Source organism: Chiroxiphia lanceolata, chromosome 13 (assembly GCF_009829145.1).
Source record: "Chiroxiphia lanceolata isolate bChiLan1 chromosome 13, bChiLan1.pri, whole genome shotgun sequence".
NCBI lineage: Eukaryota > Metazoa > Chordata > Aves > Passeriformes > Pipridae > Chiroxiphia > Chiroxiphia lanceolata.
Window position 1 is genome coordinate 19,568,665 of NC_045649.1, and position 284,130 is coordinate 19,852,794.

Consider the following 284,130-nt stretch of genomic DNA (forward strand, 5'->3'; position numbering starts at 1 on the left):
ACTAACAACAAATTTGTTTCCCCATCTCTATATGTGGAATAATTTCCCTTATGATTTAATTTGAGCTCCATTTATTAAAATTGCTATATAAGAACTAACCATCATGGTTAGAAAAGTAAGATTGGAATGCTGAATTGAAACTGGACATGTTAAACTTTGCAGGTTTGAGGAAACTGGATTTTTGAATCTTTAAGGCAAGTTGTCTCTATTATAATACAGGTCTGGAGTCATTGGGAAGTTTTTCCACAAGGAGATATCACTTGAGCATAATGCTTTTGTTATATACTAGTACATCACTGTGGAGGGGCAGAGCTGCATTTTAGGAGATGTAGAATGAAATGAGAGTTATTTGGTTCCAAGGTGAATGGCTCAATGGCACTGTAAGTGTATTTGCTTAAGTAATTTGGCAATTACATTTGCTCATCATTAATAATGGTGACATGCATTTGAACAAGGTGTCATGTGCCTTCTTTAATGCATATGAATGTGTCTGATATGTCAGTGCCTATTAACAAAAATAGGGCAGAATTACAATCAGTTTGGGTACAGGCTGCGCACTCTAGAGCCTCTGATGAACAGGAGGTAGGAGCAGATTAAATGTTAAAACATTCATCACTCCAGAGCTTGCCTACACCTCAGGTTCTTGAAAGAGTATCTTGTTTACCCAGGCAGCTCATCTCTCTTCTTACATTGCATTACGGATGCTGGCAGTTCCCAAACGGGAGATGCACTAAGCTGACATCTGTTCTTCATGTGTGTGTTAAAATACTTTATAATGAATCCAGGAACTGCACAAAAATGTTTGTCCTAGTTAGAACAGCTGGGACCGATTCATCACTGGATGGGTGTAGCCCAAACCTGTGTATTCTATAGCCCTCCATGCCATTGCCCAGAAACTGTTGTCAGTAGAGGCCTGTGAGGTGGGGGGATGTTCCTGTCCTCATGCCCTTTTGTGGAATTCCCCGCTCTGAGGGAGGGACTGAGCATCCTTTTATGGAATTCCCCACTCTGAGGGAGGGACTGAGCACCCTTTTATGGAATTCCCCACTCTGAGGGAGGGACTGAGCATTCCTGCCTGAGCTGGAGAATATATAAACCTGGAGTTTCAGAACCTTTCCACCACTCGTGGGATCCAGAGGAGGACTGCAGCTCACCACTCTCAGCCAGACTGCAGCTCACCGCTCAGCTGGGCTGAGACCACCCCCCTCGGCCGGGCTGCAATCACCACCTTTGGCCGGACTGCAGCAGCTCTCCCACCGGCAGGTTTCTTCCCCTCTCCCTTTACTTTGGACTCGGGGGGGGGGGCAGGGAGCACCGCTTTGTTTGTGCCCTGGGGTGCTGGGTTGTACATTTGGGCTTTGTGGGTTGAGACCAATTGTTTGTCTGTGTGGCTGTGCTTGTTGTATTATTTTATTAAATTGTTATTCTGATTTCTAATCTCTCTTTTGAGTTGAGTTCATTTCCCCTGCTGGTTAACTTTTAAACCAGCACAATGCTTCACATGGTGAATATAAGCAGAACAGTGTACTGCCAACCCTGAACACTAAAAGAAGAATGATTCCAGATTTTTTTTCTATTTGTTAGTATTTTATTTAAAAAGAGACTGCCTGTAGTTGTTGATTGACCAGAGAAATTTCAAATTTTATATTCTCAAGATTGGCTTTGCAAACACAAAAATGTGATGGCTGTATATTGATATTCTCATGCATCAGGAGCTGAAAGTGGTAATCCTTCTCCCACAGCTACAGAGTGAGAGTCGTGAGATTTCCTAGGGAAAAAAATGCAGCCTGGGAATCTCTTCCTGGCATAAGGGGGGAAAAAAGGGTATCTAAGTAAAGAAAGGGATTAAGAAGAAAAAGACAAAAAGGACATACGTAAGGTTAACAACCATGCAAGAGAAAAAGTTTGAGTCAAATATAGGCCAAGATGGCCAAGTGAATAGAAGGAATTTATTTGGAACATTCTTGGGAAGGTGGGGCAGAAAAAGAGGAAGGTGGTACCTGGTTCCCTAGAAGTTTCCCAGCCTTCACACCCCATTTTTTTAATTAGTTGTCTTTGACTTTTAAAACTATACACACTTGGCTGCCTTATGCCAGAAACAGGAACTACATTTTTAAACTCAGCCTGAAACATTAATTCTTGTAATTTATGGTTTGTCCAGGTGAAACAGTGTAGCAGAGAGCAAGAACAGAACTAGACTGCTTTTGACTTTAGTAAACAGGATGTCCCTGTAATACTGCAACAATGTCAGCAGAAGGAAGGATTTACTGTGGCACAGCAAACACAAAGCCTGAGAAAAACGAACTTCGGTGGAGATGCTGAAGAAAACAAAAGAGGAAGCACTGTATTGTAGTACATCACCTGCACGATATAAACCACTCAGTGACAACTGCCCTGCTGTATACATCTTTGCAGCAGATATAGAGCAAATAATTTAATGAAGAGAGGCAGATTAAAAGGATAACACCCTTGTACAGGCTAACAAATCAGCTGGAATGATGCACAGATTTTAGGACCTCTCTTTCGTTGTTGAAATTTAGTGCCAGAAATCTTTGTTGAAATTTTGAAAGATGTGAGAGTTTTCTCTTTTTTTGTACTCTGTCATTCTACAACTAATACTGATCCTATATGGAAAGATCTTCATAACAGAAGTACATAGACACAAGAGATTTCAGATGTTCTTTTCTCAATACTAAGAAGGAATAACTGCAATAATGTGCAATAGCTCTGGAAAATATACCTAACTGGATTTTCCTGAACACTGTCTACTTTTTGGGCTTCTCTCTCAGTTTGCTCGAAAACGCCTCCAGACTCCATTCCAGAAAGTGGGTTGAGAGATGCAGAGAAATGCCTGTTTGAAACATAAATTGTGGTCATGGTAGTGTTGGCCAGAAAAACTGGATTTGTTACCCAGTGTGCAACAAGCCAATAATTACACACTCAAGAGAGACATTATTTATTTCAGAGTTGCTCCAGACTGGATTCCACAAATCAAGCACAGTAACTCTCAAAACTTTCTACTATTTATACATTTTAGCAAACAAAGGCAATAATGTCCATTGGCTACAAGTTACACAGTTCTCTTATTAATTAGTATTCTATCTCCTATTGGTTAATGATTCTCTCGCTTCTCATGCTAATTAGTCCCATGCTCTCAGTCTTCCTCCTCTTTTGAGTCAGGGGGTTTCTTGGGTTGGTGGTCATGACCTGCCCCTGCTGGAATCCCCCTTTACCCAGTTGGAGCTGATCCAGCACAATCACTGAGTTGTCTTTATTAGTTTCTTCCTTATGTTGGGGATTCTGCCAAATGTCCTTGTGGCCTGTAAATTCTGCATTCTTTGTGTGCCCAAATCAGTGGTACATCCTTCTTCCCAAGCCTTGTTAACCTCCCCCAAGTCTGAGATCATTGAAACACGTCCAGCCCTAAACCTTAACAAGGCAATTCTACTGACAATTAATTTGTCTTTCTAACTAATACCTGGACATCACTTAGATTTTGTTGGCTGCTTTCTGTTCCACAGATTAATTCTCCCTCCTTGTTGATTAGGCTTGAAAGTATACAATGATCAAGCATCAAAGAACATCCTTTCCTAATAAAATTTTATATATTCCACATTTTAGACTCTCGATGATGAGGTCTTTTGAGTAGAATCCTGTAAGGAATGGGGTTCCTATGAGGGCTGGATTGCTGATGGTTAGACATGAAGTGGTTGTTGCAAGTATTTTTTGTGGGCCTTCTGTTGTTTGAACGTTATTCTCTCCGTTGAGGCTGTGGATAATGGACCCTGAGCAGAGTAATAATATTGCGCTAAAGAATTAATGGGTTGAGATGTGGAGGAAAGCTGGATGAGGCAGGTTTAGTCTGACTGTGTTATTAGGCCTAATTGACTTGATGTGGAGAAGGCAATGATTTTTTTCGATATGGTTTTGCGGAGGTGGGGGCAAACAGTGTGGAGATGGTGCCGAGGAACTGGCCCAGGGCAGGGCGGTGCTGGGGAACACGGGGAGTGCGAGTGAAGGGGAACGCTCCGGGTGCGACGGGCTCTGCAGGGCTCAGCTGCTCAGTACTGCAGGTACTGCTGTCAGCCCGGGCTGAGAGATGGAGAGCAGCGGCTCCTTCGGACGGAACTCCCGCGAACGGCCTCACATTCCGGATGCACCCCTGACGGAAAGGACGCATCCCTGAGAATGAGAACGCCTCCCTGAGGGTGAGAACGCCTCCCTGAAAGAAAGGGCCTCCCCGCTCCCGCCGCCCCGCCTCCCTCAGCCCGCGCGTGCGCGGCGGGAGCGGGGTCATGGCGCGGCCGGGCCGGGCCGCGGCCAAGGAGCAGCGATACGACCGCCAGCTCAGGTACGGGGGAAAAGGGCTGTGCCGGGCCCGCCAGGGGAGCGGGGCTGCGCCGGGCCTCCCCTGCCCCTGCCCCGTGGAGAGCGAGCCCGCGGCTCTGTGTGCTCAGCCCGCGGAGGGCAGAGGCCCCGGGAGGAGCCCGGGGAGGGAACTGGGCCGTGTCCGAACTGAGGGGGCCCTGTACCGGGCTCCCGGGCAGTGCCGTGAGCGCTTGTGCTGGCACAAGGGAAATTTATATGTGTATATATTTGGCACCTCCACTTTAGAGAGAGAGAGAGAGAGAGAGAGAGAGAGAGAGAGAGAGAGAGAGATGTATGCCTATTATAGAATCAACCAGGTTGGAAAAGACCTCCGAGATCATCAAGTGCAACCCTTGATCCAGCTCTGCCGTGGTTCCCAGCCCATGGCACTGATGCCACATCCAGTCTCATCTTAAACACCTCCAGGGAGGTGAATCCACCACCTCTCTGGGCAGCCCATTCCAGTGGCTGATCACTCTCTCTGTAAAAAATTTCTTCCTAATATCCAACCTAAACCTTCCCTGGCAGAGCTTAAGACTGTATATATGTATGTGTATATATTTATATATAGAATAGAATCATAGAACATGTCGAGTTGGATCCTGACCCATCAGGATCATTGAGTCCAACTCCTGGCCCTGCACAGAGACCCCAACAATCCCACCCTGTCCCTCAGAGCATTGTCCAAACCCTCCCGGAGCTCTGGCAGCCTTGGGGCTGTGCCCACTGCCCTGGGCAGCCTGGGCAGTGCCCAACCAGCCTCTGGGGGAGGAACCTTTTGCTGAGATCCAACCTGAGCCTGCCCTGACACAGCTCCAGCCATTCCCTGGCTGCTGTCCCTGGTCCCCCAGAGCAGAGCTCAGTCCCTGCCCCTCCTCTGCCCCTGCTCAGCAACTGGAACTGCAGTGAGGTCTCCCCTCAGTCTCCTCTGCTCCAGCTGAACACACCAAGTGCCCTCAGTGTCCTCACACGGCTTCAAATCAAGGCCCTTCCCCATCTCCATGTCCTTCCTTTGGACACTCTCTGATGGCTCAATCCCTTCCCTACATTGTGTCCCCCCAAACTGCCCCAATGTTGAGGTGAGGCCTCCCCAGGGCAGAGCAGAGCGGGACAATCCCCTCCCTGATGCCCCAGGACAGGGATGTCCCTCCTGGCTGCCAGGGCACTGCTGACTCAGGGACAACTGGCACCACCAGCACCCCCAGGGCCCTTTCCCAGCTCTGCTCTCCAGCCTCTCATTCCCACTCTGTCCGTCCATCCGGGGTTGCCCCATCCCAGGGGCAGAATCCAGCACTTCCCCCAGTTGAACTTCCCACGGTTGGTGATTCCCAGCCCTCGGATCTGTCCAGGTCTCTCTGCAGGCCCTCCCTGCCCTCGAGGGACTCAACAGCCCCTCCCAGTTCTGTGTCATCTCCAGACTTGCTCAGTGTCCCTTCCAGTCCTGAGTCCAAGTCATTGATGGAGATGTTGGAGAGCACAGTTTAATTCTTTTTTGTTTCTTTGTATTGCCTTTGCAATAAATACCTTCATTATGTATTGGTTTCCCTCCTAATACAGACTGTGGGGTGACCATGGCCAGGAAGCATTAGAATCTGCCCATGTTTGTGTGATAAATGCAACAGCAACAGGAACTGAAATACTCAAAAACTTAGTGCTGCCAGGTAAGTAGGTATTTCTCCTGTACATTCTTGGGAATGTATCTGATAACTCCATAATGCCAACTTATTAATGACAATGTTTTTCCCCAAGGTATTGGTTCCTTTACAATTGTCGATGGGAATCGAGTCTCTGGAGAAGATGTTGGAAATAAGTAGGTTTTTTACTGACTTTTGTTACAAATTGAGAAGTAAGAGGTTTTAAAAGGTAGTTCCATCTCTGCATTTGTTAAGAAATTCTGTAAAATTCTTTTAAAAGCCTCTGTATGTTTCTCCAAGTCTTTGTGGGTTTGGAAATTGGTGGCATACAGCATGCATGGGCATTTTGATATTGACTGCTAAATTCTTTTAGTTCCTAGTTTTTGGACCTTACAGGTCTATTTGCTTCACACATCAAGTTTATAAAGACAATACTCTACTCAACATAAAAATATTTAAAATTAACTCATTTGATGTAATCTTGAGCTATGACAGAGGAAGACTTGCTTGTGTTTCAGTGTGGCTAAATATGTTTTCACTGATTGTGAGGAAAATACAACAGTGGTGGTGAAAAGAAAGGCAGATTTAAGGGGGTATGTGGCATGAGAGTCAGCAACATGTTCTGCTATACAAAATGTAATTTACTGCTGTTTTTTCTTCAGTGTAAAAGTTCACATGTAATTCTCTCTTGTCTCCTTTTCAGTTTCTTTCTACAAAAAAGCCATATTGGTCAGGTAAGGAGATAATAAATGTCACTTTAGGTGTGTTGAAAGCACAGAAGGGTTGGATACTCAAATGCAGTATAATGAATAATTCTAAAAATATATATGTATAGGTTAAAGTCTGTTTATTCTGTGAGAGAGTTCCCCATGCTTACTTTTTAGTTGTTCATAAGTGAGAAGATCAACTCAGTTGGGGCAAGATTGAATAGCAAAAAAGGAAGAGGTTATGATTAAGAAAATCTTTGGAAGGTCATTGTGGTTGAAAGAATAAAGCTAAGATTAGTGAAGTGAATGGGGGAAAAATTGTCACAAAAACAGAGTACAGGAGTCCTAGATAACTCCTGGAAACTAATAAAATTGGAAATTAGGAAATAGCTGTCACAGAATTTGTGTTTTTAAAATGATACTACTGAAAGTGCTCTCAAACACTGCCTGCTGTTATGGGATTTATTTTTGCTTCAGATAAGAAAGACTTGGAATAAGGAGCTCTAGTTTATGATGAGTTTTGTTATGGGGTGGTTTTAGGGGTTGTTTTGTTGTTGTGTTTGGTATTTTTAGCATGTGGCATTATGTAGCATTGCTATGCTGTATAAATTACATTTCATTTGAATCGTTCCTAAACAGAGTCGTGCCCAGAGTACCATGGAGCTCCTGCAGGAGTTGAATAATGATGTTTCTGGAAATTTTGTTGAAGAGGTTTGTATTCCTAAGTTGTTCATGTGTGTTTGTTATTCAATGTGATAAAAGCATGGTACAATAGCTACGTGTTGCTTTGTAACGTTGCAGTTTAAGAAGCTTCATGATAAAACAGGATTTGAGGAAGATGATCTGAAATTATTTGCGAAAAGTCAATTTATGTATTTTAAACATTGTTTTGTAACTTCATCTTAATCTTATACCTTTCACTTAACACTTTATATTCAATATTGAACAGACTTGTTCTGTATACAGAAATTTCCACAGTGTTTCCTGACATATATTTTTTTCTCCTGTTTAGAGTCCAGAAAAGCTCCTGGACAACAACCCTTCCTTTTTTAATCGGTTTAACTTGGTGATTGCAACACAGCTACCAGAAAGGTAAAGAAGCATCTGAAGTTATTTGTTTGTTTTTGTACAGTTGTAAAAGCAGATTTAAATTACAGGCACTTTCTTGCAGAAAAACTTAAACCAGAAAGGAAAGTTACAGTAAATGATGGGCTTTCTAGAGACATTTTTATATGTTAATACATAGTTTAAAATCTCTTTCAGATCCATGCCTGGCTCCTAGTGCTGTCTCCAGTGTATTTTCTTGCCAGGCACTCTTTTGTAGTGAGAGTTGTTTCTGCTCCAAAACCACAGTAACAAGTGTCCTTATGTACAGCCTGACAGATCAGAGGGTCTGTGATGCCTTTACATTTCTGCATTTTAACTCTTCCCAATTTACCCACATATGTAATTCTATTTCCCATCTAAGCTTTGCCAAGACCAGTAGTTCTGACGTTTTTAATGTTTTTAACCTGTTCTTTGAGTGCTGCCTGCCAAGAAAAGGTGCAGATGGATAATTGCAACTGGGAGTACTGGGAAACCTGGGGGAGAGGAACTTGCTGCTTCTGCCCCCACAGAGGCAAGAGGTTGTTGGGTAGTTGAATAGTTAAATCTTGCTTTTGTAAGGAAGTGGCTGTTGGTCATTCCTTATCTATTTTGTCCCTCCCCCTTCTCACAGGGGAGCCGGAGGTGCTGTCTCAGGAATAAGATCCTCTCTGAAGTGGTGATTCCCTTGGGGAAATGGGGTATTTTCTACGTGCTAATCAAAAACCCCTGGGTGGAACTGCCCCTACTGGAAGTTATGTTTGTGCAACACATAGATCTGATTCCTTTTTTTGCTCTTTCACAACTCATTGAAGCTTTTTGTGTGATATTTGGAGCGTTTGGGAGGATGGGGTGAGACATAAGTAAGATCATGGATAAACCTATTTCTAATCTAGTGTAAACTCACCTATGAAATGAATCAGCTTATGTGCTTAGGATCATGTGGTGTTAGAGAAGTTGTCTGGGAGAACTCTTTCACAGGTAACTTGTGTAGGAGTTGACTCTTGTCTTCCGTATATCTGAAAAAAGCTGGTTTTCCTTCCAGTACCTTGCTGCGCTTGGCTGAACTTCTCTGGAATTCTGACATTCCTCTGCTGGTCTGCAGGACTTATGGACTGGTTGGTTATATGAGAGTCGCTATTAAAGAACATACAGGTTAGAGGGTTTCTGAGATAGAGACTTTTCAATGCCTAATGTCACTTTGATTTTTTTTTTTGGTTTATTTTCGTCTTGTGATGTATTTAGTATTTGTTAAGTCCTAAGTAGTTTGCAGTTCATCACCACATTTGAGGAATTATGGACTGCAACAAATAGTAAAATTGGAGATTATCCTGCCATTGACTTACACAGAACACTTTGAGAATTGAGCAGATGGTGCTGTATGTGATGTGGAGCTCTGTTTTGAAGGCCAGACATAAAGCTGCAAAATACATGGTGTGATTTTGTTCACAGTTGTTGAATCTCACCCTGACAATACATTGGAAGATCTGAGACTGGACAAACCATTTCCAGAACTGACAGAACACATTCAGTCCTACGACTTGGATCACATGGACAAGAAGGTTGGTGTGTGCCCTGCACCTTGTTCCCCCAGCTGGAGGCAAACCCAGAACAGGGATTCTGTGGAAATGGCCCTTGGCAGGTGACTCTGCTGCCAGGGCTCACCTGAGCAGAGGCAGCTGTAGAATCAGTCAGCAGGCACTATTTTCTTGCCTCTGCCCCAAATGCTACAGTCTGTATTTAAATCTTAAGCAGGTGGGGGGTCTTGGGAACCAAGGATATTCTTGGACAACTTGATCTTTCATTAGATTGAATACCCCTCACACCTTTATTTTTAATTTGTTTTTTGATTTTTATGATTCCCTACTGCTGCAGAGCTTTGCAGTGAGGGTGTTTGTGCATACTGTGAGTTTTCCACTCCAGGAAAATACTGGAGAACTCGGCTCAGACAAGTAAAGTAAAGAAATAATAATTTTTTAAGTAAACTAATAATAATTTATTAATTTGCTTTATGGTAGTTAGAGAACATTATGGCTGAATCAAAATCTGGAACACGTCCTGTGTCTTCAGAGCAGTGGAACAGATGTTAGGAGTTTACATTTAAAATAGGTTTTTAATTTGTCCTGTTTTTTATCTTTTCTCAACTTGACAAAGATCTCTCTGGTGTTCAATTACAGGACCACAGCCACACTCCATGGGTTGTGATTGTAGCCAAGTATCTGACAAAATGGTTCAATGAGGTATGTTGCAAAACTATTACTATTATTGATCTATCTTTTCTACTCTAATATATTATTTTGGCAGTGTGTAACATAAAACAAGGTGGAATCTTAAAAATTACTAATTGAAATACAAGTGAATGTATGTGAGCAGTGACAGACTCCTGGAGTTCAGTCTGAACACAGTGAGGTTGGTAGTACATATTTTAAAGACATCTTTTTGTGTTTTTGAATTCAGAAAAGTGAACAGCTGCCCAAAAGTTACAAGGAAAAAGAAGCCTTCAGACAACTAATTCGACAAGGTAATGAAGGCCCCAGGAGTCACTTATCCATACTGGCAGAAATAAGGTGGTGTCTGAAAAATAATCAGAAGTTCTCTCAGGGTTAATTTATGAAAAATTTGCTGGCATATTCAGTAGGATTCTTCTGCTAAAGGATTGTTTTGTACAGGTGGATCTTGAGATCCCAGACTTGCTTATTTTGGCAGTGTTTCATGATGTTTAAGATGCAGAGTATGTTTTGATTTGGGAGGGAGGAAAGGCCTCAAAAGAAGAACCTGTAGAAGATCTGATAAAGAGGAAAGCAAGTGGCTCTTGACACACTGGAATTGTCTTTAACTGCAAGTATTTGGTGGGTCTGTTGACCCCCAGACACTTGGTAATCTTTGCATCTCTAAATTACCAGTCGCGACACAAAGGTTACGTAGCTCCAGAATGCACTGTAACCAGTATGTGAACAACTCCAGTTTTGCAGGTGTTTCAGTTTAATACCTTTTGTGGGTGCTAAAATTAATGTGGAGGTTTTAAGATCTATAAATATATTGTCTTAAATGATTGCAGAATAAAAGCAGTAACCGAATTTTTGGTATTTCCTCACTTGAAGGTGGCCTGTGTGCAAATTCTGGGTGGTTCTGCCATCCTTAGCCCCGGGCTGTGTGAGGGAACTGAACTGATCTGATCTGTCCTTGAACCTTTGGTTAAATCAGGGGTTTAGTGGAGTCCATTTCTGGATCTGGTTTGCTGTGTGGGTACATAAGTGCCAAATTTGAGCAAAAACCCCCCAGGAAAACATGACTGGGGATGGGAAGGAGAGTTGAACTGTTAATTTAGTGCTTATGAAACTTCATTATCTCTTTCTCACACAAATAAACTGGTTTTTTTGTGATAAGTAAATGAGTCATATGCAGAATGTACAAGAAGTTAGTTTTATCAGTGCATCTTTGACTTTTTTTCTTGAGATTTATTTTTCTTTTTTTGCTGATTAGCTGTTATGCCATAAATACACCCAAAGCCAGTCTGCCCTGTTATTAAGATGTACTTACTGACAAGATGTAATTCAAGTGGTTGAGTATTTCAAATTTTTTCTTTGTATAAGGTATCTTAAAGAATGAAAATGGAACCCCAGAAGATGAGGAAAACTTTGAAGAAGCTATAAAAAATGTTAACACAGCGTTGAATACTACAGAGGTAAAATAAACATTTCTGTGATAAAACTGTAGAAATTTCAACTGCGTCATTTCCTCAGAAAATATTATGCACTTCTAGTACAGGAATTCCATTTGTAACATTTATAGTTAAGTAAAACAGGATTGATAGAATGGTTAGAATTGAAATTGTGTAGTTAAATAGACCTGGACTAGCTGTAGCTCATGGAAATTCTGTTGTTTCCTTCTTCTTGAAGACTTGAATTCAAGTCTAGAATGAGTCGGCTCATTAGCAGTGAGTTCTTGTCTCAGTCCTTTCATCCTGAAGAAACGTTATGAAATTCCCTTTATAAACTGATCAAGCTTAAAAACCTTAAAAGTGAAGTTTTCATTGTTTTTAGATAATTCTGAAGTAGCAACTTGTGGTTTAGAACTGAGGTTTGATTTCCTTAATCTCTCATCGATGGTAGATTGCAAAAGCTACATGGGGTAAAGGCAGAATTCTGTGACTGTTTCTAGATTATATTCTGGTTTTATTTGAACTGTGCTGATCCCTGCTTGGGCAGTCACATTAAGTCTCCCAAGAAAGCAGCAGGTAGCACGGAGTGCTGTCACACAGGGCAGTGCAAGCCATGGCACAGGATATTAATATCTGTGGGAGTTTATATGCCAGACTGACCTGCAGCAGTGAAGGAGTCAAAGCAGTCCCTTTTGCAGCCCCTCTCCCCTTCCCTGGCCTGTTTGCTGCTCTGCCCCAGCAGGTAGGATGGGCACTTGGGACAGTTGCTGCCACTGTTCTTTAAAATCCTCTATGTCAAAGATGGAAATAAGGTGAGGTTTTGTTTGTAACATTGATCCTGAGCAGAACATGTTATTAGGGCTAATATTTGAAATATGTCTGAGACAGCACTGACTGTGTAGGATTCAGAGGAGATTTTGGTATGAAACTGAGGTCACACAGAGTTGGTCACCTACGTAATGAGTATTGAGATAATTCAAGAAAACAAAAGACAAGTAATTGCAAACCCAATGTATTTATTTTCATAGGTTCCAAGAGGCATTCAGGAGCTTTTTGATGATGATTGCTGTGTGAAGCTCACAGAGCAGGTATGAATACTTCTGGGCAAGACTCGAGTGTAGAAGAACATCATAAATAACGTGGGTGTACATGAGTGTCTCTTGTGCATTTGCAGTCACCTTCCTTCTGGATTTTGGTTCGAGCTTTAAAGGAGTTTGTGGCAAATGAAGGGCAAGGAAGCTTGCCTGTGAGGGGCACTATTCCTGATATGATTGCAGACTCCACTAAATTTATCAAACTGCAAAATGTGTAAGTATACAGTTATTTACTGAATAGTTCCTAATGCTAGTAAATGGTGATGAGTTCAGAGCTCTCAAGTGCAGGAATGCCTGTGTTTCGAGCACAAGGGGGTGTGTGGGACTGGGCTGAGGGTGTGGGAAGCCCAGCAGCCTGGGCTGTTCCCTGGGTAGGTGCCCTCTGCGGATGGGAAGTGGAGCTGAAGCCTTCAATGCATCCCAGTTTCTCAAGGCTGGGTAGGGAGTGATCACCTAGTTTCAGATCTAGTAAAGACCTTCCTATAGATAGTAGATCTCATAGCCCAGATGCTGCTGTCCAAAGCAAATTTCTGCTTAAAGGCAACCTTTTTTTTTTCCCCTCAAAATATATGTTAACCTAAAATAATATGGTTACAGAAATTCTAGTTTTCTAAATACTTAGTTCTAATTAATGTCCTTGGAAGGGATTGCCTGGTAAATAAGGAAGGGCAGAGACTTTGTGAAGAAACAATGACTGCAAATTCCATACAGCATCAGTGTGGATGAAGATTTTAGGATGATGTATCTTCAACATGAACTTACTGTTCCTGTGCACCCTGGGCATGGTGCAATTGTTTGACCAAACAGACTTTTACAGCATTGCCCCATTTTCTTTGCAGTTGATTATTTCGTCCACCTTTTTTTATCTTTACAATGAAACAGTATCTTGTTGAAGGCTTTCTTAACTTATTGTCTGTACAGTTGTACTGTTGAATCAGAAAGTAAAATCTAATAGATTTTGGAGTAAAATGTAATAGATCCCCATAAATCTAAAACACAACCTCTACTAGAAGAAGGATTGTGTGCCTTTAATAGTGTTTACTACTCAAAATGGAATCTGTGCATTTAGAGATGCATTCCTCAGAACTGTGGCAAATAGCATTAAAACGTGACGTAAAAATACAAATTGTCACATGTCTAAAATAATTGATTGCTATCAGTTCAGGAAGGTTACTCTGTATAATTATAGTAAACCCAGTGTAGTGGTTTGGACTTTGTTTTCCCCCAGAGGATAAGAAAAGTGGTAGACCCCAAGGGGTGGAAACCCCTGGAAGTTTTCAATTTCTGTCCAATGAGCGCTCCTGCGAAAATGTAAACATATCACAACCAAACGGAAGAGAAGAGTTGTAGTTGGAGGGGTTAGAAGAAGGTGGCCATGTTGTGAGCCACGAGGAAGGGGCTCTGAGCCCCACAGGGGGGCTTTGGCCCCCAGCCCCAGCTGGGGCCTGTGGGGACCTGGAACAGCATAATGCTGGGCTAGGTGCCTGTAGTTATACTGGGAGATGTTTTCTCCATCGTGGGCAGTGGCCGTGGGCAGTGGCCGGAGAAAGCAGCAGCCGGCACTGACCAGAGAAACAGTGGCAGAGAGCCAAGACAGATAAGAACTGAATCGAAGAAGCAACAAAGACATGCAGCACCAGAGAAGGGACTCCTGGAAGGAGACCTGAAGGAAAGAGAGTCAGCAGCTGAGTTCTACAGAGTTCTTGGGGGTAAGAACTGATACCAAACCCCCCAAAACTCCTTTGAGACCTCCTGGAAGGAGGAAGTTGATAGACTCTTACTTGAAAGAGCCTTGAAGTGCAACATGCACTGCAGAGAGGAGCTGAGAAGCTCGGACGTCCTGAGAGCTCAGCCAGGACGGAGTGGGGGAGGTTGGCCTTGAGGGCCCTCCCTTGCTGCAAGCTACAAAGAAGCTCGCAGCCTGAGACAGGGCACAGAGGCCCTGCAAGGAGCTTGAATCTCCTGAAGATACCAGACCGTCACGAAGACCCCCTGTGCTTCGTGATATGACGTGGTGATACGACCTTGTCTGGGGTGACGAAGCCCACGGAAGACCCCTCGGTTGGAGAGACGAGTGGCCGAGGGGGATACCCCCCCTCGTGTGTGCTGGCAGAGATCCAGCTATCAGCTGCTACAAGAAACAGAAGAGACAGAGAGAGCCTGCTGCCTTAGAAGATGCTGCTGCTCAGTGACTGCTACTCTGAAGAAGCTGCTGCCCTAAGAGACTGGAAGGGATCTGTCCTTCTTTCCCTCCTGGACTTTTATTTGGAGGGGAGAAGAGATCTGATCCATTGTAAATACTTATGTCATGGTAGAGATAGTTGTAGTCGTGTGTATAATGTATTGTAGTATTTATTTGTATAGTCATTGTAATATATTCCCTTTCCCCATTCTGAGTCTGGTTGTGTTTTGTCTGGAAAAAAACCCATCTCACATTGGGTTGAGATGTGGGAGGGGAATGGAGCTAGGGAATTGGATTTTGGGCTATTTCAAACCATGACACCCAGAAACTTGTATCACTGTTCTGCTTAATGAAATCATAATTGCTTGAATTTGCACGGATACCCTAATTTGTAAATCTGAATTCTCTAAGTATCCTGATTTGGCAAACCATTATGTCCTTCTCAAATAGTTCTCAAATAGTAAGCATTGCAGGATTTTAATTCACAGATAAAACAACTACAGTTCCTTAAAATGAGCTCTTAAATTGAATTTTATTAAGTACTGTGGTGTTGAGATGTTTGCAGTGTCATAGTTCTTAACAGAACGAAAATATTAATGGCTACAAACATTAAAACATGGAAATTACTAACATATTAGAAACCAGATGAAGGATGTAGAGCTGCTTACTTAGTGTTTTTCCTCTGTAGTAGTACTAGTTTTAGCAAACAATTGTGCATGTTTGAGCCACATGTTGCATGAACAGCTCAGCCATGTCAGACAGGAGGGAACAAGTGCCTTCCTGGCCCTGAGGGAGCTCACGTCCATTCGTGTGTATTTTGTCTTTATAATGTAAAACACCTAGAAATGCTCTCCACTGTGAAGTTGCTGGCTTTGTGCTGTGGTGAGTGACTGATTTGTTATTGCCAGATACCGGGAGAAAGCCAAGAAGGACATTGCTGCTGTGGGTGCACATGCTGCTAAATTGCTACAGTCCCTGGGCAAGGTGAGTCCAAACGTACAGCCATCCTGGCAGGGGGAAAATAGCTTTTCCCTGATGTTCTGTACAGAAATGAGTCACAGGAGACATAGGGAAAGAGAAGGCTTAATTACCCCTTTCTGTTCAAAAGGTTTAAGTAAGTTCTGATGAAATGAAGTATCTGTGGTCTGCTTTATTTTATCACTTTTGGTTTGATCATATAAAAGTGCATACAGGTATATATTATTACGATTTAAGATACCTTTTTTTGGTACATTAGTGACTAGTTATTTCACAATAAAGATATTAATATATCTGAAAGCATGAATTCTCTGGTCATTTTATGTACTGAATGAGTATTTTCTCTCTTTTAGGCACCAGAGTCTATTTCAGAGAGAGAATTAAAATTGCTTTGTGAGTATGCTTGGATTCTGTTGTTGGGTTTATGCAAATGATCAAATAACCACAAACTTCTGACTGATAATGTAGTTATTAAATAGTAAGACAATATTTAAATTTTTCAAATAGGTGATTTGCATCCCTCATCTTCAGTGGAAGTAACAGATGTTCAACATCTCTCGGTAGTGAATCTGTAACAGTTGGCTTTTAAAAGATTATATATTTTTTCAGCTCCAAACAAGATGGAGCAGCTTCCTCTGCTCTGTGTGATGAGTACCTAAGTAGTCTTGCTCTGTAAACTTCTGGTATTCTGAAAAGGTAAAGCAGTTGATAGCATTTCAGGTTGTGTCTGGTCTGGGTATGTGCACATGTCCTGCTGCAGCCTGGCTGAGTCTCCTCGCAGCTGGAAGATGTCCCCGTAAGCACATAGCCAAGAGCAGGCTGTCCCTGTGCTGGGAAAGCATTTGCTGGGAGTTTGGGAACCTCCCAGTTGCTGCTTTTTCAGTGCTCAGCAGTAGCTGCCTGTTGGGTTGTTTCGTAGCAATGATACTGGAAAAGAACCTTTTCAGTCTCGTGGCTGCACTGTTGAAATATTAATTGAGAACACGTGAGGCAGCATTAGATGTAGTGGAAGGTGGAAAGAACCCGTGTCCATTTGCAGCCTGGAAGAGGAAACATGGATTTGATGGCTGTGGCTGCTGTAGAAGAGCTGGTTTTGAGCTGTTACATTAACATGGCAGATGTGGATTCCAGAAGTACACAAGCACCAAGTATTTCACTAAAATACTTGTGACCACAGAGCTAAATGTAGTTTAATAGATTTTTAGTACTATGAGCTACCAGAAGAAACAGAAAAGTGTGAAATGAAGTGATGGTCAGTTCTGGTCTCTCCCGTTTAACACATGAGAGGGACAGACTTACAAAGCTGTGGTGACATGAGGTTGTTGATGCTCCTCCCCTGCCCAGGCAGCAACGCAGCCTTTCTGCGGGTGGTGCGGTGCCGCTCCCTGGCTGAGGAGCACAGCCTGAACACCTTCAACAAGGATGAGATCAGTAAGTACTTTCCCAACTTAGAATGATTCTGTGATGAAAAAGAATTCGCCTGTTACATGTTCTATTGCATCTATGCAGTTTTATGATTTGGCATCAACTAGAAGTGTGGAGTTTTTAAGTCAGAATGTTGATTTCAGTTTGATTTCAAAATTTCAAAAATGGCCTTACAGATTGTTCCATGCTTCAGTTTGTTTGTTTTCTTGCGGATTTTAATTTTGGTAGTATATATAAATAAAACACTGTTTTCTTCAAACTTCTCTTTTCTGTACCTCAGTTATTTCTGACAGATCTAGAAAGGTGCTTTCACCTGACCGAATGAGAATAATTGTTTTGTCCTCTGCCAGCTTATCTGTTCAGTATGTGAACTAGCAAACTGGTTACTTAATACTGCTTTTTTTGTTGTTTTGAACCTACATAAATTTAAAAAAAAAGCTGGAAATACTTTTTCATCACAGTTTGTTGAATTGAAGCTTATACAAGTCCCCCGTTTTGGACAAAATGTATGTACGTTTAGTGTAATATTTATATAATAATTATATATCATTTAAGTGAAAGCTCCTTGAATTAGTTGGTAATATACAGTGTCATTTAAGTAGTAGTCAGCATTTACAAATGCTACTGAGCTGCATGGAAAAGGATTTAAGACCTGTTTTATAATTATTGTCATTACAGTTAAATATTTAAAGCATGTTTTTCACATCCCAGAGTAAGAAGTAAGATATATTCCATTTAAATTAGAGCAGCTGCCAGAGTTGAAATGTGAATATCATCACTGTATAGTTTATATCAAATACATACGGTGTGGTTTTGTCATAAAATTTGGAGGCAAAACTGCATATCTGGCACTGAGATTCTCAGTTGCAGGTTGTTTTCATTAAGGTTTTTTTTTTCCTGCAGATTTTACAGTTTAAGCATGGGTGATACTTGTTTTCAGGTAATGCAAACCTTTCCTTTTTCCATTTCGTCTGTACTAATTAACTGGTTCTCTTGCTATTCCCAGTTTCCCACATGGATAACCCAGACAGTGAGATAGTGCTGTACTTGATGCTGAGGGCTGTAAATAGATTTTACAAGCAGCATGGGAGATATCCAGGTATGTTAACACAGAGTTACTTCATGTCAGCAAAAGAAATACAAAGATCCAATAGTTACTGTAATAGCGAAGTTATAAACTACAAATACAGCATTAGTTGTGGTTTTGTTTCCATTTTAATATAACTTTAAGAATTAAAGTGAGAATTTTTTCTCTTTGGGAACTGAAGGAATTTATCTGAATTACTACCACTGAGATGGGTTGCATGGATTATAAGCCAGTTCAGCTGCATAGAAATTTGTCATTGTCATGAGTAGCATCAACAAAATATTCAATCATTATTAGTCTAGTGTTAATAATATTAATCAGCTTAGAAACTTTTCAGAAAAATAAAATACTTACGCTGCCGTTTGAGCCCGTTAACTTTGCATGTGGTGTTACAGCTGTGTGATTAAACACTTAACTTCCCTCCCAGGTGTCTGCAACTACCAGGTGGAAGATGATATTGGAAAACTAAAATCCTGCCTTACTGGTTTCCTCCAAGAGCACGGGCTGTCCGTGGTGGTGAAGGATGACTACGTTCATGAGTTGTAAGTGTTGTGGTTTAGGTGTGGCTGTTGGTAGCACTCACCCGCACGTTCTGACTGTCGCTCTCCTGCCCAGTTGTCGCTATGGAGCTGCTGAACCCCACGCTGTTGCTGCCTTCATGGGAGGTAAGGCTGGCACTGATCTCACTGATCTCGGGGGGCACGTGGTAAGGCTGGCACTGATCTCACTGATCTCGGGGGGCACGTGGTAAGGCTGGCACTGATCTCAGAGTGCACATGCTCTGCTACGCGCCCGAGGCAGGTGCTTTAACTACCTGGTGTTGTCAGAGCAAAGGCTGTAGTCAAAGACAGCACTAGGACAAAATCCTCCCCTTCATTCATACTCCTGTATGGAGTAAGTGGGCACAGCAAGGGTTTAAAGGCAATGAAAGAAACCAAGTAAACTTAAAAACAATCACAGTAGATCCATTCTAGGAGCTTAAAAATGTGTTTAAAAATAGTGCTTGAAAGAGGCTTCATTTTTTTTAAAGGAAAGCAATAACTGTAGTAATTTTAAAATTATTCAGTACACGTCTTCCTTTAAATTAACACAATATACGTACATAAAATATCTATGTAATATAAATAGCCTTGATTTCTTACCTTCATTCAGACTATGAGTATTGTCAAAATGACATATGTTTTAATGGGTGTTCAAAATCAGTTAACTTACCTCCTTTATTTGGCTTCACGCAGTGCTGAAGATAATTATGTTTTAAATACTCTATGTAGGTATTTTCTCTGATTAAGTTAAACTTGACATGTATTGTGCTTCAGAAAAATATGTAAAGGCAACTTCTGAAGAAATTACAGAATATTTCATACTACAGGAAAACACACTTACAGTGAAGTAACCCTTCAGTTTATTTTACAGTTTAATTGTACATTTTTTTAATTTAACTTCTCAAATGTATCTTGAGAGGTCTCAACTTGCATGGGTCTGTCTGCTCATGTGTTACTCTGAGTGTGTGTACATGGAGAGAAAGTATATATAGCAAAGTGTATGCAAAGCTAACTTTGGAAGTTGCAGCTTTCTGAGCCTTTTTAATACTGGGAAGTACTGAAAGGCATTTTTACCTCCTAGGAGGTGTATCAGGCACTTCCCAAATAATTGTAGTGTAGTGAGTTCTAGATAAATAACATTGCTTTACTGTTGTTTAAATAAGACCTGCTAACTGCCTTCTGGTTTTTCCTTTACAGGGGCTGCTGCACAGGAGGTTATCAAAGTCATTACAGGGCAGTTTGTAATTTTTAATAACACCTTTATTTACAGTGGAATGTCACAGACTTCAGCAACTTTCCAGCTGTAGGGTAATGATGCCCCAAGGTGCTGCTGCTGTATTTCCAGTTTTTACAGTATTTACAGTTCTGTAAATACTGTGGTGGTTTGCCACTGACTGGATTGTTCTGTTCTGTATCACCTGCTAATTAAACTTCCTTTATTTGTAATTATCTTTTTGTTGTTGTTGTTGTTGTCCTGAGGACAAATAAAATCATACCAAATCCTAACTGGTTTTTTTTTTCAAAGCCACTTCTGGGTCCCTCAATTCAGGAAGGACACGGAGGGGCTGGAGCATGTCCAGCAAAGGGCAACAAGGCTTGTGAAAGGACTAGAGAACATGTCTTATGAGGAACAGCTGAGAGAGCTGCATATGTTTATCCTCCAGAAGAGGAGGCTCAGGGGGGACCTCATGGCTCCCTACAACTCTGACAGGAGGGTGTAGTGAGGAAGGGTCGGTCTCCTGCCAGGCCTGCAGTGAGAGCACCAGAGGAAATGGCCTCAAGCTGAGATGGGGGAGATTCAGATTAGGTATTAGAAAAAAGAATTTCACTGTTCAGGTGATCAGGCACTGGAATAGGGAAGTGGTGGAGTCACCATCCCTGAGGGTGCTTGAGACGTCTGCATCTGGCGCTGGGTGATGTGGTTTAGGGGTTAACAGCAGCAGTGTTGGACTGGATGATCTTAAAGGTCTCTCCAGCCTTGACGATTCTGTGAAAGCCAAGTGAATCTCCCCTGGATCAGGCGAAGGTTCGGGGATGCCCCGTGCCCCAGGGGAACCCTCCTGAGGCGCTCGGGCGGCGCCGCCGAGGGCGGGAAGGGCCGGGCGCGGGCTGAGGGCGGCCCCGCTCCCCTCAGGAAGCACCGCGGGCAGGGCCGGGCACGGCGGGGCTGCCGCTCCCCCCTCAGCCCAGGGCTCACCGCTCCCCCCTCAGCCCGGCGGGCTCACCGCTCCCCCCTCAGCCCAGGGCTCACCGCTCCCCCCTCAGCCCGGAGTGGTCACCGCTCCCCCCTCAGCCCGGCGGGCTCACCGCTCCCCCCTCAGCCCGGCGGGCAGGGCTCGGCGGCAGGACCGGCATCGCCTCGGTGTGTGCCCAGAGCCACCCCCGCTGCCGGGTCGCAGGTACCCGATCCGTGCCCCATCTCGCGCCTGTCGGTGCTCCCCACCCTCCCGCAGATGAATGCTGCTGCTGTTTCATCTTTATGCTGCTCGCCTTTTTTTTGTTCCTTTTTTTTTTTAAAAGTCTTTTACATGTTCTTTCCGCTTTATATTTGGGACGATGTGGAGCGCTCGCAAAGACTTCAAAACGGGCTCTGATAAGGAGCTGTGACTCACACGGCTCCTCTGAGGGAGGGAGCTGAAGCAGGGCAGGAACACCTCAAGGCCCTGGTGCACTGAGCAGTGCCCTCACGGCCTCGCTGCTGCTGGGAATGTTGGTTTCCACGGAACATCAACAGCGGGTTTGGTCCAAGGATAAATCCCCCCGAGGCTGGCTGGTTGGCCCGTGTGCTCCAGTGCTGCTGAACAAACAGATTAATGGACCTGCACTTCTCTAAGAGTGGTTTTTTGAGGTTTGAAGGGATGTTACTGGGTTATTTTCCATAACCGATGGGTGATTTGTTTTATATGCAACATTAGCCAGAAGTTTTTGCAGCAAATCTTGTAGCTTGTCTGTCTTTGCCCTGTGAGGCAACAACATAGTCGAGCTATTTGCATTTAATGTAGGCTGGCTTATAAATATTGCTTTGTGTACCTTCTGTATGTTGCAAAAAACCAGACCCAGGTAAGGTCAAGATGTATCTTTCTATACAGTTTTAAAAACCTTGTGCTTCTTATATTAAAGGCTCCTTAATTGTATAAATGTGTATTTAATTAAACTCTACTAAAATGCAATTAGTTCCGGAGTTAGCTGATTTTTACAGCCTTCCTTTTGCTAGGGAACATGTAAGGGTTTTGTTTTCTCTTAGGCTGGCAGGGTGGTAGCAGAAGGGGCAATAAGAGGTGAGGAAGACTTGCAAGCTTTTCTCTGTTGTGGCAGGGCTGGATTTGCAAGAAAATGAAATACATATATATTATGACTTCTGAAAGGGTAAAGGAAGATGTGCTCTTTTTAAATTTTCCCTCTCTAATGGAAACAGCAAAGGAATGGGGACAATCCTAAACTCTAAACGGAAAGCAGGGCTGGCTGTCTTCATCAAGAGGATACTGATGCTGCTTAGAGCCTCTGCTCCACTTTGAGAAGGAAAACTAATCCATTATTAAGCTGAATTTATCAGTGATTTAAAGTTTCTACCTGGAACTAAATAATTTTTGAGACATTGAAATAGGTTACTGTGATGGTTGAATCAACCTTTTGTGTGTGGGGCTTGGGACATGTTTGAGGGATCATCTTTCTCCAAACCTAATGTCACCCTGCTGTTCAATTAAATCCCAGATTCTGGCACATCAGGTTTGTGAAGAATCAGTACTCTGGGGTTTGTGGGTTACATGGTTCATGTAAAGTCTTTGGTGAATTAAAATGAATTCTTAGTTTAAGGAATCGTGTCTCGGCACTGTTTGGTTTGACCAGTGCCAATAAAAGTTATGGTTTAGTGGCTCCCTGAGCAGCAGCAGGAGGCTGAAGGTTTTGTATGTTCACCCTCTGTGTAACATTTCTCGGTGGTTTTAGTGCAAGTTGTTGGCTGATGACAAAGTTGGCAACTATTGGAAGGGAAATTGGATCAATGACACAGAGACATTGATGGTGCCCCCACAATGGTAACACCTGATTCCTGCAAAATGTTAACTTTCAGAAGGTGTTAACACAGTATTACAAATGCAGGGCTATTATAAAATACTGTATTTCCAAAGGAAATCTTTGCCATGCAAGAGAACATTAAATTGTGTGTGTGTCAGATGACAGAGTAAAACCAGAAAACTGGAAAGAATGCATGGTAAGAAAAATGATGTAATTTATACTGCACGTGTTATAAACACTGCTAATCTGAACAGAAATGACAACGCTTTTTCCTTGCTGTTGTAGAACAGGAACAGAGATACAACCAAAAATGGACCCTGAAAAGGTGCAGAAGAATCAGTGTGGTAAGATACCCAAGAGAATTTGTCATTTATTATCTGTATCAACTCTACAAATCTTCAGTAGACTCCCCCCCTGACCTGGGGTGGGGAGCTGTTGGGAAAATGCTCTTTTTCTGAATTTTGGATATTGTATTGGATACCTAAAGGGCAAATCTAATGACAAATATTCAAATAGTAAATCACACCACGAGGTTACCTTTTTTAAAACAATTGCTAATATTTACCCACATTTTATTGTATTATAACTTTTTTGAGAAACCTCCAACCTTACAAGGGTTTACAATATACAATAACTGCTGTTACTTTTGCAATTACCAAATACGTTTTTTATTATAACCCGAAGCTTAAGAAACAGGTTTTCCAAGTTTTTACTTACCAAGGGTTGTATGTGGGTGCCCAGAAAATGCTTTGTGTTACCTCAGTAACCAACTAATTCGAGCCTCTGCTGCTGTGGTGCATGACCATGTCTCCTGTGACTCAACACCACGTTCCAGCCTTGTGCTCTTGGATTCTTTCCCTATTATTCTGTAGATTTTCAACTCTGTATTTTCACTCTGAACATTGTAATGGTCCTGGATTATTCACTTTACACTTACTGCACCTTGCAATTGTGAATTGAATATTTAGTAATCTACATCACATTTCCTAACAGTTACTAGTGATTAAAGGCCAAAGGAAATCATTCTCAAATAACAAATTCTGGACAGGAATATTTCTAGGTTAAGTGTGTTTGTTATTTATGGATGGACAGAAGTGGTGTAGCTTTGGTTTTGCTCACTTTTTTTTTTTTAAATACTCGTGCACACTACATTTTTGGACAGGTTTATTGTAATACTGAACAGATTAATATGTAGAAACATAACAATTGTCATGAAGTTTTTTGTGTTTGCTCTTAGATATGAAAACAGATCTGAACTTACTGCTTGAATGCCTTAAATATCAGATGGACTGCCCTCTGTCTCAGAAGGAAGCTTTGATCACTATTTACTCAATTTGTCAACAAAACAGTAAGAAATGTTTTTCCTCGGAAACATTTATGTTCACCATGTATGTTAAGAAGTGGTGGTCACTGTAAAAGGATTGTCTAAAGGATTTAAGGCTTGAGAAGCTGTAAAATCTTGGGAGGCTTTCAATTTACGAGGAAACAAAAGCTAAAGGTTAATTTTTGTTATTTTTCTCTGTTGTAGGTGAAGCAAGTGAATATTTTCGAGAAATTGGTGGTTTGATGTTTATAAATGACCTTGCCAAATCAAGTGCTCATGGCATAGTAAAGGAAGCAGCTTTGTTTACACTGGGGATTATTATAGAGAGTAATGGTAAGCAATATTTTTTGTATTTCTGAATGAGAAATACTTCTCCTGTGCTTTGTCTCCACTTTTTTTTTTTGGCCTCAGCAAATCAGATTACAAGATGATCAGCTGGAGCAAGGGGCAGGAAAGGTGCCCCTGTTGCACTGTCCGTGCTGGATGTGATGCAGTTCCCTGCTGATCTGTGCAGGCAGCACTTCTGCTTGGCACCAGGCAGCTGAGCTCCTCCTCCCCAGCAGCAAGTGCTGAATGACTCAGGTTGTCCCAAAGTTTGCCGAGCCCTGGTTGGTTTGGAACTCACCCCAAGGGAAGCCCTCGGTCACTTCACAGTCCTGTTTTGTCTCCACTCCCCACGTACTGGCCACAGCAGAGACTTAATAATTTAGGATTATGAGCAACTTACTTCAGGACTTAATAGTGTTCATTTTCTGTTTTCAGTGTATTGTCAACAGACTTTGTGTACTTCTGCATTGTTTGAAGACCTCATTTTATTTTTAATTAATAAGGATTCTGGTGTGAACTTGAAAAGAATGTCTGTTTATGTCATCTTAGTACTGGTTTCAAATAATAGTAAGTTGGTTTTTTTCCCTATGTTACACCACCACTTTTTTCTGTTTGCCAATTTGCCGTGCAAAATTTGGATTTTCAGTTAGTAATGTTTTGGTAAAGTTAATTTATAAAGATGAATGTTTGCATGTAACTGAACCTGAATTGTCTAAGTAGGTAATTGCTCACTGGGTTTTCTTTAAACAGCAGAAAGTGGTTTAGTTTTAAAAATATAGTTTAAAAAATTGTAATGCAAGCCAGTAGTTTCTGACAATGTATAGAAAAAGACAGAAAGAAATGGAATGCTTTCACTAACGTGTTGATGTGATTTTGTATTTGTTTTTGTGGAGGATCTATGCTTAGGAAATGAAATGTATGTCTGTAAATCAAACCTGACATTAAGATTTTGTCTCGAGTTGCCCATGTCCGTGGAGTCTTGTGTGTGTTCTCTTGTAGAAAACGGGCAAACCTATGTCAGAGACACGGGCTGCATCAGCCTGCTGCTGCAGCTCTTCAGGTGAGCACGCAGCAGTCACACACACGAGGGGTACTCTGAGGAGTGACGTTTCCTTGACTCCCTGGGCCTTGTTTGTCCTTGCCAGAACAACCCTGGCCCGCTGTGAGATGGAGCTGTCGGATGCGCACACGGAGCAGCGTTACCAGCTGTGGAGCTCGGTGTGCAGCGCCCTCTGTGCCTGTGTCAACAACCCCCAGAACGGTGCGTGCTGCTCTGCTCTGCCCTGCCCTGCTCTGCCCTGCCCTCCTCTGCTCTGCCCTGCCCTGCCCTGCCCTGCCCTGCCCTGCCCTACCCTGCTCTGCCCTGCCCTGCCCTGCCCTGCCCTGCTCTGCTCTGCTCTGCCCTGCCCTCCTCTGCTCTGCCCTGCCCTGCCCTGCCCTGCCCTGCCCTGCCCTGCTCTGCTCTGCCCTGCCCTGCCCTGCCCTGCCCTGCCCTGCCCTGCCCTGCCCTGCCCTGCTCTGCTCTGCCCTGCCCTGCCCTGCCCTGCCCTGCCCTGCCCTGCCCTGCCCTGCCCTGCTCTGCTCTGCTCTGCCCTGCCCTGCCCTGCCCTGCCCTGCCCTGCCCTGCCCTGCTCTGCTCTGCCCTGCCCTGCCCTGCCCTGCCCTGCCCTGCCCTGCTCTGCTCTGCCCTGCCCTGCCCTGCTCTGCCCTGCCCTGCCCTGCCCTGCCCTGCCCTGCCCTGCTCTGCCCTGCCCTCCTCTGCTCTGCCCTGCCCTGCCCTGCCCTGCTCTGCCCTGCCCTGCCCTGCCCTGCCCTGCCCTGCCCTGCTCTGCTCTGCCCTGCCCTGCCCTGCCCTGCTCTGCTCTGCCCTGCCCTGCCCTGCCCTGCCCTGCCCTGCCCTGCTCTGCTCTGCCCTGCCCTGCCCTGCCCTGCCCTGCCCTGCTCTGCCCTGCTCTGCCCTGCCCTGCTCTGCCCTGCTCTGCCCTGCCCTGCCCTGCCCTGCTCTGCCAGGGTTTAAAGTTCTTCTCCACTGGGGCAACAGTTTGGCTTCATCTTACTGTCCAACTGACATTTCACGTTACACTTGCATTGGTGTTATTTGTGTTTGTTTCTCCAGAAGACAATCAGAACATTTGCTGTTCAGTTTTCCCGTATGCCAGGGAGTGGCTCGAGAGTTGCACAGAGCCTGACATAGTTCGGCCCATTTGTTCATTTGTTGGTCTCACAGTTGCAAATAACTGTAAGTGCAGCTCAAGCTTTACATAGTTTTGCTTTTGTTAAAAGTAAGTTTAATGAGATAGTTAATTTTTTTTGGTCAATCTCTACAAATTCATTTGCTGTTCTTCCAGCCCTTACTCTGAAAACTGTATTCCACCATCTTTACTTGCACTACATTGTGCTTAAGTCCAATGTAGTGTGAGTACAAAATACCTACAAACCAGTTACATTTTGTAAGGTCAGTAAAGATTGTTTTGATTAGCAGTATTTTATGAATAAAAGTCATTATTACATCACTGAAAACAATTATTTAGGTAGAACTTGGGCATAATGTTTGCCATTTGTATGCTGTATTAGGGTCATTGTTTCCTGTAACTATTTCACGTGACAGATACTACATTTCTTGAGATTAATATATATCCAGCTTCTCTTGTATGGCTGGAAATGTAATGATTGATACATGCACAGAAAACTATGCTGAACCTAATTGGCAAAATGCTAATGTAATTTGCAAACTGTATTACTTAAAACACTTTTTTTTTTTTTCACTAAGCATATGTGCAGAAATATTTTGTTTCTATTGGAGGATTGGATACATTAGCTAAAGTTCTCCTCGAGCTTATGCATGATTCTTGTTTGAGCCACTCTGGCACAAAACTTGCAGTAGTAGTAACCAAGACTCTGGATGCCTGCATTGCAAATAACTGTGAGTGCAAAGACAGCTGTCATTTTCTACATATGCTAATTTTAAAATGTTTAAACTCTTGTGTTGGTGGAAAAGTGATATAAATGGATGCTAAAAGGCCAGTAAGTTGTAAACATCCCAGTTGATCCTGCAGATTTTTTTAAAATTCAAATGCCTGTATGGGGGGTGATCCAGTTCATCTGAGGTGGTTTACTTTCCCATTGTTGCTGAAATAAACAGTGGAATTTAAACCATACTCAAAAATGAGAGATAAGATGCTAGAGCTAGCTTTGGGAAAGCTGAGACCTGGGTACGGCAATCAGTTTGGATCCTGGAGTTAGGTCTGTGCCTGAATAATAAAATTTGTGAGCTTTAGGAAGTTTGGTACCTCAGAGGTGGGGCTGGGCAGATGTGGTGTGTGTGCAGGACAGACCTTTACTCTGATGTGCTGCCTGGGCAGTGCCATCCTAAGGAAGTCTCTGTATTCCATCAGAACATTTGGAGAAGCCTGTGATCTGGTGACTCTGTGCTGTTGGCCATGGTTGTTATATTTGACACTTGTACAATAAGGGCTCACTCATGGAAGCTCACAGAAATTTAAAAACATACACCTGCACTAGTTCTGAGTCGTTTTGGATCAGTTGGTATGTGACAGGGTTAGGCTTCAGCATGGATGGAGCAGCAGTGGTGTTCCCAGTTGCAGGAAGAGGTCACCCTCTAGCAGAAACATTCCTGGCTCTTTTTGTGGCAGATACTCTCTGTGTCAAACCTTATTCAACTCTTTCTTGCTCTGCACTGGAGCTGATAAATGATGTGGAGAAGCTCAGCAGAGATCAACAAAACTTGCCCATTGCAAAGCCCTTGTTTGTCAGATGTCACAGCTCCAAACCCCCAGCGTGCGAGGAAGGGCAGTGCTGGATTTGGGAGCCCCAGGAGGGCTGTGGGAATCTGAGGGGTTAGAGACAGAGAGGAGCAGAACTGTGCAGCCCCAAGGCTTGGGGAGCTCTGTGGGGCAGCACTGTACACTTGGGTGATGTCTGTACACTCATTATCCAGCTTATTTTTCTCCTGATTATTTTGAACATCACAGCTGCCATGGGGGTTGTCTTGGCAAAGTATCACACCGTGGCAGAGCTGCTGAAGCTGCTGTGCAACGAGACACTGAACACAGGAGAAAAAATCAGCATTATTCTGACAATTGGACACTGTACTGAAGTTTGTGGTAAGATCTGTTCTCTCAGCTTCTGCTAAATTCTCACATACAAACTCCTTCAGTGGGGTCATTTCAGCAAGACTGGAATGTGAGGGAAAGTTCTTTTAAATAATGTTATGTTAATAGTTAGGAAAAAAGGTTTTCTATAATGTTCCATCTTTAAAATTTAAAACTTGTTAGCAGATGGTGTCTTTAAGAGCTTTGAAAAAATAGACTATTATGCAAGAATTCAGAGCTGGGCTTAGGTATCACTGGGTGGAATTAATCCAGACCTAAAAACTACTGCAATATAAACATACCAAATGAGTTGTCTTGAGCTCTCTTTTAATGGTCCTTGATATATACAGGTTCTGTCCATTGGTTATATAGCTATTAATTTTTTTAAAGGCTATATAATAGCATTGGTTTTGAGATAACAAACAGTAGGTAGCCCTGAAATCTTTTTGTCAGGCTCCTCAGGTCTCCATGTTCAAAAATTCTGATTGATTATCATCCTCTGAATGCCAATAATGTTCAATAATTAGCTCAATAGGTCATAAGTCTATTTTAAAAGACATTTTTGCATGAAAAATTAATTGAAACAAAGCTTAATGGAAAATATTTTTTTTAATAGAAATATGATTAAACCAACAGAATAAAAGTTTCTCTTAAAATGTCAACACAAAATAATCATATTTCATTTTTTATTCCTTTTTTATCACATTTAAACAACACAGAACTGTTTTTATCAAGTTGCCAGTTTGATGAATACATATGCAAATGAGTTAACAATAATGAGTAAATGAAAATAAAATAGTAAATAAATAAATAATAAATCAATCAATAAAAAGTAAAATTTATCTGGTGACATAGTTAATGAAGAGAGTGGTTAGACCAGGATTAAACTATTAAATTTACTACAGTATTGCTAATTATAAACTTTAAAACTTTGATATTTCTGCACCTCTGTAATGGAGGAAAAGAGCTACAGAAGCCACAATTTAAATGTTTTAGGCAACAATTAAATGAATTTGGAACTCCATCATATAATTTGTCTCGGTCATCCTTCAGTTTTCTTACAAGAAGTTTGATTTATGGCCAAATCATCCTGTGTGAAGTAAAGCTCTGCTGCAGGTAGTGGGTCATTGCAGCAGCCTTGGATCTGTAAAAGGAAAATACCTTTTTCAGAATTTCCCAGAAAACTACAGGTGTTAGCTCCTAAAATTACTGTAGGATTGAGTGTGTTTGAGGCTGAAACCAATCTCTTTTCCTTTATAATGCCCCATTTTAGAAGAAAACCAGTGTGAACTGCTTCAGAACAATGGCCTTCCACTTATGATTCAGGTATTAACAGAATCTCAGGATGAGGAACTGATCAAAGCTGCTACTTTTGTGCTGCAAAACTGCAAACAGATGAGTAAGTTTGCTGTTACTGCTTTAAAAATGACAGTGATTATTTCCATCTCCGTGTTCTGCTGCTTTCCTGAATGACTTTAACTGTGGCAGCTCTGTAGTTCTGTGTACTCCCAGAGGGGTTTGTTTTCTGCAGAGAAGTTGCCTATTCACCACCAAACTGTGGCATTTAGGCAGAAAAAAGAAAAGCAAAAATGTCACCAGTGTTGCAGTATTGCATTTGTAAACCTATAAATGTAGGGCCAGTTTTTAAAAGCTTTCCTTTTTATAAATTATGTGAAAAATAAAAGCAGTGTGGGTACTGTATTCCTGGGGATGTACCATTATAGGGAGAGAATACACCAGTAGATAATCCAACTGAAGTCACTGTGACTACCATCATTTTGCAATATTAAGAAATCTTGCTCTTTCTTTTGAAAGTGGGGTGTATTTTGGGGCACCCTGGTTAAGTTTTTTACTAATTATCTGTACAATGTTAGCAGTGAAACAGAAAGACACCTTGTCCTCTAATCTCTACAGCATGGAAGGTTTGCAATTGCTAATTACTAAATTCATGTGTCTACATTTTTGTACTGAAATCATAACTGAGAGTTTTGTTTAAGTTTAAGGGGGTGTGGTGATTTGCAGTGTCCATTAATATGGAATTGTTTTTTAAAAGAGCAGAAACTTATACTGGTAAAGAACCTATAGAGTTAGGATTAAGTCAATGAAAAAGTCATTTTTTACACGGCATCATTGTGCAAGCAGCTCATAGTAACTATAGCTGCAATCTCACCTCTTGTAACTGCAATTTATATTTGAAGTGTGTTAACATTTATGTGTACATTTAAGTGTTATAAAAATTATTATTCTGAGATTATACTTTGCATTAAATTACTGGGGCTGTCCCTCAGCATAATAAAATATAATAAATACTAAGATGTTCATTGATAAAATTTTAAGTATTAATGTTGTTTTATATTTTATAAAGCTGAACAATTGTCTCTGAAAATAAATGATAATTCATTAAGTGTGAGCAATGAAGAAGAATTGGATGTGCAAGTCAGGAAAAGAAGTCTACAAGACTACTGGAAGAAAGCAAATGAAATTTTACACAGAATAAACTTGATTGAACAAGAACATGCTGAGGTTGGCCTATTTAAAACTAAGCAAATCTTTACAGAGTTTAGGGAGAAAGAGAAAGTAAACCCTTGGGATAATTTCAGTGTGAGCTAAAAAAGCAGGAAAAACATTGGATGTGTGTGAAACCACAGCCTGCAATTTTACCATTATTGTAGATCTTACCAAGTTACTCCTGTGCAGGGCAATCAGAGAATGGAGGCATCTGTGTTTTATGAAGCATTTTAGTTTATTATAAACCCAGATTTTCTACCAAACAGAAATAATTAGATTGGCAAAACAAGAAGTTCAATTTATTTTTAATTGCCGGACATTCAAACCTATAATTTTAATATTTGCATGCAGGAAATGCCCATGATTGTACAGCTATGGTGGGACAGATGATAGAGGATGTGAACATAGACTGAAATAAGGTTGTTTCATATTTTCCTTGTGCTTTATAGCTGCTTGGTATCCCTGGGTTTGGAACAGTGAGTTTATGAGTTACTTAGATGGCTCTTAAGTTCATTTCTAGCAGTGCCTTGCATTAGTAGCAAATTCCTTAATGACTTTCCCTTGAACACCTCCAGCAGCACTGCTGTCCTGGGGCTCTCTGCTCAGTCAGGGGGTTCTGAAGCTTCTCTGGGATTTGCTTCACCTTCAGAGTTAAACTGGTCTATTAGTTAATCTTGTTACTGGATTTATTTAAGATTCTGCAGAGCTCATATAGTCACAAACTATTTTTCAATACAGGAAGGACTGCAAGGAGGAGTGCTTGTGGATGGATCCTCAAATCCAGCCAATTCTGAAGCATTGAAATCCCATGAGGTGAATCCTGCTGGTCCAAAAATGTACCTAGAAAGAGCACATAAAGAAGATCATACCCCACAGTTGACCTTGAAGTTGGATGGTCAGGTTCTTGCTCCAGCTGTAAATTGTCCTCCAAGAAAAAGTGAAACAGTCAACACCAGAGATGCAGCTTCTGCTGGACAGAGTGGGCAGAGCAATATTCCATGCTCAGGGAATGGACTGCAAACAGACAGAACACTGCAAAGTCACAGTGGGAATGACAAAACTGCTTATGTAAAAAATCAGTCTGTTCCTCTAGCAAGGTGAGTATCCTGCACCTAAGCAGAAATACTAAATTGCCTTGCCCTTGGAATTTCCAAATGGAATGTCAGCCTTTTAAATTATCTGTTACTAACTGTGTCCTTTTCTTCTAGTGAAGAGCCACAGCCCTTTGGTGGCCCACTAGAGGATACTCTGTGGGAGTGTCTTTGAGATCACAGATCACAGACTGTAGACACTGGAGTAACAAAAGCTCCTGACCTTTTTCTCTGCCTGGTGGGTTGTACAGAGAACCCCTTCCAGGCCATGTTTAGCACTTTCAGCACAGTGGGGAGAAATCACCCCTGGCTTTGGCCTCAAAACTGTCACTGACGTACAGAGAAAGATCTGCCCCACTGGTCTGGACCAAAACACAAGGGGTTCTGTGATGGGCACTCACCAGGAAACCAGCAGGGAGAGAGAACTGCTTGAAAAATCATTGAAATTGGAGTGGCTACAAACCAAGGAAAAGGTTTTCCCTCCTCTACTTTTCTTTGTAGCATTTTCTTTGTGGCATTTCATTCTTTTTAATTTGTTCCCAGTGAACAGTTATTTCGACCACCAGCAGAGCCTGTTAGAAATAGGACACAGACATGCACAGCAGGTACAAACAGATTGATTTTAACTATTGACATGAATATATCATAGACAAATGTTTCAAGTTTAGTCTGAATGCAGTTTAGTCTTTAATCTGTACTGAGCAGTGAAAGCCATTAACAGAAAATGCAGGAGGATGCTGGTTTGGTTCTGTCCCTGTAAGACTGGGGCAGAACCTGCCTGAGAGAGTGACTTTGGCCTGAAGCTGTTCCTACATGCTGAACATGTGTTTAAGATGAATGGTTTTCAGACTTGCACCGATCTTAGATCATTTATTACATTATTTGTTAAATTTATTCCAGAATTGGGGTCTGTCCAATCAACTCTTTATTCATCATTTAGTTTCCTGTTAATTTATACATTTATAAGTGTTCACTAGATTAGTATTTGCCAGAATGGTGGCTTTACAGATGACAAGCTGATCTCCAGGTTATACCTTTTTAACTGAGAGTTCATATTATTCCAGTACATCACATCCTTCAGCATCAGATTGCAAACAGAAATAAAGTTTATAGGGCTTAGTTAAGCTATATAAGTTTACAGGGTTCATTTGCTGTGTTCAAGTTGAAGTAACATCCTTTGGGAGAGGGATGAAAAAGCACTGAACTGAACATCATTATTCTGGATTTACAAAAATGTAAATGTGGTACATTTAACTTGAGGAATTTAATTTGGATTTTCTGCTGTTATGTTTATTAACCTTTAATAATTTACCAATAGAAAATGCAGTTGAATGTAGACACACTGATGCATGATTACCATGGCAGAAGAAGGTTACATTTTCTCAGTGTGAATTTCCTTCCTCATTTAGATCAAAATTCATCCTACTCAGAGATAACCAGGAAACACAAAAGTACTTCAGTGACATCTTCATCCCATAAAATGGCAGATTTAAGGTGTTCAGGTAAATCTCACCTCAGGTCTTTCTTTCCTGAGCACACAAAAGAAGCCTTAAAGAGTCAACAATGCAGTCAGTTATTTCTGGCATTACAGAAATTTTAGCACATCTGTTCTGTTACCTATTATGTAAATCTCAACTCTTTCCTTTTTCTGCCTCTAAAAAAAAGCTAAATATTGAAATAAAGTTGGCATTGCAGTTTTGATGCAGGTATCTTAATGTGGGCTTGCTAACAAACAATATACAGGAGCTTAAAAGATTACACTTCTTTCAAGAATCCTTGAGTGGGTGATTTCCTCCTTTCTCTGATGGGAAAGACAGAAGAACACTAGCCCTGCTCATTTCCCTCAGTGATTCTCCTGCTAAGCCTCCTGACTGTTCTGCAGCCCTTCTATTCAGCACAGGCTCTCAGATTTTGGGTAAGCCAGGACTGCAGACCTCAGCTGCTACCTGCTCACTGTACTCTGGCAGTAGGTCATAAGATTGCTGCTGGTGCTCAGGATTTTAAGTGGATTTTGTAATCAAGCCTCTGTTTCTTTATTAAAAAAAAAACCAACAAAACAACAAACAAACCCCAAACAAACCCCAAAGCAGCTCATAACCCACCTTCGAACATTATTTTTATCCAAGTTGTCAAACTAAATTCAACCTGAGCTTTAGCACTGCTTGAGCATTGCACATACTGCCCTTCTTATGATTCCTCACACAAGTCCTCCTTCAGCTGATGTAACTTAATCATAAGAACATCCAAGAATAACTGAGCCATAAATTACCCTAGGAACGTCCTCAAAAACAAACAGGAAGGCTTCCTGTGAGGGAATTCCTGCCTAAGCTGGACTTATCATTTATTCAAGTTAATACAGATAACTGTTGCAACACAAAGTTTCAAAGCTATCTTATATTTTGGCTCCTGGATAAATGTGCAAATGGAACTGAGGCCCCTTTCTTCCCACCCCATTAATATTTTTACTTCTATGGGGATCTGTGCCTCATTCAGTGCTTCTGGAGTTGAAGTGCAGTTTAACTTGGTCTCATAAAACATTGAAAACACTTTTTAATTTTTTTTAAGTTTGAAAGTACAAAACAAGTAAGTATTTTCAAGAAGATACATAAAAATGAAACCTCTTTGCAATGTTTCCATAGAAAACCAGAGGTCAAACTGCATATCATAGTGATCAAAACAAGATTCTGGACTTGGTGTTGGCTTCTGCAGCATCTCTGCTTGCTGTTGTACAATATCCCCTGTTTTTGCAGGTTGTGCAGCAGGAGGACTGTCCTTCAACAGTAAAACCTTCACCAAGATGTTACAAAGTTGTCAGCACCGGTGCGACCATCACAGGGTCATCCTGGAAGCCGAGGAGCGATACAGGGCGGAGCTTCGCCAGGCGGCTGCTCGGAACAGCAGCACCCACAGGACCCGCGACAGTAACCACGGAGTTCTGGGTTTAGCAGTTGTAACCATTGTTTGAAATTGTATTTCAGATTTGGAACTTTTTGTGATCTGATCCTGACTGCCCTGCTGTTTTAAACTCACTCACTTCATTTGATTTACCAATGACTTGCACTAAGTGATATCAGAACTGGCCACTTGTTTTGAGAATCTTTTGTATTTCTTGGCAGTGGTGACAGATCCTCCTGACAGGCTTTGGTGACTGTGATGTTTGCCAGTCAAGAACTAAGGGAAGGGAATGTATTACAATAATTTGAATTAAGTGTGAATGGATGACACCATAATATAATACATACATATGGGTCTAAGATGCTTATAATTCTTAATGAATAAAATAAAAGCACATCCTCTGTTTTTCTGGTTTAAAGGAGGTATTTTGAAAATTAAACAGTTACTACTTACTGACATTTGTACTGGTGTTCATCTTATATTTTCCAGAAACAATGCTGGCCCCAGTGAGGAAAGACAGGCTGCACACAGAAATATCAACATTTAGGAGCAAAAAGGATAGTTTCCAAAGTAAGGGCTGGATTTGGCAATTAATGTAAAAAGCCATTATTTTCTGTTAATCTTTTGCAGAACTTTACCATGGATAGAGAATTATGGTGGTTTTTTTCTTCTCCAAATTCTGTGAATAATCTATATATTAGTATGCCAGAAAATGTTATCTACTTATTTGCTGGGAAGTTTTGAATAAGAAGTTATTAACAAGGCAGAGATGGGAAAGGGAATACAAATTCCACCAGTTTCTGCAGTGCAGTTTAGGAACCTGTGTTTGCAGAACCATCAGTTGCCCATAAAACCTGGTGTTCCTTATAACACACAAGTGCCCCATTTGTAGCAGAGTCCATACCTTTTAGACATTTTATTCTGTAATATAGCAAAACCATTAATGTTATTTTTCCCCTTACTCTGCTAATATATATTTTTACACAATTCAGCAGCCATTTTTTTCAGAATGTGGTGGGTTTGGGTACCTGCAGAGCTCCACCTACAGTCATAATTACTACATTCACCAACTAGTAACCAATACTGTCTCTTATGATTGATGACCAGAATTTTTCAAGTAGGCTGAAGCAGTTCTCTAAATTAGTACTTCAGTTCTAAACCATTAATATTCCTTTAAAATGCATTCTCTTTTGAAAAATCAGCCCACCCATCAGCAATTTATTTTTAATATTTTATTTTCAAAAACCTTCTTTACATGGTTCCTTATTTAATTAATTTCCAGTAAAAGCTGGTTGACTGATTTATAAATTTGTTTATATTTTTCCTCTCCGGATTCAGAAATTAATTTGTCTGTGATAGATATTTTAAAATTTAAAATAATCCCCAAAACACAACTATATTTTACCTTGAGAGTCCTTTGTAGCAATATATTAACTTTAGCAAGTAAACATTTTCTGTAAACTGAAGTGTAAACTGAATTTCCCAGGCTTTCTTCCAAGACCACATGGTAGTATATGGCTCAAAAGATGGTTTTCCCTTAAATTTTAATTCCTAAAACATGACTTGTGTTTTGTGATCTGCTTTTTCCTAAGAAAGACGCACAATGCTTTATTGTTTGGAATTTCTTTTAAGGTATTCTTTTGACTCCAAGTAGAAAAAGCAAGCCTAATACTTCCAACAGAGATGAACATCATAAAAATATTAGGTGGACTGGCAACTATAACTTGACACCTACCTATGAAAAGTGTGAGTATTACCAGAAAATCAATTCTCTAATGTGCATAACTTAAAGATCAGGTTTGCATTTAGGTCAGGGCATTAAGAGAAGCAGCTGTCTTGTTACTGGGGACAAATGGCTAAGGATTTAAATAAACTCTTATAGCTTTAAGCATGGGAGTTACTCAAACATCAATAGTACTGTTACTTGCTCGTTGCTTCCAATGCATAAATAATCCTCCTGTGTTAATGTCAATTATGAGAAAAAGATATAAGGGGAATATTACTAATACAGCAACATTTACATATTCAGGTTCATTAAAAGAAATGCTCCTTTAAGCACTACATTTAGTTTTCCAGTAGATTTCAGTTAGTTTAAAGTAACCAAGAGCCTCTCTGTTCCCAATTCCACAGCTTCACAAAAAACCCAGGATGCCAACTTGAAGAGACAAGGAGTCAAAGAAATGTGCAGCCAGAAATGTCAGCACTTCCAAGAAAATTGCATCCATGCACTTGAGAAAGATGAGGTGAGTTATGCAAAGCCTAATCAGACACTCACATAGTTGTAGATGTCCAAACAAAAGCACTGGGAATTGCACAATTTCTTTTTAAGTCACCTTTAACAGGAGCCCAGTAGCAAAATGAACCTTATTAAAAGGATATTGCTCTGTTGATTCTACTCCAGTCATAGTGATCTATCCTAAACTGAGTTAGCATTTTTCAGCTGACAGTCTTTTCTGAATAATGGATATGGAGGTATGATTTTTCCTGTGTTGATGAAAGCTTGCACAATATAGAAATAACAGAAACCTGAAGGCATAAACCTACTAAAGGTTTATTAAACTGTATAGGTACAACAGAAACAAAGGTAAAGATCACAGAAAAATACTGTATTTCAGTAAGTGGGTGACAGTGAAGAAACCTTGAAGAGCCATTGTTGCCTTGACTGTGCGATCATTTCTTTACAACTGCTCAAGGGTGTATTGCCAGTAATACCCTACTTCCACATGCCAAATAGTCTGTAGATTGACATAATTTGTAATTACACCAAAATAAATATTTGCAGAGCAATGAAATATGTCCCCTGGACATGAACACGAGAACCTTGAACAAGAGAAGAAGAAGAACCCGAAAAGATTTCACGACTGAAGAAATTAACTGTCTTTTGAATGGAGTAAAGCAAATGGGTAATCACTGGAATTTAATTCTGTGGTCTTACCCATTTCAGAAAGGACGGACAAGTGTCGATCTTTCCAAGAAGTACTACAGGTTACAGAAGCAGGTAGTCACAGTCTAATTTTCTATGAGTTCTAAATGCTGTGAGCTCAGTTTTCATAATTTGCCCCTGAACTGATTTGCAGAAAAAAACAAGCTTTCAGGATTTGCAGCCCATGGCATTGTGCTTTGTGTCAGTTCAGTGCTGTGCTACCAATGGGAATGGTCTCTTAAGTAATTCCTTCAGGGCTTGTGCTTGGAGAGAGAGAGCTAAAGTAGGAAAATATCAGAGAGCCTTTGAACCTGCCAGGGTACAAAGAGAATAAGAGTGTCAGCTCAGGACTCTGAACTAATCCCTGTGTTTATCAGGAAGTTGGTATTTCCTCTGTTCAGCCTCTTTTCCTGGTGCTGGTTTGTGACTCTCCAGCAGTTTCCTGGGGGTTGATCAGTGCAGGCCTCACACAGAGGTGCTGTCTGGGAAAGGAGAGGGGGCACTGGAGCCCTGCCTTGGATCCAGGGAGCACTGCTGCTGTTCTTTGGATCCAGGGAGCACTGGAGCCCTGCCTTGGAGTGGTCAAGTGACAAGCCCTTGTCTACTGCAAGGTGTTCTGTAATTGTGCAGTTGGGTCAACAGTTGTTTTGATATTTTCTCTTTTATCTCCATTTTGTAGATGCAAAAAAACCCCAAAGATCATCAATAATATTGTCCAAGAGCACTTTGGATTTTGTTGCAGAATAGTGAAGAACAGCCTTTATAGCAGCAAGAAGAACATATGCCCTTGGAAATTTAGATTGGCTTGGACTCATGTTTTCCAGTGATAACTGAAAATTTCATTTACTCTTATTTGACAGTTTCTTTTATACATAGGCAACAAAATGCTTATCAGCAAAAATTATTTTTTAAACTTAATTTAACCTTCTTGAGCATTTGATACATGTAAGTTTTGATTTAACTTTTTATAGTTTGCCTTACCCTTGTATGAAATGACTGTATTGCTAAAGTGAATATTTTATGTCCAAAACTGCTAAGTGTTAGTGTTGTTGTGTCTGAATTTGTTTTCTCTTAATAAGTGAAATGTTTAAAGCAGATAAAATATTTTGTCATGTTTTTAATGTGCTGTATGTGCAGAAAAATGTATCTGTGCCAGAAAACACTGGTAAAACAGTGCTGCATGTAGGAGGCAAATCTTTGTTACAGTAAGTACTCACTGCTGAACTAAGCAGGTACTGACAAAATTTGGCTTCTGTTCACAGTTGGACAATTTTTGGTGTATTATTCGGGTAAGTGAGCAGAACCCCCATTTCTGCTAATGACAAAATTTTTGTAGTGAAAGCCTTAGTAACTTGATTTTTCAGTGCTAGCCTTAGTCTTTCATTTGTATTTTTTACCTGTTCTGATAAAGGACTGAGAAATCAATAGTTAATCTTTTATGGAAAAGGTTTAGTTATCATATTAGCACTAGGTTTTCACTGTGATGTAGCTTAAATGCTTGGAAACAAGCAAGATAACCAAAAACTGAGACACTTGCAGTAAAGATGATGCCAATGATACAATAAATGCATCTTCTAATATTTTCAACTGTTACAACTTGGGGTTTATATTATTAAAATATTCAAACATCTGTAAAAGATGTCTTTGAGTGGAGCTGTTGCCAGCAATGATGTTAAATATTGGTGTAACTATTTGCAGGGTGAGCCAAAGGACTCCTGAGGCTGGGTGGGCACAAAAGGGACATTTGGGTCCCTTACACAGCCCAACAAGTATTTTTCCAAGGACTCAAAGCCAGTCCAGACAAGCTGCTACTTCATCTATTGACTGAATGTGTGTTGTTAATCCATATTATTCTGGCCTAAAATATATTTCAAGTGAATAAAAGTGTAAATCTTCCCTTGACACACGGTCAGAATATCTCCACATGATTTATGTCACCTTGGGTATAATTGAGGGTGGGAAGGCCCTGTGGAGCCCATCATCTCATCTCCTCCTCGGAGCAGGGCTGATTGCAAAGTTAGTCAAGGTGCTCAGTGCCTTGTCAAGTTCTGAAGATCTTCAGGGCAGAAATTCCCACAGGCTCTTTGGGCACCTCTCCTGCTGCTCCAGCTCCTCTCGTGACACAAGGTGATGGAACAACATCGTGGAACATTCTGGTGTGATCTGAGGAGCCACAGACCAGGAGCACCAGGAACCTGCTGTGTGGATTTGTACAAGGCAATCTTTTGCTCTCCTTTTGATTGACTGTTCAGTCTCAATCATCTCACTAATTTTCTTGCACAAGTGCTTTGAAATCCACACATAATGGGCACCATAAAAGTATAATTGCATGAAAACAGCAATGTCACTTTTAGGCTGCTCGAGCCTCCCAGGGCAGGATTTCAGCACCTTAAGAAGCTGAACTGACTGACAGACCACACAGGAAAGTGTGTTAGCAAAACCCATGGAGTTCTTCTGTAGTTCTGTCGGACAAGCCAAGGGTGTGAGGGCTGCAAGGATTTGGGTCGCGGATCACCTGTACCATGAATTCGCTCAGCTCCCAGGACACAGCCTGAGCTGCTGCACACCGGAGTGGGCGGGGGCAGGGGCTGGGGAAGGGACGGGGGCTGCACGGGCAGGTGCTGGGGGGTGCAGGAGGAAGGACCGGGGGTGGAGATACCGGGGCAGGTCCTCGGGGGTGCAGGGGCAGGTACCGGGGGCTGCAGAGGGAGTTACCGGGGATGAAGGTCCCGGGACAGGTCCCGGGGGGGCAGTTGCAGGTTCCGGGCCCGTCCCGCTGCTCGCGGCCCCGCCGCCAGCAGGGGGCGCTGCGGCCCCACCCGGGCCGGTGCCGCCCAGGGCCGGGCGGTGTCTGTCGCGGGCGGTGCCCGGTCCGGGCGGTGCCCGGGGCGGGGCGGGCAGTGTCTGTCGCGGGGCGGTGCCCGGGGCCGGGCGGTGTCTGTCGCGGGGCGGTGCCCGGGGCCGGGCGGTGTCTGTCGCGGGGCGGTGCCCGGGCCGGGCGGGGTCTGTCGCGGGGCGGTGCCCGGGGCCGGGCGGGGTCTGTCGCGGGGCGGTGTCTGTCGCGGGGCGGTGCCCGGGCCGGGCGGGGTCTGTCGCGGGGCGGTGTCTGTCGCGGGGCGGTGCCCGGGCCGGGCGGGGTCTGTCGCGGGGCGGTGCCCGGGGCCGGGCGGGGTCTGTCGCGGTGCCCGGGCCGGGCGGTGCCGGGGGCGGGGGATCCGCCGGGCGGGGCCGGGCCCAGTGAGGTCACTCTTTGTGGCGGCGGCTCCAAGATGGCGCCGGTGCTGGCGGAGAAGAAGCTGGGGGGGCCGGACGGGCCCGGCGCGGCCGAGCTGCCCGGCGAGGAGGACGAGGGGCAGAACCTCTGGTGAGCGGCCGGCGGGGCTCGGCGGGGCCTCCCAGCGCGGGCCGAGGCCGGGGGCGGCCGAGCCTTGGCGGAGCGGGGCCCTGGGCCCGGCCCGGCCCGCGCGTGGCAGCGCTGGGCCCGGCGTGAGGGAGCGGAGCCCCCGAAGGGGCAGCGCGGGGCGCGGGCCGGAGAGCCGGCTGCGCGGGGTTGGTCCGGGAGACCCCATCGCCTGTCCCTTGTTTGTTAGCCCTGAGTAACGCTGCTAAAATACCCGTAACGGCAGGAAAATGTGTGTGAAATGCAGCACCGATTGCGGGGAGCGTTAGTCAGCAGCTGAAAAGTGATGTTCTGTAGTAACGTGGCCTGTCATAACGGAGAACAACTTCAGACGCTGCTGCCTGTGTGTTAGAAATCAGTTTGAGATTTCTCAATTTGAGAAAGCAAAGCAATTTGTCAGTTTGAGAAAACCTTCCCAAAAAGGTGCCACGCCTTCAGTGTGTTAAAATGCGGTGGATTCTGTGGCTGTGACCCCACGGCCGGTCGGTTCCAGCCGGGGTGGATGTGCCGAGCTCACGGGCCGGGCCCGCGGGCTCTGTGCCGGGTCTGTGCCGGGATAACGCGGCTCCTTTCCCTGCTTTTCCAGGTCGTCTATCCTCAGCGAAGTCTCCACACGGTCCAGATCGAAGCTGCCATCGGGCAAGAACATCCTCGTTTTTGGTAAGTAAAACATGTGAGCACTTGGGCGGTGGTTTGTTGGTTTTTTATTTGTAGGAACCAGGCGTATTTAAAGCAATGATGTGAACAGACTGACACATAGGTTTCTTACAGTTGGGTTATGTAATTTGATCTGTGGTCTGGTCTTCACTAGGTTTACTCTCTTTTTGTTTTACACTGTTAGATTTGTAACATATTTAAACAAATAATAATAGAGAATAAGTTAGTGCTTCATTCTTATTGTTATGGTATAAGCTGGAATACTTGAAAGAGAACAACAAATAACTACAATTCAGGAATGTACAATGATGCTTCTGATTAATTAGGTTGTGAATAAATCTTTTCTATGAAGTTAAAGGTAATTCTGAAGGTGTCCTTTTTTTTCCTGTACAAACTTACTGGCAGGTGACGATGGTTCAGGTAAAACCACACTCATGGCCAAAATACAGGGAGCAGAGCATGGCAAGAAAGGCAGAGGACTGGAATACTTGTATCTGAATATCCACGACGAGGACAGAGATGGTAAGTTCATTTAGTACATAATCTCTTTACTGTAATTAAGTAGCTGACATGCCATGTTAATGATTGTGGTCTCATGAGTGTGTTTTGGGTTCCACCCAGGCAGCTGGTTCAGGGTTGTGCTGTGTGTTTTACCAGCTGTATCCATGGCTGTGCAGTGAGATGTGTTCCACAGTCAGGGTGAATTCCCCCTCCTGCCCTTCTGGCAGCTCGGCCTGTGTGTGAGGGGAAGGTCCCCTTGGACAGCTCTTGGGATCCATTCCCTGGGAGGGGAGATGCCTTTGCTGATGTTGACTTTGTAGCAGCTCTAACGTCATTTGCTGTGCCTACTGTGGAAAGAAAGTGATACATCCCTGAGAACGGAATTCTAGTGTGGATTTCTGGGCTCAGGGCCTGGGTGTTTTCTTGTGGGGGCTGTGCGTGGAGTTTTGACTGTAACAGATGTTTTGTTAGAGCTGATTGAGTGAAGAACAGAACTTAGAGTCAGAACTAGTATTTCCTTTGCTCAAGTTGGAGCTTGTCTCTTTACCCCTTGTCTTTTTGTTGCTGTTGATCATTACTTGTCTCTGCTGTATGGGAGGGAGACAATGACAAGAAAACATGTCTAGTGACCAGAATAGTCCTGTTTTTGGAAAGGTTGGAGACAGGAAGAGATGGGGATTGAGTTTGTTATCTTTGCTCCTAAATGTGCCTCTGCTTGTCTCATTTTGGACAAGCTGCCAGAGACTCAACTCCTTGGGTTAGTTTGTCTTTAAAAAGGGGAATGACAGTCCCTATTCATGAGCTCCTTCTGAGTTTTGAGTGCAGTGGGAAGCAGTGATGGTGGTTCATCCCTGTTCCTGAAAACAAGTGGACTAGGAAGCTCCTATAATGGTATTTTGGAGCTGGAGATGTACTGAGTCTTGCAGGAGTGATGAAGTGCCATATGTTGGTATGGAGATGGGCCCTGCACTCATGTGGCAGGAAACTCTTTGGATGCTAAATTAGGCACAATGAGAGGATGAGTAAATTGCCTGTGTTTTCTGTGGCCTCCTAATCTTGCAGTTCCTAAAAATCTTTTGGGCTGTAATTTGAAGTGCTGAGCCATTCTTGGCCCCTTCAGGGTCTGGGTGTCAGTGCCTTCCCTCCTGCACAGTCTGCTTTAGCTCGGTGTGAACACTTCAGGGGGAAAAAGCCCTATGATTAGCAGTTAAGACAGCCTGTGTCATCAGGCTTCTGGCAACTTCAAAGGAGATGGTATTCTAAGTAGAAAAATGCTTGCTGTGCTGTTTTTCCTGGTGTTATCTATCAAACCTCAAGTGTATCCCTACTTTGGAAATATTTTGTGGCTATTCCTGAGTATCTGAAAGTGATAACTATTTGGGGTGATTAGGAGAGGCCTGTCATGAGAACTCAGGCAGCACTAGCAGGGAAAAAAGAGACCTTTTTGACTGACTTGCAGACTCAGTGGGAGAATTCAGGTCTTCATGCATCCTTCTAATGGATGTGTTAGGATCTAATAATACATCCCTTTTTCCTTTCTGTCTCATTAGTGTCACCCGCAAGCAAAATAAATAGCAAAGTGGGTCAGGACCTCCCAGCAGGCTGAGATAACACTCTTTCTTCTCTAGGACAGGTTGGGATTTGATTTTTAAACTCTGTGTGCTTCAGATGTGTGTATGCTCAGATATGGATTTGGGAACAAAGGCTGTATAATTGACCCACAATTCTTGGAAGCCATGAGGAAACTCAGGACAGGCATTCAGGAGCTCACTACCAGATAGGGGGGTTGAGGGTATCTGCTTTTTATTATCCCCCAGCCTATCCCTGACCAGACCACAAGGATTTCCAGGGCTGTCAGATCAACACTGGTAGCTGAAACTCTGTAGTGGCGTGAGAAGATCTTCTCAGCATCTTTCCCAAGTGGTAGAAGATTTGTTTGCTCTCTTTGCCTTCCACTCTTCTGAAATGAAGAATAATATTCTGTCCAGGAGAAATATTTTAGTCATAGTGCTGAGTCATTATCTACCTCCCACCTCCCTTTGGAAATCTTAAGGAAAATCTGTGTTGTATCTTATCCTATCACTCCCCCCTTCCTCTTTAAGGGATATTTGAACTTGGCTTCTCCTACATTTAAAGTAGAGTTTCTCTAGATTGCTGGATGCACATGTTAGTTTACAGTTACTTTTGCCCTAAGGATTAAGTTCTTTTTAGCTTGTGGGGGATTTAAACTAATGCACAGAAAGCATTTTTTCTTGAAGGGCCCCTGTGGCTCATGCAGCAACTTTTTGGTTTTCCCTGTTACCTGCTGGTTTCTGGGCAGTGGCCAATGCTGGTCTAATGATCAGAGTAGTCCTGTTTTGGGGAAGGTTGGAGACAGGAGGAGATGGGGTGTGCGTTTATCTTTGCTCCTAAGTCTGGAAGTGTTTTAAGTCTGCTTGTCTCATTTTGGGTGTCACATGGGTGGCCAAATGCACATGGCCCCTGTGTTGGCAGCCAGCTACTCCAGGTCTGTCAAGTGCTCCTGGTTCAGTGTGACATGCAGGGCTTTGCCCCCCAGGGCTCAGGGGAACTTAGAATCCAAGTCTGCTACTGATTCTCTGCCTGAAAAGTCTCTTTCCTGGGGTACCATCCCAAATTCTGCCCAAGGCATGTGTTTGAGCAGAGGTTTGGAGGTGCCTGAGAGAGAGCATTCTCCTAAATCCCCAGGTACGTTATCCCTGGAGCATATGGCAGCTCCTGCATACACCACCACCATCTGGAGGAAAGCACTTACAGCACTGGCTGGGAAGTTAACTTGGGATATTCCCTGACTTGGAGCCCAGGCCTGAGAGCCCTCGGTTAGTGGAATTTCTCAGGGAGTGAGGCCGGTTTTAATTTTTGCCTGTCTTTGTGATGAACAGATGTTTTGTGTCTGTGCTGGTTAGTCTGCTTTTGAGAACTAAGAATTTGAATTTGTAGGAGGTAGAAGAGAAGCTCTGCATAATTTCCATAAAGGCTCTGTGTTTGTAGAGGAGCTTTCAGGATGTCTTGCAGTGATGGGGCAGAGTTACACTGAGGATGTGCAGCAGAGCAGTGAGCCAGCCAGCCTGGTGGGTCAGCTGGAAACTACAAACACCACAGGACTTTCTGAGCTGCCTCAGATTGCAAATGTAACCCAGCTGTCCTGACTGTGCCAGGGAAGCTAAGCCACTCTGCTGTTGAATTCTTACTTGTAACAGAATCAAGCAGTCTTGAGTTTTGCCTCAGGTTTGGACTGGCCTCACTCATATCCTATGCATATTCCAGTTGAACTGGTTGTTCCACTTTGAGCCAAGTCTTGCTGGTACACTGGTTTCTAATGGGAAAATTGTCTTTTTTGTCAACATCTTTAAAGTGGTTCTTTTGAAAGTTTTCTCCTTTTTTGCTTCTCTTCACAGCTTGGACAAGGGATATCTAATTGTGCCTTTGGAATAAATGCAGATGCAGTTGCAGTTCACACAGTCCACCATCTGCAGTAAAATTCATCCAAGTTGGCAAATCTTTTTCATGACTGAAGGGATAATGGAGTATTGACAGGATTTAGAGATGTATTTTAGCAGTAATAAGTACCACCTGCTCTTCCAACAGGATCTGGTAATGATTTGCTCTGTTTTGGTGTCTCTTGCCATGGCCACTATGAAGGGCCCAGTTGTCATTCGTTACTAATCAGGAGCTTGATGTGGTGCTGACAAAGCTGACTTTGCCATCAAGGCCTTTGCCAAACTGTGAGCAACCAGTGCTGTGTTTTGAAGGGTGTTGTATATTTTAGCAAACATCAATCACAAGACATATCTATGTCCTGTAAGAAAGGAGCAAACCCTTTCCTTTTCATACAGTGTTACATGTTTTGTTAAAGTACATTTTAATGTGAGTGACAGGCTTCCAGTCTTTCTGGCAGTCTTTCTGGTTTCATTTGAGTGATAGTTCCAAATGCTTTCTAGTTCCACCTGTGTCCCAGTTCCAGTCTGCATTCCAGGTGTTAAGCAAAAATGAAATTCTGAAGTGGGACAAAGGTGTTTAGCAAACAAACCCTTAGATACTGGCTATAAAGGGTGACTTAGAAGCTGTGAATTAGGATATTTATTCATTTTTGTTACTTGTCCAGGTGTGAGAGTCTTTTCTGCAATCCAAGCACTCCCCACAGGAGAATCCATCAAAGTGCTGGTCAGAGCTGTAAACTTTGGTGAGCTATAGGCAGACTTAGTTATGTTTTTAAAAGTTTCATTCATGCTCCAAGGAGACAGTTGTGCACAGACACAGTTCATGTCTATTTATAGCCTTTAGCTCACAGAAGGCTCACCGGGTGTTTATTCCCTGGCAGGTTGCTATGTTGGGAATGTGCAAAGGAGGTTTCTAGAATGCAGAGTGTAACAGTCCTGCCCAGATGTTTCATTACTGTTGTGTGATGGGAAATGTGTAAATGGGTTCACATTATGCCCCACCTTGCTTTCTGTTTTCCAAACTTTTACCAGGCCCTCCCTCTATCTTCAGAGGTCTTTGACAGCTTTAGATGTGAACACTGAGTGCTGTGAGAATCCCGTGGGACACCAGTGGGATGTGTCCTGAAGTGGGGGGAGGAAGGGGGAACAGTGCTGAATATGCATTTCTTGGATGCACAGGGATTGTCCCAGCTGTTTTCTGAAGGGTGGGTCTGAGGTGTGCAGGTGGGAGTGAGAAGATCTGTAAGTTCAAAGTGTGGCTGTGCCGTGTTTGTGGGATGGCTGATGGTGGAATGTCTTAGGACAGCCCAACAGAACTTAAGTAGGAGCAGAACAAATCCCGAATGAAGACTGCTCATGTGCAGCTTCTTGATGTAACTTGGCTGTTCAGGAATTTTACCCAAGATCTGATTAAAGGGGTAGTATGTATGTGTCTGTAATCTCTTCTCCTTCCAGATTTCTTAATCAAGGTCTTTTCTGGAGCCAGGAGCATCCTGATGGATTGCTTCCTAGAATTAAGTTATGATAGCCACAGTAATTGGATTTATTTTGAGAAGTTGAAAGACTCAAGGCAGGGAAGTACAGTGAGGCAGCATAATCATGAAGCTCAGTAGCTGTTTTGAAAATCTGGGTTCTGCAGTGATTGGTTTGCAGATCTGTCTATTCAAGAATTCACATGTGTGTGGTGCAAGAGAGAGACTCACTGTTTCCTCTGCATAGTGGAGTATGGAGGATACTTAGGAAGGGGTACTAGGAAGAGTGTAGAATATAGAAACAAAAAATGGATAGAAACAATGTTCCTTTTCAAGAGGAAAAATTCTGAGGATAAAGTAATTTAATTTTTTTTTTTAATGTGGACAGAATTGGTTGTTCACGATATCTGATACATCATTCCTGGATGAAACTTCATTTTCAGTTTTTGTGTTCTTGCCAAGAGTTCTGTTTTGGGGTAAAATGCCAACTGATCCCATTTGAACAAAAAATGTCCAGCCACTATTAAAACACCTGGAGGAGAAACACAAAAGCTAAAATCCCAAGTAATTTCTCTGGTACTCATCCTGTGAGGAGCCTGCAAGTAGTAGCCAGAGTTAAGTCAGTGTGAATTAAGAGCAGGAGCACAACCTTGTTGGGTAGGTTTAAGTTTATCCTGTGTTTGCTCCTCCCACTCCTGTGCTAGAAAGCTAAGCTGCTTATTGCTTGTATCTTGTTTGCAGCTTATTTCTGGTGGGAGATGTCTCCAGAGTGTTCAACCAGCTCATGTGTCTGGGGGACACCTCGGGCAGGTCCCCCCTTCAACCCCACGGTTTGTGTCGTGTCCTCTGGTTTCACTTGCGTGGTTCAAATTCAGGCCTCTTGTGCAGGATTTAAAAGCAGTTGTGGCAGCTGTCCTTAGGAAAAGCCCAAGAACAGGAATTATTTTTTTTAAGGAAAATATTCTGAACCAAGAAATGAAAGTATCTGCTGAGTAATGTAGGTATGTACATGTGGACCTGTCTTAAAAACAAACAGGCTGCTGGGAGCTGGGCCTTCCATTTAACACTAATGCACTCATCTGTTTAAGCCTAGACTAGCAAAGCCAGGCCTTGGCCACTGTTGAGTTACAACTGCACCTTTTCCTTTCAGACCACACTCGCTGTAACGTCTGGATCCTGGATGGAGACTTGTACCACAAAGGGCTGCTGAAGTTTGCAGTGTCTGCAGAGTCCCTGCAGGACACCCTCGTAGTGTTTGTGGCAGATATGTCTAGACCTTGGACTGTTATGGAGTCTTTACAGAAATGGGCCAGTGTCTTGCAAGAGCACATTGATAAGATGAAGATTCCTCCAGAAGAGATGAGACACATGGAGCAGAAGTGTAAGTCTTTACATCTATGTATTCTTGTTCTTTTTTTTTTTTTATTAGCTCCTGCTGCTTTCTTTTACAATGATAGATTTCTTTGGATTAGTGTTTTGAGAATGGGTTGGATAGGAATGACTTTGAAGTTGTCACAGCAACTCTACTTCAAATAGACTCTATTTGAACAACTCTACCAGTTTTTCAGTGCTGACAAAGCATCAAGTGAATTATTGGTCCATATCCCATGCAATAATGAGATTTTGATAATTTGGGTTTTAGAAAGGGCAATTTAAAAAAAATAACTCTATAAAATGACAGATTCTCTTCTTTAAAAATGGTGACAAAATTCATTAATGGGGTGAGGTGTTTGCTTTCCTGTGGTATCCAAGCCAGGTCCATTCCCACACTGTGCTTGTCTTCCAGAAGATCTCTTTGCCCTTGTTTGTCTCGGAGCTCAGACTGTGACCCTGGTCCAGCTAATTGGCTCTCACTGCAGCCATTCCTACCCTGTGACTTCAGGAATGTTGTATAAATTAACCTTCTTTCCTGGCATATCCATGGCAGGACATAACCTGGCACTGGCAAGCAGTCATTGCTGCAGTATTCTTTCCTTCAGCTGCTTTTTTTTTCTAAAATAGTTCTGAATGTTTCTTGAATTTTTTCTGTTTTCATATTGAATTACTCCAAAATAAATTCCTTCAGTGGAAAAGCCCTTAGGAACGTGCATTCCTGTTCAGGTGAGGTACAGACTCAGGCTGATCCTTGCTGGTTGGGGGTTTTGTTCTGGGCTGGCTCTCTGTGCTGCAGTGTGTAAACCTTGCAAATGCTGTCTGGTATATTCCTGAGGTTCCCTTTAGGGATCAGCGTGATCTGTTTGGCCTGTGAGCCTTCAGGTGTATTTATATAGCTGAGATCCTTTCTGAATGTTAAATATTATGTTCCCAAAAGCCTTATACCTACAATATATGAGCTAGAGTTTAAACTTAAAACCACTGGGTTTGATTATCAGGTTAATATTAGGGAAAAAAAGTAAAATATGACAGTTTTGAATAGAAAAAGTTCTGGGGTTTTTAGGGGGGGGGATTTTTTTGGGGGATGGGAAATTGAAAGGTAGTTCTAGTATCAAAATATAACAGTTAAGTCAACTTGCACTTTTCTGGGACAGCAAATTTTATGGAAATCCAGATAAAGGTGGAGTTCGTGCACTTAAATTTTAGTTTTGAGAAGTGTTTCAGCCTTCACTAAGAGTGCACTCCGTGCAGGAGCCAGTTACATCCATGGCAAAGCTTTAGTGCCATGTCTGAGGAGCTTGGAAGACTTTTCAATAGTAGCATCTTAGAGATATCTAAGATACTGTAGGAACTCCTGGTTTCTTTTGTGCCCTGGTGGAGTGGAAGCACAGGCGGGGTTGGGGGTGCCGAGTTCCCCACGGGCAGAGCTCTGCTGCCATCCCCTGATTTTGGGCTGTGTCAGCACCTCAGTCACTCAGGGCCCCGATGTGCCCAAACTTCCATCCTGCTCCTGTTCCCAGGCACTGTGCAGGACCCTTGTCTTCTGCCTTCTGGCAGCCTGTCCCTGAGGCTGGGTGTGTGCCCAGAGCTTTGGCCATCCTGGCAGTTCCCCTCCCAGCCCGTGGTACCTGTGGCAGTGCTCAGGCCACTCCTGGCCATCCACAAAGCTACACCAGCAAAGTGCTCCTTGCTGAAATGCTGCTGCCTGTGCTTCCTGAGGCAAACTGCCCCTTAGAACATGGACAATCACTGTGGTGCAATAGCCCAGATATGTAAAAACCAGGCTACTGAAGTGCCTGTGCAGAGCAGGCAGTCAGAGCACAGGAACAGAGTACAGAGAGGTGGGATGTGCTGAATCCATCCCAGTAAACCCCCCTGCACCAGGACACCACGTGGCTGGAGGTGTTTCCTGCCTTCAGCAGAGCCATGTTCCCTCTCTCCTGCTCCTGCACCCTTTGTGGCCCAGCTGAGTGGCTGCAGAGCTTTCCTTGGCTCTTACACCACAGTTCTGGTTGACCCTGGAGAAACGCTGTCCAGGATTATCCCAAACTGCTGCTGGGTTGTTCCTTCTCCATTGCCACGATCTGAAGAGCTTCCAGAAACCCTTTTGTTGGCTCCCAGTTCTCCATGGAGCTGGACTTTGGACTGCTTGGCTTTGCTTTCAGGGGTTGTGGGGCCTTTCTCCACCCAGCCCTTGGTCCTGTGTTTGCTCTTGGAGATACTGACTCTTGGCCTTCTGGAATAGGAGAAACTTCCCTTTCGAGTTAGAGCTTCCAGAATGGGAGCAGGACACAGGTGGAAACAACAGGGTGCCTTGAAAGGAATGGAATTGTCCAGGATATACCAAGAGTCTGTCTGCACTCCTGTCACTGAGCTGCTCTGGAAATTCCTTGCTAAAAGCTAATGTGAATTTACATACATAATGTCAAATATTCTAATTTAATTCAAGCTCAATTATGATAAATCATTATTTAAATAACACACATTTGAATAATTATTTCAGGGAATATGTAAATTTTGCCTTCCTATTTAAGACAGCAAAGCAGAAAAGACAACTGTCAAGAATCCAGAACTGCAGAAAGGAGGTGTACTTGTAAAATGGTGATTATACTGATGTCCTCTGGAGCATTTGAAGCTGAAGAATTGAAACACAATAACATATTTTTCTGAAAATTAATTTAGCTTGAAGGGGATACTACTTAGTTTCAGACTGCTTACCTTTTTTTGGTCTGACATACAACTGAAAGATTTCCTAAGATAAAAGAAACTTAGTTTGCCCAGGCATCTTTTGCCTAGGAATTCTTTTCACAAGACTAAAATTTATGATCAGTAAAGATGATAAAGGGCACAAAAAAGGTAAAAGTTGTGTGAATTGATTGTGAAACTATTTACTAGAGTGTAAATAGGGAATGGTTGTCTCAGAAAAATATTCTGCATTTTTCTTATACTCCTATTCAGGGCCTTTAGGATCTACCTAGTTAAGTAAGTTGGAGTGTTTGCCTTCCATTTCCTTGTTGCAGTTCATCAGTACTCCAGGCCTGAGGATCTGATTGTTTCTGGATCAAACCTGAGAATAATTGTGGGTGCTTTCTGGTGGTGCTTCCAGTGATTGCATGGCAGGAGTGTTCAGCTGTTCTGTCGGAGTCACCTGGCAGTACCTTGGCTAAATAAGCAGTAACAGGAGAAGAAAACAGGTGCTGGAACCTTGCTTTCGTTTGCTGTGTTAAATGCCAAACTCTAAAACTCTAAAAGCCTGGATAAGCCCCGAGTTTGGGAGATCAGTCAGTGTGATTTCAATGGAATGCCATCACCTGGGGATAATTTTTTCATTCCTAGTGCCGATAAGGAGCAAAATGTTACTGATTTGTCAGATGAACAGTTGCTTTTCTGGCTTCCTATTTTATGGGCATCATCTTATGTGTATTTCCTGTTCAGAAACCTTAAATCAAAGTCACTGTCTCCTACTTCTTAATAAAGAGTTACTTTCCATACCCCACAGAATGTGATTGCTTAATATGCATTATGTGGAGGAGCAAATCTTCACAGCCTGCTAGAGAAAAGGGAAAAGAAAAGATTGTATAAGTTGTTTGGGCACACAAGGAAATTTGTCCATTAAAAGCTTGAGGGTGGAGATCAAGTGAGAAATGGAATCCTCCTAAAATGGGAGGTCTGGATAAAGTACTGAATTGCTGAGTGTCAGAGAAACACTTCAACTGCAGTGAGCTGCTTTGTTAACTGCTTAGAGTGCAATGTTTGACAGCACTGGGGTACAGGTTTGCTTGGACTTAAGACTAAATTTTGAATGGGAATGGGGGTTGAATTAAAGACTTGAAGTGTTTAAAAGCCTGTTGCTGACAGCCACTTCCACTTGTTTCTGGATTAAAGTGGTTTCACTGTGTTCAAGGTGCAGTAGGAGGTTCTTACTATGGCTTTTACCCTTTAACTCTGGTAGGTATTTGTTCAGAGCATCAGCAGATGCCCTTGTGGACTAAAGCTGAGTGTTGGGTTCCCTTTCTCAGTCTCTGTCAGGGGTCAGTGCCAGTCCCTGGGTGTTATTAGCAATCCACACAACACTTCAGCTCCACAGGGAAGGTTTTTCCCCCTCCATGTGTGGATCACCCAGAGTGAGGGATGGCCTTGGTGGCTGCTCTGGTGTGGCTGTGGTTTGGTACACCTGTCTTGGGGAGAGGGAAGAGTTGGGAGTTTTGGCTCTCTAGGACTGTGGTTTCAATCCCATTCAGCAGAAATCCCTGAGGATTTTCCATCAGACTTCTGATGTTTCTACTGTTTAAATTAGGAAAATTCTCGTGACATCTTGAGTAATGTTTTGTGTTATGTTGTCAAGTCTTACTGTTTTCAGGAGAGGCTTTTATTTCCCAAATTTGAAGGGTTTATGCTACCAAGTATCTGAGTAAAGAAAAGATTTTTTTGCTTTGATATGAACAAAACCTGGGAAATGAATATTGTCTGATTACAGTGCTGTAGTAAATTGAGAGCAGTACTGTCAAATATTCTTTTACATATGACTAAGTCAGAGGGGCTTATCTGAACCATTGTGGGAGTGGTAAATGGTGACTCTTTTAAACTGCTGTGATACACTTCTCTTCAATAGGATTTTTCCATTCTGAGGTAGAAAGAGTCTGAGTAATAGTAAAGTTAATAAAAGTAAGTAAGTACTTAAAGCCCTTTTCTATTAAGTGTGCTGGAATGAATTTGCTTTTGGTGAGATAGGCAGTACCCACCTGGAATGTGCAGAATGTACAGTGGAATTGTGCCTTTGCTGAGGGTGAAGCAGTCCTGGAGGGAAGCATCTCTCTGAGCACTGCTGTTCTCTCTCCACCAGAAGGCACTGCCTCCCCACCTTTAAAATCAACTGCAGGCCATTGTTTTTAATTTCCTTGGACAGTGGGTTATATTGAATTGGTGATTGGAAGTCTTATGGTCTGTATTTAGTTTGAGGTTTTAAGCTTTTCTCTGGACTAGAGCTCTCTTCTTTTCCACAAGAATCACACAACTTTATATTTCAGCTAAAAACTGTAGATTGTGCAGCTTTGAACAGGAGTGTTTTTCTGATTTGCTCTTCCTTCCACACCCCCATCTATTGCAGGAATGGTTCCTATTTTGAAAAGGTACAGTGACTTCATTTTGCAAGGTTTGTATTAGAAACTTCCCTGAGGTTTTACACTTCCTAAAGCTCAGCAGTATCAGCTGGCCTGCAGTACCTGGCACAGGGAGAGGCACTGAATAGAGTCCCTTTGGGACTGGGCTGGGGCTGGGTGGCTTTTTCCAGGTGTTTTCCTCACTCTGCACACACTCAGTCTGCTCCCACTGTTCCTAAAATAAAGATGCCTTCATGGGAGCAAATCATGGAGTGTGCTTGGCTCCTTCCTTGAGGGTTCCTCATGGCTGAGGGAGGAGCAGGAGGAGGCTGCAGGTGGCATTGTCACCTGAGGGAGAGTCCAGTGCTGTGCCTGGGAACACACTCTGGACACAGATTTAGCTGCTCTGGGGCTTTCACCCTGGAAAAGGGCATTAAAGCTGTAAACTGCAGCCCAGTTTTGATAAAGCATGTGTGGGGTCACAGTGCATTTCCAGATTGGTGTTAATACTGTTCCTTAGGTGCTGCAGGATTTGATACTATTCAATATTATTGGAACAGTCATTGTTGCCATAAAATTAAAATTGAAAACCTAGAAAGCACCTGGTTTCCCCTGGACCCCACTGGAGTTTTCCAGAGCACAGCTGAGTCTCTGAGCTAACCTGTAGATGTCCTTGGGTCTGTTTTTGTGCAGTGTAGGGTTTATATTTCTAGCACTGGCTGCCTGCAACAGAAATGCAGAGTAATGGAAACTTAAGTAATGACTTTATAAGAAAAAGTGGCTGTTTCAGCTTTGTGTTCTCTGGGTACATTTACATTTTCACCACTCCTTCTGCCAAAAGAGGTACAAATTGCACTGAGCAGAGGCTGTGTTGCTAAACTACATTTATGTTTTCTTTTGTCAACTGCCCCTAATGAAACATTGAGGAATGTGCATTAGTACATACTACAGCTCTTGCAGCTCGTTTTGGTTATTTGTAATGGCTCCAAATTCCACCTGATTTAGTTTGCTGTCACTTTTGATGGAGGATGATTGTTGTGTTTGAAGGGGCAACGGGGCTTAACATGCATTCAGTTCTCACCTAGTACAAAAATAAAAAAAAATTGAGATTAATTATGGTTTAAAAAGAACTCCTTCCTTTGTTGTACCCTAAGATCTCTCTCTTTATAGTCATAAAGGAGTTTCAAGAGTATGTAGAACCTGAAGAAGGCTACCAGGGATCACCCCAGAGGAGAGGCCCTTCTTCTGGCCAGGAGGATGAACACGTTTCTTTGCCCCTTGGAGAAAATGTGCTGACCCACAACCTGGGCATTCCTGTGCTGGTGGTGTGTACAAAAGTGAGTTCTTCCTTCTGTTGGCTACAATGGAAAAATTTTTCTTTTAGAAGGCATGCTTCCTACAGACATGCAGAATGAATTCTGGATTAATAGTAACACAATTTATTTTATCTTTTGATTTATTGGTGGCATTTCAAAACCAAAGGTTCAAAGTAAATGTGATGTGTGTGTAATATTAAAGATGATATTTTGAGATGTGCTGGGATGAAATGATTGTTTTCTCTGGTTTTGTTTCCCTCCCAGTGTGATGCAGTGAGTGTACTAGAGAAGGAGCACGATTACAGGGAAGAACACTTTGACTTCATCCAGTCACACATCCGGAGGTTCTGCTTGCAGTGTATCCTTCCTGTGCTCAAGAGATTTGCTGTAATTTGGAAGCAAGAAAATATGTTTTAATGTTAAATTGCACATAAAGTTAATGCAAGAAATTGCACTTCAAGATTAGTGTGTAGTGTGTGTTGTTTTGAAAATATTGAGAGATGTATAAAATCATTTATAGTTTTTAAATTGTGCATGGGATTTGGAGGTTTTGTTCTTTTGTCTTACATTTTGTGAGGTGGTTTTTCTTGGTTTTCCCCTCAGAATTTGCAATTTCCATGTAAACCTGAAGTCTCAGCAATCTCTCAAGTGTTTGACTTCCCAAGTTAAGTGCCTGGGAGGATGGATGGCTTTTGTGTATGTCAAAGAAAAACATCATGAGTCTTGTCCTGTTATATCCCCTTCCTCTCCCTGAGTATTAACTGGCTCCAGGTTTTGCCTTGAACTACTTCTCCAAACTAAATCTAGTATATATAAGTCTATAAACTCATGTTTTGAAATTATTACTATAATTTATTAAGTGTATCCTACATAATTTTCCTTAAATAGCTACTCAGATGGGGCTGCCTTGATTTATACATCAGTTAAGGAGGAAAAGAACCTTGACCTGCTGTATAAGTACATTGTACATAAAACATACGGTTTCCAGTTTACCACACCTGCCTTAGTGGTAGAAAAGGATGCAGTTTTTATGTAAGTCACATGTACAGGCAGCACGGCTTCACGTGTATAAAAATAACCTGAATGGTTTGTGGTGTTTAAAAGCTTCGTGTGAGAGTCTTGTGAAATCCCCAGTTGAAAAAACAATTTAGTGCATATTCCTTGGGTTACTTGACTCAGGGTATTATACCTTTGGAATTCAGCTGAGAATTAGGACTGACCTGTAAGAAAATGGCCTTATTTAAGTAGAGGGCAGTCAATAAATGGTCTCTGTAGAAGAGCTTTTTGTGACTGAAAAGGCAAATCTTTCCTCCTTTTTGTAGACCTGCTGGTTGGGACAATGAGAAGAAAATTGCCATTTTGCATGAAAACTTCACAACAGTAAAACCAGAAGATGCATATGAGGACTTCATTGTAAAACCTCCTGTAAGAAAGGTAAAAAGGGGTGAAATCTTCCCTGCTCCCCAACAAATAAGTGCAGGTGGCTTGAATGGCTGCTAATGACTGTTACTATTGAAGAACTCCAAATATAAATGCAACCTTTTTTTTTTAATAAATCCAAATGTGTGAAACATCAGGCTTTCATTACCTAGTTATTTAAAACACTGCAATCAAATTCACCTTATTGAATGAAAGGCAGTCCAGAAATATTATATTTCAGATTATACCATTTTTGCATGTGTGGGGCAGAAACACTTTTAGAAAATGGCAAATTCTGTTTTAGGACCTCAGCAATTTACCCCTTTACACACAAGGCACTGAGGTTACAGTGTAAAGGCAAAGCAAGGCAGCCTCAGGACTTTGAAGAGATGCTGGGGTGGCAACTTGCCAAGTGCTCATCTTTCTGGGATCTTTCTACCCACAGGCTGGCAGCAATGTTAGGCTGCTCCAATATTTTTTCTTACTTCTTTTTCTTTTAGTGACAATTTCTTTAATATTGTTATTTTAAATGTGAAAGAAGAGTTAAAAAAAGGGAAAGAATGGTCTTAAAGATTTGTCTCTCCCCTTTTGATCACAAAAACATAAACAAAAGTTACAGTAATTTCATGTTTTACTTGAATAACAAAATGTTTTGTCCAACAGTTAGTCCATGACAAAGAGCTGGCAGCAGAAGATGAGCAAGTGTTTCTTATGAAGCAGCAGGTAAGAATGGAAGAATGAAAATAAGTCCTAACTATATAAGATTTCGCTTTAAGTTCTCTGTGGTTATTACCTCCAGTTTTTCATCCCTCCTTTAAATCACTTGGTAGCTGTTTTTCAGCTGTGCAAATTCAGATGTAATTGTGCAGTAAGACTGTATTTTCACAGTAAAAATTATGGCCACTTATCTTGGCAAGGTGAAAGGAAGATATACTGAGAACAGAATAATTTACATGTCAGGGGAGAAGAGGACAATTTGGAATTTCACCACATAGTTGTACTGATCTGTACAATATAAATACTTTTAAAACCTAACGTCTGAACATTGCAGTTTTCTTCCAGCCAGAGGCTTGAAAGACTTCAAGGTCAAATTTGGCTGTGCAGTAACTTGTTTTTTTTCTTTACTGCTCTGTTGTTTAAATACCTACTAATACTTTCCTCTGATTATAAATATCCTGGAGGTTACAGACTGGGGTGTCTGATTCTGGCTTAGTGTTCTGGACTGGCTGTATAAGACAAAGGACCAAAGCTTATTATTCACTGTAGCTTAGTCCTCTAGAGACAGAGCTGGGAAGTATATAAATATCAAAGAGGAATCCTGTAAATATCAGGAAAAAAATCAATTTTATTCCTTTCTATTGTCTGAAATGTATTTAATACTCTTGTTGTGTTGTTGTTGCAGTCATTCCTTGCCAAACAGCCAGCAACGCCTACAAGAGCATCAGTAAGTAGATCCAAGGAAAAGAGTGGGAGGTGTTTTGTTTCCTTCTAGGGAAAAGGGAATGATTCTAATCTGTAGAGGTTCATTTTTTAAATTTAAATGTAACCTACATAATCTCCCCAAACTGCAGAAAGCAAATAATAAGGCGGTAGTTTAAAATGTTGCTTATAAATTGCTTTGTTCTAATTCACTGTGGAAACATAGGAATATCTGATGATTATTGACCTGAAATATTCCTACAGTGATTCAGCCTCTCTTTTAATGGGGCACATCCCCAAAGGTGTTTTGGCTGTTTGTTTTCTTTCTCCAGTGTGCAGCACTGCAGTGCTAATATAAAGGTTGAAAAAGTCATTTGTATGTAATGTTACATTTGCTTCATATAACTAATCCATTTAAGTTCCCTAATTAGTGTGATTTGGACTTTTTTTAAGGAATCTCCTGCAAGAGGCCCTGCAGGATCCCCAAGAACTCAAGGCAGAGCTGGTCCTGCCAACGTCCCCAGTGCCTCACCAATAACGTCAGTTAAGAAACCAGATCCAAATATTAAAAGTATGAATAAGCATTTTACTGTTTTAAGCATGTGTTACTTCCCTGAAAAAAGAATCCAATTCTGTAGAAATATTTCTGAATTTATTCACTAATGGTATAGTTAGTTAATAACAGAAATGAATTTATGACATAATTCAGGTTTGATTTTTTTTTTCCTTCTCTTGTCATTTATCTGACTTGAGTTAGAGTTCTGTTCCTGCCAAGCAGTCAGACAGAGATCAAATATATTGTGATTTCCTTCAGTTGCCCATGTACATTTAATATGCATCAGTTGGATTATTAGTTTATACTTCATATCACTTATTGTGGAATCCACAGTGAAAGCTGTTCCTCCAAACCCTCTCTGGAATGTCATTTTCTGTGGCAGATGAAGTCCCTTGACAGTGACACCTTGCCCTGCCTCAGCCCTGGGATGCAGCTCCATGTTATTGAGGGCTTTCTTTCCTCTCCATTGGCAGGACCAGTGTTGATTTTTGTTTTTGTGGTGCAGTACCTCCCTTAGGGGGTAAAATGCACTTCTGGGTCCTGTGGCACTGCTGGATTTCCAAGTTCTGATTTATGGAAAGTCCTGTGGTGTGAAAGGCTGCTCTGGAACATCTGTGCAGTTTGTTAACGGGCTTGTCAATGTTTCAATTGCACAGCCATTCTTAATACTTTTGTTCTTGGCTTCTACATTTTGGGAAAACCCCAAAAGCATACAAATATTTAGATTAAAATTTGATGACACCCCCCCCCCGAAAAGCGGTAACATGCTTTCAGTCATCTCTGACTTTGCCAAAGTATGCAAAGGACCAGTGTCTTTACACTGAGCAAGGACAGACTCTCATATCTGAGGCTTATTTCCTTGATAATTAAGAGAGTTGTATTTATGTATATAAAAATAAGTGCTGTCATTTACCAGCTCTGAGTGCTCTGTGTGATATAAACATATTTGGTTTTTATTTAGACAATGCTGCAAGTGAAGGTGTCTTGGCTAGTTTCTTTAACAGTCTCTTGAGCAAAAAGACTGGCTCTCCTGGAAGTCCTGGTGCTGGAGGAGTGCAAAGCACAGCCAAGAAATCAGGTATTGGACTTGTTATTGCAGTTTATTTTGCAGATCTATAATATTTTATTTGGCCCACATTGCTCCAACTGGGTGTACCTTTTACACTGGTCAGTCAGACCTTGACAGTGCCAAAATGTGCAGTCCTTAAAAAAGAACTAAACTACTGCAACATCACAACTCCAGGGCTTCTCTTGAGCCTGTTATGACTCGAACCTTTGAGTGAAGTTGTACTGCTGGGATATCAATAACATTTGAGTCTTGATCATACTCAAAAAGTGATAATTTTGTTTTCAACTAGAGAATTCCTGCCTTTCTTGACACTTTGCTATTGCTTGAAGGAGATGCAGTTTGTTGGATTTGGACTGGAGTTAGCAGTGAAACTATTGAAATCTCTCCAGAGTTCAAGTTGAAATGAATTCTTATGACAGCTTGAAGTTATTCTCTCATGAATTATTCAGTATTGGTTGTGATCTAACACAGCTGATAACACTGATCAGGTGGATTCAGTCTGTGTACATGCCTGGGACTGCACTGGATGAGATACGTGGGGATAACTCATTGCACCAATTTAGGGGAATATAAAAGAAACCTGTCAGAACACTTGGTACCTCTGCAGACCTCAGTGGTGTAAAATTCTAATTTCCACCTGAAATTAGAAATGTCCCACTTGGATTATTTAACTGTTTCTTTTCAGTACTGGTGTTGCATCACAGGGGAGTGTTCAGGAGCTTTCCTTCCAGAGTTCTTTCACTACTAAATTATTGATAGACCCCAGGCTGGGGAAATGATGCAAACTGTAATGGTGATGCCAAGCCCACAGTTCCTCCTGCTGAGAGGGAAATGTAAGGCTCAGACAATCTGAACTGGAAATGAAAAATATTTGATGCCAGCCACGCTGATGGTGTGTCAGTCAGAGACACAGAGCAGCTGGACTGTGGGTATTGGAACTGAAACTGTTCCTGCAGAGGGGAAATAAGGATTTTTTAAAAAATTTTTTTATTTTTTTTTTTTTTAGTTGGGAAAGGTTGTATATGACATTCCATGCTCTGAAAGCTCAAAGATGGCTAGAATTTGACTTAGAACCAGTCAGGTGGGGAGGGTTGTGTGTTTTGTTTTAGCATGATGAATTCTGAAATTGTCTTTATTATAATAAATAAATTTAAATATAACAATAAATTTTTTGTATTATATATTATTTATGTAATATTATTGTATCTGTGTTATAAAAATACTTCACTAATTCTTTCCTAATCCAGAGTGCCCTCTTCAGTTAAACACTGAAAGGTGTCCCCTGCTTCTTCAAAGGCAGCCTTGTGTTGCTACTGACCACAGTGTCAAATTAACTGGTTTCATAGAAATAGAATTAGAAATGTTTTGTATTATTCCATCTATGTTTTTTATCTGAAGCAAAATCAGATGTTGGGGAGTGCCTGGGTAGTGATTAAAAAGCAAACAAACTCTGAAATAAAAGCTGTGATGTCATGTCTCCAGGGAGCTTATTCCAGTACTTAATAGCTTTTTTTCCTCTTGTACAGTCAGTGTTTCTTCATCCCAATACTGTTTGTCCTGTTTGAGGAGCTGGAGATCAGTGTGACCCCTTTGTCTTTGCACATTTGAGAGCTGCTCCCCTTTGCCTGTGACTTTTGTCTGGGCTACAGAACCAGACCTGTGTACAGGATGTGTTTTTATGGCTCTGCCAGTTCTCCCTGGCCTGTGCTCAGGTGCCCTTTGGTTTTGGTGCTCAGGGGTGAGGGTGGTGTCAGACAGGGCTCTGTCAGCCCTGAGCAGGGGCCCTTCCTGGGTGCTGCAGACTGTGCTGCTGTTCAGACATCTCTGTGACACTGGGCTTTGTCATCTCTGTCATACTCATCAGGATTTTTTATAACAGCTCAGCCACTTCAGTACATTTTCTGCCTCCTGGGCAGCCTGTCTCAAATTACCTCAGTGTTTCAAAGGGTTGTATGTTTGCTTAATCATTGTTTGCCACTCTATCATTATGCACAACTTTCATAATTTATATAAATAACTTCTTTCCTCCAATCCTGTCTTTCAAAATCCTTTGTTGTCCCTTCAGGCTGCTTACCTGATATCTGATATCTTCAACAGTTGGACAGGGTAGATTGATAACAAAAGTATTGACCAATACTGTGGATAACTAATGGGTAATTTTATGAATTAGAATACATGATTTCTCTGAAATACCAAGGCTGGTTTTTTTCTAGTTTATTTATATGAAGGTTATGTGAGATGTGATATCAACCACTTCTCCCTTCTCCACAGGACCTGTTACCTGTCATAGAAAAAAACTTGGGTGGCTTGACAGAACTTGTTGGTAATAGATCCATGTTGATTGTTGTGCTGTTTGTAAGCACCTACAACTTAATTGCAATTTCTAGAAAAATCACTAGAGTAAAAACTAACTAGTCTGTCTTGGGCTTTACTCTTTCCTCTTTCAGTCTTCTAGAACATCATGTGCCTTCCAGGAGTTTTTAAAGATAACAAATGGCTTTGTGTGCCCCTTTTTATTTACTTTTTTTTCCCTTTGTGTCAGCATTAACTTCTAATTTAAATAGGTCATTTATCTCCTGAAACATCTAGAGACAGCAGTCATGCATCCTGTCTTAACTGTCTTGGGTTTGTTAGACTAAATTAGCCAAATTAGTCTTCTGCTAGAGGCTGAGCTGTTTTCCTTACTAGTTTGTTCTTCCTTAGTTCCCGTCACTGTTCCCTTGAACATGAGTGATTAGCACATGGCATGCAGCACTCCAGAAATATCTCATTGTAGACATAACTGGTGCAGCAGTTCTCTTGCTTGGGTGGAAGGACTTTGAGTGATCTCAAGGTCTCAGTTGGCTTTTCTTGGCTGCATCAAGTTGGCAGCTCACGCTCATCCCTGACTTTGGGAACAGAACGGAGGCTTCTGCTCCCCAGTGTGCCTGTTCCCTCTCAGCTGCTGTGCTCACACCTCATGTGCAACTAGTGGGAGATTTAACTTTCCTGAGGAGGTAAGGGCTCCTGGTGTTGGGATCTGAAAGCTCCTGTTGGGTTTATGAGTAGCTGGTCATCACTTCTTCTCCTGTGGAGGAGCTGAGGAGAATATCTTGGAGAAAGCCTTATTTACAGCAGCACCCTCTGTGTGAGTAAATGTGCTAGAATTGTCTTTGTAGGCATTTTAAATGTCTGAACCGTTTAAAGAGCCCTAGGTTTTCAGCAAGTTGATGACAAAAATATTTAGCTTTAAAGAGACCATCTGTTTCTCTCGTAGCTATGAATATCCTGAGGGTGAAATGTTGAGATTCTGTCACAGGATGAGAGACACTGTGGATCTCAGCATCCTGGTCAGCCTAATGATGGATTCGTCTCTGCTCTGTTAATCCTTACCTGAGAGAACTCTCTCATCTGGGCAGATGCTGCAGTGTCACCTCCATTTTTCATGCTGTGTAATTCCTCAAGCGTCTTGTTTGCCTTTATATTTCTGGGCTGTCTCTCTTTGATGTCTAGACTGTGATATTTCAAAGAACTTCAGCTGGTAGCTTCTGTGGTGGATTATTTTGCTTCACATTGTCTTCTAGACTTAATAAGGTTTCATTTATATTCACAAGAAGATTCTTGCAAATTCTAAGGTTGCCTTCCCCCTGCATTCCTGTAAAGAGCTGGGCTTGTCTGCTCTCACTCTGACCCAGCAAGGGAAACATGGAACTGTGCAGGACACATCTGACTGCCCAAGGCCTTCACCATCCCTGACAGATCTGTGGGGAACCTGGAAGCCAGGTTCAGTATCACTGATCCAGAACTGAGGGGGATTTTTATTGCCTTAGGAACAGCTCCTTGTGTTCCTCCTCTGGGAAAGGTGCTCCCCTGCAGTGGTGGTGAAGGGGTGGATGGGGTTATCCCACATCTCTTCCTGCCCAGGCTGAGGGATTTCAGACACAGCTGCTTGGTGGGATTTTGGGAGGCTTCAGGATCCAGTTCATCCAGCATAAAAAAAACCCTCCAGTTTTTTAGATCTACTTTTGTTTAAGCAAGAATTTTGTGTGGGTTGTATTGTGTTAGGGTTTAGGATTTTTTAACTCCAAGGTACCATTAGTCTCCATGAAAGTGTTTTGTATTTTAAGTTCTGTTATAGTTGATGCACTAATTCTTAAATTCTGTTGAAATACTCCTACTCTGAATAGGTGCTGTTAAGAGTGCTATGGCTTATGAGTAGTGCTTAAGTCTAAAACCTTCACAGTGAAGAAAGGTACCCTTTTAACTTGGTTATGTCTTTGTACTTTGGAAAAAACCACTTAAATCTCTAACAGTCAAATCTTACCTTCTTAATGTTTTCAGCATGTACCCTGGAAAAAATCCACCTAATATTTCACACACATTTGAGCTGGAAAACAGATGCTTGTTAAATTCTTTGGCTGTGTAAGGAAGCTGTACATGGTTATATAATCTACTTTTTGTCTAAAAATATAGCTTTTTAATCTTAAATGCTTGTATGCTCCACACATTAGGATGTATTGTTCCAATTTCAGTGATGAATTTGTCTGTGGGTTTATAATTTTCAGAATGATAGAAGGAAGCTGATGGTTCAGTTAGGGAATTGTTCAAAAGTTTGGAGTCCAGTATAAAAATGTAAGATATGCCTTTCCATGAAATGCTTCAGAGGGTCTGTTTCCAATTGAAGAAGTCCTTTGAAATGACTGCTGGGAGATACTACATGAATATGCAATTCATGTCCCCTTTTTTAAGGGGGGAGTTCTTCCTGTTAGTTGTTTAATACTTAAAGTGCAGCAAGTACAAGTGCAACCAAAGGTGACTTTTTGGTAACAGGTGTCCCACATACCTTGTGGGTAAAACTGGGGTTTAAATAAAGTCCTTGCTGTCAGTGCTAATAATAGAATTGTGTATGGTTAAGTTTTATGGAAAATCCTAAATATGGTTATTTTTAAAATGTTATTTGCTATAAAACATATCACAGGTATTTCTGTGCTTTATGCTGCTGTAGAATTCAGCATTTCATCTCTTTTTAAAGTGACTTAAACCTTAGTATTTATCAGTCTTTACACAGGCAACACCCTGTATTGTGCCATGTCTTGGGGAGGTGCCAAAATAACGAGAAATAAGTAATATCTTGTCATATAAAAGTGATTTTTATGAAAACTTTATGTATTGGTTAAAACATTTAACTAAAATTTGACTACTTTAACCATTTTCTTTTTAGGACAAAAGACAGTTTTGGCAAATGCTCAGGAGGAGCTGGACAGGATCACTCGGAAGCCAGACCCCATGGTAACAACAAACTCTCCTCCAGCAGAGAATGAAGCTTGATAGCACGTCACAAATGCATCTGTAAATGACCAAATAACTATGTATAGTGATCTGATAAGACCAGGAATTTTCTGCTATGGCAGATGCTATCAGTTTTCTTGGGGCAGGGGAAATGAGCTTACTCCATCATTGCCTTGTCCCAGTCAAAAGTGCACATTCAGGAAGTTTGCATATAAAATCCCTCTGTATAAGATAACCATTTAGAGTTTATATAGGGCAATTCTTTTGGTTTGGAGGTAAAGCAGGTGCAGCTGCATTTCCTGTTGTGAAGAACACAGAGAAGCAAAATGGAGAATTCTTTTTAAAGTACTACTGACTGCACACGAGGCCAGGAAGAGCAATGAAACCTTCTTTCAGAGTTACTGGAATTGGCTACTTGTATGTTTGCAAATGCATTGTATTCTTGGAGTGGTGGGGGTGGTGGTGCAACAGCATTAATGAGGTGAAAGAAGCCTAGGTAGGGGATGGACCCTGTAAGGGGCAAAGGATTTGGGACAGCGAGAAACCAGAATGTTGGATTGACTGGAGAGGAGCAATGTTGTTAAATCCTGTGTTTCACACGGGGTAAATAGTCACTGTTTTTAAAAGACTACTTTACATTGGAGAATCCAGGCCAAACACTAAGAACCATGGGAATTTATTCTTGTTATAAATCTTGTTTTAGTTTTTAAAGAAGTCTTAAGAGTGTGGATGCCCTTTCTGGTGTAGCTAACAAAGGGAGAAACTAAACTTGTTTAGATCCAAGTGCCTGGCACAGTGTGTGATGTGTCTTTAGAAGGTGCTTGAATTTATTGTGCACTGTAGTACAAACAGTCACTGTTTGGTTTTATTTTAAGAACAGTAGTTTGGCAGTTTGTATTTAATTTTAAATCCTGTTTTCTGATAGCTTCTGCCTTTTTTTATGCCAAGAGGCAAGCCTATGAAGAATGGTGGGTGACGGATCATTTTCCCATAATGAAATGTGCTACAGAACACTCTCAGTCAATTTTTTTTGTCTTACTTTTTTTTGTAACTAAATCTTAGCTACCAAGCTAAATTTGATTCCTGCCTTACACCTCTGGAGGTTTTTAAAAAAAGCTTTCAAGCCCTAGTTCCAACCACGTGTGCTGCAGGTGCAGCCAACTCCAATCGTGAAGGTAACCTGAAAAGGATGAATGTGTAGGGATGGACGTGCTGAAGAAGTGGGCTTGTGTTTTCTTTCATGTAGCATTTCATTTGGAAAGATGGGCTGGGGGTGTCCCTGTTGCTGTAACAGAGCTCTTTCCATGGTCACACAAACCATCATTCTGTCAAAGCAAACAAACTGCTCTGGTTACTGAAATGGCACTTTGATTTTATACACAGTATGCTTGTTTTACATGGACACACTACCAGAAATTAGAGATACCAAGCATATGCTGTGCTCTTAATGCTGAAGGGAAAAACCACAATTTGATTTATACAGAGTTTACTTTTTATTGATATGAACTTGTTGTACTAAATCCAATGTCTGGATATAACTTCCCTAATATATATTGTTACTTAAATATACAGAACTAGACTGACCACTAACACAGTGCTGGGTGTTAACCTCAAATCCTGTGTGACATCAAGAGGCTGTTCATGTAAGTCTGTCTAAACACCTAGGAAGCTAAGAGTATTTACTTGCCTCCTACAAACATTAACATGAGTATGTTACTTGTGCCAGGTTTTTTTTGTTGAAAATACTATATTTTTCTTTTTTTTTCTTTTTTTTTTACTTTTGTAATAAACGGTATGACCTGAAGTTATGCAGCTGTCTAGATCACAGTTAGACTAAGCCTGGGGCTGGGGATGTGGATGTACTTGCTGGTGGAACAGGTGCCAGTTACAAGTTACCACACCAGAAGTGATTACACACTGTCCTCCTGACACTGAGAGCTGAGATTGGAGACCAAACCATCACAAATTGGACAGGAAAATGGAAAAAGTGTGTGATTGGAATGGGATACAGTTTGAAAACTTCAGTCTGAAACTGCCTTTTTTGTCGTCTAACCTGATAAGCACTTTTCTAGCAATATGGCTAAAACTTAAAATTGAAGTACTTTCCAGATCTATAAAAGTGTTAAGTATACTAAAATGGATCAAAACTGTTGATGTATAACTTACCAGCTTTGCAGAAAGATAAAAGAGAACCAGATTTCCAGTTTCTAATTGCAAGTGAATGCTCCTAGTTTATTGAAGAGAGTTGTAAGTAATGTAGCATCCTGTGGTTGCCAAGGTCCGTGGGCTTTGGTGAGCTGCACAGTTGTTATTCTGGTATCTTCAAGCATTGGAACCAAAGGCCAAATGCAAACAGCCTTTACATTTTCAAGTGAAACTTCATTTTATTTGCAGATACACTTGTATGGTAGACTGTTTAAACTATTATATGCCTATATTTATATGCATTATAGTGACTGCATCTACTGTTCATGTTTAAACTATGAAAACAAAAGATGAAAGCATTCAACTTGAAGCAAATAGAAAAGTTTAAAGATTGGCCCTCCATAAAAATGCTGTGATTATGCTGCTTGATTTTAAGTTTGCACTTTTTTTTATTGGCATTTTAAAAAAAAACCTGTTTAAACTGAACAGAATTTCGTATTTTATTTAATTTAACTACGTTGGAAGTGACTGCTCTGTACATCGTGAACTTAACAATATACATGCTGTAAATGAAAGTTCACTGTCCTGTATACTAAGTTTACTGGGTTTTTTTTTCCAACTTACAATTAGGACTGCAAATGTATGAACAAACCTTAGTCCAGTTGTATGGCTTTAACCAGGTGCAGTCATGTGGAACTTTGCTTTCTAGTGCTGGCAAAACGAGGACGTCTTTAATTACTGGCTTCAATAAACATGAATCCAGACTGCTTTATGCTCTGCTTTGGTGGTGTTTTTAAGATCCCCCTTCTGGAGCTGTTTCTGTGGGAGCAGAATATGGATATGTGAAGCAGAATGTGGGAGCCCTGAGAACAGGAGCAGTAAGTTGGTTTGTGCAGTTGTGCCCCTCGATAACAGCTTCCTGTGCAGGGGTTTGGTACCAGCCCTGGCCAGGGCAGGAGTCACTCCACGGAAACCCAAGGAGTTCAGAGGCTGTGTCCTGTGTCAGGGAAGCAGAGATGTGTCCTGACAGCTCACACCCCACAGCTCTGCCAGCACAACTGCTTTGGATGCAAAGGAATGGATTTCATGGGAATGGGGAAACGGATGGATATTTTACCAGCTTCAAAAGTGAACCTTCTAACATACTGTGTAGAATGCTGTTCCCCAACAGAGCACTGGTCCTAAATTTGCAGAATTAAAGTCCAGGTCATGAGAAGTTTGAGGAGTGAATTGCTTGAGTGTTGAAAATACCTTTTCTCTGCCAGTAGCCAAGCTGGGTGTTCTCTCAGCCAGAGCTTCCTGGTAAGCACAGAAAGGGGAGACATTTAATTAGGATTCTACTTGTTTACTTCATTATTACTTCAGCTGGTTGCTTCTACATTCCCCTCCACAGATTGAAGTCCTAGATATTGCTGTTTGTTCAGTCACCCTGCCTCTGAAAAACTAAGCTTTTGGTTTCTAAAATACAATTTCACTAGAAGACAATCCTTATGAGGTCATGAAACAACTACCACTTTAGAATTGCCATAATGTTTTATGTTTCAGTTAGTTCATTAATGTGAAGAATTAATTTTAATCCCTTTAGATGGACTTTAGAAAGTGTTTTTTGAGTATATGAAGCAAATTATCTATGATGTTAGTTTGGGAGAAACCCAAATGCAGATTCCATCTTCAGATGTGCTGAAGCTGAAAGTGCCTTCAGAAAGGTGGTGACAGTGGATTGAATTGAAGAACACCCTTTACAACTCCTATATTTACTTTGCTGCTGTTCAACTTTAATTTGGGTTTTTTTCAAAGCTAAATGTCCCCAGATTTAAAACAAAATAATTGAGATAAGAAGGTTTTGGTGAGGAAAAATCTTTCTGGAGGCTCTAAGCTACTCTTACAAGAGGAATCTTTCACTCTCTGTTCCAGATGGTTGTGTTAACCTCTCTGGCTTTTCAGACATGGCAGGGTTTTGTTAGAGAATGAACTTCCCAGGTAAGAGCCTTTGCTTGAATAAAATAATCAGTTCCTGAGCCTTTGTAGTTCAAATACATCCACGGGACAGGCTGTAGATTATCAGGTTGTTACTGATGACCTGAACAAGACTCTGGGTGTCTGGGTCTGTGTGTAGAGCTGAATGGAGTATTTAGTGCCAAACCCAAACTTGTCTGTTATTTGGTCTTTTTAATTAAAAAATAAATAATATATTCATAGGATAGAGGCAGTTTAACTCCAGAAGCACTGTTTTGCTGAAATCCAGTTTCCCCTTCAAGGAAGCATTGACATAAAAATTCCAGCCTGATCTCCTACAGCCTGTGTAATTATGAATTATCTCACACTTAGGAGGTGTGGAGAAGGTCACACCAGCACAAATCACTGCTAAAGCCAACAGTCCAAACTGCTGCTTTGGGCCACCACAGGGCTCTGGTTCCACAAACACCTGAGATCTCTGCAGTCCACGGAGGGAGTTCATAACCAGCTCTCCATGGAATGGGAGCTGCAGGAGAGGGTGTGATTCCTGCTCTCTGCAAAAGTGAAGGGAACCAAGCCCTGACTTGCACACTGAGAGCAGTGAAACCCAAAGGCTTAAAACAGCTCAAGGGAGTGAACTTTCTCAAATGAAGCTCTGTACAAGTGGTAGTACAATTGTCTGTTAGGATGCTTTGAAATCATGCACATCTCCAAAAATCTGAATTCTGCTTTGAAAGAATAAAAAGACTGGTAGTGTTGGCACCAGAGACATTTCTTGTGGCAAGTCCAGCAGTGCACCCGCGAGCCTGGTGCTGCCATTGTTAGAAGGGACTGATGCCCAACCTGTAAGCTGAGAAGTGGCACTGCTGCCCTCTGAAAGGGCTGTTCTGGTCTGGGATTTGGAGCCACAGCCTCAGTTCCTGGAGGGTTGTGTTGGAGCCACCCTGGTAATGACACCAGGAGCTCTGTGAGATGTCAGAACTGAGGGAAGCAATTCCTGTTCTCTGTTCCCTTTGTTTGCAGACTTTGTGTGGCACACCCAACACTGTGAGTAATAACTTTTTATCTGAAGAGAAACATCCCTCACTCCCTTTTCCCTGATGCTTAATTACAATTATTTCAGCTCCAGAAACCTTCAGCAAAACATATTCCAAGCCCAGAGGGTGGCAGGCGTGGGATCAGTGCCTGGAGGTGATGCTGTTGGATGTGCCTTTGGGAGAAGCTGTAGCAGTGCTTGTCAGCTTCCCCAGACAGTTCTTGTTTGGCAGGTTATTTTTTTCAGCTAAGTACCTTTCAGAGTGAAAGCTGAATTTTTCCCCAAAGAAAAAGCAGTTTCATTCAACTCTAAGAATTTTGTTAATATGGATTAAGCTGTTTTCCTTCCTAATTTTGTGGTTGTGTCAATTGACATTGGTTTGTCCTTCAGAACAGAAGCTGAATGTCACAGCTTTACTTGTTCTGAAAAACCAATCTTGAAATTTTTTTTCCCCTGCACCACTGTGAAAGAAAGAGGTCGAATGAGGGAAGGGGAGGGTGGTTCACACACACTGTGGCAGCAGGAGCAGGGCAGTGATTGTGCCCCTGGACTCAGCACTGGTGAGGCCACCCCTGGAGTGCTGTGTCCAGTTCTGGGCCCCTCAGCTCAGGAAGGACATTGAGGGGCTGGAGCAGGTCCAGGGAAGAGCAACGAGGCTGGGGAAGGGACTGGAGCACAAGTGCTGTGAGGAGAGGCTGAGGGAGCTGGGGCTGTTCAGCCTGGAGAAGAGGAGGCTCAGGGGAGACCTCTTGACTCTCTGCAACCCCCTGACAGGAGGGGGGAGCCAGGGGGGGGTCGGGCTCTGCTCCCAGGAAGTAGCAGTAGGACAAGAGGGCTCAGTCTTCAGCTGTGCCAGGGGAGGTTTAGGTTGGATATTGGGAAGAAGTTCTTTCCAGAGAGGGTGCTCAGCCATTGGAATGGGCTGCCCAGGGAGGGGGTGGATTCTCTGTCCCTGGAGGTGTTTAAGGTGAGACTGGATGTGGCATCAGTGCCATGGGCTGGGAACCACAGCGGGGTTGGATCAAGGGCTGGACTTGATGATCTCAGAGGTCCCTTCCAACCCGGCTGATTCTGTGATTCTGTGATTGTTGTTTGGTTGTTTTTTGTGTTCTTTTGTTGTTCTACCAACACACATATATCCTCAAATAAAGGGCTGTTATCTTTTCTTTCTCCATATTTCCTCAGTTGGAGCCTCTTATTTTCAGATTTACAATTGCTTAGAGGGAGGAGCTTGGTCTTCCTCACAACTCATCCTCCTTAGCAAAACACTTCAGTCTTATTAAACTGAGACACTGAAATAGCAAAGTCCAGCACTGAAAAAAACCAGTTGTATCTGCCCACAAGAAACCTGCATGATCAGCACAAGCTGCCTCTGAGAAGTGTTTGAGTTTTCAATATGAACATTCTCTCCTGAAACTGTTGGTACTTGTTTGTGTGGAACACCCAGTGTAGCTTTATGGGACATGTAAATATGTCAGCTTTGTTTCAGACATGCTTAATGCTTCAAACCAAAAAAACATCCCTCAAAATATGCCAGAAAGGTGGTTCTGACTAGAAGGTGCTGGAAACAGTCTTGTGTAAGCATTTGCAAGAATGTGCAGTAGAATATTGAAGTTCTTGAGGGAAGGAAATGTGATTGTAGGTGCCTGGCACTCACCAGTCTGCCAGCATTCCAAAACCCAGAGAGGGAGTGGAATGACAGCATTAGAATGGAGAGAATTGGCAGAACAGAGGGGAAAAGATCATGGATGGAGGGGGCTGCTGAGGCCAGACCCAGCCTGTGTTCATGGCTCAGTGGAGGGGCTGGAGGGCAGTGCTGGCCCTGAATGGCCCATGGGGCAGAAGCAATTCTTGTCTTGCCCTCATAAATTAAAACCTCTCTTTTCCAGATGAGGAAAATGATTATACAGGAAGGACTTGGGATACTGAAGATGCTTTGGAGATTATTAGATTATTAGAAAGTGAAGAGTTCAAAATTTTCAGATGTTCTCAAAGTTTAGTAGGAAAAGATTTCATTTTATGAAGATCAGTCACTGACTGCAGAGAAAATCTCTTGAATCCAAAACAAGGGCAAAGGGCCTTGGGGACAGCTCTGGCACTTCCAGCCAAACCCAGAATTGGATCTGTGTAGCTCAGGTGAGTAAGGCAGTGATGGACTCTGGGCTTTGCTTTGATAAGGATTGATAGTTCCTGTTGTAATGGGCTGGTTTGGGAACAAGCAAGTGGAATATCAGCCTTTGATCCATGTGAGAGATCAGGGGCTGCTGAGTTAATACAGGAATTTGTTCATGCTGTAAACTTGAATTGTTGCACACAGGTTTATTTCCTGAGGAAAGCACACATGCCCCAGGACAATACTGGGTTGTCAGGAGGAGACTATAATTAGCTGTGTCGGGATGTTCTGACCAGTGTCTTACAATGCTGATTTGCTGGGCTGAGAAACTACCAGAGAAGTTGGCAGGCTCTGAAATACAGCTTAGCAAAAGCCTGTCAGGATCTCTCCAAGTTACCTTTTAGCTGAACAGAAGTGCAACACATCTATTAAGAGAATGTTGTCACATTTGAAATATTTTTTGCATGGTTTCCACTGCTTTTGCATTTGTGCTCTGTCCTGCTCTACTCCCTCCTCAAAAATAACTGCAATCTTTTGGCCAACTTCAGTGAGGAGAAAGATCTCCCAGACAGCTGCGTTAATCCCAGTTGCATGAAAATGAGTGGCTTGGTGGAGACAATAAATCCAAAGATTTCCTCTGCTTTAGGTGGGGATTGCCAAGGAAGTTTGGCTGGTTCCTGAGCCAGACAGGCCAAACACAGAGCTGTGGGCTGCGCACATGGAACCTGGCACAGCAACTGCTTCCTTCTGCTCAAGCAGTAGTTGGAGGACATAAATAGGAGCTAAGCCTGGGAAAGGGACCCTGGGGAGGGTGCTGGGGCAGTGGGCTCAATGGGAGGGGGGAGCTGGGAAGGTGGGAAGAGAAGACAGAAGTCTGCAAGGAATCAGGATTTATTAGTTCCGCTGTGGATGGCTTTGGAGAGCTGGGGCCATGTGCCTGCCTTGGGTTTATAGCCAGGAAGGGAAGACTTGAAATTATTTTTCCTGTTTAAAAAAAAAGGGAAAAAAAAAAGCCCTTGCATGTAGAAGATCCATGTAACTAAAGAAATACTCTATGAGGGAATGAGCCAAATTAGCTGAATACAAAGTCCTGTCGTAGGGAGAAATTAAGTGCTGAAAAAGGGAGTATTCTTTGAACTGCTGTTATGTTGGCTGATGGTAGCAATGAACTGCAGTTTAGCTGTAAGGAAAACAAATTCAGGAGGATAATTATGAACTGGCCTTCTCTCACACGTGCAGTTCCTGCAGCAGTGCAGGGCACTGCCTGGCTTGTGTAACACACACACAGGACTCAAACAGTTGAGGTCAGTTGTTTTCGCTGGCCCGTTTCGGCCGTGGAAAGAAAGAATGTAGTGAGTGTACTTCATCTTTTTTTAAAGTCTGCTAAGGGACCTTTAAAACTTTGCTTATAAAACATGGTTTATACAATTTTTTCTTCCTCCCCTCAGTTTCCCACCTCCACAAAAAAGAAAGATCAGCTCTTTCCCTGCAAAGGCCTGTTGTAGCCTGTGCTCCATCTCCTGCTGTAAAACTCCTGAGTGTTGCAGGGACAGCATCCCCTGCCCAGGCAGAGGGAACCAGTGTTTTCTGGCCTTCTGCTCTAGGCCTGTGTGTTTTCGTGGCATTATTAGAAGACCACCACCTTTTTTCTCGGTTTAGGGCTTTTTTCCCCCCGCCCTGTTCCCTGAATAAATGTAGTGCCATGAATAAAATAAACACTGCTGTCAGTCTCTCTGCATATTTTTTCAGTGTACTTCATTATACAGGATTCTTTCAAAAGAAATATAACTCACAGTCTTGGCTGGTTCCCAGCACCATTAAAGGTCTGCTGGCACTTAAGAATCTGAGGTTTTGCTTCTATTTTTCATAGAAATTCGTTTCCCCTCACTGCTCTGTAGAAAGTCTGCTGCCCTTCAGCCCAGCTGTGCCTGCAAGGTAACCCCTCCCTGGCACTTGCAGATTGCAGATGCCCTTAAAAAGTCTTTGGAGGTGAAAGGAGTCAGTGACTACTTCATCAGTGATGAAGGCAGGGGGGAAAAAAGCCGACAAACTGAACCAGTAGATGATACTGAATGAGATGTCAGTCTTTAATTCTGGAGTAAAAAATTAAAATAAAGTTGCTCTGTGAACGGCTCACTGTTAAAAGCACATAAGTCATGGTCATGTGTGCAAGGTAGGGTCTCACTGATTTGACTGGTAGTGTTGCCTTTCTTGATTTTGTGGGGTTTGGGTTGTTTTTTTTCTTTTTGGTTTGTTTTTGAAGGGGAAATACTGTTTCCTGATAGTGATAGTGAAGTTCCAGGAGTGACACTTTTGCCTGTGCCCTTAAAGGTGAAGCCAAGCCCATACAGCTCCTTGGGGCAGTCCTGGGGTGAGTTCAGCTCTGCCTGTGGTCCCTGAGAGAGCTGAGGCTGCCCCTGGGGCTGGGCTTGGAACATCAGGGACATGAGTGTCCCAGGCCTGGAGGCCCCTCAGGGCTGCTCTGTTTATTTTCCAAGAAGGGCTGGGATACAGGTGAAGGTGTTGACCAGTGCTGTCCTGGAGCTGAGGAGAGGAACAGACTCACTGACACCTTTGGTCACTGCAGCTGCACTTCTCAGAGTCCAGCCTGGGGATCCCTCTCTGTGCTGTGTCAGGTGTGCCCGAGGTGCCCTGGGCAAACCCTCCCCCCTGAGCTGGGGCACTGCTGGGAGCAGGGGAACTGCTGGATGCTCAGTGCAAGAAGCTCTCACAGGTTCACATCAGTCCCTTTCTGTTCCCCTCAGTGACAGGACGTGTCTGACTCCAGGCTGAGGAGTTCAGGTCTCAGGCTGTTCTGAGGTGCCTTTGGCAGTGCTGCCCTGGGGAGCTGCTGGGACGTGGTGACACAGGAACCCTCTCACTGTCCAGCCACAGTTACAACTCACTGCTCGACTCCCCACTATTCCCCACAGTGTCCCTTCTTCTTCAAGTCCATGTCACAACTTGCAGCTCATTCTTGTTGTATTAATTCCTAACTTTGACTCAGCAAAATGCTTTGCCCACTTCCCATGGCCGCAGACTCCGAGTGTTCGTGCCACACTCCCACACTGTGCAAAGGGACAATTCACTGCACTGAGGCACTCAAAGCTACCAGATGTTTTCCTAAAGCAAGTTCTTTGTTAGCTTTTTAGGGTGGGGTTTGGTTTTCTTTTTTTCCCCCAACTGAAAAGCTGAGAAAGAGCTTCAGCATTTTTTTACATTGAGAAATTCAAGGGGAAAAAAAGCCTCCTGTGTGATGCCAAAGTTAAACTCTAATCACTGCTCAGCTCTCTTGGAATTTGGCAGCAGACCAGCGCTCCTTCCCTTTGGTAGGTCATGTGGAAATACCGGAGCATTTCTTAAAGAACCTCTCAACTCTTTTCAGGTACTTGCACAGATGGAACTTTCCTGTTAGAATTCTAATGCCTTTTACATTCTTAACTACATTGAAACACCATTCCTAATAAGCACCATTCAGATCTACAAAATTTTATGTATAAGCATTAAAATACTTTTAAGTGTGTTAAAACTGCATAAATGCAGCTTTAAAAATCTGGTATTAAGTTGATATTCCTATTCAGCTGGAATAGAATCACACAGGTTTATCTTGGAAATAACACTTAATGAAATGAACCCACAAGTAGTTCAGAAGTTTATGAGAGGCTGTTTATTAAAGGCTCTAGGAATAGCTGAGATAAAAGTTAAGAGTTCAGGGTTGCTTTGTTCAGTTTGATCAGTGAGAATACTTACGATTCTCTTTCCACTTCTTTTTACACCTGAATCACCACTTGATTTTCATTTCTGACCACTGTCCTGGAGATTCTTTCTGATGGGGGATTTTTATTTCTGTCAGAGCTGGCCTAGCCATTCAGTAAAAACCCAGATCTCAGCTCATTTAATTACAGTGTCTATGAACAGCATACTTGGATTTCCCCTCTGTGCCGTTTCTGCCTTGTTTTCACGCTTTAGCCCTAATTTAGCTGGATGTGAAGTCCTCTGTGATGAATTCCATGACCTGATTAGCTCGATGTGGTGTCTGGAGTGGTAATCACTGACCTGGTTGCCCACTTTCCTTGTCTCTGTAGGCACACAATGGAATGCCAGGCTGTGCTTGGAGAGCTCAGGAACTTGTAAACCCGAAGTTACAGCGATAGGATCTGCCTTGGCTGAATGCAGTGACCTTTCCACCGGATCAATACTTTCATTTACATACTAAACATAGAGGTTTTTTCCCTGGGAGTGCTACAGGGCTGAAAAGGTGCCGGAATGTGTGTAAAGGATTCCTTTGTTAAACGTTGGCAGGAACCTCTGGAGGCCTTGCCAAGTGTGTCCAGCCCACCCACTTGTCCAGGAGGACGCCAGAAGCCCCTGGTTTGGCTCAGGTTGGAGCTGTGCCCTCTCTAGAGGGTCCCTGACTGTGCCCACCTGGTGCCAAGGGGGCACCGTGGCCTCCCCTCGGAGCTGGGACACTTGGGACACTCTGGAACAGCCTCCCAGGTGTCCAAACAACACCTGAGAGCACAGGGAACACTGGCTGTGCTTCCCTACCGGGGCAATTGGCTCTCTAAGGAACAGGGGGTTTGATGTGTCTGCACTTCCCAGAACCCTCACACTGCTCTGGGGGTTTTAAATACATTTGAACTTTGTGTCCTCCATAAGAAAGGAAGAAGAAAATGAAGCTAAGAAAATGAAGAGAAAGAAGAAAACCAAGCTATCAGGAGGTTTGCTGAAGGGTGTGCAGGAGACAGTGGCTGAGCCAAACCCCAGAATCCAGATCTCTTATCAGCCTGCCTTTTGTTTAAATCACTCAACTCTCTCTCCCTTTGTCCTTCATTTGCCTCCTGCAACACCGCCTTTTGATTCTCTTTGAACATACTGATATGTTGTGGTTAGAACTGCAAAAGAATCACCAAAATAATATTCACTGCATGTTTAAAAAATGTTTTCTTTATTTTGGTGAGGATAATTTTCTAGAAGAGCCACAGCAGTCCCTCAGAACAAATGCTAAATGTCTCTTCTAGGTAAATATCCCTGTGTTCCTGAAACAGCTGTGCAGCCACAAGTTATAACCCAGAGGTGCTCTCACCTACTCATGATACTTCCTGCAAGAAGAGGAGCTTTGTGAGGCTTCTGATTTCCCCAGTTATACAAGAACTGAAATAAGAGACTGTAAAACCTGTTAGTCCATCGTGGCCAGCCCTGTGCCAGTGCAGGATTCCCCCTCACATTTATGATTTCATCTTGGTAGGCTGGTTTAATGTGACCAGCCCTCCTTCTCCATGCCTTGCTCATGCTTTATTTTATTTATCTTTTATTTGTCTGCCACTCACCCTTCACCAAAGGGCAATGGTTTCCCTTTCTTAGGCATGTCTCCTCTTTGTCTTGCTTCAGAATATTGGCCTCTTCCAGCACCAGGGAGGCTGTGAAAGGACTTGTGTTGGCTGCACAGTCAGCTGTGTCTCCAGTTAACCAAGCCATGACTGGGAATGGTGAACAAATCCCCAACTTTTTTGCTGGTGTGCTCTCCCAGACTGTCCTCTTGCCCCTACTCCCTAGGGGCATTTTATACAAAGACCAAAGGAAAGAAGAAATTAAAAATCACATGTTTGGGGCAGAACCCATGAAAAGAAGGATTAAAGAAGCTTCAAGAGAACTGAAAGGGAGAGATGAAGTAACATAGAGGTAACTGGAAAGAAAGTTCCAACGTTGATAATCCGAGTGTTCATGGAAAACAGAAGAACCAAAGACAGACTCTGGGAGGCCAGAGGAAGGTACTAGAAGAGATGAAATCCCGTCATGGGGAAGAGAAAAGTGTAGACTGAGGGACACGGACAGGAGCAGGGACCTGGCTGATAACCTGGCAGATCACAGGACACAACACTGAGCACTCTCATTTCAGCTCCGTCTGTGGCACAGCTGCATTTCACTCACCTGGATCTGCCAGGTCATGTTGCAATTTCTCCTTATTTGTGGTGACACAGCGAGAGAGAGAGTGCCTCCAAAAGGTGATTTAGAGCCAGTAAAGACTGTTTGCTTGGAAAATGTCACTATTTAGAAACATTTAAAGGTGACACTGGTGGAAGAATGCTCTGGAGGTTTCCGCTGTTGGAAGTTCTGCGGGTGCGGGTCAGTGTAGGAGAGAGGCAGTGCCGGGCAGGGCAGGGACTGCAGCTCGGGGCAGGGACAGCAGCTCGGGTCAGGGACTGGAGTTCGGGGCTGTGCTCGGGGCAGGGACTGGAGCTCAGCACTGGGACTGGAGCTCAGCGCTGTGCTCGGGACGAGCTGCGGGTGCATTTCGGGTGTGTCAGCAGCGTTGGGTTTCGCAGCCTCGGCACCACCATCAGCGCCTGTAGAGCCCCGGCAGTGCCCGAGGGCCGGGCGGACACCGGGACCGTCCCCAGCCCCGGTCCTGTCGCTGTTCCCGGGTCAGGTGTGGTCCCTGCCCGGTTCTCTGGTCAGGTGCGGTCCGTCCCTGGTTCCCGGGTCTGGTGCGGTCCGTCCCGGCCCAGTCGCTGTTCCCGCTCCGGTGCGGTCGGGAGCGGTGCTGTCGCTGTTCCCGGTCAGGTGCGGTCCCTGCCCGTTCCCGTTCCAGGTGCGGTCCCCGCGGGGCGGTCGCAGCTCAGGCCCCGCCCGGCCCCGCGCCCTCCGGGCCGGCTCTGCCCGCCCTTTCCGCTCAGCGCAGGGGGAGGAGCGGCCGCGGCGGCGCCGCTCGGAGCGGGCTGTGCTGTGGGGTCGGGACCGGGCTGTGCTGTGGGGTCGGGACCGGGCTCTGGAGCGGGACCGGGACGGGCGGAGCCGGGCGCGCCCCCGAGCGGCGGGGCGGGGACGGCGGGCAGGGCTCCGGGACATCGCTCCGCTCCGGGGCACCCCCGGGCACCGCTCGGCTGCTCTCGCCGCCCCGGGACCCCACCCCGCCCGGCTGCGGGGCACGGCGGCAGCGCCCGGCCCCCGCTCGGCCCGGCCCGGCCCGGCCCGGCTCGGGGCGGCCATGCAGCGCCCGCGGCCGTAGCTGAGCGCGGCGCTGGGCCGGGCCCGCGGCCCCGGCGGCCCCGGCACCATGAGGAACGGCGAGGACCTGGAGGGCTTCGACGGCGAGGCGTCCAGCGCCTCCATGATCTCGGCCGCCAGCAGCCCCTACCAGCCCACCACCGAGCCCGTCAGCCAGCGCCGCGGGCTGGGCGGCCTCCGCTGCGACCTGGACTACCTGCGGGGCACCCTGGGCAGGATGAAGGTGGCCGAGGTGGTGAGTACGGCCCGGGCAGCGGGAGGACCCCGGGAAGGGGAGATGCGAGAACTCCCCTCAGGGACCTGCCCGGGGTCGGTCCGGGGTCGGTCCGGCCCTGCCGCGGGTCCGGGTGGGGGTCAGGCCCGGGGTGCGGGGCAGGCGCAGCCGCTCGGCCGGGCGCTGCCGGGCTGCAGGAACACACCGCACACCGTGTGTGCCCCTGGTCACGGGCGTGTTACACGGACCCGCCGCCGCGGGGGTTGTACGGGGCAGGGAACTGCAGAGGCAACTTCTCAGCAGTAAATACTGAACCTTCTCGCGCTGTGGAGGGGCGTCGCGGTGTCCGGAGGCACCGCCCGGCCCTGCCCGGGTGAGGGTCCCCGGGTGAGGGTCCCCGGGTGAGGGTCCCCAGGTCCCCGCGGCGGGCGCGGGTTGTCCTTGGATCCACTTGGAGCTCACACGGCACTCGCTTCCCTGCTGCCGTAACAGGCTGGAGTTCTCTTAAGTGCACCGAGTAAAAGGAAATAAACCCTTAAAAAAACCCCGAACATGAGACGTGCGTGTTCGTATTGTGAAATGAGCCGTGAGCCGTGTTTGTTCCTGTGCCTCGGGACACCTGAGCTGGTCGGTTCGAGGGAGCCCCTGCAGGTCTGGGAGCAGTGAAACGTTCAGTGACACCCAAGTGTTTCCGCAGTTTTCGTGGTGCTGATGCTGATGTTTACCTTTATCTGATCCGTTTTCCGAGTCACTTTGATGTTAATATTTTTCAAATCAACATGGGTGTTGTTCGGGATATTTGAAAATAGGTGTTTCATGAAAATGGCAGTAAGTTTGAAATAAATTTTTAAGTAACTTCTTGCAGTTTTAACTTAAAATGGATGAGTTCTTTGAGGACTGTGATGGCAGAAACATTTTAATATTTCATGCATGTAACTCCAGCATTTAAAACCACAGCTGGTTAGCACAAGGCAAAGCTTGCACATGCAGGTTTGGTGTAAAACACATTGAAAATGTCCTTGCTTCAGCTGTGCCACAAGGTTATAGGGGACTGTGGTGACGAACGTGTGATCAGTTTTTATGAATGCCCAGTCGAATCCAGAATCTGGAAGTGTGATTTGTTTTCTTCTCGTCTCCTCAGTGGAGAATAGAATCTGTGGTCTGCAAGTGGTAGCAACGAGCGTGTTACCTCAGTAGTCAAACAACAGGGAACAGCAGTGTTTGCATTGTGTGTGTTCAGGACTGGAGCCAAAGGATCTGTCATCACTGTGCAACATCTACCTGTCTTTGAACTGTGAAAAACTGGCCATGTGGTAGAAATCCTGGGGTGGTGCTGCCTAATACACTGAAATAATCTGCCCTGGGGATTTTTGTTTCAGTTCCTACTGCAGATCCTTTCTGTAGTACACTAATAACTGTGGCAAGTCATGTTGAAAACTTGTCATTAAAATGAGCAATTACTGATTGTAAGTGAATCCTGTATTGTTAAACTCTGACTTGCTTGGAACAAATTCCAAAGATGCATGAAGTAGACCTCATAAGTTTTTAAGTGATGTAAGGAAAGACAAAGGGGAAACGACAGTGTGCTGGAGTTACAGACGTTTTCTTCTCTTTGGACAAAGACTTTGCTGCTCCCAGGATGTTGTTAGGGAGATGATGAGTGCACAGCAGTGTCGTCAGGGGAACTGAGTCGTGTTTTGTGCCCTGTTATTAAAGTGAGCTGAGCTATTGCACGTGGTTCCTACGGAGTGGACGAGTCCAGAGGGTCAGAAGTTAATGAGAAATTAAATTAACTACTGTAGAGTGGAAGCCTGTGCACCAGCTCAACACCTTTAGTTTCTGCACAGTTGTCCTCAAAAGCAGCCCCATCCAATTCCTGGTAATGACTGGTAGAGCAGCAAACCAGTAGAAAACTGAGCAGTACTGGAAAAGAAAGAAGAGGGAGCACGTTCCACAGTTGCTTATTTACCAAGTATAATTATTTTAATTATAATGTTTAATAATGCCTTTGCAAAAATACTGTGTAGGAACTGAAATGTATCAAAGTCCATTGTGTAGAACTCTGTCTCTTAAGAACAAGGAGGAACTCCCTTTGTTGCACACAAATTAAAAAAGACAAGTATTGGTTGAGATAAAAAAGCTCTAAATATATTCCAGTAAAAAGAATGTTACGGGAAAGATTACAATGCATGTGCTTCATTTAGCATCAGGATTTGTCTTAAAATACATACATGATTGGCAGGCAAAAGTATCAGCTCAAGGCAAACATTGCAGTTTGTTCTAATCTTGGGTTGAAGGGCTTTCCACAAACTGACCAGTGGTGCTGTGTGTGAAGGATAACTCTTGGACATTGTGGCTTGGATGGCTCTTCTTCCAGAGGCCCATGTTTGACCGTCAGAAGCGGAAGGAACAGAGAAGGGGGGAAAACCCACGTCATGGAAAATAGGAAAATAGGTGTAGGGTTCTTTTGTTGTAGATTTCTCTTTATTGATTCAAATAAAGGAGCTGTTACAAGAGGGAAAGCAGTATGACATTTGAGGTGTATGGAGTAATTTAAGTGCTGCTAGAGGGGACAGTAGTTTAAACTCATTTATTAACATTTCAACAGAATATGCCCTAAAGTGTCCTTTAAAGGGGCACCAACATAATGGGTTATGTTAATGTTTCATGTGTAGTATTGTGCAGCTTATTTCTGAGCCTGGTTTGGCTTGCTTTCCCTTGACTCCCAGGAAGGGTTGAACAGCATTCTGGTTTTTGTTTAGATTGGGTCTGCAGACTGAGAAAACTCTATGATTTAGGGCTTCTTACTCCTCTTCATGGCCAAGCTGAACAGTTACAGTCCTCGGATCTGCCTGCCAGTGGTCAGGAATAGCCATGCGAGGGACACTGAGGGAAAGGGCCATGTGGAACAGCTCAGTGTTGAGCCCTTTCCCTCTTTTTGAAAATGTTATATTTAGGTGGGTGAGCTTTTTGAGAAGGAGCTCTCTTGCCTGTATCTTGCTGTTCTGTTGAAATAGTTGTGTGTGTGTTTATTGGGATCTACTGGAACTGGGCATGCAGCCTCTTTTAAAGCAGCAGCTTGAAGGAAGATGGTGAGTGTTGGACCATCTCAGCAAAGAAGTGTTCAGGGCCCTGGGGTGGCTGAGACACCTGATGGGGGTCACTGGACAGGTGGGAAGTGAACAACACAAAGGGAAATGAAGGGTGGGGAAGACTTAAAGTAGCTTGGAGCTCTCCTGTTTGTTTTGTGCCTTTTTATTTTAATGAGAGTCTGAACTAGCAATGAAAGTCAGGGAGAAGCCAGTCCACTTGTGTGCTGACCAAAGAGGTGTTTTTCCTTTGGGGAAAACTGTCTCAGCTGACTTTCCAGCATTTAAATGGAGTAGTACCTTGCCCTGTAGAAGGTGTGAGAGAGCAGACAGCTGCCCTTGGGGAGCAGAGCAGGAATGCTCTTTAGGGTTTATTCTTATCACTCTCTGGCATGAATTTGTTTCTCATACTTTTGATGGCTTTAATACTTCCCATGGAGACTATTACACAGTAATCAAATGGATATCACTGGAACTTTGCTATGATTATTCTCAAATGATTTCTTTTATTTCAGTACTTTTCCCCCATTCCCTTGAACTTCCTAAGGACAGTCCCTCCCTTTCCTTAGTGGTCTTGCTGAAGAAAGGTGTTTACTGTGTGAGGAATCAGGAGGGGCCCATTGCTGTCATCCAAAAGAGACAGGCTGGTTGGCAGGTACCTCCTGTTTGCTGGGAATAGTTTCACTTTAGATGAGATTGCCTGCTTTCTTTCCCCCTCCCTTCGTTTTAGTTTTCTCTTCAGCTGTTTTAAATACATTATTGTTTTTTTCTTGCTTGTTGTAATTCTGCACCTTCAAGGGTCTTAATGTCATTAAAATTGGATCTAGATGTATTTCCCACTGGAATTCCCATGGTGAGCCATGAGAATATTCCCTGCTGCTCAGTTTCTCTGGGAGCTGTAGCTGTGAGTGGGCTGTTCCTGAGGACACCAGATGAGTTATGAGGAAACAGGCAGGATCCTGTTGGGAGCCCCATTGGTTCTCACCAGGATCCTACCAGGTTTGCACAGACACTTGATTTAAAGTAACATGTGTCACCTTTAACAGCTGGGCCAGTTAATGTGGAAGGTTGTCCTGGCCAGTTCCTGCAGTGGTGGGGGTTAGGGATGGTTTAACTGGAGCAGTGGCATCACAGAGCAACCTCCTGGTGGCAGGAGCAGAAGATGGAAAGCCTGTAGCCTGTATGCAGTGGTTAGTGATGGCTGCTGGGGCTCAGACAGCCCCAGACACTGCTGTCTGCAAGTGTTTGCTCCAAATGCTGCAGAAATCCATCCGAGATTCCTTTTAAAGAAGATAATTCTGCAGCCTGGGAGGTCTGTGAGCTGCTGCTGAGTGCCCTGGGAAGGATCACTCCGTGCTTGCTTTTGTCCTGTTGCCTATAGCATATGATGTTGCCTGTCAGGGGAGGCAGGAGTCTGAGCTGAGTGAAATCTGGTGGGAATAACAGTTCATATGTTCACAATTTTCAGAATAAAAAGTTCCATCTTCATTGGTGGAGACTTGGAAAAAGTTGTTTTGTGGCTTACAGTCATTATACATTTCCATATTCAAAAGTTGGTTACTGAGGCCAGGACTACAGTAAAACTCTTTGCTATCAGGTTCTGTTGCAATGGAGAAAACAAAATTCAAAAGTCAGCAATACACCTCTACATGGGTTATAAGACTATTGAGAATTCTCATTGTTAATTATATTAGAAAATTAGAGTAACAACATCTATGTTCCAAGGAGTAAACTAATTGCTAACTGGTAGAATCTGGTTGAAAGCTACTATGAGGTGTTCAGTAATGTCATATTTAATTATCTCTGCCTTCTGATGCCTTCAGCTCAACATCTCACTCTGATCACATGTAGAGGGGAGGATTAGATGGAGCCTCCAAGCTCGCCCCCATGTCTGATGTGTCACATTGTAGGGCATGTCTGACTTCCCTGCTCCATTCCCCCGGGTCTCCCAGCGTTGTGATTCCTGACTGGGAATGGGGGCTGGAGCAGGGAGCTGGGTGCATTCTGTAAATCAGAGAAGTGGCAGCTGGCCACTGAATCGGTGTGAGTAAATTGAGATTGCTTTTGCACTGGTTGCTGTGAGGTTTGGGTTTGTGTCAGTGGGGTGTTACCTGGGCTGCAGGGGCTTGGTCTGGGTGTGTGACAGAGGGCAGGAGGGGACAGTCTGTGCTCAGTCAGCCCAGGGCAGTCAGTGGGTCCTTGTTGTGAAGCTCTCGGTGCAGGCAGAGCACTGCAGGACATGTCTGAGCTTCTAGGGCAGCTTTGGGCCCCAGGCAGCCCTATACCTGCCCTTTTTGTCCACAGGTTTCACCTTAAAGTTAGCTTTTGTCCATTTATTCTGCACTTTGGAGGTACAGAAACCTTCCTGTTTTTTTGTGTGAACTTAGTTCTAGCAAATTTATAGATAGTTGTTCTTGTGCTGACGTTGCCACTTCTGTACCTGCTCCTTACTTCCTTGGGCATTGGAAGCAGTGTTTGCCCTCAGCCTTCACGTTGCTGCACAAGGCAGGACAGAGTGATTTGGACTCTGCTGAGCGGGACTGTCTGCTCTTGGGACCATCAAGATGCCCTTCCTTGCCCCACCCACCTGACTGAGGGGATGGTTTCTCAGCAGGAGGGGACTGTTCAGGTGTGTCTTACCCGTGTGGATGATATTGTCACTTCTCAAGCCTCCTCTTTCATCCTAGGATTGCATTGGTAATTTATAGTCATTCTGTGATTAACTGTGTCATCCTTCTTTTATTCTTTTATAGATTCCAAACAATAAATGTGTGTTTATGTGAGAAATCCTTGTGATTTTTGTGTGTCATATACTGAACTTTGATTCTCAGTGGTATTTGTAGCTGCCTGTTAAGTTGATGTTGAGTGTGACAGCAGATACAGGTGATCTTTGGCATTTGGCCTTAGTAAAAGGCTTTTATAATATAGGATTAGAAGGATCACATTTGTAATGCACAAATATGCTTAGAAATCCTCTGGAGGTAACCCATGTCCCTTCAGTGTCTCTGAAACTCCTGATTTCCCTTCAGAAAGGTTTCTCTTTAAGTGTTGTGGGTCTGCTTTGCTGTGTGATGGTATTTTTATCCTACCATTTGCCAGGGAAGAATGAGGAGATTATTCTGTTTGGCTTTGCTTTTTTATTGTTTCTGTGTACAACTAAAGAAATGACTGTGGTTGTCTTCCCACAGAAAGGTGATTAGGTTTTGGTTTCTTTCATGATGTGTCTTAACTACCATCTGGCCATGGGCTGGTGTCCTACTGTCAGTAAACTCCAAATTCCTGGTAGAAATTTTTCTCTAAGATGGTGAAATGTTTCAAATTCTGCTTTCAGAAGAAAGTTCTTTGATTTCTGTACACAGTATGCTGTATTTTTTTCCTCCCATTATGAACCAATGTAATGGTAATAGATGCACTGCACTAATCTAGTTCTAATGGTGTTAATATTTGGAAAGCTCCCTTCATCGCTCGTAATCTTTCTGGTGATGTCCTCTGTTGTTGAGGCTCCCTAGTGGTTTGATTATCATCTTGAGATAAGACAAGGACTAGAAATCTAAGAGGTTGTGTTTTGCTTGTAATGTTACCAGTATAGGAGGAATCTGTGACTTCTGATGAGAGTGAATGCACCGTTTTGTCAAATCAACTTGCACCCTTTTCAGCAGCCATCGTCCTGTGCTCAGAATTGCATTTCAGAAACATCTGCCTAGACCTCAGTAGATAATGTTGTACTGAGATTTTGTGTACAAAGAGAATGAGGTGCACAGTGAAGAGACATTTTAACAGTGGGTCAGCTGCTGTTCCTCTGTGCCACTTATTAGAGCTGCATTAAAAAAGTGCTTTCCCCTTTAAAACAAAAGTCACCTATTTCTCAGATGGAAATAATGTTTAGGTTTCTCTGGAACTTGGACCATCAGCTCCAGGATGGGGTTAGAACAGAAGCAAGGGGTGGCTAACACCAACTTGTAGAATAGGTGCAAGAACATACAATCATGAGAGGAGGAAAGATGGGTCAGAAATATTACTGACTGTGGGCAAAGAGGTGTTAGAGCTGGTGTAGCCCAAACTGTCCCCAAGGTGGGTTCAGGAAAGCAGAGGAACTTCTGCTGTTCTAACCTCACTCAGTGCAAATTAAACTGGAAGCTGTACCTCAGAGTGTCAGATTTCTGACTGTTCTGTTTAATGAATTGTAATTAAGGCTCTGGTGCTTAATGCCTTAGCTTGGGGAAGAAATGTTTTTACCTAGACAAGTGTTTCAATTAAACTTTTTTTAATGTGTAACTTGATATTCAGGTGTTGATGCTTGACACGTCTTTAAGTTTTCTGTAGCTGGTATGTACATTGACAATGTTCAGGTTGAAGGTGAGCTGAACTGGTTTGTGGTTGTTTCTTTAATTACAGGACAGTTTAAAAGCCCACTATCCCCATGGCCAGTGTAGAAACACGTCCTGTGCTGTGTCTGGAGCTGCATATGGTGATGCTTCTGCTGGAACTTCCACTGAAGCCAAACGTTGTTATTTTCAGACTGTAAATGTGCCAGTGATACAGCACTGCTCAGAACAGGTCTGGCAGGTTTTTTCCAAATTACTTTATGAATTGACTACCACCATTTCCATATTAGGAAGTTTCTCTACTTTTGTACATTTTTAAACTGAAATGCTCATGCAGGAAAGCAACGAGTGTGGTTGGGAATGTTATGAAATGCTTAAACTCTACAAGTCTTTCATAAGCTTGAGTAACTTCTGTCTTAGGAAATTATTTTCATGCTAGAAGCTGAAATTGCCACTTGAATGTTGTGAAGAAATTTAGTTGTTTGATCACATGCTCTCCTAAAAAAAACTAATTGTTGCATTTAGAAACTTTTTATCTAATGTAGATGAAACCTTTTATTAAGCACTGCAATACTTAAATTTTATATGCCATTATCGCTTAGTAACATTTTAAAGTTATTTTGGGAGAAGTGCAGTTCCAGGAGTCCTCGGGGTGCTGAGTCTCTGCAGTTCCTGGTGGCTGTGCAGTGGGAGCAGTGACGAGGAGGTGAGGGCAGAGGCTTTTGTGGTGTTAACAACATTTTACAGCCCGGGTGCAGCCTGCCCGGTTGTTTGCAGTCTGCAGAGCTGTTCTGGAGTTATAAAATCCGAGTAGGTGGGTTGGCAGTTACGCAGTGAGGGTTTGGGAGCTCTTTCTCCCTTGGTTGGGTTCCTGCTGTATCTCCCGTCTCAGAGTGTGTAAACAGGGCTGGAGGTTTCACTGTTCCCCGGGACAGCTGGCAGGGCTCTTTCATGTGCTGGCCTACATCTCTTTTTTTAATGTTCTGTTTTACCAGCACGTCTAGACTCTTTTTGCCTTTTAAGGCATGGCATCTAAGGGGGCCTTCGGATTGCAATCTTGGGAACATTGGGATTGCAAGGACGTTTTGCACCATTTCCTTCCAACAAAAACCCAAAAAACTTCCACGGATTCCTCAGGACTACTTTAAGTTCTTGATTGTTTTCTCATTAAAATTCCTTTCTTGTTTTAGTATTTGTGGGATGTTTGATGTTTACTCATAATTGAGATTAAATGGGGTTTTAAAGGGTATGCACTGATTCTGATAGTGTTAAAATAGAACTTTTGCTTTTTAAAGGAGCCAAATAGGCTTGTTAACCTAGAGGCTGTGCAGATCAAATACTTGACAAATTGTGTGAGTACACATTTACTTCTTAAAACTAACACATTATTTAATTTATCTGACTGCTTGTTACCAGATTTTCAGTCCTGTATTTTAATATTGTTTTGACTAGCCAGGTTTCCAGCACAGACTGGGCTGTCAACGTGAATGGGAACACAAAGCCAGATCAGAAGTGTTGATTTTTCTCTGTTTTTAAGAGCTGAGTAGAGAATTCTCATGAATGAAGCAACAGCTTTTTTTTTTAAATTATTTTATTTCAACATCATGCAGACACAATCTCAGTGACTTTGTGTGTTCCAGCAGAGAGCACGTGTGTGTCACACAGAACATGTGTGTGCAGCCTCAGGACAAAACAGGGTCACTGTATCTCCCCACTTTGGTTAAATAGCAAAGATATGGTGAGATATGAGTTCTTACAACTTGATTTAATAGAAGATGCCAGGAAATGGACTGGAGGGGACACTTCAGCCTTGCTGGAAGGTTGAGGATGGCAAGTTGGATGTTGTAGAGGGAAGTACCTCTCCTGGACATGAGCATCCCACAGAGTTGTTATCAACCAGCTCCTAAATGCTTATGCAGACCTGGTGACTTCAGTGACATGATTATATCAGTCTGTAAGAGTAACAAGGATTGCCAAGGATTTTTAAGGAAGCTGTTTTTTTCCCCTGCCTTCATTACTAATTTGAACTCAGTAGTTAAGCAACATTTATTCCCCATTTTGCTGCCTGTAGTCAGTGTTTACTCTGTGTTACTGTTGTAGTAAAGCACGAGTAGGAATAGCAGCAAAGGGGACTAATGGCAAAATATTTTATTTTCCTTTCTGCCCCCACTACTTACAGCAGTGGCTGAGGAAGATGCAGATGATTAAATATATACAAAATTATATTCAGTGCAGCACCAAATGCATGATGGGTTTTTTGCCCTATTTTTCCCTATCTTGACTAAGAACATGAGCTGCAAATGCTGATCAAATGGTGCTAAAATTGGACTTGAAGGAACTGAGTTGGGTAGTCTTACTGTTTAAGAATTTCCCCTGCTGTGTGATGTGCAGGGTTTAACGATGGTTTTCACCAGCACACCGGGGCACTGTTTGTATGGTGTGACCTTTGGGAGCTGCAGCTGCCTGGGAGGAACCTGCCATGGGTTGCACTGTTGGACAAACGAGCTCGTGGTGTTTGGGAATTAGAGGTGGCTGTAACAAACTGTGCCTGCAGATGTCTGTCACAATGACTGAGACAATGGATGGGAGGATTAAGCCTCAAAAATCAGGATGTGGTGAAAAGGGGGGGAAGAACCATCTGCTTCCTATAGTTGTCTGCTGAGCACTCACTGTGCCATTGGCACAATTCAGTGTACTGTAGATACAGAGTAAACCTTTCCATTCATGAGCTCTTCATTTCACTGGGTTGCTCAGGAATGAAGTGATTCATGTAGCATATGAATGGGAAAGTTAGAAATGTGGAACTGGGTATGTTGGAATTCTGTTCATTATTGTCTTGAAGGACCTGCTGCTTATGAAAATACTTTGATTTATGCTACACATGAATTGTAGTTTCTGGGGACTGGAGGCACAGGTTCCTGTGGAGAGGAATTGGTGGGAGAAACCAGTTTTGTTTTGCATGTTTTGCTTGCCTTTGTTTAAAGGATGGCTCTTTATGGTCTTCAGATGAACCTTCCTGTAGGGCGGGGTTGCTAAAAACTAACTGCTGGTGGTCTTTTGTTTATGGAACAGGTGGCATGTTACATTCTTTTTTTGTCTGCTCTGGAAGGTGTATTTGAATGACCCTCAGGATTCTGTGAGGAAATGTCGTGTGCCTAAAACAAATACCTCCTTGCAATGTGCCTTAGATTCTGTTCTGTGGCTCTTTTGGTCATCTGCTTGTTGGATAAAATCTGAAATACACGTCAACAGGGTGAGATTTTTCTTTGGGTTTTGTTTGTTTGGGTTTTTTTTTTTTTGTTAGGAAGAACTATGTTTTTTTCTGTTAAAACTTACCATGTGTTTAATGATATTTGAAGTGCAATTGGTTTTACATTTATCTAGCAGATAAGAATGTTTGTTGTATAAGTGTGTCCAAGCAATAAGTGAAACACTGCACTAGTGCATAGTTGGCAGGAAATAAGTCACCACCTCGTGTCTGTAGCTGTTTTTTTGCTCTAGATCCTGTGATTAAGCTCACTTTTAGAATTGATGCATTTCTGTTTTAGCCAATTGAGAATCTCTTCTGTTCAGTTCAGTCCAATTAATTATTTTGGTTTTTAGAATAAGCATGGGTTTTGGTGTCCTTAATGTTTCAAAACAACTCTCATGCCATTGTGTGAGCTTTGAGTGTTGATTACCCTCATTCCCAAGTAGGACCCTTTCTCCCAGTGCACCCTCAAATTGTTTCTGGGCTCAGCAGTATGTTCTGTATTTAGAATTGGTCTTTTGCCTAAATTGAGAGGCAGTAGCAGAATCAAGGATTATAGAAAACTTCTGGAGGTGGCTAAAGATCAACTAATTTAGTAAAGATTCCACAATATTTAATGTGCTGAAGTCTTGCCATGTTAAGGCCAAACGTGAACTAAGAAATAATGCACACTTTGCAGCACCAGAGGTGCAATGAAGAACTGAAATCCGAATTTTTTGCTGTTACTTCTACCACCATGACCAAAACTGGATGAGAGTTGGACTGGGAGGCCTGGTTGAATTTCTGTGGATTTGTTCAGTGTTGTATTTGTGCCATTAGAGCGCAATTTAGTTTATCCAGGGTGCTGAATCATGGATGGTGCTTAAGCTTCCCTCTGGTAAGTGTTGTTTTCCTAAACTTTCTATCTTGTAAGGAAAGTTCAGTGTTCCTTTGTGATTTAAGGCTCCTTGCAGTCCTATTACCAGAGTTAATAGCACATTTCATTTAGTCCTGAGGATGCAGACTGGGAGCAGGTGGGAAATCAGTCATTCTCCCGCTTAGGGTAAAGGATGGTTTCCTGCAGGAGGAGCAGGACTGGTTTAAGCCATATGATCCCAAATATTCATATCTGTGCCAGCTGTTTTAGATGTGGGAAATGCGTGTGCTTTACAAGGAATGAGACCCACTTGGTTTCATGCATAAAGTTGGGACTGCTGGGCCAAGTAAATGAGAACAATAAATCTCGATTTTAATTCAAGAAAGTCTAATGTCTTCAGATACTTTAAGTGGTGTAAAAGCAGTATATTTCTTCCCTATTTTCTGCATGTGTATTCTGCTGTACCATTAATTTAAACAGTCTGGATGTAAAAATGTCTTGGTAGTGTGACATTCTTCCTAAAATTCTGTGGGTGTTTTTCAGGCAGAAAAAATGCTGACCATTTTGTGTTTTTTTGGAAATCATGCATAATTATGTCATTTAACCACACAATAAGGCTTTCTGTGGTAATGTTTTAGATAAACAGGAAAACTCATTTTTTACTTTGTTTTCATTGCAGAACTGTCTTTTTTTTTTTTTTGAGTGCAAAGTTCTTTGATTATTTTCTTGAAAAATATAACACAGCATATTCTGACAGGAAAAATACACCGTTAGCAACCTTCTAAAAACTCTTTTTTCAGGGTTGGTGCCTGTCACAACACATTTTCTCCATTTTGGGGAGATGTGGTGTTTTATGTCTGATGTGCCTGTGTTGCCAAGAAAGTGATGTAAATATGAGCCATTTACAGAGCCCCGGGGCAGATGATTTCTTCATTAAGGGCCCTTCTCCAGGGGAATTTGCAGGAAAGCTTAGATGGATACAGTCATGGTAGGAGTCTAATGTGGCTGACTTTAAGGACATTGGATCCCAGTGTAGAGGCTCTCTTTTAGGAATTCCATGGCCCCAAATTGTGGTCTCTTCCTCCCCCTCCAGTGAGGGGCTGTTTCTCTCCAAGTGAGCAGCACTGGGGGCTCAGTGGTGTTTGATACAAGTGCCAGAGCCTTGCACTGTGCCCGAGTTACCTTGGCAGTGCCAGACATCCCAAACATAACACTGGGTGACAGTTTGCCAGTTTGTTCAAGGCTAAAAGCACAGAAAGTCATTATTGGGAAATACATCTCATCCTTATTCCTCTGCTTGGAGGTTTTTCCTTCTGCCTTTGGTTCTGTGGTGGTGGGAGGTGGTGGATGAAGGGCAGGACGTGTTTGTCTGTCCCAGAGCTGGAGCTGCACTCACACACTGGGCACACCCAGCTCAGCTTATCCTGAGCTTACCCCGTTCTTTGGGATCCTGCTTTGGTGACCACACTCCTGCATCTCTCTGTTCAGGACAAAGGTGACACTACAGGGAGCCCAGGATGCCTCTGCATGGAGCTGAGCATCCAGTGCAGTGAGCAGATGTTTCCATCACAACAAAGTTGTGTTCTGATGCAATATCCACTGGAGTTACTTCAAGAAGAGTGGAAGTAGAAGAGAAACCAAAAGCAAATGTTAAAAAGAGAAATACAGTAATAAAAGAGTGCTATAAAAATCTTAGGGTATTGGAAGAATTGGGGTGAAATAGAAAGCTCTCCAAAGTATTTGGTGTGGAGAAAAACCGATGAAAAGGTTTGTTTTATCCGTCAGAGAAAACTAGCTTGGTTGCCTGGGCCCGAGAAAGCTGTAGCTGTGTTATTTGTGGGAGAGAGCAGTAATTCATGTAAGAGGAGATCTCCACCACATTCAACTTCTCATTTTTCCTTGGTAAACCAACCTTGAAACTTCTGCTTGTGGAAAAACTTGTAAAATCTCATCACCCTGAACTATGAAAAGATGTGTGATTTGAAAGTGGGGGGTTTGTCTCCCGTGTTGGACAAATGGCAGTGTTCTGTTCGCTGAGGCCTGTGCTCTGATACGATGCTGTTGCTTTGGTTTTCTGATTTTTTTAACTAGTGTTGGAACTGCAGTGGTGGGAGGCAGACACAGGATCCTGGATCTTGGTTTCTTGAGTGTTCCAAAGCAAGGGCAGAGCTTTAGCAGTGGAGGGGTCTCTCTGGTGTAGCTCTGTGCCTGTCACCCGGGGCAGTGCCACTCTGGATGGAGCGTGGGGGCTTCCCGGGGGCTGGAGGGTCCTGGTCCTTCCTTGCTCTTCCCAGGGCGGTGTGTGTAGCCAGCATGGCACCAGTTCTATCTTGAATGTGTGGTGTTGCAGAGGGAAGAGCATAGGAAGCTCTGGAGAAGTGACTTTTTAGGTCTTTGAGCCTTGGTGAGATGTGAGCTGTGTGTAGATGAACCTGTTTGGTGGGCACTGATGGGTGGTCAGACAGGGAGTGGAGGTAAACACAGGTGAGAAAGGAGGTGTTTTCATTATAGTTACAAAGATCTATGTGGGAACAGGAGAAAATGAGCACTGAACCTGCACTGAAGTCCCTCAGAAAATAGGGTGAGTGAGCTGAGCCCAAGCCTGAATTTTGGTGTGTCTGCAGTTTGCAGTGGGACATTCTGGGGCACCTCAGTCTGCTCTGTGGCCGTGTCATAAGGGATATCTGGGTGGCAGAACTGTGTTAATTCACTGCCTCATCTGTGCACCCTGTCTCATAAATGACTTGTTTCATAAATTTAAAAATACCGAGAAAATAAATGTTAACACATTCTTTTTTTCTTTTTTTTTTTTTCAATGAACTTGCTCATTGGCTGGGCTGTGACCTTTGACAAGCTGCTTTGGCTCAAGTGGCAGCATTTACACAACACTTTCAAGTGTTGTAGCTCTCTGAGTAAGTCGCAGGGTTGTAGAATCAACCCCATGTATTCACTTTCATTTCATGTGTTCAGAGTGATTTGCTTCTTTATTTAAAACAAAATTAGATTAATCTCTGAGGGAATGGTCAGTGAAAGTGGAACTGGTATGTTTTAATAGCAGATTCGTATTACTTGTAGTTAATTGGAAGGATGCTGCTGGCAAGTTCATAAATGTGTAGGAGAACAAGATTACCTCATGTTTCAAAGAGAAAGGATTTTGTATTGAAGACCTGAGATTTTTGTTGTGATTAGGAAAAGGGAAGTTTCTGTGAGAAGGTGGCTTTTTTTTGATGTAGTGTTTAATTTGGATTTCATTTTTTTTCATAGCTTTGTTGTCATACAAATAATGGGCAGGTAACAGAAAGCACCGTAGCACTGGCAGGGTGGATAATCTTTGAGAGGGGTGAGATGTATTTTTATTGCAAGAAAAACAGTAACACATCTAGTTGGAATCTTACTTGAAGTATCAAAGTGCTAGAAGCAAACTGTGTGTGTGGGAGTATTGTCCCCTCCCTGTCCCCAGCTGGGAGGTGTTCAGGTGCAGTGCCCTCGGTGATAATGTTCTGTGCAGGGTCAGGCACTGTGCATATTCCAGAACAGCCTCTGCTTTGGAGCCAGGATCTCCAGCAGAGAGAAGAGTTGAGGTTTTCTCCCAGCCTCTGCTGAGCAGGTCAACAGACCCCAGACCACTGTCCCCTGGTGCTGCTGGACGTGGTTAAACTGATGGCACATCTTTACTTGCATCAGAAATGGTTTAATTAAGTCAAACCTAGGTGTACACAACCAACAAGGGTGTGTCACAGGTAAATGTGTTTTATAGTTTCTTAAGGGATAAAATGAACTCTAAAGGTAGAGTTGCTCTGGAGTTTATTAATTCAGAGCCTGGGAATATGTAAATATCATATGATTATTAGAGTTCATTGCTCCAAGTGCCTCTTCAGCACATAATTAGTTTCTAATGCTGGATGCAAGAAACCCTTTGATCTTTTTTGAGCTTTGATAGGCACGATGGGTGTGTTAGCCTTGAAGAAGCAGTGCTGTCTGGTGTGGAGAAGAGTCAGGGTGGGACTTTTATCAGCAGAACACCAGAGACTCCACGTGCCAAGTTCCAGCTGCCCAGCACAGCCACTGGGGTGCCCGAGATTTTGGCCAACACAGCCTCGTGTTGGCAGCACAATTCAGAGCTGTTCATGTTTTGAGATAATGAACCTACTATTGTTGGGGCTTGTCCTACAGTATTTCTAGTGAATATTGCAGAAGAATTTCTGCTAAAAGAATAAAAAGTTTACAAGTGTCATAATAGATCCAAAATAGTGGCAAGAAAAATAGAGACTTTATTATATTGGAACATCTGAAAGTTAAAGTTTTGCTGGCTAATATTTAGAATACATGACATTGATCCTGCCTGAAACTGCTAAGATTGATTTTTAGAACTTTACCTTTTGAAAATTGTATTCAGTGTCATCTTCAGTAATGAGGCTTGTGTTCACAGACATGCTAATTACATGCTAACATTATTACATGCTAATACTTTAAAATCAGGCTGTGTTCTGAACAGGAGGGTTTTTTTGTATGTGTGTCACTGCTGAAATCATACTTTGACTTTGATTCTGCTTTTCTGAATATTCCATTTCACTGCATGATCTTTTTTTCCGGAGCTATTCAGTGTCAAAGATTAAAATCTGAAGTGTTTACTCACTGGGTATACATTCAGAATTTGTTTGATGGGAATTGCCCTGCTCTGTTAGCTGACAGAAATTAGTATGGCATGTGCTCTCCTCATGAGCATGTGCCCAGTGAGCTATGAGAGACTTTCCAACCAAGTGTGAGGTTTCTTATTAAAATTGTTTTACTTTGTTTTAATCCATTTTTCAACTTAAATTTGCTACTGTATGTGGCAAATGAAGCAGGGGGGATACTATGCTTTAATTAGAATTACTGTTGGTATTGGTGACAAAAATTGTAACTTCTTTCAAAATCCACCTTCATTTTGTTAGTTTTGTCATAGGAATCAAAGACAAACTAATGGGTGAAGCATACATTGAAGTTGACCAAGAAGGATTTAGCAGAAATTGATTTTTATTATGGTTTTTATCATCTTTTAAACTTTTATTTGTACAAAACATTTAAATTGCGGAATATTTAGCTCTGAGGAAACCATCTCCTTTAGTTTCACATCCTCGAATTGACTTCTCCAGCCTCATTAGAATATTGTGGCAGAGCAAGAAGAGAATTCTTTCTCAAAAATGTAAGTGGGTGGGTGGGAGTGGTTGTCCTGAAACCCAGAGCAAAACAGTCTTAAGGCCTTCTTTGCTTGCCCTGGAAAATGAAAAAAAACCCAAACCCAAACCATCCATGGCACTGTTTTTGTTTTCCCAGTTGTATTTCAGGAGGACTCTGACACAGACTGTGTGAGTTGTGTGCTCTGTGGTGCTCTCAGGGGGATCTAATGGTGTCTCTGGCGTGGCTCTCAGTGGTAGCTCATACTGAGGTTTTATTTTTATGTAGTTTAGTTTCGTCTGCTGGGCTGACTTTTTTAAAGTATAGTGAGTTTGCATTTTATCCTAAATGGTGAATTAAACTCTTGTCTTGTCAAAGTCTGCATGTGTCAACTCTGTCAAGATATCTCCTGAATTTGGTGTCGCCAACCATTATCCTATTACATGTTTGTGTTTGCAGCCCCAGGAGGTTTTCCTTCCTCTATGAGCTGCTTGTTTTATTGTCATATAAGGGAATGATAAAACATGTTTTTATATGAAATACAGCATATTGATGATGATAAACTTGAAAAAGGCAGGCATTTTTGGAGACTGGTGGAGATCCTGAATCTGTTCTATTTGGAATTGATTTAGATCTCAGCTGGTTGTGAATTATAAGTAATGTCTTTGTTGAAATGTCTTTCACAATCACATGACATTGATATTATGTAATTGTGCTTGAGGTTGGCCCAGTAGACAAATGCATTCCATCTTCTAGTTCTGGAACAGCATATCACGAGTGGAAAATGGAATAAAATGTTTGAGGTGCTGTTTGCATGTTGAACCAGTGGCCTGAAGGGGTTTCCTGCTTTCTGGGGTCTCTTGGCCACTTTGGTGTTAAGACTCCTTGTTAATTTTGCTAAAATGCCCTTTGTTGAACGGGACAAACCCACAAAGCCGTGCACTGATTTGCTTTTGTTTCTGCTGTTAGACAGTGCCCTGTTGTAAACTAAAATCACACATTCCTGAGTGCAAACTGATCGTGTTCCCAATGGAAATTTCAGGAATACTTGTGGCTGCTTTCAAAACGCGGAAATCTATTTATTTTTTTTTCCACTTGTTGTTCTTCCCAGGTTTTGGCGCTGACAGCGTTCATCTGCATCGAGACCATCATGGAATGCTCCCCCTGCGAGGGCCTGTACTTCTTTGAGTTTGTGAGCTGCAGTGCCCTCGTGGTCACCGGGGCTCTCCTGCTTTTGTTCAGCCTAAACCTTCACACGAGGATACCACAGATCAACTGGAATCTCACTGTAAGTTCCTCCACTTCACTTGTTAAAAATAGCTGCAAGTCTGGCTTAAGTTTGGTCTTTGAACTTTACTTTTTGCTGTTGCTTAAGGTTGTGTGTGTGTCCTTTGTGCTGAGTAAAGTATGCATTGTACTTAGATTTATTTTGAATGCCAACAGCAGCATGAGCTTTGAAATGTAGCAAGATTAAACTGCACTAAATAGAACTAAAATTGACTTCTGGTAGATTCTCTTTGGAAGGAAAAACTTCCTGCAACTGCCAGCAATTACCCTTTGTGGATGAAGTGGATAAAAATGCAGCCTGTGGTTATTTAACTTTGACAGATGCTGTATTTACAGTAGCCTGTTGTTCTCTCTTAACCTAGGGTTTTTTTATATTAGGACAAATGTGCTACATATATTTTCTTACACAGATTAATACAGTCATCGGGCAGGAGTGTAGAAAATGATGTGCTTTCTGTGAAAATCAGGTGTTTTGAATTGCTTACACACATGGCTATTAAACATTGACTGCCAATACTTAATGTGTTCTCAGATCCGAGGAGGCTGAGGAGGAGAACTGCTGGCAGTGCACATTCCTGTTGTACAAGTCTCTATTTTCATGCCGTATTAGGAGTTAAACTTTCAGATTGGGTTGCATAAACACAGGTCACAAAATCAACATGTTAAGTCCTCTAGCAAAAGATCTGTCAGCTTCAAGGACAATATATCAACTTCTCTGGACAGTATAGATACAGTTGTGCCAATGTTTTATTTTGTAACAGTAATTATATAAATACTGTTGGCATCTCAGAGGTTTTTAGGCTTCTGTGTGATTTTTTTTTTGTGATTAATTTTTTAAATGTAATTTATTAATGTTGCAATTTGCTTCATTTCTAAGCCTGAATGACTTGTCTAAAATGAGAGTGGAATGTGAAATTTAATGATCCTTTGTGCTCTGGGGCTGCATAATCTATTGATGAACTCCTAAGAGTCTTGGTGTATAGATCAGATGGACTGAGAGCTGTGACTGGGGGCTGTAGGTGGGGCAGATCCAGATGGCTTGCAGAGCAAAACCAGTGGAATCCCTGGAATGTTCCTGGGTTGTCTTGCCCTTGTTCCTTTGGTTTTCATTCTGCCTCTCTTGGCACCACAGATCTTTGCAGCCAAGCTGAAGAGCAGCAGGGAGAAGGTGCTTTGTGTTTCTGGTGCCAGCCTGGGTGTGCCATGAGCATCACGGCAGCCACTGCAGACCATCTTTTATGGCAAAAGTTCTGGACATGCTGGTAGGATGTTCAGGAGCAGAACAAGTGTGTGTAAGTGCAGCAGTGTCCATAAAACCCATGTTGTTTTTGCTGGTGTGATGGGAGTGATTCCACAGGGAATGCTGGATCTGGTTTATGTGCACAGTGAGTTTGACCAAGACCTTTTCAATGCCCCCAGGAGTGGGGTGTGTGGTGTCCATGCAGGAGCTGGAGCTGTGTTTCTGAGTGTTTAGTGACTTCTCACACCCGTGGCTCTGTAGCTGTACCTGTGGCTCTGTTGTGGATCCCTGTGGCACAGTTACTGCCCACCACAACATCTGGCAATGTGTGGGAACATCCTTGAGTGCAGCAGCCTAAATGCAGCTCTGGGCCTCTCTCCTCAGAGGATGCAGCAGATCCCTGTGTGTCACTGGTAGGTCCTTCCAGCCTCTCACTTCTGATGGTACTTGAGAGGCAAGAATTGTCACTTTGAGGTAGTGTTACCTGTTTCTGCATAGCACTCTGTTAGGAGATTTTTAGGGAAAGGAGGGCTTAAAATTCCAACCAGTTGTGGGGATTTTTTTCTTTTTCTTTTTTTCCCCTTTGTTTTAAAAGAGTGTTTTGGTTTTTGGGCAGTGGTCACACTCTGCCTAAGCAGCATGGTCAGAGTTCAACCCAAAGAGCACATGGAATACACTGCAAAGGCCTTTGCTTTCGTTCATATTCCCAGATCCACGGAGGTGGAAGGGAATTGTCACAGTCTCGCAAGTCTCAATCTTTTATGAAGTAGTGAAGGTGAAATGCTTCTTTCATCATGACACCAAAGCTGTCCACCAGCAGTGAGAAGGGAGCTGAAAGCTTGTGTCTTCCAGTGACTGATGAGAGCATCCTTCTTCCTGTATTTGTTACTGATCTAACAATCATTTGTGTGACAGGACTGTTACTCTGCCAGGAGTGAAGGAATATCTTCATTAATCAGAAGGATTAAGGACCATTCTATGATTCTGCAGCAGCTCTGCTGTTGAACATACAGAATGTGAGATCAAAGGCTGCTGTGGGAGATCACTTTGGCCAAGTTAGTAGGAAATTTAAGAATGTAGGGTTGTGACTGATTTTTTGTTTGTTTGTTTTTACTTATTTTGGCATTTTATTCTTTACAATTTAGATGTATATTCATACATTTGCTTCTGGCAATATTTATTCCTTTCCTGTGTTTGATGGTTTCTTTTATAAATTTGCAGCCTCTGTCTGTGGCACAGTTACTGCAGGAGTTGCTTTCTGAACAAGACTTTGAATGCTTTAGGAGGAAGTCACTCCTGCTTGTGTATAAATTCATCAACATACATGCTTTTAAAAATATATTTGACTTTGTAATGGAAAGTCTCAAACATTGCTTTTAGAAGCTGTGTGAGAAGAGGCTGTTACAGTGCCTGAAGGAATTTAATAGTCTTGAATTTAGGAAAACTTATTTCTTTTGAAACAGCACTTATTCCTAGGAACCATTTGAAACTATTTGCTTTCAAATGGTCTTACATATTAGAAAGTATGTGACCATCAACTGCCATTGTCCAACACAGGATTGTTTCCTTTAAAAGTTGAGTAAAATTAGAATTCTTTCTGATGCCTTGTGGATATTGCCTGATGTCCACTGTTGGAATGAAAACATGGATCTGTATATGATCCTCAAACAGACAGGCAAATTTGCTAATTTTTTTTAAACACATATTTTTAGCCATTTGGGGAAGAGAGATTTGGTTTTATCCTAATTAGAGACTTGCCAATGATTTTCCTATTTTCCTGAGGCAAACATGCAAGAAACCTGGAGATGCTGAGGCCAGAAAAGAGCCTTGCTTGGGTGTGTTGGAAAGAGGCTGGTTTGTTCAGGAAGATGAAAGAACAGTCACTTGTCTGTGTTGTGCAGCACTGTCAATGTTATGCAAAAATGCAAAAGCTGGGGAACCTGTCAGTGGAAATTTCCATTTCCTTGATGCTCAAAGGGAGCCTATTCTGCAGGGAGACAGGAGTCAGGGGCATGGAGAGCACAGCACAGCAGAGGCTCCTGCTTAACCAGTTACTCAGCTAGTAACTAAAAACTGAACGTTTGATGTAATTTTGGCTTTGGCTAAACGATCTGTTCTCTCTAAAATTCACTCTTTGAATCTCATGTGACCTGCAGGGAGAGCTTAAGAAGTGGCAGCCAAGCTGTGTGCATGAGCTGGCCCTGCAGGATCAGCCAGTGCAATGAACTATTTGTGTGTAAGGGGAAAAAAAAAAAATCTTCCCAGAGATTTCTTACCATTGATTTTTTAATTTTGTTTTTTAATTTTTCTTTTTTTCTGAAGCACTCACTAGAACTCTGGTGGTGTATTTGGTGTGAATGTAGAGAGCATTTCAGCCTAGAGCAGCCTCAAAAGCGAGGCCTAAACTGGGCACAGCACAAAATCAAGAGTTCCACTGGGCTGGTTGGGCTGGACTCAGTGCCAGGGAGGACACACAGGGACCCAGGTGTGTGGGTGGGAACACACAGATCAGTCCTGGTGTTTTGTGCTGCCTCAGAACCGATTTCATCATCTTTGCAGGGTTGTTTTTTGCTGGTGTTGCAGCAGTGAAGCCTTGTGTGCAAGCACTGACACTTGAAGGAGTTGGCAGAGAATTCCCCGTGGTGCCAGAATGACAAAGTGTCTCCTGCCAGCCTTGGCTCTGGAAGGTGGAATCACAAAGCTGTAGTTCATGGGCCTTCACAGGACAATCTTGATTTAGATTTTTATTTTTAATTTATTTTTTCCCCTTCTGTTTTGAAAAAAACTGCTTGCTTAGCTGTTGAATGAAAAATTAAATAAGTCACCCTTGACCTCTCTGTTTACTGCTGTCAAAATAGCAATACCTATTGAGGACAAAAATGCATATTTTATAAATTTTAAAAAATTGCCAAAATTCATTTCCTCTGGATTACTGCTCAGGATTACTGTGCTTCAATACAGGCTCCCACAGCTGGGTAAGCCTAAATAAATAAGGAAAAAAGGAGATGGGAATTCATGCTCATACTGTTAATTTGGTTCTTTCTACCTAGGACTTATTTTTGTTCGAGGAACCATGTTTTAATTTTTAATTGAAGTGCAAAATACTCAAAAAGTGTTTAATAATATGATTTCAGAGCAAAATTGTGAGAGTTTGACCAGAAGTGATTGGTTTAGAGGACTGACTGGTGTGTTTGTGACCTTCAACCTGATAACTTCATATAGAAGCAAGGGGGAAGTTCCCAAACCTTGCAAGTAAAGCAGTGGTTGGAGGAAAAATGAGGGGCATTGTACAAAAAAAAATATTAAAAATTCATAACCACACTCCCCCTTCCTTCCCCTGCCAACTGAAAAACAAACCACCAAACCCAAGCAGAACTAAAAGGAAATGTTACTTTGGGCTCTCCTGTGGAAGATTACCTGGACACCTTTTGTGGCACAATCAGGCTACTGAAATGTACAGGCTTCTTTTCCAGATTACATTGATTTAGCTGCTTTAAACTCCATCTAAATGTACATTTTTGGATTTCAGAAGGCAAATGACAAAAGCAACCACCAGTTTAAATGACATGTTTTTGTGTCTACAAGTTGCAATATGGCACTTTCTGCCTTTTAAATAGTGCCTGGTTGCTTATTTCACCATGAAATACAGAATACAAAGTCAGAGCATGCATTGCTATTGAATATTTCTGAAAAGTTTGGGTTTGTGAAGCCATGGGGAGCTGTGGATAAAGGCAGGTGGGTATTACTGGAGCCTCTGAGCATCAGAGCTCCTTCCTGGTGAAGCACCAACCTGGAAGGCTGAGCAGAAACTTTCAAAGCTGAGGTGCCTTGGGTTTCCTAAGTTACCTAACGAGGCTCTTCGGGTCTGTTAAATTCTTAGCACCAATTCCTCTTTTCCATCCTCATTGATCAGGAACCAAAGCTGCCCAGACTCCTAAAAATGAAAGAACGTAGGATGGCCACAGACTCACAGAATGGAGGTTTCCCCCCTTTTCAGCAGAACAAAAGCATCCTGTTTTTTAGCATAAAACACTTACCTTGGCATCAGCCCATCTTTGTCCACAAGTGATGACCTCTCTCTGCCTTGTGCTCCTTCTGAGTGGGACAGACAGCAGATATATGGCCGTGGATCCCCTCCTTTGGCCTGACAGGACCTTGGTGACTGGACAGAATGACTCAGATGGGACTCGATGATCTCGAGCTCTTTTCCAGCCTCGGTGATTCTGTGATTCTGGGACTTGCAAGTGAGTTGTTCCTTTGAGATCATTTGGGACAGGAGAAAGGGAGCAGGAGCAGCCTGGAGTGGCTTTGATTGAGCTCCTGGGTCTGATTGTGTTGTGGCTGGCAGCTCTGCACAGTGTTCCATGGCACAGCACACTGTCTCATGAGGTTGCTGCAATTTCAGCAGAAATTCTTCTACCTCTGTGATGTGGTTTTACTTTGTCTATAAATATAATAGCAAGAACTTCAGCTACATCGTGGCCAGATTTGAAGCAGCTCATCTTTTTTCAATTAGTTTATTCTTCTTATTGTCACGATTGTTCATTTTCTCTTACGTGGAAAAAAAGCTGCATTATTTTAAGGAGTGTCCTTTACTTCTTGAATTCTTGCTGTAGTTTGCTTTCTTTTGTTTCTGCTCTGACTTGGTCTAAAACCATTGTGGTTTTTTTTCCTTTTCTTATCTTTCTGCTCAAATTTTGGATTAAAAACCTCCCCTGACATTTGCATCTGTGATGTTCCCATTATATATATGTAGGACAGTGTTGCTGGTAAGTGTCATTGCTCCTCAAGCTCTAAACAATCTGATCTGTGGATATAAAAGATCATAGTGGTTTGAGCTTTTTAAGAAACCAGCCTTATTGTGCAAATGTGAATCAGTTGTTAATTGCATTAAAAAGGTTTGACCTTAATAGGAAAAATGGAATTGCAGACATGAATAAATTGGAGCCTCAAGATCAGTTCTTTAGATTTGCATTATTGAATTCTTTGCAAGGACAAACTTTATTCTTATGTAAAAAGTACCATCAAACACAATGCCAGTGATGATAAGTTTCTAATGTACTTATATCAAAGTAGATTAGAAAAAGCATTTTATATTCAGTATTTTATATATTTTATATTCTGCAGTATCTCAGACTTCTTTAAGAAGCCTTCAGGTCTGTTTGTAGCCTGGAGATGGGTCACAATGTGTGTTGTGTTGTGGGGAGGCCTGGTCATCTTGCTCATGCTTTGGAAAGGTGATCAGGCTGACAGACTCAAAAAGTTAGAGGCCATCAGGGTTAATTAATAAACATATCTGAGCTCATAAATCATGCAGCATTATGTGTCATCCACTTGGCCTTTAAATATGATACTAAGGAAGTCCAAAATGTGGCACTGAAAAAACACAGTCTGGATTAGAAGAAGTGAAAAGGTAGAATATTAAGCATGTCTTCAGCTGCTTGTTCTGTTGGTTTGCTTCCTTAAATTAAAACTCACTTCATTTTGAACATGACTGGTGCCTTAACTTTGCAGCTCTTAATTTTGTTATGCTGTTAATTTTGTTGTGCTGTTTGATGTTACGCTTTGAAAACAGCTCGTATTTTTTGATTATTTGAACACTGGATTCTTCCTTTAACATTCAAATACTTAACATTCACATATTTTCTTTTGAAATTGTGAGAAATTTTCTCCTCCTTTTGAATAACTTCTGTGGTTTTTCTCTGCACTCTGTCCAATTTTTCAACATTCTTTTAAAACTATGGATACTGGAGCAGGACTCAGCATTCCAGTGTCCCTTGCAAAGGGGAGATTACCACTGTACACTCCTTGTGTCCATCTGTCCAAAGGAGTGGACAAAGTGCTTTTTCTCCCCTTTTTTGGTCATGGCAACACATCTCAAGATGCTTGCCTACTGTAATTACTAAGTTCTGAGGTATTTTTTCCTAGGATTTTATTCTGTAGGTCCTTCCTGCAGATGCCAAATGTACTTTGGTTGTAAAATATGCAACTTGACTGAATTGAACTAATTAATTATTTTTAATTATCGAAGAGCATAGCTGCCCTCTCCTCAGTATTTAGTTTCAGAATTCTTGGTGACATACATAGAGACTTGATGGAAACTTTGAATACTATTGAGCCTGGATCTGTTGTGTATAGTGAGACTTTCCCTCTAGTGGAAAAAGGGTTTGTGGGATGAGAACCACAGCTCTTGTTGGCAGCTGCAGGAGCACAGTTAGAGCCATCAACTCAGAGCTGGAGAGGGGATACTTGGAGAAACTGTGAAATGACATTTGTTTTCTAATGCTTCTGTTTATTTAAAGATTTTATCTCTGCAAACAAGAAGTTATATAATTAAAAGTGCAATAACCAGTTGATAGGATTCTAATTTGATTTGGTGTCTTCAGTGCTAGATAACATCTGTCTCAGTAAGCTTAAGCAGGGATAAAAGGTTGGTTGGAGTTTCTGAGACTCTCAGTTTGCTTTTGTTTCTTTACTGTTTGATTAGACAGGTTGGGTCTTGCCGGGCTCATGACATGTGGACGTGTGAGTTGGAATAGCAATGAACAGGGATTCCTCTCTGATTCCTTGGGAAAGTCCCCCTTTTAGTGAGGATCAGGCCCCAGTGATGCCTCACACAGTCCCCAGGTACACTGAATTTTGATAACCAGCTGTTGCTGAGCCAGTACCCTCAAACAGATGGTTTTCTTTGTGAATAACACAGCACCAGGAACTTACTTTCTAAAGCATTGTCTGATCATGGCTGGAAAAACGGGTGTTTTGGGAGTGGCTGGTTGACACTGGGCTTTTCCAGGTCTTTGTGCCATGTAACTGGAACACAGCCATGGGATTCAGACCCAGGGAGTAAGTTTAGATTTATGTCTTCAGTCTTCTAGCCTGACTTCTAAAATGATAAAATCCCACAACTAAGTGAAGGAGCAGGATCAGGAAGCGAGCCTGCCTTGCATGTGTGAGAAGGGAGTCAAGTAGAACAATTTGTCCTTGGATTGTAATTAATGTGATTTTTTTCATTTTATGGTGGGAGTTGGCATGTTCAGTGTGGTTTTGTTGTGTGTTTGGGTTTTTTCTTTAACTCAGGCCTGTAAGTTGCCCAGCAATCTTGTGTACAGGTTCTCTTTCCATCCCTTTTGGCTCTGATAATATTCACTTCTCCCTGATTTCATGTTCCTCCAGGATGTTTGTGCTGAACTGCCATTTCTTGGTTTCTCCACCCCGACCTCACCTGTTATTCCATTCCCATGGTAATCTTGTGTTGTGGTTTGGGAGTGGTATTCCCAGTTTAATGGCAGTGTGCAGATAGTGCAGTGTCCATCCAGACCAAATGTTTTAAAATTGTGAAAGATGCCCTGAGTAACACACTGAACATTCCCTAATGGATCTCCACTGTGTTTCTGCTATTATCTTAAACCCTTGAATTTTTTTTTTCTCAAATCTGATCAGGTAAGTCTTGTATGGTATAATTATTATCATGCTAAGAGCTGCCATTCAGAATTCTTCCTTCTGTTAATGAACCTGTTTTATGTAAGGCATGGTGGCATAATCACCTGAGCACCAGTGACATGTGCAGCATGTGGATCACTGAATTGTGTGTAGCAAGTTGTTTTTCTCTGCTTGGAGCAAAACAAGAGTTTTCTGAATGTGTTGCTGTGCATATGTTCTAAAGTGTCTGCTTGAAACATCAGTTTTAGGCAGTGAATAGGTAAAGATCTGTGTATTCTTACAATACAGGCAGCTGTTACTCATAGAAATGGCACAGGATGTGCAGGTTTGTACAGTGAAGGGCTAAAAAATTTGTAGAAAAGCCCCTGAGTGCTGATGTGAGAGAGAACAAGGGGTTCCTGGAGTGCTCAAGTTTGGCATTCAGGTTACTTCAGTGCTGGCTGAGGTAGAACAGCTTTAGTCATTCTTTATGCTGCCAGTCCTTTAGTATGAACCCAGCAGAGATGGAATGATGTGTGCAGAGGCTGCCCTGCTGCTTCATGTCTCAGGTCACAGCCCAGTGCACACTGATCCTGGGCAATAATCTTGGCCTTCTTTTGTGCAAGTGATCAACTCCGTAGAAGGTGGGGAGGTATTGCTCTAGTTCTTGTTCTACCCTTCTGTGTTGTCACTTCTAATAAAAGGAAGCAAAGAATCATCATTTAGTAATGCTAATGAATTTATTTTTTTAGGATCTGGTCAACACTGGACTCAGCACTTTCTTCTTTTTCATTGCCTCTGTAGTACTTGCTGCTTTAAACCATAAAACTGGAGCAGAAATTGCTGCTGTGGTAAGAATTTGAACTTCTTTATATTTAACTCTTATATCAAAACTAAAGCTTAACTTTTACTCATTAGTTGAATACACCTGTTGCCTTTGCCATCACAATTTAATTTTAGAGTTTGCTATAAGATAATTCTTATTTTAAGAGTATTAACATCCTTTGAGCTGTGTGTCTTAAGGCTTGAGGCAGGAACAAAAAAATGGCTTGCAGAGAACACTTTACAGTTGAACTGGCCTTGCTTCTTTCTCTGTAGCCAGCTTAGATGATCCTGCTCTGTTTTGCAAACAGATGGAAAAGATAGACCCAAAAATTCAGAAGAAATTGCAGCTGTTTACACATAATTTGCTGAGTATTTGCTCACTACAGATGATTTTTTGTGTTGTGGAGTGAGTATAGAAGCCCTTCAAGGTTTTAAATCTACAGGAATCAGTTCAAGCAAGTTAATTTTGTGCTTGAGTTGGCAAACTTTTTAATTTTCTTTTCAAACCTGTTTTTGAAAATCATACATCAGTTCTGCAGAAGCATAAAGGAAGAACTGCAGAGTAGCTCCTTCTCCAGGGCCAGTGGCCTGGACTGGTCACCTCCTGTCATTCCCTCACTGTTGTGCACCCTTAGGAATGAGCTGTTGGATGAAGAGCTGCTTCCTTTACAAGAGGGTCTTCCTCCAGGATTTAATTGTCATGTTGGTAGTCAGGGAACTTTGTTTCCTAGGATCCTTGATCTTAGTCACTTTGGCAGATTCTCTAGTTCACTGAAGAAGAAAAGCATCAATTTTGCAGGCTGTGATGATTTGTCAGTGCAAATAATGCAGAAAACTAAACTTCTGAGAACTTTGTTGGGAAACTGCTTTTCTTCTTGTTCTCAAAAACCGTCTTTGACAACTCTTTGTCCTTGCTGTAGGTGTTTGGTTTCCTGGCAATGGCAGTGTATGCTGTGAACACATTCCTGGCTGTTAGGAAGTGGCGAGTGAACAGGCAGCAGAGCAGCCGACAGACCAGCGACTACATCCGTGCTCGGACAGAGTCCAGGGAGGTCGTTCATCGCCCGGAGATCCAGCGCCTGGACGCGTGACAGACCTTCCAGGGGGACTGCAAAGGGAAAACAAGTGCTTGACTCCCTCATGGAATAAGGGTTTTTTCTTTATTTACGGAGGAAAAGGAAGATCAGAGGGTGGCAGAAGATGCCCAGCCCTGTGTGTGTGCCGTCGAGTCAGGAGCTGTTGGCTGGAGGCAGGAAATGGTCATTCAAAAGGAAGATCCATTCAAGATCTCTACATATGTATATGCATATATTATATAGCTTATATAATATATTTTATATATATGTTTTGAAGTATGTTACTGTTCTGGATTGACTGCACAGTGGTTTCCTTCCCTCTCTGGAGATCCGTGTTCTTCGTCTGCCGCAAACACTCGGGACCAGCGCCCCCGGCACGCCTGGCGTGGCTCCCACGGGAGAGGAACCCACCAGAAGAGATTTCCTACCCCCAGGAGGAGGTGAGGGGCAAACAGCAATAACTTCAGCCACGTCCCCTGTCCAGCAAACTGTCTGTCCATCCCCACAGAGTCCCATCCGCAGGAGCTCCCGTGGCACACTCGGCTGGAGGAGCTGGAAAGCATTCCCAGTGTTTGGGGTGGTTCCTGTGCCCCCTGCAGCTCCTGTGTGTTTGGGGTGGTTCCTGTGCCCCCTGCAGCTCCTGTGTGCCCCTGGCAAGCTCTGAACTCATGTGCAGTTGCTGGGGGTCCTTGGGATGTACCAGTGCAAGGAGGTTGTTCTGTGCTAATGGTGGGATATGTTCTATTTTTCATTCCAAAATGGGAGACAGGTGGAGAAAAGGGGTTTGAGGGACACAGTAGAGAAAGAAAGGGTTGTCATCCAATAGACTTAATTCCAACTATGGCTTTCTTTTTTTTTTTTCCCCTTTTTTTTTTTTTTTTAAGGTTCAACATTTCTAGAAGTTCTTGCTAGAACTTGCTTTCTCTCCAAGCCCAGGGTAAGCAAGAACTAGCAAAAAATTATGTGCTTATAAAGTGTTTCTGAGGTTGCAAAGTTGTGATTCATGTAGGAGAAATATTTCTTTTTGGAAGGATGGTGGTTCTAAAATTAAAACCATTGGTAGTAGGTAAACCTGATTTAATTTTTTTTTTTAAGTAGATGTTTCTGCAGATTTTTCCCCCAAATGTTTCTTTGGAAAATGAATTTAGCTAATTGGAGGATAATATGGTTGTATTGATTTGTTTAGAAATAGTTTTACCTAACTGAAATTTTCTTATTTTGATTGTACTTCCAGTGAATGAATTACATTTTTCTTTACTTAAACCTCAAATTCTGTTCCTAATAATACCGTAATATTATTAGGAAGATGTCTCTTGATATTTTTCTGTTTCTTTGCTTGGTGTTTTTGTCTGTGTAATTCATTATTTGGCATTTGCCTGCCTGCATGTCACATGAAGACATTGTGGGGGAGGAGATATCTGGAGCTGAATTCCTTTCTGATGTGAGGAATATGAAAATCCATGGGATTAGTGGGACTGAGTGACTGTCTGCCATGTATGCCTGAATCTGTGTTCTGATGTAGCTGTACTCTGCAGGGGGTGACTGCAGGTACCTGGAGCCTTAAGAAATAGGTTGTGTTTTAACCATGAAAACCGGGTTACACCAAGCAGGAGATGAGTAGAAGTGCCTGGGATTTTTATTGCTGGAGGGAACTGGGGTAGGGACAGGTGTGACCCTAATTCTGCAGTGTTCAAGCTGGGAGCAGAGATTTATCTTGATGTGTGGGGAAAAAAGGTGACAAAGGTGATGGTTTTGAGTTTTCAGTGCACTGACATCTGCAGTGCATTTCACTTGGGTGGCTAAGATGGAGATTAAAATTCAGAGTTACTGAATTTAAAAGAAAATTTACATTTTCTTAGTGAGCAGTGGTTTATCAGTTCTGTAGTAACATTTTATTGTGCTTTGTTGGAAGTTAATGCCAAAGGGGTCAGTTTAAAAGAAGATTGAATCCTCTAAACCTGGTACTGGGTTTAGAACAGAGGCATTTTATTGTGGGGGTCTCACCAGGGTTGCTGTGCATTCCTTGAGCAGGAAATGACAGTTCCATGTTCAGTGGTAGGAGTTTGTTATTGCCAGTGGAGTTGTTCCAGCCCTGTGTTTGTCAGCACTGCCTGACACAGTTTGCAAGGAGGGTTTGGAGATACTTTTGAAGAGAGTTTGTGTGTAGAGATTTGGTCAGTTTTTAATAACTGGCAGTAAAAACCCTAAAAGAACCTTTTTAAAAGTAGCACAAGCATACCTGGACTGGAATTGTAAACTGGCATTAAAGCAGTTTGTATAAAGACTGTAAAAAACCCCAAACAAAACCAAAAAAACCCAACCCAAAACATCTCCCACCAAAACCAAAAGCGAACCCAAACCACCTACTAAATATAAAATATCATTCTCCAGAAAATCCATGTGTTTGGAGTGGAACTGCCACCTGAAATCAAGGAACACAAGTTGGGGGATGTGTGGCAAAGGCTTTTTGTCCCTTGGCAGGCTGATGGCAGTGATGGGATGGAGGATTCCTGGGGCCTCCCCTGTGCTCCCTGGGCTGATCCTGGTTGTGGCAGAGCTGTGGGAGGCCTGTCCCTCTGTAAATTTAGGAATTTGGTGTCTTTCAGATCCCTGCACCTTTCCTTGCCTAGAAAAGGGATGACTTCACTGAGTTTTCCTTGGAGTGAGGTCACAGTTACCTTTTAGCTGCAGTGACAAATGCAGGAGTGGTACAGTTACACTTCCAATAAAGTGTAATCCTTGGGCAGCTATTATAATATACTGGAATGGCTTTGAGGGCTTTTACATGTTTTCTTCAGCTGAAAATGCCATTATTTCCATCATGACTTGAGCTTAGCAGAGCATTAATTTTAAAATTACTGATTCACTTTGTAAAACAAAAGCAACTGTAAATTTGTAATTTCCTTATATTTGGGACCAAAGATGATTTTAGTATTGTACGGAATATACTTTCTAAAAGATCTTAAGCACTTATTACTCTGCAGAGACATTATTTACTATTTGGATTATATAGAAGGGAAATAAAGTAGCTGTGAGAGACAACTAAATTTGAAATATTAGGATAATTTGGTGTATACATGGTTCATTCCTCCCTGACTTAATTTTACACAGAGGTACTATTTTAAGACTGTTGTACAAACTGCAGTCATCACAAAAAATCTTATAAGAAGAAAATAGGATAGAAAGTTTTAATTTTTTTTTTTGAAACTTTTTTAGAAAAGTGATATTAAATTGCTTCTCTCAGCCAGTTAGTCTTGCTTGTAATTGCTAGCACAGAGGGATAGATTTTTTTAATCCTTAAAAGTGCTGTTTAGCTCCATAAAGGGACTCAAAACCCACTGTAAATAGAACTAAATCAGAGCTAAACAGTTGAACCTTGTAGGAACGGGATGCTTGAAACTGTAACGGTTCAAATCAGTCCTCTTTGGTCCAACCCAGCCCTCAGACAGGGAATCTCTGTATTTCTGGGTGTAGAACTGACTGGGAATTTTGCCACCTATGCACAGATATCAGAATATTAAACAGTAGGATCTGACTGGAGCAAGGGCATAGGAATGGTTGTACAGCATTGCAGGAATCTGTATTTTCTTGCTCTGTGTTCAGCTCAGCTCTGTCAGGCTCAGCTTGTGTGTCACACGTCCTTGTGCTGTGCAAAGGCCACAGCAGGAATTCCTCAACCACAGGCAGGAGCTGAGGGAAGAGTCTCAGTAAAGCTCATTCCTTCCTGCTGTCCCTGTGTTCCCTGGATTTGTACATTTGTGCCTCATGGATCCAGTGCTTTCATAACACCTCTGGTTGAGCCTTGTCGTTGCTCTGGGCAGGGTCTGTGTCAGGAGGAGCAGCACTCAGTGTCCCCATCCCTGTAACTATGGTGCTCTTTCCTTTCCTGCTGGTCTGTGAGGCTGGCTGTGCTGGGGAAGTGTTCTCCATTCCCGTGGGATTGTGGAAGGGAGCTAGTGTTCTCCATGTGTTTGGGATTTCTGGTAGAAACCACACACTTACAGGTTGAGAGGATTAGAGATTCTCTCTCTCTCTGCCTTTTTTGGGAGTCAAGGTCCCAGCTCCAGAGCTCCCATGTCTGTATTTCATCGTGGGCTCTGTGTTGGGAAGCACAACAGCAGCAGGTGCTCTGTGCCTTGGAAGCAGCTCCTCATCCTTCACCTGTAAGATGCCTCTTCCAAAGCATTTCAATGAAAGGATCAGTGTGTGGTGCTGCTTCCCAGGCTCTGTCCCGTGTGTTGCCCTGTGCATCTCAGAGTTGCTCCATCTGTCTCTGTTTTGTTGTTGATTCCACAAAGAGGAAGGGAAAGTTCCCACTCTTCCCTAAGATAATAGTTTAGTTTTCTTTCTCTCATGACTATTGTCCCTTCCTAACACCTGGGGGTTCTTGCCATGCTGTGGATCCCAGCAGCAGAACTGATGAGCTCCAGGCTGCATTGGGACTGTTAGGAGGGAATGAACCACTAGTTTTTCATGAACTTTAATGTCCCTACATGAATTTGGTATTTGTCACCTCTGTGCTATTTAGGGCATGTGCAGGCACAGCAAATGCTTACCTAATATGTGGTTTTATTGATGCAACCTTTTCCCCCTCTTCCTTAGTCTTGTTCTATGTCTGTTGTTTTCTTGTCTCATGGGAACTTTGTAAACATTTCTTCTTGTTTTCTTTTGTGAGGAAAAACCCTCACCAAAAATCTAAAATAAGGAAGTTTTTAGGGCATAATTAAAAACCAACCCCAAACTTAATAGCAATTCAGATAGTGTAGAAAATAATATCCTCTGTCCTGCTCAGCTGAGACACTGAACAGCTTTGTGCATGAAAGAGTATGAAGAACAGTTTTTGTGCTGGAAGCTCTGGAGCCAAACATCCTCAGCAGGTATTTAGGGTAAATGAAAAGGTAGGGACAATCTGATTGTAAATATGAGATATGAGAAGGACTCTTAGCAATCCAGTCCTTTCAAAGTGATATTTGAACAATAAAAATCCCCAACAGCAGAAGGAAAGATGCTTCTGCAATTCTTAAAGGATAGGCAGACCTTGGATCAGAGGTGTTTGCTCAGGAGGGCTCTGTCTGTGCAGACAGAGGTGTCCTGGGCATGGATTTTAATTTAAAAATGGTACTGAAATCAGTACAAAAATCAGAGGGATGATTGAAAGTACTTTGTAGAAATGATGCCATATTCCTCTCTGTATTTTTAGTTAAAATGAATTTATACAAATACTCAGGAAATCTGAGTTTTTCCTGGTATATCATTTTCCCTCTTAGCAACTTGGCCACCTTGATAGATCTGTTTGACCAAGTCAGAGTGGTGCTGCCAACCTGAAAGGGTTTCCTTGTTTTGGTTCTTTTTTTTGTGTTGTCTTTTTTAAATCTGTCTATAATTTAACCATTGTATGGTAAAAATAATCTTTAAAAAATCTGCTTACACTGTGATTCCTGATAGCCTTTAATCAACACAATCTCATTTTCTTTTGGGATATGCAGGTTTCAAAAGTGTTCTTATATATGCCCAGAAATGAAAGTTGTCTATTTATCATAGGAATGTGATTAGGTAAATCCAGAATCCCAGTACAGCTCTTTCATATGTGCTGGATAGACGAGTAAGTTAAATTGCCTTTTAATCTCTATGGGTTAATAAATATTTTTTTATAACTAGCCACAGATAGTCCTTTTTAAATTATACTTGGCAAACAGAAGATATTTAATTTTATATACAATATACATAGTTACCATGATTGACATATTTATAACATAGAGCTTTGTGTTTACAATGAAGGTTTTGTTGGTTTTTTGTTTTTTTTTTACCCATGGACTTCATGGGTAAAACTTTAAAAAGCCAGTTAACACGTATGGGAGGATATGGAAACTATTTCATGGATTCAGGATGAGGACATAGGAGCATTTCAAAAAGCAGTGGCCAGATTGTAGTAACAGAGTATGTGGGGGGGTTCTTATTTTTTGGTTGGGGCTGGTCCCTACAGCTGTTTTAATAACATCTGGATGTGAGTAACAGAATGGAATATGACCACCTGCCTCTTCTGACTGTCCCAGGCTATTGTGTGGAGTACAGGAAATTTCAGGGTATTGTATTGTTTTAGACAAATGTCTCAATAGACATATTTAATTAAAACCTTCATGTGTTTGAAAGAAAACACCCTCTCTGAACTAGGCTGATTTACCACTTTTGGTAACCTTTTCATCCCAAAAGTAGTACTGTCTAAATACTTTTAGTAATGTTACATCTGTCCTGATGTCTACTGGTTTAAGTGGTTCTGGCACCCTTTTATTACAACAATTGCTACCTTCATTTTTCTACTGTTTATACTTTAATCTTGAATGTTTACTGGTTTCTACTTGTTGGATATTGTGGAGGGAGAGTGTATCTTAGCACTACAGATCATCCAGCTTTAACTCATTCATCACAGTTCTGGAGTAAGGAAATATTTTGATTTATATATTGTGGCCAATCAATTGCATTTTAAAATGATTTCTGTACACAACATTTATGACATAACGAATGACTTAGCTGATCATTATATCTGTCTAGACTTACTCTCTTCTGTACTAGTGTCATTTTGAAACTATTTGTATATGTTGAAGTTTGTAAGGGTTCAGGAACCCACAATAAAATAGTAAAGTATGTATTTATTTCTCATTATAACGCTCGATTTTGATTTGAAAGTTGACACTTTGTACGTCTTTTCACGGAATTGTAAACAAATACCGAAAAACTGCTTCACCTGGGGTGCCTTCCATGTGTGGTGTAAACACTTGTCACTCACAGAAATAGAGATGTAAATTTATTAAACCAGTCAGCAGTATTTTTGTAACGTGAGTCCCTGATGCATCTCTGCCTTCCCTGTGCTTTGTTCCCACCACCCCCAGTCTGTGGCTGCTGCTCCTTCCTTCCCTGTGGGCACTCCCAGGGAACCTGATCCCAGGGTGTCCCTTTGCCCTGCCCTCCCTCAGCTGCACTGGGGATGGAGATCAAGCACGTGGCTGCTGGAGGTGGAAGGTGCTCCAAATTCTGTCCTTGAGACCTGGGAGAGATGCTCAGTGTGGGAAATCTCCGTCCGTGGGACTGATTGTGGGTCCTCTGCAGGAACACTGCAGGCCCAGCCTAAACATTCTCCTTCTGGCTAACAAGTCATGGTTTATGGCACCTGAGGAGCATCCAGGCCTGACCAAAAGGTTATGCCAGGGCTGTAGGTGCTGTCCTGACAGAGCTGTAGTTGCAAACAGCTCGGAAGGATTAGTTGAGATAGCAGGTTCCACTTTCTGGCCTGAGCAAAGGGGATGCAGTTTTCCTGTTCCCATGTGAGCACAATGTGCTGTGTAACACCCTTGGTGCTTTGCTGTGGCAGTAAAACCTGTCCTGTGGAGTCCCAGCAGCTCTCACTGCACGCTCTGGGTGCATGTGCAGCACTGCCTGGTGTCTGGCCCTGGCCAGGTCCCCCTGGCCTCGGGGGCAGCAGCTCAGGGGTCCCTTTCTCACCAAGTCCTGAGCGAGGACTTCAGGATATCACAGGATAGCACGTGTTCACACAGGGACAATTTACAGCCCTGGGGGATTTCCCACTGTTTTGGTGAGTTCTGGAGGTTCTCCAGGAGCACTTGGCCAGCTGGTGAAGCAGCTCTTTGCCACAGTGGTGCCTCCAGCTGTGCCCACCGTGCCCAGTGGAAGTGCAGCATCTTCCAGCTCTGTGTGTGAAAGTTGTTCTCTTGATGCTTGACCAATCTCAATACAGGAAAACAGAACCTCCACCTTATTCCTACACTAGTAACAATTTTTCAGTCTTGGTGTTTCTTCTATTGGTGTCTGCTAATGAAAAACACGAGCTGGAGAATTGTAATGTCTTGCAATACAGAAAGCAGTCCTGTTTTTAAAATCCGTTCTGTTATAGCATAATTTAAATGGTGTATTTATCAGTTTTAAATGTCATTTTGGTTTCCCAGTCTTTTGTATATGGGCACAAGACTTTTTGTAATTTTTTTTTTTTTTTAGCTGTCTTTCTGTCTTTTCTTTCTGGTCTTGGAAGATTTGGGTTTTCACGGTACTCTTCTGATCATTCTTCATAGTGGTAAAAGTCTGTATTTTTGTATGTAGGGAAAATGGTAGTTTTCTAACACTTAGCCCAATCAATATAGTATGGAATCATTTGTGAAGGACTTCCTGTTTAATAAATGGACATATTAAAGTACTAAAGCATTGTCTGCATCTGTAAAGGTGTGCTGGGCTGGCCTAGGCTGGGCTGGGCTGGAGGTTCTTTTCTTCCCAGTGGCTGGTGTGGGGCTGTGTTTGGGTTTGTGTTGATGACATAGAGGTGTTTTTGTTATTCCTGAGCAGAGCCACGGCCTTTCCTGCCCCGTGTAGGACCCTGCTGGGGAGGGGCTGGGTGTGTGGGAGGTTGGGAGGGGACACAGCCAGGACAGGTGGCCCCAGCTGACCACAGGGATATTCCAGACCATGGGACATCCTGCTCAGGGTGTGAAGTGGGGGAAGGGAAGAAGGGAGGAAGTTTGGAGTGATGGAGTTTGTCTTCCCAAGTCACTGTTCCATGGGATGGGGCTCTGCTCTCCTGGAGGTGCTGAACACCTGCCCAACCATGGAAAGCAGGGAATGAATTCCTTGTTTTACTTTGCTTGTGCACACAGCTTTTGCTCCACATTAAATTGTCTTTATCCCAAGCCACAAGTTTTCCAGCTTTTCAGCCTTGCAATTCTCTCCTGATCCCACTGAGTGAGAGAATGGCTGTGAGGGCTTGGGGGCTGCTGGGGCTAAACCACCCCAAAAGGCACCACAAGAACCTCAGTGCAGCCAGTCTTGTGGTCGATGGGCCGACAATGCACTTGGGGCAGCTGCTGAATGCACTTTCCATCCAGGAGAGTGGCACAGGGGTTAAACATCCAGCACAGCTACCCTGGCTGAGAGGTTGGGACTGGGGCATGAGAATCCTCATGGATGCAGGAGGTCGTGAAAAAACATGAATGAGAGCCCTTGATGAGAGGTCAGATGTAAGAGAAAGCACATGGACTCTGTTGCTCAAGTGGTTGTGGTGGGGTTGCTCTGGGAGCATTTCTCTGTCTGGGACACTGCAATGGGCTGGAATGCTCTGTCTTGTCCTTTGCAGCATGTTTGGGACTGGAGAGGAATTTTGGGGCTGAAATGCCCCAGTGAGTGGGTAATATCTGCCACCTCCTGGGCTCTGGGTTTCAAGTTCTGCCTTGATGCTGCTGGAATTTTTGGTCTCCATGGGCTTTGGAGGTGAGGGTGGAAACACACAGGTGGTTGAGTATCGTGAGAAGATTTGGGAATATGGATGATGCAGTCAAAACACTGGTTAGGAATAGGTCCTGTACTGACAGATCTGTAATTGCAAACAACTCTGAAGAAATAGTTGAAATAGCAGGTTCCACTGTGGGGAGAGTATCTCAGTATAACAATATTACTTAGAGATATAACTTAGAAATTAAGAAACTTCAGGTGGAAGTGTGGAAAAGAACAGCTTTATGTTAACAAAATCTGAATAAACCACAAATGGTGCAATCAAGAACTTTCAGAAGAAACAAAACAAAAGTCCCAATTCCCCAGGTGGGGGGGGGGAGAAACCCACGGCAACCCGAGGCAAGGGGGGAAGGAGGGGGGAAGGCAGGACTGTCCTGGCAGCTCAACATCTCCTTTCAAACCTCTGACAGAGGGGGACAAAGGTGGTGGCACGGTTGGATTTGTCCAGAGGGATTCACTGAGGGCAGTCACGTGTTCTACAACAAGGGGGTCACTCACTTTGCCTCTGAGGGGTGGCAGCAGCAAAGTGGCATCACCCTGGGGGTCCTTGGTCCAGAGCAGCTCTGCCAGTTGTCAGATTTTAAAAAGTTTATTCTCTCTGACTTTTGAATATTTCAGTCTCCTGGGAAGACTAATGGATTTCTTATTCATGGATCAGGCTAACACAATGTGATGGACAGAATATATAAAATGTCCAAAATATATAAAATAAAAGCACAGGTATTTCCTGGACAGAATTTATGCTGGAATTGGTATTTTCCTCTTCAAGGAAATAGATTTAAAAATTGACTTACTTAAAAAAAACTAAAACCCCAAAGAAAACCACACATAAATTTTAAATATTCCGGGTAGCATTGTTTTACCATCTGACCCAGAAGTTGTACAAAACATTGAGTCCTATGAATTCTTCCAGTAAGGAGGAATCTCTGTTGCTGTGAGGATTTTTTGATGCAGTCCTCTTTATATGAGAGGTGACTTTTAAAGATCCTGACTTTGAAACCAATATTCTCTGCAAAAAGGTATCTTGAGCATCTTGTTGCAAGATTCACCTTCTCAGTGCTTACCTAAATGTCTTCTGCTTCCTTGATCCATTCTCCCTCTCAGGAGAACAAAGCATGGCCAGATGGAGCTGCTGTGCACTTTGCTGATACAGATCCTGCATTTGCTCTTGGAGGGCAGTTTGTATCCTGGTCCCCATGTGGAATGAAGCCTGACTGTATTATTTTTAACCTGCAGGCTGCCTGCTCTGGGCTCAGCTCAGCAGCAGTGTGGGTGTTTGCTCAGTGGTGTTTTGGAGGTGCAGGAACACACTCTTGGTCTGTGGTCACCAGTCCATGGTCACTGGGTGGCACAGGCTGTGCTCCCTGAGCAGGGTGAGATGCAGCTGGAAAATTCAGGCTCACAATTGGGCACAGTGAACACTTAGAAGCAGAATGACTGGAACCATCTGCTTGCTCTGCAGAGCTTAAATTGTGTTCTGCTCACCAGCACACCAGGCTGTGGGAGTGTTTCTCTCAAACACTGCTTTTCACTGGGTGTCCTGGGAATGGCTGTGTCCCTGGGAAATGTAAGAATTGGAGAACTTTGGACAGGATCAAGTGAAAAGCAAAATGAAGTGGGGTGATGGACAGAGTGCTCAAAGCACAACAGAGCCTCTTAGTTCAGTGAGAATTAAAAAAAGCTGCTTGGAAAAGTCTTGAATTCCTTAATGTCACCTGTCCAAAAACCACCACACAAGACTGAACAAGTCCACAGACAAATATAAAAGGTTTTTGAGAGGAGAAGGAGGGTGAGAGCCCTTCAGCCAGTGTGACTGCATGAACCACTCCTCTGTGGGGCCAGCCGGCCCTTTTCCCCCGTGAGTGGCTTTGAGTCTCTGTTCAGACCATAAAACATCTGGCACTGATTCTCCCCCGATTTTTCCACAGTTGGTGTTGGAAGCTCTGTGTGCTGCTGAGAGCTGGTCAGGAATTCCAAGGGGCAGCTGTAAGGAAGGCAGGGATTGGGCTGTGTGGGTTTGGGAAGCGGCTCCCACGTGGAACTCTGAAAAGAGATGTTTGATGAGGCCACTGCTGGCACACGGCAATAAGGGTTTAATGAAGGGCTGCACACTGCAGGTGGTGTGTTTGCCTCAGGACACCCGAACTGCAGAGAAATCAGTGCTCCCAGAGCTGTTTGGATCTTGTCAGTCGAGAAAAACAAGCAAACAAACATAAAAGCCAAAAAAGCCAAGGTGATTTCTCCTCTGCTCTGCACAGACTCTGATCTTGGTGCAATATTGCTGGCAGAAAATGGGCAGTAGACTGACTCAGTCCCCACCTCCCCCCATCAAAATTGCCTTTAAAGTAATTATTTTTAATTTAATTTTCTGAAACGATATTTGGAAAATACAGAACTGTGTTTTACTTCAGTCATGGGAACAGATCTTTTTAAATAAAAGGCTGGAATCCTACAGGAGTGCTTGACCCTGGGAGCAAACTGCTTAGAAATGAATGAAATCATCAAGTACTTAAAAGCCAATAACGAGTTCTCTGGGCAGGCATTTCACTGCTAAAGCAATCCTGAAGCAACGAATGAGTCATTTTGTTTGCTGCCTCTGTTGACTTTAGGAGTAATCCAAGGTGAAAAAATGACCAGAAAACCTCAGTATATTTTGGGTTATAGCGAGTGTGAAGGGTGAACCCAAGGGGACTGGTTTTACAGTTATTAGTTGCCAGGTGAGAGCTCTGTATCCCCAAGGTCTCAATATGTGGAAACTAATTCTTGGTTCAATTCTTTCATGGTTATGCCCCAAAGATGATGTTTGTCCTCAGGAGCTGTGGGAGCAGCAGGGGTTGGTCCCCCTGTGCTCTGCCACCTCCCCAGCACACAGTGATGGAGTTCCTTAAATCACTGATCCCTCTGCTGGGCAGAGGCAAGGCAGTAAAATCAGATCTTAAAATAAGTAAAGACACTCAACAATTCTATGAAAAGAGGTTTAATCCAGGGTGGTTTCTAAATATTAACCATGTACTAGTTTCCAGATGTGACATGCAGTACATTTTGTTTTAATTAAAAAAAAAGAGAAATACAAAATGAGTATAAAAACGAGCCCAGGTCCCCTGATGTCACAGTGTGTGCCAGTAAAATATGACAACAAGAGAAAGAAACACAGGATTTCATACAGGAAAAGGTCCAGAGATGTCTTTCTTATAAAAGTAGAGGTGATTTGTCACATTTAGAATTAACCACTTGTTTTGCTTTTATTCTCAGTGGTCAGGAAACAGGAGATGGAGGAGCTGCCTGAGGACAACTCCAATTTGACCAGCACCTTCCCAAGCCCCTGCTCCCTGTGAGGTCCCGTGTGCTGCTGGCAGCAGCCAGCTGCTGCCAGGGAACTGGAATCCAAGTGGTGATTTTATTCCAGAGGAAATCTGCCGTCATTGTTTGATCCCTGCTTTTCATTTACTCCGTTAGTACCACCTGCTCTCATTTTAGTTTTTGTAAAGGCCACCTGTTCTGGTACTATATTAATTTTTTAAAAATATATACAGATTTCTTTGACACAGAGCTGTCTGCTGCCATCTGTAAGGAGATGCCATGCTCTTCCCAAGCACCATGTGTCTGTAGGTGGATACAAACATTTCAAGGTAAGCTGTGCTACTTGTGAAAATACTTTGTGAATTCAGAAGGCTTTTTCCCTGGATTACAGCACCACAATAAATCCTGACCTTCCAGAGGAAAAAGCCCAATCCAACCCCCCCACTTCCCACTGAGGAAAGGGGTCTGGGAAAATGAACTCATTGCAGACTTTCTGTAGTTTGGGGCTTGGTTTCTTTGCCTTCTCACAGAAGGGGGATGCCCTGCCCTCCTGGGGCTCAGGTTTCCCAAGTGTGGCAGAACCAGTTCCCTGTTTTGCAAAGCCATGGCCCAAGTGCAGTGCTGGTGTCGGGGGAGCAGCAGCCCCCAGCACGGAGCAGGCAGTGCTGTCCTGTGGTGTCCTGTGCACAGACACCTGCAGGCTCCACTGGGCAGATCCTGGTGGGTTGGCAAGGCTGCCTTCCCTGGCTGTGCAAACACAGCCAGCAGGAAAGGGGCTGGGAAGAGGCTGGCTCCCCTGTCCTGCCTTCTGTCATTGGTGAAACGGCAGCAGATGGGATGTGACTCCACCCAAGCAGCTTAAAAAGAGTGATTGTGAATGTTTGATGAGCCAGCTGCCTGCAGCAGTCAGACTGAGGTTTGCTCTTGCTGCAGATTTCCAGTTGTCACTTCTGGTCACAGATAGGCAGCAGATATAAATGTACTGAAACCAAGTTATCCAGGCCTTCAGTGCTTCTGAGTGGAATACTCAGACTTCAGAGAAAGAAATACTGTTAGTTAAAAAGAAAAATACAAATAGAGGCATTCAAACCTCTCTTCTTTGGCACGTCAAGAAGTACAAGAGCTGTAAGTGTTAAGGATTTGGAAGTAAGAAAGCAGGTTAAAAGCTCTGATTACATGTTTAAAATGCTGCTCCCATTTACTCAGGACATTGTAGGGCTGAGGAAGGAGGGGCAAAGGAGAACTGAGCTGTGTTTGGACACACTCTTCTGTGAAAGGCTGAGCTACTGCAGAATCTCTAGTTCTGACAGAGTCTCTAATGGCTTTGGGAATAGTCTCCTTTTCCACATCACTGCCCTGTCCATGCCTTGGTGATTCCACGAACAGTGAGGTGGAAAGAGGATCCGGAGGCTGCAATAAGGGAGATATTTCACTTGGCAGTGCATTCAGCAGAGGAAAGTGCTTGATCATCTTCCCTTCACGCTTGGTTGGTGTTTGGTTCTTCAGTCTGAGTCAGAGTCAGAGTTCTCATCTGAGGGGTAAAACAAGGAATGAGAGTGAGATGAGAGCTGGAACCCCCCACCTGCTGCAGCTCTGGCTGGGAGAGACACTGCTGCTCCTGGCAGGAGCTGCTCCAAAGGAAGGGCTGGGGGAGTGACACTCCTGTGACATTCCTGCTGACAGGATGGAACACTGAGGGGGCTTCAGAGGAGCTGGGAGATGCTGCTGAGGGGCACTGGAGCCCCCAGTGCAGGGGCTGGCTCGGAGGGGGGGGGGGGCAGTGCTGCTGCTGTCGGTGTGACACGGGAGGAGCCTGTGCTGCCCCTCCTGCCTCCAGAGCCGTGTGTGGGTCCTGCTCTGCCAGCAAAGCCTCAGAGCAGCAGCTCTGGCATGGTGGGGATCCCAACAGGCTGCAGAGATACATCCTGCTGGCCTCAGCCCCAGCTTGGTGCTGGGGAACAGTCAGGGCAGAGCCCTCCTTGCACAGTCACACCATCCCCCCAAAGCTGCCTGGCTGCACAGCTGTGGGTTTATGTGGGTTTATGTATTCCTGCCTCCATCTCCAGGGAAATTAAATCTAATCTGTACCCTAATTTTGTGCCCTTGTCACTTGATCATCTTCTGAGGTCAGTTCAGTTTTTAGTCTTAACAGTCTATTTCCTGTGATCTGTTCCATTTAATTCTTCTTTTTTGGTCTCTCTTTTTGGCCTAAAGCTTGCAAAACATGTAACAGTCTACTAAAATCCCTAGAAAAGACTGCTAGAGCAACTGTACACCTTCTAGGATTCTATACACATCTTGGGTTTTTGTTTTTGAGGATGTTTGTGGGTTTTGGTTTTGTGTGGGTTGTTGTTTTGGGGATTTCTTTTTTTTTTTTTTTTTAAAGCATGGAACAGTCTTTTTCCTCTGTGTCAGTGGAATGAGCAGTGTCAGTGGAATGCCCAGTTTGGGCTGCTGGGTACTGTAAAACTGCTACCTCTGGCCTGACTTGACCTGAATTGGATTTGAATGCCCAACAGTGGGTCCCTCTTTTTATCTTTGTCTAAGTGGATCTGTCTGAAGTAGACAGAAAAAACAAATTCATAATAATCTTGTTGATTTTATGCTGTTTGGCCCTGGGATTTCAAGGCCATTTGCCCACAGATGGTCAAAGCTGGTCATAACAGGCAATCATGATAAGGAGATGATAAAGAGAAGAGCACTATTGGACATAAAAGACTGTGGACAAATGGATGTTAATTATTAAGTTACCAAGGAAAAAAGGCAGATGTTTGCTTGTTTTTACAGTAAGACATTTTGATGGGGGAAGAAAGTCTGATAATTTCTATAACTGGATTTAGGGCCTTTCAAATTTAGATGTCGTGAAACTCCGAGAAACTTCACATTCCTGGCTTGCTCCTTATCTTTGTAAGTCCCTGAAATTCCAGTTGTTGTATTCAAGGACTGAGCAGCTTCATAACTGAGCACAGTTGTGGCATACAAAACCAAGGCAGCCAGGAATAGAAACTAAGTGCTCTTGCTCCTCTACAAAGGTGAAATGGAGAAGAAAATCTCACATTACCTGCTCGTGTGACAAACCAGGGAATTTTACCCACCTTCTGACTTGTGCCCCTCGGGGGGATCGGAGCTGCCCTGCTTGAGGAAGCTGACCAGGTCATTGAAGGTGATGTAGAAATCAATGGCAAACACGATGGTGGCCACAAACCCAAACACCTACAGGGGCAAAAGAACACTCCTTTAACAACAGGCCACGTCCATCAATGACAAACCAAAATGAGCTGAGCCAACACAAGAAAAACTCAAAGCTTGAGCTTGGTGGTTTTGGTCTGTGCCTTTCCAAGAAGACAGGGAAGGGAAATGGCTTGTGACCCATTGGCCTCAGCTAAATTACAGCTAATTTGGGAGCCTGAGAAGTCATCAGATGTGTCCTTAGCCCTTCCCCAGGCCCCTCTGGGCATGTTCTGAGCATCAGCTCTGCTGGGAGTTGCAGAGAACAAAACCTGCACCTCCACCATCCCAGGGCATCTCTGTGCCACCAAGAAATCACCTTGATTTCTCTGGAAATAATTTCTTACTGGTTTGCAAGGAGACCTGTCTATTGCTGAGTGAACTAGACTGAGATTAAAATGATTCTGGAGTTCCCCCTTCAGAGCCCTGCCAGAGCAGCAGCAGTGCCAAGAACAGGCTGGGTTTCACTCTGGGGTAAATGCACTTGTACTCCTCCACCTCTAAATTGAGGGACAAAGATTAAAACAAGCTCTGTGTTGGAACTGTGTGTGACTGGGGATGGTTTGGTAAGGGCTCCTGGTCAGCACTACTGGGTATTGTTCTTCCCTATCTTTAAAAATTATGATGCAGATTTTATTTATGTTGCATCCATTATTGATGCCTAGAGTCAGGTTTCAGATGCAAAGGCTGGATTGTATTTCTGAACACAAAATGCTGATGGCAAAGGCTCTCTCCTGGGCAGCCCTTGTACTGGAGGGTAAAATGACACTGTTCTTGTTTCAACTCATCCCAAGTAAAATTGAGAGGTAAAGGCACGAGGTTGAAATGACTTAATTTAGACTGGCCTTAGGAGTTACAGGTTCGATTCCTTTTTTTAATCATTAATATTATTCCCTCCGTTCAAGGATCTTGATACTTTTTGCAGGAACAGAGTTTCTCTTCCCTGTACATCTGGGGAAATCAAAAGGCAGAACAGGTGCCTTCCCTAAGGAGCACAGTTAACACTGAGCAGCACTGTCAGAATGAAAAAACTATTGATTCAAAACATATTTTTCTGAATAACTGACCATTTCCTCTTTGCTTTGGGCAAAGGAATTCTCAGTTAATTGCAGAAACTTCTGTTACTTGCAATGGGGTCAAAATTGAACTGTTTCTGAACTATATCTACAGGCAGTTCACCAAAATACTTGAGTGGAAAGCTCATGTCTACTCACCCCTGCTGCTTTAGATGCTCCATCACTGTACTTGGAGACAGCAGCAATGGAAATGGCAAAGTAAATAATGGCAGCAGTGACACAGCGCAAGAAATCCTGTGAAAGAAGCAGTGGTGCATTCCCAGATTAGTCATGGAGCTCCAGCATGCAAACCCCTCTGCAAATGGTTTGGGAAATGACCCCTCAAACCCTCTGTTCCTGCAGCAGTGACCACCCTGAGGCTGCTGTGTGAGCACAGCCCTGTGCTGCAGGAACTGCTCCTCTGGGGAATGTTCTAAAGGGATGATTGGAATCTTGGCATGAGCTTCTGCTCTTGGAGCTGCTGTGTGACTCCTGCTTTTAACTTGTGTGGGGCAGACCCCTCAGGCTGGGAAGGGCTGTCCTGTGGTGTTTGCCTGGAGCACAGCAAGGAAAGAACCATCTGAAATGCCTGAAACTCTCATCTTGAAGCAGAACTCCTGTGGTACCAGGGGCTCAGGAGGAGGTTACAGCTCCTGTGGGAACAGGGGGGTGCTTGTCCCTACATGGATATAGGGCTATATGATGATCTCTGTCTGTAGGAACTCCTCAGTCAGGAATTAACCACTTTGTTTATTGAAATGGTTTATGCTCAGCATGTTGTTGTGATTCCAGCAGCCTGCCCAAGTGCCTGTTGTGATCACTGGGATAGATGCTGCTGTGGCTCTGCAGGGCAGGGCCATACCCTGGGACACCAGCAGGGATGTCTCTGAAGTGGGTGTTAAATAGAGCTGTGATTCCCAGGGATGTGCAAATCGTGGGAGCTGCACTTGAGCTCTGTTCACAATTAGCTCTTCTGCCCTTTCAGAACAGAGGGATGATGTCTCAGAACACAAATCCTACAAGCAAATTGACTCTTCTGAAGTCAGGACAGGGTCAATTATCTACATTCTGTGGCTGCAGTATATTAAGGTAATGGCCACAATAAACATACAAGTGCCTTTTTTGTCTTAGTTCTGGAATCAGATGGGTGTAGAAAATGAGAAAATGATGGAACTGAGACTACCAAGTGAAAACTGTGCAGTGTCAAAGCCACTGATGCCACTTTACCCACCAGGGCCTTGCTCACGTCGTTTTTATGCACTGAGAGTTCTAGTTCAGATCTCACTGTGATGAACTATTGCTGGTACCAAGAGAGACTCCAGATTGATTAGATTAGCAGGGTTTTTGGCAGTATTTGTACTGCTAGACAGTTGCTCCCTGTGCAGTGTCTGAGGCAGCAGGGACATCCAGTGGTCAGGATCGCCTGCAGCCCCAGCACGGGGCTCCTGTGTGGGCAGGAATGGGCAGGAGCTGCAGGGCTGCCCCTTTCCAGAAGCAGCTGTGTTTGTGGTATGACTCTGCCCCTCTGCAGCACTTGCTGAGAATTTAAAACCATCCCAGTAAAGTCTGTCCCTCACTAACAGCTGTGTCCCTGCTGGTGAGGGTGGCAATGGTGAGGAGCTCCCAGCAGTGGTCAGACTGACTTAGGCTGATGCTGCCTCTGAAGATCCAGCCCTAAGCCACATGCCTGGAATCAGGCATAAATTCTGTGCTTTGGTAAAGCCAAGCTTTGTGCCAGCACCAGAACAAGCTATGGTGTACAGTACAGCACGGTTCAAAGAGTGCTGGGGGACCTGCTGTACGAGAGGCAACACAGACAAGTTTCTAATAAGGGGGTGAACTTGTTAACAGTGACCCTAAACTCCTGTGCAGTCCCTTCTCCTCCTGCAACCCTGCCCAGTTCAGTCTGGGGGTTTGTGCTGCACATTCCACTTACCGTCAAAGGCCAGTAGAGTCCTTTAAACTTCTCATTAAGCTTGGAGGCGTAGGCATAAAAAAGAAACAGTGCCAGCAGAAACTCTAGGAGTGGGGCCATCATGAAAGAAGCTGCTAGAGATGCAATATAGCAGATAAAGATGATAAATGACAGCACCTGGAGTAGAGGGAAAACTCGTCATTATTGGCCTGGAACAGCAGAGCTGTGGGTGGCTGAGCAGCTCGGAAGGGTTGTTTTCCCTGTGTGTCTCTGTCAGTGCTGCTGCTGAAGGCATTGCTTTGCTTCTTAGTGTTTTTTTTTGTTGTTACTGTTGTTGTTTTGGTTTTTTTTTTGTTTATATTGGGCCAAATGAATTTTCTTGTTCAGCATGGAATGAATCTCAAGTAATGGTGTTTATTTCCAGGCATGTGAAATTGGTTTTCCGGAGTGCTGGGTGGATCTGCACCTCTCTGAGTCAGTGATTTGCTCTGGATTGTAAACAGTTCTGACAACATAATTCTGAAAAGAGAGTGAGGCTCTGCCAAGCAAGCAGAGCTTTAAGCTTTCAGCTATGACAGGTCTCATTTGAAACTCAAATCATTGCTCAGACAGCCCAAAGTAACTCAGCATTTATAATCTCCTTAGAGTGGAAAGAAAAAAGTCTGCTGATGATGGATAGAAAAGAGCCAAGAATTAATTGTTCTGTGGTGTCTGGAAGTCTCTGGTTCTAGTTTTCCAGTGTAGAAAGCTGTTTTAGATAGTATTAGGATAGATAACTCCCATAAATTTATCTCCATGATGTTTCCTAACTCTACGAAATAATAAAAATGGCATTTGTTTTCCCTTTCAATTAAAATACCTTTGGAATACAGTTTATAGTTCAAGACAGAAAGTGTCACAATGGGAAAATGGCTAAAGAAAGGTAGTACCAGGTGCTGTCCTACACTTCTGGACTTTGAGCTGCTGTTGGTGAAGGTGGGAGGGGAGGGAACCAGGGAGAAACTTCAGAACATCTCAAATGATGTACTGGGAGTTGGTCACCTGCAGGAAGAGGCTCCAGCCCTGCTGTTTTACTGCCTTGCAGGGAAACTGGTTGCTGTTGTCATCAAATCAGCTTAAAGTAACAAAAACAGGATACTGAATTACACATTTTGTGTATTATGTGCCAGTTTGCACCTGGGGTGCTCTTCCCTCATGGAGACAAATCCCTGCCTTCCCAGTGCTCAGAGATGCTTTGGGTACTGTCTGAGCATCCCATCAGAAGGATTTTTTGAACTTCTAAATTCTAAATTGTGACACTGACCTTCCCACTTATACAAGACTGAAAATAAATGTATTATTTTCTCCCAGATGGCACATCTGAAGGCAGGTGTGGCTTCCTGCAAAGCCAGTCAATGTATTTGCCTAATTTCACCTCAATGGATTTCTTTGCTTGTGTTCATCTGGACCTCAGAAAAAAAAATCATTATTATACTTGACTGATAAGGCTCCTATAAATAATTATTAATTAATAATTACGCCTAGGAGAGGTCAGCCAACACTCAAATACATGTACCAAAAGAGCCTGTTTAAGTTTAGGGGGTAACTAAGCAGTTCAATCCCACTGAAATAATTTTTTAATGTAATTAATTAAGAAGCCTTTATTCTAAGCCTGTTTTTTGGGGAAAGCAGTCAGTTCTTCACCAGGCTGCTGAGAGCTGGAGAATATTGTTTTGATCCATTAGGAGTGGGTGGTGAAGTTAGAGAGGATGTGCCATTTTTAGTAAGAGACTATATTTATCTTAAACCGCCTATGCATTGTTCTTGTTTCACTAAGAAGCTGATCTGGTGCAGTATAGGCCTCTTACCTCTTCATATTTACCCTATTTGTTGCTGTTTATCCTATTATTTTTTGGTTATTGCTTACACAGCCTCTTGGCAGGTTTTTCTAGTTTTCCTACAGCAGAGGGAACTCATTCACTGTATCTCATCCTCAGTTGGTATTTTCTGTCAGTGAGTGGAGAGTGGTGAATGGTCTTTGAAGAGAAGTGGATATAACAGAGCTTGAAAACTACTAAGAGGAGAGAGGATTTCTTCCTCCTTCCTATCACACCTGCTCTCTTCCCCCCCCTTCCCCAAGAACAAAGACTGGACTTTGTGAATCTGCTTCACCTGCATTTGTGGAACATAATTTAGGCATGGTTTAATGTGTTCTTGGATTAAAAAGAAATCAGCATGTATACAGGACATTTTTTCTTGTTCTGGTGTTGAAAAAATATCTCCCTTTTGTGGCTGAAGGGAAGTGTGTGATGGGGAGGAACAGCAGCAGGGAGGAGATGTTCAGGATAGGTCCCACCTACCAATGTCCTTTCAATGGCAGAACGTTAGACCTGAACTAAACCTGGTAATCTCTTATGAAAGGATTAAATGCAGTGTTAAATAATCCATCACACTGCAGCAGCAAGGGGAGGCAGAGAGGCAAATCTGAGATATGTAAGTTGATGGTGCACAGTTGAGATCCCTTTGATCTCAGTTCTGTTTGATACACTAAGTCCTGTGCTCTGCCTGCCTTTGTACAGAGAAAAGAGTGTTCCTGTCAGAAAGTGGGGAGGTGAAAGGCAGAGCCTTTGAGCTCTTTTATTATCAGCTTTATGGGAATTTGTGCAAGTCAAGGTTCCCACTGTCTCCCCCTCACCCGGACGTGGGTTGAAACAGGAGCCCAAGTCCTGCTGTAACACAGCTCAGGGTGCAAACAGAAGCTTCTTTTGTGGCAAGAAAAAGCCAAGGAGCTCCTGCTCCAGTGTGCTGTGTGCCAGTGGGATTCCTGCCTCTGTGCCAGGTAAGCTGCTGAAGACACAGAAAGATCAGTCATTTCAACTTTCTGGTTTGGTCTGATTCAGAGAAGCTGGGGAAATATTGTTCATTTTAAAATCTGGTTACCAGGCAGTTACTTGTTCAAACAAACCCCTCCATCACTGGTAGGTCACAGCAGTGTCCTGCTGCCTGTTCCTCAGCCCTGAAGGACAGTTTCTGTATTCCCACCATCCCCAGAGAGGGGGATGTCCAGCCCATCCCATTCTCCCCTCCTGACTCCCCTTCCCGTTGTGCAGGGGAGGTGCACATCAAGGCACAGTAAAAAAAGGCACCCTGGATTCACAAGAAGTCCCTTGATTGCAACAGATTATTGATTCTATTAGTAAAGGGGAAAGACTCTGACCTGAAGTCATAACTGCTCTCCAGTTAAGCATCAGTCCTCATTTTGGGGGCACTCAGGGACTGAGGAGGCCCAAGGAGGATTTTATGTGAAAAACCCATCTATAAGATAGTGGACCAGATTTTGAGGATAAAGGTTTGAAGGGTGGTGTTTTTAGATGCTACAGCCTTCCTTGGGGGAAGGGTAGAAGGTGCAGGAAGGGGAGAGAGGCAAAGAAAGAGCAAGAGAAACAAAGGGAAGGAGGTGCCCAAGGGCTCTGCCAGGTGATGGCTACAGGGATGGTTCTTTCTTGTCTCTCTTTGCAGCCCTGACATGGATTTCAGTGCCAAACCTACTCAGTAGCTTGGTGACAGCCCTATGTAATACAAGAGCCCACAAATTGTAGGGTTTTGATGGTTTCTCATTTCTTTTTGTGTAGAGCTCATTTGCCCTTCTGACATGTGGAGTGCATGGACTCCTGGAGCAATACTGGCTATCATCTACTACTGTCTTTTCTGAATTATAAAACTGAGTAGTTATCTTGTTACCTTGTGTGACCATTTAATTGCACTGCCACTAATTCAAGCATTTGATGTTACCTTAAAAGTTGGAAATTTAAAAAATATACCTCTCCTCCCACAATACACACACTGAAGTGCCAGTGTGTATCCAGAAATAATGACACCCACCTACTTACTTTTCCAGACTTCAAGTCTTTGAGACAAACATCTGTCAATGTGAAAGTTGCTTTAAAACTCAAAAGCAACCTTCAGAATACAACCTGACCCCTCTGAAGACTGTGAAATGTTCACACTTGTTCTGCACCTCTTTTCCCGCAGCTGTGTGTTTAAGGGTGATTTCAGAGAAAGGTCAAGCAAAGGGACCTTGTTGTTTTTCTAATACTCTGTGTCTATGCTAAAAAACAGGCAGCTAAGAGAGGAAGTTTGTGAGGCTCATGCAGCTGCAAGTTCATTTCTAGCACTTTCAGAAAGCACTGCAGTTTCTGGGAGAAACTAAAAGTTAATAGTGTTTTATGAGTTCTATCCATTTGTATTTACACAGGGTGTTTTTCTTCCCCCCACTGGGGTTACATCCTCAGCACTGACAGCAGCTCAGAGTCTGAGTTGTTCCCGTGCTGCTGATGAGAGGTTGGTGTGACTGTTGCCAGCTTTACTGTGGAGGAATATCTGGATGCAGAAAGCTCTAAATGCAGCAAAGAGCAGGACAGGATCCTTTCATAGCTTGGCAGTGGTAAAAGTAAAAAAAGATCCTGGCTAAAAGAAGCCTGACTTTTCATTGAGCACTTTTTATGTACATTCCCCTTCCCACAAAATAAAAAAGAGAACTATTACATAGTACATTTTAAAGGAACTCCTTTGGCATTGTGTTTCAGAAAGTAATTTTGTCCCATGTAATTATTACTTAATATTGTGTTGCTGAGCTTCTTAAACTGGCCAGGCATTACAAAGTTATACTTCATTGTATAATCAGCTTGCAATTTAAGGTCTAAAAAATGAGTTACACTGGTTAGAGAGCAGTGTGTCCCTTAAGGGAGGGGGGACTGCTGGAATCTGAGGTCATGGCAGCTCAGAAGGTGTTTGTCTCCTCTGTGAAGGGAACAGCCCCAGTGCCTCCCATGGGTACAGGCAGATATTGGGATGCAGCTGAACCACTGCAGGCTGCTCCTCATCTCCCCTCCACAGAAAAGAACAGCTTTGCTCAAAGTTCTCAAAGTGGCTAGTGGTGATATCTTTTGAACAAGAGTGCATTTTGTTGTTATTTTTTGGCAGAGGGACAAAGTACATCACTTGGTGAGCTCTGCCATTCAATTATTTCTCCATTGTACTTGTGCAGGTGAAGTTCCTGGTCCCCAGAATTATCTGCAGGGGTGGCCTCCTGCCTACAGACCCTGAAAAAGGTGCAGGAGTCTTCTTCAAAGGAGACTTTACACCAAGCAGCTGGAAGTTTGAGTTCTGAAGGTCAGTTCAGAGAAGACTGAAAAGACTGAAGAAAGACGGGAAAAGAGAGAAACAGGCACAATGATTTCTACATCCTTTATGTCACCACAAAGGTGGCACACCTTTACATATTCACACTGCATTTTTATAGAAAAATAAAGTGTAGTGCCACTGCATACTGGCTTGAGGAGACTAAGGAGATGCCAATTTAGTCACCAGGACAAACACAAAAGCAGGACTGAAGCAGCAGGGGTGAGCAGCTGAATGCAGACATGGGGATCTTGCCTGGACAAGCTCTGGTGGCAGGTATGAGAGTGGCTGTTAAATGGTTCCAACACAGGACAGAGGGAACTGAAAACTGCACTGAAGGGTAGAAAGAGCATGGATGAGATGCTGACCTTTGAGAGAGCAGCTTGAGTATTTAGGAAAAATAAGTAGCTCAAGAAGAGTGTTAAAATATATGGAAGAAATAATGGCATGGAGGAGAAAAAAAAATATATTGGGAGATGAAGAATGGTGATTAGAAAGAGGAGCAAGGCAGTGAAAATAAACAGGATCAGGAAAAAACAAAGCTTATTCATGTACTTGATGTTGCTGCTTCTTTCTGGCTCTGTAGATATCCCAGATGGAATAAAAAATTAATAAGGCAGGTTAACAGGGGGTGGACTAGATGTTCCCCAGAGGTCCCTTCCAACCCCACCCATTGTGAGATTCTGTGAAGATCAAAAGAAAAAGGAGCAGGTGGGGGGGGGAGGATAACTTCCTTATCTGAATAAAATTTGAGATTACAGTTACACTTTTAGCAGTAATCAGCTCCATCTCCAGCCTGACTTGTTCTGGGGAAACACCAAGATAGCCAGACCTGATAGCCACAGAGCAGTTTACAGACCAATGTGAAAATTACACCTGAACATGGTAAAGATCCATCCTCCATGTGGAAATGTGTGAATGTTATTTAAAAAGTGGCTGTAGCAGTTTCCTGCCACCTGAACAAAGCAGTCCTGGCAGGCAGTGTGGAGCTCCCGGTGCAGCTGCCCTGGGACACGCACTGCCGGGCCCTGCAGCCTCCAGCTCTGCAAGGGAAGGGAATGTGGCACTTGTCTCAATCTGCAGAGTCTGGGGCAGCCAGGGACAGCTGAACTGGTCACCTGCCAGCCCCTTTGCTGGTCAAAGCAAGGCTTTCACTGGCTCCCCCAGCGTGGTGCTGGGGCCACGGGAGCACTGAGCCCACTCGTGATCACTGTCACAGCCCACAGAGGAGAAGTGAAACCCTCTGCTCAGTCAGGGTTTGCCCAGAGTCACTGCTGGGCTTTGGTGGCAATGCACTGTGCAGGTTCTGGTGGTTTTTGAAGGCTGCAAACCTGACTTGGTGTTTCCTGCAGGGGAGCAGCAGCTTCCATCGATCCACCCGCAGCAGAGCTGCTGCTTGCACGGCTGGAAAGCCAAGAAATAAAGTGCATTTCTGGTGAACAGGCCCAGCTGCTGAATAATAATGTGACATTTGGTAACAGTAATGAGGACTCACTTTGTTTCTGAACAAAAGACACTATATATCCCATGAATATTATTTACAAAGGTCTTTGCAGAACCCCATCCCGCATCAGCACTGTGTCAAAGAGGGAAAATGAAACATTCAAGACCTGAAATACAAAGCTAAAGATGAAACACAGATTTAAACTGTGAGAGATTGAACTTGGACTTGTCTTCAATTATTTGGCACTGCACTTCTCTAATTGTATACAGACTGCATTTATTCTGGGGCCTGTGTTGTCCTCAAGGGTTTCTTCTGGCAAGGCTTAGACAACTGGAGAGAAACTACTGCTGCCTCCCCTCTGCCAGGAAACCACGTCCTAAGCACATGGGCTGGCCTGCAACAGCACACAGAGGTTTCAGCAGATGGGCTTTCAGAGCTGCTTTCAGCCAGCCAAACCCTTGGGAAACCCTGAGTGGCCTTACAGAGGATAAATCCCTGTTTTGTCAAGACAGAGCAGTTTTTATTACTCCAAGGAGGCATAATCAGCACTTCTCTATGACAACAAAAGGGTGAGTCTGATCCCATGACCAAAACAGTATTCCTCAAATATGTCATCATTCAGAGATTCTAAAAGCCAGTCTGTCTGAAAGCCATCCTTAACTGGCTGTAAGCTTGTAAAGGAAATTCCAGTATAGGTTATAGTATGTAACAAAAATATGTGCCAGGAGAGCCAAGTTAGTTGGGTTTTGGTATCTTCTAAATGTATGTTTTTGTAAACTATGTTGGAATTTTTTTAGTGGAGCTGATACAGCTCATGGCCTGCTGCTGCTCAGCCCAAGTTTTCCCTACCACAGAAGCCATCCTCACCTCCTGAATGAAAGCCTTTTCCTCTCAAAGCCAGCCTCACATCTCCCTGTGCTCTCTGCCACAGGGCAGTGCCCGCAGCCTCACACTCTTAGGGCTGGTCCCCCCCAGCTGGCCATGGAGAGTTCTGCCTCTTCCTTCCCTTTCTCTTGCTTGAATGTCCTTGTTTCCTTCCCTGAGCTCACACAGTGAATACCCAGAGTCACCTTGCACATGTAAACAGCACTCCACAGACTTGACTACTCTTTTGGACTGCCCAAGCTCTAGGTAAAATCATACAAAACTTAGTGTTTAAATTTATCATTATTTCTGACAAAAATTATGTTGAAGGTCTGATTTCAATCAACTAGGTTTCTACTCAAAAGTTAAATTTTATTGTGAAATACCCACTTCCCTTGGGGTAAGTGATCTCTTTCCCTATCATGTGGGTACTGTTTCAGCTGCCAGGCTTTAAGCCTTTACAAATAAAATTCCAGAAAGTGTCACACTGAAACCCAAAGGCCTATAATTACCACCAGCCCTGACCTCAGAACCTGTACCTAAAGGAAAACAAACCCTGGTGTATTTCTGGGGGAGCACTGTTTCCATTGCCAGGCCATGCTTGTTTCTAATGATCATTATTTGCTCATTATTTGGCACTTTCCCAGTAAGGATCACAGAATCATTAAGGCTGGAGAAGATGTCCAAGACCATGGAGTCCCCCCTGTGCCCAATGCCCACCTTGTCCCCCAGCCCAGAGCACTCTGCCATGGCCAGGCCTTCCTGGGACACGTCCAGGGATGGGAACTCCAAACCTCCCTGGGCAGCCCCTGCCAAGGCCTGACCACCCTTTCCAGGGAGAAATTCCTCCTGATGTCCAACCTGACCCTCCCCTGGCACAGCTGGAGGCCGTTCCCTCTCCTCCTGTCCCTTGTTCCCTGGGAGCAGAGCCCGACCCCCCCCCGGCTCCCCCCTCCTGTCAGGGGGTTGCAGAGCCAGAAGGTCCCCCCTGAGCCTCCTTTTCTCCAGGCTGAGCCCCCCCAGCTCCCTCAGCCTCTCCTGCTGCTCCAGCCCCTTCCCAGCTCCCTTCCCTTCCCTGCACACGCTCCAGCCCCTCCGGGTCTCTCCTGTTGAGGGCTCAGAACTGGGCACAGCCCTCGAGGTCCCTCAGCAGGGACAGCACAGGGACGGGCACTGCCCTGGGGCTGTGGGCACACTATTGCTGGCACAGCCCGGGGCCATTGGCCTCCTTGCCCCCCTGGGCACACCTGGCTCATGTCCAGCCCTGTCACCAGCACTCCCAGGGCCTTTCCCGCTGGGCACTTCCCAGCCATCAGCAGTGAGCAAGCGCATCCCTCTGTGAGCCAGGGACAAACACAGCTCTGGAGGGCTCGGCACAAAAGCTGCGTATCCTGATGCCCTACATAATGGCACATGTCACACGTTAATGGGTAAGGCCTTTCCTGACACACTTCGAACAGGCTCTCTGGTAACCCGTGTGTCCCTTGGCACCAGGAGATAACACAAATGGGGCTGAATCGGTCACTGGAGTCACACTGCAAACAGGCTAAAACGAAATCAAAGCCCTTTGTCACCGAAACCGGGTTCCTGATAAGGGAACACACTTGAAGCACTGGAAGCTTAACGTGACAAGACTTTTGGTTTCTTTAACTCAATCAATTACGCTTTCAGCCCTGCAGTTCCCCCACCCCGGTAAGGCAGTGCGCTCGTTTCCCTCGAGGTTCTTGTCCCCCCTTTTCCCCCTGGGTTGTTTCCCCCCCGCTTCCCCCTCGGTTGTTCTCCCCTCGTTCTCCTCGGTTGTTTTCCCCCCGGTTGTCTCCCCCTCGGTTCGTGTCCCCCCGTGTCCCCCCGCTCGCAGCGGGCCCGGGGAGGGTCGGTCCATCGGCCCCCGCTCGGTCCGCGCCGCCCCGTCGGCGGGACCCGGTGCTTTCAGGGGTCTCTCCCCGCGATCCCCTCGCCCCCGGCCTTACCGACTCCGCGAGGAGCAGCTGCCCTTTGCGGGAGCCCAGGAACTCCCGCGGCGGCAGCAGCGAGCGCAGCCCGGGCTGCGGGGCCCCCGCGGGCTCGGGCTCCTCCATGGCTGGGCTGGGCTGGGCTGGGCTGGGGCTGAGGCTCAGCTGGGCTGGGCTCGAGGTGGGGGCTTGGCCGGGACTTTTTTTTTCCCCTTTTTTTTTCCTCTGAAGGAGGGAAGCGGAAATCGTGACACTGCGGAAACGTGAAAAAAGTTTCAGCATCCCCAGATGTGGGGGGCGGCCCCGGCGCCCGCCCCCGGCCCCGCAGGCGCCGCCCGGCCGGTGCCGAGACACTGATCGTACCGCTGTGATTCCAGCTGCTCTCTCCGCTGCAGCGCTGTCCTGCCAGGGAGGCTGTGAGGCTCTTTTCCATGCCATTCTGAACAGATAAACCACAGAATCACGGAGCGGTTCGGGTTGGAAGGGGCTGCTGGAAGCCATCGAGTCCAACCCCACAGTAAAGCCTGGAATTCCAAGGATCGAAATGCCTCGGCCGACGCTCTAACAAGAATTCCCATGGCAGCAGCCAGCCAGCGGCCACGAGAATGAGCTAGGGAATGAGGCAACACGAGGGTGGAAAAAATTCCATTCTAAGGATGTTTACCGGTACATGACACCTTTAAGTACACTTAGTAAATAAATAATATTAAATAAATAATATTAAATAATGCACTTAAGGTCATTTATATTTTCTTTTTATTACAGAAAGAAGACAACCATGAAATTCATTTTCATACAGGTAAAAATGTAATTAAGTTTAGAAAAACAGGACCATTTTCTGTGAAGCTTTAACTGCACCACTGAAACTACATTTGGAAGTCTGAAAATCGTATAAACAATACTTGTAAAAACATACATCAATGCACAGGAAATTCTAAGGTGAACACGTGAAAACACAAATTCTTTAAAAGAGAGTGGTGAAACAATCATCAGCGCAGAAATCCTTTTACTAACACGGCAATCTTATCTGGCAGGAGCATTCCTTCCTCTTGGTCTAGCAAGGCTAATCTTCTTGCAAAGAAGAACCGTGTCGACAACGCAGAGAACAAGCAATATAAGACCCAACACCTACAAAAATAACCATAATATTAGTTCCCCCTAACAGTCTCTGTCTTTTGCTGTACAGACTAAGCTACTGTTCCTCAAAGCAACAGTAAACACATCTTCCTAACTTGGTTCTGCCTTTGAAACGTGTGTGATTTGAGAGAGCTGATAAATTAAATAACACCCATATTTACATCCCATCAGCCTCTCACAAAGCCGTCTACACCCTGCTGTGTTTGATGTTTGTGTGAAGCCTTGGAGTTGGTGTGGTGCTCTCCTTGAAAGCTAAGCTAATGCTGCATTATGCCAGACAATGCTTTTATCCTAAATGAAAGGCCTCCTGTCCCTGTAAGGATGGCTTAATTACTGGAACTGGCCCGGACAGAAGTCAGGGAGAAAAGTCAAAATTTATAGAAACAAGCCTAGCAGGAAAAAAAAGTACTGCTCTCCTCTGAAGCTTTGAATGGAAAACATATCCCAAATTGAAGAAAATGTATTTAAAAAAATAGACAACCTCAGGCAGGCATCTGGAAAAATGTGTTTGCAGAATGGCCTTGCTGAGTTAATTTGCTCAGCTCCCACCCTTCAGCCTCATCCCACATGCACACCAAGGTTTTTTATGCAAGCACTAAATTATCTGATCAGAGGGAATAATGCTAGGGAGAGCCCAGCTCAAGGCAGTTTGTGCCCCAGGAGTACAGACTGTGGAGCAATTCTGTTTCTCCCAGAATTGAAGATGTCATATGTTCTGTCCAAACTTGTTTTCCCAGCTACCTGCTTAGTCTGCTGCTCCCACCTTTAATTTCTATTAACTTTCCAACCAAGAATATAAATTCTATTCTAGCACAGCCAGTCACTTGACCAGAAAGTCTCCTTTTTGCTTAGGATGTTGTTGCCAGTGAAGACATCAGCTTCCCATCTTACTGTCTCCTAATCAGATTTTGAAAAACCCCTGTGGCAGGTTTTAGGTTTCTTTTGGTTGCTTTTCACATTTCAGCTCCTCTTGTACTTCTGGAGACTTTAAAAAAGACTTTCCCTCCTTCTTGTTTGTTAATTACATTAGTTTCCATTTGAATTAAAAATACCAGTTGCTTAAACTATTAAACTGGTTTGATCTTAAGAACACAAAAGTCTTACAATCATAGTATGAGCAAAACCCCTTTTCAACTGACGTAATTCCTCAGTCTGTGTCAGCAAAAATAATGTACATGTCAGGAGGGAGGTACCAGCATGTCTGCTAAAAAGTTTCAACTCTTTCAACTAGTTAGGCATTTCCTCCTAAACAGTGTAACCAAACTGGATGGTCCTAAAAGAGCTACGGATTCTCCCACCTAGGACTTCAACCTGTGGAAGTAAATCCAAGTTACGCAAATTAGTTAAACTCTAGGAGTGTTCAGTGTTGGTACTTCTCTGTAGTAACTCCTAAGTCTTGTAATATTTTTAAATTACTAGTGATTTTAGGATTATTCTTAGTAAGATACACTGAATGTGTATTCACTTTAGTTTGTGACTGCTGAGTGTGTTCTTCCAAGACAGTTGTTTTCGTGGTCCCACCATGATGTAACTGTACCAAGAGGTTCAAATCACGTGCACTTTAAGAACTGAAATTCATTAACAATGTTCCTACTTACTCCTCCAGCCAATGTCCCCTTGTTGCTCTTGACTATTACTGCAAACAAGCACACAACGAGGAGGAACAACGCTGCAATCACCGAGTTGAAAATATCCTGAAACAGCCAGTGGAAGCAAAATATTTATTCTGAACACACCTGGAGAAGAACGTGGATAGCTCCCAACACCGTAAAAACGGCTGGTTTGCTATGGAAATAAGTTACAGCAATATCCGAACGAGATCGACACTGACACCCAGTGGTTTGGTGGTAAAAGTAGCGTTTGGGATAAAACTTCCTCATTTTCCCTTTTTCTTTTTCTTTTTTTTTTTTTTTTTCAGTCAAATTTATGCAACTTGGCTACACTTGTCAGACTGCAGGAAATAGATGTGCAAAAGAGAGGTAAGAGAACTCATTAATGTTTGAGTGAAAGTGTATGTCTAATTTGTGATGTGCAGGATGCAGAGCACAGGGTTACACAGGGAAGGGATCAGTGCCCGTTAGGGAGGGGCTGTCACCAGATCTATCCAGCTATCCAGGAACTGAGGGAACAGAACACTCGGGGAGGAAAACCTGCTTCAGCATCCATGGAACACTGGGCTTGCTTTAACTGGATAGAAACAGTCACTGAGCTGACTGACAATGACCCTTCTGACAGGTGAGCCCTTCAGATCCAGGCCAGCCAGTGCTCACAGCCAGGGCACCAGCACCCACAGCACATCAGGGCTCACATCCTGCACATCAGCACCCACAGCCGGGGCACAGCAGTACTCACAGCCAGGGCACATCAGCACCCACAGGCAGGGCACAGCAGCACTCACAGCACATGGGTACTCACAGCCAGGGCACTGGTACTCAGAGCCCATTGGTACTCACAGCCTGCTCACCGGCACTCACAGCCAGGGCACATCTCACAGCTGGGGCACACAGGTCCCCTCGGTACTCACAGCCAGCGGCCAGAACAGCCACCGCATCTTTGCGTCGAGCTTGAGCAGGTAGAGCAGGAGGAACAAGAGGGTGATGCCCATCTCCAGCCCGGCCAGCGCCGCGTAGGCCTCGTGGGCATTCGAGGCCACGAAGCAGAGGAAGGTGGCCAGCGCCAGGAGCTGCGGGACGGGAGGGGACGGCGGTCAGCCCTGTGCCGGGCCGGGACCCCGCGGCCCCTCGGCGACCCCGGCCCCTCCCCGGCCGTACCGAGGGTACTCCTGGGATCCCGGCCCCTCCCCGGCCGTACCGAGGGCACCCCCCGGGATCCCGGCCCCTCCCCGGCCGTACCACACGGGCGATCTTCAGCGCGCCCCGCGGGGAGCGGGCGAAGGCGCGGTCCAGCTCCAGACGCGCCATGGCGGCGGCACGGCCCGGGCTGCGCGGGGCGACACCGGCACCGCACCCGCGGGACGGCGCTGGGGACCGGGGCGGTGCCGGGGCGCTGCCGGGAGGTGCCGGGGAAGGTGCCCGGGGAGGTGCCGGGGGAGGTGCCGGGCCGTCCCCGGCCCCGCCTCAGGGCGCGGGCGGAGGAAGTGCTCTCCGTGCGGCGGAAGGCCGGGCCGGCCGGCGGGGATGGGCCATGTGGCGGCGGGGCGCGGCCTGGGCGCGGGGCTGCCGGGGTGCGGGCGGCGCTGCCCCCGGGCCCTCGGCGGGCGGGATCGGGCCCCGCGCCCCGCCCGGGCCCCGCGGCACTGCCGGCCGTGAGTGCGGGGCGGGGGTGCGGGGCTGTCCGGGCAGGGCCGGTACCCCTCGGGAAAGGGACGGGCGGCTGCCTGGGATGCGCTGGAGCGGCTCTGAGGGAGCAGGAGAGAGGTTTGACCTTCTGGGAGAACAGGAGCCGGATTAGAACCTCTGGAGCGGCTTTGGGGCAGCAGGATCAGGGTCAGACCCTCTGGGGCAGCAGGATCAGGATCAGACCCTCTGGGGGAGCAGGGTCAGGGTCAGACCCTCTGGGGCAGCAGGATCAGGATCAGACCCTCTGGGGGAGCAGGGTCAGGGTCAGACCCTCTGGGGGAGCAGGGTCAGGGTCAGACCCTGGCACTCGGGCCCCTGGTGCCCGTGGGGAGCAGCCGCCCGGCCGTGCCGGGTACCCCAGCCCCTCTGCCCCCCATCACTGCCTTCCCGTGCTCTGTGGGGTGAGGGGTCCCGTAAGCCCAGCATGGCTCACACAGGTTTTACACCGCAGTTCTGAGATGTAAGGTGCTTGAACTGCTTGTCTTGGAGCCTTCACCCTTCCCCTGCCTTGTAGCTGGGCCTGTGGACCCAGCAGGGGCTGCTCCCTGACTGGCCTTCCCGAAATTCACTTTTCCCCAGTGCCAACCGAGGAGCAGCAGGAACAACAAAAACCTGGTGGAAGTGTGGGCACTCACCGTTCTGCTCTCGGTAGTGTTACCAGTGGTGAACTTCAGCTAGAACTGTGTCAGTCTGTGCCAAAATGTGTCTAGTGCATGGCCCAATAACGACCTAAAACCTTTGAAGTTGGTTATTTAGCAAACAGGCATATTAAGCAACAGAGAACCTAAAAACTTCATGGAGGGGCTCACTTAAGATGTTCAGTATAACTAAGTTATGAAGACCTCCTTGATTTTAACTATTGTTTATTTCCATTCTAGAAAAACTTCTGATAAAGAAAGATGATACAAAGAGAGTTGTAAGTATTTGCATTTTGTTCAGAAAATGAAGTAAAACGTGCAGCCTCTTTCATTATAATTTCATTATAATTTGAGCATATGCAGCTGTTGGCTGTGCCTGTGTCAGTGTGTGGTGCTGGGTCTGGCACTGGGTCATAGTCAGTGCAAGGCTATGCTTGTCTAGTTCTGTAAATTCCAATAAAATTGTGAGGGATTTGTGCAAAAATTGAAAATGGTGAGAGATTGTGTTGGGACAGTTGACAGTTTGGGGTCAGTGTTGCATGTGTAGCGTTGCCATTGCCCTATGCATCCCTCCCTGGCAGGTGGTGATTTTTTTTTTTTATTTGGAACTTAATCACTTGAAGCTATAAATTATTTTAAGACAGCTGAAAAAAAATTCTCTTAGTTTATTTTAGTTGTTCAAGTTTCTGAAAATAAAAATGTAGTGCCTCTTAAGGTTTAAGCAGTCCTTCCTGGGGAATAATCTCATCACAGTGTAAGGAACCAGCCTGGTGCCATGGGAAGGGTACATTTTCACACACACTGTTCTCACAATGACTCTGTTTTTCATCAGATATGCATCGAGGGGAACATTGCAAGTGGGAAAACAACATGCCTGGATTATTTTGCACAAACCACCAGCATTGAGGTACTGGATCTACAGTTCTTTATCTTTATTTCCAACATTCAGCAGTTGCTTGTCCTGACAGAACTGACACTCTGGAAATGTTCTCCTCGGGCACACAGAATGGAGCAGCAGGTTGTGAGCCAGGGGCTTGCTGAGGTACCTCCTCATCTCCCAAATTTTTATACTCAGATTGCAGAAAAGAAAATAATAAAGTACAGGGTGCCAAAAGATCAGTAAAACCTGTGGATTGGAGTCTGTACCTCTGCAAAGTAACAGCAACCCACAGGAGTTGGGCATGTTTGGACATGCCTGTTTGCCATTTCATGTCACTGAAATCTTAGGTGTGTCTTGTAATAAGCAAAGATGTAATGATGTAAAAATACTGATGTCACACACTTGAGATTCTAGTGAATATATGGCTTTTTTGAAAAATGGAAATTCTGTTAAAACTGTTCCTAAAGATTTCATAGACTGATCTGAGATTTGATTTCATGTTGCTTAGAACAAGATTGAGGGAAGGGCAGGCTTATTGTATTTTTAAACAAAATCTAGATCAAACCCCAGTGAACAATTGTTGTTGTGTACAAAGTGAACAATTGTTTTTGTGTACAACAAATATTAATACTTTTCCCAGCAGAGCTGGCAATACATTTGATAGTAAGTTTTAGGAGTCCCCGTGGAAATGCTGGGTTGCCAGATGTTATTTGGTAATTTAACAGAAATGATCCTTATGGAGTAATTAACTGTTAACCCAAAAGATAGCAGACTTTAATTTGCCTATAGTGCAACATTTTTTAAGTAGCTAGTTAACTCTCTTAGGCCTGGCTTTGTGGTTGGAGTTTTAGACCCTGTTTGAACCAGGTAAGTCTTGTCATTTTACCTATTCAGGGTAGAAGCTTTTCTGATTAATTTTGTAAAGGTTTTGAATACATTTTGTTTGTTAAAACAAAAAAATAGAATTAAAACTAATATGATAGCAGTCTGATCCTCTTTGTGCCAAGTGTTAGTTTCTCTGACATGAATTTGTGAGGTAATTGGCAGGTCATTAAATGGAATCAGGACTCTGCTAAGCAGTACTTTCCCTTATGTGGGACTGATTTTGACTCAAAAAAAAAGAAATTCTGTCCAGGCTCATTAGGTGTTTTACTTTGGTAGTTTAAAAATGCTAAGATGGTGTTATATGTTGATATTTTTCTATTTTTAGAGTTTTTGCTGTTACTTTTTGTGTTCAGGATTCAGTGCTGTTTTTTTAAGAGGGGTGAGCTTTCCAATACAAGTCGTGAATACTCTGACTTACTGAATGAGCAATCCTTAAAAATAGTTGCAGACTTGTAGAGTCACATAAAGTGTTTTGCATCTAAAATGTGTTTAACATAGAGTTAACATGGAGTTCTTTTTAACAAGGTTTTTAAAGAACCCTTGATGAAGTGGAGGAATGTTCGTGGTCATAATATCCTGGTAAGTGACAGAAATGATTTCTGCAATTACAGTGACTGTTCTTTTAGAAGTACACGTGTGACAACTTCTTACCAACCAGCAAGACTGTTAGGAAAGCTGTGGTCAGAATCTCACACAGCAAAAAATAAAGTTTCATGAAGCAAAAGGTTTTTTTACTATGATTAAGACATAATAGAAACATTGCCTATAAAATGTGGTTTTGGTAAGGGGTTTCTTACATGGTATGAGCTAAAGAAATTCCCATAAAGGTAAGCCCTGAGTGTGACAGTTGTTTCTAAATCTACTTATGCCTGTTTGAAAGAATCACTCTAAGTGAGGGGTGGATCTGGTCAGTTAATGTTGTTTGACAGCAACACTGCACAGTTGTGGTGTCCCAAGATAAGAAGGACATGGAAATGTTGGAGCAAGTCCAGAGGAGGCTACAAAGTTGATAAAGGGACTGAAGCATCTCCCCTGTGGAGACAGGAGGGGAGAGCTGGGGCTGTTCAGCCTGGAGAGGAGAAGGTTGTGTGGAGACCTCACAGCACCTTCCAGGGTCTGAAGGGGCTGTAGGGAAGTTGGAGAGGGACTGTTCATCAGGAACTGGAGTGACAGGACACAGGGAATGGCTTCACACTGCCAGAGAGTAGGGTAAAATGGGATATTATGAAGAAATTGTTCCCTGTGAGGGTGGGGAGGCCCTGGCCCAGGTTGCCCAGGGCAGCTGTGGCTGCCCCTGGATCCCTGGGAGTGTCCAAGGCCGGGTCAGATGGGGCTTGGAGCAACCTGGGCTGGTGGAAGGTGTCCCTGCCCACAGCAGGGGGGATGGGACTAGATAAGCTTTAAGATCTCTTCCAATTCCTTAGCATTCTATGATTCTGTGACTGCTGAAGGTTAGGAAAACTCAACCCAGTTGAGGTGTTGAGGGTTTGTGTTTTTTGGGTAGCCAGGGCTGCTTGGAACTGTTCCCCACAAGGACGTCCCTGGGTCCCAGCTGTGCTCGGAGGCAGCAGCCAGGGCTCTGCCTGCACTGCACACTGGCTTTGCTGGGCTGCTGGAACTATTCCTGATGGCAGTTCTGCTTGGGGATCCCCTGCCTGCAGAAACCTCACTGCTGGCTGAGGACAGATCTGTGCTCAGGCTGGTGGGATTTGCTGCCAGCAGAGTGGCATGGACACACCTCAAAGCACACAAGGGCAAATGTGTGTGTGATACTATCAATGCTACCATAGGTCCTCTGGAAAAGTAAATTCTCCCTCCTAGGAGTTACTGATACCTTACTTTCTTATTGTTAGTAGAGGGGTGGGGCGTGCTTGGCATCAGCACAGCAGTCTGTGTGTTTTGGAACACTGAGAAAGTGTGATGTTGGGCAGGGAGAGAAGGAGGAGGTCAGATTTGTGGGCTCAGGCTGTGCTGCTGCCTTAAAACTTGTCACCTCACCAAATAGACACTGAATGATGTCTTATTTTGAGTAAGATCTTTTCTGTGCTTTGCAGGATAGCCTGTTGCCAGTGAGTGTGTGTGTGTGTGTGTGTGTGGAATTGCAGCAATCAGAGTGGAGGAGCTACCTGAGACCTGCTTTGAGAATCCTGTAGGAAGAACAGTTGTGTGTGTTCAAGGACACCTTTTCTGAGGCCCAGACCATACTTACTGGACCATATATGATTTCTGGCTGGACTGGGTGTACTGAGAGTCTGTCAGTGCACAAAGATAAAGTAGTAGATATGTTTTTTTAATTACTAAACATATCTGAACTGTCTCACATGAGCTGTGCCTTGGTTCTGACTGTCCCATGTGCAGAGTACTTAATTCCTGCTGACTTCAGTGAGCCTTCCACTTAGGACCAGAGCCATAATTCTTACACCTGCATTGTGCAGAGCAAACGATCCCTTAATTCTTGTCAAACCTGGTGTTTGCTGTGTAAGTGCCCTTCTTGTAGCAATGCTGTTGTACTGTAAGAGCTCACTAAATACCACCTTCACTGTTTGGCTCTTTGACCTGACAAATGTCTGTGTCTTCCTTCCATCCCTGACCCCAGGGTTTAATGTACCAAGATGCTTCCAGATGGGGGATAACGTTACAGACTTATGTCCAGCTGACCATGTTGGAGCAGCACACCAGACCAATGGTAAAGAGACATTTCTTTTCTAATTTAAAAAAGAATTCGATATGGTTACGAGTGCGAAATGCTTTTAACCTTGTATTCAAAAGTTAGGATCTGTTTGTGTTCATTCTTTGTTCCTGCACTGAGGAGGAATTTTTGTGGTACAAAGACATGTGCTCTGGGGGCAAAACGTGTGCCTCCTGCCTGCTCAGAACTTTGACTTCCCCAAACTGATGCTGCTGGTTTGGCACCAGCCTGAGGAGCTAGAATCTTCCTCATCTCACCCCAGTGCCTTGTCTGTAATTTTGCTGTTTCAGATCTTTGGCAAACATTAAATAATCTCATGTTGTAATTCATTTAGCCCTTGCTTCTTGTGTTTATTCCAAGCGCTTCTAACATTTTCTACTGCTTTTTTTTCAGATGGTTTACATAATTTTTCCTTGTAATATTTTCTTTTTCTATATTGATTTTTCGTGTTCTACATTTTTACCAAGATTTGTTTATTCTCTTGCCTTCAAACTCTTTCCCTTACATTCCATGCTGTCTTCCATTCCCTGATTACAAGATCTGATCTTAGATGCCATGCTTATATCTTAATGATTGTTGTTAAGTTTTATTTTCTGGGTTTGTGTTGGGGCAAACTTTCAGCAGTACCACCTGTGAGTGATACTGCACATACAAACATTAGATTTTTGAAGAGTTGTTTTTCCAAGACAATAGAAATCCTGTTCTGTTGCAGAAAAAGTTCATTCAAATGAACCGAATGCTGAAAATTGTGTATGAGTATGAGTAACAAATTAGTTATGTAGCTGTTTAATAATGCAGTGACCATAAATAAGATCAGGAATCCTTGGTTTTTTTGTGGTTCCCACCTTCCCAGTAAGTTTGTTTGTCACAAAATCTGAAAGAAAGATCTGAAAATCATATATGTTTCATATAATGTGCAGTGTGAGTCTGAAAAGATAACAAACATGCTGAAAAATGTACACTGTCAAGTTTTATTTTGTAGACTTCTCCAGTCCGAATGATGGAGAGATCAATTCACAGTGCAAAACACATCTTTGTGGAAAATTTGTACAGAAGGTATGGTTCATGAATTTATACTTCACTTTCTTGGATTAATTAATTTTTATATATATGTGTGAATATATATATCTATAAAATCAACTGGTAATTTGTTTGGTAATATGCATCCAAGTGGCCTGTGAAATCTGTCAGTTCTGTGCTGGAGTGGCAGTGTGGTGGGTCAGGATGTTCTGCCCACGGGTAAAATAAAACCTGTAGGACACAGAGAGCCTTTCTCAGCAGTGCTCCTGTGTGTTTAGCACAGACTTTACTTGGACAACATCTGTTGAAGTTATCTGCTCTCCAGCTGAATACAAAAATCCTGCTAAATCAAAGCAAACACACGCTGAACAGGTTAAAACCCAGGAAGATATAAAGAATAACACTGTAGGAAGGAGGGAACTAGGTAATGTTACCTAACCTGGCACCCAGGACTGGTGTTTCTTGCAAGCAGGAATTTGAGGGAGAAGCAGGAACTCGAGTCACTTGCTCTGGCTCAGGATTTACAGGATCAGACCAGGCTGCAAACCTTGGCAGGCTGTGAGTACAGAAAGAACAATCACTTATTTATTACCTGCCCCATGTCCAACTCAGCCATCCCAAACTAACCAAACAGTGGTAACCACCACTGAGTGTTTTGGGTTTGGTTTGTTTGGAATGCTGACCTTTAATTGAACAGGCTGTTGTTTTAGTGGGTTTTTTTCAGTGGCCTCAAGGCACGAACCAGTTTGTTGCCACAAGGTGTCATCCGTGCTGCAGGAATGGCTTTGGGAGTGGGGAGAGACACAGTAGGATGTGAGGCAAACAGAAAGACATTATTTATCCCAGTTGAAGTGTCCTGGAATATCCTTCTTGTTTTTAATTACTGACTTTTCTTTTTCACTGTAGACAAAGTGCTTTTGTCCCAAAGACTCAACTCAGTTGCTATGAGGCAAAGTCTGGTTGTGTCAACTCCATGTGTTAATTCTGTAATAACATTTTAAGGGCATCTAAGGTGTTCCATGGCTTTAGCACTCTTTAATGTTGGATGAAAAGCATTTGCTTTGTTTTGTTGCAGCAAGCTAGAAGGCAGCTGGTGCTACCAATAACAAGCCAGAAGAAAAGGGTGTGTAAAAGGATTTTAAATAAAACAAGGAATAATTGGGGCTGTATGAATACAGCTATTTTGTATCACATTAAAAAAATAAGTGAATCTGGCCTCCCTCATACCCTGTCACTGGTAGTGGCCAAAAGCAAAGTGCAGAGCAGAGGTTATTTTGTGCTTTCTTTTCTGTAAGAGAAGGTACTGCTTATGGTCCCAGTCCTAAAGATGGAGAAGAATCATAGAATTGTTTAGGTTGGCAGAGACTCTTAACATCATCAAGTCCAAGTTTTCCCCAGCACTGCCAAGGCCACCACTAACTCATGTCCCCAAGTGCTGCATCCACATGGATTTTACATCCCCCCAGGGATGGGGGACTCCACCACTGCCCTGGGCAGCTGTGCCAGGGCTGGACAACCCTTTCCATGAAGGAATTTTTCCTAATCTCCAACCTGATCCTCTCCTGGCACAGCCTGAGGCTGTTTCTTCTCCTCCTGTCCCTTGTTCCCTGGGAGCAGAGCCCGACCCCCCCTGGTTCCCCCCTCCTGTCAGGGAGTTGTGAGGCTGAGAAGGTCCCCCCTGTCGCTGTTCTCTCATGTCTGCACAAACTCTGCTCCTTTAGGAGAATGGTCAGTTGAAGCAAGGGATGAAGAGCTGTGGGAACATCAGGGATATCAGTTCTCCTTTGATCCAGTCACTCAGTTTTGGCTCTGCAGGCTTTGTCCCAGAGAGAGAACCAGAGAAAGATTTACAACAATGATGGAAGGCTTCAATTGTGAGCAACTGCTGGGAGTGTCTGTGGCAGGTGGAGAGAGGCACGAGTGTCCAAGGTCTGGGATTACAGTCTGAGTGCAGTTGTGTCTTGAGTCTGGCATGAAAGGCACACTCATGTCAGGTGTAAAACCAGGAGAAATCTAAATGTGTGCACAGGAGCGTGCAGGCTGTGCTGCAGGGTCTGAGCACCACCAATTCCCTCTGTCCCCTTGGAATTTGTAGTTATTTATGATACAAAGCTCAGTCTGTTCATGTTCAACTTCTGCAGTGAAAAGTTGACTTGGCAGGAGTCAAATGTCAGCAAACCTCAGAAATGAGAACACCCTTTTGTGCCTTGTACATTCCCTGTATATGGATCTTGAGCCTGATCCAGAATCCTCACAGGATTATCCAGGGTACTCCATGACAAAGGGGAAGCAAAGGCAGGTTGTCTGTAGGGCAGGTCAGTGCAGAATTGACTTGGATGTTACCATCTTTTAGGGTAAGAATAATGGTGCTTTTTCTTATTTCCAATTCCTTTTGACCTTCCAGTTTTCCCCATCTATCCTGGAGAAAAGTAGCAGAATCAGTATTTGGCTTACGTAGGTCCCTGCTACCCAGGAATGTATGTGATTGGTGTATTAGAGGAATAGCAATGACTTGTTATCCCATTTCTGGGGGGATATCCCATTTTAGGAAGTGGGAAATCCCATTTTGGGAGATGGAACATTCAGCTGGATGGCAGATAAAGAATTGAGGGGGTACAAATACGGGTTTTGCTTTCTTACAAACCTAAAGGGAAATACCTTCCTGTATTATCTCTCCTCTGTTTTGCCAGTGATCAAAGCACATTGCCAGGAGAAGGGCTTAGAAATCTGTGGAATCTCGTTCTTCACTATTTAAAATGTTGTAACTGGTGTGAATCATTCAGCTGCAGAGGACAGGAGCCTTCCAACTCCATCTCTTTTTATATTTTTATTGCAGAGGCATTTAGGAAGGAGTGTGGAGTATGTGTTACTGTCACCAGTTTTGAAGACAGGATAATGTAAAACTAGTAATATTTGACTACTAGGAATATGGTAATAAGTGAAAATCTGAGACTAATAAAACCAGAACGTTTTTATTATAAAATACTAATGTGATTCTTAACATGTTCTCTGTAACTCCCTGTCTGATATTTTATTATTCTTGGTGAGATAGTTGGGACAGTTGTCTATGTTGTCTGTGCTCTCTGAGTACAGAGCTCCAATTAAGCATGTTGAATATTTCACTACTCTTTCCACAGATATTTCTTACAGTGGGAATAAATTTGTTTACAGTGTCATTATTTTTTCACGCTCTTTACTGTGGCTTCTGTAAGGAATTGTCAGTGCTGCTGAGTAAACCCAGCCCTTCTGGTGACATGCACTGCAGATAGATTTGAAATGATCCTGATCCAAAGAACCTGAGCAATAAATAACCACTGACACTAATTTGCTGTTATTGTGTGAATGTCGCTGTGGTAATATTTTCTTCCTTGTCACCAAAGTAATTATTTCTTAACTGTAGTGGAAAAAAATAATTAATGTTTTTAACTATTAATAATAGAAACTTTGTTTTAATAAGCACTTAAAAGAAAAATATTTGATCTTTCTCTTGTATAGACAATGGTTTATGTGGCCTTCAATTTGAGTGGGAATAACATTGGTGTTGTTTTCTTTTCATATATGCTGGAATAAATGGGGAGCAATTCTAGTTTGGTGAGAAAAAACAGAGTTTAGAATTGATCTCTGCATGCTGTTCAGTGAGTGATGGCTCTTCTGTTTGTTCAGTGGAAAAATGCCAGAGGTGGATTATGCTGTGCTAAGTGAATGGTTTGACTGGATCAAGAACAACATTGATGTTTCAGTGGATTTGATAGGTAAAATTTCCGTGGGATCTGGAGGGGTGTGTTTCTGAGTGGATTTCTTTACTGGGATTAAAAATAATTCTTGTATGTTGGGTAATAAATAATCACATTATTCAGTGTAATAGTGGTTGTAACATGTAGCATCTGACAGCTTGGATTTGTGGGTGGTTCGTGGATGGATTAATGGTCGAGCCAAAGGGGGGCTCAGTGGTGGTACCCAAGTCAGGATTCTTTCCTTCTATAGTTCTTCTTTGCTTTTAAAGCTGATCCTTGATCATACCTATTCTAATTTTTGTTATAACAGTTTATCTGCAGACATCTCCTAAAGTTTGTTATGAGAGGTTAAAAACACGATGCAGGGAAGAAGAAAAGATCATTCCTCTGGTAAGGAGTTGCTCCAATGTATGTGGTTACAAGGAGCCTTAAAAACATAATGATTCCAATCTAAATTCTAAAATGGTGTCCTGAGTGTGCTGCCAAAATGTGGTGCAGCTGTTTCCACAATTTAATTTTGATTTATTTTTAAAAAATGATCTGTCATGCACACTGACTGTCCCAAGTGTTATGTTTTAGTAAACACTGTACTATAGCTGACTTTAGGTGGAGTATTAATCAACTGTTAATCTTCTCTAAGATGCAAAAAGTCAATTGCTTTTGTACCATTAAATGGCATAAAAGCACCCAGTTGAAGCACAAATACCTGGGTATGCAGGTGCTGGAGATTTCTGTGGGCACTTTGTTGTCTGCTGTTACCAGGATGTTTATGCAGGAAAAGTGTCTCTGCTTGTGTCTGAAAAGAAGCAATCTTCTGGAAAATTTTAAGTGTGGGAATGTGCTTTAAAATTAACTGTGGCAATGGAAGGATCCCTTTCTGTGCCAGTTTGGTGAATGAATTAACTAAAGAAAGCCTGCCCAGACACAAATGGGGTTCCCTCTGCACACACAGCTGTCTGCTGTACCTCCAGTGCTGGGCAGTCCAGGAGAAGCAACTGTCAGTGGCAAAGAGCTCCATTTTGGGCCATGTGAAATTTTGCATTGAGAGTAAGTCCTTGTTGTGATGGATTCGGAGAGTCCTTGTGTTGTTTCACAGGGCTGGGGGAGCAGTTTGGAATGAACAATGTAAAGTGGTCTCCAAGAAAAAAACACCCAGGAGTTGATGACAGGCAGAAAAGCTTTTAGAGGAAATTGAGTGAGTCAGGAGAAAGGGAACTGGGAATTTTAGGAACATGTTTTAACACACAAAGTGCCTCCAGTACATATTCTTTGCAGCCTTGCCCTTGGTGTGCTTACTTCTCTTTGTTGGATTCTCCTCTGTAAAATCTTGAACCACATGATATCTGTGGGAGAGAATCAGGGTTGCTTGATCTTAAAAGGAGCTGAGAGCCCTGTGCTCCTGTAAACTGTGTCTTTGAGGTTCTTTATGGAGTAAAACCTTGTGCTGGGAATTAATGTTTTGTGAAACCTTTGTATGCTTTGTATGTTTTGTTAGTGGAAATATCCAGTGCTGGCTTTTCTGTGTTTTTGCTTACCAAATGGAGAAATTGCAGTGTGTGTTTCATCCCTGGGCATATGTGTTATTCCAGTGCCTCTTTTCTAGGAATATTTAGAAGCTATTCATGAGCTCTATGAAGAGTGGCTCATTAAACGTGCACTGTTTGAAGTTTCCTGCCCAGTGCTTGTGAGTATTACTTTAATTATAACCAATTAGGCATGTGGAGGATTGTACTTTTCAAATAATAAGAGCATTTAGTGGTAAAAGTAAATAAATCTGCTTTTCTGGTAACCTTGGAGAATGAGAACCTCAGAAAACTGTTTACAGACATGTGTAGTGTATAGCATAGAAGTGTGGTTTTCCATCTCTTTGTGGAATTTGAGGGTCTGTTCACTGTGATGGTTGCAGGATCAGCCATGTAACTTTTCAGGGAATGCCAGATTTCAAATGGAAAGTGATTTGGACAGACCCCAGGAGTGTCTTGGTTTGGCTTCAGTGCTAGTCCTCTTCTGTTTTGCTCAAAACCCCCTATGTTATATGGTGTCAGTTATTTCTAATGTTCATGCTCTTCTTTTCAAGGTTATTGGAGCTGACCATGACATGCAGAAAATGATAGAAACGTATGAAGAAAAACGGGACCAAATACTAAACCCATCTAATAGACAACACCATTTATAGGAGCCTGTGACTGTTGTATCAAATACTGTTTATGAAGTCTGATTTGGTATTTTTAATATTTAAATATAACTAGTTTTGGTTTTGCACTGTGCTTTGTAGAATGTTGTGGACTTATGGCTATGAAATGTTCAGGTTCAAGTCAGGAACAGAATATAAACCAATCCCTTTTTGTGTTTTTTGGGTTCTCCATCAGCTTTACTGTGTCAAATCTCTTCAGCTAAAATATGGCTGTTTCCCCCATTTCCCACTTCACTGCTGCTTCCTAGACGTAACCTAAGTTTCTTCTTTATTTTTCCCTAAAGACAACCCTGGTTTTGTAATTTAAAATAAATGATTTGTTACTACCTGCCTCTGAAGCAGAGAACTGAGGCTGCTGTTGGTAAACCCCTTGTGGTGAACTGGGGTGAAAGGACCCCCAGTGACTGGGGTGTGTACGAGGGAGGTGTGTTTATTACAGTCAGGCCAACCCCGGGGCCCAGCAAGGTTATGGAGCAGATCCCTTTGGGTGTGCTCACAGGGCACACTCAGGACAGCCGGGGACCAGGCCCAGCCAGCACAGGATTAGGAGGGGCAGGTCCTGCCTGACCAACCTTTTCTGACCAGGTGACCCACCTGGTGGAGGAGGGGAAGGCTGTGGATGTGTCTGCCTGGCCTTCAGCACAGCCTGGGACATTGTCTCCCATGGCACACTCTGGAAAAGGCTTGGACAGGGGCACTCTGTGCTGGGTCAGGAACTGGCTGAGGGCTGGGCCCAGAGAGTGCTGGGGAACGAAGCTGCATCCACCTGGGATCTGGTCACTAGGGGTGTCCCCAGGGATCAGTGTTGGGCCCAGAGAGTGGTGGGAATGGTGCTGCATCCACTTGGGATCTGGTCACTAGTGCTGTCCCCAGGGATCAGTGTTGGGCCCAGTTCTGTTCAGTATCTTTATTGATGAGGGGACTGAGTGCACCATTAGCAAATTCGGGTGTGGGGTCAACGAGGCCAAGTGCCAGGTCCTGCACTTTGGCCACAACAATCCCCTGCAGCTCCAGGCTGGGCAGAGGGGCAGGAAAGTGCCCAGTGGGAAAGGCCCTGGGGGTGCTGGTGACAGGGCTGGACATGAGCCAGGTGTGCCCAGGGGGGCAGGAAGGTCAAGGGCACCTGGCCTGGATCAGGAATAGTGTGGCAGCAGGAGCAGGACAGCCCCCATTCCCCTGTGCTGGCACTGCTGAGGCCCCTCGAGTGCCGTGTCCAGTTTTGGGCCCCTCACTGCAGGAACAACACCAAGGGGCTGGAGCGTGTCCAGGGAAGGGAATGGAGCTGGGGAAGCGTGTGGAGCACCAGGAGAGGCTGAGGGAGCTGGGGATGCTCAGCCTGGAGAAAAGGAGGCTCAGGGGGGACCTTCTCACTCTCTACAACCTGAAAGGAGCTTGCACTGAGGTGGGGGTTGGGCTCTGCTCCCAGGGAACAAGTGACTGGACAAGAGGACAATCTTCAGCTGCACCAGGGGAGGTTTAGGCTGGACAACAGGAAGACTTTGTTCACAGAAGGGGTGATTAGATGTTGGAACAGGCTGCCCAGGGAGGTGGTGGAGTCCCCATCCCTGGAGGTGTTCAAGGAATGGAAGAGGTGGGATGTTCTTTTTTTATTATTAGAGGAAGCAAATGAAGTGCATCAAGTGAAGCAGCTTCGTTAAATAGGTCTTGCCAGTTTGAAATCTTGGGTCTTACTCTAACCCTACACTAGTGCAGTTCCACTGAATTCAGCACGTTCCTTCTGCTCTACATGACACCACAATGTAGCTGTAGTTCTGTGTGACTGCAGAATGGCTTTCAGGCTGTATCACAGCCAGGTTTCTGTAGAGGGCTTATTTCTCTCCAGTGTTGCTGAGATCCCCAGCCCTGCTATGGCTGAGCTGAGGAACAGTGACAAAACAGGGTGCACAGAAAGGCATTTGTTGTTCCTTTCAAATGGTGATAAAAAATCCTAGAATTAACTGATTTCTTAACTGCTTCAGATTCTCTGATTTTACTTCTTTTTACAAACTAAAATACAGATGGTTCTTTGGGTTTAGATTGTGATCAGTTTATTATGATCTGCAGGTACTTGGAGAGTGAACTAGTGGGGGTTTCATTCAGGACTCATCAGCTCAAGTGTTGAGTTGCCCTTCTCTGGTGCTTTACCCTCTGAATGTTCTCTTCAAGGTAATCCTTTCAAGGCAGCAGTTTGGACTGTGTTCACCTTACTTTTTCTGTGTAATTTTAGGGGAATGATCCCTGAAGTACAATATACATATATTTTCCCTAATGGTTTTGGTTGGTTTAGCTGGACCAAGGAAGGCATCAGTGAGCACTTTGATCATGGATTGCAGACATTTGTCTGGCACTTGGAGGACAAAAATATTGGGTGACGTGGCCTTTCAACACCATCTGATGGTATTGCTCTTGGAGATCACTGCCTTTCTTTTGCAGTTTTGTGGTATGACTAAAAACCTTGCATTGAAGGGACTCCACTAAGTCAGGAACTGCAGTTCATGTCTTTTTAGTCCCATTTGATGGGCTATTTTTTTTCCCAAATCACTATGACTTATTAATGATGAGTGCACTGAGCATTTCCTGGTTTAGTACTGAGTTAGTACTAAAGCTTCTGATCCCAGTAATGTCATGCTGTGAGTCTGTTGTAAATCTTTAGAATTCTAGCTTAAAAATAAGATTTTGTGTGCTAATTAATTATCTTTCTTATTGAAGCTTATTTGTAGGGGGATAGTGATTATTCTTAAAACCTTCTGTTAAACTTTCAAAGCTTTTTCTTCTATAAAAGAGTCCAAAAGAACCGTTTCTTTGGAAATGGTTCTATAAATTTGAAGTTCAGTCACCAGCAGTTTGTTCTAAATTCTGATTTCATTAAGGGTTGTAGAAGCCCAGGGTGCACGTTTTGTACAGTCCAGAAAACCTCACTTGATGGTTTAGTACAGAGAATCCTACAGCCCAGAGGATGTCACTGTGATTTGTCAGGAAAGAGCCCTGTGAACATTTTTTGTCCATAATAACTGTTTCTCACAACCTCACCCAAAGCTGAAGGCAACCCTTGGTGTGAGCTTGGACAAAGTTCTGTTCCCCCCACACTGCTGGAACCAGGGGATGGCAGAACTTCAGCAATTAGTGGTTCAAAAAACAGATCTTTACATTTTAGCTCCTGAGCTTTTTCCAGTGTAATCCATGTGCTCCTCTTTGAATTTTTTGAGGGCTGAATGTCAATTATAAGCTATTTATACAAAATTAATTTCAGCTACTGTTTAAACTATACATGAAACAACAAAGCACTTTTAGCATCCAAAGCACAGCCCCACATTAGCCACTGTGAAGAAAATTAACTCCACCCCAGCCAAAACCAGCACACATTGAAGTGCTGCGGGAAAAGCTACTCGATGCAGTATTAAAGTGTCCTTCTGGGTAACAAGTGTATAAAGAAGCACTGAAGACTCTGCTTAAGTACAGTACCAGTGGCTAGGTACTAGGTACAACATTTAATTAATTTTCTAAACGAATTAAATGTTGTGTATGACAGAGGCTCTCCCCGCTGGGACTCAGCTCACAGCTGATCCAACACTCCTGCTCCTGTTCCCTCTCAGCACACAGCACTGCTGCTTCCAGAGAATCCCTGATCCTGGCTCTGGTGCTCACTGCAACCTTCTCTGCTGACATTTCCTTGATGCTAAAATGGCACAGAATGGCAGTTTTTCCTCCTTAATTTTATGATGAAATAAAATGAATAAAATGAACTGGTTTACAGAAAAATTCTGTGAATCCTGGTGCAGAATGAAGTGGCAGGAGCAGGGCCAAGGGAAATAGCAGCAGTAGCTGGATTTCTCTCCTGATGGCAGTGAACAGTTCTGATTCTCAAAGCTTCTCTTGAAAACTGTGGTGGTAACCACAAAATATTCTGGTTATAAATGAAGGCAGGTATAAAACCTGTAATACAGGTTATTGCCTCTCCAAAACCAAGAGTGTTCACAGGGCTGTTTCCCTCCTCAAACCTAGAGGAACGTTGTCAAACTTTCTAAACTTGTTCTCAGCTGAAGGCAGGAGGAAGATGAGCTCAGAACAGCTTCCAAGGAATGCAGTCAGCTAACAAACATAAGTACACTCCAGTACAGCATTTGTAAAGCTAGAAAGCTGGGTCTTCCAGTTTAGAAGATTTACCTTGTACTGGAAGAATACTCCAGGAACAGGTCTGTGAAGGGGGGAAAAAAAAGCAGTATGCTTAATTGAAGAAACCTGTCTGGCATTAGAAACAGCCAGAAGGAATCTGGCTAATGAATTAAATGGATTTAAATTTATGGAAGTTTATGCTTCAGAAAGGTGACCATTCAGGTTTCCTTGCCACAGGGGCCATTAAGACTTTGTGTAACTACTCCTGTTTTTTACTGTCCAAAAGCAGTGATGTGGTTTTGGGTTTTTTTAAACTGTTTTGACAAAACTAATCATCTCCTTGAAAAGATGATCAAGGCCACAAGTGAGAGGCAAAAACCCCAGGCAGATTAGAGATAAAGCACTGGTAGACTCAAATGTGATGGCATAACATTCCTTGGTCGGTCCTGTCAATAATGACATAAGGCTCCTGGTTTTCACTCAGTTCTGAATTCCAGTTCTCCAGAGTTACTTCACTGGATTCAGGAGGGTCAGGTTCAGGCTGCAGGAGGGTCCTTCTGTCCTGTGTGCTGGTCCTTCTTGGCTGTGAAGGCCGAACATCGAGACTCTGTGGTGGGATGTAGGTGAGGTTGGGGGGCTCTCTGATGTGCCTGAAGCCCTCAGAGGCTCTGTGTGTGTTACCAGTATCCATGAACAGTCTCTTGCCATCAGAACCAGTGGTGGAATGCTCCGTGTTCCCAGCAGTACAGCACAGGTCTGAGGATGGCTCAGCATCAGCCAGATATGTGTGTTTGATTTTGGAGTGATTAAATTCTCTTCTGTGCCTGTCACTGGCACATGCTGCTGCTGCAGGTTGGCCAGTTTCCTCCACTGGATACATCAGATCTTCCTGAGTGTCCTTGATCTGTAGTTTTGTGAAAGTTAAGGACAGATCACAAACCTCCTCCTCCCTGGGGACAGTCTGGGCAGAGGCAAAGTCCGTGTAGGGCAGAGACTTCAGCTCAGCGGGTCCATCGGCAGGGTCCGAGTCTATGCAGTTCATGGCATCCTTGATTTCTGCTTCAATGGATTCTTGGGGCAGTTGTGGAGCTCTGAACTCCACGGGGGCTGAGCTGTCACAGGGGCTGTCAGCAAACATGGCAAAGGCTGGGGGGCCGCTGGCTCCTGGGGACAGCGGCACAGGCCCCAGCTCAGCCCCCCGGGGCTCTGCAGCCAAGGCACATTCCTCACTCACACCGGCTCCTGGCTCTGTCTCAAAAGCCCTTGGAGAACGATTCTCACTGAAAATAGGTGTTTGTCCTATGACAATGTCACTGTACTTGACCAGGAAGTCCTCGCTGTCCAAGCACTGCCCCGGCAGCCGCGCGGAGCCGACGCCTTGCCTGGGGAGTTCCAGAGGGATGGAGGTGGATGGAGCAGCTGCTGCCTGAGCCAGCTTATCCTTGATTTCCACATTCCCAGCAGCTTCAAAGGACAGAGGGCAGGGAGCTGAGCAGTTCTGCTGGGGAGCAAGGCACAAAGGTGTCTCACTGCTTCCTTCCTTTTCTGGACTTTCCGGGTCTCCCCTCTGGGGTGGGTGATCTCTGTCCTGCTCTCCTTGGTGCTGCCGTGTTTGTGTTCTCTGCTGGAGGGGCTCCTCCAAATTGCCACCTTTTCCTTCACTTGTCATTTCCAGGATGGTTTCGCACTCGATCCTTGCCAGGAATATTTCAAATGCAGTCTGCTTTGTTTCCTCATTATTTCTCTTTTTGACAAGTGAAAACTCTGTTGCTGTTGTTGCAACGTACCCTATTTTCTCCAGGACTGCTTTGACAATGTCATCTGGGAGCACTGACTGGATATAGTAGACAAAGTTACCAGTGAATGTCTGAAACAGAATGAAACAGAGAAACACTGAGGGAATGGGGTGGAAGAAAACGTGAAAGATTGAAAGTCAAAAATACTTCAGAAATTGCTTACAGCTTTCAAAAAACCCCGTGTTTCTAAAAGCCTGAATTGTGAATTGCAGAGTGAGGCTTTTTTAAAGCATTATTTTGTCAGCCTCTCAAGCATCAGAGCTTTGCTACAGTACATTAGTTTCAGTGAAGTGATGCCAGTTGAAACCTGCTGAGGTCCTGGCTAAGAGCATCAGCATTCAAAAAGGAAGAGAGTGAGGAAATTATTTTAGTCAAACTAGAGAAAACCAGAAATAAATCTTATGTGCTCCACTGAAGAACATAAGCTTTTTAAACAAAGATTCATAGACTAACTCACTGAGGTCTGATCTTTTCCTAAAGAAGCAAACAAGATGCACTCACTGTTAACTGCTTTTCCTAATTGGTGACAAGGCTGTAATATCTCCTTTTTCCATGGTTCAGATTCCTGCTGTAACTTTACTACCTTTGAATTAAACTGCCATTTTTTTGAAAGCACCTTTTTGAAGGCAGACCGTCCTAGCAGAAATATTGCCCAAACACCTCTCTTTGCACAAGCTTTCTGCAAAACATGAATAGAATGCTGCTGTTGCTGCATAACAACTTCAAAAATAACATTTGCTTGGTTTTAGAGCTACCCTAGACATGAGGCCCAGTTTGTAAAGTGGAAGTGGTTTTTGGTTTTGTCTGAAATACTGAGATAGGAGAGACTCTGTCAAGCTAAGCATGATCAACTCCTGGCAAGTCAGCACAGAACAGAGGTGGGAATGCAAAGTCAAGACTCAGACCTTGTTTTCAGGCTGCCCAGCTTGGGACAGCCAGACTTGGAACTACTGCCTAAGGCTGAGACCTGAGCATTGGTCTCACAAGCAGAAGCTTCAGGGAGAACAAAACTGACCCTAAAATGGCCACAGTTATGTATAATGTAGGGCTGAACCTCAGTCCATTCTTGGGTAAATTTGTCAACAGTGCTTTGCAATCCCCACCTTCAGCAGGCCTGAACTTTGGGTTACTCACAGTGGTCTTCAAAGTTTAATTTTAATGAAGCCTAAGATTTTGTGTTAGGAGAAGCTGAACCCACCAACTGTAGGCCTGATTATCTTATGCTTTGCCCTGTTTTAGGGAGATGAATGAGAACAGAAACCTACAGTTGTTTGAGAATTCACAGGGGGGACCTACACGCAGGGAAAAGCAAAGAAATGGCTCTTCCTCACCAGCACGTGTTGCTGAAGGAAGGGCAGTAAGTTTTCGTGCTGGGTGTTGGGGGATTCTGTTGAGATTTTGTCATGTGAAGATTGTGTCTCTTGTGGGCCATGAGACTTGTGGGGTGTGCTGGGGAAGTGGGGTCACCGTGGCCACCTTGCTGCGAAAAGCAACAGCGTTTCCTCTTTCCCAGGGGCTGTTCCTGCCCACCCCCAGCTGGGATAAGGGGCCTTTGGCACCAAACCACCGAAGAAAACACCCCCTCCTTACAGCAAACAGAAGTGAGGGCTCAGAGCGGTGAGAGGCAAAGCTTTCACCTTCTCTGCTGCCTCACCACAACCGCGGCTCCGTTCCCAGCCCGGAGCTGCTCAGCACGCCCGGCCTCGGCGGGGACATCCCAGGGAGCAGCCACACATCACACTGGGCACTGCCCCGGGCAGGATGTGCCCATGACACTGCTCCAGCTCCCAGCACCCAGATCAGGGCAGGATGTGTCCATGACACTGCTCCAGCTCCCAGCACCCAGATCAGGGCAGGATGTGTCCATGACACTGCTCCAGCTCCCAGCACCCAGATCAGGGCAGGATGTGTTCATGACACCGCTCCCAGCCCTGTCCCGGGCAGGACGTGCCCCTGGCCCCGCTCCATCCCTCGCTGCCCTCCCCGGCCCGGGACTTGGCCTCGCAGCCCCGGCTCCCCACGGTGCCGTACCTTGAGCGAGCGGATCTCCCTGCGCCAGGGGCACAGCAGCAGGTTGAGGCAGAGCAGCTCCAGCAGCTCCAGCGCCTTCACCAGGTCGCGCAGGGCGCGATCGCCCCGCTCTCGCCGGCACCGCTCGGCCACGGTACGCACGTCCAGGGCCCCGCTGTGCCCCGGGCCCGGCAGCCCCCCCCGGGCCCAGGAGCAGCCGCCGCGCCCGGGCGGCGATGACGGGGTCGGCGCAGGGCCCGGGCCGGGCCGCGACCCGCGACAGGTACAGCGCCCGCAACGCCACCGCCTCGGGGCCCCGCGCCGCCATGGCCGGGCAGCGCCCCGCCCCCCGCCCGCCATTGGCTGCCGCGCCGTGCGGGCCCCGCCTACACCGCCCGCCATTGGCCGAGCCGCCAAGGGCCGCCTCTCCATTGGTGTTACGGACTGTCAGTCAGCGCGAGGGCGGAGCCCCGGGAACTGAAAGCGAAAGGCGGGAGGGCGGGGAGGAAGTCGCGACGTGGGGGCGTGTCCTGTAATGAGGCAATGCCTGTCATGGGGGCGTGTCCTGTCATGGGGGCGTGTCCTGTAATGAGGCAATGCCTGTCATGGGGGCGTGTCCTGTCATGGGGGCGTGTCCTGTAATGAGGCAATGCCTGTCATGGGGGCGTGTCCTGGCATGGGGGCGTGTCCTGTAATGAGGCAATGCCTGTCATGGGGGCGTGTCCTGGCATGGGGGCGTGTCCTGTAATGAGGCAATGCCTGTCATGGGGGCGTGTCCTGTCAAAGGGCGTGTCCTGTAATGGGGCGTGTCCTGGTATGGAGGCGTGTCCTCTAATGGGGCGTGCCTTGTCGTGGGGGCGTGTCCCGACCCGTGAGCTTCTGTCGCGATATGGGAGCGCTCCCGGCGTGGTGCTGTGCCGCACGCAGGCTCCTTCTCCTGCACAGCGCCGATTCACGCACCGAGGCGATGCATTTCTGTTTCTATTGCAGCTTTGCAAAGCAGGGAGCCCAGAAGGGGCTCCCCAACACCGAAACTTTACACCACTTGTACGTTTTAACAAACAAAGGCATCGGCATTCCTTGGTTACAGCTGACATCACCTGCTGTCAGCCAGTGCTCAGCCCCTGTTTGCTCGTTATGTCCCTCCACTGAGCCCAGAGGGGCAGCTCTGCCCTGCTCTGGAGCTGGGTCCGTTCTGAGCTCAGCGGCTCCATTGGCCGTCCCGAGCTCTCACTGCTGGAGTTGCCTTTCCCCAGGCACTGCTCAGTCCTGCCGGTATCGCTCCTTCCTCTCCCAGACAGCCCATTCCTCTTGGAATTGTCTTCCCTTTGCCTTAAAACACAAGGTCAGCCAAGCTCAAACATTCTCAAATCACTTGTGTAATCATAACTGTGCAGCTGCAGCTACTAACTGAATTTTTATTTTCGTTGTTAAAGTCTAATTCAGATCCTGAGGGTCTGGCTGTCAGTGTGAGGGTGTGTCACCAGGTGTGAGGGTGTGTCACTGGGAGTGAGGGTGTGTCACCGGGTGTGAGGGTGTGTCACTGGGAGTGAGGGTGTGTTGTGAGGTGTCACTCTTGTCATGAGGTGTCATGATGTGTCACAGCAGACCAGTTGCACCAGGTCTGGGGAACAGCTGGAACAGACTTGTGTCTGCTGAGGTGGCTGACAATGTCCTGGAATGGGTTTAAATGGAGGTCAGGTCCAGCAGCTGGAAATCACACCTGTGATCTGGGTGATTTTGCTAATCTTGAATTTGGAATCTGAATTTTTGAGTCACCACCTGTGGCTGCTGCAACGCTGTGCACCTGTGTGACTTCCCAAACCGGTGCTGGCACTGGCCTTCCATGACCTTAATTTTTGTGTGGACCAGTGCCATCAGTGGTGTCTCCACTGACTTGACTTGCTGCAGGTGTGAATTTGACTTCATATCTTTTTAATGCCTCATCTTATTACAAACTGTCCTCATGACAGGTCAGATTTAAAAATGAATATCTGTCTCACTGCTAACTACTGGGAGTGGGTGGCTTCTCCCGATCCACTGAAATCTTGGCCTTGCTTGGCCTCCCCAGTCCTGTGTCTTTTCCCGTGGAAGGTGCATGTGGAGTGTTGCAAACAAGCTGGTTTCCTCTCTGGCTTTCCAGGCAACAGGACTTTCCAAAAACACGTGCTGGTGATCGTCATTCCAAGTGACATGTCATTAGGAAATACTTCTGTAGAATTTCTGTGTGGATAATTGTTGTATAAAAATTGCTGGTGCAGCCAAGAGGGAAGGGGGAACAGATGCCCCTGGTGCCCCCATGTTAAAGTGAGGTTATCTTGTACCTGCATCACACAGCAAACGCTGAGGTGTCTCTATCCAGCTGTATGTAAGGTGTTATTCCCTGAATTACTTTCCTCATACAGACTCCCAGGATGTGATTTATTTTCTGTGTTTTGAAGATTCTAGTGTTATAAAACTCTGTTCTCTAAAAGGGAAGCTTAATCACTTCCCTGGCATGTGTGTGCGGTACTAATGAGGTACCAATCCCATCACTGCCAAGGGGGCAGAGGACTTGGGTATCTGAAAGTCCAGTGTCCAGTTGCAGTTCCCTGAGCTGTGAGATCTTCTATCAGGATCTTCCTTCTTCAGTGAGATTTTGATTTGCAAAGAAGTTTTTCTCTTTTTTTTTTTTTTTTTTTTGGATCCATAATAGTTTTGTTTATTACTGATTTCAGTTTCTTGCAGAAATAAAAAATCCTGCTATGACAAAGCTGTGACAAAATAATCCTAATTTTTACAGGGTTCTTCTGCTGCTTCATTGTAATTTGAATTTAAATTTTAAAAAAGAAGTTTCTCCATTGTTAATATACTGGGTTCATTTGGAGTGTAACAGAATCGGAATCTATGAGTTTTTTTAAGACTACAGCAAGGCAAAGCTCTGACCATAGAGAGAAGGAGGAATTCAGCAGGGAGGAATGGCCACCTCCAGCTGTTCCTGCAAACTTGCTGTTTCCTGGAGATCAAAAGGCACAATGCCAATACCTGGTGAATAACATCAGGCCACACACCTGACCCTTATTGCAGTTGGGCTGATTGAGGCTGAGCAAGGTTTTGGAACAATATTGGTAGAGAATGCTGGAGAACAAATAAGAGGATCAAGGCATTGGAGCCAAAACATGAATGAACCACCCTGGATTCTCCTGCGTTCCTGAAGCTTTAACTCTGTGCCTCTGCTGGACATGGAAGATGTTTTGCTTGTTATTTTTCCTTGCTTTGGTGGAAATGAAAACATCTGGACCTGTCTGAAATCTGAGCTGCAAATTTCTCATATTCTTACGAGTTCAGTCAGCAGTGTTCAAGCACAAAGTACTGTGAGCTGAGGAAAAGGAAAAGGAGTATGTCCTTTGTTAGCTGAGAAGTTTTAATGCGTGAAATGCTGTTGGGAATTCAGAAAATATGAATTTAGTATCTGATCTATCTACAATTCCCATCTCATGTATAGAACATCAGTGGAGCTGGAGGTGCTCTCTATATATTGGATATAATTTTGGTGATGAGTATTTTCACTGAAAGGTCTTTGCTGTGACAACAGTATGGCCTTGGAAGCCATGGGTCACCAGTGTGGTCTGGGCTGAGAGAATCTGTTTCCTGAGGGTATTGGCAGAGCCCCTGGGGTTTGGAGAGCTGCTAATACAGATTGAAAACACCACAACTGCCAACTCCCAGACCACAGAGCATCATCAGACACTGTCAGACAGTGACAAAGAGAGCACATGGGAAGCTCTGCTGGAAGGGGAGAACTGAAACTTGCCCTTTCCATCTCTGGTAATGTGGAATCTTTCTTCCTCTATGATGTATCAAATATTAATTCTCCATTTCCCCTCAGTTCTAAAATCTCATTTCTATATGGCAGTGAAGAACAGCTTTCTGTTCTCTGTCATGCAAACCCAAGAAAAATAATAACCAGGCCATTTAACTTTCTTGTTCCTTCCTCCAGGCATCAGGTTCATCAGATTGTGGAGCCTAAGCCTGGGCTCTGTTTCCTACCAGAGCAGGAGGGAATGGACAGCTGTTTGGAATGGTTTAAGAACAATAGCACTGTTTATATTTCCAGGCTGCTGTTGTTAATTTTTCCTTTTTTTCCTAGTAGTGTAACACTGTTGGCTCATATTCAGCCCACACTTGCCTGAGTCTCATCCTCAGACATTCTCTTGCCTTCTGACAGGTCACTGTGTGGTGCATTTGTGAATTGGAGCCTACATTTCTCAAGTGCAGGACTTGCATATGTGTCCACTGAATTGCACCTTGTGCTTTCCAGACTATTTCTCTCTCTCTTCAAATTCCAGTCCTGTCCTCCTAGATACTGCTGCTTCTCCTAGTTTGATGTAGTGTGCTGATTTTAATAGGTCCATTCTCTCTATAAGCTCTGAAATCCAGCAACACTCAGGATTTTCATTAGGACATGTCTGACACATCCTTTCAAACTAACCCAGAGAAATTGATACAGACTCCCTTGTATGATGATTATTATTTTAATTCATAGAAGGCTATGGCTATAATTTTATATAGAAAGTCTTTCTGTAGTTTAAGGAGGGGAAGGATTTGTCAGACTGTACCAAGACCAGTTAAATCAGTCTGATGTGCTTTCCATTCAGGAATAAACCATTACTCACCTTGCTGTCCTAAAAAAAATTATCTGTTTGACCACTTCTGGGAGAACTGACCTTTTATTTCCTGACTTTTCATCTTTTCCCTTGGTGGTATGTAGCTATTTTCCAGTGTCCTGACTTCAGTGATTTTCTCAGGTATCTATGAACGTGCTTGTGAGGGTTTCTGATGCTTCTAGAAATCCTGAGATCATTTCAAGGCTAACAGTTTTCACTGCAGCAACTTTGTAGACTCTTCCCTTCCCGCTCTGACCTTGGCTGGGCACACACTGACCCGAGTGTTCCCATGGTTGCTTATTCCTGACAAATATAAAATCCAAATGTAAGTGATTAAAGAACAATGTTGCTTTGTCAGCAGTTGCTCAACTGCCTGATTACCCAGAGACTAAAGGTGGGTGTCCCAAAGTGGTACTGACAACATAAAAAAGCACAGGAACCATACTAAGAGTAGATGTTCTTTACTAAAAGTTCTGTGTAAAGATCAGTACTAAAAGTAGAAGCAAAAGAGATGACTACAGAAATACAGTATTGTGATCACATAGCAAGGAACAGCATAGCCAAGCAGTTTATTAGTCATGTAAGAAATGAAAGCCCTGTGTTAAACCTGGTTTTTAGCACTGGCATTAGAATTTCCCAAGAGTTTAGGATAAAATCTGACGGCAGAATAGGAATTTCTTAAGAGCAGCATCAGGAGAGACACTGCCCACTTTGCTGAGATTTATATTTATATTTATTTCTTTAAATATTCTTAAAGAAATTAAAACATGTTCTTATTGCATCATTACAACAAATATCAACACTGTTGCAGTAGTAGTGTTGGAAGCTGTTGGAGCAGCTCTAGAGCTGCAAACTTCTCTTTGTAGTGTTTTAGAGCTAAAACTTCTCTTTCTAGTGCTGTCTGTTTGCAGAGGTATTTGGTTGGATTTATAAGACTTTTTTCCCCCTCACAGCTTTGCTGGACATCACTCAGTTAAAAACATGAACAAGAGCAGAGAATTCTAAGCCACTCTTGCAGGTGATCATGGTAAGGTATCACTCTGCCTTTAATTCACAGTTTGTTTTTCAAAGATATTTGTTTGCAATGAATGACAAACCTTTGTGTTCAGTGATAACTTAGAAAATGCCACAGTATGGCAGTGTATGTTTTGGGTGGCTCCATATCCGTGTGACCAGGCAGCTGGAATTATTCTGATTATTTTGGTGAATCTGTGCTGTGAGGATGCCCAGACATTCTGGAGTGGTTCACACCACCAGAGGGAGCAGACAGTGTGAGAACCGCTGCCACTGACAGTCCACAGTGCTGGGGATGCTTCAATATTACCAAAGGATGAAAGACTTTGATCAGTTTTCTATAACCTTCCTAATGCATTGCTGTCATGAAGTAAAATGTCCATCTCCCATTTTCGTCAGAGGTCTGCTTAAAATCACCTTGTTTTGTGAACTACAGATAGAGAGTTAGTGGAAGGGCAGGAAATCCCTGTTAAAAAGGTTAAAAGCCAAATAGGTCCCACCATGCACAGACACATTGTCTGCCACGCGTGAAGAGCCCTCTGTGCTTGTCTGCAATGTTCGTTTGTCATGTTGCATGTAAGAGGCTCGCTGTGAGGACAAAAGAAATTACATTTGCCTTCTAATTTCTGTGGATGAGATTTCCCCCTGCACCTCCCCAGCCTGAGCCTGAAGGAAGCTGGGCTGGTCCTGTGGCCTTCTGTGTTCTAGGCAGGTTTCCAAGAGCTGCAGGAAGGCACAGCTCTGAGAGCAGCTCCTCTGCTGCAGAAACAAACCTCTGTGCCTTCCTTCACTTCTGAGTTTCCTGCCAATAAAACTGACTGGTGCATTTCTGGGCTGGTTTTCATCCCTGGCCCCTTATAGGTGATGAAGGGGTTTGTTTCTCTTATTGCAGGATACTTTGTGTACCACAAAACTGTTTAAATAGTACTTTGTATGGAGGAATTGTTCTCTCTGCTAAAAAATAAAAATATGAAATATAGCCTACATTGTGCCAAACTGCCAGCAGTTTTGCAATGCAAAATGGTGTATTTTTGTTCTTTTGGGTAGAGTACACTGAGAATATTGAAAATCTTACTGAACTGCAAAAGAATTCTGTTATTTTAGTGAAATACATATTTACTGTCATCTACTTAACAAAAAATGCATACTTACCTTACCTCATCGTGTGCATATGACTTAGTAATGGTATAATTTATATAGCAGTAAGAACCATATAATTACTTCCCATCTAAGTATTAATTATAACTGTGTCAATCTTTGGAGTGTTGAATGATGATTACATTTGAAAATCATTCCGTATTTACAGAAAATCTAAGTGCAATTTTAATAATTTGGATGATGGTTCCTTTTGAATACAATTATAGATTTACTATACTCAGTTTTATGTATCCTTTGGTGGAAATAGTAAATGAAGTCCTTTCTGCAAGTGTAAAAAAACCTTTTTTTTTAATTTCAGTGAAAATACCCCTAAGATTTAGTGGAAATGTGCCTCTGATAACTCTGCTGAGTGGTGCTCACTGGAGATGTAGACACCCAGGGGTTTTCCATTAGACAGAGAACTTAAAAATGACTTAAAAATGTTTAGTGCAAACACAAGAGGGGTTGGTTTTCTTGCAGTTACCAGTTTCAAAACAACACAGCCAAGAAGTTTCCCAAGGGTGCTCCCCCAGGGAAAGCACAGGGCTGAGTTCCCCTTGCTCTCTGTGTGGGTTGTGTCTGTCCTCAGCCAGACTCACAGCAGCTTCCAGATGAGAAGTGAGACTATTCCAGGCAGAAGTGAACAGTAGGATCCAAACTATTTTAAGGCAGTCAGGTGGAACTGTGCTCATTGCTCACCCTTTGATCTCAGGGCTGTCCTCTAGTCCCAGTCTTGCAACTTGTTTTGCTGGGCCATGAAAAGGAAGGGAGGAAAGCAGCTCTTCCTCTGGCACACGTGCACCTCAGGGTGAACAGCAGGATCTCTGGGGTGTGTTGTCCTTTAGGGGTGTTCCCAGCACCAGGGGAGCTGGGCACAGCAGGGTGCTGCAGGGTCCTGGATCTTGGCATCATCTGCATGGGGAAAAGGAGCAAGAGGTGACCAAGAGACCGGCTGTCAGGGTGTGCCCACTGCCCTGCCCACCCCAGGCCACACACCCTGCCTGGGGAGCCCCTCTGTGTCACTCTGTGTCCCCCCAGCCGGGGCTGGGTGGGTGTGGGGGGCTCAGTGTCAGAGCAGACATGTCCCAGCGATGGCATCCATGGGGACAAGGGTGCTGGAGTGCCCTGGCCATTCCTGCTCACACCCTGCTGTCCCTGTGCCCTGGAGCTCCAGCTCCCTGCACCCACTGCCCTGGCAGCTGGTTGGGAACCCTGGTAGCAGCATGGAAACGTCCTGCTGCTGCTCACTGGGTTTGTCCTTCCTGGTTCTTTTCTCAGAGCTGGGAATGGCTCCGAGGTTTGTGCTCACAGTGAGTTTTCTACTCCTGTGCCCAGCCCAGCATCCACTATTTACATCACACTCACCAGTTCCTAGAGGTCACTGTAGCAAAACTGCAACCCCTGATTGAAAGAAGAGCCCAGGTCATGCCTGAAAATGCATCCTGGGAATTGGCATAAAGCATCCTCTGGGACTCCTGTGCCCTTCCCTTGGCTATGGCAAGTCCCCATGAAGGACATGAAGCTCCCAGGCCTGCACTTCTGTAGGTAAAGCCAACTGGTGTTTGAGCATCCACTGCCACTTCTCCATCACTTGCTGATGGTTTCTTTGAGGAAGACTTACAGCAGGCTTTGCAATAGTCTGGAAAGTCTGGCACCAAAGGAAAAATGTGGCTATCCAAACATTACACTCCCTTTTTCTTTTGCTTCTATATGGTACTGTTCACTGTCTGTTTTAGGCAGTACCTTGTCTCTGTACACTGAAATACATACTTAGACAAAAAAATTATTTAAAAATGCTTTGTTGCCAAGAAACTGAATGAAATGTACTCGTGATACCTTTAATGACAATAAAATGCTCTTCTTTTTCCTTCTGCTCTGAAATATGCAAAGTATCCTAAAATCAACAAGTAGGCTTGACTGGGTAACATATCTGCATTAGGAGTGTCTGATTTCAGTGTGTTTTGAAATGCTTCAGGAAGGTCAGCTGTACTGCTTGTCACTGCTGCTCTTTTATACTGTGTAAGGTCACGGAACACTTTGAAGCACAAAGAGGAAAGTTTAGGTAAACTTTAAAAAGTCACTGTAAAAAACAAAAACCCATTGCATCCCTGTTTAAATGTATAAAATAGGTAGAACTTCCAGAGGTTTTATTCTTCCACTGAAGTGTTTTTGTCGATCTGAGATCTTCAGAAGAATTGAAGGAAAGAGCCACTTCTGTTCACATGATTTGGGGCCTGATGGTCAGTGGAAGAACTACTCTGTACTTCTGTTGGAACACGTGGGATGGGGATACTGTGTTCACACCCCACTGTCTTGAACAGGGGCGCAGCCTCCAGGGTGAGAGATGACAGAGATGGATGGAATGGGCTGCTGCAAGTCCTGCAGCCTGACTGCAGAATTTGCAGCCTGTCCTGTAGTCCCAGATGCTGCCTCCTCTTCCTGGCTAATATAGATATTTATAGATATTTCATTTCTTTGACAAGGGTCCATGAGAGAATATGGGGGGGGATCATCTGTGGGAATATATATTTGTGTTGCTCCTGGCCCCACACATTCATCATAGCTGAAAGAAAAAAGGAATTTTTCATTAGACTCCTGTGAAAAAAAAAGCCACAGTACATTATTTTCAGAGTAACAAGGGCAGGTAAAGTGAGAAGAAAAGGATCATATGGTGTTTTGTTCCTCAGCCCACATCTTTGCTTGCCCTGCCATGTGAGACAACGAGAGTATAATCCCTAAAAGCACATCTCCAAATCCATATGGATAATCCCGAGATGCACAGGCACCACCAGTACAGTGCAGCCACAGCTCATTCCTACTCCCACCCGCCTGGAAGAGCCAAGTTGGAAAATGGCTGAGGGGGAAGAGGAAGTGGTGTTGCTGTTTGATAATGAACCTTTGCTGGAACCTGAAGTGCAGTGTCATTGAGTGCTGAGGTACAGTGTCACTGAGGGCTGCCTGAGGTGCAGTGTCACTGAGGGCTGTCTGAGTTACAGTGTCACTGAGGGCTGCCTGAGGTGCAGTGTCACTGAGGGCTGTCTGAAATGCAGTGTCACTGAGGGCTGTCTGAAATGCAGTGTCACTGAGGGCTGTCTGAGTTACAGTGTCACTGAGGGCTGTCTGAAATGCAGTGTCACTGAGGGCTGTCTGAGGTGCAGTGTCACTGAGGGCTGTCTGAGTTACAGTGTCACTGAGGGCTGTCTGAAATGCAGTGTCACTGAGGGCTGTCTGAGTTACAGTGTCACTGAGGGCTGTCTGAAATGCAGTGTCACTGAGGGCTGTCTGAGGTGCAGTGTCACTGAGGGCTGTCTGAGGTGCAGTGTCACTGAGGGCTCTCTGCAGTGCAGTGTCACTGAGGTCTGTCCTCCACACCCTCAGTCCCTAGTGCTGTGACAGGGCTGGGCTGCAGACAGTGCTGGCAGGGCAGCAGCACTTCGTGCTGAGGGGCAGAGTTGTGATGAATAATCCTGACTCATGCGGGTCATTCTGAGGCTTGGCAGACCCAGCAGATGGTTCATCACATCCAAAGAGGAGGGATGCAAACAGATGGATCTGTGGGGTTTCCATGAGGAGCCAGCTCAGGTGTACCCAGGTTTTTAGTTCTGTCTGTGACACCAAGCTGGTCCCAGGGGAAACTATTCATTCCCTCCTCCCTCTGCTCTGTGCTCTCTGTCCTGCTGGGAATGCAGACATGCTCCTTGGGTGGGAGCTTGGCCTGCACAGCTGGACTTTGATGATCCTCATGGGTCCCTTCCAGCTCAGAGTGCTCTGTGATTCTGTGGATAGCAAGCCTGGATAGAGCAGGGTGTCTTTGTGTTTTCCCGTGTTGTGTGTTGCAGGAAGTGGATGGGAACAGGGAATGCACACGAGCAGGCTCCAGGCACTGGTGCTGGGCACTGCCCTGCCTCGAGCCCAGGGCTGTGCAGGGAGTGCCCTGCAGCCCAGAGGGGCTGGGCACAACTGCTCCCCCTGGGCTGTGTCCGCTGCTCCAGGCTCTGTCCTGGGTTCTGCTCCTGTGTCTGTCCTGGGTTCTGCTCCCTCTGGGCTGTCCCTGCTGCTCCTGTGTCTGTCCTGGCAGCACCTCTTTGCCCACACACCGACCCTGCCTCCACTCCTGCCATCCTTCAGCTCCAGTGGGCTGAAGGAAGCTCCTGTTTTCCCAGCTCACTGGCTACAGGCAAGAGTGAGACAGAGCCATAACACCATGACCTTAAATGTTAGACCTGTTTTGTTGGCTGCCTTGTTTAATTCAATTCTGAACAAGGGAATGTTTCCTGTAAAAAAACCACTTGAAAAACATTTGTCTGGAGGCAGACAAATTGAGAACTGCAGAGCTATTATGATGTAGGATATTTCCTGATGCCTTGGATATTTAGCATATGTCTTCTCAGCAGACTGCAGGCACACGTTCTGCCCCTGACTTGTGTCCTGCCAGGCTAAACCAAGCTAATAAACCCTGCTGTGCTGTGGGTGCTGTGCCTCCTGCAGACCAACTTGGAGGCCCTGCCTTTGTTCAATCTTAACTTTCCCTCAGAGTGCCCCTCATGATTTTCATACAAATAATAGATTTTGCTGCTATTGTCCCTAGTCCAGGAGATGGAAATGGTTTTTTGGCAAGGGAAAGGTAAGAAAGTGAAGTCATAGTACTGGGTTATGAAACTCAAATATCCATAAGTGTTTTTATGTTTACATCCCTTTTTTCTAATTTTTGTATTAATGAGGACAATGGCTTTAAATTCAGACTAGAAAATTTTGATTTCCCCATCAGAAAATGATATTTGAAAACACAAGTCTGTTCTGAAGATCCTGAGTAGGGCTCCCAGCTACTTCAGAAAAAAGTCCCAGCATACAGGAATTAGAATTATTTCATTTTATAGCATATGAAAAAGATTTCACCCCAGCCTCTACTAAATACACTGAAGCTTTCAAACATACCTGATAGTCTTTTAAAAGCTGTTGGACCTAAGTCAGAGATCAAGGACTTGGTGTCCTCAACTCTCCTTGACCTCAGTGAGAGTAAAGGAAAGGTCACTCTTTGCAGGATTACTTGCTATGAGCTGCATCTTTATTTCATTTACATTTTGCTGACCCAAAGCCCAGCAAATTTATTTAAAATCTTTCCACAGATTTTGACTGACTTAATCAGGCTAATGAAGAGCACTTACTGTTACCACAGCAGAAGAGTTTCCATTCAGAAAAGCCCATAGGACTTTCAAGGTGGAAAATTTTCAATCCTTTTACCAAGACATAAAAAAGGGAAGAAGCTTCTCTGCCTCCTGATTCTGGGCCCAGGCCCAGCACGTGGGAAATCTGCCACTGAGCTGAAGGAGAATTGGGCACAGTGGGAACTGTTTCTTCCTGGTGTTACCTGATCACCTGCATTTCTCTCCCTTGGATTTAATTTACTGCCTTTCCTGAGCCTCAGCTCAGCTTTGCAGAACTGCTCGGTGGGGTAAACAGCAAACTGAGCTCTTGTTAAGGTGACTTTTAAGTGTCAAGACAAATGGGTACAAATGATGGTATTCAAGGCCTGGCATTTTAGTGTTTAGTTCCAAGTATTGATATATTAGTGTCAGGGCACTTTTTCTTCACACATATGATGGCTAAAAATAATGATCTCTTTTTCTGCAAAAGCAGGTAATGTTCCTCCCATCTTTTTTGGCCCTTAAGATCACATCTAAAAAATTTAATAGGATAATAAAGGACACATGCCAGACTTTCAATTTAAATAGCTTTTTGGCACCTTCACAGTTGCACCTACAGATTGTTGTGGCCAAGAAGAGAATTACAAATAATTCAGATAGTTGTTTGTTTGGTTTTTTTAATAACTTTTTGTATTAGCAGTTTATGATCTTGATACTTGGTTTCCCATGTGCTTTTCTATGCATGGTATCTCTGCTTGGAGAGCTGCCACTGCAAACAGCTATTGCTGTTACCAACAGAGAAGGCTGCAGATAAGATTCCTGGTATTCTCTGTTAAGGATAAAATGGAGGTGAATTAAGGTCATACAAGCACCTTTGTCTTTTTCCTTAGTTTCCAAGTGTTTTGTGATTGGGTTGGTTTTGTTTGTCTCTTTATTTTTGTTTGGTTTTTTTTGTTGTTTGTTTGGGGGTTTTGGATTTTTTGTTTGTTTATTTTCCCCCTTCTCTTTAACAGTATCAGCAATTTAATTGTGCTTTCAGAGTGCTGTTGTAGAGGTATTCCTGTAATGAAACTAATGTATTATAAACACTACAGGCATGAATTTTATTTTGCAGTTTCTCCTTCAAAAAGACCTAAATGTCTAAGGTTATAGGGCTTTATGATTTTTTTTTAATTAGAGGAATTAAGCAAGTATTATAAGAAGTAACACACAGCTGGACAGGCATCCACTGCCCATGTATGTTTGTGGTTGGGAAATGATTCCTCCAAAGATTTAAAGGATTACTTATAAAAAATTGCAGTAGCAATAATGTCTTGCAGTTGATCAACATATATTGATGTGAATGATGGTGGACTAAATCCTTCCTGTCACCTTAAAGTGAAGCTTCACCTTTGAGGAGAAGAGGTGAACAGACTCCTGCATTCCAGTGCGGGGAGGTGTGTCCCAAACCAGCCCTGCAGTGTGACCTCTGCACCTCTGACACAGCTTTTAGGGCTCTTCCTTTTCACTTGTGGACTTGTGAACTAGACCAGAATGAAGGAGCTGCTTTTCATCAGCTGGTGTGGAGACCTCGGTACCAAAGGGGCCAAGAGGTGCCTGCAGTGATGGACAGCACTGGAAGGATCTAGAGCCATCAGGGATGTCATTCCTGATATTAGAATGATAGTGTTCCACGTGAGTCCCTTCAGTGTGATAATAATGCTGCTGTTTCAGCTGGGAAAGGGGCAGCTGGAAAGCTCAGGGTGTGTAAAGCTGTGGTGTCAACATGAGCCAATTCTGTGTCACCTCTGTTCATCTGGAGGAGACTGAGGGGAGACCTCAGTGCAGTTCCAATTGCTGGGCAGGGGCAGAGGAGGGGCAGGGACTGAGCTCTGCTCTGGGGGGACCAGGGACAGCAGCCAGGGAATGGCTGGAGCTGTGTCAGGGCAGGCTCAGGTTGGATCTCAGGCAAAGGTTCTTCCCCCAGAGGCTGGTTGGGCACTGCCCAGGCTGCCCAGGGCAGTGGGCACAGCCCCAAGGCTGCCAGAGCTGCAGGAGGGTTGGGATGATCCTCTGGGGCACAGGGGGTGACTCTGTGCAGGGCCGGGGGTTGGACTGATGATCCTGTGAGTCCCTTCCAGCCCAGCCCATTCTGTGACTCTGTGAAAGGAAGCATCCCTTGCCCTGCTGCTCATTCCCACTTGCTCCTTGCACTGCTTCCTCCAAACCAGGATCCCCAGCCTGGAGCTAAATAGGCAAAAAGTTTGTGTGTGTGTGTTTTTTGGATGTTCTTGTTTGGCTTTTGTTTTATTTGGGTGTGTTGTTGGAGGTGTAGTTTTTTTTTTTTTTGGTATATTTTTGTGTGTGGTTTTTTCTGGGCCAGATTTCTCCTGATTTAGCTGCCTCAGCATAATCAGATGGGCATCAGGAACACAAGAAGAGGAGAAGTGTGAGAGATGGAGGAAGGGAGGAGATCTGAGGCCACAGCTCATAGGTAGAACATTTTGGCCACTCATAAAAGTGCAACCTCAGTAACTGCTGTGGGAATGAGCCATATATATATTTGTGTAGTGTGTGTTCATTATATATATATATATATAAGTAATATGTATATTTATATATTTATATAAAATATGTAATTATATATATTGTATGTATAAACACACATGTATATACATATATATGTGTTTTGCAACTGAAACTGCAAGAGCATGAAGCCTGTATACTTAAGCAGAAAACCAAAAATACTTGCTAGGCTTTTTTAAAAAAAAATACAGCAACACTTATAAAATATCTGAGAGATTCAGCTCTGTGAAGTTATTGCACATGTAAAAAGTAGCTGAGGCTTCAAGTCCACTACAGCAGTCACAGGAAAATCCTTTTAGACAAGAAAGCAAATGCTTTTGGAAAGGATTATGTTACTATAACGTAATAATGGGCCACAGGAACTAATTACACTACATCTTGTGAACACCATGGGTCTTTTTTTTTCAGCCCTGAAACAAACCCTTGATTACAGTACTTGTGGTGAACCCACTTAAATCCATTGTTTTTTAAAATTCTATTATCTTGAGGTTTGGTGTATCTTACAGGCAGTCATCAGGAGGAAGGGGTTCCTGACCATGAAATGTGCTGCTGTCTACATTTTTCTGGCCTTGTTTCTTGTTTTACTACCCCCAATGTCATTATAGACTATGCTGTTGAGTTTTTAAGGGGCAAGGTAAGGCAAGGAGGGCTGATATCTGTTAACATCTTACTGTGTGTAAATGTGACTGCAAAGAGGAGAATGTTGCTTAAAAAAAAATTACAACAGCTCTTCAAGCTGACCTTCTTGACTTAGAATGTTGCAGGGGGGGAAAATAACTTTATAAATTTGTCAGGTCTCATTGCAGCAAGTATTAGGATTGGTTTGTTGCTAAGGAAACCCAAAAGAGCTTATTTAACCAGCTGTCATTCCTGAATTATAACCTACTCTCTGGGGCAAGAAGAAGGTTCTGCTTACAGAATTTTTTAAGATGCAAACAATTGCTAGTGGAAAAAAAAGGCAAATCTGGGGAATGAAGAATTCCTTGTGACATATATGTCTTTGGTTTCCTTTGTTCATTTGTTATAGATTATGACTCTACAAAAATTGCTCCGTTGCACTGCTTCCATTTTACTGATGACCTTCTGCCTTCTTTTGGTAATGGCAAACAGAATCACTCAATCTGGCAGACAAATGTCCTTGGCAGGTTTAACCACCATGAAAACACCACAAAGGATGAAAACACCACCAAGGATATTCATATCCTGCTGTTACTTAATATAAAAGCTGAGTCTACACAAATTATGCTGTAAATCTCTGAAAGGAGGATCCAAAGAAAATAAACTCTGTGTTTGATGACCACATGGGCAGTTCAGTTGATGATGCTGAACTCAGCACCATCTCTGGCTGCTCCCAGCTGCATTGGTAGGACAGCAGCTTGGAAATCTGTGCCTGTTTCCTCTGAGATGTGTTTTCTTAGAATATATATATTCTTTGGTGATGTATAACTGCCATGAGGATGTGTACAACTTCTGGCAGAACTGCTCTTATAATGACATATGTCATGAGACAGGATGTTTTTCTATGTTTATTTTTGATACAGCGCATTTAGTAACTGTATTTTAACTTTTATTTTCATGCTTTGTCAGTGAATTATTAGCACTAATTTAATAGTTTTATATAATAGCAATATATTCCATATTACTGATTGTCTCAGTCATTCATGTAGTTTAATTCTTGAACAGTGACTTAGAATGAAAAGCCAAAAGGTCTTTGTTTATTAAAAATCAACTTCTTCCTTTACTAAAAACTTTATTAAAAACTAAACAGCCTGAGCTCTGGGTCATGGTAAGCAGGGGGATTACAGTGCAAGAATACACCACTGGAGTTCAGTGGCACCTTCTCCTGTGCACTTTCAGGCCCCCCAGTTACTGTGTCAGTAGGAAATCAAACTCCAGTTGCCTCTGGGCCTGGATAACATTCCATGAGAATTTTTCACTGTGCCTGGTCCCCAATGCCAGTGGCTGAGGGGGTATAACACAGCCCCTGGAGATAACAGTGTCAGTGTGACAGGGCCCTGGGGGAACCAGCCAGGGCTCAATGGAAACACTGCAGTATTTTCTGGGAATGCTACATCACACATTTGAAATGCAGCTGTTTAAACAAGGGGCAGACTCCTCTCAAGATATCCTGGAGAAACATCTATTTTTATAGCTGATCTGATTTATCTGAGTTTTAAGATCCCAGAGATGTGGCCAGGGCACCTCCAAGGTGCCTCTATGATCTTGGAGTAGGTAACTATGAACAATTATCACTATTATTACATATTTTAATGTTTTTAATAGTAAAAACACAACTCAAAGTATTGATCAAGGAAACATTTAAGGCTTAAGTAACTTAAGCATCCAAGAGACAAGAAACCTAAAGTTTGTTCTTTTCTGCCTTTTTCCTCTTCATAGTTATATCTGGATTTTCTAGTTCCTCACAACTACAATGGGAGTATTTGTGTTCATGAGCACTAGAAGTCTGCATCTTTATTCTGTACTCTGTATCAGGATAATCTTGAGGAAGCTATGACTCTTTGATGCACAAATATTTCAGATGTAACCCAAAATTCAATGTAAGCAGTGTTCAGAGTAAGTTGAATATATACCAGATAACATTTGAAACTATTATAATGCAGTTTCAACATAATTGTGCACCTTTAAAAAATAGAAAATAAATGTTTTAATTAAAACAAGTCATTCTGTGATAAAGTCTTTATGTGATGCATCTCAGCCTTTGCATTTCTGTAACCATTTCACAGTAAGGACAGTGAAGCTGTGGGCACTGGGTGAGTAACAATAATCAGTTGAGACAAGTTAAAATAATCTCCCAAGCCTCCCAAGCCATGGAGTTAATCCACAAACAGGGTCCTAAACAACATCACCAATCCTTGCATGTCACCAGGACCTGCTGATATTTGAGGAATTTTGTCATTTGGGAGGTTTTAAGAACACATTCCTGGAAAGGGCTTTGTTTTAATCAGTTATCAAAGACTTAAGAGCTTTCAGTTGTGGTTGTTCCCATGGCACAGCAGATTTATTGTTAGAAATACTTTGTTCTTGAGTTCATGAGTTTCACCATGTTTTTCTGCTTTCACTTGCTGCAGAGTTTTTTAAATGCAGGAATAGTTTGCACTTCTAGAGTGAAACTGGGACAGGTGTAAAGAAAGGCTGTTCAGACCATCCAGCTTCCCCACAGATATTTTTGATGACAGAAAGCAAAGGGAATTTTGTGTCTCAGCTTCAAAACATGCAAACTGAGGTGTGAGAAGATTTTTGACTGCAAATGCAAGAAGCAAGTAAAGGGAAAGGTGTGGGTATATGAGAGGGAACTGAAAAGCCATGAAAAGAATCTATTGCAAAATGGCTGTAAACAAGTTTAAGCTGGGAAGAAGAAGTTTGCTGTAATAATTAGGAATGGTCTGTCCTTAGGTGTTCCAGAATGAGTATAATGGGGACAAAAGATCCTTGCAAACCCTGTTATGGAATAGGTACATTTCTGTTGAAATTTGGGAATAGCACTAGGATGGGAAGAGAGGGGCTTTTGGTGCTCTGGTTGTGTGGAATTTGGAGTTAAAAGAATTGAGAGTTTTAACTGATGCCATGGTATCCAATTCATTTAAAACAGTCATATTTCCAGTGGCACTTTTTACTTTATTGACGGAAATCTCAGTGAGGGTACTGAAGTGAGAACTGAACTTCAGCCCAAATGTCCATCTCATGCTTTGCCAACTGTCACTGGAATGTGCCAAAAGCTCCTTACCTGGCCTGCTGCAGGAAAATGGCCTTGGCAAAGGAACACACCACAAAATAATGAGTTTTAATGTCAGTTCCCTGCAAGCCTAATTCTGCCTTTCAAGAAAATCTGGGAAGCTGATCCAAGGCTCCTCCCTGTGATAAGGCTAATTTGCATCCTCAGAAATGAGGGATGGAAGAGAATGTGTTAGAAATAAAAGTCCCTTAAGCAGTTTAATTGATTTGGTTTTCATATTTAAAGGGAAATAAGGGTCTGTCTTTAAGACCCCAGCATTTCCTTTTGCCTTTTTTAAGCAATTTTTAAATGGATTTGCTCGTTTAAACAATGCAGACTGAACATGGATATTGAGAGTACTGGAATTTATCAAGTCTAAACAAGACAATTTTCTGCAGAACTGATTCTACATAGATTAAGCAACATGAGCAGATGAGGTAGAGTGAGCCCACTGAAACAACAACTCCCCCCCAGATGTGTTTTAGTGGGAATATTGGGATAATGGGTGACTTAATATTTTTTATTATCGTGTGCCCTGTGGGACACATTTCACTCTGAAATATGGAGAGGACTTTTCTGGCTTGCATTAAAACTCTTCCTGAAGCTAAAGCCCTCCATCTCCCTGAGCAGTCATTCCTCAGAGATGTTCTGTTTTGGGCACTCATGAGTCACAGATGGAAAAGGTGATAACCTTGGTTGCCTAAAGCTCTGTACATTCCTTAATATCCAGTCACTAAGGAGTGAAAAAGTACTTATCCAGGGGCGTGAGATGCATTTCCTCTGGCCAAAAGGTGAACAGTTGATAAAATTCCTCCTCATTGCTTGGATTTAGAGACTCTCACAAAGAAAATGTAATAGTGTTTCATTTACTTGGACTTTGGTTGGTACTGTGCTTGAAGCCATTTCAAACGTGAGCTCAACTTATTTTTAAGCAGCTTTCTTACTCCTTAAATATATGAAAAGGTAATCAGGAAAGCTCACTGTAAGTATGAGTGTTACAAAGAACTTGTCACAGTGAACACAAGCTCGAGATCTCTGTTTATAAAGATATTACCCCCATGTGTCAGTGGCATGATTTTACCCACACCAGCACAATGAACATTGAACAAATATTGACAAATATTGGATTTACAGACTTTCCAGTAATTCCTTTCAAAATCATACTAACTGTGATGATAGTTAAGCTGTGGCAGTAGGATTATTCTTATGTTCTGTCCTGACTGAATTTTTTTCAAGTTTGCTAATTTGGGGGGATTAGAATTCTAACATGGAATGGTACAGAATTGTTGCTATATCCCCTGGATCATCTTCCTCAGAGGACTAAGTTTCTTAGAAACAAATTCTTTGCCATCTCTGATAGCAGAGACTATGAACCATTAACTTCTAGCAATGCTACAAGTATCTGTACATGTTGAAAATAGGCTCTAAAATACAACTCCCTACTATCCTGAAATTTCTTAGTTCATACCTACTCTATTTTGTTTTTATATTTCCCTTCTGCACCTCCTGTAAAATCCATCTGACAGATGCTAACACAGATCTGAGATTCATTAGGAGGTCATTAATCATCCTAAAGGGATGTTTATGGATAGCAGCACTGTGTAATTTGGGCTGTCAAGACAAATTGACCAAATGGCTTCTCTGTAACCACTCAGCAACTGAGGCAGGCTAATGACAAAATTCTGTGCATGGTATCCCTCTAAATCCAACACAAAATCTAATGCCAGAAGGAGTTTAGTGAAAAGAGTTTAGTCTGGTGATCATCACGCTGAGTCTCAAAAGAAACTCATGGTTTAGATATTGGAGCAATTATAAACACTCCATGGCATTTTTCATTAATTAATTTATGAATAAAAGTTTCTATATAAATAGCATTTTATATAAATAGTGTTACTGGGCTTTCAGGTGGAGGGTTGAAAGTGGGCAATCCTGAGCTGGGAGCTCTCCCTCAACCTCAGTCGTGTGTTTCATCAGCCTTCCCCTTAAATTATTTTTCCATTCATTTTGCGACTTAAAGGCCAAATGTAAAATCTAACAAAAACACCCTAAACTGATCACCCCCTTGTCCAAATAAAGGTGTAATGATTTCTACTGAAATCATTTCAGGCAGTGTGGTTTTAACAGGAATGGTGTGTCCAGAAGCCCTGGGCTCCTCACCCCAGGTCTGAGTGCTGGTGCTTCTGGCTGTTACACAGAGGGATACATGAACTGAACGCTTTGGTGGCTGCTCCTGGCAGCACAAACTGCTTCTCACTCACTGAATTCTTTCACAGAAAACACATTTTAAGAGTTATTTGCTCGTGAAGTTGCTTTCCTTGCTGCTCTTCATTCGTGTTCTGCTGATGCTCCACTGCATGATTAGCTTTTGGCCCTGCTGGTTTAGCTCTATATTACATCTGGCACTGAGCAAATTACAAGGAGGAATTACATTAATTTAGCCAGTGCTATATTTCAGTGAACCTACTCTTCAAAATATTATTGTATGCAACAAGACTGATCCCAGGGAGTTAATATTTTAAGTGCAAAAGGTCAAGCATGTCTTGTTTATGCTTCAAGGCCATGTCTGACAGTCAGTTTTCCTGCTGTTTGCACCCATCAGTCCGAATAATCTTTATGATCTACTAATTGAAAAAATACCCTTCAGAGTTATGCCGTGGAGGAGAGTATAAAGGTGGCTGTACAGAAATTCTTCAGGCTTTTACATAAGGCAGTAATTCCTACAGTGCCTCTCACCCAGCCCTTTTCTGAAGTTACAATTGTCTATATAACGCATTAAGAGCAAGCTTAAAAGTCTCTGTATAGCTTTACTCTCAGCCATCTGCTGAGCTCTGCTTTCCCTCAAGTGTTCTACAAGTTGTGTTGCTAAGATATAAAAATGACTAAAATTTTAATGGTTTGCCGAAGCTATTTTTTCTAAAACATTTAACTCTGGTAGCAGTGAGAAAACAGCAAAACCATTAACAGTAATCTTTACTGTGGACCTGTGATGCAGAGCTGTAGTTGCTGGGCTGAGCACTGTTTCCTTGTGTGTGCACAGTCAGATTTGGGTCCCCGTGGGCTCAGTGCACTCACTCAGAAGGGAATCTGGAGGAGGTGGTGGCAGGACACCTTTGTGTCTCTCTGTTCTTAGCACTGGTGTACCACAACAGTTTCTTAGAACAAGGATGACACAAGGTAATTAACTCATTTCAGGCTTGTTAGAGAAGTAAGTGCAGAATTTACTGGAAAGAGGGTTCATTTATTCCTGGCCTGTGTCACCCAGGTATCTCCTTCCCAACAGAAATCCACAGAGCTGGAAAAATCCTTCTTTGGGCCTGTTTCAAACTGGAAGTGGAAGCAATCCTTGGTATAATCATGGGTGATCTGTCTGCTAAAGAAGTCTGTTCTCAGAGTCTCAGTTTGTTCCCAGAAATCTGGCCTGGTGCCCACTCAAACTGTTGCTTGGTGTCAGCTGGCTGCCTTTTATTAGTAAAGACTTGTGGGTGTGGGTCTAAAAACCAGTCTGCATTTTCAAGTGGATTTATATGAATTTCTACAAATATAGATGCCAGGCTCAGAATAATTTTTCACATGTGAGCTTTCTGCTAAAATATTTACACCATGTCTAAAAGCCCATTTATTATAATATGACTCGGTAATACATAAAGGGTTGTTTGTAGACCATGCCTAGAATAAAAAAGCAGAGACCTATATATTGTGTGTTCACACTGCTGACTTGCTCTGTATCACATATAAAAGCAGTTAAAAAAGGGCTGATTTTACAGTGTATTAACTACAAACAGTCTGTTTAAAAAGAGATTGAAAAAGAAAGAAGGGGGCTGTTCAACTGTTGTTTGCTGTTTGTAAGACACAGCACTACAAACTTGCTTTTGTTTTTTTCTGTTTCCTCTGATCTGAACACTCTCAAGGTCAGTAATAAATATAACATAAAAGTTCTTGGAAAAAGTATGTATTTTTCCCCTGGAGAAACTTTCACTTTTAAATTCATTTCGTTCAGAGAAACGTGTTTGCAAGTAATTCTACTTGAGTGTTTCATTACTCTGTCATCAGTATGTTAAATTTTAATGTGGATATCACTAAATGAGAACTGTACATGTCTTTATGTGGTAAAGATATATTCTGCTAAGGAAAAGTTGAACTTATAGTCAAAGAAACCTGAAGTCTCTCTGCATTTGGATTTTGTGTGACCTGAATTTTTGTACTGGGCATAGGTCTAGCAGTTTTATTTTCTTTAAAAGGCTTTGCAAGTGCAAAGTTATAACACTCAGAATATCAGGAGAGTGCTTACCGTGGAGGTGGGTCAGGATACATGGTGTTGACCTGAGAAAGTATGTCCAGGTAGGAACCAAAGTCACAAGCCTGGGGAAACTCCTCGGTGCAGGAGGATCTCAGCTCTCCAGAAGAGCCACCATGGGAGAAGCCATCTGGAGCTGCAAAACAAGCAATTCATGCTTACTGCTCTTTCCTTCCGTGGTGGATTCCCTGCCACTGTTTATAACACTGCCATGAGTTTGTCACTTTTGTATAAACGTTTATCTGGGTAAGGGAATGACATCTCTGTTTCAGGAATAAAATTTAAAGTCCAGAAGAAGTGAAATGCAAACTGGTGTTTGCTGAAGGGGTTGCTGAAGTTCCCGGGGGTTGCACACATGGAAACCCTGACCATTCCGTGAGGGGTAGGCTTTTGATTGCAGCTATGTGTCTTGAGAAAATGCTGTTCTCAATAAAAAACACGGACAAAAACGGGGAAAGCTGGAAAATAGTAGAGAAAAATCATCCTGCTGCTGCTCCAGGGCTTTCTTGAGGCTTCCACACAAGAGCTTCACAGCTCCAACTAACAACACAGAAACAAGTCTAACACAGAAAAGAGCACTGACTTCTTAGGATTTATGGAGCAGTTCCACACTTGGGTAGTGTGGCACAATTTAGTTTAAGATTATTCTTTTGAATATCTCTGAAAAGATGCTTTCCTTTTTCCGTTCCTCTAGCACTGTTATTTCTAACAAGCAGTTTGAAAATTGCCCTGTATATTTTTGCCTGGTTTCAGGGTTTATTGGAACTGAAAATACTAGAGCAGTAGATTTAAATGTAGTGATTTAATCTTAATGGTCATTATTTTATCATGCCAAAATATTGCTGTTCATGGGTGAAAGAGTAACCACAATTTAACCATTTATTCCTGCTGAAAATAAGGAACAATGGATGTTACCAGAATAGTAGGCATTAGTTTTCTGGATTTTGTTGTTTCATTTTTCCCTGTGTAATTGTCTATGGGAGTTTGCACTTCACTTCTTTTGGATTCTAAATTTCATTCCCAAATAGAGAGGTTAATCCCTTATCTGGATAAATGTTTCTGGAAAAGCCAAAAATAGCTATTCCTAGCTCCAAGTGGACAAACTGATCGTAAGAAATGTGTCCATTAGACATAAAAATTCCTGATCCAGACAATTAAATGAAGTCCAATTGATGTACCTCAGAAAACAAGGTTTAAGCTAATGTTTTTGTATCTTGCTCTCTATCATTGTCTTTTCTATATAAACACCACAACAATATGCAAAGAACTGCACTCACAACAAACAGCAGGTAGAGGAGCCTGGCCACAGAGAATGTAATTGTTGATGTTCCATCATTTATGATATGAATTTTTGAAAGCTGGACTTACAGAGTAACTTTATAACTGCTTCCCCCCCCCCCCCCCCCAAGAGAAATAATCTGATTCTGTCATAAAATGGCTTTTAGCTTCTGGTCAGCAAACCCAGAAGGTCAAAAATGTAACTCTACAATTAACTCCTTGATAGTCCCAAAACTTCTTAAAATCTTTTTCCTTGTTTTTGGGGCTTTTGTTGTTTGTTTGGGTAGGTGTTTTTTTTATTTGTTTGCTTTGGGGTTTCTTGGGAGTAGGATCTGGCACCTTTTTGACTCTGTAATGAGGATGACCATTGTATGAGGATGACCATGATAATGGTCATACCATGACACTTATGTCATCAACTGTGATGCTTGCAATGCCATTTTGGTGCCCTGGTTTTCTGTTTATATCCAGTTATTAATTTTTGTGGTCAGAAAAACAACATTTTCCCAGTCATTGATGTAGATTGGTGCACAAATTGAAAACAGTTCTGGCTTTCCAACATAGAAATGACATCACACGCTACAGCCAGGCTAGAGGGGATGTGAAAATGCAACAAAGAAGAAATCTGATACCATATCAAGGAGAAATGATCTGTGTAGGACCTGCTGTGGGCACTGGCCTGGTTTATGTTAACCATGAACTGTGGGAACACAGTCCCAGCACCATTAAACTGCAAGGCTGCCTGTGACCTCCATACCCTATTTTTTATGGTTTTTAATTTTATTTTTTATACCTTGCACAGTGGCTTTTTGTTGGATTCAAAAAATATGAATTCTGCAGAGAAGAATTTGAGCAGTCTCTGCAAAATGCCGTGAGCTATGAAAGCTGGAGAAAAATCCTTTTTAGTAACTTCATCACTGTGGATTCTTCCTGCCTCCTCCAGCACGATGGAAGAGACTCCTTGCATGATGTTATCACATGCCCTGCCCAAGTCAGAGAGACCATACCCTGATTTGACCAACCTATGCAGAAGACCCACTGTACTTTCTCTCTCCTTTTGTGTTACCTGTCCCCCCTGTAAACTCTCCCAAATTAAAGTGTTTTTTTCCCATGAGGTAATTCCTAAGATCCCAAGGATGTGTTAACCCGGGTTTTTCCCTTACCTCATCTTTGTGAAACCCCCCAATTTTAATACCACGAATATGTAGAACCCCCTGTTGAATATGTAAACCCTGAACCCTTTAAATATGAGGTTGTGAATCCAATAAACCATTCCAGTTTTCATAGAATCATAGAATCAGCTGGGTTGGAAGGGACCTCTGAGATCATCAAGTCCAACCCTTGATCCAACCCCGCTGTGGTTCCCAGCCCATGGCACTGATGCCACATCCAGTCTGTCCTTAAACACCTCCAGGGATGGAGAATCCACCACTTCCCTGGGCAGCCCATTCCAATGGCTGAGCACCCTCTCTGCGAAGAAATTCTTTCTAATGTCCAACCTAACCCTCCCCTGGCACAGTTTCAGACCGAGCCCTCTTGTCTTGCTGATGGTTGCCTGGGAAAAGAGACCAACCCCCCCCCGGCTCCCCCCTCCTGTCAGGGGGTTGCAGAGAGTGAGGAGGTCTCCCCTGAGCCTCCTCTTCTCCAGGCTGAGCCCCCCCAGCTCCCTCAGCCTCTCCTCACAGCACTTGTGCTCCAGTCCCTTCCCCAGCCTCGTTGCTCTTCCCTGGACCTGCTCCAGCCCCTCCATGTCCTTCCTGAGCTGAGGGCCCAGAGCTGGACACAGCACTCCAGGGGTGGCCTCACCAGTGCTGAGTCCAGGGGCAGAATCACTTCCCTGGACCTGCTGCCACACTGTTCCTGAGCCAGGCCAGGATCCACTGGCCCTCTTGGCCACCAGGGCACACTCTGGCTCATGTTCACTTCCCGTCAATCCAAACTCCCCTGGGACCGTCTTATCTTCATTGCCCTCGGCAGGTGTTTGCCCCCAGCAGCGGCCCGTCCCCGCGGTCGGTCCCTGGTTTGTGTCACTCACCGTCCCCAGCCCCCGTCCCGGGCCGGGGGTGCCGCAGCCGCCCGTCCCTGCGCAGGCTGCCCACCACGATGGTGGCACAGGACAGGGACAGCACCAGCCCGATCACCACCCCCGCCACCAGCAGCGGGGAAACCAGCAGGCTGGAGTCGCTGCCGCTCTCTCCATAGCCGGGGAATTCGCTGCTCGGACCGCTCCTGTTGGAGGGAAGCGCTGCACAGAGAGAGACAGGAGGGGTCAGTCGGGAGGACCGGGATTCACACACGGGACCAAAGCCCTAAAGAGCCTGAGACAGGTCCACTGGATCAATTCATGCTCTCAGGGAAAACCTATTTATTAAACGGATTTCTGGACTGTCAGTAGCTGACTGCAGGGGTGTCACATTTCCCTGTTATTAGAGAATATCCTGCTGGAGCCAATGACGTGTGGTCCATAATTTTTATGGCTTTTCCCTGGCAAAATTCTTTGTAACATGAATTGAACGATGCTGAAAGAACCTAACTGCACATGGAGGAATGTGCACATCCCAAAATTTGAGCTCCAAGCAGAACAGAAGAATTCCACGTTGTTAAAGGCGGGAAAAAACTCCAATATATATATAAATTTATTATTTAAATTCAATAATAAATCTGCTTAAGGGAGAATAGCTCCAGTAATTTACTCCCAAGTCAAATATCCTTTTGAGACAAGCTACAGAGAGAGTATCAGAAGTTAAACTGGAAGTTTTCCTTAGAGAATCAACCAGTGATATGTGTGAATTAATTTCCCACAGATGTATTTATGGGGGATTGCAGTGCTAAGGGAGGGGAGGTAAATGGTAGAAATTATGTGAAAAAGGATTCAGGATCTAAGCAGATAAAATATCCCCCCACTCCCCTCCCAAATTAAAAGGAAATCTCCCATTTTCTGCTCAGGATCAGACAATCAGACTTATTGATGCATAAATTCCTGGAGGTGCCTGTGTACAAAGACTGGGTGTTCAGTATGGCCTGGATATACTTTTGTGTCTGGCTTTATGCCATTTGAACAGATAAAGAATTTGTTTCCTACAGAAACCAAGGCCAACAAAATTTTTCTCTTTTGAATATTCTGTGAATATTTGGTTTAGGAAGTGCAAGTGTTTTTTACATGGATAGGTGTCAGCAGATAGTTCTCAGTAACGTTTTTCCACTCTTTTCCTTTGGGAGATTCCACTCAGTGTTGCAGTCCCAATAAATTAAAAAGAAGACATTGGCTTCAAGCCAATGTATGTTATCATTGGCTGATGCTTGAGCTTGAGAGAACCAACTAGAAGCACAAAAAAAAGTGGACCTAAAATGTAGTGGGGTTTTTCTTAATTTTCTAGAAGCACTTGACCATTGGCTGAGGAACTTCATGAGCAATTAAGACACACAGCCAAGAAATGTGCTGAGTTTTTACCAAGTATTTTATACCAAAAAAGAAAATTGAGTTCTTTGAAAATTTAACTGATGCTGTAACATTAAATCAAAAGGTTATGGACAACTGAGTTCCTTAATAGTGTTAGTGCAAAGAGATTTGGGGTAGGGGATATGTTTGAGGGGGAGATTCTGCTGATCTTATGGCCCTTGAGCTAGAACTTAACTTCCTCAAACTTTACAAAATTCTGACCATGCTACTCCTTTGTACATTTTTTAGCTCTCTCTCTTGGTAATGTGTCCAAAAAGTGTACATTCTTGCTGACATTCCAAAGCCTTGTTTATTTATATTTTTGAAAATTCTCTCTTTGAAATATGCAAACATCACAGCAGTGACAATTTAAATCCCAGTGGTGGGGGGCTGACACCTGAACTGAAAGTACTGGCAGGTAATTTACTGGGAACTTTGGCTGATTTGCAAAGGTGAAATAAAGATGGACTTTGTTGCCAGCCTGCTGAGAAATGAGCCTGGGGTGGGAGGTGGCCCCGTGCACTATCATTTCAATTTGAAGTCAAAGAGTGCTGAAATGGAGATGGTCATAAACTTCTGTCAGTGGGAGAGAAAAGAGGCTTCAGTGCGAAAAACAAAGAGGCTGAAGTGAGTGCTCTCAGGTCTTTTAAAGCTTGGGACAGATACTAAATGATCCTCTAAATAGGAAGAGGGGCTGTCTAAGGAAAAGAAGAGTAGACTAGATGGGTTTTTTTCAGTTGTGTATGGAAGCCAGCTGGTATCTTAACATATTGACCCTTTGGGACATTCCTGTGGTGCCACCCAGTGTGAGCACTGATATTTGGACCTATTTTTGCTTTATAGCAAGCCCTGTACTGCACAGTGACTTCAGATAGGAAGTCCTCTGTCATGTGCTCTGCACTAGTACTTGAGGTGTTTTATTTCAAGACACACCATTTATCTACCACATTCTCAGGGCTTCCTCAGCTGTCCAAAAATCTTGTCTATTTTATCCCTTGCTTGTCACCACCCTGGCTCTTTCTGGGTTTTTTGTGCTTTTAATCTAATTGAACCCAGTGTCTTGCAAAGAGATGTATTGCAATATTGCTTTATTAGAAGGAATGAATAAATCACCTTAGCCCAGCTTCTGACAAAATATAGACTTGACAAACATCTCCTAAGGCACTATTTTCAATGTGAAGCTGTGAGTCCAGTCCTCCAGACTTTACACTCTGACTTACTACTATGTACAAACAACTACAGAATGAGAGGCTGTGTTGAAATAAATTCTTTGGGTTTGAATTTTTGGGGGGCAAAAGTATATGTAACACATTTTTCTCCTTTTATCCAAATACATCTTCTTATGATAAACTCTACATCCTGTATGTAAAAATGCTATGAGGTTTCTTTCAGAATAGAAGTGCATTCTGAAAATGCATGTGAAGCCCATATATACAATACCCATAACTGAGTCGTGACTTTTTTTGGTTTGGGAAAAGTTGTATTTCTTTCCATGCAACTGCAAATTGTAAACAATACATGCATAAATACTTCATATCTAATCTTCTAAATATGAATTATATGGGCTGCACAAACTATTGCTTTTATCCAGTGATGGGAGCTGTGTAACTACCTGGACATGGGCACAAATGGAACATGGCTGGGTGAACACTTAATTTAGAGTGAAGACTAGTGGAAAATTGCCTACAAACTATCCACTCAGTGTCAGACAATAAATTATCAATCTGCAGAATCCCTTAAATGGCACATTATATTATTTTATTCAGTGCTGCTGCATCTCAACAGAGCAGTTGTAAATGACTCCACTTAACTGAAAGAGGTGTAGCACAAATTGACTTTTTTTTTGTATGTCGTACTTTCTTGTTCCCACTAACCTGTCTTTAAAGAGAGACTTGTGATCCCTTTCTAACTCAGCCCCAAGTGATGTGGAAGTGTCAGTTGGTCACATCCTGGCAGAGCGAAATATCTTGGTACGTAGATGTGTCCTGGGAGCTCAGTTCACCCAAGATACAGCCATTCTTCCTCATTCTGCTTATGTCCCAGAAGAGAAAGAAAGGAAAATCTCTTCTCTCCATTATGAAATAGTTGAGTTTGGGGTTAGTAGTGTGTTGTTTTGTTTCTTTTTTTTCCCCAAAGGCACAGCAGAGGTGGCTGTGGTCTCTGTGATGGATTTTCTTTGTACCCTTTAAAAATCAGAGATTATTTTAAGGTTGGATCCTGCTAAGATAACCTAATATCTTCCTTTGGTTTACAATCTATCATGGCCTGGAGTTGTGTCAGGGCAGGCTCAGGTTGGATCTCAGCAAAAGGTTCTTCCCCCAGAGGCTGGTTGGGCACTGCCCAGGCTCCCCAGGGCAGTGGGCACAGCCCCAAGGCTGCCAGAGCTCCAGGAGGGTTTGGCTGATCCTCTGGGGCACAGGGGGTGACTCTTGGGGCTGGACCTGTGCAGGGTTTAATGTTGAACTCGATGATCCTTGTGGGTCCTTTCCAACTCAACACATTCTGGGATTCTGTGATATTAATAAGGATGATAATTCATGTTAGGACTGGTGGAGAAGATGAGACATGGAGGGGTTCTGTTTACCAGACTGAAATGTGCAAGAACAGCTCCTGAAGAAGGGTTGATGAGTTGTACTGAAAGGATTTTTTGTGCAGAATCATCCACCTCTTCAACCCATCATCCTCAGACACTCCTTGCCTGAGGACAGGCTGGCCTTGGTGATGATGTGCTGAGCTGGAGCTGAAGCACAGGGACAGAAGGTGGTGTTACATGGACACCCTGGGTTAGTACAGGCTGTTTGGGGATGGTGATCTAACACTCCTATTACCTTGAAATACACTGTATTAACAAAGTGAGCAGGACTGGAAATGAGTAGGGGGAAGGTCAGTTTAGGATAGTGCACAGTATCCCCTGATCTTTAAATAATCACAACTAAGCATCTCAAAGCCTGAAGCAATTTAAAGCATGTTCCTGATATTTTTATTATTTAAATCCCTGGTTGGACAGTGTGGGAATGTGCAGTCTCTTCCTCAAGGGAGCTGAGTGATAGATGTCAGGAAGAAGCTGACAGTTCCCAGTGAGGCCCACGGATACACTAAATTAGTGGAATTAACCACGATTTTGTTGACTGTACCTTTATGAACAGTTCTTGTTCAAAGATGGTTTAGTCTGGCCAAGAGTGCCTGGTTGGATGCTGCACTTGCTGCTGCCCTGGGGCACAAGACTGGCACTGCTGCTGCTCTGCTCGTTGCTGTAGCTGCCAGACAGGAGCTCTCAAAAGGGGCAAGGGAGGGGTGGGACAAAAACAAGCTGAAAAAGGGTTTGGATCACAGGTGCTGCCTTTGTCCAGAGCATCCCCACAGCAAGGGAGAGAGGGACGTCACTCAAGCCATTGAATGCAAAGGCCTCATAGGAGATAAATCTTTCATTAAAAAAAGTCTCTGTTGGATTCAAAGCTGTTCCATTGGATCCTGAGAAGGGTTTAAACCTCACTCAGGCTTAAATTCCAGGGTGTGATCTGCTTATGGGAGCCAAAAGAAGTGATCATGATGACAAGAACAGGGAAGGCTATTTTGTATATTGTATATATCTTATTCACTTGTAGCAAAGTTGAGAAAATGAGTGGATGACTGGAATAGTCTGGGAAATGTCCTCTCTGTAAATCAGTTTTACAGACATACAAATACTATGGGGAAAGGAATTTTCAACCCAGGAGGCCCAGGAGCCTGTTTAATTCTCTCACACTGCTCTCACACACAGTTCTCCTGTAGGCTTTTCTGATTTCCACACAGAAAATTAAACTGCCTCTTAAGCTACAGTTGATATTCAATAATAACTGTGTAGGGATTGCTTCGAACTTTTACCTCAGTGAGGCCTATCTCTTGGAAAGGTACTTAGTAGTTATTTGACAAAGCTGATTAATAAATAAATTTTTGCTGTCAGTTGCTGTATCAGTGACATTTTAACAGTTCCCCAAAGCAGATGATATTAATTATTATCTCTAAATTTGCAGTAAAACTCCTCCTATATAAATGGTTAACTAGTCTTGCCTGATTATTGCTCTTGTGGGAGATACTTCAGCATAATCCAAACCCATATGAATTCAACTAACCAGGCAGGACCCAGGAATGCAGACTGTTTCCCTGCAGCTCACATTGTCTCTTTTCTTTTTTCACTGTGCATATATTTCCTAATCAGAATTAAATATTTTCACTGATTAATAGTAGAAAATCAAAACCTTATTCAGACTGAGACTGTGTCCTGGGGTGATTCAGCTTTGTCTGATGTCTGCTGCTTACAGTGAATTTGGAGCACACTTGCAGGTACAAAAGCTGCCCATGACATTGAGAAGCTCCTCCGAGGCAGAAAGTGTGGCCTCTCCTCTGAGGTCGCTGCCTCTGCCTTTTATCACCTCTGCTGGCTATCAGATAATGGCTTTTTCTCTTCTTGCATTGACATCCTTATTATGGAGCCAGAATGAGCGAGATTGGATCACCAGCAGCCTGCAAATTGAGAATGTCAGGAGCAAAGAGAATGTGGCTGCATAAGGGCTCAGGAAATAAATCTTTTCAGATGGTGTGGTTTAGGGCATTATGTTGATGTCACAGAAGCTTGTATGGCTGCTGTTTCAAATTAACAGGAAAAATCTTCCAGTTTTCATATCCATTGGCTATTTTATCAACACTGATAAATACCACTGCAGAGAAACAAATCACTCTGGAAGTATTACAGCCCACTTTCTGATGGACAAGATATTTTCCCCCCTATTTTCTCATATTCAAAGTACTTTGAACTAACACAGTTTTGTAAGCAGGACTCAAACCTATTCCTTTCCTAAGGAACTCTGTATTAAGCCTTGGAAATAAGAATGATGAGAATCCTCTTTTACTCATTAAAGAAAAGTTACCTTCATAACTCAGATCCAACTCAGGATGGAAGTGACTTGACCAGGAAAAAGGCAACATACTTTTTCTTTTATTGTGAGAAACTCTGTTTTTTTGGCATGTAAGCTTCTCATATAGAATTTTGGAAAAAAAATATAGCCATAGTAATTTTTCTTAAGATTTAAAAAAATATAATTGGCAAATAATTGTATATTTTACCTTGGCAGTCTGTCTGCTTGAACTGTGATCTTGATGTCTCATGTCTTTAGGAGGCTGAGCTCTGTCTGAACTGTATCTAATGTGACCTAAAGTTGACACTCATGGCGTTTGGAGGAATGACTGATGTTTACTGCTTAGAGAATACTGACAACTCAAATACTGATGTAACTGGTTGTGTAAGGCATGGGGTGCTAAGACAGAAAGCTGTTAAATGCTGGAATCCTCAGATCTTCCTTTAAGAGTTGGGATCATACGTGATGTGTCTCAGGCTTTCTTTCAAGGTGATATGAATTTTTAAAAATAATTAAAATGGTTTGCAGTGCTGTTCTGCACTCCCACATGAATTATGGTGATGATGTTGCAGAGTACACAGAACCTGGAGTATAACTTACATTATCATTTGTATCTATAAAAGCTACAACAGTATCTGCCTGCATAAATCAAGGGGTTTTCTTGTGCCATTAAGAAGTGATCTAATACCCTCAGATTTCATCTGAATAGGAATAGGGTTTCTGCTTAGACAGCTGCAGGAATGTCAATAATAGCAAACCAGATATTGATTCCTGGGACAGTTTCAATCACCTGGTTTCTTTTTTGCTAAAGGAGACACTGAAATTCAAGGGCACTGAAAGATCTGTAGAAATTAAATACTCAAACATTACTACTCACAAAAATAGGGGGGGAAAATCCCTATTGCTTATTGTAGAAAACCCATTTGGTGAAAGGGTTGGTGAATGGGAGTGTATTTATCTTTGTCTGGCAGAGCTGGATCAGCCCCAAAGAGGGGACAACACTCACCCCAGTGAGGGGGTAGAAAAGGTGCCTCCCCCAGCTGACGGGCAATGGGGTTTCTCCTGGAGTAGCAAAACATTCTGCTGCCTAATAAGTTCATTTTATAGGTTCCACATAGTTCCTTCTCCTAAACAATGTGGTGTTGGTTGCTCTTTCATTTGAGGTGGCAGAGGAAGGACTTTAAAAGCAAACATAACCCCCCATCCCAATGTGCACTTTCAGGAAGTGCATTTATTTGCCTCTCTCAATATAAGCTGCAATGTGTATATTGTGAGTATTTTAAACAGAAAATGTAGTTTCCACTTCAAGGCCAGTTTCCCCACGGGGTTCACATCATCTCTGGCAGCTGGGAAGTCAGAAGAGGGCCTGAGCTGGCCCCAAACACATGTGTGCTATGAAGGGCTGATATTTAGACACCCTGAGAATCATCTCTGTGTGCTTCAACATATCCCTCCCTGAGAGTTGAAAGTCTAGGCTGCAGGTACTCCTCCTTGGTCCTAAAACAAAGCTATCTATTATAAAATAAAAGGTGATTTTAAAAAGGGAATATTTCTAATGGAAACAGAAATTCAGTGTGCATTTCTCTGCATTGTAACCACGTGAGATTGAGTAAGAATAATAATGGAAAAAGCAGAGTAAGGCTGGAACAAGATCTTGGGCTTTTCCTGTGAGCAAAAGGTTTCTGAAACTATACTCCATTTAAAAAATTACATGTTATGGGACAGCTGATTAAATTTTGAATCCAAAGGGTTTGTAAATCCCTCTGTAATGATCAGTGTTGTGTGTAGATTAGAACCCCTGCAATGCCAACACAGCACCCTGGACAACGTCTGACTCTGGAACACTGACTGGGTTTAAGGCTTGTTAGTTTTTGTGGCTTTTAAACAAAAAGGGGCCAGAAAATGGTTCAGTCCCAGAAAGTAAATGTGCCCTGCATGGCTGGTTCTAATAAAACTATCTAAATGAAAGCTCTTTTAGGGATACTGCCTGGAAGTATCCAGGGATACCATCCAGCTCCCACCTTCTTGAAGTTCAATCTGTGTTAAATGTCACTAACTGTTGTTCTTCTATTAATAGTCATAGTGGAAATGTGTCTGTTAAATTGTTCCCATTGTCTCCAATGCAGAGGAAAAAAAGAGAATTTTTGAGCAAAGATACAGGATTTTTGGTGGAGAAACTAGAATTTAGGCTGATGTAAAATCCCCTTCTATACCCCTTCAAATGCATGGGTAGATCCATGAAGAGAGATATGAACAACTTCAAACCAGAAAGGGGAATAATTTCTGTTCCTGGTTGTCCTGATCACACACAACTGCAGAGGGATTTTAATCTACATATTTGCTAAGAGCAATTGCTGATTAACAGAAAGGAATAAAAAAAATATGGAGTTCTTTCTTCTGTTTCCTCTTACCTGCCTTAATTATTCATTTTAACTGTGTGCTGGCAGATCAGGGTTATTTGTCAGGTGCTAAATGAGGCTGAGAGGATCCATGTGGAGCTGCCAGTTAAGGTGCTTCAATCCAAACCAGCTAAACATCTTCCCTACCAAAAGGAAATCTTGTGTCACAGGAGAACCCAGAATGTCCTTCAGTGTAGAGAGTTCACAGCAGAATTTATCACCATCTAAAAAAAACTGATAAATTTAAATTTGTGGACTAATAACTGCTTGAAATGTCCTTCAATGTAGAGAGTTCACAGCAGAATTTATCACCATCTAAAAGAAACTGATAAATTTAAATTTGTGGACTAATAACTGCTTGAAATGGTTTGATGTGCTGCTGCTTCAGTTATGGGGTGAACAGAGGGAGCTCTTCATTTTCTGGTGCATGAACAGCCAGATTAAGAGAAATGCAATGAGGAAATTTTATATTCTTTGCATGAGTAGACAATGAATTTTTTTGGTGAAGGAACTGAGAGCATGAAAATAGCTCCTAATTTATATGACACAGTAGAAATGCAGTGTGTGAGCTGCAGAAAAATGAATGGTATTTTGAAAATGTTTGTTCGTGGAAGAGATGTTGCACTGAAAGTAAAAAAAAGGGGAAAATGATGCTCAGAAAATACAGAAACCTTGAACATCAATTGCTTAAGGCAAGAGCAGTGCAATGACAGATTACTGAGATTTCAACAAAAATAAGTTTAGAAAAGGTGGTTGTTTTCTGTTTAAAGCCTCTTGTTCTTTAGTGTAAGCATGAACTCCTGATGGTTATGGTAACTGGAAAGGGATTAGTAAAAAAGCTGAGATGAGTCTCATATTAATTATTAAAAAGCTAACAGTCAGTGTTGATCTACTGCAGAGAAGTGAACTCAGAATTACCCTATTGCCTGAAAGCAATGTTTAAATCTATGTTACCTCTGAGAAAGAGCTGTTCACCTGCTACTCTGAATTATAAAAACATGAACCTCAGAGGGTGTCCTCAATAAAATTGTACTGGCAAAAATGCTGCATGGCAATGGAAAGTGGATATTTTTTGATTGTTTTAATAATTTATGTTTTTGAAAAAATCCAAAGTGCCCACTGTCCCAAAGCTTGGGGAAAACCATGGAATGGGAAAGGTTTGAAGTCTCTGCATGACTCACATAGTTCCTGGAACTCCTCATTCTTTTCTGGTGCATAACAAGGTGTCTTCTGAGGGGTCCCAACCAAGGTGGAGGTGTCCGGAAAATGCTCCAGCCTTGTGTTCATGGCCTGGAGAAGGGAGAGGTCCTGTCTCCCACTGTAATTGGGTAAGGGAAAGTGGTTTGAAATTATTTGTGGTGTTTTTTTTGTTTGATGGCTTCTGTGGTTTGATTTTTTTTGTTTGTTTGTGTGTGGTTTTCGTTTCTGTTTGTTGGGGTTGGTTTGTTTGCCTTTTATAGCTACTGAAGATAAAGGGACAGATTGCAATTTTTACCAAGGAAGGTATAACTATGCAACAATAAATCCTGTTTGAACCCCTGCTGCCTTCTTAATGGCTTTGCACTGATATTAATTGGAGAAATGTCCTGGAAATGTTAACAAGGATAACCTCTGTGTTTTCTAGAGCTACATCTACAGGTTTATGATGGTCAGCCTGTCCATGTTGTGCTACCACAATTTGTTTTAAAGGCTGTACTGGACAGCGTTTAGTGCAGGGACTTTTCCTTTAGATCCTCTGCTCTCCCTTGAGCTGCCAGCATGGGAGACAGGAACTATCCTGATGCTTGGACTATTACAATAACTGATGGATTCATATTTACCATGTCATTTGTTAATACTATCTTGTTAAGTCTGTCTGGGAACAAGATCACAGATTTTTCTAAGTATCAGCTGCTGCATAGTTTCCTAAAATACCAGATTTTAGGGCTGGGACAAGGAAGAGAGTGTTGATGATAAAACAGATGGCCTAGATGCTGGCAGTACACCTGACTGGGGTGGGGTGGGCAACATTGTTGTTTCAGAGGGTTTTTTGCTTCAGAAAGAAAGTCACTGCTCCTGCTCATCTCCCATGTTGTTTGGAGATAAACATTTCCTGAGGAGAGACTGGAGGTGGCCTAACAATGTGTTATTCCTCATGTTGCCCTTTGTCAGTGTTTCATTATTTTGCTTTATATTCCTTAAAAATTGGGAGATGTAAGTCACATTCCTGTACCGTCTTTGTGTGTTTTGTTTTTACTCTGATTAACTCCTTTCTCCAGAAATTAGGATGTTCCATTATACCTGTCTCATTTTATCATCAAGTAAATTGTCTGTCCTTCTTGTTAGTTCATATTCCACAGAAATATTTCCAGAATGGGGGTCCTGTAGTACTTTGTGAAGCCTGTGCTTTCTCCTATATCCAGTGTAGTATTTGGAGCAAGAAAACCTTTGGAGCCCAACAAAAGCCTGTAGACTGAACTCACTGTATCTCATTGATTAATCTCTCTTGTATTTTCACTGACTGATCTCTCTGATTCTGCACCAGTTATTTACTTCTAAATATTTCTGCTGCACTGTCTGGTACACTACATTCCCAGCATTGAGAATCAGGATTCTTTCAGCAAAGGATATGCAAAAAAGAGGTAGCTGCCAAGCACAGGGATACACTCTTTATTCTGACGGTGTTAAACTAGTTTCAAGGAAGGGAAATGCATCTGTGCACTGCTGACACTGAGCCAGCAGCTTCAGTGTGAGGGAGCAGAGAGAACAGTGATATTTGTAATCTCCTGCTCACTGCAAATAAATTCTGTGTCTCTCTTCTGGAGTTTGCTTCCCTGAGTCAGCAGAGTTCATTTACATTTTGGTGCCATCTACAAGAATTTTGCCAACACAGCTTATTACTGCAAACATTGTGTCAGCTCTGGCATTTCCCTGGGCTGGGAGAATCCCCAGAGTGGCTGTGTTTGTTCTGAGCAAGGCTTGGAGGCTCCCAGGGAGCAGTGAAGCCTTCACCCCTCCTGCCCCTCACCCTCTGCAGCACCATCCCCTGAGTGTGCCACCACAACCCCTTATGGCCACGGTGGGAATAAACACCTTTCCCACAACTGTTTTATTCTGGAAGCAGGATTGGGACCTGGGGCAGACACAGGGTTGGTCCCCAGGCCTGGTTCCCAGAGCAAGATGCACAAACAACTGCACTGATAGGAGGTGGGAGAGCCACGATGTGGTGACGGGGCTCACCCAGGGACACCGAGCAGATCCAACCCTGGGACAGCAGGAATTCCACTTTAATCCAGCACTCCTGTGCCAGACAACTGAATCCATGGGAAAGAAAGGTTATCCCTGTAACTACATTAAAAGGATGCTTTAATTTGCAGCAAAGAATCTTTTCCCCCCTAAAAGTTAGGACAGTGCCTGTTCCAGAGGTTGGGAAGGATCAGTGCATTAGGCAGGAGCCTTATTTAAGTCAAACCCAGAACTCTTTAGTCTTTCCCATCTCCCTGCTTTGTGCATTTCTCTGGCTCTCCCAGGCAGCAGGATTGAGGTGATTACTTCTCCTTCTCTCCTCAGAGAGAGCGTCATCAGGGTTTCTTTTGTTTATAAACACCATTTCCTAGTTCTGTGAATTACTGTTTTGTGCAAGGTTCACCAGTGATGCTCAGTTAGATAGATCAGAATATTTTGCTATTTACCACTACCTATATTTTCCTCCTACCCTGCTTATGTATTTAAATATAATCTGCATTTATTTGTCATTATTCTCTCAAGCCTAGGAGGTATAAACATTCTCTTGTAGTGTAGTGATAGCAACAAGTTTCTTCTGTTCTCCACTGAGATAGAACAAACCACATTATTTCAGTTATGACTCAAGGCAATTTGAATTTAGGATTTCAAGGAGCCTTTATGCCCCCGGGCCCTGCTGACTGTTTTCTATTCTCTCTGTATTTTTCCTCTCATTCTCAATTTCCACTAACTCACGTTTCATAAAGCCAATGTGCCAAAAACTGCATTCTGCTCTTTGTTTATAAAGAGACTGTGGACAAAGAAGTTGGGCTCAGTTCAGGAAGGGGCTGCATATTCTAAAACTGTCATGCTTTTACCTATTTACATTGCAGGAGGGTATTTTGCCTCACTGATGGGCCTCTCTTGTTGTTTTGGAAGTTTATATTATAGAAGTGTTAAAATAAAAATTACTGAAATGTTTCAAAATAACTTTTTCTGAAATTCATAGACTTCATATAACCGGGGAAGGAAAAGGCACATCAAGGTAACTCTTTTAACTAGAAGAGCTCCTTGTCTGTGTTTGAGGGTTTATGGAACAGCCTTTGGCAGCTGCCTTGATAGAAACTTCCCTTTTAAACCTTGGCTTCTCTTCCTGCAAAAATATTCACAGAAATACGTTAATATATTTCAAAATATAAGAGTACCACTGATCATTTCTCACCATGAAACTGAGCTGGTCATTCTTTATATCCTGTCAGATAATTTACTGTCATTACCTCTACCTTGGAAATAGCTGTATTCAGCAGAATTGAGCATTTTCTCAGTTCACAGATCATCAGCAGAATGACTGTCCCGTTGCTGGAGGACCTGGCATTGGTGTCTGTGCTCGATAGTCCTTTTTTAAGGTTCCTCATTTCCATTAGTTATTGTTGGAGTCTCCATCTGGGAGGCAAAAGGGGCCAGGCTTTCATTTCACATTTACTGTGGGCCACAATTCTGTGCTTAGTTCTTATTTTCTAAACCCTTTATTCTTTTTAGCTAGATGCTTATGAAAAGAAAAGTTGTCAAATTAGAGATGCACAACATGGATAAAAGTTCTGCTCTAATTAACAATTACTTGGGGGCTATTGCAGTTATGGCCATAGTTCATGTCTGCTTTCAGGAGCTGGGAGTGCATCAGCAGGATTCTCTATATCAGGCAAGATTAACACATAGTGACACTCAGCAGGCAGTGCAATGTACATTAAATAAAACTTAATGCCAACAAAGATAACAGGAAAAATATACTGAATAAACACAGCAGTACTGGAAGAAGCAGCCTTCCAAATTTATCCTTAGAAAGGATAAGTAAAAGTTGTAAGAGAAGAGGGTATTGCTGTTGTTAGTTTTGGTAATCCAGACTTAGGTAATATATGAAATTTGTAACAAGCCCAGCAACAGCATTTTCGTTTGGGTGCATTTTGTTGTAGCAGAGGAAGAGCCGACAGTGACTTTGACACCAAGCTAAATTCTCCTACTAAGCACTGACAGATTCCATGAATGCTCCAAAGAACTGAAACCTCTCTGAAGGTCAAAGCATTTCCTTGTGACTGAGCAAGTAATGAAGAAGTAAGACTAACAAGCAGCACTGAATTCAGAACTACAGAGATTTCTTAAAATATCATTACAACAAATAATTTGATGTCTTAAGAACTTTGAATTAGTCATCAAGATTATAAGAACTGATTTACTAAGCTGCCCCTAAATTGGATGCTGATGGGTTTTTTCCCTTTCACTCTCCTCCCTTTATGCTTTTTGGGATCCTTAGTGCTTTTCCTAATAGACAATCTTATATTATAAGGAATATAAGCAATATCATTTTGTTGCTTCAAGGGTGTCCTGGATGCATCTAATAAAGCAATTTTCAAAGCTGACAAGTACAGTTACTTTCATTTTGAGGTGAAGAAGTGATGTTAAAGGAGGCTGAAATGACTCAGGAGGAGGTTGGCAGACACAGGACAGTCTGAGGCTCTTGAGTTTCATTCTTTCCTGTCAGACTGTTCCTCTGACAAGCTTTCCATTTCTGTTTCCTTAAAAGATTGCTTAAAACAATGTTTCCCATGTATTCCAGTGGTCCATAACAGTATCACACAGATTTAGAGTATTCACCCATTTTGGATCTTCACTTTGGATCTTATTTTGGCAATCCCTGCATTCTCCATCTCCCATTTGGGGAGTAAAGGAGAGCCTGGATGCCCTCACAGGGCAGGTTCGACCTCTGTGGAATCCCCTTCCTGAATCCCTGCCTGTCTGACCCCCTGGGTACACAAACCTGGCAGAGGGTCCCTGTGCCTGCCCTCAGTCTGTTTGCAGGGACTGGGAGAGGCTGGGACACAAATCTGTGAGAGGATTGTCAAATTGCACATTCCTTTTCTTCAGTTGGAATAACTTTAAAAGTGCATCTAATGGAATGAATGGAAACAAAAAATGCAGCCATTATAATGAATGTTACAATCTTAAATATTTCAAGCTGTTACATTGGTGGAATAGGTGTGTAAATAACAGTACCTTGCCTCTCCTGCAATCTGCTTTTCTGACAAGAACTGTCCAAAAAAATCCAAGTCTGGATAGTGTTTATAGTTACCCCTATGGCTATGTTGCTGTCCTGGCTGACTCTAGGCAGGATTACCTAGAGGGGACTTGCCAGAGGCAGGATTATATCTGTGACTTTACATAAAGCTGCCTAGAGAGTGATGGGAGTCATCAATCCAAGTGGATTGATTACTAGAGAGGAGATCTGTGGGATACAGCTCTTGGAACAAAGAGAAACCTCCTGTCAATGTGAGTTTTAGTAAAATCTTCATGGCAGAGTTAAGTTTTTCTGCAGCGTTTAATTACTTTAATAATCAGATGAGAAGTACCAAGTGACATAAAAGACAATTTCTTTGTTCTGAAAGCCTCCAGTGGTAACCCTTGGAACGGGGAGCAATGATTACACAGGTTATGATTGTCTTTGGCTTCAGTGGGGCAAGTTCCTTGTTGCCCATGAAAATGTGTGATTAAATCTGAAGCAGAATTCTACCCTTTCATATAACTTCCTCATGGTGTCAGGACAGTTTCTAGATAGATAAAACAGCCTTAAAAAAACCCAAACTAAATGATTGGCTAGAGGACTGGAAAAAGAGTAGATGAAGGCAAGTACATCTTAACTGATACAACTCAACACTGTTTTTCCAAATATGTTTTCTGTATTTTCTGAGAAATATATGGTTAAGCCTTGAGCAAAGATTATACATTTGATTTCCTCTCAGAGCAAGGGAAATAGTAGCTTTTTTCCTCAACTGGAACAAATCCATGCATTGCTTCTCAGGGCAGCTTTTCCTGGGTACAAGCAGTACAATGCTTTTGTTGAGTCTTACCAGTGGTTCTACTTCTGATCCAAGAGGATTTAACAGCCAAAAATCGCCCTCAGCCAAGAGAGGAGAGAACAAGGAAGATAAAGTGGTAGAAGGAGAGAGGAAGAAAGAAAGAAGAATGTGTTTTTGTCATGTTGTGATTCTGGTTGACTGATACAAAAAGGAATAGGCAAATATATTCACACTTGCAATGCACTTTAAATAGATCATGTTGCCCATTAGGCTGAATTTCACGGTAGCTGAACATTAAATGCAATACTTTTAAATTCAGGGTTTTGCTTCCTAAGTGCTGAAATTAAGCTCTCAGATTAGGCTAAGGTTGTAACTCTTTTGTCTCTGAAAGAAAAGGCAGCTATGCAGGGTGAAAATTAACTAAATTCCAGGGGCTTATCCTGCACTATGGAATTTATATACTTTATTTTTTTCTCCATTAAGGCACAGAGCTGTGTTTGTGTGTGTGTGTGTGTGTGCACATCATCTGTTGGCAAGCACATCCTGTGAGCTGTGTAGGAATCTTCTCTCTGAAGGCACAAATATATCTTGTCAGGCTGTTGTTGATTACTGGGATGCAAAAAACAGCCTTTTAGGAATATCAGAGCTCAACATACTGACTGGGACTGCTATTTTAGTTATATTCCCATAATGCCATGCTTGGGAAGCCGGATGTGTGGGGTGCTAAAAAAGAAAAAAGATTCCCTTCTCCCACATTCTTCTTGTTCGGGCTCTTCCTGCCAGACTGGCTTGTGGCAATAGCACAGAGGTTTTCCATCTTGTAGCAATATGCTAAACATATGATGGAAATCTTTCCTGGGATAGAGCCTCACTGGGAGGACCCTCTTACTCTTAATAGACACTGTGAATGTTCATTTTGAGGACCCAAGTTTCAACTTTTTTCCCTTCCCTTCCCTTCCCTTCCCTTCCCTTCCCTTCCCTTCCCTTCCCTTCCCTTCCCTTCCCTTCCCTTCCCTTCCCTTCCCTTCCCTTCCCTTCCCTTCCCTTCCCTTCCCTTCCCTTCCCTTCCCTTCCCTTCCCTTCCCTTCCCTTCCCTTCCCTTCCCTTCCCTTCCCTTCCCTTCCCTTCCCTTCCTTCCCTTCCCTTCCCTTCCCTTCCCTTCCCTTCCCTTCCCTTCCCTTCCCTTCCCTTCCCTTCCCTTCCCTTCCCTTCCCTTCCCTTCCCTTCCCTTCCCTTCCCTTCCCTTCCCTTCCCTTCCCTTCCCTTCCCTTCCCTTCCCTTCCCTTCCCTTCCCTTCCCTTCCCTTCCCTTCCCTTCCCTTCCCTTCCCTTCCCTTCCCTTCCCTTCCCTTCCCTTCCCTCCCCTCACCAGGCCACAAGAGATTCCCTGAGCTCTGGGATAGGAAAACTGGTGTTGAAAATAAAGCTGAGAAAGAGCTGCCTGTTTTGGTTCTTCCCTTTCCTGGGGGTTTATTTCTGAACTCCTTTCTTGGCACCTTTTTTCCTTTGCCCTTTTCCTCTCGGAGGTGCTGCCTGGCTGACCCGGAGCAGTCCCTCAGGATAAATGAGTGCTGACCTCTCTGGAACAGGGAGCTCCTGCTGCAGACACCACTGGAGCTGATTTTGTAAATGCTGGAACAAAAGGTTCTCATGTTCTTCCCTCCCAACGCCTGAGTAAGTGAATCCAGGATATTGGGTTAGGCATTAATGACACCGAGCAGGAGGTATTGGAGAGTCATTTCCCTTTCCCTCTGCTGCTGTGGCTGAAGTGCTGCCAGTGTTTAAGGGAGCAGACCTTGCACATCCCCTGCGTGAGTGGCAGATCCAAAAGCCCCTGCAGGGGATGCACATGCACAGTGAGCACACGACAGGCTGAGGAACTTGCCCATTACTCCTCTGTTTAAAAAAAAAGACTTTTTGTTTTTAAACCTGCACAGAGCACAAGCTTCCATGCTTTTGGATTCTGTATTTTGAATTTGTGGTTTGGTTTAAAGGCCTGAATACTCACACCACAGCTGCCAGTTTAAACCCAGGTATCATCAGAGAGGATCTAGTGCAGTACAAAGCCAACCCCACCATGCTTCTGTGATGAATTTTTAAGAACTGATGGGAATGTTTGACCAGTTTTCAGGTTGATTTGGATAATTTTTGGGGGGCAATAGGGAAGACATTCCTTCATTTTAGTTTGGTGGATATATTTTTTCTTTTTGGTGACTCTTCTGTTGTGTTAATTGACAGCTGAGACTGAAATGCTGCTTTATTCCAGCTTTGCCAAATGAAGTTTTGTGTGATCAGCTTCCCTGGGAATCCCTCTACAGCCCAAGTCCATCAAAAATTCCACGGTCTCAAAAGCCAGATTTGCTTGGGAGTACAAACAACTAAGCACCTAAGTCGTGCCTGTAGGTGTTTGCTGGGGGTGAATTGTGCAGCTTTTCAGAAGCACCTGTAAATGTTCTCATTTTCCAGTTTCCTGCATGTTGATGTGTGTTTGAAAGCAAAATTATTGTCCAGGTTTTTCAACACAGGTGAGTTCTTTGAGGTGTGTATGCTGCATGATCACTAGTTGCCAAACACAAACTGTATTTGCTGCTGTTCCACCTTTAGCAAAAGATAGTTGTGTTTCTAGAAAGCCGGAGGTGGGAGAAGGAGCACAGCAAAATGGCACAATAAAGCATGTTATCAGCACTGGAAGTCTTTTTGGACCTTGATAAATATTCCAGATAATGAATTTAAGAACCAGACCTCTGCACACCATGTGACTGCATCACCAGCTGCTTGGCAATGTAATTAATTGATTCCATCCCAGAATTGCTTTGCTAATTGGATGGAAAGCAGTCTGGTGTGCAGTACTGGGAGGGTTCATTTCCTGGCCTGCTGAGTGCTGTGCAGTGTTTGTGTGTTCAATCCTTCCATCAGGAGCAGGGATTGTGACCCCACAGCACTTATGGACACTTCCATCTGCACACAGTACAGCACATGGGCTTTCTCTACTCACACACTTCTAGGCTGAGCAGGTAATCTCAAGCCTGCTTGCTCTGGGTCAAGCTTTAAACAAGAGCAGATGATTGTGAAGATCTCCTTAATGACGGTTTCCCCCTTTTCCTATTTGTTACTCCCCCCAGAATTCTTGAGGATCACACAAATCTTCCTAATAAGCAGTTGGGAAAATCTGAGGAGCTGATTCAAGCTCCTCTTCAAATATAAAGTTTTCCTTCCTGGCTGGTAATGAAGAACTTTGACAAGGGTTGTTTTCACAGCAAGCTCAATGGCAGAACATGACTTTATTCTGCTATATTTTTTTAATGCTGAATTACTTGTTTGTAACACAATAAAAATGGCAATTTTAACTATCTATGCACCATTTGACATTATGACTTTTTATAAGAATTATAAACCTCCAGCCCAATGGAAATTAATTTCAAAACATTTGCTTAGCGTCCCCTGAGGCATTTCTAGTCAAGCAATACCATATTTTGTGGCAGAAATTTTGACTTTTGTTTGGGTATAAAAAACCCCTAAACAACAGCTGCTTTTTCCTGCTCCTTCCCAGTTAATTCACCATAACTGCAGGCAGTAAAAGGCCCTAATGCACCCCAGGCATGTGCAGTCAGACATACACAGACCAGGGAGGCCACTGCTGACCAGCAGCACTGGGACTTAGAAAATATTGCATCAGTTTAAAGTGACTTAAAGCCACTTATCAAAAGGTTCTTACATTTTGAAATAATAATATACAAGTAAATTTCTTAAAAAAAAAATGTGTATTCCTGCTTTTATATATATAGAATCCTTTTCAGTCAAAAAAAAGGCGACAATTCCCATGTCTCTGAAAACATCAGATTAAGTAACCAACAATCTTATGCCTTAGATCTATTTGCATTTTTAACCAGTTTTTTAAGCAGCATGACAAGTTGTCCAAGGACACACAAAGTAATGGATAGGTTATATGATTGAGACAAGCTTTGAAGATGTCTATTGATAATGACTGAAGAGAAAAACATGCAATAATGGAACTACATTTCCTTCTTGCTACCTGGTTTTTATTCTGTGTGGGTTTCATATGAAGTAGATTAAGCTTTTTTTGATCAAAATTAAAAGACAATTAAATTTCTGAATTGATTAGTCATGAACTGTAAAGTAAATGCAACAAATTTAAGACAAGAAAGAAAAATGGTAATTAATACATAAAAACCTGATATTTTCATTCATGCTTTGTGGCTCAAGGGTGTGGTAATTTAGAGGACTGTTGCCCTCAGTGGGCAGCACAATGTGCTTGGGTCCTGCCAGGAAATTCTGAGATGATCAGGCTGAAATAGTCTGAATGAACCAAGGTACTTTCTAAACTATGGACTAAATGATTAGATGTCAGAATTACAAAAGCAGACAGTCAGAAATAAGACAAATAAATGACTCCAGTGCAGTGTCTCTATCCTGCACACAGATAGATACATACACACAGATGTATCTTAATAAATAAGATACATAAAAATTTCTATATGTACACACCCCCTTATACACATTGTATAATGTAACCTGTAGATTAGTCATAATGGTGGGTGTTTTTATGCAGAAACACTTTTTTTATGTGCTCACTTAGCCACAGCCATGACTTCCTGACGTGAGTACAACTGCCTGTGGGAGTCTGTCTGTCAGCTTTGGAATTCCACCACCTCTGACCCTGCCCTGTATCCCTGGGCAGCAGTGCTGTTCTGGAAAGTCTGGGACTGAAGGAATCACTGCAGTGATTCTGGGCAGGTTTTCTGGGGTTGCTGACCTTTAACAGGCCTTGCTGTATTTCAGCCAGACCCGCTCAGAAGAAGGTGCGTTGGCACCGCCTGGGCTGAAATGATTCTGTGCCTGTGCAGGGACAGATGTTGGTGCTCTCTGGATGACACTCAGCTCTCAGGTTCATTTGTGAAGACTCAGTCTGTGAAGACTGAAGATCATCAGTAGTTTCACTGAAAAATAATGATTTTCCCTCTAGGCAATTCCTGAGCTCTGTGCACATCTGTAACCATTGCAAGTGGTCTGTTGGGTTTGTGTTTTGAACTCTTAACTACTGTAACTTGTTCAAAGCATTTGCCTCTATTTTGTCAGCTGTCATTGTAGTTTTTTCTTACCAGCACTGAAATGACAGCTTTGCATTTACTAAAAAATATATTTTTACATATATTAAGAAGTGTGTTACTACTTTACGCACAGCTTTACAGAGAACATAATGCAGACATAGAATCACAGAATCACAGAATGGTTTAGGCTGGAAAGGACCTTAAAACTCGTCTCATTCCACACCCTGCCATGGGCAGGAATACCTTCCACTAGCCCAGGTTGCTCCAAGCTCCATCCAGCCTGACAATATGCAAAGCAAATTCATTAAATGTTTTCATGGGATCCTGGCAAAGTGCAAGCTCATCAAAACTGATGTGTCCCCATTAAACCTTCCACAGCCACACCCAGTATGTTTTCTCAGAGGAAAACACCAAGTCCCGTGTTCAGCTGTAATCTCTGCTGATTAGATTAGGAATTAAGAGTGTAAGAAGCCGAGGTCCCGCCTAAATTCAGGTTTTATGTGTCCTCCTATGCATTTTCACTGTAGCCCTTCTGAATTCTCAATCAAAAACTCTTAATCATTTGTGCTCCATGGATCTGACCCTTCTAAAACAGAAGAATCCTTCTCTATTTAACGGCCTGTGATCAGTTCTGCAGGGTGCTGGTGTTGTGTGAGGGTTTGAAATGCACTGTGGATCCTGGGAGGTGGTTCCATGCAGGGGTGCTTGTTAGGGCCTGCTGCCTGCACTGGGTATATTTCAGAGAGTTTTACTCTGGATTTTTACCTCCATGATTCTGAATGCCCATTCGAGGATGGAGTGCACTGGGCTCACTCCTGAACCTCATTTTTGGTTGACTTTCCTCTGAAGTGTCTTAGCGGAGGTGTCATTCTGCTCTCCCTGTTTTACCTTCCGGTCCTCTTACAAAACTGAGACTAAATTCTGGGTACAATGCTGTGTTAACTATAATCACCAATTCTCCAAGTCTTTCTGGCAACTAATTAGTGCCAGCAGGGTGTGATAAATCCTTTTGTGGGGGTAGAATTGAGGTCTAAAAGTAATTGTCCTCAGATTTTGCTGGTTACAAAATGAGTATGTTAAAAGGAGAGTTTCAAGGTTAAAACTGTAGGTTGACATGAACACATAAACATAAGAAGCCCAAAGTAGGAATTGAATATTTTGAGGATGTTAGATAACAAAATTTGGTAGTAAACAGCAGCTACTGAGAACACAACACACTTGTGTTTATTGAAATCTCCAAACACATCTTTAGACTCCTTTGCAACACATCTGGACCTAAAACAATTGGCCAAAATTGTCTGCACTGCTTATAAAAAGTACCTTTAAATGCACTGGATATCCCTGACCTGACAGTAATTCCTTCCTTTCCCCTGCCTGAGCAAGACTTCAATCAGCTGGCAGGGTGATTATTCACATTAACACCTCCAGATGCAGTGCCCAGCCAGCAGCCCCTGCTCTGCAGAGCTGCCAGTGTCTAATTGTTTATGCCAATGGCAGCTGAATTTCTGAGGCTTTTTTCCCTCTCCCCACTCAGCTGGCATTTCAGGGCAGTAGCCTTCTTAATACATTAGCTTAATGCATCCTGAGCTTTACCAAATCTTCCATCACCACTGCTGCCTGAACCACCTATTCTCCTTGAAATCAGCAGGCAGCAAAAATGATTTAGACGTATGAAAAAATAAACCTCTAAGTAGCCAGGTTCTTGCAAGAGCAAAACCAGATCAAATCTAATGTTCAAAACAGTATAATTGCTACAAATATTGGTTTGGTAAGCAAATGGATTTGCACTGATGGGATGTCGTGTCCGGATTTAGGGAAGTGAAGGGTAACTCACTTGAGCACTGTGAGTTTGTTGGACATGTGGTCTCTGCCACAGCCCCCCTTGTAGTGACAGCACAGCAGTGTGAGAGGCAGAGTCTGTCACCACACTGCACTTCTGTTTGACACAGCAGAGTGCTCAGTTCATCTGAAAGGAGGAGAAACAATAGATGACTGGGTAACAGGCAATTACTTCCTGAGCAACAAAGCCACGTCTCCTGAAAGTCAATCTTCCTGCGTCTGAAAGCCCTGGGTGGATGACAACACTCTCTTTTCTTTGTCAGACATGAAAAGAGCCTCAGACTGAAACAAACATTTCCTATGTCGTTGTTGCTCGTCATTTAAGCTCCAGACAGACGAGGTGTAGGTGAAGCACAACAAAGAAATCACAGGGGTACTGTGCCTCTGAGCCTCACATGCTTTAACATCCAAATTTAACATCCATCTAAACAATCCATCTTTGCCCCAGTTTAACACACAAAATGGGCAAATGAGAGGAAAAAAAGAGATCCGTTATCTTGCATAAACCTGAAGGACTGGATTAAGGGCTTCTTAGCTCTAAGTATAATTATCTCAAAATCCGTTTCCAGTTTGACAGTTAAGGGTAGGAACTGAGTCTGATAGAGTGGGCAAGGATTTTTTTTTGAATACTCTGAATAAAGCCTTGGGAAATTTGTAGGGGCATAAACAGGTTTGGTTTGCAGAGACATGAAATCCTATATAGAGTGTCTACAGCTCTACATGGAACCCAGTGTTTTACTGGCTCCTCTGTTGAATGATGGAAGCCAATTCCCAGGACTACTGTTGATTTTGGGGGGCTGAGTAGAAACTGGATCACTCATCTCTACCTAGAGAGGGGCAAAAGGAGTAATTTTGCCTTGTCCTTTGATAGTGTAGTTCCTTTTATCTTTCTGCACAGTTCCTTCAACATAAAGTTCCTGTTTTACTTTTCACCACTTACTGGCTCTACTTTGAAGGTCACTTCAGGCTGAACACCCCTCTCATGCAGGAGGTAATACTGTGGTTTTTTCCCCTGCTACTTGTGGAACTGGGGAAGTCCCTCTGGGATATGGACTGTATGAAAACACCAGGACACCACAGTGACGTTTATTATCTTCAGAGGGAACCATTAAGATTGTGAGCTGTAAAACATTTTATGGGCAGATCCAATTTTCTGTGGACTGAGAAGCAGTGGGTACAACAGTGGTTAAGAGGAGAGTGTGCTAACCTATCCCAACTATATTTCCCAGGTGTAGCAAGAGCAAATGATGTCTTTTGTGAAGCCAGATGACACAAATCATCCATCTGTTCTCAAAAGGAGCTGTAAAATAACTCCCAAACCCCATGAAGATATGTCAATGATCTTTTGAGGAAGAAACTCAGGAACAAACAGCAGGCAGAGACGGAGGTGTCACAGATTGAGCAAATAATGTTTCAGTTCTATGCAGTGAAAATTCCTTTGATCCTGAGAGTTTCATTTGCGAGAAAATGCTTTACTTTCCAAGGTGATGTTTCTCTCTCAGTAGATGCTACCATAAAGTATTTTATCTTCAAAGTGTGTTTTAAAAGTAAAAGTGATTTGAAACCGTTTTTACTCCGGGTGAGAGGGAGGTGACAAAGCCTCCAGAGAAGCACTCTCTGGTTCTAACCCCATGTGTTCCCAAACAGAGCATTTGGGATGAGTGATGGTGTGCTAATGGCTATTAGGGTTTGTATTCTTATTCAGCACACATCTGAATGAATTTTGAAGTGAAAATTGGTGATTTAAGAACAATCAAAATGATCATATAAAATTTAGGTTAAGGTGCAATATTATATAAATGTGATGTATAAAATTAATCCACAGTCTGAAAATTAACCTTCATTATTAAAATACAGCTAACAGTTTACAGAGAGTTTTCCTATGTTAGTAATACCATTTTTTTTTAGTCACATGACCTTTGAATTGTATATCTGTTAAACTGAGGACACACTTCTTGCCTCCACCACTGAGTGATAATACTCTGATGTCCCACCAGCAGGAACTGGGCTCTGCTGTGTAACCCCTTCCACTTTCTAAAAATCCCAAGTCCTCATTCTTGCCTGGAGCCTGGCTTTGAAACCTCTGAGCCAGCTGTGGAAAATCAGTGGTGGTGAAGAAGGATCCTCCAGTGACATGGAGGTGATTTAACAGCCCTGGAGCTTGGCAAGAGAGTAAACAACACATGGCACATGTGGGGTTGGTGTCTAGGGCTCTGCTCTGCTGCTGTGATTTATCTGAGGATGACGCAGAAACCTGTGCAAAACACAATATAAGGAAGACAGATTCTCATCTCTCTGGTGGCTCCTTGTACTCATCAATTCCTTAGTATTTTTACACTGATGGCAGCTAGAGAAAGTTAAAACAACCTTAAATCAGGGGACAGACACAGGATGTCATTTCAATCTTATTACATACCTTGACACTGCCTTTAACCCTGCGTTTTAACATGTGGTCCTTGGGAATCATAACTTTGCAGGCTTGAAAATCTGGGAAAAAAGTTGTTATTTCTGCCTCTACAGATGCATCATATTATGCCTCCCACTTTGGGAAAATTTCCAATTTACAGATTGCTTCCTTCAATAGAAATATTTTCTTTAATCAGAAGTACAGAAATGTGAAATTAGTGGTTTTTTTTTTTCATTTTCCTTATTTTAGGCACCTGTCAGGTTTTTAGACATCCTTCAGGCTAGCTTATAGGATCAAGTGGCAAAAGCACAGTTTCCGATTAGGATTGCGCTGTTATAAAAGGAAAGTATTTTTTAAAAAGTGTCTATGTATGTAAAAAGTCTTTGTTGGTGGTATTCTGATTTTGTGCTCCCTCTAAACATCGGGACATTTCTAACTGGGGCTGATGCTCAGAGCACAGCCCACACACCAAAGCATGAGTGTGCTGTGACTGCATTTTTAGTCTCTTATTGGATGTCCCATATTCTTTCTAAAGGAACATCTGGTTCCACAAACACGAGGAATATATTTACTATGAGGACTGTGATTAGTGTAGTTAAAATACTCTTTCAATGACGTACAAAAGGCTTCCCAAACAGCTACTCTTTTTGCTCCTGTTTGCAGGGTGTGTGTTCCTCCTCCAGCGCCAAGTTCAGGCCAAACCAGAAATACTTTTGATTCCCATCCTTCCCAGTGTGCCTCTCAGGCAGAGTTGGAATTACAACATCAAATGACTGGATATTACTTGTCAACATGCAGCTGCAATGAACCAGCAGTGCTAATTTTCCTTTCAGAGCTTTATTGTCTGTTCAGTGCAGGAGGGTTTTAATATTTCTTTGCTGGGCAGGGAGTGAGGGTCTCATTGCGTAATCACTGCATTGGGAGAGGCAGATTTCAGGACAATTCATTAAGGAGAAACAAGGAAATATGGTTTACAACTATCTAGAAACTCCACTCTTCTCTGTTGGGCCTTCTGTGACCATCTTTTTAAATAAAGCTTGTACTTCTTGCCAGTAGTTTTGGGCCAATGACTTGCACACTGTGGGTGTTTGGAGAGTGAAAATGGCCAGTCTACCTCAAGCACAGAGCGTAACTTTGTAAACAACAGCAAATAGGGAGCATTTAGCACAAAATACTGACTTCTGCAAACAAGAAGTGATGGTTAAGTGTGGATTAGAAGCAAAATTCAAAATGAGGTGGTCATAGTAAGAACTGGTCCTCCAACTGTCTTCACAATCTGCTGGTTGCTCTGCCATGTGCTGTGTTACTTTCTCCCATAGAGGATCTGTGATCTCTTTTGTAAAGCTCCTTTCTTGGAGACCCTGAGTCCTTGCTGTAAAAATCCCTTCCCTAGTGGAAGGGAGACACCCCTGTATTTGTCATCCAAATATAAAAAATATTACAGTTCCTCAGTAAGTGGATTTGTCATCTAACCATAAAAACCATACTGTTCTTAAGTGAGTGGAAGCTGAAAATTGAAGTGTAACTTTGGAGTATTCCTCTCTTGTTAACAAGAGTCAGTGCCAGGTAATGGACAGATACCAATCTAGGAGAGCCAGGCTTTCTCCTTATATTTCCATGTAATACAAAGCAGTTAATATTTCTGCCAAAATATTTTTCTCTTCCCTCCTTTCGTTTTATCTGGACACCTGTAATGTGGAAGGACAAGGCCAGTTACTTTGTGCAGGATCCAGCATGAAAAAGCTTCACTCTTAGCTGGGTTTTTTAAGTTTGTTGCAAATTTGCAACTAATCAAAAATAAAGCTCTGATGCTGAAAACCTGTAAAGATCAGATGCTTGCAGAGCTGCTTCTGTTGAACCACGAAACTAAGAAAGATTAGTTGCTAATGAAGAAAGAAACAATTGCTGAAAGACAAATCCTCATTTTAGGGAGAGGAATGAAGGAATTAACATATTTGCAGCTAAACCCAGCAACTAAAAGATAAGGAACTTAGAACTAAAGAGCCCACAGAAAAAAAAAATCATAAAAACACTATTTACATTAAGAGTAGAGAGTGATCATGGGGCTTTGGCTGGAATGTCCTTCAGCAAATTATCTTCACACAGGTCCTTGAAGACTGTAGGGGTCATAATGTCATATGAGGTAATTTTTAAAAAAGTCTGAGGTGTTTCAGGAAGTCCTAGGAAGATATGTATTAAGTCTTGGAGCTAAAAATTTCTGTTTGCAGAAATGCTGTCAAAGCCAGTTCAATTGCTTTCTTCTGCCAGCTCGGAGTAGGAGGCCAAGTTTTCAAAGCACCTGAGGACAGAGACTCTGTGTAAGCTTCCCAGAGGTGTCCACCTCTCCTTGAAGGATGCTCTGCATAAAGGCATCTGTGCATCCACTGCACTTTCAAGTGCTTGAACAAACAGCTGCAATGCAATCATCACCTCTAAAGCATTTCTCCCCTACCCTTCTCAGCATGGCTGTTTGTACCAGCTTGATGGGATCCCCTCCAAAAACTAAAGCATCATTTCTCTTCATTCGATAGGGGCAGGCTGGGACTAGACTCTGTATGTTTGCCATGAAGGTCCAGAGGAATGAATTCTAATATGTTATTCTCTCCACTAAATAAAATCAGAACTGGGAGGTGGAGTTGGGAGAAGCTGCTTCAAACAAAACATGAAGTCAGTAGTTACAGTGGAAATGAACAATTTGGAGTTTTCAAGAGACATCCTGTATGAACAGGAGGATGAGAAACTGTCAGGCTTGAAGGGAAGTGAATCCATTTATTAGGCAGATTCCAGCCTAATAAATTAAAAGGTGATAAATTTATTCTTGGTATAACAGATGATTTCAAGCCACCATAAAATAAATTGCTGGCAGAAAGATACTGAGCAGGATATTACTTATTAGAGCAGAAGAACAAAGAACTGAGGTGAGGTTCTGGAGACCTGAGAACATCCTTCCCTTCTGCACAGCTGCAGTCATTAAAACATGAAGTGCATGTGGAAAACTGCAGGGATACACGGGATGTGCCCTTAAGGAAAGGGAGGTGGGAACCTCTTCAGCACTGTCAGGAAACATCCACACTGAGAAAAAAAATAGAGTGAATGAAGATAAAGAGCAGATTATTCTGGGGATCAAACTTTGCTGTGCTCTGAAGAAAAGAGGGGGCAACTACAGTGTGTTTCCCTCACTGCCTGCTGTCACAGACCCACATGGTTTCTGCCAGTGTTGGAGAAGAGGGAGACTGAGGATGGGTGGCTGATGCTGGTGCTTTGATCACTGACACTTCTCAAGGGGATGCTGTGCTGTGCAGAAGTCTTGGTGCAGAGCCATTTCCTCTGTCTCAAACTTCCTGGCATCACGTCCTCACTCCAGAGACCAACTCCCAGCGAAGCTGCCACACCCAGGCTGGAAACCTTGTCTTTCTGCATGTCCCAAACCTGGGACAGCCAAGAGAACTGCTGTGAGGTACTTACACAGACCCCAAACCACACAGTTTCTCCCCTGTGCAGGTGAAGGTGCAGGTGTGTTCTGGGGAGTTGTGCTGGGGGTCAGTGGGAGTTTGTGTTCCCGTCCTGGAGAACTGCATTAGACTGGTTGAGCTGGGACATCATTCTGCTAAAAAGACAGGGTTTGCCTACAGGCTCCCTAGCAATGGAAAGAGTGTTTTATTCTTGCTGTGTACAGAGAGATTTCCTTGTTTATGAGTAGAAGTTTATTCAACCTTCCAGTGTTGCCCCAGGGTCTCAGAGTGCAGCTCCCAGTGACACACAGCTGGCAGTCAGCTGGGCTGGCACTGCTGCTCCCTGAGCTCTCCCAAATCCCCAGGGACAGCATTCAAAGGGGACACTCCAGGGCCTGCTGGTTCCAGGATGGTCATTCCTTCACCTTTCCCTTTAGGAGGTGTCTGTCCCTGTGGTAGGAAATCCCAGGTGGGATTTCATGCACAGAGCAGAGCCACAGTAGGAATGATTCTGGTCCTTCCTCATTTTGTGAAAGAACTCTGGTTGCTGGAATAATTTTGTAGGATCTCCAGAGGTTCTAAGACAGGAATCTTAATGCTGGATTTGAAAGCACTGTCTGTATATTTCCTAGTTTTGGTGTTTTTCATTCAGGCATGCAAATGAACCTTTTACATATCTCTGGACATTCCTTGTGCTCTTGGATATAAGAGTGAATATAGTTAAATGGGTTTATCATAAAGATTTAATATTTGAATACATAACTATACAGTTTGGATAATAACTATCTTTCTATAATACCTGATATGTATTGGCAACCTGGATAACTGTTTTTGCTTTTACCTGTGTCTACAATCAATTCCTTCAGAGACAAATCCCAGAAGTGCTAGGAAGGAGGTGGAGGAGGTACCAATATGAAGGAAAGGAAGGCAGTTTGGGTAGAAACATTTTTCTGCCTTTTTATTTATCTGAGAATTTTAGGCCCTCTTCATTCAAGTATTTGAAACAGTGACTGAGGTTCATGACTGCTGATTAATAATGATTTATACTCACTGTCAATACTTTCTAGAGAGAAATTTGACTTAACCAACCAAACATAGCTGATCAAAACCTAGAAACACTTTGTAAAGAAAATCCTGTGTTTCTCTCAGAAACAAACATCTAAAGAAACAAAGCCAACAGCAAAGTTTATTTCTGATCAGAAAGTTGTGTTAAATGCTGAGCCTGCCAGTGGCTGAAGTCACAGAGCTCCATTCCTGCCCGGACTTTGCTCCTGTGACTTCACCCCTTTGTCCTGGACAAGAGCAGGATTCTCCAGGCACGGCCTTCTCATTGTAGGAAGAGCTGCAGTTCTGCTTCTGAGCCTTTGCTCTTGCTCAGGAAATTCAGTGCTGGGGGAGTAAGCAGGTTCAATCCCTGGCTTACATGAATTCTCTATAGCTGAAGAGTCCACTGAGAAATTTCCTTCCTGTCATACCTCCCAAAAGCCTGGGACAGCTCCACTCTCTTTCCATGGTCACTATAAAATTGAACCATGGCCACAGTTTGGTTTGGTTATTTTCCTGGCTAATGCCTACCTGGCATTTTGTTAATATTATCTTCTTTGTCAGTAGAACATTTCACAGTCTGGGCCCTACAGTAATTAGAGAGAAGAGCCCTGGTGGAGAGGCCCAGAATGTCAGACCTGATGAACTGTATCAGTAAGGCTAAAGTAAAAAAACCACATAGCCTAAAAAGATAATTTTAGGATATATAAGTACCCATTTGGAAATGTTTGCTGTAACATTTCTGTTACAGAGCTCCATAACCTGAAGCCAATGCAGTAAAAGCTGTCCTGCCATGAAGGAGTGGGAGGGAGAGTGGCAGGGAAAAATCCCAGTTAAGGGTCAAGGAGCAAGAAATCAGAGAAGGGGTAGGAAATAATGGTTTTCATGTATGAATTCCAAACTAAACATAGACTGGCTACATGTATAATGAAGTGCTATGAAATGTCTTTGTTTGCATCATGTAACGCAACATTACTCTCAACATCATTTTTGGAGTATTGACCTGTAACAACATAAGCACACTATGAGTATTTTCTCACCAAGTCTTCAGGCAGTTCACTAACAAATGAGGAGGCTGCCACATGTAGCATTTACACTTTGCAGTCATTTTTGTACTGCTATTATGTGTTTTCCATGACTTAGGTGGTGCCAGTTTGTCATCTAGTAGGTAGCCAGAGGCTGAACAATTTTACTCAGCAGCTGCTAATTGTGCACTCGCTCTTCTGCCCAATTTTAACAGGTTTTTTGAGGAGTTTAAAGGTAACCAGGCAGTCTGAGAGACAACACTTGGCACTGACTTGGTTTTGCACTGTCTTCACTTTTAGCAACCAAACTCTGCTCCCAGCTCCCAGTTTTCTTAGGGGTAGATCCTACAAATACCTGGTGTTGATAGAAGCTGGTCTTGACTCTGACTAATTTCTCCAAGTTGGTAGGTTGTGACAGCAAGTATTTAAAATATTATTATTTCTAGTATGCGAATGATAGTAGCTCTCTCACTTTGTTGTTCTTTTATGCACAGTCCAAAGTAAATAGGGAACTTCTTGTCTACTCTTTCTTTAAACCTTACACATAATCTTATGTTTTCTCATCCATTATGGCATCTTGATTGAACATGGTTACAAAGTCACAGTCTAGTTACAACATGGCTGTTCTTGAGCTGCAGCACTTGCTCCAAGAGGGATCTTGAGGATTTTAATTGGTGTGTGTCTATTTTTGTCATTATTTCTTCCATCTAAGACATTGAACATGCTACTCTGTTTCCCTGCATTCACATGGTTTTCTGCCAAAATCGGACCAGTGACACGAGGATAATTGGCTCCTTCAATGCTGTATTTCCTTTTCAAAAAGCCTTCATGTAATAACTACAAAAGGCAGCCATAAAAAGGAGAGTAGAAGCAAGTCAAATGTCAGGAATTGTTTTATTTAGTGACTGGAAGTAATTTTTAGCCACATTTTTTTCACTAGTGGGTGCCAAAATGATATAAATTTTGATTGATGTCAGTGTGCTCCATTGTAAATCAGTTTTAGCAGCTATGTGCTAATCTGTTGTTATGGGAGAAAATGCTGAAAAAGAGCATTTTAATTTTTTTAAAAATGAAATATTTAAGTACTTGTACCTGACACAAAATTTATGGTCCTCAATTTCAGACAATTCTGTAATCTCTATGAATTTTGTCTTTATAATATTACAAGGTTAAGCACATTTTTGTTAACTCAGTTGTTTCCTTAGCCAGGAAGTTATTTCCTTTTTAATGGGTTGATGTGTATCTGGTAGAGGACTTTTAAAAAATTATATTCCTACAGCTGTACATTACTGCAAGGCATGCCATTAGTGCAAGCACAAAAAAACATAAGAAAAGGAGATTACTTACGGAGATTGGAATAATTACTGCCTATTCCAATACCAGTGGAGCTTCCAGAGATGAGAGGAAGGTGGAAGAAAAGAACTAGGGGAGGAAAAAATAAGAGAAAAGTCCTTCATAGCAGTTTGGGGTTTTTTTGCAACCAGATGTCAGTTGAAGACACGCTGTGTTAATGTGTCCCTGCTCTGGGGACACATTAACAGAGCAGGATTGCACGTTTCAGATTCTGAGTGTACACAGAGATGTAGCTCAAACAGAGGGGAAACACCAAACCAGTCATTGCTTCATACTCCAGGAGTCACTCCAGTTCAGAAAATGGTGTGAACACCTCTTAGATTCAAAACCCCACATATAAACAACACTGTGTTATATAAATATGTTGATTTGTTTTTAAGTCAATCACCAGTCCCTGAAACAGGCACCTACCACTGTTAAACCAAATAATTCCCCTAATTTCTTTAAGTGCAGCTTAAATGCATCAGGTCTGTGTGTGTCAAACTGGGCTGGAATAAATTTATTCTAAAATTTGATACCAACACTCCCCCTATGCATTCCAGCTTTAATATTTATAACTTGCACTTGAAAGATTTATACTTACAGGCAACAAAATGCACATGAGTAAAACGTGTCCTAAATAACAGAAATCTTTAGATTTCTTAGAAGATGGGCTCGTTTGCTTTGCAGATGCATTGCAAAGCTGAGTTCTGGCAGTGACTCGGGTGTGACCCAGCCCTTGTCCGGGGGCTGGGCTGTGGCACCCTTGCTGAGCCCTGTCCCCTGTCCTTGTGCCACGGGGGGTGTCCCGGCTCCTGCCCCTCCGCGGCTCCGCCATCCCCGGCTCTGGGGCACGACCGGGGAAGGGGCTTCTCCCTTTTCGGGAGAGGTTCCGGACTAACAAACTTTCTGCGGCCGGGCAGGGTCCTGTGGGGTGCGAGACCAGCCCCGCCGGACCTCGCAGCTCCCGCGGCTCCTCCTGCCTTACCCGGCTCGGCTCCTGCTTTACCCCAGCACGGTTCAGCCCCTTCCTTACCCCAGCACGGCTGCTACCTTTCCCGGCACGGTTCATTCCCTTCCTTTCTCCAGCTGGGTTCAGCCCCTGCCTTACTCCAGTCCTGTTCCTTCCTTTCTTACCCTCCCCGTGTTCAGCCCTTTCCTTTACCCCAGTCAGGTTCATTCCCTTGCTTTCTCTGTACCGGTTCATCCCCTTTTCTCGCTCCAGTCCATTTCATTCCCGTCCTCCCCCATCCAGATTCAGCCCCGTCTTTACCCTATCCCTATTCATTCTCTGCCTTTCCCCATCCCGGTTTATCCCCATACTCCCCCATCCCAGTCTATCCCGTCATCCCCCCATCCCTGTGCATCCCTGTTCCCCCCATGCCTGTCCGTGCCATCCCCACCCATCCCTGTCCCTGCCCCCCTCCCCGGCCGTGTCCGTGCCCTCCTTACCGCAGCCCGCCGCCGTGCCCGCTCTCTCCATGCGCCCCCGCCGCGCTCCCTGCCCGTGCCCGGCGCCCGCCGCGGCCGGAGCGGGGCCGTGCCGGGGGGGCCGGGCCGTGACCCCCGCCGGCGGGCAGGGCCGGGCACGGGGGGAGCGGGGCCCGGCCCGGGGGGCTCGGGGCCGCACATGCGGGGGGGGCCCGGGCGATCCCGCCGCGCATCCCGCCGTGTGCGGGCCCCGGGAGCGGGGCTCGGGGGTGCTGCGGGGCTCGGGGGTGCTGCGGGGCTCGGGGGTGCTGCGGGGGGTTCGCCGCCCGGAAAAGGAGCCCGGTAACGGCGCTGGAAAGCCGAGTCCAGCCCAGCGCTCGGACTGAAAGGGAGAGGACGCCTGGAGCAAACCCGCGGGGATGGACGGGATTAGCTGGCAGTGCAGAGGCAGGGAATCCGTGGGGCTGGATAGGGATAGGAGAACAATGTAGACTAGAGTCTAGCTAAGAGCGCTTTACAATGGTGAGATCTGCTTGTTACCAGGGATCTTGGAAACGTTTCCCACTGTGGATGATAAATGCCCTAGTGCTAGAGAGGGAGGAAACAGGGCTGCAGCCGGTACCAAAGCCGAGGACCTTCCATAATTGTGTGTTTACCTGTAAGAATAGGGTGTCATTAGCTTTTTGAGGTAAACAATGCAATGGTGTGGCCTGTCAGCAGTTTGGGGTTTTTTAGGATCCGCGTTCCATTGGCAGTTTCTGTCTGTCGGGCACACACTGGACCCGCAGGATCTCGCAGAGTGGTCGCGCTGATCCTGCTGGTGAGTGAGGGACGTGGAGGTGGAGCTTCAGGAGTGTGGAGCGTGTACCCAGACTTCTTTGCTTCCCTAGCCCGAGGTGGTTCTGTAGTCCAGAGAGCAAGTTCCCTCACGTAGGAACAGCTCTGAGCTGTTAACTTCTCTTTGGTTTAGTAGTGATGGATTCAGCGCTGTGCTGGACTTTGGGGTGGATGTAAAGGTTGTGAACTCTCTGGTCTTTCTGTAAAAAGTTTCCTGCTGTCATTGATCACCTTTTTTTAAAATTTTTTCTTTTCTTTTTAAGTCCAGGGAAGCATTACATGAGTATAAGGCAATTGAAATCAAGGTTTAGGGAATGTTACAGGTGTGTTTCCTCATGGCTCAGGGATACTACACCTCTGGACAAAACTGTAGTACCCGAGTACCCTAAAAGGCCTTAAGATGTTGCTGCAGAACTTATCTTCTGATTCACTTCTTCACCTCCTCAGAACATTCAACTCCTTGAAAGATCTTTTCATTGCAATTCTTTATTTAACAAATGGAAACTGCATGGCTTCATTTTAGGGCTCTTTGTTGTTTGGTTATGATATGAAGGTGTGAATCTGCATATGCAGCAGATAAGCTGATTTCCTGTATGTTGGATTTTGGATATGTGCCCTCTTGGCCTCATTCTGCATCTGAAGAATCATGTGCATGTGTAATGCTGCACTCAAGGATAATAAAATATATTCTCCACTTTCAATTTCAGGAATTTCTAATGTTTAGCCCTTCTGCAAATTTTGGTGATGACATCTTTCCCCATTGGCACCCTACATTTGCTCATGATACTGGTATTCACTTAATCCTGGCATAAAACCTTGGGGTTTATGTTTGACTGAAAACAAACTGTGGGAAATGTAGAGGCCTTGGTACCTAACTTTGGATGCAGGGGAACTGCTTAGGTTTGGCAGATCTGCAGAAATCTCTCTTTCAGACTGGCTTTAGAGCCCTTTCTGTGATAGTCTCGTCCTTTTTCTGTTGGAGGAGTTGCACTGCTTCTGAGGCAGAGAACATTTGTTCTGGGTCAGAAAACACAATGGACACATGATCCATCAGAGCCTGCAGAAACATCATCCAGTTATCAGAACCTTTTGGACACTCACCAGTACTCGGTGTGCTCCTCTGCAATAGACCCAACTGTTGCAAACTTTGCTCACTCCCCTGATTTCCAAATCTGCATCACATTCATATGGACATGGGGTAGTTTTTTACTCCTTTTTCCTCTGTGTTTTTTCAGCTTTTGGGGTTCCCCTTTTTCTCCGCGGTGGCACCTGACTGGCACTTGGATGTGGTGTGGGATTCGGGGCAGACTGTTATTTGCACACTCAGTGCATTCCTGCTGGTAGGGTGATGTTGTGGGCAGTTACATAATTGTTGGTTTCTTCTTGTGGCATCTGCTTTTCTGTTTGATAAAATAAATTTGTATTAAAGAAAATTCTCCCCAAATAAATGATTTATACATTGGAGTTTGCTTATGGGCTGCATTTGGGACAGCTGGAACAAAGATGGCCACTATCCAGGATTATTGCTGCTCATATCTATTTCTTTTAGTTTACCTTGACTTGCACATCACAGAGCAAGGGAGACCAAGGTAATATCTGTCTCTGTGGTTTGTGGCCTGTGTGTCCCATCTGAATTCTGCCCCTTCTCAAGAAAGTTCTTTCCTAATCTGTAGGAATGAGGAGTATGCCCTGTGGAAATAAAGTACATTAGGTAAAGTTTGGAATGGTGGTTCCTGATGGATAGAACTGGACAGAGTTGCTGTAGACAGTGGGTGTTTTCCATTTACTGACAAGGGAAAAATGAGCAAGGAACCCTTGCTGAAGACAGATAGTTCTATTCTTGCATGATTTTACATTTGTCCCAACCTTGGGACTTCATTATGAAGCTGCCATGGGTGCTGAAGTGACAGACTTCCATCTCCTGTGGCTTCATTCAGGATTCTTGGAGCTGAAGGGATGCTGCAGTGTGGTGGCTCTTGTGACAGCCAATTTTTGTAAGGCAAATAAATTCTATTGCTATAACGAGGTCTCCTTTTGACTGAGAATTTTTGTGTATTCATAACAAGGCTTTGGAGGATACTGTTTTCACTTCCTTCTTTTTCTTTAATGGAAAAGGAGGCAATGAATCACAGTCATTTGGATGATACAATTAGTCGTGGATAAAATGCCTTAGGATGAGCAAAATTGATTAATATGTGTTTTTTTGTATGGAAAATCAAGTAGCAGCGATTTTCCTCAGTGCTGGCTGCTGCAGGAGTCCATCACCAATGGATTCAGATCTTTCTGCCTTCTTGTCTCTTGGCCAGGGCTTGCCCAGCATGCCAGCAGAGCTGGGCATTCCCAGTGCTGGGAGAGCTCATCACACCCAGGCTGAGGGAATTCCTTGCTGGGGGTTCCCACTGTGTGAGGGACCAGGCTGAGTAAATCTGTGCTTGCTGCTGGAAACAAAAGAGGTCAGGAAAAGAGGGTCTGGGATTTGATAGGAAGCACCTCGTGCTTTCACAGCTCCCTGAGTTCTGAAATGTAATAAACTGAATCCTTTGAAAGAAGAGATTTCAAATTTTCTGAAAAAACAAAACTAGACAGATATTTGCCAATCCTAAAGATTTTTTGACTTTGAACATATTGTATAATTGCTAACAAAGGAAATTCCTCTGTGCTGAAAGCTATTTTAATGAAAATAGTGGAATTAAAAATACATAAAATTACCGCCTAACATTTTTCAGCGAGCGTTTATAGGACAGGTAAATTTATTTGAACAATATTTTCTAGAGTTTTAAATCAAGTGTTTTACTTCTTCAGGCATAAAATCTGTCAAGAGGAAAAATAATTTTAAATTATTAATACAGATGAAGCATATCAGTAACAAATATTTTACAGCATCATGAAAGCCCAAAGGCAGAAGTCATGTTTTTTACATGCTATGGAAAGAAATGAGACCTGGAATGAAGGGGCTCTTCATTCTGTTCCCATAGTTTCTATATCAAAAAAGGATTCTGTAGGAATTTTATGTCCTGCTCAAATTCTCAGAGGCTGTTTTTCTGCTTTTGAAAGTTGACAACTGTCTTTTTCTGTGGAACAAAAGGTACTCTCAGGCTCTGGGGCCAGAATTAATTTCTTGTTTATTCACCTCTTGCAGAGGTTTGAGGAGAATGGAGAGTTATGCTGTCATTACCTGATGTATATATATATATATTAATCTCTACATATGCCCTAAGAAATAGGGTCCAAGATTGTTATTGAAAATCCAGTTATATCTCCCCTGTCTGACTGTGGTTTCAATCTTCCTGATGCCAATTGAGTTAAATTTTAAGGAGGTAGAATGGCAAATTATATCTCAGTGTTCTTTTTCCTCTCATTCTGCGACTCCTTAATTCAATTTATAGTTAATTATGCAATTTATTTTGTGTTGAACTTTCAAGGACCTTAAAGCATCTTACAGTGAATATAGAGTCTCTCTGTTTATTTCCAAGAATCCTTGTATGAATTTGTTATAAATTCTAAGGGGACATTTAGAATTAAGGATGGCCAATGGATTGCTAACAAATAATAATATCAATGTCTCTGGAGATACATAACTGAAATATATAGAAAGAAATACTGAATTATGTAATAAAAAGCATTTCAAATTAGGTAACAGCAGTAATAATACTAAATCTGCATGTCAGAATACTACAAATCTGTAAGTTGTAGGTCCCCTCTTGTTGCCCTTGGTGTTAAAACTCCTGCCTTTGGATGATCAGAGCCATTTGTACCCCATCAAATATGAATATTTTGTCATTTGCTCTCAGGAGGGTTTTTAAAAGAGGCTTTTGCTGGGGAGCCCTTGGGGAGGGAAGGGAGCCCTGCAGTGCTGTTAGTGCAGGCAAGGAGGTGAATCCAGCCAGGCTTTTGCTGACCCAGACCAAAAATGCAAATGAGGAAAGGCCAGCATGGCAGCAACCCCAAAAGAATATCCGTGACCCCAAATTGATTTTATCTTTCTGAAACCATTGTGTACTAGCAAGAAATACTTAGCTCACCTTGGCAAAGTACAAACCCTATAATTCTTTGGTTTCTGTGTTTTATCAGTGAATACATAAGTCAGAGTCTCTCCACTTTATACTATTTTATTTATGAAGTGTTTGTGCATCTGCAGAACTTGTAGAAGATGATACAAAATTTATAAATATGTAGAGGGACAAATTTCCTCACTGGAACTTTGAGCATTTCTCACAGCAGTAAGAAGAGATGCAGACTGGGGATCAAAATGTTTGCTGATGAACCTTCAGGCTCATGAAGCCTATGTGCAACCCCAGCCAATTTCACTGAAACTGTGCTGGCAAAGGGGAGGGCAAAATAAGGCCCTGAAAATAATGCTTAGTTTAATGTAACTGGGAGGCTCCTGCCTGAGAGAGATTGCCATGAGATGCAGAAACCCGTGGCAGAAAAGAAATTGCACAATGTATGATTCAAATGCAAACAGATTTTATATGGAAAAAAATATATCAGCACCCTCCAGGTTGTGTTTCTCCTGGTGTCTGGTCAGACTGGCACCAATTCTGAAGTGAGACATGTTTTTTTATAAACTATTAATGGTCAAAGTAAAGGTGAAACACATTCTCTTTTTTGATAGTTTTGCCCTGTGGAAGTAAATACGCAGTAGGATAAGCAAACTGGCCATTAATTTAAAACCTCGAGAGCAGGGAAGTTCAGTTGCTGAGAGAGAGAAGCCTGGTGACAAATGATGGCAAACCAGGGCACTGAGGTGGCTCTTGCTATTCACCAGCAAAGAAATGGAATGTGGGCTTGGAGACAAAACAAAGAAAAAGGAATGGACCTTGAGGGTTTTGCAATACAAAAATTGTACAGGGGTTTAGGGTAAAGCTTTGTCTCGGAGGGCTGGGCGTGTGTGGTGTTTAATACAGTGGGAAGAGCAAATAGTGTGGCACAAACCAGTAAAAGATGCCAAAAGAACTCAGATTAGTTGCTGCAGCACTGGAACTGCAGCGATTTCTAGTCAGCCTTGGTACATCCCTTGGACAAAGCAAGATAGTCTCAAAATTGTTGATAAAATTGTAGAGGAGCAGTTCTGAATTGAGCACAGGTCTGAGTGAGCGACAGCCAGTACAACTGGTGCTGTCTGGTGAGGGGAATGGTGATGAAATATCTGGAGAAAAAAGAAAACAAGTGAAGGGGAAGGGAGCCCCAGGCTGCCCAAGGGAGTGACTTGTGATTCTGAAAGCCAATTTTTGTTCCTTAGTACTTAAAATGACAATTGACTTTCAGCAAAAGCCCAATAGAAACAACAGAGTGACTCGAACCCTGCACTGAATTGTGTCCCTGCCACTCCTGCTCTAATTACTTAGAGCACAAGCTGGACAATGAACATGGCTTTATTGCTGATCCACACTTGGTCCAAGCATAACTGAAAATGTACTGACTGTCAAAGAGAGGCTGCAGAAAGTAAAGAGCAACTAGATTTTCTTTGGGTGGTTTTTTCACTTTTTTGGTTGTCATCTTGAAAACTGTCTGGGTTTTGGTTTTTGTTCTTTTATTTATTTATTTTTAATTCCAGTTCATGTTTTGTACTTTATTATTTGGAATAGGTTAGTATTTTAGAGACTCCTTTATTCAGGTTGTTTAAAGTTCTTACCAGTATCTAGCTGTCATTAAAGATTAAAGTACACCCATGAGCAGATTCTAATCAATTATCTTTGATCCTATTTGTTTCAGAGGTCTAACAAAAAAAAAAAGGTGTTCCAAAATGAGCATCTGTTAAATACTGTAAATGCAGTATTCAGTTTACCCTAATAGGCTTAAGAATTGAGCCTTGTTGTTATGATTTGTTAAAAAATCACTTAATTTCTGGACTTTTTAGCTACATAAATAGATTTTTTTTCCTATATGACTCAGCAGTTGGTTTTTCAGTTCTGCTATACAAAAATGTAAGCAAGTGCCTCAGGGGAAATAAAACAGCTGTTGTCCCATATGACTGTGTTTTTCCTTTCAGATCACCCAGCATCAGAAGGAAGGATGTGATCCAGTACTGATGTGATCAGGAGTATAAGGCCCCAGAAATATGGCATTTACTGCTGCATTTCTGTGCTGCAGCATGAATTTGATTGCAATGCCTTCCCTGGATCTCTTCCCAACAGATTAAGCTTGACTGTGAGGGAAAGTAATGACCTTCATTCTATGATCTTCACTAGCACTAGTTGTATTTTGGCTCTTGTACATCTAAATCACCTTTGGTCTTGGCAGTGCAGGGGTGGTCTGGCTAGAATGAAAATGTTCCAGCGCTGAAGGAGTGAGGGGTGTGTTCAGAAACCCTCTCCCTTCTGCTTTCTCCCCCTGTGCCCTCCCCTAGTGTTTCCCCAGACTGTGTGTCCTGGCAGTGGCTGAGATGCACAGCTGGGACAGCTCAGGAATGATGCCTTCAGTCAACAGCTCCTGTCTTTTCCACGGGTGGTTACCTGTGTTTAGGGATACGAGCATGCAGAGGGAGCAAAACTATGTAAAATCACGGTATGAAGAGCTGGTTTCCAAGCTAATATTAAACCACTTCCCAGTATTCCCTGCCTGTGTCAAAAAACCATTCAGGAGCCCATTATTTTATTTTGAAAGTCACCTTTGCTCAAACCATTATTACAGAGGAAAAAGACTCAGCCTGTGCTGCTTCTGCTTCTGGGTACTGAAAGGGACACTGAAAAGGAGTCTGAGAACATTTTTTTAAAAAAAGGCACAATTATTCAGGCTCTGCAATATATTAGGAAGGTTAGTCTTGCTTATTCTGGGGCATTTGTATTGCTGATACCACCCAAGTAAATGTAAGGGGTTTTAGAGTGACACATGAAAAACTACTGTATTTCCCCAAATAAAGTTCCAAAAATTAAATGAGGGTGTTCATCTGCATATTGACTGTTGGTTATTCCTTGTATCCATGCTGCCTATAGATAGTTTAAACTCAAACAAGTACAGCTCCTGTTTGAAGCTGGGCTAGTACCTATTGGGGCAGCTTTTAGGGAATATCTCCACCAGTAACACCAGTGGTGAACTGGTGCTGGATTGTAGCTTTGACTGCTAATGTGTGTGAACAGAGAACAGGGCCAGCTAGTGCACAAGGGAATGTAAGTCCTGTTGGGTTCTGAAGAAATAATTTATACAATGGTATGGTTTGGTATTTTATATGTAATAAACTCATTGCATGTCAATCTTGGCCAAATGGAGAAAACACATTTTTATTTAGTACTAAGTGAGAGTCAAGACCAAAACTATATAGGTATTAAATCTCACTACTGAAAATATTTATTCATATATACATAAGTGATGGTTCTATATGATCTCTATTACCAGATTTTGACAAAAATAACAACGGAGCAATTGTAACACATTGTAACACCAGGAAGATTGGGTTTAAACTCCCAAGGTTTAAAAGAGAACATGTAGATTTGTAAGTTCCATATGCATTTGCTTTCCTGGCAATGAAAATGCCTTTCTTTTCTTGTAAATACAACAAACATTAATAATGGAGAATGAATACAGAGAGTAGTGCAATGTCAGTTTTCCAACCAGTTTCCAGCGACCACATTTTAAAATGGAAGGACGTCTCCACTCTGCTCTGAAATGTCATATTAAATTGGCACAGGCATTCCCAAGAGTATTGTCCAGAAATAGCTAGGAGCACCTTCTAACTTCTGCCTTTGGTGGATTTACTGTTATCTTGGCACTGTGAAAGCCAATGCCAGCTGACACACACGTGTGTCCAGCTTGGAAAATACTGATACAAAAATCAATGTTATGGCTTGATGGTCAAGTCAAAATGAAAAAACTGTCTGTGAATATACAGGAAGAGGAAAGGTATGAAAAGAGTGGTGCATGCTACAAAAAGATGGGAAGCCCTAGCCCATGTTTCACACGTTGAGGTGACGTTGCTTGCAGAGCCACTGGTAGCAGAGGGACCGTGGCTGCTGCTCCTGGGTCGCCCTGAGCCACAGGGACATGGACTAACACAGCACTGCCAGAGTCCTGTGGGAACCTCCAGTGTGTGTTGGAGGAGCACCAAGGCCCTCATTGCCCTGACTGATGCTCGTTCCTTGCGTGAAGCTGAGTCCTGGTGCAGCAGGGACAGTGCAGCTCCCTTGGGGACATTTGTCTGTGCAGGGGATTGTTCCTCTACCCGAAATCTTCCAGAGATTTTAGGCTGGGAAGCTACTGGAGTGTGTTATCAAAGCAATAAATTTAAAGTATGGAATGATCACTTATTCAGCCAAAAGCACCAGGGATGTGAATGATTTAGCCCCCTGCCTGTGGTGGTGGTTGGTTGAAGCCGAATGCAGCCTCAGCTGTGATCCCCAGGGTGTGTCACCGGGGAGCGGCTCTGAAGCCACGCTGAGGACATTGTTGTTGCACTGATTTTCTGCTACTTTCAAAATCATTTTGTATCTGACAGTATGAACTGAAAACAAAATGAAAATATGTCCCACTTACTTAGGGTTTTCTGTACATGCTCTTTCTATCATTTCCCTGTAGTTGCCCCTCAGGAGGGACTTGGTGCAGGTTTTACACCTGGCAGAGACCAGTTTGCAGCTGCATTTAAATGAGTGCAGACAAGCTGTGGGGCAGGGGCTCCAAGGTGAGGGAAAGAGCACTCCTTTACTTATGGAAAGGGATTAGTGCTGCTGTGAAGAGACTTATTTACAGAGACCATCTCTCCTGAAGTGGCTTTTAGGCAGGCTCTACATGACCTTGGATTTGGGAGCCACTTGGTGCTTCCCTCGGAGGGCCTGGATGAAAGGGCACAAGAGAGAGGGAAACCCAGGAACTGAGAGAGTCACTGCTGTTATTTGGGTGGGTTGCATGTGACTTTAGAAGCTTGCAAAAGGTACAGTAAAAGTACACCTTTATGATGCACAGAAAGCCAGGCCTAGTTAATTCCCCCAGAAATTCTTATTGAAGTGATCAGTTTACAAAAATTATCTTCCTGCAATTGAGTGGAATTAATTGCTAATGAAAAAAAGGTGTACCAAGACAAAAGACAATATAGTATATGAATAATGCATCTTTATTGTATTTTGCCAAGTTAAGGAAAATTCTAGTGATCTGATCTTACTTATTCCTTAGAGATATATAACCCCACAATCATTACCTATGTTTTAGAAGACTTTATTAAAAAATAAGCAATTACTTGAGCAAATAATCTACTATTTTTTCACAGACCACTAAAATTTTATGTGAAAAACAGGATTACTTATAAGAAAAATCAGAATCCCAGGGAAGCTGCAGCTAGAGAGGGGATTAAGCAAAATACCTTAATATTGAAACATGACATTAGACGCTGAGGACAAATGCAGACAATTGATAATAATGTTTATATACAAATTGGCTTAGGTCATGTCCTGTCATTGAAGATGAGTCAATTTGAACATTAAAGATGATTATCACTAAACAGATCTGCTCTTTGGGGTCAAATTCATGCTCTTCTTCCACAGCAGGTTCTGCTGTCACTGCCACTGGGGGATTCCCTGGGGACAAAGAGGGCTGGATTTCCCTGTAGCTCTGTTGCCACATCATCAGCTGTAGAAAGTGTCTCTCTCTGAGTTAGAGGATATGAAGTAGAATTGTAGAAAAACAAAGCAGATTTTATTAATTTAGATTGGAACTGTTCATTGTGGGGAGGTGTGGGTGGGAAAAGTTTTTGGGTGGGGAGGCTTGGGCTCTTTTCTGGAAAAGGTGAGGGTGTAAGGGAGAAGGAATGTGGTGGGGGACTGGGTGGAGGGAACAGCTCCTGGTTTGGGAAGGTGGGATGAAGGGAAAACAAACTTGGGGCTGACCAAGTTAAAACTACATTTGCCTCGGAAGAAATGCCTCGCATTCTTTTTTTTGACTTCCCACTGTCTGCTCTCAGGGCTGTGAAAATCATTTCTCTGGATGACCCCCCACTCAAACTGTCTATATCTCTCTATCATCTCTCTCCTCTCTCTCTCTCTCTCTCTCTCTCTCTCTCTCTCTCTCTCTCTCTCTCTCTCTCTCATCTATCTATACCTATCTATATCTATATTTATATCTACATTTCTATTTATAATATAAATATATATATATATGTTCCAGAGGCCTATGGACCATGTAAACTCTTTGCAGCCTGTCCTGCCTGTGGAGGAATGGGCAGCTGAATATGTGACTATTGTGAAATCATGTGGTTTTTTTTCACTAAGAGCCTTATTCCTGCACGATTAAGTAGTTGTGCAGTGCTCAGAGGAGGGCAGGAGAATCACAGTGGGCTGACAGTCAGAAGCTGATTCCTCTTTCATCTCCTCTGCCAGAGGAGGGATGTAATCAGCACCTTTCCCTCCATTTGCAGTGTTGGAAAGTCTCTCAGGGTTAAGAGAATCCAGCAGCCACTGAATGTGCATTAGCACATGTGGGTGGGCAGAAGTTTGCATCTGAATTCAGAACAGTTCATCTGACAAGGGACCTAGAGAAGATTTCTAGTTCAGTGCAGTGAGGAGAAGAAAGAGGCTCAGTAACCTTCCATTCCTGCACACTCTGGGTGCTGCACAATGACTCAGGCAGGCATCTCCTTTGTGGGTGTCCTGGCTTTGTTCAGAGAGCAAGGAAGCCTCAGGAAGACTTTAGTTTCTGAAGGCAGCATGTTAACAATGCTCTCTCACCCAGGGTGGGAATGCAGAGGTGCTTTCCTGGGGCTTTGAAGGTGCTCAGTGTTTTGTGCTCTCTCTGAGAACTGGTGGATATTCAGTTCAGAACTTGGTGCTCTCAGTTTAGCTACCCTGGAGTTCAGTCTCTCCCATCTCTTTTGGGATTAATATAGATGTATCAGGGTCCCAACAATAAGTAAAGATGATATAATGTTCATTCAAGGGGCTTGCCAGCCATAAGTCCAGGGATTTAAAATAAAATATATACAGTAATTCTGGACTAAAATTTGCTCATTACTGGGCTTCATATGGATGAGGATGAATGTTTTAAAGAAAAGATTTTGCAGAATGAATCACTGAAAAGAGAACAATAAATACTATTAAGACCCAGAGAAGTGGGAAATGGCAAGGTCTTGCAGAATAGTTTTTAAAACAAGTAAAAAGACAGTATGAACAAAGAGACCTTTGGTTAGGTACTAAAAACTGCATTTGGCTTGTGCAAGTTTTACTCATTAGCTAAATCAGCTGAAGTCCTGTGATTTAGAGGGACTTTGACCAGTAATGTGGAACCCACAACCCTGAGTCTGCCCACCCTCAAATAAGACAGCCCCCCACAGAACAAGCACAATGGATCTAGAATGTGCTGCACCTTTAAATCGAGCTGACAGAGAGGTGAGCCAAGAGCAGTTTTGCCATGAGTGATGTAGATTCACTGTGCTAATCTTGTCCAAATAGAACTGTACACATCTGTTCTTGTATTTGGCCTCTGGAGTGCTGGCTTTGTGAGGACCACCCATCTCTCTGTCTGTGAAAAACTGTAAATAATCCAACACCTCCACTCTGTGTGGATCAGGTGAAGAATCCAATTTGGGACAGCAATATGATTGTTGGTGTGTGAAGGCCTGTCCTTTCCCAGCAAAATAAGGGAGTTTTGAGGTACTGCATGTTTAATACTGGCTGCTGCAGGCTGGGCTGTGAGAGGAGCATCCTGTGAGCAGTGCCTGTGTTATTGTGTTTTGGGACATGCCACAGTGATTTTTTTTTGGTAGGTTCTGCATCCACAGCTCCTGTCACTTCAGTGACAAGTACAGGTAGGTCCTGCTCACAGTGATGCAGTTCAGGCTCCTTTGAGAAGCATCAAAATCAAATGTGCCACATAAACACATACAGTGTGAAACCTTGGTTGTGCACATGGACTTTCTATTCTCTGCCAAGTGGAGTCCAGTTTAGCCTCATTTGAAGTGTGTCAGCTCTTACGTTAAAATTCTACATGAAAATACTTCCAAGGCTGATCCCTTGGATGTTACTCCAGGCAGCTTCTGCCATGGGAATGAAAGCTTCTCCAACTTTGGGGACTTCACAACTGTCTTGGGATGACCTTTCCATGGTCAAAGAAAATATTAACTAGATGTGAGCGTGTTTCAGAAGTCCTTTCCTGTGCTGTAAAGGACTGGAACCAGAGGCCTTGGAACATTGTGTCTTGAAAACATCAGAGGTGGGTAGAAATTAAAATAATGTAATCCTACTTATACAAGAAAACCAGCTGAGTGTTGGTTCATTGCTGTGGTCTGAAAAAGGGTAATTTGGGCAGCTAAATTACAGGTCTGACATAAGGACTACAAATGGCCAAGATAAACATTTGCTCAGAGGCAGATGAAAGGCACTGAAACTTGAGTTCCTTGACTCAATGTCTTTGACCATCCCATATGGAGCCACATGAGGTATGTTGTTCTTATGTTTTGCATCTCATAAAAATAAAAGTTATGCTTTATTTCTCACCAGTGTTTTCTGCATGCAATCAATACTCTTTGTGGCTATGCCACAGATTTTAAAATTACACGGTAATTTTAGCTTCCAGATGTGATGTGACTACCTTGTTTTAACACTCCCTCCTGTTAACTGTGTTACCATCACTCTTGCTCACAGTGACCTGTGCAGTGCAGGTTATGCTACAGGTTTTCTGTTCACTGCAATGGGAATAACAGTGTATATGTCATGCAGAGTTGTAAATAGGTGCAGGGGAGGGTGTCTTAATTTATGTCTCCATAGATATTTTGCAAAAATATCTTGTGGCTGGAAGTTGCTGTAAAATTATGACTAGTAGTAAACTTTCATCTTTAAAATGCATAAACAGTAGAAAATATGCGTGATTTAGAATGGTTTTGTGCATGTTCACTAAACCCTGTGGGCCAGGGGAGGTGTGTATGTGTGTGGTTGCTGTGGCCCACGAAGGGGAAGGCAGTGGCCAGAGGACCTTTCAGAAGGGAGTTGCACTCTCGAACACTGGTGTGTAAGGCAAATGTCTGGGCTACATGATGCATCTGAGATGAAAGGAAAGTCTGGGTATATGAGCCTAATTCTGCTCTGAAAACAGTCTTTATTAGGGCATGTTGTTTATAAGTGACAAATTTTCTCCTGAAATATGTCTACATCAAAGGCAGTCAGCTTGGATAGGTCTGTTTGGTCACTATTTAATGTTCTGCCAGATATCCCTTCTCCTGGAAAGTGCTGTGGTGCTTCCACTTCCCTCAGAAGTAACACATGTGACAGCAGATGGATCACTCAGCTCTGCCCACAGACTGCCTTGTCTGCTGGCCATGGATTTGCACTGACATGCAAAGAAATCAGATGTTGTGATGAAATCCAAGAAAACCAGTTCTAATTAGGGTTAATGCTTAATTGCCTATTTATAGAAAGGAAGTAATCATGTTAGATTGTTCACCAGGATGAAGAGAACCTCCTAATTTTTCTAGCTAACTCAAAGCTCTTCTGTTGAAGGAAGCAGGGGAGGCTGGCTGTGTTCTTTTATGGCTCCTCACTAAGGATTTAATGCTTTGTACCCACCCCAAAGGATTGCCCTGCCTGGCTTGAGGAGCAGTTTTGCCAGATCTGGGCAGTCCTGAGAGACAGATCTGAGGCTGCTCAACGTGTGATTGCTCAGCCGGGGACAAGTGGTCACTGCAAATCAGCAGAATGAGATAATGATCTTTTTGCCAGCATGCTGCCTGGCACTTCTGACTGCCCAGTGTCCAGCCTCTGCCAGCTTTCCAGGAGTATTCCTTGGTGCAGATCTTTTACACGCTTGACTGTCTCAGTGGATCCCTGATGGCCTTTGCCTTTCTACTCCTGCTGGCAGGTGCTGCTGAGTACTGATGGCAGCAGGACTGGCCATGGTCATCACGTGTTTCTGAGCCTTGTCTGGGCTGCACTGGTCACAATTGGTGGTGGGTTTTGGCTGCTCTGGATCCTCACCTGGCTGCAGCTGCAGAGCTCATGTCATTCTCAAGCCCCAGTACTCTTAAGAGCCTGTGCTTGTCCCATGGCAAATACTCATGGTGTGGGAACTCATCAGACACCAGAGCTGGAGTAGTCAGCAATGACATTGGGAGTGTTGCAGTGTCCATGTGGATAACTTACCCAACTGGATAGAGGAGACCTTCTTAGTCTCCCCAGCTGTGTTACATACTCGTATGATCCCTCTTATCCATCCTCCCTCTGTCAGACAGTAATTCCCCAAACCAGGAAGGCCCTCCTCATCTCTACACCAAGGCAAGGCAAATCCCAGAGGCAGCTGCACAGACACGTGTGTGAAGAACTTCCACTGGCTGCCCTTGGAGCAGGCTGAGGCTCCAGGGATGATCTGCCAGGGGTGCAGGACCTGCTGGCCTGGGTGGAGCCTGAAAGTTGTCACTCCTGCTTGGCAGTCTGCCAGGACTGTGGTTTTGTGAGGAAATCCTTGGTCTTGCAGCTGCAGGCACTGGTGAACTGCCCCTGGTTCTCTAGAAGAGGGGGAGGCCTGCCAGGGTGGGGTCAGTGGGATGTGTCCCCAGGCCCTGGCAGCTGGACATGGTGTCTGTGGGAGGACAGAGGGGCAGAAGGGAGCAGGATGAGACCTTGCGCCTCAGGGCAGCAGATCTGAGAGCTGAGCAGGCTGAGGTGGCTCAGCTGCAGCTGAGGAACAGGGAAGCTGTGTCCCTCTGGGCAGGCTCTACTTACAGAACATTTGCTATTGTACATGGCATAACTTTTTGGATAAGAGGGAGAAAGTACTTGTTTTCCCCCTCTCCTGTATTTGACCTACAAATTCACCTGCTGCTGTTTCCTCATCCTAGCAGGATGTGCTTGCTGTCCAGGGCAGACTGTGTGCACAGTCCCTTACCTTCCATAAACCTTTATCATAACCTTAGCCCCATGAAATATTACAAACAGGTCTGAACCTGCCCTAGGGGTTTGCCTGTCCTTCTTGGGGCTAACCAGCTGGAGCTCATCCCTGTGACCTGCTCTGTGTCCCAAAGGCAGAGCCTGCTTTTCCCACTGTGCTGCACACGGAGCTTGGCAGAGCTGGTGGACCAGCAGAGTTTCAGGAACCTGTCCAGAGGAGTTTGATTGAATTATGATTACAAATACTGAACTGAATCCCCTTGCAAAGAGTCTTTGACTTTCGTGTAGCTATTAAACTGTGATTGTGTGACAAGCGATTTATGTGAATACTTTCAACTTTTAGGTGATCACTGAAAGGTGCCTTGTACTGGTTTGTTTCTGTGGCTACTTGGGAAAATTTTGCTGCACGGTTATAATATAGAAAGAATTAACAAATAGTGACTAGTGGATAATGAGTGTGTTCGTACACAAATATTCTCATTCAAGGCAAGGCAAAACACGACCATTCTACAAGAGTCACTGAAAATAAAAATTATTTGGTGTTGCTTGAGAAAATCCTGTTTAGTAGTTGTAGTTTGGTTTGGAAGGAAAATATTCTAAAAAAGTAGAGCTGGCCCTTCATCACCAGAAGCAGATTGCAGTTGTCGTATGACAAAAGAGCAGGACTTGCTGTTTGACTCCTTCTGGCAAAAGGCAAACACAGCCCAGGAAGGCTGATCTGGACCGACGTTTGAGTAAAGAAGACATCTGGTATTGGCATCCTTCCCCCAGAGCTCTGTCCCTGCCCTTTCTGCCCTTGAGAACTGCTGCCCCAACAAGGGTACTGCTTTTCCTTTACAAATCCAGGCTTTGCTCCTGCAAAGAAAAGTCTGAGAACTTCAGGGAATTCAGCGTTAAAGTTAACGGCCCTCTGGGCGTTATCGCTGCCACTGAACGGGGCTCAAGGGCCGGTGGGAGGGGACACAGCGGAGCGGATCCAGGTGGAATCCCGCGGGAATCCGAGGGGGATCCAGCGCGGATCCATTGGGATACAGGGGCAGCGCTGCCATCGGGCGACACCGGGCGGACACCGGCGGCTATTGCAGCCCCTCGGGCCGGGATACAGGGAACGGCCCCGCACCGGGACACGGGATACAGGGAATGGTGCGAGAGCAGGGACACGGGATACAGGGAATGGTGCCGGTACTGAGGGCAGGGACACGAGAGGAAGGGAAGTGTCCCAAGACGGGCAGCATGGACGGGGAATAAAGAAAAGTGTCCCAGCGGCAGGAACGCCGGACAGAGGGCAGTGTCCCATGCCAGCTGAAGGGATATGGGATGGAGGAAGGTGTCCCGTGCCGGCTGTAGGGATGTGGGATGGAGGAAGGTGTCCCGTGCCGGCTGTAGGGATGTGGGATGGAGGGATGTGTCCCATGCTGGCTGTAGGGATGTGGGATGGAGGGAGGTGTCCCGTGCTGGCTGTAGGGATGGAGGGAGGGAAGGAGGTGTCCCGTGCTGGCTGTAGGGATGTGGGATGGAGAGAGGTGTCCCGTGCTGGCAGCAGGGATGTGCAATAAAGTCCCCTGTGCTCTCCTGCTGTGGCACCAGCCTGTGTTTCACACCTCTGCGCTGGGGGATGCACAGAATGCAGTTCGGGTTTTTGGCATTTTTAGGTTCTACAGGTTTACTCTTTAATGGGGAGAGGGAAGCATGGATGGTTGTTAAGACACTTTTAAATGATGGGTCTTGGGCTCAGTTTGAGGCTCTCTGTCCTGCCCCAGTTAAGGCAGTTTGTGGGGTGCACAGTGTCCCCAGGAACATCTGCAGTGGGGGAGGTCTGATGGGTCAGAGCAGAGGGGGTTATATGGGGCTCCCTTTGACCCTTCCCATCTGGGAATGCACTGGTTTGTAGGGGCATTGCAGGCCAGGCCTCGAACTCTCGAGGCTGCCAGAAGAGCTCTGGGACCATTTGCAGCCCAGGTCTTGCTGACTTCCTGAAAAACCTTCCTTGGCTTATGCTGTTTAGGTGTTTTTGCCTGGGGAGCTCTGCCTTGGCTCGTTCTCGTGGTTCTGGTAACCTCACCCTGAGCACTGGCTTTGAAGTGAAGGTTCCTTTGTAATGAGGAATTAAGGAATTGCAGATATTGCTGATTGATTGTGGCACTTATGAAGGGGTTAACTGGAATGAATTAAGAGAGTCTTGTGGGAAAGCAGGTGGGACAGCCTCTCACTGTGGAAGGATAAGTGGAAGGAAATGCTATTTTTCCTTTTTTCTTCAGGTCAGGCAGAAACAAAGTCAGGAAGCTGAGAGAGGTCGGCAAAGAGCTGTGGGTGTTTATTGCTCATAAAAGAGGTTTTTTTGGTATTATTTTCTTTTTCTTTCTCTGATGCAGACTAAAGGGGTGTCTTTGTGTTTTGCTTTCTGTCATGCTTTTTCTATGGGCTAGATTCAAGCTAAATCATCCACTGTGATCTGATCAGATTTTTATTAATTTCCTGGTAAGACTTGATGACTTGTAGTACAGTAAGATTGTGATAACTTCTTCAGTGGGGAAAATATCACCTTAGTGATGTCTTTCATTCCAGGAAGTGTGTGAAGGTAAAACCACCAGAGTTTTATTTCTTACTTTCTCGAACTTGAAATGGTTATTTAAAAAATTAGGTAGAAAGAGAGAATAGGTCAAAAAAGATATTAATTTTCTTCTTTTGTGCTCGTCCCACCTGAAATATAATGAAAATAAATACAACTATTATTTCTAGCCAAATAGGATTGCACATCAGCACGTTTACTATCACCAGAGCATTTCCCCTGCACGTGACATAAGTCTAGCAGTGAAAGCATTTACAATAAATGTTCATAGGTGGATCTGTGCTCTGAACTCTGAGCTCCAGAAACCAGCAGGGCTTTACATGGCTTTCCCTCCAGTCAGTGCTGACTGGGGCACAATTCCTGTGCTTGGCAGGTCCCTCCTGGTGTATTCCAGGCTCTTCTTGCTAAAAGGAGAAAAGGGAAGAACCCACTTATTGAAGAACAAGAACTCAGAGAAGATGCTTTGATTTCTTTTTTATAACTGATCCTTCTGTTCCCACTGGATTTGCTGTTGAATTCCTGTGTCCAGTGTGTCAGTTGGACTGGACTGTAATCAGATAATGTGTGATAGAACATGTTCTTTCTTTCTCTGAACAGTGGAAATTTGCTTTGATCAGGGGACCTTTGCTCCCCTGACCTACCTGGGACACGTGGCACTGGGCCAATTTTCATGGCTGCTTTGATACCTATCAAAGATTCTCATCACAAGTCATTATTTCATTGAAAATTCTAATGGGGTGAGAGTAAAAAAACCTTTATTAAATGGCATGAACTTCGGCATCTGAATGTAATAAAATAATAATTTATGATATATTTTTAAGGATATGAGATTAAAACGCATATTAATGAAATGATTAATGAAAACCTTTATGAGATTCTCTGCTACAAGTTGAGTAGCTGTTTAATCAAATTCTTTCTATGGAAAAATGCATTTCATTATAACATAATTAGCACATCTATTGTGTTTTTAATATAACTTGTGCTGAAGTGTGTTGGATCTGGAGTTTGCTTACGGCAATTAGCAGTGAAGGAACTGAACTTTTTTGCTTTGTTCCAGGTTCTGTAAATTATAAGTGCTGTATCTGGGGAAAATTGATGTAATTTTTTTTAAGTGCTAGAATAATCCTGGGAATTGTTGGGGCAGTCTTTAGTTGCAGTAAGAAGGAATGGTAAGAAATTGTGCTATGTGGAGCTGCAGATTTAGGGATAATTTATTTCCTGTTGCTGAGGTGTGACAATCCTGGGCTGTGAGAAAGTTGGGGCTTTTTTGTCCCCCAGAGTAATCCTGCCTGCTGTACAGGGAGTGGGAGAAAGCTGCTTTTACAGAAAGTCCTTTGGGGTAATTATGGCTAGTCTGGGTTCCCTCAGAGCACAAACACCAGTGTTTTTATGGTTGAGGTCAATGTGGCACAAAACCTGATATTGTCCTCTGTGTGAAACTTATTAATGCACAGAAAATACAAATTTGAGATTCACTTTTATGTAGTAAAAAAAAACAAACAGTACAGGAATATAAAAAGGAACTTTACATCTTTATACAAGGGAACTGCATACAGGGTTCCAAAAAAAACAACTTCAAAAAAACCGAGTACAGGTAATACTTAAAAGCAAGGATTACAGGTAATACTATCTGGGTGATACCTACCAAAGTACTTTAGTTACTGCACTACATAATTTAACCACTAACTTTACCTGTTGATACTCAATACCTTAATTACTGACAAAAAAATTAAACTGTATTAGTAGTTAGCATTCTTTATAATGTCCCAACATGTGGAACCCCAATAGCATACACTGTTGGCTGGATTAAGCAAGAGAGAATGAACACATGAAAAATAAAACCAAGGCTGTCATCCCAAAATGTGCTTCTTTTTTTAGTGAAGGATGGGATCCAAAACTGATTTGACTGATGGACAGAATTCTACTCAGTTTTCTTTTAGCTCATATTTGAAGACTTGAGTGCTTGCATAATTGATGTGACTGTACATTAGTGTCCAGGCAAGTATTTTATTGGATAACTTTTTCCAGTAGTTATCCAGTTTAGGAGTAATGTGAGACCATATTATAGTGCATTCCTATTTCCTGCCAAGAAAAAATTATGGGGGAAGGGAGTGTAAATTAGAGATGACATGAAAAAGGGAAAAGCAAAATTGTGAGGTTCCACTATACTGGTTTAGGAAAAAAAGAAAATCTAGTGTTATTTGGTTAGCTAGCAGATTTAAATAATTAAATCAACTCAACTAATACCTACAGCTCCAGCACAGATGCTGCTCAGGGCAGTATCTGGGTACAGGGCTCTGTTCCTGCTGAAGGCAACAGGAATCTGTGTTGCTGCAAGCCAGGGACAGGCCATTGTCCTAAGAGACCCGTTTTTCCCAAAAAATGTATTTGGCTGGGGAACTTCCCCCCTGGGAAGTTTCATTCTGGTCATTCTGTGGCTCTTCCTCAGGTGAGACACTAAACACACAGGGATGGAGAAGCTGCAGCTCCAAAACCTTCCTTCCACTGGTGGTTCCTTGTGCAGATGAGAGTGTGGGTGTGTAGCATTCAGGTTTAGAAGTCTACAGTACTTTCCTAGGAGGAAAATACTGGTTTTACAGTACCCGCTTAGAAAAAAATCACAACAGATTCACAGTAATGAGGCCCTTCATTTGTTTGTCCCTGAAAAAATACAACTGCATTAATAACATTGAATAAAAACCCTATTCGGCCTCTTTGGAAATATAGAGAGACCTATGCTTCCATCTAGGGATGGAAAAGTACAGTATTGGAGTCTTAACATTCCCCTGATGTCCCCATTTCCTGCCCTGCAGGATATGTTCCATGGAATAACACTAAAATCCTATTTACAGAGAGAAAAAACAGTTTTGCTGTCAGCTAGAGCAGATTCTAGCATGCCAGAAAGGTGCCTGAAATTATCATCAGGCTGTTAAAAATGACAGATGAAACCAGATTGTGTGTCTAAAAATCCTGTCTAATTTTATCTTGAATAACTCGTATATGTAATCAAAGACTATAAAACAAAAATAATTAATAGAATGGAAAGAAGGAGAAAACATGCCTCTTTTTGAAAATGATGGAATAATTTCTAATATTAAGTGATGGACCATATGTTCCTCCTCTCCTCTACTGGGTAAGCATAAGTGTGGAATATCAATAAAGATGTTCCAGAAGGGACAGGCAAAGCAGCCAGCTGGAGATACGGGGGGCTTAAAACATCCCTTAGCAAGGCCACTGAACCTCTCTCTCCCAGTGGATGGTGACCTCGGATACATGTTGATGGAAACATTACAGGAGGAGAGGAATGAAAGAGAAACAGGGGGGAAAAAGCCCACTTTTTAAGAATTGTCTACCTCGATGGGAATCCTAGGAGACTTGCGCAGGTCCATGAGAAGCAATTTTGGGGACAGAACTGAATGTTAGCAAGGACAGCAGTGCTGGGGGAAGTTAATACACATGGTCTGTGTGTCTTTTTAACCCTGCTGTTGCCAGGTTTTTCTCTCACGTCTGTTTGAAATCCTAGGATGGCTTGAGGGAGGAGCTGTGAGTTCTCCTGTGGCCACTGACAGTCTCCGGATGTCTATTTGTGGTGGGAGGGAGAAAACTCATGGCTAATTTGAACTTAATACACAAAATCTTCACTTGGTTCTGATCCATACAGCTCAGCCAACATTTTAAACCTGGGTCCCCAGTCGTTGAGGAAGTCGTAGTCGACGTCTGAGTCCGAGGAGCCCGACTGCAGAGAGCTGAGGGACTCGGCGATGGACTCGGCCCCCTCGTAGCCGTAGATGTGCAGGGTGTCGTAGGGCAGCAGATCCCTGTCGTTGTCAGCCTCGCTCTTCTTCTCCTCGATCATGCTTTCCATTTCTCCAGCACCAGAAGTTATCGTTCCAGGAGGCTTTTGGACTTGTGCATACGGAGAGGGAGCAGCCTCTGCCTTCACGCCGTTCTTGCGCACGGAGTTGAGCACGGACACATCGTAGCTGGTGGTGTCCATTTCCCCACCACCTTCCTCGTCATACCTGACCAGCTGCTCGTGGATCTCTGCCACGCTCCTCCCCAGCCCGCTCAGATCCTTCTTGTGTCTCTTCCTTAGGAGAAGCAGCATTGCAAGTACTGCAAAGAGAACTTAAATGAGCACGTGTAAATAGAGAGGCAATGCAGTGAAACAAATTGCATTTAAGATATGCAACAAAGACTGAAGTGTTTTTTTTTCCTGAAGTGACTTTTTTAACATCTATTATTTAAAGGAATAGTTAAAAATACTGTTTAGCTGTAGGATTACTATGTTCTAAAGAAGTTCAGGCTGGACAGGAATTGCGGCCCTGACTCTCGAGCTGTAATCACAAGTACATACACACATACATGGTGTCACAAGTTCGTTGAATCACCTACTGCCTGGAGCTGGTAAATCTTTTAATGCCAAGCATCAAATGCTACTTATGTGGTACTTGAAAAGTACTTCAAGCAAGAAAAAGTACTATGCCTTCTCTGATAGATTTCAAATGCAGCAGATAAGCACTGCTCTGCTGGTTTGTTACAGATATATTTATGTATGTATGTTCACTGTACTGTTTAAAGGGCTTCCAGACAAGTTCAGCCTTTGGAAACAGGAATCCTATTGTTATTGCCCAGCAAAAATTTCCTATTCTCTAGCTGCATGTGAGCCTGGTAGCAGTAAGTCAAGTCTATTATGCATATGTGCAATAACCTTTCCAGTGACTCAGCCTGCCCAGTGGAGGGAACAGCTTTGTAGCTGAGCTGTGCAACACACCAGAGAGGAAGAACACGTGAGATGAATCAAATAGTTACAGCATTTCTGGCTCTGTGGCCATTTTATAGGCGCAAAGCTTTTGTAGATCTCAGTTCAGAAAGAACAAAACCTTTTAATGCAGAGAACATTACCCAGGTCAGATCCTTACCAATGATAGTGAAAATGCAGATAAAAATGGCCACCAGTGCTTGGATGCTGACTCCCACTTGTTTGGCTCTTTCCTCACAGAAAGTGAAGTTGCCTTTTTCGTTGCACTTGCAGACACTGATGACAAGAGTGTTTGTGCTGCTGAGCTCAGGAACACCGTTGTCTGAGATGATGACAGGCAGGTAGTGGATTTTGGCAAGTTCACGATTAAACTGTCCATATTTGACAGTGATATTCGCTGTGTTATCTGCAAGAAGTAATGACATCTAATTAAGTGATAATCTCTGCCAGATTTTCCTTAAAGTTTCCCAGTCTGGTGGTACATCTTCCCCTTAGACAGAGCCAGTCTTTAGAGAAACTCGGCTGGCAAGAAACAATTTTTTTTTTCCAGTATGTTAAGCCTTTAAAAATAAATATTACTTAGCTCAGCCAGACCAGTCACAGGTCATTGCTGCAGTTTTTCTCCCCTGAGCCCCAGTGTCCCACCTGGAGCAGCTGAGAAAGGCATTGCAGGGATACTGTACCGTAGTTCTCAATCAGGGAGAAGTTGCTGTCTTCTGTGGCCAGGGAGAATTTGAAGAACCCTCTGGGTGACAGTTCATCCTTGTCAGTAGCTGAAATCCTGACGATCACCTACAGAGATAGAAGAGGTCACAGCTTTCATTATACATTTTCTCCAGTGGTAAAATCATGTAAAGTATTTATGGAGCTGGGCTGTGTGTCCTGGGGAACTCTTCAGTAACGGGCAGAACACAGATATCTCATGATGCTCCTCTTCAAGTTCTTTCAAGGCAAGCAATTCCTTTGTAGGTCTTCTAAAAGATCAGTTTTGCCTCTTCAGATTTTGTGTAATGAAAGCATAAAAAAAGCCTTATGCTGGAAGGTATGTGGCTTCTTTAAATGCCTAAGGTGGCTGTCTTCTCAAGTGTTCAACCTACCCAGGGGTGTGACTGCCTTCCTTCGAATGTCACTGAGGCTGCCACACCTGAATGGCATGTTGGGTTTGAAAACCTCAACCTAGCATAGATTAGATGTATAGAATAAAAAAAAAAAAAAGTGTGTGATTATGTCCCTGAGATATTTTAAAAATTAAACTAAGGGTGAAATGAATACCTTCTGTGTTATATCAGATTTCCTCAAAGAGTCCAGACTGTGACAAAGTCTCTTAATGAAACAAATATTAAATGTATGGGCTGATGTCCTGGTTCTGGCCCAGACATTGATGTTATTCTGTACCATCTTACTTCACTGCTGGGGGCAGGGAAAGGGCCTTTCTCTGTGCCTCTCCTGAGAAGAAAGGGCATTCCTTTCAGGTTGGGGGAAATGTGGGGGGCAGAGGGTCTGTCCAGCACTGCTTTTCATTGTCCCAGGCTTGGTGAGCATTTTGCCTGTACATTACCCTCTCTCTGCACACTTTTGCAGTTAGTATTGCTGCTGGTACTGTCTATTTTCTTATCTCATTGCTGTTTCCAGTGAATTGTTCTGATCTCAATCTTTGCCTTTTGGGCTTCCAGCTGGAGGGAAGGGAATGCCAGTGGGAGCACTAAACTGGGAAGTACCATTTCTAAACCAGGACACAAAATCTCTTAATTAAACAAATTTTACATGTATGGGCTGAGTACTTCTGTCTGAGGCTGAACATGTAAATCCAAAATACTAACATAACACCATTTTTGCCAAACACCAACACTACTGTACGTGCAGATATGTGCACTCTGCTGACCACTACAATGATGTCACATGCAGAAACGTTTCTCTTGCTATTTCAAAATGGTTTCCTTCTCAGTATCACATATGAATATTTATGTGATAGAACCAAATTGTTGATTTTTACTCTGCAAACTTGACTGTCCTTCATGGCTCAGCTGCTAATGCACATACAGACTTGAGAGCTGGAGGGAGAGGAGCAGCACAGCCCATGTGTGTGAGCAGATAAAAGTCAATATTCTAGCAGTGTGATGTCCTGAAGAGATTTTCCTGTCCACTGATGTTTTGGGAATCAGTGAAAAGATTGGGTGTTTCGGTGCAAAAACTAACTTTTATTAACAGACAACTTTCACTTGAGCTTACAAGTAGTAATTCAAGTTTTGGGGAAAAACTCTCCCGGTCTCACCTTTCCTGGTGCAGCATTTTCACACACTCTGGGTTCCTCAGGATAAACAAGTTCTGGAGCATTATCATTTTCATCACCAACTATTACATGAACATGGGCATGTGATTCTCTGTCAGAAAGACGACCTAAAATGACAATAGCAGTGCAGGTCTCAGATGTCTGGAATCCCAGGGCTGGATAGACCCCCCTTTCTACCTTTTGTGCCCCCCTCTGTACCTCCTGTATGAAAAATTAGGAGAGTTTTTAGCTCCATCTTTAATTTAAACTTTTCCCTTGACATTTAGATATTTCCCTACAAAACTTTCCTAATGGGCTAAATCATCAAGGATCTTTGAGGAGTAAAATGACCCTTTTGAAGTTCATGGCTTCCTGATTCTTCACACTGTGTGGCTGTGGGAAGATTTGGAAGATTATTGTGCAAACCCTGAAGTATCCATGTAATTTGTAGCTTAGTGGGAACAGGTGGCAGGTTGTGGCTTTCCTTTTTGATAAGCTACAGCACTGCTGGAAAGGTGTTCCCTGATTTCTTTCAAACAGGGAAGTGGGTGGCACTTACCATCTTCAAGGACTTCCTGAGCTGCTACAGTGATGTTGTATGAGGAGCTGAATTCTCTGTCCAGGGGCTTGGGAAGTTGAATAATTCCAGTATCAGACACCCTGATATAGTCTCCATTAGGACTTGCTTTTCGTCGAATAAATCTGGTTTTTGTTTAAAAGGAGATATGTCAATTCCAGGGGCTAAAACTATGTTTCACTTCATTTCTTTTAGTGGAAGGTCAGAGAGTTCTGGTGTGACAAATTACATTAATATCTTGACCAGGCAGGCTGAGAATATTTCCCTAAAACTATGCAAGCTGTGAGAGTGAAATACATCTCTTGAAAGAATTTCCAGATTATTGTACTTTGCTCTTTCAGAAGTCTGTTTTCTTCTCCAAGCACATGCTTGGGAGAGTTCTTACAATAAAAAGTATAGCACTAAACTGTAACCATGGGAAGATATCCAGGATTATACATTTTGCCCCAAATATGCAAATGTTTCATCAGTAAGTTCATGTGGTAATTAGATGGGTAAGTGTAATTTATGTTCAGTTTTTGGTTACCATATATATCCATGGCTGCAGTGCTGGAAAAATTAAATTGTATTCTTTTTGGTTTTTGTTTGGCATTCACATTCTGAGAAATAGGGCCAAAGTCTCAGTTCTTTGTCAAATTCTTGACATCCTAAAGAATTCTCCACTTCAAAGTAGAATTACTAAGGCTGGTGTTGTCTTACCTGATTTTCCGTTTAGCTGCGTCGGGGTCGTGTGCCCAAACTGAACCAAGTGTTCTTACTTCTGCATCATTTTCCATGACTTTAAATTCATATGGTAGTTTAGTGAAGACAGGAGGCTCATCCACATCAGTGACTTCAATGGTGACTGTTGAAATGCTCCTCGAGCCACCAGATTTAAAATACCGGAGATCAACGGTGGGATCTGTTGCTTCAATGTCAAACCTGTATTCTGCTACTTTTTCAAAGTCCAGGGGCTAAAAAAAAGACAAATACAGAAATTCTTCCATTGGACATGCCCAAGCAAATGTTGCATTAGCTAGCTGTGCAAATTTAAGCTCCAAGCTCTAATTCGTGTTTGGAAACATTACCAAACTGTATCTTGGCTGGACTGATGGGAGAGCATTTCCCAACTGAACTTCTCTGTCACAGCATGGCTTGAACAACCCCTGGTTGGGAACAGACTCATCCAGCATTTTAAGTTCAGCAAGTATTTCTTGGTTTCAACACTTTTCTTTTTATAATCCTGTAACAACCAAGCCTGGTTAAGCTCCTTTTCCCTGAGGGCTGGGGACCAGGTTATCTCTTGGCATGGCTTTCTGTTCTGAAGGCATTCCAGGCAGAATGCATAGCTGCACTGACTGATAGCTGGGGCATTTAGTGATAAATGACATCCTCTTCCCTGTTCTTCCCATTGCCTGAGATTGTAAAAGGAGTCACACAATGGGAGGAAGGCTTGGAGCTCAGGCAGCTATGGCTCATTTCAGTCTGGGGCCTTTGTGATATTGCCTGAGATTCTAAAAGCACTCTGAGATACACAGGAATTAATTGTGGTGACTCTTGTTTTCCTCTTTGAGCAGACATTGCAGATGGAAGTGATAGCACTTATCTAGCAGCTGAAATTTTATCTCATATGGCTGCATATTTAACATTATGACACGTGCATGGTCAACATCACATTATGAAACAGAGGGGTGAACTCTGCCTGCTATGTGTTAAAAGAAGAGCTGATTCCAAATCCCTCTGTAGTGGGGAATGTTTGTGTGGGGTCTCCTGCTGCTCCTCCTCTGGGCAGCAGTTGCAAGCACTGCATTCCTTAGGTCCTGGGAAGACCAGAGGAAGGGCTGCCTTAGGTGAGGGAAAGCTGCTTCCTCCTGATGTGAGCTGAGGACTTCACTGCCAGTCTTGAAGTACTTGGTAGTTTTTCCTCCTTCTTAATGACATTTCTAGTCTTAACAGTTACAGAGAGATATTTGGAAGTAAAAAACACATTCCTGTCAATCTGAGGATTACAAGAGGTGATTTATAGTCCTCCCTCCCCTTTTTTTTTAATGACAAGCCAATGCAATCAATGAAGGCTGGTTTGGCAGAGCTTTGCATAATGTAGGAAGGTCCCTTGATACAAATCAAGTAGGTTTGAGAATTTAAAAAACCCAAAGAACAAACCATTATAATGGCTTTGGAGAGTCTGGGCCTTCTTAATGAGTTGTAAGAAATTGGTGGGGAAGCTCTGAAAACACTCTGAGGAAGGTAAGGGAGCTGTGGCTGAGACTGGAGCAAATGCCAAACTGTAAAGAGCACTTTTAGAAGTGGTCAGGTGGACTTGTTCACATTTTCTGCTTTGGTTTCACCTGGGCTGCAGAAGGGAAGGATTCTTTGACTTGGTCAGTTGGTTCAACTCTTAAAATCACTGATTCTTTGAAGCAGCCAACTACCTGAAGTTTGAGAGGAGCCCGAGGTGTGTAACCTGAATATCTGAGTTAGTCCCCATTGCACTCTGCAGCAAGTCTACATTTTTTCAGGACTGGAGATTGAAATGGACTAGAAAGCACCAGCTCTTCTTCTCACAGAGATTACAGAGCAGGTGTTCAGGATTAACATATTTCATACTTACTTCCACACACTTCCACTTTTCCTGCTGCTAATGCTAAACCAAATCGAACAGTCCTGTGAAAAAACCACAATAATCATCTTTGTTACTGGGAAAATTACCTTCTTTGGCCTAATGATTCCTTCATTTGTGTATGGATTTGCTACAATTTCAAAGGTGTCCCTGTAATCTCCTCGGACAAAACTGTATTTTGTGTTTCTATGTTGTGGTTCATCGACATCTTCTACTTTGACTCTGCCAACTTCTCCTCCTACTGAAATGTTTTCAGGCACTTTAAAGTGAAATGATGCTGTTAAGAAAAAAAGAAAGACATGAAAAGTATGTTTATGGAAGTTAAAACTTAGTTAAATTTGTGCTTAGCTTATAGAGGTACAGAAAAACATTTCACTGAGAATTCAGCATTTATATCTCTAAGACAGTACTTTGATGTACTTTTTCTAAAAGTATAAGTAATACCCAAAATTGTCAAGATCTTGTCCAAAGTGATGAAATTAATAGAGATTTTTGTTTTCTGTTCTAGGGGTGCAAGTTGGGACGAAATACAGAAGACCTTCAGAATATGCAAGATTCTTTTGGCCATTTTTAAGATAAGTTGCACTGTGTTGAACCAGGACTTAAATTAATTTTAGTTGTGTCAACCCCTGGATTCCAAGTGCTCCAGAACTTGCATTCCACTCACAGTGTTTGAACACTGGGAAGTTGTCATTGATGTCAGATAAAGTGATGACGACTGTGGCTGTGCTGGAATCCCCTGAAGTCCCTGGAGCATCTTTTGCTTTGACAATAATTTCATATGTTGATTGAGTCTCTCTGTCTAAATCAGGCCTGTTGTAAAAATCACCTGTGAAAAAATACATTGAATATGTTTTAGTTTGCATGTCCTCATCTCTAACTTTGAGAACACAGTTTCTATCTTATGCCACACATTCAGCTCTAAGTAGCATTTTACAGGGGTGTTTTTCTGAGGTTAGAAATCTTAAAAATCTTTCTGCATGACCGAATATTAGGAGATTCTGAAATATTTAAACTGATTTTTTTTGCTTAGACGCAGTCTGACAATGTCTAAACTTGGTCACTACAGCCTCTAGAATCTGTCTGAGCACCTCTTTACATGCATTATTTGCTCTATAAGACTAGTGTGGTTACAAGAGATACTGAGAGGGAATTTTAAAAGGGTAAAATTTCAGCAGGAAAGTTTAGGAGATTGAATGATTATTGATTATTGAATGCTGCTTCAAATTATGTATTCCTTTCTATTTGTCAAGGAATGAAAGCCCAAAAATCCAATTCCCTAGTCAAGCCCCCTCCCACATCTCAATCCAGTGTTGAGATGGTTTTTCCAGACACTACACGAACTCAAATGGGGGGAAAGGATTATATATTACAAGATTGTACAAGATAAATACTACAACCTTATATACATACTTAGCTATCTCTACATGACATAAGATTTACAAGGATCAAATCTCTTCTCCCTCCAAATAAAAGTCAGGAGGGAAGTAGTAAAAGATCATTTTCCACTCTCAGAGCAGCAAGTCTCTAAGGCAGCAGGTCTCTCTTCATGCAGCAGCTGTAGCTGGATCTCTGCCAGTACAGACGAGGGGTATCCAAGCCCTCGACCATCGTCTCCAAGTGGAGGGTCTTCTCTCTCTCCTTCTACTCTATTCCTTCACGTGGGCTGCGTCCCGGACAGGTCGCGTCACCACGGTCATATCATGAAGCTCAGGGGTCTTCGTGACGGTCCGTATCTTCAGGGGATTCAAGTCCCTTTGCCGAGCTCTGTGCTCTGTCTCAAGCAGTGGGGGGGCCAAGGTCACCCTCTCCACATTCTTTCTCTGAGCTTTTCAGCTCCTTCTTGCAGTGCATGTCGCAATTCACCCCTCCCTTCTAGGACGTGAGGGGTCTCCAAGGAGTTTGGGGTCCTTTGGTTCAGTTCTTACCCCAAAAACTGTCTGTAGAGCTTAGGTCTGCTCTCTCTGCTGCTGGCTCTCTTTTTCTCGGACAGCTCTGTGTCTTCCTTGGCTGCATGTTTGTTGCTGCTTCTTCAGTTATCTCTTGGCTCTTAGCCACAATCTCTGGATGCTGCTGCTGCTCTGTCTCTGCTCACTCACAGTGGAGAAAACTTCTTTAGCTTTCAGTCACAGAGCTCAGTCCAGTTTAACACTGTTTCTGAGTTTCTATGACCCCAGCCGGGGGCTGGGGGGCTGTGGCTCCCCAGAGGGGCTTTTGCCCCTTCAGCTCATGGCTTCAGAACATGGCTACTACTTCAACAACAACTACAACTACCTTCTCTTCCGTTCTGCTTGTGATATGTTTATATTTTACAGAAGCGCTCATTGGGTAAAACCTTAAGGGTCACCACCCCCTGAGGTTTTACCATTTTATAACTTCAGGGGGAAAACTGTTTCCCCCCACCCCAGTGCTGAACTGAAAACACGAACTCAGCTCCTGGTCAGTCTTTTCATCAGTGGGAAAAACATGACCTTTTATCTTCTCAGTTCATTAAAGGCACCTGGTATCTTGACTTTTTTAGCTCATTTCCAGATTCAGGTGGTGACACTGAGTGGGTGTGAATGAAAAATCTTTCTAAATCATGGTTAAAATTATATTGCTTTATTATTATTCCTTTTTTTCCAGAATGAAGAAAGCTTAAAACCCTGTTTTCTTCACAGGGTAGGGTAAGGACAAAGTGTAAGGACATTTGTGTATCTCACTTACCAGAGTCATCAATGGTGAAATATTCATCTCCTTTAATGACTTGGTAACTCACCGTGGCATGACCTGACACTGTTGGGTCATCAGCATCTACAGCTGTCACTTTGGTGACTGAGGTTCCTAGAAAAGGATTTTCAAACAGCATATTTAGTATGAATTCTGCATTTTAACCAGAGACATGAAGGGAGATGACTGACAGAAGAACATACCTACTGGTGACATTTCTGGGACAGATCCATTGAACACCTTTTGTACAAACACAGGGACATTGTCATTGATATCCTTGATGATGAATTTAGATGGGGGTTCCAGTGACTGGTTGTTTCTTCTGTCAATAATGAGAGCTGTCAGCTCATACTCTGCTTTCTTTTCCCTGTCAAGCCTCTCAAAGGCATAGACATCCCCACTGGTCTCTTCCACTTTAAAGATGGTGTTGGCATATTCCCCTTCGATGATGTACTTGGCGTTGTTGTTCCTCACACTGGATGTGATCTGGAAGGAAAGAATTATTCAAAGAGATAAAAGTGGACTTTGGCACCTGGATGCAGCACAGTTTCTCCCAGCAGATACACACAACCTGGATTCCTTCAGTTCAGCTGGAAACCAGAATGGCCAGCAGGACCTCTGCTGTCAGCTGGAGAGTTACTGAGCTAAAGCCCCACAGCAGCTACAGTGGGGTTATAGGATGAAAGTCGCCTCCAGACTGAAACTTGGTTATATATCAAGAAGCATTTTTTAAATCATATCTTGTATTTCTTGAAGATATAAATGGTTCATGCTGTTAACACATATAAATCATTAAGTTTCTGCAGTAACACACACCATCAGGTTCAGTTTGAGCCGGTCTGGTTTGCAAGTGACTTTCTGACCCTACCAGGACTTTTGCTTAGGTCACACAGGGTTACAGGGGCAAATCTACATTCACAGCTGCTGACATTGTTTAGCATCAATCTCTTTTCCTTAGCATTTAGCAGGATTCTTGCCACAGCTGACATCTTGCTTGTGTTTAGTCACGTGCAATTTTTTAATAGTCAGCCTTCAGGCTCATGCTACGACAGTAAGGTTAAATTTCACCCCATAGATTTGAAAATTGAAGATCACATGCAATGAAAAAGGGATGGGGCAAAAGGAATGAACATTAATCAGTTTTAAAATGTAATTTAATCCAATTCCAAACGCTTTTGTGCATTATTTAATCTGCAAATAATCTGGTGATTCTTCTCTTTCCATACCTTCACTCATATAAGGACACTGATAGAAGATTTAAACCATAATTTTCCCATGCACTATGTCAGCATTCTTATTTCAGCAAGCTATTTATCAGGGATTTCTGGGTTTGGCCAAGAGTTTCTGGTCTTTTGTTACTGATGTTATCATAAATTTCAGCTGCTGAGCATTCAGGATTTGATTTATCCTGTAATTGTCATTTACTGTTGAATTTTTTTTAATTTCAGTTTTCTATTTTGAAATGTGTCGCTAATATTTCCTTCCCTTATTCCACATACTTAATCATGTTTCTGGCTGCTGGAGAGCAGGTTACAACTCTGGAGACGTAACAGGAGAAATAACCACCCCCTTGTCTCAAAGTCTGTGCCTTCTTATTCGGTGTAAAAAGTAGAGACTTCTGAGAATGCCTTTTCTAATGCTGAGGATGAACACACAAAGGAAAGCACCCAAGGCTGGGAAAGATAAAATCAGGATGTATCAGCATATTCCTGCAGCTGTCACTCAGTTGTGCTGCTGTGGCCTTTCTTTAAAGGGTTTATCAAGTGTTCAGAGCCGCAGATGTGCCCACACAGCCCTGGCAGAGCAATCAGACACTGCTGCACAAAGGGAATCCTCTGGTTTAGGACAGCTCAGCAATGGAAGTGTTCTCCTCAATCTGGGGCTGAATTGGGCTGAAATGGCCAGAGATGCCCTGTGTGAGCTGAGAGGACCCTCTGGCCTTTGCTTTGTCCCTCGTGCTTTGTGCAGGGACCAGCAGTGATGCAGAGGAGTCTGTTCCCCTGTGACACAGCCCTGACTGATGGGATTGTTCACCTGGGAGGAAAACCTACAACTGCATCTGTCTGCAAAGTGTCACAGTGGCTCAGTTTGAAAGACTAGATTGGAAGAACTTTGTCTGGGTGATACGCAGTTAACCACAGGATTTTATGAGCACTACCCTGAAGAGAATGAGTTTGCAAGCAGGTCAATGCTCGTTATTATTTTTAAAAATTGTTTTCTTTCGCTTTGTGAAACAGTTTTTTTGATTGTGTAACATACTGCTAAACATAACACCTCCGTTTAATATCCAGGCTAAGAGATGTGAACTGTGTGTTTTTTAATGCATATGTTTTTATTTGCTGATCTCTGAGGTTTCTGAAAGAATCTTGTGCTGCCAGAAAAATACTGACAAACATCAAGCACTAGACTCCTTCCTGAGTGTGCCCTGCACACAGTGTTCTTGCACTGAGGGTGCTCCATACCTGCCATTCGCTAGAATTTATTTGTATTCTCCAAAAGATTTAGAGTCCCTTTGACATTGTTATTGATTTACTCTTTGCCCAAGATTTTAACACTTTAATATGTAAGTAATAAATCCCATTCTATTTCTTTTTTTTCTCTGCTGCCCAGACTGCAAACAAGCAATGCTTTCCAAGATCCTCATTTACTGCTTTCTGCTCATTCTCTGCTGACAGATTGCTGCTTACCTTGCCCACATGGTGTGGCAATGGTGCATCAATCTCCTCTTTGATGTGCATTTGGTTCCATATCCAGTCTCTCTTCAGCCGTTTGTGACTGGCCTTGTTTGAAGAAAGGTTTTGGGTTTTTTCCTGACTTTCTTTGTCAGCAAATGCTAGAGTAAAGAACAATGAATAGAGTAGAATAATGTAGTCCATCTTCTTCTGTAGCCTAGAAAGTAATATAAAAATGAAAATATATAAATAACAACAGAATGAGATTAAGCAGAGAGAGCACATGTAGAAGTGCAAATGGACATTCCTTCTGTAGGGGAGTTTAATTACTTTATTTCTTTGCATTTGCCTTAGCACCAACGTTTGAAATGTCAGGCTTCTTCCTTCCATGAAAGAGTTTTAACTGTAAAAACCAAAAAAAATATTTCAATGCAATAAAAAAATGTGTTTTGAAAGCTGGCAAAGAGGTGACTTGAGTGACCATTGTTAGTCTGAGGAGCAGATTGAGCAGAAAGATCCCTATAGACAGTGTTGCCCATGGCAGAGGTCAAAGTTTGTGTTAACTCCACTTGAAATGAAATGTTCCATCTTGACAAACCCCAGGGCAATGTTTTGACAATGCCCTGACACAATATGCTGTAGTCAATATCTTCATATGGAAAATATTGACTTAAAATAAAAACTGGTTGTTTTTTTTTTGGTGGAAAAAGTGATTGGTATGAGATTTCCAATCAATTCCAAGTACAATACAGCAAATGATCTTCCTCAAAGAGCTCATTTATTGACTCAATTAATTGTGTTTTGAAACTTTTGAAGACACACATGAAGTTTCTTTATGCACTCTTCTCAGGCTTTACCATCTACAAAATGATAATTTGTGAAATGATTCTCAGCTGAAACCATATTTTTACATCATGTGTTAATATTAGCAAACTTCAGGCCTGACTTTCATATCAGATTTGAGGAATTATTTTAATGTAAATTACTAAACTTCCCTTTCCCAATATAAAGGACTGTCAGGGAACTTTAACACTCAAGTAATCAGACTTTAAATTGTACATAAATGACTTTCCATTAGCTTTTAGGAGCTGTCAGGTGCACATCAAAAATAAACCCGTTAATTGTGATGAGAAGTTGACATCACACAGGTTGCTGGATGTGAGATTAAATTAATATTTCATCAGGAAGGTGCTGAGACATTTCCAAAAGTACTCTTTGGTAACCAGGCAATCAGTGTTATCCTGTGGTGCAGTATCATTGTCAGGAAAAAGATTTTATTTACCATGAAATTTTGCTTTCCTGTACTTTTCTCTCTCCTGCATTGTTGTACATAAGCTGAGGAACATTCCTTCTCTGTGGCTCTGGAGGAAGTGATTGAATAAGGTGGCTTTGAAGTTGCTTTTTAATAGCTAAACTGTGCTTAATACAGTTTCTGGATTCAAACAAAACCTTTTGATTTAGCTAGTTTTTTGTATTCTATGCACTTTTTAAAGAAAAATTAGTAAGATTTAGTTCATTTTGTATGTTTTATTTGTGTATATGGACACTTTATGGCTGGAAACTGGAAGGCAGTGATTTGATTACAAAACATGGTAAGTAGAGGAAACCAGTTGGCTGATGTCAAGTGGTACAGGCTGTGGTTTGCAAAAACCAGAGGGTAGTGTCTAAAAAAGTCCCTTTCTCTTGTTGCTCTGGTAAGTGGAACTCTCCTGTACTGCTGTTGGGAACTTGCCCACTAATACAGAAAGTGCTGACTGAATCTTTTTAAATATGGTTTGCACTTCAGCTGAAACTTAAGCAAGCCCTTTCACTCAGCAGATCATTTGTATTCTTAGATTTTAAGGTGGCTTCACTTCCTTTAACTCTTCATTAATGGTTTCCTTGTTAATGCTTGCCCAGCCTCCTTGGTAAGTTAATATTCCTTTGTGGGTAATTTGGTGGAGCTTGGCCTGCCCTCTGGTTCCCACTGTGGGTCAAACACAGGCTGGGATAGCAGAACCTCCTGCAAAAAATGGCTCCTGCCTGGCCTTTGGCACCTTTCAGAACTGCTGCTGTTGGCAGCAGTGACAGTGCCCACTCACACTGTGTGCTCTGCTCTGGGGACATTTGATGTGCTCTGCTCCATGGGATAGGCTGGCTCTGAGGACACTTCTTCTAGGATACCATGCAGGTTTGGCATTTGGCCATTGTGGAGTCTGTCACTGAATCTACCCCAGCATTTCAGAATGCCCTTCGTGGGCAGCACACATGGACACTCCCGGAGCAGTGACGGGACGAGGGCACTGTCCTGGTGGGAAGGCCAAGCTCTGTGGATGGCAGCCCTTGACAGGCTGTACTAAATGCTCTCTTTTCTGGCCTTGATAGTTTTCCTTCCCAGCAGATCTCATTGGAAATGCCAGAAGCAGTAGCAGAAGAGAGAGAGATATTCCCATGCCTGGGAAGGAGAATGAGTTCCCATGGAGTCACAAGAGAGAAAGTTCCTGGGGGGTGACAGGGAATGACATTTCATTCCTTCCCATGCTGCTGTGGCAGCCAGGACTGAGGAGGGGAAAACACATGCACCCCTGCAAATAATGACCCCTGTGGCCACAGGCTTCTGGAGAAGGGCAAGCACAGCCTGGGCTCTGCCCAATCTCTGCCACGTGGCTCTTCCTGGATGCTGCCAGGAGGTCCCTTCCCTGGATGCTGCCAGGAGGTCCCTTCCCTGGATTCTGCCAGGAGGTCCCTTCCCTGGATGCTGCCAGGAGGTCCCTTCCCTGGATGCTGCCAGGAGGTCCCTTCCCTGCTCTCCCCTAATGTACAGTCCCCTGTTATTCCTCTGTCCTTGACTGATTAGCCTAATAATTCAAACTTCTTCCAATTTAAGCAGGGACCATAAATGCTCCTGAAAGTTAACAGGGGAATTCAAGCAGCTGAGTTTCTTGCATTGCTCTTAAATTTTCTTTTGGTAAATGATGGGTTTTTCCACCCGTATTATTCATTTTATATGTTGAATTATTTTAGCAAATAACTCTTGGTCTGCAGGGTACTATAGACAGTTACCTGAGAAATTCTGGTATTCAAAGTGATTTAATGGAGACGTGGCTCATACAGTGAAGTTTCTTCTTGCAGACTGGAAGTAATTATTAAAAAAAAGTCAGGTGGAGATACAGAAAATACTGTACTAATTAAAAGTTTGCGTTTTACGAGTTGTTTTGGTAAGTAATCAGCTGCAAGGGTGATGAACAGCTAATATAAATAAGGTCTCCATATAATGAAAACACTGGAAGAAATATTCCTATGAACATTTATGGTTTTTTTTATGGTATTTGCCTCCCACTTGGTTCACTTCTCACTCTAAAAGTGTATATTAATGCTTATGTAAGGTTAGTTTAGTTTTCAAAAAATTAGTTCTATGCTTGCATGTTAAATAGAAGTTAAACCAGGTTTCTGTACAGAGACTTGGGGAAATGAGACAGTTACATCTGAAATTATGTATTTTTCTGGTTGATCAGACTAAAACTCACGCTCATCTTTGAGAATTTTTCAGTACCCCAAAAACCCAAATAGTGCTAGAGGAGTGATAATGAACATCCTGAGAGAGCCACTTTGAACAAATTTCTATCACACACCAGAAAAGAAATACATTGTCAAAGGTTTGTGTCCCTGTTGTTGAGATAATTTTCATACCTGGTTGTGAGGAAGGCTGGCAATGAAAGATTATTTTTGCTTACACTGTCTTGGTTGGGATCTGAATGATGCAAATGAAAAAAAAAACATACAAAAAAATAGGGTTTCACAGAATGGACAACACTGCAAATTTTTTTTTCAGATGTAGAATATATACATTGATACACTGTCTAAACACTCCCAAATTGCTGTGCTCGGTGAGGATGAGGGACACAGAGAGCAGGATCTGCCCCAGTAACACAATGACTCTGAAGAGTCTGGCCATACAACACTCATTTGAACATTAATTTTTCATCTCCATGACGTATAAAACCAAAAGTAGATGTGTGAAAGCCATGAACCTCAAGAAACAGAAAGTTAGAACACCAAACACAGAAGGGGGACAAATGATCTTTTTTTCTTTGCAGTGCCTGTAGTTTTGGTAAGGAGACAAAAAGAAAATAGCCCTCACAGTACTTAATCTGCCTTTCAGGGGCTGTAAAGGGCTGTGCAAACACATGATAAAGCTCCTCATGTGCCTGTGAAAAGTCCTACAGCCACTTAAAAAGCATTATCCCTTTTAAAGATGCATTTGAAGCACAGTGATCTCCTGACTGGGGACCAGGGTCAGGAGTACCAAGAGTCTCAGATTTTATTCTCCACCTCATAATTAGTCTCAGATTTTGCTCTTCGTTTCATAATCAGACAATATTGCTCCAACCAACTTCTAACACCCCAGAGAAACACCCCAAGTGACCACATAGATATGTTTGTTACCTGCACTCCAGGTTCTCCTCGGCATCTACGTGACCCTCCTTCTCTCCTGGAGCTCAGTGAGAGGAGCTGAGGGCCCACAGTGACAATGGGAACCAGGGCAGGGCTTCAAACTCTAGTGACACCGCTGAAAAAAGCTGTCTAAGGAAATTCGGCAACCTTTGATTTGAAGCAATTTTTTTTTTTTGCATTTTCAGATATGACTTTTTTCAGGGTGGTCACTTGGTGGTTTTCTCTGTTTTGTCACTTGTCCTCAACACAGAACAATGACCAAAATATGCCTTTCCTGAGAACACTCTGCTGCTTTTTCCTTTCTGCTTTATTGAGCTGATTTAAATGAGCCTGACTACCTGGTGTTATATTTTTGGTTGCCTTTATGGCAATTTTATGCATCTGAGAAGTGGTTTCCAGTGATGACTAAAGAGTCTGGAGTTCAAATGCCTACGTGCAAACTGATTCTAAAATGACATTTTATATGCATGATGGTGCCTTTAGGTAAATAGCCACTTTGATGACTAAACAATCTGGAGTGCAAATGCCTGCCTGAAAACTCATTGTAAAATGACATTTTATACTTGTGATAGTGCCTTTGAATGAATAGCCACTTCAGCAATGTCTTAAGTAAACTTGCTACTTTAAAAATAACCCCACACATCACTCAGTGCTGTGAGAGCTCTTTTGCTGCATTTGGTGCTGTTCAGTCCTCCTTGGTGAGGACACAATTCAGCACTTCTGATTTTCACTCTGATTTTGGCTTCTTATATTTTTTTTTCCTAGGGAAAAAGAGAATTAATTCTAGTCTGAAATTGTTTTGTGATTCCAGCTCCAGGTTTCTGGTAGGTCTGGGGAAAATGCTTATTTTAATCATATATTTATATAATATATAATATAAAAACATATACATTTATATAACATGTAAGATTATACATTATATAAACATATACATTTATATATAATATTATATATTATATTTAATATTATTAATGATTTTTCCCCCCTGTCTGTTCAGCTCCCCAGAAAATCCCCTTCTGGATGACACAAAATACAACTCCAGCTCATGGGTGGATGGAGTCCTCAGCAAGGACAGATTCTTCTTTTGGAAATGAAGACATTTGGCTATAAAAGGCCTATAAATGCTTGCTGTGTGTACATTAAAGGTTTATTACCTTGGTGGAAAGCAGCCAAGTTGGACTCCCAATCTTTCTGTTAGACACAGAACTGGCTAAAAATGGGGGAGGCAAGACCTGAGTTTTTTTCTTTTTTTTTTTTTTTTAAGAAACAAAGCCACTCTCCAAGCTTGTGAGTGGCAGCTTGTGCATTGAAGATGGGTGAGCAGCAAGAATGAATCCACCCAAAGGTCCTTCCAGAGCTTCCTGACACCCCTGCTTGCATTTAGTGAGTGATCTGCTGGCTCCAGGTTCAAAGGGCTTCAGTGAATCCTCAGAGAAGGGCACATGAAAAGGTAGAGTGCAAACTGAAAATAAGAAATGTATGGCCTGAGAAGACATTTGTTGTAAACAGAATGATTTTAGAGAAATGAGTGAGGAAGAAAGATCTTTGTTCCTTGGCAAGACACGTTTATGAAAAAGGGATGTATAGACTGGCAGTTTGTTTGCTAGAGAGCACCTAGACCTGGAAGGTCTGGATCTGGAAGAGAAGCGGGATGAGTCAGGTGCAGGATCAGCTCTGGCATCAGTAAATTCTCCTGACTTTGCTGCAGTTGGTTTTACACCAGTGATGTGCCTCATAATGTTTTAGCTGGGTAGATCCACTGAGGTAAAGCTGTTGCCATGAGCGGGGAAAGCCCAGCCTGTAGCAGGTTTGGCTTATTCTCATCTGTGCACAGGAGAGCTCTGTGGGCAGGACAGGGTCACAGCCCCACTCTGGCTCACAAAAATCCTCTGCTGGGAAATGCTGGCTGAGGGAATTCTGAATCAAGTCTGTTGGACAGTCAAGCACCAAGGCCAAAAATCTCAGAGCTTGAAGGATTAACTGATTTCTCTCAATTTCTATTTAACCTCCTCTTAATGTGCATTTTCCAAAAACTTTCAAAAACAGATTTGCAGTTTGGAGGGTGCTGTCTGTGCTCCTACATGACTTACGTCTGATAAGGAATGGATTAGTTATAAAACCATTTTTTTTTTTGTTTTGGTTTTTGTGTTTTTTTAGTGTGTCTTGCTGGTGGTGGTTCAGGTTCAATTTCCTGTTCTCAAATAACCTTTTATTTGGCTTAGATGTTGGTTTACCAAGCTCTTGATTGGGCTACTGTTGGAATTCAAGAAAACCTCAAACAGTATCTTTTCCTTAAAAAATTTGGAGGAGATGGGCTGATAGATTGTGCCTGGTTGTTCTGTGGTCTTTACCTGCAGCTTTTTGTGGATAGTGTTTGTTTAAATCTGTTTGGGGTCTGAAACATTTCTGTTTGTGGAAATTAATCTCATACCTGCTCTAATAAAACATGTGGCTCTATTTCTATGTACCTGTAGGGTCTGTACAAAAGTAAGCAACTTCCACATAGGTCAAGAGAAACCAGGGCTAATTTTTATGCGTCATGTCAAAACTCCTACACAGTGAAGTCAGCCAGCCAGGAGGGGCTGCTTCTCTAGTTCATGTGCACAAGCTTTGATTCCTATTTTCATTTTTAATCAAATAATTTTTCTGTCAATCTATAGTAACATGATTTTTATCTGAGTTTCTTCCTTGTGAATCTAATAATTGGGAAACAAATTAAATATATGTTTATGTTTTAGTTACTGGGTTGGTCTTTCCATCAACCTTAAGGAAGTGCTAGATACTTGAGTGCTGGTGAAAACCAATTTGAAACGGAGCAGATGCAGGATATGAAGCACTGAAATCCGTGTGTCCTGGTGCTGCTGAAGGGTTCTTACTCTTCTACTACAGTCACATAATGCTTTACTATAAACACTTTCCCTGAAGTGTCCCCAAAGTGGATTAGAGTCCTTTAAAGAAGAAGCAAATGGTATTGGCCAGTCTTTCCATGCATAAAGCCTTTTACTTCACATACATATATGTTATTTTACTTCACATACAAATCTGTGAGTACAAAATACAGGAAGGGATAAAATGTGCTTAAGCACAGTGCCCAGGATGAACCCAGCTGCTAAAATATGTTGAAGTTCAATTGTGATTAAACTATTAAACCAATTTTTGATGCTGTTTCATAACAAATAAATATATTATCATATATTATCAGGTTTTGACATTCTCTGAGTTGTTGCCAGTATGGACAGCATGGAGTTTTAAGGTCACAAACTACTCTGCTACAGCTTTTTACAGCTTCTGCTCTCTGGGAGCGGGTTTACAAGGGCTGAAGGACTCCTGTGGAGCAGGAGTGTTCTGGTGTTTAGTGGATGTGCTCAAACCCACAAGCAGAGTTTAGGTATTGGTACAGAACATTATTAGCTCATCATCCCTGTATCATAAAGATTCTGTGCTCTGTTGGTTTGGAGTGTTTTTTACTATCAGGAAGCCCGTAGTCCCCATGACTGGGATGACTTATTTGCTTTGCAGATGTTGCAGGGATGAAGCTCACAGTCAGGTGACAGAAAATTTGTTCTTGGCCACATCTTTTGATGACAGTTGCCAAATGCTGTTGAAATCTGAGCTATTTTGGGGGCTTAACTTTGCATTAGATACAGCCCTGTTCTGAAGTGAGCTGATAAGGTGGGTGGGATAACCCTGCATCACAGTCTGGAACTGCAGACATTTCCCCCCATGACTTCTTTGTCCAAAATAAAGAGCCCAGAGGGAAATATCTCCTGTCCAGATTAATTATTGATAAAGACAGATGCTGCAAACAGTGATGAAGTGCCAGTGTTGCAAACAGACAAAGCGCTTGTTCCCTCCCTTGATTCCTAAAGCCATTTCCAGGGATGACCCCGCAGTCAGGGGCACTCACTGCTCAGAAGGGCCTCGTTGACTTTGGCAATGATCAGTCTAAGGGACAAATTTACGTGGTTGTACATCCAGTTTTTTTCTCTCTTGCTCTGAGCCAATTTCCTTTTCTTTATCCCAAACTGTGGTGGCTCCAGTGGGAGAGATAGAGGTGCAGGTGTCTCAGCACTGAGCTTCCCTCATCCCCAGCATCCCCCACACCCAGGTGACGTTTGATTTTTGGGGAGTGGGGGGACAAGGGAATCCTTCAAAAATTATTTGCTCCTTCCAATGCAGAAGTGGAATAGTTTGGGCATACTGGAGTTGTTTGTTGTCATTTAAAAGACTTCTCCAGAATCTCTGACCAGGGGCTTTGTTCCCTACAATAAACTGTGTGCCTCTTTCAGAATGGATCTGTTTTGGTACTGCCCTTGCTTAGCTCTGCTCTGCACAGAGATCAGCTGAAGCTGTCACTGGATATTTGAGAGTTAGGACAAGCTGAAACAAAATAAGGTACACTGTAAGAATAATGTAATGAAGAGCTCTCTCTACTTCCCCTTTGTTTCCAGATAAAACCTTACTATCAGAGAGGCCTCCTAGCACAGAGCTCCAGCTGAGTCACTCTCATTAAGGAGAAGTCACAATCCTTTGAGGAACCACATGCAATAAACAGGATTTTTTTAAAGGTGCAATGTAGCTGTGTTTACAGCAGATAAGATTTTTTTGACATTTTCCTTTAACAAAAGCTCAAGAGCAAAAGTATCTGTCTGGAACACAAGCATCATGCCCAGGTCACAGTAATTGGTATTTACTGCACTAACAGTAATCTGAAACAGAGAAACCATGTTCAGCTGGCTCAGTGTGCTCATTCCTTTGTCCAGGGTATTCTCCTGGGGAACTGAATGCATTAGTATTTCCTCTGAAAATTATTTTTCTGGCAGATAAAGAAAGCATGTACATATACATAAATCTCTTGTTTTCTGTCTGGGCAAGAGGCTAAAAAAACAGGGTGTGTCTGGATAGATTTTGTTTAGTGTTCAGTATTTTTCTCCCTTTTTAAAATGTCTAATTCAAATGTCAGTTCATTCTTCTCTGTTTCCTGCCCTTATTCAACTAGACTTCTAGACCAGGCTTAATTAACTTTAGACCTTTTCTGCCCACCTCTACAGTTACGGTCCTTTCCTGGAACATTTCCATTGTTATAATCTCCATGCGTTGTGAGATGATGCAAATGATATTATTACTGCCCTAGTGAATTTACAATGAGCCTTTCAATAGTTTTACTTACAGCTTACCTCGTCAGGAAAATCTTATCTGGAAATCAAACTAAAACTAGGGAAGCAAATTGCCAGTTTGATGTGCTGATAAAGGGAAGCCGAGAGCCTGAAAATTTGAAAATTCAGGGAAGCTTAAAAAGATGAGGAAAGCTGTTGTAAGTTGTATGACTTTTATTTGTCAGTGTGTTTCCATGTGGAGTAATTGTGTTTTGCTCTGTTGCCTGTGCTCTGGCTTAAGGAGATCATTAGGCTGATGAGTTTTACCACCCCAGAGCAGAGGCCAGGAGGAACCTGTCCCCCCAGGCTCGAGCTGCTGCCTGCCCTGGGAGTGATGCTCTGAGTCCCCTGATGTTTGGGCAGTTCTTGTTCCCAGCAGTGCTGCACGTGTGGCTTTGCTACCTGAACCCCAAACACAGATGGAGATATTTTCTGGGCTGAGGTGGGTTTTTTTGTCTCTTTAATGGCTGTATAGGTGGAACATTTATTTCTCCCACAGCTCACGTTTTAATCAAGGCCACTGAAAACCCCTTTCCTGTGTGAATGAACCCTTTCTCATCACGTAAAGAAGCCCAAGATTAATCCATACAAGGCAAGTGATACAGCTCACAATTTCACAGCAGGAAAATAAGACAATATATTCCACAGAGAAATGTGCCCTTTCTTCCTGTCTGAAACTGAAGTCACCTCCAAGTGCAATTACTATTCAGTAATTCAGTACCCATTCCAATCCTGAACTTTTACCAAGGCTGCTGCTGGCACATCTAGAGTACAAAGCAGATGTGTTTGTTAAATGGTGCTACAGAGATCGGTGAGAGCTCTCTCACTGTCACATTGACATTATTTTCTTTGCAAAATGAACCCATTACAAAAAGCATTCCAGCTCTTTGTGCTCTCTGCTTTCTGCCCTCACTTCTTAATTTCTGTGCTGGGTAAGTGTCTTTGACAGAGTGCGTTGGTAGTCTGAAAAATATTAAAATGTGCACAGTGTAGCAATATTTGTTTATGTTTAATAAACACCTAAATTAACAGTACTGAGCAAATAGACAATATTAATTATATTACTAGTAGACTATATATAATGTATACTATTTCATTGTAGGTTTCTAGATCAGTGGTGAAAAGTCTGATTATTAGTAGTATTGATTGCTTGGCCTAATTCTAACATAGAATCATAGAATCTTTGAGGCTGGAAAAGACCTTTAAGATCATCAAGTCATGAGTAAACTGGTTGTCTTGCAGATAGATCATGTATATCTGAAAGATAATGACAGTAAAAGCCACTAAGATAATGCAAATCTCTTCTGAATTCAGGTCCAGGACTGGAGGTAGGGGGAGGGAGTATTCCACAAAACAAATGGGGATGGTGACCTAAAACTCTGTGCCAGTGGAGATTCTGCCAATGAAGTTGAACATCTCACAGGAACCATTCCCATCAATGGCAGGATTTCCTCTCATTTGCATGAGAGCAGCAGCAGGCCATTGGTCTGCTCAAGCAATGTGTTAAGGTAGACTTGGGGCTCCTAGAGGATTTCCAGAGCACAAAGTCATACCAGATAGCATCATAAAAGGAAGGGGAAAAGGAAGACTGGTCCTACCAAAGGATTGCTTAAAAATGTGGACAAAGGCAGGAGAAGGAATTCAACTGTATCCTCCAGACACGCTGTGGAAGTGGAATTTCCCTTTGCACTGTCACACACAATAAGGCCCAGGGCCCCTGTGTGCTGCAGATAACCCACCTTGTGCCCCCTGAGCTTTGCCAGGTGTCAGGAGAACCATTCCAGATGTTGGGTTTGGGGAGAGAGGAGGATGCAGAGGATGCAGAGAAATGGTGACTTTAGTGGGGACAAAGCCAGGTGGGCTCCTGTGAGTTTGTGGAGACTGACAGGAGGCTTTTTAAAGGAATGTATAATAGAAATGGGGGCTCTTTCTCCTCAAGTTTTGGCTGGTGAAGTTGGACAGGAGCAGAAGGATCTTGATGACAACTAGACTGGGACAATAGAACTGACCTCTTTGGGTTTTGAAAATGAAGATTTAAAACAATTCTGGTTTTGCTCTACCTCTACCTGTGACAGTGCTCTGTACCGCCTCGCATTCAGACAGCAGTGTCAGGACACAAGAACACTCTTTGCTCTCTGCTGCTCTTTGGGAAGGTACATGTGCCATTTCTGCAGTGTGTCCCAGGTAACCTCTAAAATACCAGTCATTTTTCACTGTAAGTTCTGGGCCTTCATAGAAAATACTTGAAAACACTTTCTAAGAGTTTTGCTGTCTGTCTGACACAAAAATACTTATTGGTGTCACTGCACCTGCTTGCCTCTGGTTTACTGGATGTAAATACTTACTGGGATACTCTCAGAGTAGTAAAACTGAAGTGTAGACAGTGCAATGGATGGATCAGTTGTCCCTGTGCCCTTCTCCTGTCTTTGTCAGCTCTGGAAATCACAGCTCTTGAACTGCTCCAGGCCCTGTGAACCTCCATGGGGTTTATTTAGCACCCAGAAGGGCTGGGCCCCAAATCTCACTGCCTGCCCAAGAGATGTGTGTAGCAGCATGTGTATTAAACAGACTCATGGCACAAATAACATCCAGTTCAGAAGTATGAGAAAACTTAAAATATTCAGCAAAACCTTCCATTCAATATACGGCTAGTTCCATTCTTGTTGGCAAATCTGAAATTCATATGAAGGTGTGTGGAAATCAAACGGAAGGGCAAATTTGTATTCCTGCACTGAAGAATTGCAAACAGTTCTTCCAAATTTTATATTAATTATTCCATATTTCATGGTCAGGCTCACTGCAGTGACCCTGAGACGAGCTCAGCTGGTGCTAATGACACCAAGGTTGTGGGTTTGACCCCTGTATGGGCCATTCCCTTCCAACTCAGAGTGTGATTCTGAGGGATTCTGGTTCAGTTTGGGAGGTGGGCAGCACGTGCAGTGAGGGTGTGTCGAGGGGCTCAGTGTGGGGGGCTCAGGGGCAGCTCAGGGTGGGCTCTGGGGGTGGGAGATGAGTGGAGCCCCAGGCAGGAGGCCACGAGCCTGTGTATAACAAAGGGCACAGGTACACGTGGCCCAGCCAGCTGAGGGAGCTGAGGGCTCCAGACTCTGGTGTGCTTGGACTGGGAGGAGAGAAAAACTCAGGAATTGCTTTGTTTGGGAGGTGACAGCTTGGGCTGTTTCTGTGCTACTGCACTGGGCACAAATAGCTTTATGGAATGAGACATCTGAGGCTCTGCCATGGGAAAACCGGGGTGGAACTGGTGAGGAAACTGGTCTGACAGTGTGTGTGGGGTGTGGGGAGTCCAGCAGGACCTGTTGGCTCCTGGAGCCCCTGCTGTGAAGGGGGTCCTGTCCCAGCAGTGCCAGTCTGGGGGTGGCAGTGTGGCTGCTGGACAGGGAAGTTTCCTTAACAGATGCACGTTCATTTTGCACATCCTTGTTCCCTGCATCAGTTGGTAGGATCCCTGGGTCTGCAGTGGGCTCTGTGCTTGGACAGGCTCTGGAGAAGGATGCCTGCAAGTTCCTTGGCAGCTAAAGTGGTGGCTCCTGGCCATGACCTGACAGGAGAGTGTTCTCCGCTCTGTGTGTCTGCAGTGCTGATACACCTGCACAGGCCTTTGGGATGGAGTGGGGGCTGAACTGGGATCCACGGGGGGATCAACAAACTCTTATCACAGATTAAACAAGGATCCAGCTCTGGGCTTGCCAAGGTCTGTTCTCCAAGCTCAGACTCTGCTCAGCTCTTCACAAGCACATGTGGGGAATTGTTCTAGTCATTGTGAGCTGGGCATCTCTGCTCTAGCAAACCTCCAGTTTACACAATAACCACTGTCTGCTGTTCCTGGATAGAATGGAAACCAGACACATCAGGGCTAAACTTGGAGGGGTTTTTGGTTTGTAAACTCACAAGGATAACAGGAGGAAAGACATTTATTTAAAAAAAAATACACCAAAATAATTTCACGTCCAACAAATTTTCTCACAAAAACAAGGAACCTCTTATTTTGTTCTTGGCGCTAACATTTGAAGCTCTGAGTTAAACCTCTGGAACCTGAGCAAAACCCAGAAATATCATGAGATGCGTTATAGAAAGCTCAGCTGCTAGAATTAATCCTTTATCTCAATTCTGTGAATCTCTGTTCTTTTAGAAAATATACAATATTGCCTGGCCTGATTTAAACCTGTAGTCGTGTAGACACATACCCTGATAAGAAAAAATAATTTAAAAAAAGTTTTTCTGTTTTTCATTTGAAATATTAATTGAAGTAATTGATTTAAAGATGTGCAGTGAAGGCCTTTGTTCCACAAGTGCTGTAAATCAGAGCAGCTTCTAAACCATGCCCCAGGATTTTTGCCTGTATCCTGTTTTCAGTGCAGTTTCCCTCAGCAGAGGCAGGATGTGAAGTAAACCTGGCATCAGACCTGTTAACTCTGCTCTGCCCCAGCTGCCTCACACCTCCCACCCTGCAAGCTGCACATTGCTGAGGGACAGGTATCCCTTTCATGGCACAATGTCAGCATTAGCATTAGTTTTAAAATGTTTGAAAAACAGTTCTATGACCCTATGCTAAAGCAAAGCTTTGGGAAATACTTCTGTTGTAGCAGCCTGAAAAACAAAGCCAGGTTTGTGGGCAAAGCAGGAATGATTTGTTAATGGAGTTTATATTTTGCTTTTAAATTAATTTGTTTTATTGTTTGTAATTTCACATTCTTCTCTATGGTATACTGTACTGTTCTAAGGCTTTCATATGCTAAATGAATCCAGTGTCCTTTTCTCTTGTGGGTCACCCTTTATTTAAGGATAAAAAGTACCTCCTGGAGATACTGCAGATAAATTGCAAGTCAGCATTTCTGTGGGCTGTTGTTACAAGGCACAAATTAACCTAAGATGAGAAGCTTTTGTAAATCACTGGAGCATCCTTGCTTTTGTCTAATATTTTATCCTACATGAACATCTGTAATACTGTGTGCTTTTACAAATGCTGATCTAATGATTTATAATCAGTGGAGGCAGGGACACATTGATTAACTATGCCTTTGTTAACTGCAGTAGCAGCCAACTTGGAAAGTCTTTGATAGCTAAGAATGCAAGAGATTTTCTTGCAGAGATTCATCTTCCACATTTTTTTTCCTTGCATTTCTTTCCTACTTTTATCTTTATTACAGTGTGACAACCAGCACAGTGAGGTACTGTGCACACTGACAGTCCCACTATTACAGCATAGAGTTCTTACAGAAAAAAACACAATCAGTTCATCTCTTATGCATAAATGCTTCATCTCTGCAGGCTGTACAGGGAGCTTGTTAGTTCAGGGACCTGTTACAATAGCTTTAGGATAAGATAAAAGTCTTTTCAACCAACTTTTTGTATCAAGCCACTGCTCATAAAATACCTCATCAGAAAAAATAGGTCTTTTTGGACCACTGAGATCAAGAAACCTCTGAAATAAGAATTGCTGGTCTTTTAGAACAGGGTTTGTAAAACCCGGCAGCCCAGGATTAGGGTGCTAAAGCACCTGGGCCACTTTAAACTTGATTTTAGGAGGCAAAATCACTGACCTGTTTATGTAAACTCCCCTCTAAGCCTTAAATAAATCTCTTGGCAGGAGCAATGTGCCACAGCTGGTACATGGTGGCTGTCACCTCTTGGCATTGGGCACAGTAAAGCCGTGGCACCTCAAAGACAGATACCAAGACAACCCCACTTTAATCACAGGATCACAGAATGTGCTGTGTTGGAAGGGACCCACAAAGACCATTGAGTCCAACTCCTGGCCCTGCACAGGCCCATCCCCAAGAGTCACCCCCTGTGCCCCAGAGGATCATCCAAACCCTCCTGGAGCTCTGGCAGCCTTGGGGCTGTGCCCACTGCCCTGGGGAGCCTGGGCAGTGCCCAACCAGCCACCTGATAATAAAACCTGTTACACCAAATCATAGCCCAGCACACACCTGCTCCCTCCAAACAGTTCTGGACCCGTAACTGTCCCCACCACAAGGGAAATCCTTTCCTAAAGGGTTTACAGGTGCAATTTGCAGGATCATTTCTGTCCCTTTTCCATTATGAATGTGCATTGACAACATAATCTAAATGTTCCTCCAACACATCATGAAATGTCTCTTAAACAATCTGGGAGTATTGTGTTATAGCCCGAGAAAGCCAGAGATTCTCCATTTGCAGTGTCAGCTGTAAACAACTCTGCTGTTGTCTGCACTTGGTGTGAGTGCCCTCGATGTGAGGCCCAAAGGGATCTGTGGTTGTATATAAAATTCAGAGCCTGTTTGCTGGTATTTCTTAAACTATTTTACACATTAGAAGATAATTTTGGTGGAGGTAAAAAACCTTTGCAATGAACTTCACAGCTGAAGGACAGCAAATAACATTTATCTCTTACCTGAGTCAGCGTTGGCGGAGCTTCGGTTTGTCCTCAGATCAGGCAAACTCAAATCAACAGTATCCCAAAATGTTAAGCAGTACACAAAAAATGAAGATCAAATAGCAAAATCCACTTCTCTTTTCGTTAAGCAATACTGGGAGTGTTCAGCTCTCCAGTCTCCAAGGTTTTCCAGCTGGGAGTCAGCCTTTTCCCACCCTGCATCCCGGCATCCTGTTATTGTTCCAAGTTTTAGCAATACAGTGAGAAAAGGGAGTGGAGGAAAAGGAAACAAGATAAACTTAGCCTTATTATTGCTATATCTACTTATTTGTTGGTGACTCTAATGAGGGAGCTGAATAAAAGGAAACTGACTCTGAGAGAAAGACCAAAGTTGGTGTGTTATTTAGTATTGTTTTAGAAAGAGCTTTAGGAGTTGCAACTCTGAATGGTACTTTCAGGGTCTGATATTTGATCAGCACAAACTATGTCTGTTTTGCACAAACAGGATTTTCAAAGCAGTTTGGAGGATTTTTATACATGGAAGCCAAAAAGGTAGAGCCCTTATATGAATGAGACTGAGTTCCTCTAAAGCTCTATCAGCGCTGAACGTAAAAATGAAATTTAACAGGATTTTTCACAGGTAAAGTGAAAACCCTGGGAACAAGACAGTGTAGGTGGGCCTTCCAGAAGGAGAAAATATTTGTAACATCTTGATTATGGTGAGTTTTAAGTCTGGAGAGCACTCAGGGCAGACAGAAGGGAAAGCTGCAGTGTTTGGGTTACATTTCTGAGGGTGACTGTGGGGCAGTGGCAGTGGGGAAAGTTCACCAAGACACAGGTGTCAGAGTCTCCTGATGGACCAGTGGGCTTTTCTCCAGCCTGTGCTGAGTGCCCAGACCCTCCTGTGGGACTGTGATGGATTCTTCAGAGCCTCCTGCCTGTTCCTGATCCCTGTCTGCCCGTTGAACTGAACACAAAGGTGTAGCTCTGGCATTGTGCAATACAAATGGAAGAGGAATTTTTTTACTAAATAATGCAGAAGAAAACTGAGAAGTGTGGGACTTAAAACTTACATTTTTGAATGACTTATAGTAAGTGTAGGCAAATGTTCAATGTATCTTAAGTGTGATTTAATAACTTTAATTATTAAAAAAATTAAAGTTTTAATAATGTTCCACAGTTATATATTCTCTTGCTCCTATTTGTCATCACAGTCCAGCACAGGTGCTGGCATTGATTTCCCTTGGCTTGCCAGAAGGCTGAGGTTGGTCAGATTGTTTCACATTTCTAGGATGTACAGCAGCAAAGGTGAATGGCTTTTAAAAAAAAGTTACATTAATTATTAAAAAAAAAGTTAAGCAAATAATGAGGTGACATTTTTCAAAGTCTTATGCAAGGAGCCCAAGCAGAGTCCAGTCTCCTCACACAAACCCCAGCCGTTGCTGTGTCACTGCTGAGCGAGGGGCAGGGAGGATGCTGATAGGAGTTTTCCAGGGAAGCTCAGCTATCTGATCAGGATGCAGCTCCCTGATAATCTGGTGCTCCCAGCAGGCAGCAGGCCCAGATATGATTTACCCTTGCAAATGTATTCACAACCGTCCCAAAGCCTTTGATGTCCCTGTCTGTGGGCCTGGGGGCTGCTCAGCTGCTCTAAACAAAGGACAAGGGAAGGGAGCTCATCATCTCCACTGCTCAGAAAGGAAAGAAGGAAACCCCAATGTTTCACAGAATTGTATTTCACAGAATATTCTGACTGGAAAGGACCCACAAGAATCAGTCCAGCTCCTAAGGTAATGGCCTGTAGGGGGTTGGACCTACAACCTTGGTGCCATCAGCACCCTGCTGTAATCACTGAGCTCATCTCACAGGCCAAGGTTATCCAGGTCTGTCTTATACCTGCTACATGAACTCTGTATTACCTGATTTTTGTAATTTCTACTGAAAAGTTCAAAGAAACAAGTGAGAAAGTTTCTAAAGGCCTTTTCACATGCTCTTTTTCAGAGCTCAGTAGAATAACTGAAAACCATTTATAAGCTTTGAGGAAGACACTTCCACTGAAATTTTAGAAACCTGATTTATGATCTAAACCCTTCCCCATTATGCTTTAGAGATTACATCTGTGCTGAACTGATTCTTTAAGTCCTCTTTCTGGCTGTGAGCAAATGTCCACTGAGATTTTATGGAATGAAGAATCCATTCTTGCAGCCCATTCCAACAGGCAGCAAAGCTCCTGACGGCTCAGAGCACCCTGTCTCCTTTGGCATTTGCCCTGTTGTCCCTCCTAGGCAGCGAATGTCACCACATTTCAAAGCTGCTGACTCAAAATGTTGGCAAACAGGTTTGCTTGTAGGGCTGAGACTTCCAGATTTATTTCTCTTTATCATTAGGGCCAAAGCAATAGACTTTGGAAAAACTCCTTGATGACTGGTGCCTTTTGCAAGCATGGGGGTAGTGTTTTAAACAACGTATTATTAATTCACATCAAGTTCTACTAATGGGGAAAATCCTGTGCATGATCAGACAATATTGGCAGGTACATTTACTGTTTAGGTGCCTCATTTTGTGTATGAACTCTTAACTTGTGAAAGTGAAAGGAACAGATAAAAAATGAATAGGAACAATAACATCTAACAACTTTCCACTGTCTGTGTGACTCGTAGATGGAGATGGTGGCACAAATAAAAGGAGTGATAATTATCTACTTGGAATTTCACAGTGTTTTCCTCCTGCTCCCTTTCCCAAATGCCACCAGGCCTTTTTCATTGGTCAGTTCAGTGCTGCTGTAAGAGTTTTCCATGTTATATCCAGCTGCCCCTACTGGATCATTTACTTCTTCCCATGAGCTTTTCCCACAGATGTTCATCAGCTGCTGTTTTGGACTTTGTGGCACGTGGCTTAGCTCTGTCTGGTTCAGAGCAGCATCTCTTTCTATGAAACTTTATGATGTTAGCCTGTGCTACTTAAACGCAGGTGTCTGAGCAATCTGCCAGACTACTTATGCTAGTAAACTTTAAAATAGTCTTCCCTTTTTGAAGGGGAGTAAAACTCAACTCTGCTTTGAAGGTGCTTGTGCATAGTTTAAATTTGACATTTCTGGGAATCTAAAGTAATAACTGTCATCTTGCTGCTGCTGAGGGGAATAATGTGTTATATTGGGCAGAAACAGAGCCCTCATTCACTGTGCTGTCTGTGGACCTGCCTGCTCTCCCTTGCACAGATACCTGTGAGTGGGTTAGTCCAAGTTAATGGGATTGGTAACTGCACAGAATAAATGTGACATCAAAACTTGCATCTTCCTTCAGAATTATATTTTATCTGCTGCTGAGGAGGCTGGTCAGGTGAGCTGAAGCTCCAGTTCCTTCCTTGCAGCCAGGCAGGCTGACTCCAGCAGTGACAGTTCTTGGTTACAGCTGGTTTCAGGTTTTCACTGTAGTGCTTGTTCACTGTCCCCTCTGATTAGGGTCTGTGGAGTTCTCCTCAAGGAATTCACGGAAACCACAGCTGCAGGAACACACTCATTGCTTCCCTAACCACCACAAATCCCAGCAAAGTTGGTAAAGCAGCCCATGGCATTTTCTTTTTTTGCAAGTAATTCCAGTTCTGGTGAAATTCCACGTGATAAATAAGCCCTTCTTAATAAGCACAGTCATTGAAACCAAAGACAGCTAGCTATTGACACAGCTGCAACTAAGGATTTTGATTCTCAAAAGCAATGTCCTACTATCTGACTCTCACTGGGGAAGGGCTTTACCCTCGGCAATACAGCCCAGGAATGCTTTTGTAACAGTTTATAAAGGTTAGACCTAGTAGTCTGCCTTGTTAAACTCACCCTGTTACAGATACTGTGCAAGTGAAGGTCTGCCAAGGTTTGAAATTCAGTCACAGTACTAACCCTGTGTCAGTGTTTTTCTGACCAGTCAGGAATTATGGGAGAGCATAAGCTTTCCTTCAGTTATAAAAATAAACCCCAAATGCTCATTTTGAACAGCTCAGACAATCGTGGTAAAATCCCTCCCATTTGAAATGTACAACTAATCTGACTGTTGTCTGAAGGCTCTCTGGAAGAAGCATTACTTAAAGTTTAAAAAATAACAATTACTGCTCCATGTGGAAAGCATAATCTCTGCAGCACGTTGTGTTGTTATTTCTGGGCCTTTTAATCAGGGCAGTGCAGTGCTCTTAGTCATTTCCACCTGGTAACTGGTTTCCTTTTTGTCACAGCTTGAGGTGTGTATCCTGGAGGGAATCTGACTCAGCTTCCTTTTGTCAGGTTTGTTAAACAAAAGAATGTAGCTCGGTTTTTTTTTTTTTTTTAGTAGAAGTTGTACTTAAAAAACTGCTGAGGAATTTTAGTTAAAGCTGGTGGAACTGCATGTTTGCTGGGGATATGCAATAGCATTTTCTGGGATGTTTCCAGAGCACTGTTATGGCTGTACCATACTCATTTCATTAAATTAGATCTCTTGTGGAAGGATCAACTCTGTGCTCCTTAATCAGGCAAATCTCTCATCAAGTATGAGACCTCTGGCTGCATAAAGACTAATGACTGCAGGGTTTTCTTCTAAAATGTTCAGCAGGGAATGATCCCAAATGATCTTGTTTCCTTGTTTGGAAATGATAGGAAAAAACAGATGGCAGAAAATGCACCCGCTTTGTACAAAAGCTCAGTGACACTCTGAGCAGGAGCCGTAACTGCGTCACCAGTGAGCTGAAAGGAAGGAATCATGAATCCCTTTGATTTGTGCAGTGAAGACACACAATCCACAAGAATTTGCAACAAGTAAGCCTGCAGGCTAACTCAGGCACCCTGACCTTCATCTGTGATTTCAGTTTGAAGAGCAGGTCTAATGCAGAGGTGTGATAAAAAAATTCCACAAAGGTTTCTGACAAACAATCTTGATTTCAGTGAAATCTTTTTCACACAAAGAACATATCTGCTTTAATTGGCATGTCTCTTAAAATAGAACCCCAAACCAACACAATCTCTTCTTCTCCTACTAAAGCAAAAATGATGAAAATCATCACCTTTCATTCAGTAACTCTGCTGGTTGTTTGTCGAAGCAGCCCAGCTTCCACCTCTGACTGGTAGTGTAAATAGGAAGCTCATGTTTTGGTGTAGAAGAGATGAAATGAGAGGGATAATATCCATCTTAATTCTTGGTAAAGTCTTCAGTGCAAACACTCTTTATGACTGTGGGATTAATTCAGAAAATAACCAGAAGCAGAGTATGCAGCAGGCGATGGAGAGGTGATGCTGTGGGGCTGCTGGGGCAGGAGGGACTGTGGAGATTTCCCCCTGTGTGAGCCCTGCCTGTGCTTCCCAAACCCTTTCCTTCCTGCACTGTTTACATAGCTGTGTGCCCATCCTGATCCTGGCTTTCATATGGCTTTCTCCCCATTTTCCCCTCAGCCTACAAGCTCCTGACTCCAGTGGTGGGGTGACCAAGGGCAGTGGATCTTAGTCCCTGCACTCAGCAGCACTGGCTGCTTGACTTGGTCAGCAGGTAAATGTCTGCCAGGAAGCTCTGAAACAGAAAATGATTTTTAAAAAGGCTGAAGTAATGTTGATTTTTCTTTCAAAAAAGGCTGACATTTAATTTTTTATGCATCTTACTGTTCTGTGAGAGCTTCAGGGGAGATAAAAAGTCAGATTATTGCTTGAACTGCAACCTATATACCAAATAACCATTCCAGATACAGGAGAGCCGTCATCCCAAAAGCTGCAGCACGCAGATACCTCTGCTGTGCTGGGATCCGTGTGGCCAGTCAAGTGCAGAGGGAGTTTTATCTTGCGAGTAAGATTTTACAGTGTTGGGGTGAAAAAAGCAGGGTGCTACAAAGAGTAGGTCACTTTGGGTTGCTCTCAGGGCCGTGCTGGGGTGTTGTTCACCTCAGGGTCTTTTCCCACCCACCACATCCACTCGTAAACTCGCCAGAAAAGGGACGTGTCTCACTCCTACTTTGTTCCCTGGCAGAGTCTGCGAATAAACAAGTTCCTGAAGGGAAGCTGCACTGGGCGTTTACAGGACATGAGATGACCCATATCTCAAATGCTTTCCTTGATGCCCCTTGAAGTGTCTGGATTTTCCTTTCATCTGTTACACTGAGCTGCCAGTGCTGCAGTGGTTTAATCTCCGTGTGTGAAGTCATGCCAGTGACGTGGGTGTCCCACGAAACCAGTCACCCCTCCCTTCTCCCAGCTTTACCATAGAGGGTTGGAGATCTCCCAGCCATGGGGGGCCCTGTTGTGGTACACAAAAACACACAGACACACACAGACACATACACAGACACATGGAAACACACACACAGAGACACATAGATACACACACAGGCACATGGAAACACACACACAGAGACACAGACACACATGGAAACACACACACATGAACACAGACACACGCACATGAACACACACATGAACACAGACACACACACATGAATACACACACACAGGAACACACACACATGAACACACACACACAGGAACACACACACACACAAGCACACACAGCTGTCCCCTGCTGCACAGCCGTGGTCCTGCTTGGAGCACGCAGTGTCAGACCCAGATGGGTGGCACATTGTAGTTGGGGCCAGCCAGAGCTCCCTGGAATATGGTTCCATGGTGGGGAGAGACTGGGACAACCTGGCATCTGTGTGTGAGAGACTGGGACACCCTGCCATACGTGTGTGAGACTGGGACACCCTGCAATGCCCATGAGAGAGGCTGGGACACCCTGCCATCCATGTGTGAGAGAGGCTGGGACACCCTGCCATCCATGTGTGAGAGAGGCTGGGACACCCTGCCATCCATGTGTGAGAGAGGCTGGGACACCCTGCCAACCATGTGTGAGAGAGTGGGACACCCTGCCATCCATGTGTGAGAGAGTGGGACACCCTGCCATCCATGTTTGAGAGAGTGGGACACCCTGCCATCCATGTGTGAGAGAGTGGGACACCCTGCCATCCATGTGTGAGAGAGTGGGACACCCTGCCATTCATGTGTGAGAGAGTGGGACACCCTGCCATCCATGTGTGAGAGAGTGGGACACCCTGCCATCCATGTGTGAGAGGCTGGGACACCCTGCCATCCATGTGTGAGAGAGTGGGACACCCTGCCATTCATGTGTGAGAGAGTGGGACACCCTGCCATCCATGTGTGAGAGGCTGGGACACCCTGCCATCCATGTGTGAGAGGCTGGGACACCCTGCCATTCATGTGTGAGAGAGTGGGACACCCTGCCATCCATGTGTGAGAGGCTGGGACACCCTGCCATTCATGTGTGAGAGAGTGGGACACCCTGCCATCCATGTGTGAGAGGCTGGGACACCCTGCCATCCATGTGTGAGAGGCTGGGACACCCTGCCATTCATGTGTGAGAGAGTGGGACACCCTGCCATCCATGTGTGAGAGGCTGGGACACCCTGCCATTCATGTGTGAGAGAGTGGGACACCCTGCCATCCATGTGTGAGAGGCTGGGACACCCTGCCATTCATGTGTGAGAGAGTGGGACACCCTGCCATCCATGTGTGAGAGAGTGGGACACCCTGCCATCCATGTGTGAGAGAGTGGGACACCCTGCCATCCATGTGTGAGAGAGTGGGACACCCTGCCATCCATGTGTGAGAGGCTGGGACACCCTGCCATTCGTGTGGGAGTGCTGTGATGGGCTGGGGGAGTGCCAGACATGGGGCCCAGGCTGTGCAACACCACAGATGGGCTGTGAGACTCCACAGCTCCCACCTCACGTGTCAGATGGACCCCACTGCCAACTCACTGCCCCCTACTCCCAGGGGCACGGCTCTCCAGGCTGGTTTGTGTTGTCAGAATGCACATGGGAGAAGGGAAGGAGGTGCCTGTGCCTTCTCTACAAGCTGCTGGTGGACGTGTGGCTGGGCTGAGCCTGCCCGAGCTGAGCCTGCCCGAGCTGAGCCTGCCTGAGCGCTTGCCAAGAGCAGGGGGGAGGGAGCTGCTCTCAAAGAATTCTTGCTGAGGGGCTGAAGTGTGAGAGCCAGAGCACTAATGCCTCGTAAATTGGTTCAGTGACTTTTACTCATTTCTCTCCAGTCCCTTTATTACACCCCCAGACCCAGGCTGCCTCACTGCTGGTGTTGCTGCCAAGTGCTGTGCAAATGCAGATGGTTTGAGTGCATCCCTGCCATCCCCATGTATTGCTCCCGTGCTGCAGTGGGCATTGTGCCTCTTTTAGGCAATGAGTGCATGTGTAAGAACTCCTAATGGCTTGGAAATCAGTCAATATGGATTTTTTCTCCCCAGACTGTTGAAACTCAGACATCTGTGTGGAGGCTGCAGCAGCCAGTGTTTGCCTTTACTCAAACACTGGAGGCTGTTCTCTGCTGTGCTGTCTCCTCTGCAGTGAAGCTGCTCTGATTAACGCTAGTTTGAATTAAGCCATTGCAGTGGAATGTGGAATATAAAGTTCCAGTCTTTCCCTAGAACTGATAAAATAGAATTTAATTCTTAATGGAATAAATATGTTTATAATTGCACAGCTTCTTAGCTCTCAAGCACGGGGATGGTGAAGATCAGATGGGAATCTGAAGATTTGGGTTTGGATATTCCCGTTTGTAATTCTGGCATAAAGAAATACCCTGCAAACAGTCAGGGAAACTAGTCACAGAGGCTGAAGAGCTTGGTCTACAAAGTGCCAAATTTCAGTGACTGGTCTTTGCAATGCAGTGGAAAAATAATTTTAATCTTGTGGTTACCTGTGAATTGGTCACTTTGACAGTGCTGAGGTGTGGGGCTGGTCTCCCACACTAACACTTCTGAGCTGTGAGGATCTCAATGCAGCTCTGCTAACTGAGGGAGTACTGCTTGATGAAAAATGGGTAATGAATAATGAAGAAACTCAGGCTTTAGGAATTCATAATTCACGCTGGACAGATTTCTTTTGCTGATATTTCCTCATGAACATACAAATGGGTATGCTGTGCCCATCCCTGTGCACTTTAACAGAGATTAAAAAGAGTAAGAGTTGCTCCCTAACATTCAAACAGAATCTCAAAGGACAGAATATGTATATTTAAAAGCACAATGGGAAATTTAAGACAGTTAAATCCTTGCTTTGACTTTTCAGGATTTACATTAATTTCGGAAATTCAGAGAAATAGAAAAATGATTGATCTTGCTAGTTAGCAAGGGTTGTGCATGAACACTTCTATTAGGATCTGTCTTCCTGAGTGCTCCTGAAAAAGTGTGCTGCAAAATTAATTTATTCTCTAAAGATATATTTACAATAAACAAGAAGAAAGATAAATGTTCATTAATTACTTCAAGTAGACTTGCAGCCATTTTGGCTTGTCACCAGTTTAATGCAGCAGAAAATTATGCTGATTTAACTTTAAAAATCTGTTTTGGAGAGAAAGCATAATTTTACAACACTGGATTTGCAAAAAACCCTACCTTTTTTGCACACTGAGTGCAGTATTTTTAAGTGGGTTTTGAGTATCTATGAAATAAAATGGTTGGTAATTAATATTATTTGTGTTGCAGAGTAACTCTCAGCCTCCTCTGAAATCTGCCTCAGGTTAAACCAGAGCAACAGAACCTGAATCAGGCCATTTTTTGGTGGATGGGGTAATTCAGCCAGAGCAGGTCTGACCCAGCCCTTGACCCTTCCCTCTCCTCAAACCCAAGTTCTGTGGCTGTTCCTGTGCTGTAAAGCAGCACAGAAACCTCTGTGAACATGAGGACCTGGCCTGCCTGGGTCTTGGTCTGAAACAGCCACATGTCAGGGTGTTTGTTCCTCAAAGCTGTGTGGGGTAAAATGGACCATTTCAGTTGGAAGGGACCTGCAATGATCATCTGTATTTGGCTTCTGAAAGGCTGGGCTCAGATCTCATTAGAAGAACTTTCTTAAGACACTTCCAATGTTTCCTGCTGCACTGAGATGACAAAGGAGCTGGCTTTTGTGAAGAATTTTGTTGTTTCCTTCCCTGACCTTGGCCGACAGCTGCAGGTGTGAGGCAGCACAATGAGAAATCCTTCTACGTGCTGCCCTTCCACCGTCAGAGAGGTTGGTTTGGGGGAGCTCGGATGAAACATGAGCCATTTCTAATCATCACCTTCCTCGGCAGGGGCAGAGGAGGGGCAGGGACTGAGCTCTGCTCTGGGGGGACCAGGGACAGCAGCCAGGGAATGGCTGGAGCTGTGTCAGGGCAGGCTCAGGTTGGATCTCAGGCAAAGGTTCTTCCCCCAGAGGCTGGTTGGGCACTGCCCAGGCTGCCCAGGGCAGTGGGCACAGCCCCAAGGCTGCCAGAGCTCCAGGAGGGTTTGGCTGATCCTCTGGGGCACAGGGGGTGACTCCTGGGGATGGGCCTGTGCAGGGCCAGGGGTTGGACTGATGATCCTTGTGGGTCCCTTCCAACACAGCACATTCTGGGATTCTGTGATCCCTGTGGATCCCTGTGGATCCCTAGCACACTAAGGCCGCACGTAGAAAACGAGTGCAGAAATGTTCTGAAGCGTGAGTATTAAATACGAGCACATTTTAAAAATGAGGCTCTTGGAAAGGAAAAGCCACTTACCCAATGGCAGTGACTGCAGTGAGTCAACAGCCTGGAATGTGCTGTTGGCTGGGGGAGATGCTCCTTGGTGGTGTCCAACTGGGTGGGGGGAGAAAATGCACGTGGTGTGGCTCTTCAGAGTGTTTCAGTCAAGTGGAGTGAGCCCTGACTGTGTGGGATGTCTCTGTGCTGGAAGCTGCCTCGCCCAGCCCAACAGGGGACAGCTTGTCTCGTGCTAAAATAGAAGAGCACACATTGTGTGCTTTTGTTTCACACAAGCACTTTCTGACTGTCATGGCAAAGAGTTTCAGTCCCATCTTACCTGGAGGAAAAAAAAAATATATTACTATAATTACAAAAAAAGAGATTTATTTTCACAGTCTTGAGACTAAAATGTTGGGTACCCCAGTGGCTGCATCTATGGGCAGGCTGAGATATTTAATATACTACAGTAAAGCTTGTAACAAAGTGAGGGTTTTTATGATAAATCACTTTACACTATTGGAGAAGACTTGATCTCTGATAATTACACAAGTGTGATTATAAAGAGCTTCTACCAAGGCTGTAAAGAACAGTTGTCCAAAACCTTACATTTTAAAACAACTTATTACAATTATAATAATAGTTGAAAGAGTGAATTTGCTTCTTTAGCAGTGCTTGATCAGTTCAGGTGTCTTGGGTTATATGGGAAAAAATGCTGTGCTTTATTTTAATTTAGTAGCCTGGAAGTAGAGAGGAAAATAAAGAGCAACTGTAGGCATGGGATTGGACTATTCAGTAAGGGCTTAATGCCTCACAATCAGGGAAATGAGAAATTCCAGTTTTTGTTTTGGCTTTCCAGAGCGAGAGACCAACTAGAATATGATAAAATGAGCCTGCTGTGTTGCCTTTGTTCATAAAGATGCACAAGTAGGGTTTGCTGCATAACCAGAAGAATTTAGTGGCAGAATAATTTTTGCTTCCTTCTACTTATTGCTGGAGGGTCAGACACTGTCTTTCTTCTGTAGGAGACGTTGTGCCTGTCAGGTAGAGCAGCACAGTTGCACTGAAAAGGTGTCATGCTGGTTTGAAGGGAATTGCTGGGACCAAACAGGTGGTGATGGTTGGATGATTGCACATATTCCTGTCACAAAGTAGAGAATTTGTTTTTTCTGTTGCACTTGAGGGGTTCCCTTTTCACCCCCTCCTTTCTCAGCCAGCACATGGCATTTCCTTTGTTTTCCCTGCCAGTCCACACGCACTCAACGTCCTTCTCCTGCTTCTTCCTGCAGCTCCTCTGCTTTTCCTCTTGCCCTGGTTCCCTCTGCAGTGCCTCCAGCTAGTTCTGTGCTGCAGAGCTGTGCCCTCAAACCTGTGCAGAGCAGAAGGGAGCAGCTGCCCCTGTGGGACCAGGGAATCTTGAGTGATTGAATCCAGCTTTCCTGCTTTTCTGATTTTCCCCAGCAACAATAGATAGTGCAAAAATACTCTCTGGGATAAAGGGATGTGCGTGCCATGAGCCACCCTGCTGCAGTGTGATGTAGAAGCTTGTCCTGAGGCTCTGTGTTTCAGGGCTAAAACACCTCTTTCCAGCTTCACTGGTGCCTCATCTACAAAAGCACGTGCAGTGCCACAAATGCAGGTGAGACCTGCTGGGTCCATTGCTGATGAAGGTTATGATGATGTCCAGGATGGAATAGGGCCCTGTTGTGCTGAACATTGTGCAAATGACTGATTGGTTTGAAATCTTCAGTTCTTGGCCTACAGAGCGCTCTTTTCTCCACTCCTGCAAGGAGTTGCAGGCATTAGGGTAACATTTTTATCTGTTTACCCAGCTGTAGCTTAATTAAGCTTTAAAAATGACTTTATGTTAAATTCTGTGACTGAACATCATTGAAATGGTTGTTAAGCACTGGAAATGAAGAATTGGAACTTTAGCCTGGAGAAGGCCCAGGGAAGACCTTCTCACTCTCTATAACTACCTGAAAGGAGGTTTTAGCAAGATGGGGGTTGGGCTCTGCTCTCAGGGAACAAGGGACAGGACAAGAGGAAACAGCCTCAAACTGCAGCATTCAACATTCAGGTTGGACAGGAGGAGGAATTTCTTGCTGGAAAGGGTGGTGAGGCCTTGGCAGGGGCTGCCCAGGGAGGTTTGGAGTCCCCACCCCTGGAGGTGTCCCAGGAAGGCCTGGCCGTGGCACTCAGTGCTCTGGACTGGGGGACAAGGGGGCATCGGGCACAGGGGGGATCCATGGGCTGGGAGGGCTTTTCCAACCTCCGTGATTCTGGGATTCTGCACAGACTGCTCAGGGCAGTGGTGGAGTCCCCATCCCTGCAGGGATTAGAAGCCAAGCGAATGTGGCACTTGGGGACATGGGTCAGTAGTTGCCTTGGCAGTGCTGGGGGATGGTTGGACTTGATGATCTTAGAGACCTTTTCCAAACTAAACAATCTATGATTCTATGAAACAAATTTGTCTGTGAATAGCTCAAATATTATTTCCTATTACTTTTCTTATTGATTTCCTAGTTTTTGTTTATCACATCTCTTTAAGGATGGCTTAGATCTTTTCATTCTGGATTCTGATCTATGACCCACAATGTTATGATAATACAACCATGGTGGGAAGAATTGGCCCATTGCCTTTACTAGTACTGCTGCAATGACTAAGGTAATCTGAATTTCTGCGTTACCACTAGAGGCTGATGCAGCTTGGAAGTGTACCTCTTGAAAGTAGTGAGAACTACAATGGTGATTTTAAAGGCTTTATTACTATTTAAAATCAAATGATGCCTTCATTTTCTGGAAAGCAGAAGCTGACTTCTGGTTTTAATTGGATTGGTAGCATTTTGTTTTGTGCACCATGTAGTGTGAGCTGCTCTGGGTTCTATAAACAACACAAACACTCACAAAGTACTTCATCAGCAGGAAAAGCCCAAGCTGAGGATGATGCTGAGGTGTGTTAAATGCTGGACTCACCCTTCAGGGAAGGCTGTTTGCTGTCAGGTGCTGCTTTGTTCTCTGGTTTAAGGGCTGTCGTAGGGACGCGTCCTCTCTGGCACTGTCTGTCACCATCCAGGGTGACACCGGGCTGCCATTGCAGGAGGTGCTGTGGAGCTCAATTACCCCAGGCTTGGATTTCCCATGACATTTGCTGCATGTTCTTACCTACTGAATGACTTGTGTCCCCTCTCCTTGGTCATGAGTGGAGATTTCCATTGAAGAGAAAATAACCAACCGATTTCTCAGCTTTTTGAAGGCATTCAGTAAAAACCACATATCGTGGTGAAGGGGAAGATTCAATCTGGGTGCCAGTAAATGCTCTCAAATATTCTTTGAATAGAATAATAGGTGAGAATGGGAAGTTTTTTCTTTTTGAATGCAGTAGTTCTGGTTTGTTTTGACCCATCTATGCTCCTGTGGAAAGGATTTCCGTTGTATAACAAAGCTGGGGACAGGAAGCACATTGTGTTTGGGCTTTTGCTGAAACAAGGTATAGACTGTTGTGAAATGGTAAACTTGTACCTTTAAAGTGAGCTTTTCTCTGTTGGGATTGTTTTGGTTTTTTTTCCACACTTCAGAAACTGGCTATTGGGGAAAAAAAGCAAAATATTAGGAAAAAGAGAAAATTATTTTTCTGTGTTTCTGTAGTATTTTAATACTAATACATTTTAGAAATAAGATCCAAGATGCCTTTTGCCATGTATATCAGTTCCTCCAACAGATAAGGGTTGTGTCTCACCTTGCCTACACCTGAAACCCCCTCAGGAAGAGCTACTGTACCCCAAGATATGGTAATCCCCTCGTGTGCTGGTGTGATTCAGCAGGCAGACACCTGCCCAGTTCGTGTTTCTTCTAGGGCTGTGACATCTTTTTTTCTGTATTTAATGACATCTTAAAAGAAAATCATTACCATTGGGCCATTAAAATCAGTGATAACACCGGTAGATTAAATAACAGATCATGTAGATTAGTGATACATGAAAACCAACAGCAGCAGAAATATTTTGTCTCTAGGGTTTAATTTTTTTCTATGCCAATAGTTCAGTGATGCTTTTAGGTCTGAATTCAAAATGTGTTCTGTCATCTTGTTGGGTATAAGCAACCTGAGTTC

The 284,130-nt window shown here is 43.4% G+C and overlaps 10 protein-coding genes across 19 annotated transcripts; 5 read left to right on the top strand and 5 right to left on the bottom strand.

The window, feature by feature from the left end:
- Positions 1–4,256: 4,256 nt before the first annotated feature.
- Positions 4,257–20,211, top strand: NAE1 (NEDD8 activating enzyme E1 subunit 1). Its single transcript, XM_032701628.1, has 20 exons — positions 4,257–4,351; positions 5,926–6,029; positions 6,118–6,178; positions 6,706–6,736; positions 7,349–7,420; positions 7,722–7,801; positions 8,838–8,947; positions 9,245–9,354; positions 9,970–10,032; positions 10,250–10,313; positions 11,386–11,477; positions 12,482–12,541; positions 12,628–12,761; positions 15,638–15,713; positions 16,061–16,100; positions 17,052–17,138; positions 18,139–18,231; positions 18,647–18,761; positions 18,835–18,884; positions 19,959–20,211. The coding sequence occupies exons 1-20, from the start codon at positions 4,296–4,298 to the stop codon at positions 20,066–20,068; spliced, it is 1,608 nt and encodes a 535-aa protein (XP_032557519.1). The 5' UTR covers positions 4,257–4,295; the 3' UTR covers positions 20,069–20,211.
- Positions 20,212–20,464: 253 nt separating this feature from the next.
- On the top strand, positions 20,465–39,539 carry TERB1 (telomere repeat binding bouquet formation protein 1). Of its 6 annotated transcripts, none has more exons than XM_032701623.1 (21): positions 20,465–20,568; positions 23,061–23,119; positions 24,013–24,123; positions 24,304–24,432; positions 24,862–24,993; positions 25,426–25,486; positions 25,572–25,687; positions 26,543–26,665; positions 27,197–27,349; positions 28,419–28,550; positions 29,812–29,937; positions 30,904–31,061; positions 31,785–32,143; positions 32,681–32,742; positions 33,547–33,639; positions 34,888–35,058; positions 35,522–35,602; positions 36,665–36,778; positions 37,163–37,275; positions 37,815–38,030; positions 38,635–39,539. In XM_032701623.1, the coding sequence occupies exons 1-21, from the start codon at positions 20,549–20,551 to the stop codon at positions 38,662–38,664; spliced, it is 2,559 nt and encodes an 852-aa protein (XP_032557514.1). In that variant the 5' UTR covers positions 20,465–20,548; the 3' UTR covers positions 38,665–39,539. The 6 variants fall into 6 exon arrangements, with proteins under 6 accessions (XP_032557514.1, XP_032557515.1, XP_032557516.1 ...); XM_032701624.1 differs by lacking the exon at positions 20,465–20,568 and adding an exon at positions 20,894–21,160; XM_032701625.1 differs by lacking the exon at positions 20,465–20,568 and adding an exon at positions 20,894–21,123.
- A 1,579-nt stretch (positions 39,540–41,118) lies between these two features.
- DYNC1LI2 (dynein cytoplasmic 1 light intermediate chain 2) lies at positions 41,119–67,880 on the top strand. Of its 4 annotated transcripts, none has more exons than XM_032701629.1 (13): positions 41,119–41,319; positions 41,942–42,015; positions 42,418–42,534; positions 48,594–48,824; positions 55,087–55,253; positions 55,497–55,590; positions 56,129–56,264; positions 56,555–56,666; positions 57,315–57,374; positions 58,054–58,095; positions 58,524–58,641; positions 59,588–59,704; positions 64,896–67,880. In XM_032701629.1, exons 1-13 carry the CDS (start codon positions 41,225–41,227, stop codon positions 65,000–65,002), a joined length of 1,470 nt encoding a protein of 489 aa, XP_032557520.1. In that variant the 5' UTR covers positions 41,119–41,224; the 3' UTR covers positions 65,003–67,880. The 4 variants fall into 4 exon arrangements, with proteins under 4 accessions (XP_032557520.1, XP_032557523.1, XP_032557522.1 ...); XM_032701631.1 differs by lacking the exon at positions 41,119–41,319 and adding an exon at positions 41,486–41,504; XM_032701630.1 differs by lacking the exon at positions 41,119–41,319 and adding an exon at positions 41,572–41,778.
- An 11,389-nt stretch (positions 67,881–79,269) lies between these two features.
- CMTM4 (CKLF like MARVEL transmembrane domain containing 4) lies at positions 79,270–116,167 on the top strand. The gene is made up of 4 exons (XM_032701335.1): positions 79,270–79,456; positions 97,224–97,400; positions 106,811–106,909; positions 107,804–116,167. The coding sequence occupies exons 1-4, from the start codon at positions 79,271–79,273 to the stop codon at positions 107,972–107,974; spliced, it is 633 nt and encodes a 210-aa protein (XP_032557226.1). The 5' UTR covers position 79,270; the 3' UTR covers positions 107,975–116,167.
- A 4,041-nt stretch (positions 116,168–120,208) lies between these two features.
- On the bottom strand, positions 120,209–136,304 carry CMTM3 (CKLF like MARVEL transmembrane domain containing 3). Its single transcript, XM_032701555.1, has 5 exons — positions 136,184–136,304; positions 126,767–126,922; positions 124,990–125,085; positions 123,643–123,760; positions 120,209–122,078 (listed from the first exon to the last, which is right to left on the bottom strand). Exons 1-5 carry the CDS (start codon positions 136,289–136,291, stop codon positions 122,050–122,052), a joined length of 507 nt encoding a protein of 168 aa, XP_032557446.1. The 5' UTR covers positions 136,292–136,304; the 3' UTR covers positions 120,209–122,049.
- Positions 136,305–136,913: 609 nt separating this feature from the next.
- LOC116793359 (chemokine-like factor) lies at positions 136,914–140,285 on the bottom strand. Its single transcript, XM_032701160.1, has 4 exons — positions 140,155–140,285; positions 139,827–139,985; positions 138,901–138,996; positions 136,914–137,293 (listed from the first exon to the last, which is right to left on the bottom strand). The coding sequence occupies exons 1-4, from the start codon at positions 140,221–140,223 to the stop codon at positions 137,189–137,191; spliced, it is 429 nt and encodes a 142-aa protein (XP_032557051.1). The 5' UTR covers positions 140,224–140,285; the 3' UTR covers positions 136,914–137,188.
- A 161-nt stretch (positions 140,286–140,446) lies between these two features.
- On the top strand, positions 140,447–152,979 carry TK2 (thymidine kinase 2). 2 transcript variants are annotated; one of them, XM_032701158.1, is made up of 10 exons: positions 140,447–140,567; positions 141,480–141,517; positions 142,072–142,146; positions 143,530–143,583; positions 145,601–145,690; positions 146,676–146,749; positions 150,377–150,465; positions 150,758–150,837; positions 152,051–152,131; positions 152,525–152,979. In XM_032701158.1, exons 1-10 carry the CDS (start codon positions 140,447–140,449, stop codon positions 152,621–152,623), a joined length of 801 nt encoding a protein of 266 aa, XP_032557049.1. In that variant the 3' UTR covers positions 152,624–152,979. The 2 variants fall into 2 exon arrangements, with proteins under 2 accessions (XP_032557049.1, XP_032557050.1); XM_032701159.1 differs by lacking the exon at positions 140,447–140,567 and adding an exon at positions 141,097–141,249.
- A 4,087-nt stretch (positions 152,980–157,066) lies between these two features.
- LOC116793594 lies at positions 157,067–160,962 on the bottom strand. The gene is made up of 2 exons (XM_032701542.1): positions 160,582–160,962; positions 157,067–158,621 (listed from the first exon to the last, which is right to left on the bottom strand). Exons 1-2 carry the CDS (start codon positions 160,960–160,962, stop codon positions 157,167–157,169), a joined length of 1,836 nt encoding a protein of 611 aa, XP_032557433.1. The 3' UTR covers positions 157,067–157,166.
- Positions 160,963–165,648: 4,686 nt separating this feature from the next.
- On the bottom strand, positions 165,649–219,806 carry LOC116793472 (protein BEAN1-like). The gene is given in 7 exon segments (XM_032701343.1): positions 165,649–168,269; positions 168,723–169,712; positions 169,714–169,920; positions 183,088–183,229; positions 186,407–186,616; positions 218,336–218,410; positions 219,773–219,806. Coding segments are annotated over 6 exon segments (834 nt in total). The 5' UTR covers positions 219,804–219,806; the 3' UTR covers positions 165,649–168,269; positions 168,723–169,543.
- Positions 219,807–239,412: 19,606 nt separating this feature from the next.
- Positions 239,413–257,989, bottom strand: CDH5 (cadherin 5). Its single transcript, XM_032701344.1, is given in 12 exon segments — positions 239,413–242,068; positions 242,875–243,120; positions 243,398–243,506; positions 244,987–245,111; positions 245,543–245,685; positions 246,260–246,513; positions 248,249–248,436; positions 248,827–248,972; positions 250,847–250,982; positions 251,072–251,354; positions 253,556–253,757; positions 257,966–257,989. Coding segments are annotated over 11 exon segments (2,313 nt in total). The 5' UTR covers positions 253,745–253,757; positions 257,966–257,989; the 3' UTR covers positions 239,413–241,574.
- Between the last annotated feature and the right edge of the window lie 26,141 nt (positions 257,990–284,130).

What these genes read in the sequence shown, in the direction of transcription:
- LOC116793359 (XM_032701160.1), bottom strand. Translation starts at nt 140,223, where the DNA reads ATGGCGCGTCTGGAGCTGGACCGCGCCTTCGCCCGCTCCCCGCGGGGC. An exon ending in CGCTGAAGATCGCCCGTGTG is followed by an intron (nt 139,986 to 140,154) that starts GTACGGCCGGGG and finishes CCCGTCCCGCAG; the next exon opens with CTCCTGGCGCTGGCCACCTT. An exon ending in AGGGGACATTGGCTGGAGGA is followed by an intron (nt 137,294 to 138,900) that starts GTAAGTAGGAAC and finishes TTATTTTTGTAG; the next exon opens with GTGTTGGGTCTTATATTGCT.
- DYNC1LI2 (XM_032701629.1), top strand. Translation starts at nt 41,225, where the DNA reads ATGGCGCCGGTGCTGGCGGAGAAGAAGCTGGGGGGGCCGGACGGGCCC. An exon ending in GAGACACATGGAGCAGAAGT is followed by an intron (nt 48,825 to 55,086) that starts GTAAGTCTTTAC and finishes CTCTCTTTATAG; the next exon opens with TCATAAAGGAGTTTCAAGAG. An exon ending in TGTTTCTTATGAAGCAGCAG is followed by an intron (nt 57,375 to 58,053) that starts GTAAGAATGGAA and finishes TTGTTGTTGCAG; the next exon opens with TCATTCCTTGCCAAACAGCC.
- NAE1 (XM_032701628.1), top strand. Translation starts at nt 4,296, where the DNA reads ATGGCGCGGCCGGGCCGGGCCGCGGCCAAGGAGCAGCGATACGACCGC. An exon ending in CGCTATTAAAGAACATACAG is followed by an intron (nt 8,948 to 9,244) that starts GTTAGAGGGTTT and finishes TTTTGTTCACAG; the next exon opens with TTGTTGAATCTCACCCTGAC. An exon ending in TGCTACAGTCCCTGGGCAAG is followed by an intron (nt 15,714 to 16,060) that starts GTGAGTCCAAAC and finishes TCTCTCTTTTAG; the next exon opens with GCACCAGAGTCTATTTCAGA.
- CMTM3 (XM_032701555.1), bottom strand. Translation starts at nt 136,291, where the DNA reads ATGGAGGAGCCCGAGCCCGCGGGGGCCCCGCAGCCCGGGCTGCGCTCG. An exon ending in GACTCTACTGGCCTTTGACG is followed by an intron (nt 125,086 to 126,766) that starts GTAAGTGGAATG and finishes CTTCTTTCACAG; the next exon opens with GATTTCTTGCGCTGTGTCAC. An exon ending in GAGCATCTAAAGCAGCAGGG is followed by an intron (nt 123,761 to 124,989) that starts GTGAGTAGACAT and finishes TTGCCCCTGTAG; the next exon opens with GTGTTTGGGTTTGTGGCCAC.
- LOC116793594 (XM_032701542.1), bottom strand. Translation starts at nt 160,962, where the DNA reads ATGGCGGGCGGTGTAGGCGGGGCCCGCACGGCGCGGCAGCCAATGGCG. An exon ending in GGGAGATCCGCTCGCTCAAG is followed by an intron (nt 158,622 to 160,581) that starts GTACGGCACCGT and finishes ATTCTGTTTCAG; the next exon opens with ACATTCACTGGTAACTTTGT.
- CMTM4 (XM_032701335.1), top strand. Translation starts at nt 79,271, where the DNA reads ATGAGGAACGGCGAGGACCTGGAGGGCTTCGACGGCGAGGCGTCCAGC. An exon ending in AGATCAACTGGAATCTCACT is followed by an intron (nt 97,401 to 106,810) that starts GTAAGTTCCTCC and finishes TTATTTTTTTAG; the next exon opens with GATCTGGTCAACACTGGACT. An exon ending in GAGCAGAAATTGCTGCTGTG is followed by an intron (nt 106,910 to 107,803) that starts GTAAGAATTTGA and finishes TCCTTGCTGTAG; the next exon opens with GTGTTTGGTTTCCTGGCAAT.
- TK2 (XM_032701158.1), top strand. Translation starts at nt 140,447, where the DNA reads ATGTGGCGGCGGGGCGCGGCCTGGGCGCGGGGCTGCCGGGGTGCGGGC. An exon ending in GCCCCGCGGCACTGCCGGCC is followed by an intron (nt 140,568 to 141,479) that starts GTGAGTGCGGGG and finishes TTTCCATTCTAG; the next exon opens with AAAAACTTCTGATAAAGAAA. An exon ending in AAGAAAAGATCATTCCTCTG is followed by an intron (nt 150,838 to 152,050) that starts GTAAGGAGTTGC and finishes CCTCTTTTCTAG; the next exon opens with GAATATTTAGAAGCTATTCA.
- TERB1 (XM_032701622.1), top strand. Translation starts at nt 21,799, where the DNA reads ATGTTGCAAAAAACCAGACCCAG. An exon ending in TTGCAAAAAACCAGACCCAG is followed by an intron (nt 21,822 to 23,060) that starts GTAAGGTCAAGA and finishes TTGCTGTTGTAG; the next exon opens with AACAGGAACAGAGATACAAC. An exon ending in CAGTCTGTTCCTCTAGCAAG is followed by an intron (nt 32,144 to 32,680) that starts GTGAGTATCCTG and finishes ATTTGTTCCCAG; the next exon opens with TGAACAGTTATTTCGACCAC.